Genomic DNA, 219,014 nt, shown 5'->3' with positions numbered 1-219,014 from the left:
CTTCAGCCCCACCATTCCTGACAGGAGCCACGGCAACTTCTGCCTCTGTGAACATGCCAATTCCCCCTACTCAATTCCATTTATGAATTAAAAAAAAAAAACAACTCCAGGTAAGTGGAGAAAGTACTTATAACCCTCCCCTTTCTTCTCTTGGGGTTCTCCCTTCCGCTGGCTTATCAGGCCAAGAGGAGAAAATCCCCGAGAACCCAGCAGGTATGATTTACAGCTGGCTGAAAAGACAGAACGACGGCCTGAGCTTTGAAGGCTAGCGAGCTAGCTACACAGCCCCCTTAGATCGTCTGACCGTGGACACAGCCGTGTAGCAGGACAGGTGTTTGCCAGGTTAGCGGGTTTATTAGGCATTCCTACCTATAAGCTTAAAGTGTGTGTGCACACACACACACCTCTACACACAAATACACAGTGGATGGCGCAGAGCAGCACCTGATAAATGTGCTCTTTCTCACTCCCATTCCCCAAGGAGGAATGGGAAGGGCAGTTCGGACAATGAGATAATGACTCTTTCCTTCCACCAGGCATCACTGGAGATTCTACCTCCTGACTCTAATCATAATCATCCCCTTCAGAACTCTGAGGGTTGTAAGTTCACCACATGGGTGATAAGCGACAAAGCTGAGGCAGAGACTGTTATTCAGCTGATGAAAAGCCACTATCGACAGAAAGATTATAGCCTCTGGATTAGATATTACTACTTTTGGAAACGTTAAAATCTGAAAAGATCCCAGTGACACCTAATGGCAATTTTTTCTTGAATCTATTTAAAATAAAAATGGAAGTCTTATTAATTAGGCTGCAGGCTCTGCCCAACAGTTTCACAGAGGTTATATTTCCGTTTAAGAGCAGTACTGACAAGAAAAATGACCATTTGCTTTCTTCAAGTGAAATTTCCTTTGGGTGTTCAGCAAGTGAGGGAAACTGTATCTCAGGTTCTGTCTCTTTTTAATCAAAACCCTAAAATCCCTATTGGAAACCACAACAGAACAGTAGTCAATAGCTTATAATACTGCTTATTACATATTACTTGTTATTTACAGACAGATGGAGACATACCAAAGTTAATCTATATTCAGGAAAGATCAACTAATAAAATAAGTGTTGCAGGAACTAAAAAGGGAATAACATGAAACCTTAAGGCAGCATTGGTTGAGTCCTCTCCAGTAAAGGAAGTATTACATATTTCAAGGGCCAGTGAATGATTTTTTAAAAACAATTAATACTGAAACAAAATTTTGAAAAAGAAATATGACTAATTTTAGGACTCCTGCAAAATGAACGTATACTGGAATTTTAATTGTGGGTTAGAAAGCACACACAGGAACAAAATGGTGTGAGGTTGTGGCAGTCTTTCCTCAGATACAAAATGAAGATTCCCTAGAAGTTATTTTCATCAATTAGTACTCTTTGGGTTCCTTTTTTCATTTATAATTGACAGCAGTTATTATAACTTTCTGTTAATGTGTGAATAAACATATGGTCAGATTAAATCCCACCTGAGTGAAATGTGTTCACACTGTTAATAGCCTATCACCGGTCTGGTTTTTACTACTATGTCCTTGATGCTGGGTTTGCTTACCTGGTAGGCTGGCACATCATCGTGTCCCAAGCATTGGTGCCAACCTCAAATGATGACATCTCTTGTGGCTGAAAGAGTCATACTTTGACAAATATACTTCAAAACTCTTTAATAAAAACACATTTGGGGATTTTTTTTCTTTGCAGCTTATTTTGTTGGATTTTTTTCCTGGTTAAGCCTGAAAATTACTTTCAGTTGTTTTACAGATCCAGTGCTATATGCTGACAGAACAACTGCAGGGCACAAAGAACAGATGAAAAAAAACACAAAAAACCTCTAAACAGTGTTCAAACGAAAACAGCTTTCACAGCACACTGAGAAAGAAAATGTAGGCACTTCTGCTTCAGGAGGTTTTTCACGTTTTGATCACAGATCACTTTTCCAAGACACTTTCTCTCACTGCAGGAAGTTCCCTCGAACCACCTCGTTCACTGGAAATCATGTTCTCACAAGCACTGTTTGGTGTATTAATCTTTTTTCATAAAACTGTCTCCATTGATGCAGAGCTCAAGTTCCTCCCAGGGCTGAGAGCAGCCCTGCTCTCCTATCAGCATGACTGAGTGGAGCTCCATGACCTTCCACCAAGCAAGGCTGCATGCTCTGCAGGATCAAGTTATCCACCAACAAAACAGAGAGAGGAGTGCCAAGCACAAGTTTTCTCCTGGAAGTAGTTAACCTGTCTGCCTCTCTCTTCCTAGATCCTCACTGTAATTCATTAAAGTGTTTAGAGTCTTCAAAACATTCTAAAGCTACTAGGCTACTGGGATTTTTTTAATGACTACTGAAATAGTTTTTTTTTCTTTTTTTGAGAAAATCTGTGCTAAAAAGGCACTAGATAAAATGAACTTCTTTGCTCTTGTGTATGTAGTCATTTATACATTGTATTAGATTCTATAATTTAACAGAGGTGACACACATCTGGATAAAACATTCTAAATCTTCACTTGTCTACTTTCAGTTAAAAAAACAAATCTGAAGTCAAAGAAACAGGAAGTCCCACACCCTGACCATGAAATCATGGTCATCCCAGCCGCCTCGGAGCTCTAGCCTTGGCTGCAGGGCGGAGCGCCCCCTGACCAGGATGAGTGGGGTAGTGGCCGGGACTCACTGGCAGCAGCTGTGGGAGCTGAGCCTCCTGGACACCTGAGTGAATGAGACGAAGGTGAAGTTCTCACAGTTTTCCAGCTTGACCTTCTTGGCTAAGTTCGGGACAACTCCCCGAAGAGACCGCAGGCCCATCCTCTGCTCCTCGTACCACACCCTGCCCATGTCTGCAGCCTCCTTCCTGGCTGTAAGGTAGAAAGGGGACTTGGCCTCCATTTGGGTGGGTGGCCGGTGGACGTACATGTACTTGTAGAGGAGGCAGTAAGGACACTGTTTGTGGCCCCTGGAATGCTCGTGGTAGATCTTGCCGTGGCAAACGCGGGTGGAAGCGCTCCGGCTCTCCCGCTTGACGCTGTCTGTCCGGGCGAAGTAGGAATGGTTCTGCGGGTCTGTGAGCAGCTCAATGTCGCCGTACATCAGGTCGGCATGCTCCTGCAGCGTCCTCATGTTCAGGTACTGGCTGTTGTACTTGACCACGGTGGACAGGAGCGTGATAGGGCTGTCATCCCCCAGACACCCTGCCTGCCACATCTCCTCCTCGTCTGAGACGGAGAAGTAGACGATGTTGCGAGAGCGAGCCCCTGACATTCCTGCCTTACTCAGCACCCACAGCTTCTCCTTGAGTTTCTTGGTGGACGAGCTGAAGGTGCTGCTGGTGATGGAGAAGCCCACCCCTGCGTTCTTCAGGATGCGGTCCAGGCCTCGGCGGATGGCGTGCAGTGACGTGGCCAAGAAGTCTGAGCCGTCACTCTTCTTTACGGTGACGTAAAAGTTCTCGAGCAACTCGTTCAACTTCACTGCAGGGATCTCAAATGAGACAAACACTGAGGTTACACGTTTTGCGGACACCCAGGTAGCCAGACCCCTCCTTCCTTCTCCTGATCCTCCCTGGGGGCTGTGCTGGGGACAACCCTCTAGAGGGCTGCCTTCTTAGCATGAAATAATGGAAAAAACAGTGAGCCTCACGCTGGAGATCTAGGTTCCACACTAGGCTCTTTAGATATCAGTGTTTCAAGCAACAAGACAGGAAATAATAATTATACCTTTTCAAAGAATTATTGTAATGCTTAGGGAGATCTAGGTTCCACACTAGGCTCTTTAGACATCAGTGTTTCAAGCAACAAGACAGGAAATAATAATTATACCTTCTCAAAGAATTACTGTAATGCTTAAAGTAGTGGACATGAAAGGGTTTGTAAACAGTAATGAACACATATACATCCAACAGAAGTATATATACACATATATTTTATTACTGGCCTTTGTAACTGACTATTTGTCTCTGGAAAGCCCTTTCCTCTCTTCTCTAGCAAATCATTTCCTTCCCTCCTCTTCAATAAAATCCAACCATCCTCTCTGAACCATGCCTGAATTAAACTGATCAAACTGAATCATTCCAACATTAATTTCCTTGATCTCTGCACTGTTTGGCACAGCTGGTATGAAACATTCTATAGAGAAGGATGACTGACATGTCCAATTTGTACAGCAAGATTTTGCCTTGATTTTTTACCTGAATTTATCTGAGTAAGTCTGGAAATATCTCTGACTTAATGCTCCACAGAGTTTCAATATCAATATTTGCTCAAAAGATATGAAAAACTTAATGATTATACTGACAATTAAAGACTGCTCCTTAGGTATGGTGGGAGGAGCAGGAAGGTTGGCTGGAAAGAAAGCTTTACTTTCAAGAGGAAGTCATAAAGATAAAACCAGACCCTGCTCTTTGTCAATTTAGGTTGAATACACATTCTAGGACAAAAGATTGTCTCAATACAAAATGTTTTAAAAGTAGACACTATACAGGTAACTTTCATTCTTCTAAGAGCCCTTGGGTCAAAGAGAAAATAAAAACAGAATTATACATTAATGACCCAGAGGGATGGTATGGGGAGGGAGGTTCAGGATGGGGAACACGTGTACACCCGTGGTGGATGCATGTTGATGTATGGCAAAACCAATACAATATTGTAAAGTAAAAAAAAAAAAATGAACCAAACTGAAAACATTAGATATCAAAATGTATGAGATGTCACCAAATACATTCCAAAAACATCACAGCCTTAAATGACTTTGTTAGATACTTTATTGAAAATACGAGAACATTATTCAACACAAAAGGCTAGAAAAAGTAGATCAAATTCAAAAATAGAGTGAATCAATAAAAATAAAACAAATTAATGAACTGGAAAAGACATAAACTGGGATAGATAAAAAATGAAACTATTACAAACTCCTAGCAAATATGACAGAAAGAAAGAGAAAGAAAAGGAAATATACATACAGACAATTTCAGGAATGAGAAAGACTATAAGTACTGAAAACAAAGAATATGATAAACTTTATTCATATTAATTTGAAAATATAAATAACCTGAACAATTCCCTAGTAAAATATAAGTTACCAAAATTGGTTCAATAAGAGATAAAAGATCTGAGTGAAATGATTGCCAAAGATGTATGTCACTCATAAAGAAATGGCATTATGGAGTCAATTCAGCTTTTCTTTTGTATTTAAACAATTTCAGAGCACAGAAAAAAGAAGCATTCTTCATTTTTTCCCTAATCCAACTCTGACAGATATTATACCAAAAAACAAAGTATATGAGTATAAATGTACTAAGTAAAATACTGGTGATTTCCATTTTGCATGGCACAAATGTTAAACAAAATGCATACGTGTTAGAACCATGCAAACAAGGACATGGCTCTGGGCTGCTTATGTTATCACATCAAATTCAGGACTGCAGGAAAGCAATGGACATTGAGACCCGCAGGGATTATGACAGAGTGTAAGGACGATTCAAACATAATAAATAAGGTAACTAACTTATTCCATATTCTAAGGAAAAGTAATATGAACTTGATAATTACTGAAAAATTATTTGAAAGAATGTGCTATCCCATTTCAAATTTTTAAAAATTCAAACTAGGAACTTCCCCGGCGGCACAGTATATAAAAGAATCTGCCTGCCAATGCCGGGGATCTTGGTTCAAGCCCTGGTTCAGGGAGATGCCACATGTGTGGGAGCAACTAAGCCGGTATGGTATGCCACAACTACTGATCCAGTGCTCCAGAGCTGAGAGTCCCAACTACCGAATCCGAGAGCCACAACTTCGGGAGCCCGCACACCTAGAGCCTGCACTCCGTAACAAGAGAAGCCACCGCAACGAGAAGCCGGAGCACCTCGACGAAGAGCAGCCCTGCTCACCGCAACTAGGGAAAGTCTGTGTGCAGCAACGAAGACCTAGTGCAACCAAAAAAATTAATTAAAAGAAAAAAACCTCAAACTAAACTCAGATCGCAAGAAAAAATACCCTCTCAGTATGATGAAGACTATTTTACAGACATGAACTATAAAAACTATACCCAAGATGAAGACATTAAAATCTTTTTTCATGAAGTGAGGAATAGGATAAGAATGATGAATATCACTGCTATTACATAACACTGCTCTAAAGATTCTGACCAAGAGACGAAAAAGAAATTACACACACACACATATGTATATATGCATACAGGAAAGGAAAAAGACAAAATATAACCTCTCTGATAATCTAAATGTTGGTCTAGGAAACTCCAAGAGATTCAGTCAAAAAGCCATCAGAAAGAGGAGAGTAGCTGCACATAAAATATAAAAAGCAGCAGCTTTCTCACATACCAGTAAGAGTTAATATAACTTCCAATTACAATGACCCCAAACTCAGCTGGTTTCAGATTTTTACGCTGTCATTTGAAACTCCCTACTTGCAGGTGTTAACCTCTCTTTGTATTAGCTGGGATTCCTGTGGTTACAAGAGAGAGAGACCAGACCTGAACAAGCCTAGGCAAAGAGGGCTATCAGAATTGGTGGATTCCAAGGCAGCCGAAGAATTGATGTTTTTGAACTGTGGTATTGGAGAAGACTCTTGAGAGTCCCTTGGACTGCAAGGAGATCCAACCACTCCATTCCGAAGGAGATCAGCCCTGGGATTTCTTTGGAAGGAATGATGTGAAAGCTGAAACTCCAGTACTTTGGCCACCTCATGCGAAGAGTTGACTCATTGGAAAAGACTCTGATGCTGGGAGGGATTGGGGGCAAGAGGAGAAGGGGATGACAGAGGATGAGATGGCTGGATGGCATCACTGACTCGATGGACGTGAGTCTCAGTGAACTCCGGGAGTTGGTGATGGACAGGGAGGCCTGGCGTGCTGCGATTCATGGGGTCGCAAAGAGTCGGACACGACTGAGCGACTGATCTGATCTGAAGGCCTTCAGGATTCCATCTCTCACTTTCTGCTTCTCTGTACAAAGCAGCTTTCTCTATGTAGCCACCTAGCACTCCACAAGGTTTCTATCTCACAGCTTCAAATATTAGCAAAGGCCAACCCTTATTTTCAGTAGAACAAAAAATATGAAGGGAGGATTTCGACTGGCCCACTCTTGATGCAAACAACTGACGAAAGGGTGGGCCACTGTACTAGCATAACGGCTTCCGCGGCAACCACGGGGACTGCAGGACAGCGCGGGTTTCTTACATAAGAGGTTTTGAGCAGAAAATCCCAGTACCTTAGTGTCTAAAAATAAAACAAGTAACTTCTGATAGCTTCCTGTTGCCCTTAGGATAAGTTCCAAATCTTTCCCTTACATGCAAGTCTTTACAATCTGCTTCCATACAACAGTAGACTGCTTGCAAAGACAGACACCACTACCTCTCCCCATCCTGTTCCTATCAGTTCAGTTCAGATCAGTTGATCAGTTGTGTCTGACTCTTTGCAACCCCAGGGACTGCAGCACATCAGGCCTCCCTGTCCATCACCAACTCCTGGAGCTTGCTCAAACTCATGTCCATAGAGTCAGTGATGCCATCCAACCATCTCATCCACTGTTGTCCCCTTCTCTGCCTGCCTTCAATCTTTCCCAGCATCAGGGTCTTTTCCCATGAATCAGCTCTTTGCATCAGGTGGCAAAAGTAGTAGAGCTTCAGCATCAGTTCTTACAATGAATATTCAGGGTTGATTTCCTTTAGGATTGACTGGTTTGATTTCCTTGCAGTCCAAGGGACTCTCAAGAGTCTCCTCCAACACCACAGCTCAAAAGCATCAATTCTTTGGTGCTCAGCTTTCTTTACGGCCCAACCCTACATCCATACATGACTACTGGAAAAAACATAGCTTTGACTAGATGGGCCTTTGTCAGCAAGGTATGTCTCTGCTTTTTAATATGCTGTCTAGGTTGGTCATAACTTTTTTTCCAAAGAGCAAGTGTCTTTTAATTTCATGGCTGCAATCACCATCTGCAGTGATTTTGGAGCCCAAAATAAAGTCTGACACTGTTTCCACTGTTTCTCCATCTATTTCCCATGAAGTGATGGCAGTGGATGCCATGATCTTAGTTTTCTGAATGTTAAGCTATAAGCCAACTTTTTCACTTTCCACTTTCACTTTCCTCAAGAGGCTTTTGAGTTCCTCTTCACTTTCTGCCATAAGGGTGGTGTCATCTGCATATTTGAGGTTACTGATATTTCTCCCAGCAATCTTGATTCCAGCTTGTGCTTCATTCAGCCCGGCATTTCTCATGATGTACTCTGCATATAAGTTAAACAAGTAAGGTGTGAATATACAGACTTGCTGTACTCCTTTCCCAATTTTGAACCAGTCCATTGTTTCATGTCTGGTTCTAACTGTTGCTTCTTGACCTGCATACAGGTTTCTCAGAAGGCAGGTCATGTGGTCTGGTATTCTCATCTCCTTAAGAATTTTCCACAGTTTGCTGTGATCTACACAGTCAAAGGCTTTGGCATAGTCAATAAAGCACAAGTAAATTTTTTCTGGAACTCTCTCACTTTTTCTATGACCCAATGGATGTTGGCAATTTGATCTCTGGCTCCTCTGCCTTTTCTAAAACCAGCTTGAACATCTGGAAGTTCTTGGTTCACATACCACTGAAGCCTGACTTGGAGAATTTTGAGCACTACTTTGCTAGCATGTGAAATGAGTGCAACTGTGAGGTAGTTTGAACATTTTGGGGCATTGCCGTTCTTTGGGATTGGAATGAAAACTGATCTTTTCCAGTCCTGTGGCCACAGCTGAGTTTTCCAAATTTGCTGGCATATTGAGTGCAGCACTTTCACATCATCATCTATTAGGATTTGAAATAACTCAGCTGAAATTCCATCACCTCCACTAGCTTTGTTCATAGTGATGCTTCCTAAGGCCCATTTAACTTTACACTCCTGGATGTCTGGCTCTAGGTAAGTGATCACACCATCATGGTTATCTGGGTCATGAAGATCTTTTTTTTGTACAGTTCTCCTGATGAGGTCACAAAGAGTCGGACACAACTGAGCAACTGAACTGAACTGACTGTATTTGTGCCAACTGACTCTGTGTATTCTTGCCATATCTTCTGCTTCTGTTAGGTCCATACCATTTCTGTCCCTTATTGTGCCCATCTTTGCATGAAATGTTCCCTTGGTATCTCTAATTTTCTTGAAGAGGTTTCTTGTCTTTCCCATTCTATTATTTTCCTCTATTTCCTTGCACTGATCACTGAGGATCTCCTTGCTATTCTTGCTCCTCCTTTCTTTTCTCTCCTTGCTATTCTTTGGAACTCTGCATTCAGATGGATATATTTTTCTTTTTCTTCTCTGACTTTTGCTTCTCTTCTTTTCTCAGCTATTTATAAGGTCTTCTCAGACAACCATTTTGCCATTTCCTTTTCGTGGGGAAGGTTTTGATAACTGTCTCCTGTACAATGTTACAAACCTCTGTCCATAGTTCTTCTGGGACTTTGTCTATCAGATCTAATCCCTTGAATCTATTTGTCACTCCCACTGTATAAGTGTAAGGGGTTTGATTTAGGTCATACCTGAATGGTGTAGTGGTTTTCCCAACTTTGTTCAATTTAAGTCTGAATTTTGCAATAAGGAGTTCTTGATCTGATCCAGTCAGCTCCTGGTCTTTTGCTGTAGAGCTTATTTTGCTTTAGAGCTTCTCCATCTTCAACTGCAAAGAATATAATCAGTCTGACTTTGGTATGGACCATCTGGTGATGTCCATGTGTAGAGTCGTCTCTTGTGTTGTTGGAAGAGGGTGTTTGCTATGACCAGTGGGTTCTCTTGGCCAAACTCTGTTAGCCTTTGACCTACTTCATTTTGTACTCCAAGGCTAAACTTGCCTGTTACTTCAGGTATCTCTCGACTTCCTACTTTTGCATTCCAGTCCCCTATGATGAAAAGGACATCTATTTTTTGTGTGATAATTTTCTTTATACTCTGCTTTCCAGCCTCACTGAACTCTGTGCCAGTCATATAAACCACAAGGCTCTTTCATGCTTCCAAGTTTTTGCATATGCTACTTCCTCTATCTAGAAAGCTTTTTCCCCCCACTAATCTTCTCTATTTGGAAAACCTCTATTCCTTATTTCAGATCTAGCTCAAAATAGAAGACTACTCCAGCTTCCCTAAGCAAGTTACTCTCTCAAGTGGGATCCCACGAATCTTTTTAGAACAAATAACTGTATTTATTTCTTTTTGGTTGTGCAGGGGCTTCATTCCTGCTCTGGCTTCTCTCTAGTTAGGAGAGAGCGGGGGCTACTCTCTAGTTGCAGTGTGTGGGCCTCATTGCAGTGGCTTCTCTTGTCATGGAGTGCTGGCTCTAGGGTGTGCTGGCTTTAGTAACTGCAGACACGTGGGCTCATTAGCTGTGGTTCCCAGGCCCCAGAGCACAATCTCAGTAGTTGTGGCACAAGGGCTTAGTTGCGCTGCAGCATGTGGGGTCTTCCAGGATCAGGGATTCAACCCATGTCTCCTGCATTGGCAGGCAGATTCTTTACCACTGAGCCATGAGGGAAGCCCCCCATTTATAGGTCTCTCAAAGTGGACTGAAAGCTTCCTGAAGGCAAGAATGAAATCTCATACACGACTGGTTCTTTATGTTGAAGATCCCCACTAGCAGGTCTGAACTGTATCATTGATACCCCATGCACTGACAAACATGGGTTAAAGCAAGGAGTTAACCTCAGAGTCAAGAGAACCAAGCTGACTTAGGGTGCAGATCATTTCTCTTCATTTATACCACAAGTTTCAAAGAAAAATTACAGCAAAAGCAATTCCTGGAGAAATGTCAAGTCACAAAATTTATATTCTCGGCACACAAGAAACTCTTCATTCTGGCCCATGTTGGCTGCCTCCTTCGTTTTCTCAGATTGAGTTTTGGATGATGGTCATTCCTCCAGGTCTTTAATTTGTTATGAAGACATTGCCAAAAACTATTTCCCTCCATGAGCCACTCTGAATAGATTTACTACATTAAATTCACTATGGACTGCAAACCTGGCTTCCTTGATGTGAAAATGACCAAAGAGAAGTAGAGCTTGGTCATGGGGCAGACAACTCTAAATAGGAAAGAACAGTATAAGAAGACTGACTTGCTGATAAATCCCAAAGTTTTGGAACTATGTAGTAATCCTTGGTAATTGAAAGAATTATAAGACATGTAAAACCAAGAGTTACTTTTGGGGAATGCCTCAAACTTCCTTTTGTGATAATCTTGAACAAGGGATGAAGAAAGTGGAGAAAATGCTCGTGAACTATACAAACTCTAATAGGAAAACAAAACAAATCTTCAAGTAACCATTGCTGACAACAAAAATGATTTCACTTTTGTAGTTACCAAATTTCCATTTATTGAGAAAGACAGACACAAACTTCAAGAGACTCTATTTTCTCAGTAAGGCTAAGGAATATATAAATCAATGAGACAGCAACTTTGAGAAAGATGTATTAGTGAGGATTAGATTACATTTATGAAGAAAAAACACTCTGTGGAACACATGTAGTAGACCACAGAGTAATGAAAGAGTGCGACTGGCAGGGTTCATTCTGCTTATTGAGATGAATTGAAATCTGATCTGATTCCTTGCTTTCCTCCTTAAAAAAATAAAGAAACTAAATTTGAGGTCTGAAGTGAAGTGTTAGCTGCTCAGTCATGTCTGACTCTTTGTGACCTAACGGACTATAAGCCTGCCAGGCTCCTCTGTCCATGGGATTTCCCAGGCAAGACTACTGGAATGGGTAGAAATTTCCTTCTCCAGGGGATCTTCCCAACCCATGGATCAAAGCCAGGTCTCCCACATTGCAGGTGGATTCTATACTGTTTGTGCCACCAGAGAAGCCAGCTGCCAGACCATGATCAACAGCTGTAACTATTTTGTCTGCTGCTAGCTATATCTATCTTTAGAGACACAACTAGACTAAAAATACCTTGCACTGGGACCAAAAAAGTGAGATTAAAGACTGTAGACCTTGATGCCACAATTCCTTTTAACTAAATACTGCTAATTCTCTAAGAGACTGGCTTTTCTTAAGAATTTATCATTAAAAATATTTAAGTGGCCCATGTGAGACAGAGGATTGAAATACATTTTCTTCTTCATCCACATTCCTCTAGACAACACAGGAGAAACTACCCAGAAGGCACACCCAACTGGACAGGTGAGACATTTTCACCACCGGGGATGTATATATGTTACCTAAGCTGTGGAGGTTGTGGGGAAATGTGGCTCTTTCCATGGATTCCTGCAAGGAAGTGTAAAGTTTCCCAGTAACAGATAACTGTCTTCATAGCGACTTCACAAAGTCTGGAAGACAAGATCCTCTGGCCTAGAAAAGGTTAAGGTTAAGGGCTGAAGAAACGGTGATGAGGGCCTACGGGAATAGATGAGTTTTTTTATTTTTATGAATGAAGGTGAATTGTTACATTTAAATTGATTTGCTAGGTTATTACGGTAAGATGCACATACAATTTACCATCTTACTAATTTACAAGTGTGCCATCCGGTGGCACTCAAAGTACATTCGCAACGTTGTGGTTGTGCAGCCATCATCACTACTTATTTCCAGAATTTTTTAAAAAAGAAACTGTACTCATTAAACAGTAACTCCACATTTCCTCCTCCCGCCACCCCTAGTAATCTCTATTATACTTTTTCTCTCTATCAACTTGACTGTTCTACCTGCTTTGCATAAATGGAATAAGACATATTTGCTCTTTTGTGTCTGAGATTTCACATAGTATAACACATTCAAGTTTCATCCATGCTGTAAGCCATGTGTCAGTACTTCATTTCTTTTTGTTGACAAATAATATTCCATTGTATGGATATGCCACATTTTGTTTATCCATTTATCTGCTGATGGACATTTGGGTTGTCTGGATTATATTTTGGCTATTGTGAATAATGCTACAACAAACACTTGTGTACTGGTTTTTGCATAAATATATGTTTTAAATTTTCTTGAGTTTATGTCCATGAATGGAATTTCTGGGTGATACAGTAACTCTACATTTAACTTTTAGGGAACCGCCAGACTTTCCAAAGCAGCTGCATCATTTTACATTCCCACCGGTACCATGTAAGAGCGTATGAAGGTTCCAATTTCAACACTTGTTATTATCTTTTTCTTTTTCATTCTAATCTTCCTACTGAATGTGAAGTAGAATCTCATGTGGTTTAGACTTGCATTTCCCTGAGGTCTAATGAAGTTGAGCATCTTTTCATGTGCTTTTATCTTCGTCATAATAACTGCTTAATGTCCTTGTCTGCTAATTCTAAAATCTGTATCAGTTCTGGATTGGTTTTGATTGATTCATTTTTTAAGTGATATATTTTCTTGCTTCTTGGCATGTCTGCAAATTCTTGCCTAGTTGCCAGACATTCTGAATTTTATTTCTTGGGGTCTGGATATTTTTATAATCCTATAAATGTTTTTAAGGTTTGCTCTAGGACATAGTTAAATTACTTAGAAACTGTTGGATCCTTTTGGGTCTTGCTTTTTCTTCATTAAAAAATTAAGATGTAATTTCTATATAACATTGTATCAGTTTTGGGTATATAAACAACGTTTTGAAATATATATATATTGCAAAATGATCATCACAATAAATCTAGTCAACAGCCATCACCACATACAGTTTAATTTTTTTCCTTGTAATGAGAACTTTTAAGATTTACTCTCTTAGCAACTTTCAAATACACAATACAGTCTTATTCACTGTAGTCAACAAGCTGTAACATTACATCCCCAGGCATTCTGACCACCTTCACCCATTTCAATACCCCTCATTCCCAATGTCTAGCAACCACCAGTCTGCTCTGTGTGCTCTGAGGTTTCTGCTCTTAGATTCCACATAAAAGTGAGATCACATGGTATTTGTCTTTCTCTGTCTGAGTTATTTCACTGACTGTATAATGCCCTCGAGGTTCAAACATGTTGTTGCAAATGGCAAGATTTTCTTCCCTTTTATGGCTGAGTAATATTCCACTGTGTATATACACCGTATATTCTTCATCCGTCTATGGACACTTAGGCTGCTTCTATGTCTTGGCTATTGTAAACAATGTTGCAATGAACAGAGGGGTGTATATATCCTTTTGAGTTAATGTTTTCACTTCCTTTAGATAAAGGATTGTATGGTAGTTCCTGTTTTGATAATGGCCATCCCAACAGATGTGAGGTGACAGCTCATTGTGGTTTTGAGTTGCATTTCCCTGATGATTAGTGATGTCCTACCTTTTCATGTAGCTGGGTCTTGCTTTTAAGATTTGCTGGGTGGGATCAGAGCAAAGCTTGTTCCATGGCTAATTCTTCTCCACATGTGATGCAAGACCTCTCTGAATACTCTACAGCGTGAATCCTGAGGTCTCTCCAGTCTGACCGGTGGGGAGAGGCACTATCTCCAGCTCAGTGGAGCCCCAGGTTCTAACACCTTTCATTCTTCAGGTGTTTCGTTTTGCCCTCCTCAGGCAGTTTCCTCACATGCAGATGCTGATCAGTATTCAGCTCAATATTTGAGATGGAATATGTTCAGTTCCCTCAGGTTTTCTTTCTGGGTAACTCCACTTTCAAATATTCTGTTATGACAGTTTTAGTCACCTGGGTCTCTCTGGACTCTTAGCTCCATTTCCTCAACGCAGCACAGGTGCTGGGCTCTGCCTGCACGCCCTCTCCCTGCACACAGCCCCGCAGACTCTCAAGGCAGCAAGCTGGGACACACTAAGGCTCACCTTGTCTCCCGTCTCCCAGAGATCATGGCCCTGTGTGCGTTACATAGTAACTTGCATATTAGTTATATCATTTGTCTGCTTTTTGGTTGTTTTTGGCAGGAGAGCAAATCTCCTTCAACAAATTGGTTGGAAGTGAAAGACTTAACTAATTTTTCTCCTGGGTATGGGTTACATGTTCCCATCCCATGAATAGCAACTTCTGATTGGATGCTAGAAACTATGGATTTTACGTTATTAAATTCTGGATTTGTTCCATCTTTTCAATGAATGTCGTAATTTCTTTTTAGTTGTTCTCATGTCCCCATCCTCCCTGAGTTCTGATTTCTGTCTCCCCTCAACTCAGCAAGATTGCCAGGCTCAGTCTGGGTTCCCCTCTCTTCCCTGAAGTTTAGAAATTGTCTCCAGGCAGAGAGCCTGAGAGGTGGTGGCACTCATCTTAGGGATCAAGTCTGCGTTGTCTGTTCTGTTGGAAGACTTATTTCCAACATTCTGCTCAGTTTTCCTGTTGTTACAGAGGGTAATTCTGGGCCCTTCTATTCCCTTATGATCACAAGTGGAAATGATCTGCTGGATCATTTTGATTAGTGGGGTGTTGCTTGTTCATTTTTATAATTCTTTTCATTCTTTCAACAAACATTACATACATACTTAGCCTATAATCTACTATCTGAAGTTCCTGCTGTCTAAATCTGTTTTCTGTTTCTAATCATTCTCATTCATGGTGGTTTATTTCCTTAAGTGACTCATGATTTTTTTTTTTAATGAGCACATATTTAGTTGATCTTTATTAACCTGTGAAAAATTTGTATCTACATGTTGGATGTTTTCCTTTAAAGATTATTAGCATATGACTCTGCAAGGAGCCAGGGTATGTTATTGACTTAGAACTTCTTTAGACCCTTCCAGGGTCTTCTCAATAAAGGGTTCTTCAGTTTCACTCCTAGTTGCTTTCCTTCCTCAAAGGATGCTATTAACATAAGCCCTGAGGGGAGAGCCTGATTTTCATATGTGCTTACTGCTCACACCACTTCAGTTTCAGCCCTTGGATGACTCCATTCCTTTCTGCAAAGGTCCCTCACAGTATCTAGGGCACCATGCTTCCAGAAGTAGAAACTTGGATTTCCTATTTCATCTTTTGTTGGTACCCTAAACACATCACCCAAACCTAGAGGTATCACTTGCCTTTGGGCTTCAACTTTGACTTCTATTTGCAACACCTCTGAGTTTAGACTTCCAGCTTTAATACTTCCCCCATGTTTGAAATTCATGTTCCCAAATGCTTATTTGACATATCCATCTGGTAGATGTATCTATTATTTAGAAGGCAATGGCACCCCACTCCAGTACTCTTGCCTGGAAAATCCCATGGACAGAGGAGCCTGGTGGGCTGCATGCAGTCCATGGGGTCTCGAGGAGTCTGACACGACTGAGCGACGTCACTTTCACTTTTCACTTTCATGCATTGGAGAAGAAAATGGCAACCCATTCCAGTGTTCTTGTCTGGAGAATCCCAGGGACGGCGGAGCCTGGTGGGCTGCCGTCTATGGGGTCACACAGAGTCGGACGCGACTGAAGCAACTTAGCAGCAGCAGCAGCAACATAACCAAATCAAAGTACGTATTTCTCTTCTTTTTTGTCTTAAAAAATGTTAATTTGATATAATTTTAGACTTACAAGAATAGTAGAGAGAGTCCCCAATGAATCTTCACTGAGCTTCTCCTAATGTTAATATCTTACAGAACAGTTATTGAAACCAGGAAATTAACATTCTTGCAATGCTATTAGCTAAACTTCAGACTTTACTCATATTTCCCCACTTTCCAGTAAAATTTTCTTCCTGTACCAATATAATCCCACATTTCATTTAGTTGTCACGTCTCCTTCAGTTCAGTTCAGTCGCTCAGTCATGTCCGACTCTGTGACCGCATGGACTGCAGCACGCTTTCGTTTCCTCCAAACTGTGACCATTGCTCTATCTTAACATCTTCTGTGACCTTGATACATTCCTTGATACATCTGGAGAGTACCAGTTAAGCATTTTGTAGAATTTTCCTCAATTTGGATTTGTATGCTTTTTTTTATCATGAGTACACTGAAGTTATTAATTTTTAAGAAAAAAATCCCATACATGCAATGTGTTGTCCTAAGCACATGGGAAATATTAATCTTGATCACTATTAAAGTGGCATCTGCCAGGGTTCTCTTCTGAATAGTTACTATTTCTCTCTAGTACATATTTAAGAGGGTCTTACGTTGACGCAACACAAAAATCCTGTTTATCCTTAAACTTTCACCACTAATTTTGCCAGTACCAGTGGATCTTGCCTGTAGCAATTATCACTGTGGTGTTCTATGGTGATTTTATACCTCTCTTGTTCTACATTTTAAAACATTAATTTATTTTAATTGGAGGCTAATTACTTTACAATATTGTGGTGGTTTCTGCCATACACTGACATGAATCAACCACAGGTTTACACGTGTCCCCCATACCGAACCCCCCTCCCACCTCCCTCCCCATCCAATCCCTTTGGTTTGTCCCAGTGTACCAGCTTTGACTGTCCTGTTTCATGCATCCAACTTGGACTGGTCATCTATTTCACACATGGTAATATACATGTTTCAATACTATTCTCTCAAATCATTCCACCCTTGCCTTCTCCCACAAAGTCCAAAAGTCTGTTCTTTATATCTGTGTCTCTTTTGCTGTCTCACGTAATGGGTCGTCATTACCATCTTTCTAAATTCCATATATATGCGTTAATATACTGTACTGGTGTTTTTCTTTCTGACTTCTATCTCTGTATGTCCTAGAATTTTTCCTTCTATTAACTGTCAAACATTTCAAGTTAGAAGAGATTTTAAGAGCTTGTTGTACAACTGGGAAAATTAAGAATCTATCAAATACATTTTTGCTCATCACTTCCAGTTAACTGCTCTAAAATGTTACATTCTTACATTCTTTCCTGTTAAAAAAAAATTCAGTGTTTCCCTTTCACCTGACCCTTAGGACACCTGCAGGTCCTATGGTCAGTGTTCTCCCTGTTACGACAGTCCCTTCCCTGCTGCTCCTGCAGTCATCTTTCAAATAAAATCTCTCCTTATAAAGAAACACAGGAAAAACCTTTAGTGGCCAATATTCACAAGATTTTAGCTTGGCATTTAAGGGTTATGAGAATCCAGCTTTTATAGTTCATTGTTCCCATACACGAAGCCTCTGCTGCAGGCAGGTGAATATGTCCCTCTGAATTTTACTCTTTCTTACATGATTCATTTAGAAGACTCATGTCTTTATCCAGTTCTCTTGAAACTCTACCTCTTTCTCAAAATACAAAATTAAGTTTAAGTATCAATTCCTTTGTCAGTCTCAACAAAGTGAAATTAATTTACCCATCTGGATTTTTTGGCATTTAAATTCTTCTTTGTACTGTGCATATTTTTCTATTTTAGGGTCTTTTCAAAGTTTCCCCAGACAGAAACCACCTGTTCCATGTTTCCCACAGTGCTTAGCACCCTGCCTGACACAGGCAAGCTCAGTAAAGCTGGCTGTGAGGAGAAGTAAAGTCAGGAGTTTCTTACCTTGGTGATGTCTGTGTGATCTTTGAGCCCATTGGTCATGCACCAATATCGCCACACATTCAGGGCATACCGCGTGGCTTTGGTCGTGTTTGGGCTTACTGCACTGGTACATAGATCATTCAAGTCATCATTAATATTAAATACAGGAAATTTGTTGAGCTTAGTAGAATAGGCTAGAAAGAAAAACAATAAAAGGCATTAAAATAATTTGCCATTCCCATCTCTGGAGAATTAAATCTTTGGATCATGTTAAATAACAGAAAACTTCTAAGAGACAACCCTTTAAGAAAAGAAAGTTTCTATCAAGTATATCTATATTAGAATATAGTATATATATATAGTATATATATCTATATATAGAATATAGTATATAATATAGAATATAGTATATATATAAATATAATATATTTCTAACTTTAAATCATGCAGTATCCTTGGATTTAATTCCCCAAATTTTGCCAGATATACTAACTGATGCACTAACGCAGGCATTCAGTAACAGTTGCGGAAAAATGAATGAGGAGAAACAAAGAATGATTCTAAAATTTTCACTGAAAAACATAGCATTTCAACTAGAAAGAAGGGAAAGAAAAGGCAAGACAAGTTATACGTTCTTCCTCTTTACCTTAAGCACATGTAGAACTGTTATTTTTCTGTAATAGTCTCAAAAGTGTTATGTGTCATTCTGGGCAGCTTCAAATTAAATGGTATTAGCATATTTCTTTATTTCTTTTCACAAACTGACAAAGAGAGAGATTTCAACCCTGAATCTACAACCCATCTGCTAGCTTAGAATCTGAATGGAAGGTCAACTAGAATATTAGGGAAAGAGAAGGGGTACACCAGACAGGCTCACATCTGAGAGTGAAAAGATTGTAAATTATAACTGCTAAATGATTTTAGATGAAGACTCTTCTTTTTCAATGTGTCCACTGGTTGCCAAAGAGACAGCTAAATCTACAACCATTAGCTGGCCTTTCTTCACACTCTGTGATCTACTAAAGCTGGGCTTAAAATGTTCAAATTATTGTCTTTCGATAGAAAAAAAAAAGTCAAGGTAAAAACCACCACAAAGTTAAAACAATGCCAGCTTGTACTCTAACCAGTGATTTTGACCCACTTTGGAATGTTTCTGTATTCAAAGCAGGCTCAAAAAGGCTGAGAAATAGCAAAACCCAAAGCTAAGACATAACCAAGGTGATCTGCCAAGTGCTTGTATCTGACTCACCTCGCCCGTCTCTGCTCCCAGTGAGGAACCCAAACCACCAGCCTCCTGTGTCTTCCAGCATCCACCTGTGCCCAGGACACCACATCCCCCCTCCCCACATACCCTGAGAAATCTCACTCAGGTCTTTGTGCTGATCAAACAGCGTGTTTTTTCAGTTCCAATTGCAAACTCGTTTCCCTTACAATCCAACGCCCTTATTCTGGCTTTGGGTATGAGCCCCACATTTGCTTTCTTATTCCTTAGAACTAATAATCTAATTGTGCCTGGAAGATCTCTTCAGTTGGTTTATATGCTCCTTAAGACTGTGTCTTCACCCTTTAAGTTGGCTTTGAATTGCTGAACACACAATCTGCTTTAATAAATGCTTAAAGTAAGACAGAAACAATGCTAGAAATGCTTTCCAAAGCAGCTGAGACATGTAGGCATATTCCTCTCACCACCCTCCTAAACTGACACATAGCTTCTATTATTTCTGGGACTTGCTTGATATTAATGAAAGAATTCTAGTATAAAATTTACTATTATGTCCAGCACTAATTAAATGCTCACTATAGGCTAAGGGTCATATAAATTATCTGCGTCTCTAAGCAATCCTACTGTTATACCTATTTTACAGGTAAGGAATCTGAACCTCATACACTTAGTAAGTTCATCCATCATTAATCCAGTATTTACTGAGGTACTCTCTCTGTACCAGGCACTGTGCTGTCCCAAGTCATGGAGTTGGAAAATATTACAGCCAACTCCTGGTTTGCTCCTGGGTCCTGCTGACTCCACTCTGGTCACTACAGCAAAGGAATCAGGTACTACAGGGATACAGCGTTTAGTAAGGAACACAATTTAGGTACTAGCCCTTTGTGCTTCTGAAAAACATCCTCGCCTCCCAAATTTACTCAGACTAACCTTCGTAAGTCTGATTTAAATAACCACTATAGTTTCACTATAGCTTTTCTGAACAACAAGACAAAAATGACTTATTTGCAACACAGTCTAGTCCCTATCACTTTAATATGCATAGGAGTAGAAAAGAGTACATTGCAAGACAGGATGCCTAAGTTTAATTATTACATTAAACAATTATAAGGCTTAAATAATTTAATTTTCTACCACAGAAACAGAGACTGTACACTGAAAATGGAAACCAAGTCCTAGTATATAAAGAAACAAGGAAAGAATGCTTGTATGCTTACATAATGGGAAAAGAAATCTGTGAAAATAAAACAGCATACACGGTTCCTTATTGACTGTATTTAAGGATTAAATTATGTCTCTTTAACTGCTTTTTAAAAATTCTGAGTATAAGTTGTAGCGTTGTGGTGCTGGGGACATTTTTAGGAGAGCATCCTTATGGAGAAACAAACAAAAGTAAGAACTTACAGCTGAATACAGGGAAAAGGAGGGACTACTAAAGAAGCCTTTGAAAGATTTCCCACTAGAAAACAGGCAAACTCTGAGCTCAGAGTTAGGAGGGGCTGTGGGAGTAGAGCCTAAGGATGGCCAGATCTGGATGATTATCCTACTTTCGATACACAGCTTCCACTTACATCATTTGCAGCACAGTATGTAAAGTGAATGGATCTGCAGTGGAAGGCTAGTACCCCCAAGGTCAGAGAGAAAAGGGGGCACTGCCTAAGGTAACTCTGGGCAGCCCCATTGGATAGAGAGGGGAAAACAGGAAAGCAGCTATAAAAAGTAAGAAACCCCCAATGTGCTCCATCTCTCAGGTAGCACCTCTGCTGTGTCTACACTGGAGAGGGTTCCTGGCTCCCAGCCTATCATCTATTTTATACTGTGCAGGGAAGCTTCTTCATGGACACTTCTTTGTCCAGCATTACAGCCGGGTGAAGTCCACCTGCAGAACCCTGTGCTCAACTATTACCCACAAAAGTGAGCTCTGCCCAGGTTCAAACAGGACCCTTAAACATCGTCTAAGGAAATCCCTATAAGCTATCAATGTTAAATCCAGACTTTCATTTTACAATGTGAGCATACAAACAAGCATCACCTGGCAACTGGTTAAAACTTAAAGGCATGGAAGTTACCAAGTTATTCAAGCAGAGCAACTAATTTCATGTTCCCTATCCTCTACTTGAAAACAGACAATTCAGAAAACCAGAAAAAAAAGAAAAAGAATTTAAAAGATCAATACAGAGGTTTGAGAGGATAATGCATACTTAAAACAAGAACAGCTCTTATTGTAAAAGGAAAAGAGAACCAAGGGGAAAGGGGGTGAGTGGGAAGAACTGGGAGGTTGGGATTGACATATATACACAATTGACACTAGTATAAAATAACTAATGAGAACATACTGTATAACACAGGGGACTCTAATGAATGCTCTGTGGTGACCTAAATGGGAAGGAAATCCAAAGAAGAGGGGATATACGTACATGTATGGCTGATTCACTGTGCTGTACGGCAGAAACTAACACAACAATGGAAAGCGACTATATTCTAATAAGAAATAATTTTTTTTAAAAAAGTAAAAGAGAAGAACAAGAAAGATCCTGGCAAGTTTAAATGATGGAAAAACACATTTTAAAAATCCTCCGAAGAGCTGAGTATTAGAATGAACATGGCTAAAGGACAAATTAGTTACTAGGAAGGAATTTTCCCTGAAGGGCAGGCAAAGTAGTAAAAAACTGATGAGAGTGAAGCTAAGAGGCATACAAGACAGACTAATGAAACTAAAAATCCATCTTATAAGAATTTAAAAGAAAAAGTTAGAGAACAGGATAAAATAATCCAAGACATATGAAAACCCCATTGATCAAAGAAAGATTTTAATCCTTAGAGTGTTAAGGTTCATGAACTAACACACACATTGAAAAGACACACATAAACATATCTTGGTGAAATTTCCAAAGCTTGAGAGCAAAAAGAAAATTCTGTAATCTTTCTAAGTTTAATTATTACATTAAACAATTATAAGGGCTTAAATAATTTAATTTTCTATCACAGAAACAGAGACTGTACACTGAAAATGGCATTGCGACAGTAACAAGAATTAGATTTTTCAGCTGTGATACCAAATACTAAAATACATTGACTCAAGTCTACAGAGTTGTGAGGGAAAACAACCAAAATTAAGAATTCTATTACCTAACTAAAGTATCACTTGAAAAAGAAAGGTATTTTCAATCATAAAGAGAGTATCATCCAAACACCCTTTCTTAAAAAAAAAGAAAAAAAAAAGGTCATGGATATTTGCAAACAAAAGAAAAACTGAATCAAAGAGAGGGAAAGATATTGGGTACAAGGTATAGTGAGTGAGAAGCAAATAATTTACTCCTAACGCTAGGTAATGTGGCAACTGAGCTCAACACAACTGTTAAGACTGTGAAAAGAGATGGGGTGTGATGGAACAAAATCTTGAACTAAAATTCCCCATAATTTCAATAATAAGGGAAAAAGAAGAGAGGAAAGATATTAAAAAATATGATTAGGATCTCATCCTCTTTGGGAAGGATAAGGAACAAGGAAGAAAAAAAGGGAGAGATGACCAATGTGAATTAATTTTTATATTAAATATATATATTTAAATTTGTTAAAAACAAAAAAAAAACATGAAAGAAATAACTATTAGAATGTATTTTCAAATCAGAGAGTAAATAAAAGGTATTACCCAGAAAAAGTTAAACAAAAACAAAAGTCTAACATCTGCAACCTATCAAGCAAAACTTGAGACAAATTAAAAACAAAATAAGGAACCAAGAAAGCAAGTATTATGTAAAGAAGACATACAGATGGCCAACAGGCACATGAAAAGATCCTCAACATCACTTATCACTAGAGAAACACAAATCAAAACTACAATGAGGTATCACCTCACACCTGTCAAGACAAAAAACAGTAAGTGTTGGTGAACACGTGGAGAAAAAGGAACAACTGTGCCCTGTTGGTGGGAATGAAAACTGGTGCAGCCACTATGGAAAAGCACACTTGTTCTTTTAGACATAAAGCTTATTGCACACTTAACAGACTACAGTATAGTATAAACATAACTATATGCACTGGGAAACCAAAACTCTAAAATTTATCAAGGAGAGTAAATAATGCTTAAAAAAGCAAGGCAATTATTGCTTTCACATTTTTAGATCTTTATGAATTTCAATAAAGTAAAAAATATTCAGTCTGAAAATGTTTGCCACCAAATTCAATGTTTTTTTAAACATTACCTTTTAGATATAGTACCAACATTAAATATTTTATACATATTAGTTATTTTTAGTAATTTGAAACCTTCTTAGAAAAGATTATCATTAATTTAAAATAGATGAATAAAACTTTTAAAAAGAAAACATTTTCTGACTTGTAGGGTAAATATTCCTCAACTCAAATTCTAATATTCTTCCCCTACTGGGAAAATAAAATTTGTTACATTTTAAATGCTTAACTTGTAAACACATTTAAAGATGAATCCCTTGTGTCTAGAGCTCTAAAAACACAAACTTAGTTATAACTATTTATAAAGTAGTTTCCAATACAATTTAAAGTATTGTAATACAAAAATACAGTAATTATTTCTATTTGGAATATTCAGCTTTCTATGAATAAATACTTTGGGAGACTATCCACAGATATGGAAGAAATTTATTTGCACTTTTGCAAAATAATGAACTGTGAGAGAGAACACTATATTTTCTGGGGGTTTCTTTATTAAATAATCTTAGTGACACAACAAGGATGTGTGAAACTGATAATTATAATCATTTTGAACAACCATTCCTATTCCAAAGAACATTGTCAAATGTGCTAAATGCAACAAATTGCACACACAGAATTGTATCTGAACCGAAAAATTCTCCTAAAAATGAGGAAGTCTAGAACCTGACATCTACTTAGCTTGGCATGACTTCATACAACTGGCTGACACAACTCCACAGATGGACAGAAAGACCAAGTTTGCAGTGGAGACTTCTGCTCCACCAACAGGACTTTTAGGCCTGGGGCTCCAGGAAGCATATGATTAATTAGCTATAAATGCCTTCCGAAAGTGTCTTCCCTACTTAGGAGCTTTGTCTGAGCACTCACATGTAGAAACACTCCTCCTTGCATGACTTCCCCCTCCTCAGTGGTTAGAAAACAACTGATGCGGAATGCTTTGCTCAGTCTGCACTGACTATAACCTGGGGCTAATGCGTGGTGACCAGGACAATCTTTTTTAAATGTGGTTTAATTCGCCTTTTAAACTGTTTGTTGTAGCTATAAAAAATCAGCCAGCTTTGCAGAAAACCATTGAGTAAATGAATGAAGACTAGTCATACCCAACCACAGATAAAACACTAGGATTAAAGCACGCTCTCATTATAGAGACATCACTGATGTTCATTAACTGATTTTATTGGATTTTTTTTATTTCTATACGTTTTAGGCTGTACCAACAAATACTGAAAACAATAGAAAGTCACACTACATTAAAGATAACCATTATCACATAACAGAACAAGCCACTGGGACATAAAACTATAATTTTATTTAGAGCACAGGTACACAGACAAATATGAAGCAAAACTGAACCGATAAAGATGAAAACATCTTGGTGTTAAAGATCAGTGAGCAGCAAAACAAAATGAAACCAACAGTATATTCTTAATAACAAAAAAATTCTCCTGTATTATTACAAATATCAAAAGGCAGAGGATTAATTAACCAAGGGTATCACAGTTACACATTTTAAGTATTAACAGAAATTTCCCTCTTCCTCAATTCACCTTTCTCTTCTTTCTTTCATACATTTATAACTGTAGCAGCTTAAAAAGAGAATTTTAAATATGGTTTGAGTGAACAGGCACACATATGCTTTTTTTCATGTAAATCAATTAAAAGCTAAGTGGCCAGAAAATATACATTCAAATTGACAATCCATCAAAAGGGGGGAAATAAATCCATCTTCAAAGAACAGTACTGTATTTTTCTATATGACTTTTCTAAGTATTAACTGTGGTGATTACATTTCTAAACAGATGCTTAGTGTTAAATTATACTAAATTGGTAAATCTACCTTTTTATTCCCAATTAACTTATAAGTGGTAGAATAAAAAGAATCTTAAAGTCATTCTTACAAGAAAGATGGAAGAACTTAAGTTGTATACAGCATTCATTTTATGAAATCACCAACTTCTTTACATTAACAGATAAATGAGTTTCTATATGAGATTCTACTGAATCCAAAATGTTTCTAGTCATTATCTACCAGGCTTATGGGGTTACAAGCTACATTTTCAGGTTACAACAAAAAATGTCCAAACTATGAGGCTAATCTGGCAAATCTATGTCTAACTTTAGCAATGAAATAAAGTTTAAAGTCATGGTGAGAACAAACTCTATAAATTAGAAACCTAATAAATATATATGTATTATTTGATTAAAAAGTTGCCCTAGGCATAAAGGCCTCAGGACAGACATACAAAATGTACAAAAGACCCAAAGAGGGCAAATAAACCCAAAAGCAGGATTCAATAAATGTATCCATAGCTATCTAATAGAAACTATTAGTCATCGTTTCAGGACATATCATGCCAGAATCTTTGGTGTTCATATAAACAGAATTCTAAGTACAAAGATCTTGCCTGAAAACTCCAGATGCAGGAAACAAGAAATATTTTTGTGTCACTCTGGAGGCCACTGTACAAGGACATAATTTCTTCAGAACATACATAATTGAATTTCCTTTATTTCTTTGTCACCTCCATTGAGTGACAAATGCTTAAAGCATATTCTGGAGAAAAGGCTCAACATAAAATATACCTTTCTTATAAGCAAAGAAGTGGCAGGGGCCTTGATGAATTCATTTTAATATTCTTAGAATTAAATCAGCAATTTCAGAAGCAACGTTTCCAAATACAGTATTGCCTGTCACCGACGGTCACACAGAAAGCCTCAATGTAACTCAGAAGACTGTCCCTTTATTATAAGGATATTGTAAGTAGAAACCCACTGAACAGACAAGAAGGAAATCCTGCCCTTGAAGTGAGGAGTTTTGCAAAGTTGGTGTGAAAAGGTTTTTTAAGAAGAGCCTTTTTTCTTAACATTTTATGATATTTCCCTTCCACTTTAAGGGAAAGTCACTCAGTCGTGTCCAACTCTTTGCGACAGTCCAGGGAATTCTCCAGGTCAGAATACTGGAGTGGGTAGCCTTTCTCTTCTCCAGGGAATCTTCCCAACCCAGGGATCGAACCCAGGTCTCCTGCATTGCAAGTGGACTCTTTACCAGCTGAGCCACAAGGGAAGCCCAATAATGTATTAAGTACGTATGCAATTTACCTCCATTAAATTTTAATAAAGTAGAATTAACCCACTGAAATAATGTTCTAATGTCACAGTAAGTTGGGAATTGTTGAGGCAAGTCACAAATATCAGGAAGCAAACTAAAGACAGGTGGGCATGAAAGGATTCTGATGGTCATAAGGCAACCAGGTATGTTAAGTCTATGCAGATGCTGAATATAAAAGTTAATATTTGGGAACTCCAGGGTTTTCATATTGTTGTTTAGTTGCTAAGTCATGTCTGACTCTTGTGACCCCTTGGACTGTAGTACGCCAGGCTCCTCTGTCCATGGGATTTCTCAGGCAAGCCTAATGGAGTGGGCTGCCATTTCTTCCTCCAGATCTTCCCAACCCAGGGATCAAGCCCGCGTCTTCTGCATTTGCAGGTGGATTCTTTACCACCTAGCCACCTGGGAAGCTGGGCTTTTCATGGTCCCTTATAAACAAAATGAAAATACTAAATACTCTTTATTAAATGAAATTCAGACAATATGGCATGACAACCAAAAAAGATAATGTATGTGCCACCACAGTCCTCTGTTATTATATTCTTCAACCTGAAATACCTAGATCAAGGGAAATTATGCTGCTACATTGACATTAAATTTCTCAAGTATCGGGGGAAAAAAAATTTAAGGTGGGGGGTACTAGGAAAGCTCAGAATTCTTGCTTTCTCTTTTTACAAATGTTTCCCTTTCAAAGAGTTGGGAAAAGTGCAAAAGGAAAGCTGATCTGGAATTATAAATATGAAGCAAGATTTTGACGTTGGCATCACCTGACAACTACAACATTTCCTTCTGTAGAGGCCCCTAAGTGCTGGCTCAAAATATTAAACAGCTAAGTACATATTTTCACAAGTCACACATACAAATGTTGACCGGCACAGCCTCTTCGCAGTTTTTCCGTTTAACTACAATAAGTGATAGCAGCAAAGGTTAACAATTCCACATAAACACCACAAACACACATATGGAAAAGCACCTACAACAACATGCAAAATCTCAACAATGACATCACGGAATATACACAATGCATAGAGACTGTAATGGTTTTTGGCAAGATGGTGTTTTTTTTTTTTTTGTAACAAATACTTTATAAAACAAAAATTCTTTTGTTATAAATGCTATTTAAAAAGTTGTAATATAATGAATTGTAGATATAAAAGTTCAGTTAATCTGACTGGATTAATACTAAAATGAAACTGCTACTTCATCCAGCATAAATAATCAAATATAAATTAATTTCTAGTGGAAGTATGCTAAGGTATTTGATTTATAAAATTTAAGAATCACAGAAAGTAAACAGGCATAAAAATCACTTAAATACAGTATGCATAAATACTGTTAGGATTCTATATTGCTGATTCTTCCTAATTCTACTTACCACAAACAAATAAACTATGCCAAAGCATTTTCAAAGCTCCTTAAAATGAGTGTATGATGGAAAAATGTCTAAGTCCAGTGTAATACAAAGAACATTAGAACCCTAGAAAAATCCAACTTGCATTCAAAAGACAAATAATTCCACTGTACCTTTTAACATCCTAGAATTTCACCTTTCATCATCAACTATGATCTGGTAAATATAACTTACAAAATAAAAATTTGTGAGATTTAAAGTATACTTGTTTGAATTCTTGTTTAGAAGAGTAATGTGGATAATATAGAAATTTACAAATAGTTTGTATTTGTGGATCTTCCTGCTGTAGGCCTCTTTCATTAGTTCCCATTTTCCTTCCCCTATCTCTAAATACACTTCACAAACATCCTAGTTATGTTGATAAAAATTTAATCGTTTTGATTCAAGATGTCCCGATCCTCTAAGATGATTTTACCCACAAACTAAAAACTTTCCAGACTAAAAAAGAGCACAGTACATTAAAAAACCCAATAATACAGATGCTATATATCTGGATATTCAAAAGAATACCACTTTAAATAAAAAGTTACTTTTTTAAGTTCATAATCTATGACTGGAATTCACATATTTGAAAACTGTAGTTTGTTTCTCCTCTAGAAATGAAAACTGAATATAAATGGGGTAGGCTGAAAGATGTTAAAATAAAAGATGACTGATTATATTTAAGGATTATCCCATCAAATCTCAAAAGAATTATGTAAAGTTTAAAAATAAAATAAAATTTAAAAATAAAAAAATAAAAAAAATAAAATCTCAAAAGAAGTTGCTGTAATCCAGGTATAACATTACACAATGAAATGTAAAAGTTCACACGCAAAATAGCCTATTTGGAAACTGGCAGTTTGAATCTATTTCTTAATAGAAACTTGAGAGCTTAAAAAACTATTAAAATTTTCAAAACAAGAAAAGGATACCGCTTCTTACTCAGTGGGAATGTAGGGTTGTTCTTCCTAAGCCCTATCTACAGACTGGAAGTCAGGGTGTCTGGATTACACTTCGGCTCTGATTCTAACAAAGTGTGTACATCTAAGGTATTCATCTCAACTCTCTGGGGCTGTTTCTCTCTCCTATAAAACAAGAGGGATGGATTAGATGAGATGTTTCCAATCTTATTTTCCAACCTGGCACACAAGAAGGATATGTAATAAGAGGTAGTTCATTCAGTCTAGTGAGTCTCCAAGTAAGAAGTTAGGAGCACAGGGAACATGAGAATTCCTGGGGGATCTGTTTTAGAAAGTGTTCCCTATGCAATCTCCATCCATCTGTTTGCCCTCCCTGCCCCCTCCTCCTAAGAAGACATGGTGACTCTTCACAACACTGAAAATCACCAGGCCTGATGATCCTAGGTCCTTTTCAGATCTGCTGCTGCTAACTCGCTTCAGTTGTGTCCGACTCTGTGCGACCCCAGAGATGGCAGCCCACCAGGCTCCCCTGTCTCTGGGATTCTCCAGGCAAGAACATTGGAGTGGGTTGCCATTTCCTTCTCTCCAGTGCATAAAAGTGAAAAGTGAAAGTGAAGTCGCTCAGTCGTGTCTGACTCCTAGCGACCCCATGGATTGCAGCTACCAGGCTACCAGACTGCAGACTACCCTACCTGGTTCCTCCGTCCATGGGATTTGCCAGGCAAGAGTACTGGAGTGAGTTGCCATTGCCTTCTCCATTTCTAGGTCTAGCCTCTATGATTGTAATTCACTCAATAAAGATGAAGGTTACTTTAATACTCTGACCTAATTAATATTCTGATCAAATTAGTACTATGACCTAATTAAAGAGTCTAATTCAATAAAGTCATGGTTTACATAAAAACACAATTTAAAGGTATTACAATGCTTTCTTTCAAAAACTAATGCAATCTTCAATACCAAATTATGTGTTTCCTTCAGCCTTGGCAGGCCCAATCAGTCAATTCACAAATAGGGCAGTGTACGAGAGATTTTGATTCTTTCTCTTCTGTCTAGAAAGTGAAATCAGAATTATAGGGGGTTTAGCAAAATCATCCCCTCTTTTCTGTTTTTGTATCGTTAGAAATAGATCAACTGCCGTGAGACTTCTCTGGTGGTCCAGTGATTAAGACTCTGTGCCCCCAAGGCAGGGGGTCTGGGTTCCATCCATGGTCAGGGAACTAGATACCTCATGCCAAACTAAGACCCAGGGCAACCAAATAAATAGATATATTTTAAAAATTACACCTACCACCAAAGGATGATCACGTAGTACATTTCTTTATCCCAGAACGTTGCATGACAAGATCTTTTAAAATCATATTTTCATCACTTTGCCTTATGAGAAGCTATGCATTCATCACCTCAGCCAAATTCAATGGGGAGAAGGAGCAATTATTTGAATACCATGCTTGAATACCATGCATTAAGGGAAAAATGAAACAAAAAATAATCGAGGATGCCCTTGCCAATGATGTGTTTCTTAGTAAGTAACTATATCATATCATATGGTAGATATGTAGAGATAAATAATACCTCGTATAAAGGAGTTCTATTTGAGAGAGATCTTTCACACTGATTGATAAAGAACTTGTTAATTCCTTAGTATTTATAACTACTTTTTCATGAATAAACCTTTTAAAAATACCTTACTGTAATAAATTATCATACACTCTCCCAGATTTTTCTCCCTAGGTTTAGAAATTTATTTCTGTTATCACATGGTAAAGAGTTTTTATCTATAGATGTTAAATAGTACAGCTTTATTTTGGCCAGAGGAACAAAGATCAAAACTTTTCTTTCCTGTAGATAAAGAAAACTAATCAGAAGATGATTAAAATCAGAAGTGCCTGTCTCTAATATCTAAAACTGTGGAGATAGTCAAAGTAGAAAAAATTTGAGTGGTTCTAGTTGATCTCCAATACTGAGAATCACAGGATAGCATTTTCCCGCAATGTGTTAGTCCCTGAGTCATATCCAACTCTGTGACCCCATGGACTGTAGCTCACCAGGCTCTCCTGTCCATGGAATTCTTCAGGAATTCTAAGAGTACTGGAGTGGGTAGCCATTCCCTTCTCAAGGGGATCTTCCCAACCTAAGGATCGAACCTGGGTCTCCTGTATTGCAGGAAGATTCTTTACCGTCTGAGCCACCAGGCTTTCTGTTAAAAACAATTCTGACTGATTAAAAAACCAAAACAAAATAATAACAAAATCCTCTATTAAACAGTTAATTTGCTAGCACCGATTTGCAGAGAAGACTAAACTTTGTGGCAGACTGGCAAAATTCAGTATCTGGTGGATGACAATATCAGCTCCTGGGCTTAAGAGAGCTATTCCCTCTGCCTAGAACCTCCCCTGTTTCTGTCTAAATTAGAAGAAACTCTTGAAATAGGATTTTTGGTTTACATGGGATAAAAACAAAGGACAACCATTTGTTAAAAATATAATTATTTGTGCATATGCACATTCACCAGAAGACAAAACTAAGAGTTCTTTAAAGAATGATACAAACTTTTGCGCTCTATTCATGGCTAAGCAAAAAAAAAAAAAAAAAGGAAAAACTTTGCTGAATGCCTCATCTCAAAAGAACCAGTTAGAGGGGCTTATACAATTTTATGCCAACAAATAGCCAGGTGAGGGCGCTGCTCTCAATTCAGAGTTGAAAAAATATGGATGATTTTATTACACCAGGAATTCCATTTATAATTTATCACTTCAGAGAGTCCACAGAAGCACAGTAAATCATCTGGTGAACAGGCAGCTACAGCAGAAAAGGCCAGTGCTTAATGGTATCTGGATCTAGTTTCAGCTCCTGATGCCCTTATGTATTAAGTGATGTGGGCAACCTATTTGACTTCTCTGGATTTCCTCATTTGTAAAAGAGAAATGATGATACTCTCACAGGCAACTGTAAGAATTAAGTGAAACAATCTAGAAGCACTCAGTACCATGGTGCACTGTAAGAACTTAGTAACTGGGATAACCGGCGCCCACGGACGATCATCTGCACATCCCTATGCACGTGTGCCTCTATGTAAACACAATGGATGGTGTGGAAATGGCTTTGTCTTATTACTGACTTTAAAACAGGCTCTAAGGAAGATCCACCACAAAATACTCAAAGCAGTATTAAATATTCTACAACAAACCAACACATTAAAAGGCTAAATAATGGTCAGACAGTATGAATTCAAAGTTCGAGAAACTATGCAAAATAGTCCTGGCATAGAGTATTTTGCTGGGCTCTCAAAAATGAAATCAAACTTTTATCACGGTATCTTTTATAAACCTTTTGAAGGCAGGAACTATTTTATACATCTCTGTACCCCTCTTAGTCTCTAGACACTAGGTTTTCAAGTATTTGATGATATGACTATAAATTTTCATCTCAGTAAAGTCGTCTGATTTCACGGCACCTAGAACCTAAGCCATGTGACTTAGACAAATTAATTCAATGAAAGTATCGGCTAACCAGGGAGACCCAATCTTCACTTCGGCCATTCTTCTGCAGATCAGAAGTGATTTAATATAGGGAAAAATAACTATAATAAAAATACTTCAAGTACCTGATATATTATAAATCATATTCAGACCAGCCCTAACCATGGAAACAGACGGACTCTTAAGAATAAGTTCTGTTGGATAAACATCCTGAATATCTCTAACCTTTCAAGCACTATGTTTGATTTTTTTTTAAAAAAACGGCTACCATCTACGATGTTCAATAGCCAGTCACTCACATGAATATAGAAGAAAAACTAAATTATGCAGCTAATGTCATCCAAATGCTGACAAATGGGTTTGGCATTTTTGTTGCAGACAGACCAAAACTTCCAGTCATAGGAGGGGCACTAGAAAATTTCTTACATGACATTACACTGACCTTAAAGTGTAAACTTTGCAAATATGGTCTTACTGTTTTTGTATGAACCATGGGATTGCCTGGAAAGGCAACACGGTCAGTTATAGTGAAGACTGCTGGACTGCTGAATTTTTTCTAAAGCACAAACACGATTTTGGCATCTACTACTGCCACAATATGGATGTACGTTTTTTAAAGTTAAAATAACAAATAATAAATATGGCATCTGGCAGTAGTATATCCTCAGTATCATTTATAGAAAAACACAAAATTTAGAGGTAGCTGCCAATAATTTTTCATAATTTAATTATCTCAAAGAGATAATATAATTCAGTGAAAATTCTACCAAGTCACTCTTCGGAAGACAGTTTTCTAAATCTAAATGTCACAACGTTCCTATTTGGTTTAAGTTACCAAAGCAAAATATAAATAAGTAAAATATAATTCACAATCTGCATTCTTCCAAATGAAAATGCTAGAGGATTAAACAGGAGCTTTTCACTTTCGTACCTCAATATACACAAATAGAAATTCGAAATTTCCTAGTTCTGCTTTCTAAGAGCATACTGATGAACCTTCCCCATGACAAACCTACTTTGCTGTCAAATAACAAATTCAGAATTTTTAAAAGTATGTCAATGCAAAAACAAAATGCACAATGTACATCTTTTTTATGAGAGGTAACCTATGTTAAAAAAGAAAAATTTTTTTAAAAAGAGTTCTTCCGCAGTAGGCTGTCATGCGCATCTCTGAGCCCACTACAGAATAAGAAGAGGAATGTTTTTCAAGAGAACAGGGAGAATGAGGCTCTGTGGTTCAAAATAAGCAGAAGAGGGGGGACTAGAGCACAGCGTGCCATCATGAAAGACCACTCAGTCTTCCTTTTAATCAGACAGACTTGACAGATGGGAAGACATCGTGTCCCCATCTCCGGCTCAAATCACTGGAAACTAATTACAGGCTGGAACTCAGGTAAACAGAAAAAACTCTGGAGTCAGACGACAGTACCATCCCCTAGCATATAACCTGTCATGGATTGATCTCAACGTAAAATGGAGATAATTAACCTTCTTTTCAAAGTTGTGGAAAGGATTAAAGATTACGTATACAGAAATAAATATGTATGTACTGAAATCTAAATATATAGTTACCAAAATATTGGGTTGGCCAAAAAGTTTGTTTGGGTTTTCTATATGATGTTATGGGAAAACTCGAATGAACCTTCTGGCCAACACAATATTAACAGTGGTTATTTTTGGCTAGCAGATTTATGAGTATATATTTTGTTTTCTGTATGCTTATCTGGGTTTTCTAATTTTCATAAATTAGTTCTACTTATATAAGGAGAGCATGTACATCACTCAGCACACACACTGCTGGCACAGAGAGTGGCTCAAAACTAGTGGCTATCATCATTACTAATATAAAAAATTAAAGAAAGGTATCTTCTGGTCTTGTTTTTGGCTGCTTCTCTATGACAGAAAAGTCATGAAATGAAGTTGATTGCTTAACATAAAGGCCACGGCAGACTTCCCACTCCTAAGCCAAGGAAAGGTCACAATTTAGAGAAATGGGTTTATGTGTTTATGACTTAGTGTTGGGAAGAGCTGCCTGGTCATGGGAAAGCTCAGCTAACAGGATGACTCAGCAAAGCAAATCAAAACAAAATGTGTCCTGGTCGTATAATTAAAACATAAAATGCCACCTACCTTCCTAGCTAATGTGAATTACGAGGATGCTTTGAAGAACAAATACTTGCCAACAGGAAGCCCAGATCCAACAAAACAATTAAGACTGGGACTTTTTTTTAATGTGTTAATGATTATACAGGATAGAAACCTTGCTCATCTAAACTCTTTTATTATTATTAAAGTATCTCAAGTAGTAATTCACCACAGGCTTAAAAATAAAGACCTTGGAAAAACCACCACGAAGGGTTGCTTAATCAAAATTATAATTATTATGATTGCAGGATTATCACACATAAATGCATTTATATTTACTGTAGCAGAAACAGCACATGTTCAAGAGTGCTTTGAATTCAACTAAATCTGATAACAAAATGTTACCTAAAGTGAGTGTCAATATTCCTTTGATCGCAACTACAGAGTCAAGCAATCCCCTTGGGAAAACAGACTGAAATTCAGTCCTAATAAACAAGTCAGGGGATTTGGGCTTCGAAAAGTATAAGTTTTTTGTGGTTCTGACTAGTGTTTCTCGATTTTCAGTAAGACTTTTCCATTTTCTACTCTCTCTTTATGTTTGATACACAATCTAATGCTTGGGAACATTTCAAAGCTTTGGTAGTTTTTTAAATTTCTTGTAAATCTGATAATAAAACTTCATTTGCATTGATTTCTTAGAAAACAACTAAAAAATTCTATTCAGGTTCAAGAACAATAAAAATGAGCTAGTAACAGTCTTTTTATGCCATAATATTGGACTTTGCATATTAAAAATTATATAGCTTCTAAAAAGAATGGCACCTTTATTCCCACCTTCTAACCCTCTTTGCCCCCACAACAAGTTAGCTAAACATCTAGATTTTCATAAATTGCAAAAAATGAGGCAGAGAAGTTAAAATCTAACTATTCTTAAAAAAAAAAGCATATAAAAATCTGTCCAGTTTATATCAACATTTTCATATCCTGGACCTGACAGTTCTGTGTAAGCAGGAAAGTTAGTGTTGTCTCCTCCTGATTAATGGAGAATTTTAAAAATTAAAAAGATACTGCCATTTATTAAACAGACTAAAAATGAGGGGGGGGTGGGAAGGAAAAGCAAGAGTTGAGGACACAAGTATCTAGGCTGACTCCCAGTTTCCTTTTTGACAGTTTAAAAAAACTCCAAAAACGCAATTCTTCCTCTAGTTTGTGTTGCCTGAGAATATGGTTTTGTAGAGTCTGTAACAGTAATTACATTTCATCACCACAAGTACATTTGTTTTAAGCCTATAAATACTATGTCAGTAATACTAAACTATCTCCATTGACTTATTTGTAAAAAGAAAAATATATTATATATTTATATTTGTATAAAGTTAATACTGAGGGCAGAGGAAAGGGAACAAGAACCAGTGCTTAATCACAGTTTCTCTGGACACAATAACCAGACTGGGATCTTGCTCAAGCCACCTGGTCAAGCCGTGTCTGAGGACGAGTCATAGGAGGCAGAGACGATGAAATTGCCACTGTTGGAGTGCCCAGCCACTGACTGGGCGGCCTGCTGGCTCAGATTGTTACAGATAAGCACCAGCTGGTTGCTCTGGGCCTCGGACAAGGTGCTGCAGCTCTGATACACACTGAAGTTGGTCTTCCTGCCCGGGATGTTCCCCTTCTCACACATGGTCTTCACCATCTTGGCCAGCTTGTTCTTGCCGAGGGCCTGGCAGTTGTACCAATGCAGAGCCGCCAAGTTCACGACTGGCTTGATGGACAAGTAGAAAGGGGCATCCTCATAGCGCATGGCAGGAGGCCGCCGCTGGGCATACTCCTTATAGTCCTGTACGGGGCAGGTCTGTGGTGCGTGCTGGGTGGCATACACACGGGAGTCTGTGCCCCCTCTCTTGGTTTTGGCATTTAGGTCACCAGTGTCTTGACCCATCCACTCCAAGTACTCCAGTCCCGTTTCTGTTACCCGGAGCCGAATGTCACCCCACTTCAAGGTAGACCCGTGAAAGCCTGTGCAGTGCCCAAAAGCTTTTGTGTTGTTGAGCCAGACGAGGTTGAGCAGGCCCTCAGGGTTATAGCGACTTAGCAGCCCTCTCTTTCGCAGAATGAGCTCATCAGCAAAGGTGAGCTTCATGGACTTGTGTGGCTTATTTCCTTTTCCTTTGCAGCGGAGTTCAATCTGCTTCTGTTTGAGTGCCTCTTGGGAGCGCTTGAATTCCTTATCCCTGGTGATACTGTAGCCATACCTGTGTTCTTTTAGGTACCGTTCAAGTCCACACTGGTAATTGGCCAAGCTGTTGGGTTCATACTCGGATCCATCCTTCTGCCTGGCATCCACAAAGAAAGAGGCCAGGTAGGCATCCAATTCCTTGCAAGGGATGACATAGATCTCTCTTGTTTCAGAAGGATACTTGGAGATGAGGAACTCCCGGAAATTGCGGAGCGCAGTCTGCGTGCTCCGGATGGTTTTCTCGTTCTGCTCCCTGCTGAGCTCAGCTGCTCTTTCATCCTGGTCTGCAACAAATTGGGGAGGGGAGGGATAGAGAGGGTGTTCATGAGTTCAGACAATGCACTTTCTACTCTGAAATAAAGTTTCCTTTTATAATGAAAAGGGGAAGAAGGAAACAATTTTACAGAGATCACTGATAAATGTTATTTACATACCTGTTGCATTATAATAGCCAACTTCAGTTTCACAAATGATGTACTAGACATGAGATGACTCAGTATCATCAAAACGAGCTTCTCATGTCACTGGCACATAGTTTAGTGCACGAAGATTTGTGGAAAGAGTGAAATTAGAGGTAGCCTTTGTTTTAGGGGGAAAAAAAAGAAAATAATAGAAATGTGCTATTTATCCTAATGCAGTGCGCAAGGGCCCCATGAGAGCAACATACTCATTTTGAACCACTTCATTTGTGAAACCAGAGGTTGTACTGGTTCCATTTTATTGAATTAAAACAAAAATATTCAAATTTGTTATTTAGCATTAACTCTAGAGAGATCTATATTTAATAATTACTAAATAGATCATTTATAGCAGTTAATGTGACATTCTACAGCAATTCAGGTAAACATAGTTTATAAATATTCTGTATGTAATTACAGGGCAGATTATAAAAAGTGATAAAAAATATTCTAAGTTTTGCAAAATGAAAACAGACTCACAGATACAGAGAACAAATGGGTAGTTGTCAAATGGTAAAGCGGTGGGAGGGTGGGGCAAAATAGGTGAAGGGGAGTAAGAGGTATATATAATAAATAATTCACAAGGATGAAATACACAGCATGAGGAATATGGCCATGAATAGTATCATAACTGTGTATAGGGACAGATGGTTACTAGATTTATTGTGGTGATCATTTCATAATGTATTCAAATGTCAAATAATTGTGTAATATACCTGAAATTAATATAATACTGTACATCAACTATATTTCAACACAAAAAAAATTTGGTGTTTTGGGAAAGTAATGAGGATAAAACTTCATAGCTAAAAAGACAGGACAATGAAATCTGAGTAAGGCTATTATAAACAAGATGTCAGGAAGGAGGTATGTTTCCTGGATAGTTTTACTTTATTAATTTATTATTTATATTCTGCCACCAAAGATTGGAGGTACCTCTTTCCATTATGAATCACTCATGATTAAGTAATGTTGCTCTGGAATAGTGTTTTTCACACTTCAGTAAGTTTCAGAAGATGCTCAATCAAAATCAGATTCCTAGGTACAGGCCCAGGAATCTGCATTTAAACTAACACCTCCATGCTCAGGGTAAGGTTCAAGAGAACACACTTTGAGAAAAAGTTCCAGTGTTTATGGCTTATGAAGGAAGCCCTACTCTGTTTTACTAGATTTTTTTAAAACAATGATTAAACTCAATGGTATCATTTAAACAATTCCCTCTCAGTAACATGTAATTTAAAATTGGGATGTTAACATTAACAATGAAAACATTTGTCAAAATTACCACAATTATGTCAGACATGGTCTGGGTGAAACTCAAAAGAGAAATTCTAAAAATGAAATCACACAATAGAAAAACCAGGTTATCCTAAGGATGTTGAGAGGCAAACACTAAGGTTAATTTAAAACAACATAAAAATATAATTTCTGATTCTATAAAGTATAATATAATATTATTTTATCCCAATTATCTTATTTAGGAAAACTTTAATTTGTAAGGCTGTTCGGTGGGAAGTCTTTGAAATAACCACAAACAATAAGAAAAATAAAATTTCTAATAAGTTGAATTTTATTCATAAAGCACACTATTTTTGTATTGTACACATTTATGAATGTCCATTATTATTTTAAAATGACAGTTGTAAGCTATAACCGCTAAAGTCCTCATAACTGTATAAAATGAAAAAAAAATCACTAAGCTAGCTAGCTAATTAGATATTTTTATAGGCATATTTTTGAGATATTTCCAAAATTCCAATACACAACAGTGTATTTTATGCTTCATTAGACTTAACTTTTGGCTGTGCTACCTTCTTCCGGTTGAAACTGTTTCTGGATCAACAATAAAAACGTATATCTTTCCATTAAAAAGGTGAAGCCACCTTAACCTTTTACCATGCTGACTTCCCTGTTTACGTGCAAAGCCAAAGTGGTCAGCACATCTGTTCATTGTGGCTACTTGTTCAAACATTTATCACAAGAGTTTTCAAACTTTAAACAAAGACTTTTTAAGAAATAAACATTCACAGACAACTTTAAGGGAAACATTTCAAGTTCTTCAACTTTCACATGGAATCTTCTCTAAAACTTATTTTTCTCAGATGAAGATCGAGTTTTCCATCTCAAACCTATTCTGTTATGTACTCTGGGGATATCAAAGGCTTTGAGAAGCCAAATAAAATTTAACTTTAGTTTAAGACAGGTACTAACATATTTTCTCCTAGACAGCCACGTAGCTGTTAATTAACAGAGGTGATCAAGGTTGCAGAGAAGCCAACGGTCAGCACAATCTTTCTCCCTTAGGGATCTCTTGATTGCATTATAGGAGTGGAAGCTGTGTAGCTCTGAATGGCTATAACTTTACTGTGCATCCATCTTTTTTTCTTCTGGTACACAGTGTGCCCTTCCAAGCCATAAATTCAAGCATTTCTCCACTGTCTTATCACCATGGCAAATGACTTCCTGCAAAGACGGCAAGTGTGTATGTGGTTCTCTATTCAGTCCTGCTTCCTCTACTACACTCTGGTGGCAAACAGGGTCCAGGGAAGCTCTGATCACCAACCCAAGCTCCCCATTCCAGTTCTTCAAAAGTGATTATTAATTTTTTCATTTTTCGGCCACATCCCACTGCATGCGGAACTTCCCTGTGCCAGGAGCAAACCCATGGTCCCTGCTATGGAAGTGCTACCACAAGGGAAGTCCAACAGTGACTGTTAATTCTGCCACTCAGCAGAAGAAAACTGAGGTCTCACACCTCCATTTGATAGTTACAGTCATATTTCTCTTAGCAGCATATCCAAATCCCTGTTTCATCACTGCATTTGGCAGCCTTTCTTTACATACCATGGTTCCAGCTGAAGATTTCTAGTTTTATTTGAGAAAATGTTTGTTTCTGCTTCTTTTTATCTTGAAGTGCTCTCAAACAGAAGTCAGAATTCTGATGCAGCTCTTTGTATCTGAATGAGACTGCTGCAACTTCAGTTAATTTTTTAAATTTTATTTCTGGCCCACACCACACAGCATGTGGGGTCTTAGTTCCCTCATCAGGGTCAAACTGGGCCCCCTGCATTGCAAGTGCAGAGTCTCAACCATTGGACCGCCAGGGAATTTCCAACTGTTGCAACTTCTAGTCCCTGACTTGGTGCCTTGCAACTTAACGGGGATCCCATAAATGTTCACTGAATGCTTTCTGATCCATGAAATATACTCTATGAAGTAGTGTTACATTCCTGAAAGATTCTGGCATTCATCAAAAACTCAGCAAACTTCATTAAATTTTGCTTGAATGTATGTGGTAAGAAATAGAATTTGGATTCTAAATAACAACAAAAATTGTTTTCAACACAAAGATAAAGATCACTTTCTATTTTCTTAAAAGAAGTATGTATATGGTTTAGCAGACAAACTAAATGAGCCACTGTCATTAATGAATAAAATGCACTGAGATGAGCAAAATGCTTTTATTGTATCAAGAAGTTGTGATTAATAATAATTTTTTTAAACTGAATGTGGGTAAAATCCCAAAGGTCTTGAAAACTGGATGAAGAAGACAAGGTGGCAGTCCAAAATATGCAAGTACAAATTTTATTTTTTAAACAGATCCGGCATTTAACAATTAGAAACGAAGTTTTACAAACGATGAATGAGTAAGCATCAGAATCACATTTCCTCTGCCTACCTTGACCCTCACACACCAGCCTAATCAATGTAAGTACCCAGACCTAAAACGTAGCTTAGCCCTGTCTCCACAAACCTGCTCTTCCACCCAGTCAGTGCCTCCACCACCAGCCTATGTTCCCTAGCCTGAAACCCGAGTACCATCCTTGACACCTGCTTTCCTTCCCTGCTACAGCTAATCCATCAAGTCCTGCTGGGCCCACCGCATTTCAAGCACATTTAATAAGTAACTAAAACATGTCAGGAATTAAGTAAACTGAGTCTGAATGGATGAGTGTTTTTGTGGAATGTATCACAGACTGAGGGAAACAGACAATAACACAAATAAATAAATTTTAGACAAACTGACAAGTGCTATGAAGTAAAACAACTGAGTACTCTGAAAAAGAATTAAATGACCTGCTTAAGGATGGATGTTCCAGGGAGGACTCTAAGACCTTTCAGGTGAGACCTGAAAATGAGAAGCCGATCACACAAAGTATAGGAGGAAGTAGGAGAAGGCGATGGCACCCCACTCCAGTACTCTTGCCTGGAAAATCCCATGGATGGAGGAGCCTGGTAGGCTGCAGTCCATGGGGTCGCTAAGAGTCGGACACGACTGAGCGACTTCACTTTCACTTTTCACTTTCATGCATCAGAGAAGGAAATGGCAACCCACTCCAGTGTTTTTGCCTGGAGAATCCCAGGAACTGGGGAGCCTGGTGGGCTGCAGTCTATGGGGTCGCACAGAGTCAGACTCGACTGAAGTGACTTAACTTAACTAACTATAGGAGGGAACAGCACGTGAGAAGCTCCTACAATGGAAACTGAGTTAGAAGACCTGAAAGAACGTCAGTGTGCCCAGAGAAAAGTGATCCAAAGGAGAGTGGCACGAGGAGAGGTCTGAAAACCCACAGGCCAGATGTCGCCGGGTTGTGTCTGTAAGTCATTATTAATACACTGCATTTTACCCTAACAAAACTAGTTGCTCAGAAAACTACATGGTCAGATTCGTAGTACTCTATTATGATATAAATCTATCTCCTCCCATGCTAAGAAAATCTTCAACAAACTTTGCTCTATATTAAAACAGGGGTTAGCTCACATCTGCATGATGTGGTGGAAAACATTCGCAGACAATGAAATGATCCATAACCTGAACCTCTTCAGTGGAAGCAGAAGGTCAGAGCCTGAGGGAACAAGCAGAACGTCCAAGTCAACACCCACCTCCCCTCCAAGAAAGGGTATTAGAAAAGGTATGAAGTTTTAAAGCAGACAGCTTTTCTATACTTATTTATAGTCTCTATGCCCCATTAATCTTCCCTGGTGGCGGTAAAGCATCTGCCTACAATGCAGGAGACCTGGGTTCAAATCCCGGGTTGGGAAAATCTCCTGGAGAAGGGAATGGCAACCCACTCCAGTATTCTTGCCTGGAAAATCCCATGGACGGAGGAACCTGGTTAGGCTACAGTCCATGGGGTCGCAAAGAGTCGGACACGACTGAGCGACTTCACTCATGGCCCATTAATTACATAGCCAGCATGTGTTCCAGCACACTAGAGCTTACCAAATGGTGACTGGGTTTGAAAACTGCCTGAATATGTACTAATAGTTTTAAATCCACAGATCCTGCACATATATTTTAAATGACTCAACATCTTGAATTTTGGTCTAAGTCTGATATAAAAGGAGAACTTCTGGACATGCATGGCTTGCAAAAATGGATTTTAAGCAGGTCTGCCCTGCCCCAGACCTGCAGTTTAGACTGCCTCCCTCCTCACCACAGCGCAAGCCTGCTGGGCTGCTGCTGCCGCCATCATCACTAGTATGGCTTTGGTTGTAAGTTGAGTGGATAACTTAGTACACAGAAGATGTGAGTGACCTTGCTTCTTCAGACCAATGGTTACTTATTTCTTGCCTGTACCATCCATAATATTTACTGCCATAATATTTATTACTAAAACTTACTCAAAGTTTCTAAAAAGGAGAAGCCACCCCATAAAACTAGTGTAGTGACATGGGCCTTTGACAAATGTAGCCAACAGACTGAAAGGTTTTCGATTACTGACTTTCAAGGGATCTATGATTTGGAGAAGAGCCCTAGGAAAGAGTCTCAACACCGGCCCAGGGACTCTTTGGAAGGCCTGCGTAAAGTTTTTATGCAGAGAGCTTTTCTGTACTTATTTACATAGTCTCTATGCCCCATTAATCCAATTATTTCCTCCCTTGTTAGGAGACAGCATGAAAAAACACATAATTAGTTCAGTATCTTGTGTTCTCATTTAATCTGAGGAGATTTATGTTAGATTTAAGTTCAGAGCAGTTTACTCTTATTGCTGTGGCACTCAATTTAACAAAAAATAAACTCACCTCTCTCATCCCTTTCGTGATTTTATTCAAGCCATACATTTGAAGCAATAAGAAACATTTAAACATTTCCTGCTGTTTAACTTCTTTTTAACTCATTCAAGAAGACTATTTTGTCTTTTTACTTGATACAGAAATGATGTTCAAATTCTCTTTATAAACCAGTGAAAGATAAGCCCATAAGCTTATTAAATAAAAGCATATTTTAAATTTGAAAAGTAAAGAAAGTAAAAGAAATCTGGTGAGTAGATTTGTATTTATGAGGCTGCAGTGGAATTAATATTTAATCCACATGTGTGAGTATGCACTGTGCCCCACCTAGCATTTTAAGACGACTTATGGGGTGTAGTCAAAGGCAAGTCTCTGATGCTTACACAGATGGCATCGAAGAGATAAGAAACGCACATAAAACTAATTAAAAAGACCATGCACGACTGTGTAATTAGGCACTGAGTTTGTGGCACGGGTTGCAGATCCTACAGGAATTCCAAAGAAAAGAGAGAGAAGTCAAAATGAGTTTGAGATGGGTTGGAGCTCTATACCATGGGGGAACAGAGATTTGGGTTAGATATTAAAGGATGGGCATCACTTGGTTACGCAGAACGGGAGGGCAGAGCATTCCAGAAAGAACTGCATGCACAAAGGGCAAGGGATGGGAAGGTGTGTGCTCATGAGGACTGTGAAACACTGACCCTGGTTCGCGGGTGGGAGAAGGGGAATAAAGCCAGGCCAGCAGGATGGACACTTAGAGAGTCTTATATAGTAATTATAAAGATATACATTAAGGAAAGGAGACCGATTGTACTAAGTACAAAGATCCTCCACATGCTAAGAAAGCTACTTAAAAAAGTAGAAGCTACTTAAAAAAAAAAAAAAATCAACCCAACATTTCTCCACCTCTGACATTCTCTACTCCTCTTATGCTGTTATTTTCTTCCATATACCTACTACCATCTAACATAATATATATTTACTCGACAATCTGTTTAGCATTTATCTCTGCCCAGGTGAGCTGTAAGCTCTGTAAAAGCCAGGACTTTGCTGCTTTATTCCCAGGGTCTGAAAAAGCTCTTGAGAAGTAGGAGCATTCAATAACCACTCATATTTTGTTGACTGAAGTAACATCAAAGCTGAAAGGACAGTTACTGAAATAACTTTGTATGTATAATTATACAATCTACTTTAGACCAACTGTACTGACTGCATTTGGAAAGAACTAAAAATTAAAACAGGTGACATAAAATTCAATCTGGGGACTCACAGAGTCTCAAAGTCACTTTATCCTTTATTAAGGTTCTTCAGAGTCAGCTGTGGTCAGAAACAGTGATCTGGATGTCTGTAATAATGAAGCTTTTCCTAGGGCTATTTCCTTAAGAAATAAGGATCTATCAGCTCTCACACAAATTGCTACAGGACAGTATCTTTATCTTACTATCAGGATAAGAAAAAACTAGTAGGAATTCTTTAACCATACCAGAATTAATATATCCACAAAAATCAATATATCCCCCCAATCCTAACCTCCACTTTAAAAAGAGATTATACTGGCATTTTGGTGTCATCCATCTACTACGTTCTTACTTCTTCTATACATATGTTCATTTGATATAAATTTTCTTATGACTCTTTCTATGTTCAAGGAAAATGATCTTAGTACTTTAAAAAAATATGCCTGGTTGGTAATCTTATGATCAAGGCCTACTTTAATTTTGTCAGGGGATCCAAAGTCATATTTGTCAATATTCATGTTTCATTTTTAAAATACAGCAATAGCTTCTAACCCCTGTAAATTTATTAAAAAAAAAAAAAACAGGTATATTTACTTTACAGGTAGAAAACAAAGTGAGATACCCTTATACTGCTGCTGCTGCTGCTAAGTCACTTCAGTCGTGTCCGACTCTGTGCGACCCCATAGACGGCAGCCCACCAGGCTCCCCCGTCCCTGGGATTTTCCAGGCAAGAACACTGGAGTGGGTTGCCATTTCCTTCTCCAATGCATGAAAGTGAAAAGTGAAAGTGAAGTCGCTCAGTCGTGTCCGACTCTAGCGACCCCATGGACTGCGGCCTACCAGGCTCCTCAGTCCATGGGATTTTCCAGGCAAGAGTACTGGGGTGGGGTGCCACTGCCTTCTCCAATACCCTTATAACTACCATAAAAAGCATTAAAAAGTCAATGTCTTCTTTCTCCTTTAAACACTCAACTCATTGCACATTTCAATGCTTTTTCCTTAAAACCTTAAAACTCTAGGCTATTTTCTAGGATTGTTAACATAACTAATTGAAGCCAGACTTATATGCTATTATAGCTATCTGACCAGCAAATTATTTTTATGCTCAGTTAATCATTTCCAATAATGGAAGTAAAATATATTTCTTACATATACACTCAGGAGCATGAAAATTTAGCACAATAGTACCAGTCAGTCTGGTATGATTTTTGATAGTATTTTTCACTGAAGCAGAAATCACTTAAATAAACATGAGTCATCTGCTCATTTCTCCTGGTTGTACAGCATGTGACTCTAGAATCTCTGGAGAATTCTCTCCTTGATAAAAATTTAGAAAAAAATAGAGCACAAAAAACACCAGTATTTATTAAATAAACAAAGTGCAGGCCGAAGAAACTGAGGCCTCTTCCTCACCCATATTCACTGCTGTCTGCATATATGAATTCAATCAGGCCAAGGAGCTATGTTTGTTGGAAGGTAAGGTAAGACATCACTTGTGTCAAGACTAGGCACTGACTTGCAGATCCTTGCAACAAGGAATTAATTTATGGCCAACAGGGTGCAGAGTCTCCATTTTTAATGAGTTCTCAGGTGGTTCTAATAGAGCTGTGAGTGAATAGGCCATGTTTTGAAAAACAGAGCTTCATCTCTACTTCCCCCTACAAGGCCTAGAAAATGACTCTTCTTTCAAATAAGCCTCAGCCCAAGTCTCAGAGCAGCTGCCACACTGCTAGGATGGCCAGATTTTCCAATCTGAACGTTTTTATGTCCCAGACAGAAGAGGTGCTTCCTAAGTGTTTAAGTGAGTTCTATTCAGGGAAAAATACTATAAAAAATCATACTGGACTAATATTGTCATCCAACAAAACAATGGATGAGTCAAAGAATTGTTTCCCTCTGAAACCCACTGGATTCAGATTTTTTCTTTCATAATACCTCCAAATTTATTAAGTTCAATACTGCTTCCCTAATTGCCAAACATCATTTTTAAACTCTAACCTTGCCTGCTCCATCCTTCAGGGCAGTTGATGTAGGCAGTGTAGTGAATGGTTAATGGCTCCCGCTGATAAGAACACCTATGTTCAAATCCCAGCTCTGCTGCTTAACTAGTTATGTGAATCTGCATGTGCTTTTAAACTTAAGCCTCGGTTTTTTCCACTGTTAAATGGATATAATAATTGTACCTATGTCTTTAGAGTTGTATGAGAATTAAGGTCGGAAAGCAAACCACTTAGCTCAGTGTTGGACACATAAATAATCTAATTCAACTCTTTATACATATCACTGCTGAGAAATGTCTTCCAACTCAATAAATCAATGTCTTCCTACTTCACTCGAGTCCTTCTCTACTGATGCTTTAATCTGTAGCAAATATTTACTAATTCTTCCAAGACGGATTTATAAAGGCCACCAACATTGGGCATAAGTGAACATACCCCACCATGGGCACATGGAAACAACTGGAGTTAACATCTATCTCTAAAACGGCTCTCAGGAGACCTTTCATTCCACATGACCTAGAATCCTGTGATCTGATAAGCTCAGTCTGTCACTGTAAGAAGATGTGACTGTATGACTCCAGTAAGGCACTAAACAAAGGTATAAGCATGGAATTCTCTCATCTAAGAAGGCTGCTATTTTGAATTAAATGAAGAAAAGGAAGATTTTTCCTCAATTGCTCCTCCTACTCAAAAAGAGATGCAGCAGCCCAACTGTGACGCAGTAAGTCTTGAGGGCAGCCCCGTTAGCTAGGGAAGCTCAAGGCCAGCCACGCTTGCTTAGAAGGGAGTAAATTCAAACAGGCTTCACAAAGAGGAGATTCAACATTCCGTGACAAACCAAGGAGACACAAAAGGCAAAAGGGAGACCAGATGACAGGCGTGAATAAAAACCTAGATGAAGCTTCTCAAATCTCAAACTTAATTTCAAGTCACAGAAAAGAAATTTAGCATTCCAAAGGCAAAAGTGTAGAACGAGAGAATAAATATTGTACTGTATTAATCACAATAAGGAGCACTTTCATCTGGGCCAAAATATATTCTTAAATCAACCTTCGAATGTGGCTGCATTTTCAAGCTTAGCAGCATGAAACCCACATGACTGTAATTAATGTAATAAATCATGCTGTGGAATTTTCTACAGAATCTGACAGCGCTCATTGATATACTGCTTATTAGAGACTAGAGATTTCTCCTGCATTTTTTTATTATACTGCCAGAGACACTGAATCAACAATACCTTCTGATGTGTCTGAAGTATCTGCGGCTGGTGTGATACATAAAATATACAGTGAGCTGCTATCAGACTTGGATATACAACACATAATACCCAATTTCCAAAAAGAATTTGTTTTTTAATTTTTACTTTTCTTGACTTAGGTCAGTCACAGAAGATACATGGATTCATTAGAGATGGGACATTCATATTTTCCACGGTTTCAGTCCTGAAGTCACATGCTTCACAGCGTGACTCTCCTACTCAGTTTATTTCATGATGACTCCGTTAGTTTCTAGTGCAGAACACTGTGAAACAGGCACTATTTCACCAACCTCTGTGTGTCCTTTCCCTGTCTTTCAAAATCTGACTCCTAAGTAAAATCTTCTTGAATGTTAACCCCTTTTCAAAAGTAAAACTTAGTCCTTGTGCAGTTCAGGAATTCAGCCATGAATGCATTTTCCCTCAGTGGGTTTATATACTCTTAAATATGCTTTGCATATGTAAGCATTTTCTAATTTAGAAATACTGAAAAATTTTTAAATACATTAAAAAATTTTTTACTTTTAATTGGAGGATAACTGCTTTACACAACACTGTAAAACAATTATCCTTCAATTTAAAAATTTTTTTAAACCCACACTAAAAACATATGGCTTAATGGCCCTTTATTCACACGGGTACCTATTTACCTGAGGAAAAGATCAAGTATACTTCCCCTAATAAAAATAATTTTATTCATTAATCATGAAAGTAACACATTTAATAATAAAAATAATTTTATTCATTTTATCATAAAAGTGACACACTTAATATAAAAAACTTCCCCAGAAAATAAAGGTTAAAAAAGGGAGAAAAACTGCCCATAAATCCATCCTTCAAAGACAGCCACTGGGTACTTGGTATATATCTCTTCAATTTAAAATTTTAATTAAAAATAGTATTCTTTAATCACCAAGAGTCTAGTCCATTCTCTATTAACTATACACTTTTCTTGCAATTTTTTTTTCTGAAAATATTGCTCTGTCTCACATTTAAGAGGAAAACTTTAACATGGTAATTCCTGGATAAGTTACTATTTCTGACATATTCCTTTTGATCATCTGAAATCACATATTTTAAGACTTTAATAAGAGTTTAGAACTGGATTTATTATCCACTGATTTCACAGAAATTCCTTTCTTAGCTATTGAGAATTCCCTATGTCCACTCTTGCCCCTTTTCAAACTGTTTTCCACACAGCAGCCCTAATGAATTTTCCTAAAACAAACAGGAAATGAACGTTATCTCTTATTTTCTTTCTGGAAATTTTTGTATTTGCATATTTGGTTCACCACTTAATAAAAATACATTTGGTGCTTCAACACGATAGGCACTGTTGTAGGCACATCTGTACACGTCTCCTCAACTGCTAAAGCACTTTAATTTTCATCCCCTGCGGTGGAGACAATTAGACAATAAAAGCAGATGGAAACTGGAACTAAAAAAGAAGAGTAAAAGTTTTGGCAAAGTTTTGGGGAAATGAAAAAACTAAGGGAAAACTGGGCCACATCCTAAGAGGCCTGTTACGCACTAAAATGATGAACGCTGAAATGTGTAGAAGAATCACCACGGTCAGTAGCCTAGTGGTGAAGAGCATGAAACCTGGGAACCAGACTGCGTAGCTGAGAATCCCAGCTCTCCCATCCTCTTATTGTATGACCTTGGGCAAGTTCAACCTTCCTTTGCCTCAGTTTATACATCTGCGAAATGGAGTTAATTATAGTCCTAACTTCACAGAGTTGTGAGAACTGAGTTACCAGAAGTAATTAGTGAGATAATAAGCAGTCTGTAAGTATTAGCTATTGTAACTGCTATTCTGCATGCAGTAATCAGAGAGCTAACCGTATATGACCCTGCCTACTGACGAGGATTTTGAAAGTAAAACAGTCATCACCATTTGTTGTTAACAGTTCATCAGTATGTCAGTACTGAGTATTTGAAAAGTGACTGTTCATGAGTTTGCTAAAATTCTATGGCTTCAATGAGTGAGAACAAACTCAAGCATAATACATGAGGCAACATTTGATGAATTTAGGAGATGAAATGGTATATCACAACGGAAATGGTTACAGAAAACTTCTTTTTATTAGAAACCATTTCTTCCTTTAAATTTCCATGCAATTTACAGAACTGCATATCTTAATTAATAAGGATCAAAATGTGACAGTATCTTTTACTGAAAATGCATAATACAGTAAAAACCACAAAGGAATTATTCATCAACTCGGAAACAAAAGATGTATGGCACATAGAGTAAAAGAAAACAGATAACACGTAAAAATGAAAATGCACAAAACTCTAATAAATTATCCCCTCCTTTTCCGAGTGATGCTATTAATATTCATTAGATTCCATCCAAGAAGTAATAACCCATTGGACAGGAAGATGCCAATTCCTCTTAATTGAGTCAATGGATAATAACAAAACATATTTTTGAAAAGTTCATTATAAAATAAAAATTTTAATATTTATCTACATGGGTTGGCTTTCTATTGCACATTTATAAGTACAGGCAAAACAGGAAAATAAAGCCCTTTTCTTAACAATGAGATGGCTGTTTTCCATTATATAAAATAATAACTTAGCAGCAGTAATTATAACAGTATGAAGGTGTTGAAAAGCTAGTGACTTGTAACATAAATCTGAATATACTCCAGAGACTAAAAATATTATATGAAATATCATTTCAGGTATTAATAAATATGTATTTCTTATTCATTGAACCAAACCCTAAAGTCAAATTTACAGGCACAGCACATTCTAGGATCATAAAGATCCTTTATTTTTCTTGCTGAATGAAGTTAGGTAAAAAATTAAGTAATACTTAAATTATCTAATTTTTAAATTTCTCAGGGCGTGACATCAGCAAGGTGGCCAAGTAAGACATCCCCACCCTGTCTCCCAACAACAATCTGGCATCTATCCATGTACAAAAGTGCCTTTGTGGGAGCTTTGGGACTGGGTCAGAGATTGTGAAACCCTGGTACAGTCCAAGACCAAGGATGGCTGTTTTGAGAAGGCAAGCTCGCGCCCAAGTGGCTGACTCGCCGACTACGGTCCTGGTTACAGAGCCAGAAACAGTGCCATATCATGAGGGACTCAGCTACGCCCCCATCTGGCTGTGATCCTGTCACCAGCACTATATGCCAAGAGACGCAGGAGGAGTCACGCCCACCCATAGGCTGGGTAATAGCGTACAGATCTTGGTTCTGGCTGTGGACCCTACGTGCCTCCAGCTTCTGGTTGCGGTGTGGAGCCCCAGAGGGAAGCCCACACAACTTAGTCTGGAGATTCTGAAAGGGCCTGCAACAGGGCTCTGGCCATCCCAGCCACAGTCACCAACAGTCAGGTTGACACAGGGACCTTGCAGGAGGTAATCTCATCCGTGCCCCTGGAAAATCGGAAGGGACCCTGAACTTGGCTCCAGCCCCATCACAGGAACAGGCCTGCATGCCCAAGGACACGGAGGGAGATGCTCCTGTTCACATGACTGCAGATGCTAAAAGGGCCAGACAAAACTGCTAAGAAAACTGAACAAACACGTCATGGCGGGAGAGCTGAGGCCTCCAATGTGGCGCTGGTGCCTGAGACCTGCCTTTGGAGGCCTGCTGACCAGTCACCAATTTTCCAACTCGTCTCTCTACAGAGCCCTGCCTGGCAATACCTACATTTCACACAGGAAAGGACCGAGGGGAAGCAAACCTATTTACACAACTAGAGAAGAAACCAACACCAGATTCCTGTCCTGTGTTCTTAAATGTGAACAGACAATTAGATGAGGCATCGGAAGAAAAGTGGCTGCACTGAAGAGAAGAAAGAAGAAAAAAGAACAGAGAAAATAAAGGAAAAAAATTCAAAGACAGAAAGTAATTTTTTTAATCGAATTTAAATTCTCAAAGATTTGATAAATTATTATAACTATAATCTTCATAAAAGAAACAAGTACTAATGGAAAACTTTCAAAAGTTATTTCAGAAAGGAATTTTTAGGAATTTAAAGACTCAAAGTTTACTTCCTACCTATCCATTCTTGGGAAATTATTTGATGAACTCCACCAAAAAAAAAAAAGAGAAAGTAAAGGGAAACATGAAATCTAAAGAACAGTGGTTACAACCCAGGGGAAAACTCAGGATAGGTGGGAGGGTTACCTCAGGCTTACATTAAATCAACTTGTCCAAACTGCAGCAGCAAGGCTGAAGGCCCAATGTGGGAACATTGGCAGGACCACAAAGCTATGTAAGAGCACACTGTTCTTTTGTCAAAATATGCTACCAAAATTTTAGGAAAACACATACACACACAAAACCCCCAAACTAAAATAATACCATATTTCATTGACTGTAAGATGCACTTCTTCACATTTTAACAGCTCTGAAAGTATGCTGGGACATACTTGGTGAGAACTTACTCTCTGTACCAGGCAGTTTTAAACCCTTTACATGGATTGAGTCATTAATCCACATAACAGCCCTTAGGAATATTCTCCTTTCAGTGTCTCAAATGCTGTGAAATTCATCAAGATGAAAAGTAATTCAATCTGAGAACACTAATAGTTACGCACAATATGTACACTGTCAAAACAATATAAATGGTTTTGGATGTTTACAGTCAACCTAAGGATAAAGAAGAAAAGACCAGTTATGGCCACAGAAGAAAATGAAAATACTGACAATCCTGTGAAGTTAAGAAGATGACAAGAAGAGGGGGAGAACAGCAGAAGGCAGCATATGAACACTAATACCTTCACCCTTGGATTGAGAAAGCATATTTATTTCTTCTTTCATTATCTTTAGTTTTCTGTTGGTAACTGTGTGTTTTAGTGATGTTATAATCAAATAATGGGAGGGTAATACAAACTGAGTTAAATCCTCACCATTGATAACAAGGAATCTGAAGGTATTTTCTGAAGTTGATAAACCAAGAAAAAAAAAAATCAAGAAACAGAAGTATAAACAGTTTATTTCAAATTTTGGAAGAACTGAAAATAGAAAGACTCAAAAGAAGTTACCTTTGAAGAGTGGAATTATGAGGTGATGAAAGATGAGGTGAGACTGTTATTGTTCAGCATTTATGGACTGCCAAATACATTAATAACTTTGACAAAAATGAAGAACACTGAAAAAGGCAATAAAATTATTGTTTTTGTCTAAGAAAGCAATCCAAGTTTTAGGGCAGTACTGAAGAATCAGGCTGCTACGTGTATCATAACTGAAGTCAATAAAGCACCTAGGATGCATCAATCATTAAGTCAGATTCACTGTTCTCTGATCACTGTGCTCATCACTGTTCTCACCTAAAATAAAGCTTAAAATTACCTTGCAGTCACAGAAGCACAACTCATCATTTTTGCCATGTTACATAAATACTTTTTCTGGGTCTAATACACCCTTGGGAACACAAGCCATTAGTTATATAAATGAGATCCAGACTGAAAGAGAAGTTATTGCTGGGCCTAACTACAGTGGGTCACCTGCACTCTGCCCACGCCTGCTGAGACCCAAGATGGTCAGGCAGCTCAATCTGGAAGGAGCGGGTGGAGCCCGCTGCTTCTCGCAGGAAACAGAAACAGGGATGACGTCTGAAGCTAACTAAGACTGCGGTACTCTGACACTGACTTGTCTGCCCACAGGTTGTACATTATTTCATCTCTCCAGACCACAAGGGATGAATATCATGGCTAGAAAATCAAGGTCAATGCCTCCTCAATTCTGAACTGGCGCCTGGTTTCCTAGCAGTCTTACTCAAATCCAAATTCACTGAAGAGAATTAGATCTTCAGGTTTACAGCAATTTGCTAGGCTCCTGTATTTGGATGCATTTTGCATATCTGGGAGGTCTCAATCATATGCTGATGAGCTTTAAATATATAAAAACAACAGTTTTTGCTACTTTTACTGGTAAAATAGAAAAATGCCTCTATTTTAAAGAAATAAAAAGTCAACTCGGAAGATTTTCCTGTAAAATATTAAGACAAATGATACTTAAAAAGGAAGTGAAGCATTGAAAAAAAAGCTGATAAAACTGATTGATTTCTCAGAAAATTATGCATTTGTACAACTGAGAGCAATTAACTTGATTTTCTACTTCTGCCTTTCAGAAAACTAGTAAACAATTATATTTGTAATTCTTAAAGAAAGATCATTAGTTGTCTGTAAAAATAAGCAATATTACAAGTTTAACTAAGTTCATGTTATTTTTAGGTATGTAATAAGTATCTCAAATAAATTATGATGTGAAATAGGTTGCCTGTAGCCCCTGTACTTTTAATTCCCAGCTAAGACCTTCCTTTCATTTATCATAGTGGCCTAATTGTTCACTTCATCACTTTTAGCCATATATCACCCTCCTCTTCAAAAATACGCTATCTAAAGGCAAAAAATTCAGTCTTATAAAGTCACTGATAGTTTAACAGCATCTTAGCTCAGGATATATAAGACAAGGTTTTGTTTTTTTAAAACTAGGAATGTTTTGAGAGAGGAAGAGTTAAAATGTCTGTCTCCCATTTAGAGGGCAGGCAGAGCAAGAATAATGTTTTTGTCTTGTTCATTACTTGTTCATTGAGTAACTGCAGTACCCAACCTGGACTTGGCACTTGGTAGGCTTCCAATAGGTATTTGTTGAATAAATGGTCATAGCATGTTTCAGAATTCTTAATGGCTGTTTCATCCTATATACAGAGAACCTTGAATATATTATAAATATTTGGGGTCCTGAAGATCTTTCAGTGTTACTTAAATCAGTGTTGCGCCTTGGACAGAGAAGTCATCAAGTCTAATTTCCAAATCATCTACCTGTCTCCTGCTCTCCCATGCCTTTGTGGTTGCCTCATTTGAGCATTTATTGCCATTTCCCATCTGAATTATTGCAATTTTTACCCTGTAAAACAGTCCTCAGTCCCAGTCCCTACTTCCCCATTGCTCTCAGGGTGATCTTCTAAGATCACACAGAGGAACTGTGCTCCTCTGCTCTCCCTTTAAGTTTGTGACTTCACGTGTAGTCTTCTACAGGTGGCTGCAGTCCATCTTTCCAGCAGCAGCTCTCCTGGCCTCTTTGAAATTCACTCGCACCACACTCAAACCTTTGCCTCCCTGTGTGCTCATGCGCCAATGTCTTTGCTCATGTCGCTCCATCACCCTGAAATACCCTTCCTTGGGTCCCAAAGGCTGAGACAACTGCTTTTCATGTGTTCCCCAGCATTTTATATACCTCTTAGATACGGTCTTGTTGGTCTGTCTGCCTCCTTCTCTACACAACGGTATTCTGGGGTCAGGGAATCTGCCATTCATCTTTGTATTTTCACTAGTCCTGTCACAGAGCAGATCTTGCAATAAATGTTTAATAAACTGAAATGCAAGCAACTTGTCCAGGGGTTTAGTAGAAAAAGAGACTGTGATACATGTTTCCTACTTCTGATTAAGTGACTCCTTCTATTAAACCCTAGGTTTTCCTAAAAATGATTCTCAGGAAAAACAATCGCTTTATGATATACTCTAGCAGCCCAAACTCTGGAAAAGTGATAGGCATGACCTAAAAATGAAAGAAAGGGAAGGAGAAACAATTTGGTGTGGGCTATTCCTACACCAAGACAGCCAGAGATAGAGACCAGGGACCAGAGTACCAACCCTTTCTCTCTTAGATAAAAAGTAGGAAACTATACTTTTGGAACTCCAAGCAAATCATCTAGTACCTCACTTCCAGTCAGTAAACTAAAGGAAACAATCCCTTCTTCACAGAACTCAAGTAGTGTTGATCCTGGAAATGAAAGTGCTATATATATAGATAATACAGGACATTTTGCTTTTGTGGTTTTTATTCATTCCAATATAAGAACTTAAAAAAATAATTCACCCATCATATCATAATCATAAGGAGGAAAGCCATAGTGAAATCTGTGAGACTAATTCTCTAATTCTTTGTCTATAAACAAGTATACTGGGAGACAATGTTAGTAAAATTTGCTTTCTTACCAAAAAACCTTCTATATTCAGTAATAACAATAATGGCATAATGCCTTTATCTCATAAATATTCCACAATCAACTTGATGCTTCATGAGCTATATTATAAAAGTACTCACATTTAAAAACATACAAAAAAGCATACCAAATTATGCTTACCAATGAACCAGAGGGCTTTATATGGATTAATTTAACCCTTATATCAACCCTAGAGAATAGATCCACTATTTTCTTCATTTTACAGATGATAAAGCTACGAGACAGAGAGATTAAATGACCTGCCAAAGTCACCCAGAAAATAAGTAACGGAGCTGGGACCTGAACCTAGGCAGTTGTGTGCCCAGATTTTCATAATGAAGCACTGTGCTTCTGTTACCTGTATATAACATGAACTCGTGTTTCTGCCAGATTTAATACATGTTAATAATGTAATATCTGTTCCATAGTTTTAAAAGAAAACATCACAGATACAGTTCAAGTTTCCGTGTACTCAATGTCATCCCTCCTCTCTCCCAAAGGCACACATCGTGTACTGGTATGTCTCCTTCCAGCCTATGTTTCATAACTACACGTGGTATGTGAGAACGTAACATACAACACACAGTGAGGTTTATTCACTTTAAAGTTTGGTACTCTATATATTATTCTGCAACTCCATTTCAAAGATATATCTATACTAATTAATGCAGATCTGGCTGATGTCTATATTCCACTGAAAAATATATCACAATTTATCTTCCGACAGACACTAAGGTTGTTAACCGATTTTTCTTCCTTGTTATCACAAAGAAAGTTGCAATGTACACCCCTGTACTTTTCTCCTTTTCCATGTTAGGAAGTTTCTCTAGGACAGATGCCTAGAAACTGGACTCCAAGGTTGTATGACATGCACACACTTAACTTTATAAGATACTATAAATTGCTCTCCCAAGTGGATGTGCCAAGTTATATTGCCGCCAGCATGTTCTCCATAGTTTAAGCAACATTTGGAGTAAAGTTAATAATTTTTGCCTTTCTGATGGTATCATATTGCTGTTTTAATTTGCATTCCCTTGATTACCAGTGAGGTTGAGCATTTTTCATATGTTTATTAACTATATGGGTTTCCTCTTATTAGAAGCGCCTCTTCACTTCCCTTGCTCATTTCCCTACTGGATTATTTGACCTTTTCCCTACTGATCTGTGGCAGTTCTTCACATATTCTGTAAATGAATATTCTTGGTTATGTGCATTAAAATCATCGCAAGGTTATTGCTTGTCTTTTAACTTTACAATATCCCTTGTCCCAGTTAAAATTTTAATAGCTGTCAGCATTTTCAGTATTTTCCTTTATGGTCTGTGCTTTTTTTGCATGTCTCATTTAAAAAACTGTTCCCAACACCAAGGCCACTTAGCAAGATTTCCTTAAAGCTGTTTCAAGTTTTATATTTTCATATTTAGATCTTTATATGAGACTTACTATCATGCCTGATGTGAGGTAAGGATCTAACTTTATCTTGTTCTACATGAGAGACCAACTGTGCAATGCCATCCACTGTCTGGTGGATCCTCTCCCCGTGATCCATTGGCACCTCTCTTTCACATACGGTTCCCACACACGTGTACGTGTCTTTCTGGGCTCTCTACTCTGTTTCATCGCTCTATTTGTCTATCTTTTTGGTCAGACTATTCCACTTTAATTATGACAGCTTTATAATAAGTTATATATAAGTTATCATAAGTTATAAACTATATTATATAAGGTATAATGGGTTTTCAATTACTGCCTTGGTAAAACTTTCTTTGTAAAAACCTAAATACTCTGAAAAGACATGACAATATAATCAATTCTTTCTTAGAACAGAATGAGTGTATGCACTTAATCACATTATCTCCTCCCTATCCCCTTCCCCAAGTGTAGAAAACAAGCCTAAAAACTAACTTAAAACCACAACTTTTGTCTTGTCTAAGAACTACGAAAAAGGAAGGAAAGAAGGAAGGAGGAAAGTGCCCCTCAGCCAGAGGCTGGAGACCACCATCCCCAGTTTCTTAAACTCATTCTGATCACAGGTGTTCTGCTACACATGATAAAACCTAAGACAACTCCCACCACCACCACCACCACTCTGAGAACTGCCCTTTGATCGGCTGGGGAGAAGGGAATCTGTGACACTTAGGCAGCGGACAGGAGATCCTGTGACACTCAGGCAGGAGAGTTAAGAGGTGGTTATCTTCATGTACAGAAACAACTGAGACCTGTGACACTCAGCTGAAGGGTAGAAGGTAGCCTCCAAAAGGCTATGGGAAGGGGTGCTGATAGAAATATCCTTAACAGGTTCATAGTGTCAGTAACACGTTTAAGGATATGCAGTTTCATCAAGGTTTTGACCTGCTCTTTCTTCCTGTGGACATGAAGTCCATATCATAATGGGAGAGAGGGACCTGATTTCCTCCTTGTGCAATTAGGTGAGTGAAGAGTTGAATGGAACAAGGTCATTGGTTTTAGATAATGTTGCAAATACCAAGCAGTGAGTCCTGGGAACTCCTGGGAGCAGGTATTTAACTTCCCCCTGGATACATTCTCAACATTGACTACCTATCAACACATGACTGCATGGGTACTGTGCACAACGCGCTGGGATTGAAGAGAAGAGTGCTTGGTAGCTCCATTAAGCCGCCCTGAGCATTACAAGAGAAGAAGCACATGAATAAACTCGGTAAGCATCTAGTCCACTTACCTTCTTTTAAGAGGTCTACGACAAGCTGTGGAAAATTTTTAAAGAGATGAGAATACCAGATCATTTTACCTGCCTCCTGAGAAACCTGTAAGAAGGTCAAGAAGCAAGAGTTAGAATGGGACATGGAACTACAGACTGGTTCAAAATTGGGAAAGGAGTACATCAAAGCTGTATATTGTCACCTTGCTTTTTTAAAATACGTGAAATGCCAGGCTGGATGAATCATGAGCTGGAATCTAGACTGCTGGGAAAAATATCAACAACCTCAGATATGCAGATGATACCACTCTAATGGCAGAAAGTCAAGAGGAACTAAAGAGCCTCTTGATGAAGGTGAAAGAGGACAGTGAAAAAGTGACTTAAAACTCAACATTCAAAAAACCAAGATCATCACTTCATAGCAAATAGATGGAAAAAAATGGCAACAGTGGCAGATTTTATTTTTTTTGGACTCCAAAATCACTGGGGATGATGACTGTAGCCATGAAATTAAAAGATGCTTGCTCCTTGGAAAGAAAGCTATGACAAACATAGACAGCATATACTGAAGGACAGGGAAGCCTGGAATGCTTCAGTCCATGGGGTTGCAAAGAGTCAGACATGACTTACCAACTAAACAACAAGAGGCCTAATGAAACAAAGCTCACTCTCCCTTATTAGATCTTACCAAACTTTCTGTATTTTTGCTACTCACTACCGAAGGCAATTCAAGGGTAAAATTATCCAGAGGTTCTATTTCTCCAGCTTCTTTGTTTAAAACAATGAAAGCCCAGTCTAGCTAGTTTAGGCAGAAAAAGAATTTAATAAAGGCCACATAATTTTCGAGAACACCAAGAAACCAGATATGGAAGTGGTCAAGCCACTGATTTGCCCTGGTGGAGACAAACCAGCCACCAAACTCCATCTTAGGCCTCGGATGGTGGAATCCTGTTCCTGTTGCCTCTAGAAATTGGACTGTATTTTCCAAAACAGATTCCTGTAGGGACCTCTTTACTTATTTATTTTTGGCCATGCTGTGCAGCATGTGGGATTTTAGTTCCCCTAACAGGGCTCGAACCCATGCCCCCTGCATTGTAAGCATTGAGTCTTAACCACTGGATGGCCAGGGAAGTTTTAGGTACTTCTAGTTAGAGTCTACAGTGAGTGCATTTGAATGGCAAAGCCTCAGGTCACAAGATTGTGCCCTCACTGAATTATCAACTTGGAAAAGAGAGTTTCTGGCCTCTCCAATGGGGTAGTGCGTATACACAAAGGAGGGAATTCTCTCAAACAGGAAGAGTGTTCAAAGTCACTGTGCAGTCAGAAGGAGTAACAATGTGCCATCTAACGTGGAACCTGCATTTCCTACATCCCTGCTTCTCATGTTTCAGTGTGCATACGAATACCTAGAGATCATGGTTAAAATGCAAATTCTGATTCTGTGGGTTTGGGGTGGAACCTGAGAATCTGCATTTCTAGTAAGAAGCCAGGTGATACTGGTTCATGGACCATTTTAGTAGATGGATGAATGTTAATGCACAAAATCAGAATCTACTTGACTATTCAAGAGTATTGAGCACACTCTAATAATAGCAACAATGATAATGAAAAGAATAATGATGGAGACTACTGTTCATTGAATGTTTATCATATGTCATATACTCTCTTTAGTGCTTCACCTATACTTTGCATTTGGTCCTCAAACAATCTTGTGAGACAGACAATTGTTATTACTTTTCAAAGGAAGAAATTGAGTCTCACAGAAATGAACTGAGTTAAGGTCACAAGGCCAGTAGGAGACAGGGCTGGGAATCTACCTAGGCACGTCTGATCCCAAACTCTGAGTGGCCAAGCTCTACTAGCTCAGTGCCCACACTCCCTGCCATATCAATCCTCAGATAAGCACCCCTTTATAACAAGGAGGAACTGATGGTATAAACTAAGCCTGACTTTTAATTCTGCTTCTTTTAGCTTTCAGAATTTGTGTTGCACGTCTTCCTGCAGGAAGGTGCAGGAAAGACTATGCCTAAGAAAGCAAATTTAGTACTGGTCCATCTGATAAGAAGAGTCATATATTTCTTGTGGAATAAGGAACTTATAAAATTATGTCTGCATTTATATGTATGTATACATATGCATACATATACACATAAGCATATATTTACTTATGCATATTTTTATCCCTTAGATTAGAACATTGTTCTATTACATCCAGCATTTGAATGATATATATATATAAACAACTCCTCTATCTGCCTCACAAAGAAAACTAAATGATCAAAAAACCAAAAAACAACAACAAAAACTAACCCTATATAAATAATAGTAGGTAGAGAAGGGAAAGGCTACCCACTCCAGTATTCTGGGCTGGAGAATTCCATGGACTGTATAGTCCATGGGGTTGCATAGAGTCGGACATGACTAAGCAACTTCCAAAAAAAAAAAAAAAAAGCAGTAGGTATCTCTGGTATGCTGTCTCTTTCAAGATTAGAATCCAGAATGGCCCTGGAAGAACACTGCCATCTGACTCCCACAGTCAGCTGTGTGGTCTGTGTAGAACTGGTCTCGGTATCCTTTCCAGGGCAGGAGTTTGATGCATCCCTGGAAACAAACTAAATGTTCACTGACAGATGAATGGATAAAGAAAATGTGGAACATGTATACAACGCAATACTCAGTTCAGTTCAGTCACTCACTCGTGTCCGACTCTTTGCAACTCCATGGACTGCAGCATGCCAGGCTTCCCTGTCCATCACTAACTCCCAGAGCCTATTCAAACTCATGTCCATTTCGTTGGTGATGCCATCCAACCATCTTATAATCTGTCATCCCCTTCTCCTCCCACCTTTAATCTTTCCCAGCATCAGGGTCTTTTCCCATGAATCAGCTCTTCACAGCAGGCGGCCAAAATACTGGAGTTTCAGCTTCAGCATCAGTCCCTCCAATGACTATTCAGAACTGATTTCCTTTAGGATGGACTGGTTGGATCGCCTTGCAGTTCGAGGGACTCTCAAGAGTGTTCTCCAACACCACAGTTCAAAAGCATCAATTCTTCGGTGCTCAGCTTTCGTTATAGTCCAACTCTCACATCCATACAAGACTACTGGAAAAACCACAGCTTTGACTAGATGGACCTTTGTCAGCAAAACAATGTTTCTGATTTTTAATATGCTATCTAGGTTGCTCATAACTTTTCTTTCAAGGAGCAAGCATCTTTTAATTTCATGGCTGCAGTCACCATCTGCAATGATTTTGGAGCCCCAAAAAATAAAGTCTCTCACTGTTTCCATTGTTTCCCCATCTATTTGCCATGAAGTGATGGGACCAGATGCCATGATCTTTGTTTTCTGACTGCTGAGTTTTAAATCAACTTTTCCACTCTCCTCTTTCACTTTCATCAAGAGGCTCTTTAGTTCCTCTTCACTTTCTGCCATAAGGGTGGTGTCATCTGCATATCTGAGGTTATTGATATTTCTCCCGGCAATCTTGATTCCACCTTGTGCTTCATCCAGCTTAGCATTTTGCATGATGTACTCTGCATATAAGTTAAATAAGCAGGGTGACAATATACAGCCCTGACATACTCCTTTCCCCATTTGGAACCAGTCTAAATGTCTGGTTTCCGTGTCTAGTTCTAACTGTTGCTTCCTGACCTGCATACAGATTTCTCAAGAGGCAGGTCAGGTGGTCTAGTATTCCCATCTCCTTCAAAATTTTCCACAGTTTGTTGTGAGCCACACAGTCAAAGGCTCTTGCGTAGTCAATAAAGCAAAAGCAGATTTTTTCTGGAACTCTCTTGCTTTTTCAATGATCCAACGGATATTGGCAATTTGATCTCTGGTTCCTCTGCCTTTTCTAAATCCAGCTTGAACATCTGGAAGTTCACGGTTCACATACTGTTGAAGCCTGGCTTGGAGAATTTTGAGCATTACTTTGCTAGTGTGTGAGATGAATACAATTGTGTGGTAGTTTGAACATTCTTTGGCATTGCCTTTCTTAGGGATTGGAATGAAAACTGACCTTTTCCAGTCCTGTGGCCACTGCTGAGTTTTCCAGATTTGCTGTACTACTCAGTCATAAAAAAGAATGAGATAATGCTGTTTGCAGCCTGGTGGCTCAGATGGTAAAGAATCTGCCTGCAATGCAGGAGACCAAGTTTCAGTCCCTGGGTTAGGAAGATCCCCTGTAGAAGGGAATGACAACCCACTCCAGTACTCTGGCTTAGGAAATCCCATGAACAGAGGACCCTGGCAGGCTACAGTCCACAGAGTCACAAAGAGTTGAACACAACTATCACACACACATAGATGCAACTAGCGATTATCATACTAACTGAAGTTAGAAAGATATACCATATGATATCACTTACATGTGGAATCTAAAATATGGCACAAATGAACCTCCCTACAAAACAGAAACAGATTCATGGACACAGAGAGCAGACTTGTGGTTGCCAAGGGGGATGGGGCAAGGAAGAGGGACAGACTGGGAAACGGGTTGGTAGGGCTTCCCTGGTGGCTTAGATGGTAAAGAATCAGCCTGCAATGCAGGAGACCTGGGTTCGATCCCTGGGTTGGGAGGATCCCCTGGAGGAGGGTATGGCAACCCACTCCAGTATTCTTGCCTGGAGAATTCCATAGACAGAGGATCCTGGAAGGCTACAGTCCATGGGGTTGCAAAGAGTCAGACTTTACTGAGCGACTCAGCATACAAACAGAGGAAACAATTACATTTAGAATGGATAAATAACTAGGTCCTACTGTGCAGCACAGAGAACTATATTCAATATCCTGTGATAAAAGATGATGGAAAAGAATATAAAAAAAGAATGTATGTGTATAACTGAGTCACTTTGCTGTATAGCAGAGGTTGGCACAATTCTGTAAATCAGCTATACTTCAATAAAAAATGGGAGAGTTCCTGCACAAAATCATAAAGGAAGCTGTGTGTGTGTATATATATTTAATATACACATAAAAACTCAACTTATAATGCAATAAAAAATTTAAATTTGTGACAAATGCTCCAAATTTACATAAAAATCTCAAAAATTAATAGAATCCAAACCACTTGGAGATAGACAATAATTCTTCTAACAATGGATATCCTCTTTACGCATGACTGCTAAGATTTGAGTTGAGCTTTCTAACAGAGCTAATGTGAAAATTGATAATTTTATCCACACCTTGTTAACATTTTATAACTCTGTGAGTTTAGTTCTGAATAGAAAAGAAATAAGAATGGCTTTCCAATAGGGGGAGGGGGCATGCTGTAGCCTATGGGTTCTTAGTTCCATGACCATGGACTGAACCAAGGGCCATGGCGGTGAAAGCACGGAGTCCTAACCACTGGCCCACCAGGCACTCCCAGGAAACAGAATTTAAATGGTATCAGTAAAACTAAACAAAATGCACAGTTTCTTTTTGTTTCTGGCTAACTCAATAGTCATTTGTCAAATTATTTATTTTAAAAATATTATTCAAAGATACACAGTATTTCTACAATGATCTGATAAATACTTGAGCGTATATAACATCCATTTTAAAAGCGCCTGATGTCGCTTTCAGCTAGTTCTTCTAGAGCCTCTCCTTACTTCGTCCTAAGCACGCTTTACACAGTAAGTGCTTATTGTCCATCTGCACATATTCACCCACATACATTTGGATGTGCTGGATTCTGAATTTCTTTTTTAAAAAATCTATGTTTCAAATAAATTTATTCCATTACTATCAGGGCTTCCCTCGTGGCTCAGATGGTAAAAAATTCGCCTGCAATACGGGAAGACCTGGGTTTGATCTCTGGATTGGGAAGATCTCCTGGAGAAGGGAATGGCTACCCACTTCAGTATTCTGGCCTGGAGAATTCCATGGACAGAGGAGCCTGGCAGGCTACGTTCCATGGGGTCGCAAAGAGTTGGACACGACTGAGCGACTTTCACTTCACTTCATTTTATTACAAATAGGCAAAAAACACAAATACTGATAAATAAATAAAACTTTTAAGAGCACAGAACACAGTTTGGGCTCCACAAAACAAAGGTAGATTGTAAGTTAACTTTATATATCTCTCATTAAAGAAAAGTATCAATCAGATTTTTATTTGTCTCATTGATGCTTCCAGTTCAGAAAGTGTTTCTCTAAAGCCAATAATTTCCTAACAATATAACATCTTTCATGGAACAATGGATCAAAATATCAGGATCACTCCTCAGGAGATTCCTATTACAGTTAGTTCAAGCTTTAATTTCTAATTTACTATACACGTACAGTGGACTAATATCCACTAGGCAGATGCAAGGAAATCTTGCAACTTGCTTTTTGCATGGTTAAATTATTAGGATATACAACACAAACGGCAGTTTTACTAAGCTGTTTTGTTATACTGGACCACTTTGTAAGATACATTTCTGAATTCTATCCTCAAACATCAAGTAAAATGTAGAAACTGTTGTCAGGCTGTCTCCTATTTCACACAAAAAAAGGGGAAGGGGACAAGTAAACTAGATTCACAACTATTTAAGTGAAAAAGTACTACTTATATCCTATAGATATCAAGAATCAGATTTCTTAGAAAAAACTTTCACCAGCCTAATAAAGACAATGTTGTGTCTTATGATGTGAAGATTAAGTCAAAGACCATTTTGTGATTAAGTGATTGAAGTAAAACAAGAAAGGAAGGACAAGGGAAAGACAGCCCAAGGAACGGGAGAAAATATTTACAAAATGTATATTTAATAAAAGGCTTAAAGCCAGAATTCACAGAGAACCCTTACAACTCACCAATAAAATGGAAACGTAACTAGAAAATGGGCAAAGGATCTGAACGGATTTTTCTCAAAAGAAGATATACAAATTAAAACCACAGCAAGATACCACTTCACACACCCAGCAGGATAATTTTTTTTTTTTAATGGAAAACAAGTGTTGGTGAGCATATGGAGAAACAGGAATCATTTAAAATTGTTGGTGAGACTGTAAAATGGTGAAGATGCTTTGGAACACAGTTTGGCAGCTCCTCAAAAAGTTAAACAGAGTTACCATATGACCCAGAGACTCCACTTCTAGACAGTTGCCCAACAGAAATGAAAATGTCAGTTCAGTTCAGTCGCTCAGTCGTGTCCGTATGTCCACACAAAAACATGTACATAGATGACATTAGCAGAAATATTTACCACAGCCAAAGACTGGAAACCACTTAAGTGTCCCTCAGTTGATAAAGGAAAAACAAAATGTGGTCTATCCATACAATGAAATATTATTTGATAATGAAATGGAAAATAATGCTGGTAGACACTACCACATAGATCAACCTTAAAAAAAGTACGCTAAGTACAAGAAGGCTGTCACGAAAGGCCGTAAAATAAGAATCCATTTATATGAAATGTGCACAACAGGCAGATCTATAGAGACAGAAGTAGATCAGCAGTTGACAGGGGCTGTGAGAAGGGGAAAAAAATGACTGCTAATGTGTAAGGGGGTTTCTTCCTGGGGTGATGAAAATATTCCAAAATTAGACAGTGGCGACAGTTACACAACTCTGTGAGTATACCAGAAATGCCAAATTGTAAAACGTTAAAAGAGTTATTTTAAGATACATGAATTTTATCTCAATAAAGCTGTTCTTTTGAAAAGAAAGAAAGATGAATAAACTGAAAACCATAATTCTGAATCAGATATGAGTATTTTCATTGTATATTTTATTATTAATATCAAGATTATATTTGGAAATCATAAATTGAAGATTTCCTTTTGGAATCTTAAGGCTGACACTAAAATGGGGAAAGCATGTTTGCAAAGCAATGTCATTTCAGGAAGTTAGAGGGTAAAAGCATAGATATCTCGGCTTCCAGAAGCTTTTCCTAAAATACATGACTTTATGAGAAGAACTAATATGAAACCAAAATGTGCCACGAATGTCTGCTTTCTACATTGTACTCTGCATGTCTGTTCATCCCTTCCATGTTTCCGCTTCTGGCCTATCAGATTTGAATCATGAACCCAAAAGCATGACACTCAAACCCCTTCTATATAACAGCTCAGATTAAATAAATACTGAATGCTAGAATTACAGAATGTTTAGAATGTTAGAATTACAGACAGGGGCCTCATGTAACTATTTTCTTCTCGTCTCAATCCATTCTAGTTAGATCCATGTATTTCAGAAATGCAAGTTATCTGTTTATTATATATTTTGAGAAAAAAGATAAACTACTTCTTCCAGATACATTTGGGTGTTTTGTTTTGTTTTTATTTTTAAAAACCTGTCTTAAACTGCCACACCACTAAAATGAATAAAGTGCTAAATTGGTTCCAATACATAATAGTGGCAAAAAAATTATTAGGTTTACTTTCATTATATGCCTAACCCAACATCATTTGGCTTCAAAACTGTAACCAAATACCTTGACACTGATAGGAGAGCAAAGCTTTCAAAAATCATTTTACTATATAAAAATTCAGCTTCAGATCAGATATAAACCTTAAATCTAGCCATGTGATATCAACAGCACAATCCTACAGCTGTCCTCTCAGCCCTGAGGTACACCGACTGGATGATGAATTTCCTTTTTATATCACCTGAGTGTATTATATTTCATTATTTCTATCTTTCTGAGAATAACAAAGGCCCAAATTCTAGCAAATTGGGCCAAAGGTTTTAGGAGTGCTGACGGCGCACAACTCTCTGATGTACGTGAACGAGGGACTCTGTCGCCTCACGCGCCATACCTGGTATGCACTGTGCCGTGGCCTCGGTGGTTATGGTTGGAGCGGCTGGGGGCTGCTGCTGACTGGAGCTCACTTCTGGCTCTGTGTTAACTGAGGGAGAAAGGGCCACCTCACAGGAGGAGACCTGGCTGGGCAGATGGGACAGGAACTCTTCGGAAGCAACTTGTTCATCCTGTCCTGGCAGCTGCAGGGCAGACAAAGGGATGCTGATCTGTTTGTTAGGATGGGATGTGCTCACGGGCATCTGCATGGCCACGTGCTGGCTGGTGCCATGGGAACCAGGGGGTCCTCTGTTAGGTGAAGCCAGAGATACCCTGGTGGTCTTCTGGACTACTGGTCTAGACATCACAGAGGGGGATGCGGACACACCATGTGGGTCTAGCTCTGTGCTGATGGCGGATGTTACGTGGGAAATCAGCTTAGCAGACCCTAAGGAGGGACCAGCATGAGTCTGAGACTTAGGTTTTGCCATCTGTGTCAATGACAGGGCTGGTCCATCTACCCCTCCAGTCAGCTCTGCATTCGCCACAATATAGTAATCTTCAGGAATCTCTTGTTTGATCTTCTTAATGATGACATCACTGCTGCATTCATCAATCATTTGAGTCTGGGAGCTCGAATGAAGAGAAGATGGGACTATTCCAGGCCTTTTTCGCACAATACTTTGAGGCCTCTGTGGTTGGGGTTCAAAGTCACTGTCTTCATCTGTAACAGAAGACTCACAAACCATGTCAAACAGAGTGTTTTCATCTTCATACTCTTCAACAGCTTCATCCAGTTCAGAGGGCTCACTGCAATAAGAGAAGTCACAAGAGTCTCTGGTCCGATTACAGTCTAGCTTCGTTTTCACTGGTCTCCCAGGGTACCTTTCAACGGGGCTAGTTTGAGTCTCAGAGGGCACACCAATTATACTTGGACTATCAGAGTTAAAACTTCTGTTATCCTGGAAACAGACCCTTTCTTGGGAGCCAGCTCTGCAAGTAGCTGTCAGTGGCCAGTGGTAAGCGTGGCCTGCACTACAGCCCCACATCGCTGTCAGGTTCCCATGGGAACCTTCTGAAAGTAAATGTTTCAGGTTTGGAATGAGGCTGCAAATGGTCCCATGGCTGTGGGCCCAGCTGACCAATTTGGATAGATTCTCAGATGAGGTATGAAGGCAATCCTCCATGTTACAGGATCAGCAATGTCTTTCCTAAAAGGAAATAATCAAAATAAGAAGCCATTATTACCCAATATATTCCCAGATCTCAATCACTTCAATTTCCTTGAACTATGATTAGGTGGCACACAATAAAAGTAATAGTTAATATCACGTATATGGGCAGAGACTGGAAGAGAATGTAGGGAAAAAGTAAGAACAGTTTATGGTTTCTGGCTGTGAGATTTGAGAATTTTCTGTTATTTCCTTTACTATTATTAATATAATGTCTACATAAGAAAAAAAAGTGAAAAAAAAACAAGCAATAAAATAGAGGTGAACTTTTTCAAAGCACATTTTACTTTCATAGCACATTTCTCTTTATAGAGAGACAGGTTCAATTAACCAGGAGGATGAACTTCTACTTTCACCTTCCACCACCATAAACTTCATTACTAGAAGGAAGAGTCAACAAAGGCTCAGATCCATTCTAGGATGGATGGGAGAGAAGGGAAGTCTGGCTGTTTTCTGCTGGATACCAGAAAACAAATGACATTACTGGGAGTCCATGAAGAAAATGTGGGGCTAAATCTGAGATGTGGCGAAGAAAAATCTTTTAACAGAGAAGGGAAAACAGACTGAAAGGAGAGCCACTAGAGGCCCCTGCTGGGATGGGGCGCGGGCAGCCTGCAGACCAGAAGCAGGGATGGGTAGGCCGGGTGCCAGACCCTAACCAAGTCTTAGGAGCAGGCTTCCCATCTCCTTGCTGTCTGAAATTCCTGAAACACTGCCTTTACCTCACAATTCAGGTTAAAAAGATTCATCCGAGCACAGCCAAAAATAAACGTAAAAATACCAAAAAAAAAAAAAAAAAAAGATTCATCCGGTCTATTTTACCATCTTAGGTTCCTATATACACAAGCTGGTATATAACCAACCACCAAATAGAAATAAATCATTCTTTACTGGACAGAGGTCAAAAAGAATACTTGTTTTGGGTCCTTGACTGGGTAAGAGTAAGGACAACATAACAGGCAAAAAAAGTGAAAAAAGGTACAGACGTAATCCGTGTGCGATTGGAAACGTCTAACAAGGCTCTGCCAAAAGGAAGACCCTGGGAAGAACTGGTGAGAAGGAACAAGGATCTTGATGTGTGTTCCCTGGTCATCTGCAGCTGGAGTAACAAGATGCACCTCGCTGGCAGTGGGCTCTGTACTAAGGTGCCATGGTCCAACTGTAATGCCATGTGACCATATGGAAGGGTGCATTTGAGCCTCTATTCTCTGCCCTGCTCCATGGCACACCATCAGCAGAGTCTGGTAAATTCAAACCCTTTAACACGTTTCATAACGTGTGCTACAGCCTCTCTAATACAGCCATGGCCACGGTCAACATTCCAAGCCTCATTTTCTACTATGGCCTTCTCTCGCATTTCTTGTGGCCTCCTCCTCCCTAAACACAGTTTCTCACTGGCCCTGGGCCGCTAAAAACTTCCTTGGCCTTGATATGCAGCCGCCTTCTTTCTTTACCTGGAAAACTCATTCAGGGATGACCTCAGGACCACCTTCTGTTGAAGTCATTCTAGATCCTCTTTGCGCCTCAGAGATTTTAGATTCTCTTCCTGTACTTCCATCATCTCAAAGAACTTGGCCTTTACTGTACCATTATCACTGACTTTCTTATCCATCTCCCAGACTTGCCTAAGGATTACCTGAGGACAGGGACTATGACACAATTTTTCATTCATCAATGAGGACCTACTTAGGGATACAGAAACTAATAAGATACGGTTGTGCTTGAAATCTCACAATCTATTGTACATGTTGAATATATGAATGAAGAGTGAATGCATAAATATATAAATACTGGAAGAACCATCCACACTAACAAACCGAACATATAAGACCCTCAAATAAGAAACATGAAATTCCCTATGACTTTTATTGTAATCATTTAAGGGATAAGAGGACTTTCTCCCCAAGGGTGTAAACAGAAACACAGCTGTCTTGTGTATGTAGAAGAGTAATACATGAACAACCAGATTTTTTGAAGCAGCACAAACTGGGAAGATCCCTTGGAGGAGGAAATGGCAACCATTCTGGTGTTCTTGCCGGGAGAATCCCTTGGACAGAGGAGCCCGGCGGGCTACAGTCCACGGGGTTGCAAAGAGTCGGACACAACTGAGTGTTTGAGCACACAGACACAACAGATCAAAAGACCAGGGACTGGTGTGGGAGTCAAGAACTTCAGATTTTCCTTCTGGAACTTATGTCTTTGGCCTCTAATAATTCACTAATTATCTCTAAGTCTAAAATGACAGGACTATGATCTTCATGTTTCTTTCATGATCTAGCAATTTAGGATCTTATTTCATTCATATTCCTTTCATATAACTTTAAAGTAGAAATGCAGATAAAAGAGAAAGACTGGGAGAGGCGTTGGTATTTGTTTTTTGAGCTTTCTTAACATACCTGCTTATTAGTTAGTGTGGCAGAGACTTCTTTTTGCCTAGCCAGTATCCATTCTCTCTTATTTATTACAGAGTCCCAGTCTGTTGGGGCAGCAATATGCTCACCTAAAACATATTTCCCAGCTTCCTTTGATATGGAAAATATCATATGACACACTTCTAGCCAATGATACGCAAACGGAAGTCACTGGGTGGGGCTTCTGCCAAAGCCCTCAGAAATAGAGACTTGTCCAGTTTTTGCCTTTCTCCCTTTGTCCTTTCCTTTCTTCCTGCTGGGAACAAGGACATGATGGCTGGGCCCCTAGAGGTCATCTCAGGAACAGGAATTAAGGACTTAAGGATGGGAAAGAATAGCCAGAGGAGCTTGGTAATATGATGGAGCCGCTGCATCAGCTCTGAACTGCCTAAGATTCCTTGTTACATAAGGGGAAAGATTAAACCCTGATCTAGCTTAAGTCACTGCCACTGAGTATTTGATTATACAAAGCTAAACGCAACTGCTAACACAAAAAAAGAATATTCATATCTGGTTTTGGAAACCTTACAGCAGAATCCTTCTTTTTCTTTGCACTATACTCCAGGACAATTGTTTCTCAGACTGGATTCAACAAATGAACCTTGGGAGGCTACAATTTTATGTCGTAATGTTAACCCTTTATTATGCATCATCTAAATCTTATATCTAAGTATTGCCTTGTAATTTCAGTTCTGCTCTGCCTTTGTATGTATACTCACATTAGTGTCCATAATCACCGAAAGTGACATCATTCAACTTTCATTTGTTGGGAAACCTGTTCATGATGTATTTTTACCAGATATAAATACAAAACTACTTTTCTGCATTATTAATTGCCAAATGAAAAGTATTATGATTTGACATCAGGAAAATGGCATATTGGAAGGACTGATGCTGAAATACTTTGGTCACCTGATGCAAAGACCTGACTCATTAGAAAAAGACCCTGATGCTGAGAAAGACTGAAGGCAGGAGGAGAAGGACGACAGAGGATGAGATGGCTGGATGGCATCACTGACTCGATGGATGTGAGTCTGAGCAAGGTCCGGGAGTTGGTGATGGACAGGGATGCCTGGTGTGCTGCAGTCCATGGGGTTGAGAAGGGTTGGATATAACTGAGCGACTGAACCGAACTGAAATGGCATATGTGATGGTGAAGTAATACATCTCTTTAAATGTCACAGGCTAATGAGAAAAGAAGTAAATGATAGGCATGCTCATAGGAAAAAATCATATATATTATGGCACAGTATTTAAATGATAACTGTTCAAACTGTAAAAATGTGGCAGAATCAAAATACAAAACTGTATATGCCTGTGGAAGTCAAAAGTACTTACTGTCCAGGTAAAAGTTACCATACAGAAGTAAAATAGTATGTTTGCTAAAGACCCATAGCCAGAAAAAAGTTATAATTAAAAGGCAAAGTGGATAAAATTTTATATTTTATTAAAAGCTTAGCCACTTAATTCTATAATAATCATCAACTTTAAGAACAACAGGTAGTAATAATAAGTCATTTTTATTACATTCTGAAACTCACTTGCAATCTCATGAAGAGGCTCTTAAACTTTTCTTAAGTACCATAAAATGAAAATATTTTTCCAGTATTACTATTAATATAATTTAACCAGGCAACCAACGTTAACTGGTAGTTATGAGAACATAATTAGCTAATATTTAAGGTACTTAAATGAACTGAGTCTAAGCTGACAAGGAATAGCTATCAACATACTACAATATATTCTAAGTTTATACAAAAGAGAATCAAAAATAAGGCAATTAAGGTATTTTCAAACTACTGAGAATAAGTACAGCTAGCTCTTGAACAATGTGGATTTGAACTGTGCAGGTGTACCTATACACTGGTAGTTTTCAATAGTAAGTAGTACCATGGTACTACACAGTCAATAGTTGATTGAATCCATGGTTGTTGAGGAACCAGAGATATTGAGCTCCTACTATAAATTATATACAGATTAACCCAGAAGCAGTTCAAGGATGAACTACAGTTTCTAGAATATACTGATTTCCTCCAGCAGTTTGATGACAAGCTCTATGCTGAAAAATAATGCTTTTTCTGTATTTTCAAGAATTCAAAATAACTTCAGGAAAGATTTTCCCAAATCGTATATGGATGATGATTGGATTAGACACTTCAGTGTTATAGACTATGGGACACCTCATTAAAAATTGAACCTCAAGGAGGCCTGCCTAGCCGAGTCTAAGTTGAGTATGAGATCTGATTATCCTAAATCAGCAAAGCTATAAAGTTATTATCACCACATCGTATGTTAACTTAGGTAAGCAGACATTCTATGTGTTAGTATTCATATTGTTAAAGCCAAAATCAGAAACATATTAAACATAGAATCAGACTTGCTACCATCAAACCTAACATTCATCATTAGGTTTCAGAATGACAATATAAAACAATTGTTACAGTTAATATTTATTGAGCAATTATTGATTGCCAGGCACTACTCTAGGACTTGACATGTTAATAATTCTAATTCTATCAAAAATCCTAATAAGTTAGGTAACTTATCATCTTGGGAAAAATAATGGTAGAGCCAAAATCTGAACTTCGGTCTTAACTCTAGAGCCTGCGCTCTTAATTAATATACTATATTGCTTCTAGCAATATAACAGTAGAAAAATACTATCTCAAGTCTAATCCTCTAGCACATTAATGTTGTTAACTTGAGCCTATGTTGGTTTTATAGTTTTACTTAGTTGAATTTGTATATCTTTTCTGATTTATAGCTTTATCAGAACTATAAGCATGCATTTTATGTATAAACATACTTAAGTAACATTACGATAAAAAATAACTTAAACCAGCACTAGGTATAAAGAAGATTCATGAAAATATTTTTTTCAAAAGTTTGAACAAAGTTTTCTGTAGGAAAAAAAAAAAAAGGTATAAAAAATGATGTCACTTTTCCAAAACCTGACAAAGTGGGCTACCAGTCAAATACTGTGAATATCCAGTTGGCTTTCACCTGACTTTGGTTTTAACAATCGCCCCACAGTTGTTGCAGTCTCTCTCTTTATGAGGTGGTGAACCTTTCAAAGGATTTGTTATTTTAATACCATTAAACGTGGTGGTAGTTTAGTTGCTAAGTCACTAGTCAGTAAGTCCAACTAATGCAACTCCATTAACTGTAGTCTACCAGCGCCTCCATCCATGGGATTTTTCAGGCAAGAATACTGGAGTAGGTTGCCATTTCCTTCTCTGGGGGATCTTCCCAACCCAAGGACTGAACCTGAGTCTCCTGTGTTGCAGGCGGATTCTTTACCAGTGAGCCACCTGGGAAGCCAGTATATTAAATACTTAGGAATAAATCCAAGACTTCTATACTGAAAACTACAAAATGCTAATGAGAGAAATTAAACATGACCCAAATAAATAGAGATTTATACCATGTTTGTAGATTGGGAGGATTCAATATTCCTAGGATCAATTCAAGATGAATCAATTCAGGATTCAATTCAGGATCAGTTCAATCCTGAACTGATTTATACATTCAATGGAATCCCAATGAAAATTCTACCTGACATTTCAAGTAGAAAATGACAAGTTGATTCTAAAATTCATATGGAAATACAAATAACTTAGGATAAGCAAAATTCTAAAATAAGAATAAAGTTGGAAGACTAACTCTACCTGATTTCAAGACTTAAAATGATTTCCAAGATTTTTAATCAAGATCATGGGGGTACCGACAAAAGAAAAGACACGTACATCAATGGAACTGAGTAAGCATATAAAAACAGACCCACACATATTTGGTCAACTGATTTTTGACAAAACTGTAAAGATAATTCAATAGGAAAGGAAAATCTTTCCAACAAATGGTGCTAGATCAACTGGATATCAATTTTTTTAAAAATCAACCTTCAGTTATACTACACATAAAAATCAACTCAAAATGGATCAGAGATCTAAATCTAAAACCTAAAACTAGAAAACTCTAAGAAGAAATCATAGACTATCTTTGTAAACTTGGAGTAGGCAAAAGTTTCTTCGGATGCAAAAAGCACTAGCCATAAAAAAATTCTAATAAATTTTACTACATCAATTGTTAATGGAATGTAACTATTAGGCCTTAGCAGGGATGGGGACCAGATCCATTAAACTTGAACACACTTAACATAGTTACTTCTTTCAAGAGTTCCCCTGAGTAACATTCACTGCAAAGGAAACTTGGGTATGGTCTAAAAAGCTCTGATGATGTCTCACTGAACTAACAGATCAGTGACTTAAAAACCCAGAAATAAAAAAAAATAAAACAAAAAATGGGAAGTACTGGCTCTTTAAAAACAAAAAAACAGAAATAAGGTTACCCTGTGTTCTTATTTACTGAGGATGACATAGCTTTCTATTTTACTTGCCCACTAACTAGGACTCTTAGAACCTAAGAAGTAGATCACATAAGCTTAATTTCTCTATATTCCCATTAAAGAATACAATTTATTATATAGGTTAAATATGGAAAACTACTCAAACAACAGGTTTTACAAAAAAAAAATATGAAGAAAAAAGCTACAACATTAATGTAAAATAGTGTGCAGAAAGGAGGTACAACTTAAAAAAACAGAGTAAAGGATATAGACAGGGTATTTACTGCTATTGAGGCCTACAATGTGCTTTCCAAATTTAAAATACATCTATTGTTTCAAAACTTTTACATGTAAATTATATAAATTAGTACAGACATTAAAAGTGGACTTAAAGAATTCAGAGAATATAATACTTGCTTTTACTTTTAATATAGTATATTTATTAATTTTCAAATGTCACAAGTACCATGTAACTATTATGTAATTTTTTGAAATAGATAAATCTAAAAGATACTTTGTACATAGTAATTTTGAAAATCACACTAAAAATATTTTAATTATATATCATGAATGTGTAACATATATTTATATTTTAATTCAGTACATATCTACTGAATAGTTATAAGCTAAACACTGGAGTAAGTTGTACCCCCTCCAAATATATATTTTAGTCCTAACTCCCACTACCTCAGAATCATCTGTCTTGGAAATAGGGTCATTGCAGACGTAGACAGTTAAGTTTCGATGAGGTCATAGAGAGGTAGGGTAAGCCCCTAATCCAACATGACTGGTGTCCTTATAAGAAGACAGATACCTATGGAGAAAGCCATGTGACAGTCAAGGCAGAGATCGGTGTTCCGCAGCAGCAAGCCAAGGAATACCAAAAACTGCCAGCAAACCACCAGAAAGAAGCTGGAAGAGGAAAGATTCCCTGCAGTTTTCAAAAAGATCATGGTCCTGCCAGCATCTCAATTTGGGACTTCTAGCCTCCAGAACTGTGGGACAATAAATTTGTTTTTTTTTAATGCCACCCAGTTTGTGGTACTTTGCTAGGCAGCCCTAGGAAACTAATGACATTGTGCGAAGCATTCCAGAAAAGATGCACAAAACTAGTGTTCCTAACTTCTAGAAGTTCAGAGTTTAACAGCATACTGTGTAAGTCAATTAATTAATACAATGTAAGTAAATGTTTCAAGTATGGGGATAATGATTAATTCTACTTCTTGGCTGAGGAATGCAAAGGAACTCAGGATCTGCTTCCCGAAAGAGATTCTACACAAAGGCACAGTGACTTGAAGCAGTATGGTGACTTTAGGCAACTATAAGGATTCAGATATTACTGGCCTGTGACATGTAAGATGGGAACAAGGGAAAAAGATTAAACTGCAGAAAAATGCAGGGGCAAAGCATGATGATCAAAGAGCTGGAGAGTTTACCTTGTGAAGGACCTAAACCAGAAACAAACACATAGGCCAAACTTGTATAAAGATCATTTTTGAGGCAGATTAAAAGGTAGCAAGGGGCAGAGGAGGCTATTTTAGAAGTCTAGACCAGAGGCCTAAGGAATTAAAAACAAAGAGAAAGAGAGTACAGATCTGTTAGAAGATAACAGGCAGCAACTGGGAATGAACTGCTTTTGAGGAACAAGGGTGAAAAGAGAGGCTAGAATAATTTCCAGGTTTCTATCCTGAGGGCCAGCCAGAATAGATCTGTTCTCAATCAAGACAAATATCGGAAGAAGAGCAAATGTACAGGTTAGAAGTGATGATTTGTTCCATTTCCTTTAAAAACTAATAGACTCAGGAATCACTGATATTAATAGCACAGCATGAACAATCTATGCAACTTACACATAAAAATCTCCCAATTTATCTCCCAGGTAGACAAGTGTGCCTTTCTATGAGGAGTATATGCCTTGTCTGACTTTGCAACACCAGTTAAGGTAATTTGAAAACTGAAAACCATTTCAGTTGACTTTTAAAGTCATTTTAGTCAGGTTTTTTGGGTGAGAGTATACAATATGTGCCTTCAGCGAGATTCAGTGTTCACTGAACTTACTTCTCTGAGTCAAATGTAAAACGTCACCTGTCAACCATACTTTGAACAAACGTGAATTAAGCATTGTGAAGCACTGGCTGCATCCTGGAAAGAGAAGCGTGATAAAGACTCACAGTCTACATCATCACAGAGCTTAGTCCAGAGGGCAGCCAAACGATAAAACAAGACACTGCAATCAAGTGTAGTAAGTGCAACAAAGAGACAGAACATGGTGTTACAGGAACACAGGCATGGGCATCTAATCTGGACCAAGACGAGTCAAGGAAAGTTACCTAATGATGTGCAAGCTGCGTACAGAGGGATGCATAGAAGCTAGTGGAGCGAGAGGCAGGAAAAGAGTCTCATTTGAAGGTTCAGAAAACACAGAGAACAACAATGTTTGAGAAAATGGAAGTTGTTCAGTACAGCTGGACAGAAGAATCTAAGGAGGGATCCACAAGGAGTGAAGAATGTGTAAGATGCATCTGAAAAAACAGGTAAGGACCAGTTCAAGAAGATTTTCTAGACTATGTAAAAAAAAAACAAAAAAACAAAATAAAAAAACAAAAAAAAAAACTTTGGGCTTTATTATAGAGATAATAAAAAAGTATTATATGATTATAAGAAAGTGACTTTTGAATCATCATTCTGGTAATACTTGGAAGTGGGCCAAGTTGGAGATACTGCTAAGTCACTTCAGACTCTGTGTGACCCCATAGATGGCAGCCCACCAGGCTCCCCTGTTCCTGGGACTCTGCAGGCAATGTTCACACTGGAGTGGGTTGCCATTTCCTTCTCCAATGCATGAAAGTGAGAAGTGAAAGTGAAGTCGCTCAGTTGTGTCCGACTCTTAGCGACTCCATGGACTGCAGCCCACCAGGCTCCTCTGTCCATGGGATTTTCCAGGCAAGAGTACTGGAGTGGGGTGCCATTGCCTTCTCCAAGTTGGAGATAAGGATCCAGATAGGAGAGAAAATGCAGTAATTCAGGTAAGATATAATGGTAACCCACCCTGGATAGTGGTAGGAGGGATTTTATGAGAATGACAGATTTGAAAACCAAGTTAAGATGCAGAAGATGAAAGATTAGATTTGGGAGGCAGAAGGAAGGAAGAACTTGGCTACTGAGAAAAAGTTTGGTTTATGCCATATTACTTTAAGGTGCCTTTAAAATATCCAAAAGGAAGTATCAAATAAACAACTGAATATACATAGAGTTCAGTTCAGTTCAGTTCCTTAGTTGTGTCCGACTCTTTGCGATCCCATGGACTGGAGCACGCCAGGCCTCCCTGTCCATCACCAACTCCCGGAGTTTACTCAAACCCATGTCCATTGAGTCCATGATGCCATCCAACCATCTCATCCTCTGTCGTTCCCTTCTCTTCTAGCCTTCAATCTTTCCCAGCATCAGGGTCAGTTTCCCAGCAAATGAGTCAGTTCTTCACATCAGGTGGCCAAAGTACTGGAGTTTCAGCTTCAACATCAGTCCTTCCAATGAATATTCAGGACTGATTTCCTTTAGGATGGACTGGTTGGATCTCCTTGCAGTCCAAGGGACTCTCAAGAGTCTTCTCCAGCACCACAGTTCAAAAGCATCAATTCTTCTGTGCTTAGCTTTCTCTATAGTCCAACTCTCACATCCATACATGACTACCGAAAAAACCATAGCTTTGACCAGACCAAAGGTCCAATAAAAGGACCTTTGTTGGCAAAGTAATGTCTCTGCTTTTCAATATGCTGTCTAGGTTGGTCATAACTTTCCTTCCAAGGAGCAAGCATCTTTTAATTTTATGGCTGCAGTCATCATTTGCAGTGATTTTGGAGCCCCTCAAAATACAGTCTCTCACTGTTTCCACTGTTTCCCCATCTATTTACCATGAAGTGATGGGACTGGATGCCATGATCTTCATTTTCTGAACGCTGAGCTTTAAGCCAACTTTTTCACTCTCCTCTTTCACCTTCATCAAAAGGCTTTTTAGTTCTTTTTGCTTTCTGCCATAAGGGTGGTGTCATCTGCATATCTGAGGTAATTGATATTTCTCCCGGCAATCTTGATTCCACCTTGTGCTTCATCTAGCCCAGTGTTTCTCATGATATACTCTGTATATAACTTAAATAAGCAGGGTGACAATATACAGCCTTGACATACTCGCTTCCCCATTTGGTACCAGTCTGTTGTTCCATGTCCAGTTCTAACTGTTGCTTCCTGATCTGTATACAGATTTCTCAAGAGGCAGGTCAGGTGGTCTGGGATTCCCATCTCTTTCAGAATTTTCCACAGTTTGTTGTGATCCACATAGTCAAAGGCTCTGGCATAGTCAATAAAGCAGAAGTAGATGTTCTTCTGGAACTCTCTTGCTTTTTCAATGATCCAACGGATGTTGGCGATTTTATCTCTGGTTCCTCTGCCTTTTCTAAAACCAGCTTGAACATCTGGAAGTTCACGGTTCACGTAGTGTTGAAGCCTGGCTTGGAGAATTTTGAGCATTACTTTGCTAGCGTGTGAGATGAGTGCAATTGTGCAGTAGTTTGAGCATTCGCTGGATTGCCTTTCTTAGGGATTGGAATGAAAACTGACCTTTTCCAGTCCTGTGGCCACTGCTGAGTTTTCCAAATGTGCTGGCATATTGAGTGCAGCACTTTCACAGCATCATCTTTTAAGATTTGAAATAGCGCAACTGGAATTCCATCACCTCCACTAGCTTTGTTTGTAGTGATGCTTCCTAGGGCCCACTTGACTTCTCATTCCAGGAGGTCTGGCTCTAGGTGAGTGATCACACCATTATGATTATCTGGGTTGTGAAGCTCTTTTTTGTATATTTCTTCTGTGTATTTTTGCCACCTCTTCTTCATATCTTCTGCTTCTGTTAGGTCCATACCATTTCTATCGTTTATACGTATAGATCAGTATCAAAAGATGGATAAAAGGAATGATGTAAAGTATATATGAACATTTTTCCACAATCAAAATATAGAGGATAAAAACTGGACATACAAAATGACATTAGCATTAGCCTGGTGAACTCTGAACTCAAGGATTTTGAGTTCATTTAGAGAATTAGTTAAATTTGGTCATGGTGCTGGGGGAAAAGACGGGGAACCGTCACCTTGGCAACTGACGGCTAATTTTCCTTTATCTCAGTAGTGCACATTCCCTCCCCCGTTTCTATTTCTGTATACAGGAATTCAGGATGAAAGGGAATTAAATGTATGACCTTAAACTGAGACTGCAGAAACACCATGTGACAAGTGTCAATGTTGAGATTACCTGAGAGATGAGATGCGGAAAATCAAAATAAGGATTATAGGAAGACAGATACAAAAGGAAGTTGAAGTTGCTCAGGTGCAAAGCAAAGAATCAGGAACATTCTCCAGTGACTAATGTAGATAAAGGGACTTCTAAGTCTCCCAAAAAGCGCCTCACTGGTAGAAGTTGTGGATAAGTCTGGTTAAGTGAAGGTTACATCAAACTTTCTAGAAATCCAACTCCAACCCTCCTCCAAAACCAATCTTACATTAAAAAAAAAAAAAAAAAACTAAAGTAGTTGTGTACATAGACTATTCTGGAAGTGTACAAACGGCCATCCCATGTGGGCTGGGATGGCACAGGGGTTAAGAGCAGGCACTCCACTGCCAGATGCCTGAGTTTGCATGGTGACTCTACCACTTGCTAGCTACTGACCTTGGGCAAGTTACTTCACTTCTCTGCACCCCAGTTACCTAATCTGTAAAATGACAGTAAGAACAGTATCAACCTCAGGGACTTCCCTGGTGGTCCAGTGGTTAAGACTCTGTGCTTCCACTGCAGAGGGCGTGGGTTCGATCCCTAGTGGGGGAACTAAGATCCCACATGCCTCACAGCATGGCCAAAGAAAAAAGAACACCACCAACTTCACACTGTTATTGTGAGGATTAAACTTTCATACCACGAAACACTCAGAACAATTACTGGACAACTGTTCAACTGAAATTAGGGGCTTTTCCCCCCATTTTGGTGGTCTGAATATTGCACAGAGAACATGAGATACAGCACCATACACTCACGGAAGAATGAGATTTAAAAAAACAACACTACAGTATGGTATGCTCAGTCAAGAATGAGGTCCTCATTTAACTTTCTCAGACTCTTCAGATTAACACAGACCCATCAAAGTCCACTCCTAAATTCAGAGCAGCAACACAGAACAAGGCTCAGTTACCCTGACATCCCTAGGAGTCATGCATATAGATCCTTAAACTCGATACAGGACTTATTCTGCAGCTACCTTAAAAGTTCAGTCCCAGTGTTTCTAAAGAGCAATCTTCTGGACTTCCCTTCATCTACCATTACTGAATGACCTTAGGCCACCAGGCACAAGGAATACTAGTGAGCAAGACAGTCACACTCTGTCACTATACAAAGCTCAGGGTAGCAGGGTGGGAGGGGACAAACAACTAATCATACGTGAAATATTTTTGTTGCAATTGTGATAAAAATTTTGCCAAGTCATATATATTGAGTGCTAACAGAGCATAAAAGCAGAGAAACTTGTTCTATTCTGGGAAATCAGAGAAAGCTTCCCTGAGAAAGAGCTGAAGGATTAGTAGCAATTCATAGATGAAGGTGGAGGGAGCAAAAGGAAAGAAGAGATTACTGTAAGGCAGAAGCATAAGCATAAGCAAAGGGCCTAAGAAAGGTTCTGAAATTCCCCCTTATAAAACCACCCTTAGCAACTACCCTGCCACATCCTAGCACACCGCGCTGCTGCTGCTGCTGCTGCTAAGTCGCTTCAGTTGTATCCGACTCTGTGCAACCCCACAGATGGCAGCCCACCAGGCTCCCCCGTCCCTGGGATTCTCCAGGCAAGAACACTGGAGTGGGTTGCCATTTCCTTCTCCAATGCATGAAAGTGAAAAGTCAAAGTGAAGTTGCTCAGTCGTGTCCGACTCTTAGCGACCCCATGGACTGCAGCCCAGCAGGCTGCTCCGTCCATGGGATTTTCCAGGCAAGAGTACTGGAGTGGGGTGCCATTGCCTTCTCCAAGCACACCACACAGGGTCAGGATAATAGACACAGCAATGTGAAGTAGTTCTTACGCAACCCATTCCACCACAGTTCACCCACTTCCTCCTAACAAATGCTGTTTACCATCTCTTTGACTCATCTATTTATAAGTCCTAACTTAAAATACACATTTATATCATATAAGCCAGTTACGCCTTTACCAGGAAAATAAGTAATTTAAAAAATTATTTTAAATAAAATTTCTACTCTTATGAAAAACAAATACCTCAGTCTTAGTCAATAATTTGGTACTGATAGTATATCAAAAATGCTTTAAAAATATTAATGTATCTAAAATACTTACCCCATTAAAAACCTCCAAATTCTTGATAACTCCCAGTTATTCATGATTTTAATTTCTGCAGTTTATACTAAGCATAATGTCTACTACTATTAGAAAAGAATTAAAACTAATTACAATTACAATGGCATTCCATTCATTCCAAATGTTCCCTGTGCTGACTAGTAGTATTACTCAGTGACATTTTTAAAGTGGCTTTCCCGTCAATGAACATGACTTGACAAGATGATTCAGGCTTTACAGCCCACTCAGAGAAGCACAGTAAATAGAAAAACTGAAATTCTATCTCAAAGTGACTGATGTTAACAATTCTAAAGCTGGGTTTAAATTCACACAGCCTCATCCTCCTGATGGAATTTTCCAGGACATAAAGGTCTAATAATGAAGAATCTGTCCTAGAAGCTGAAAATACAGCCCCGTCTTGGTAAGCGAGGTAAAGGAAGGCTGATACCAGATTTCAGAGAACAATGTACAAGAACACGCTGCTCCACTGTCCACTGGAACCGCTCTGACCAAGGTCACCAGTAACCTCCAGGTCAACAGCATCACCCGACACACCTCGGCTCTCTCATTTAGCTTCTCAGTGGCTCTCAGAGCTGCTCTCGCCTTACTAGAGACTCTAATTTTCCTTGGATTCCATGATACTGCCTTGTTACTTTCTCAGTTTTCTTTGCTGGGATTCATCATCTTTTTTTTTTTACTTTTAAAATTATAATTTATCAATAATCCTGGCATTCTTCTCATATTACTCACTCACCAGATGATGCTCTCATCCACCCCTACAAATCTGGTTATCAGGTACATACCCTGACAATTAACATCCAAATTAATACTGCAATAAATGGCATTACCATATTCTCACTAGATGAAGTCCAAACCCTACAAGTCACCCTTGACTCCAATACGTTCTTCACATCTCTATGCAGGAAAAAATGGGAACAATGATAGACTCCAAAATCACTGTCGACGGTGACTGAAGCCATGAAATTAAAAGACGCTTGCTCCCTGAAAGCGATGACAAACCTAGATAGCATATTAAAAAGTAGAGATATCATTTTGCTAACAAAGATCTGTCTAATCAAAGCTATGGTTTTTCCATTAATCATATAGGAATATGAGAGCTGGACCATAAAGAAGGCTAAGTGCCAAAGAATTGATGCTTTTGAACTGTGGTTTGGAGAAGACTCCTGAGAGTTCCTGGGACTACAAGGAGATCAAACCAGTCCATCCTAAAGGAAATCAGTCCTGAATATTCATTGGAAGGACTGCTGCTGAAGCTGAAACTCCAATACTTTGGTCACCTGTCTCAAAGAGCTGACTCACTGGAAAAGATAGTGAAACTGGGAAAGATTAAGGGCAGAAAGAGAAGAGAATGACAGAGGATGAGATGGTTGGATGGTATCACCAACTCAGTGAACATGAGTTTCAGCAAACTCCAGGAGATGGTGAAGGACAGGGAAGCCTGGTGTGCTGCACAGTCCATGGGGTTACAAAGAGTCTGACACGACTGAGCACTGAATTGAACTGATTTCTATGCAGAGGAACCTCCACGCCTGGTTCAATTCTAAGACCTCACCTCTGGCCACTTGTTTCCAAAATTTCTAGATTTTACAAAGCTTCTAGTTTACATTACTGCTACACTTCTAAAGCATGTAATAAAAGATGAAACATTCAGACAAAGATGTATTTTCTTTATGCAGAGTGGATAAATCTTAAACATTTAAAATGTGGTAATAAGTTATTTAATAAGTGTAGATATAATTACATAATATACAGCTATAAATATAGCTATGTAATACATAAATTGGTTCTTATATCTTAACTGATTCTCAGGAAGGCAGGACAGGTCTTTCTTATTAATGTGAAATATTTGCTTCTGGGAATGAGATTTTGAAACTACTATATATATCTTATTAACAGTCCCTCCATTCTGACTCCCATTTTTAAGAAAGATGATGGTGAGTACTGAAAGGGTAATAATTGTTTCAGATGAAATGGTGAGTAAGTGACAGGAATTGAGAATGTGAGTAACCTATTTTTGTTCATAAAGCTAAATATTTTAGAAACTCTGAAAAAGGTTTAATAGGTATCAAGATGACTTGAATTTCAGGGCACTGGTAATAGGACTAAATCCTCCAATTTAAGACTACAGCATTCATCTGTGTACATACTCAGAGAAAGAGACCATTTCCCTAAGAAATGCAAAGGAATTTAAAAAGTCATATGGTTTTGGTTGAGAATTATGGTCCCTTTGCAAAAGCACAAAAATTTCCTTGCTTTTAAATATATTCTATAGTTTATGGTCTGATTCACTGATCTATGCATCTATTTGATAATACTGAATCATTTAAAATCCCAGTAGCTGAATATGTTCTTATATTTGGGAAGACAAATCCCTCTTTGTTACCCTTACATTTCAAAAGTATTTTCTGATTCTTAATTTTACGGCCAGGTTAACAAATTATCATGTTAAATGTTTGTTCCTAGTAAGCTTTTAACTATGTTAAAAATGTGTTCTAGGTTTCTTAATTAAAGGATGTTGGATTTTATCAAGTATTTACTCAACTATACATGTGATCTTTTTTCTTTTTTACATCATAAGTTACATGTATAGATTTCTCAGTCTTGACCAACCCTGCATTTCTGCCCCTACGCCTCAATTTCTGTCATTATACCACCTCTCAGTGATGGTCTGGACCCTGCATCCACACCAGGCTCAGTGTGCTCCCCAACCCCTTGGCCCATCAGAAAGGGATGATGTGCTGCAGCGCTCCAAAAAATGGTACTCAAGCTTGATGCCAACTTGAGCTCTTGCATCATTTAGTAAGAGATAGGTCCTCCCTTGCACTTTCCCAGCTGCATCCATTTCTCCATAACCCCCAGGTGCTAGAGAAGGAAGATTTTCCTTGTTTGAAACTTAGTACTCCCCAATTCACCCATGCTGATAATTTTTTGGTAATCATCTCCACATTATAACATATTAGAACATTAAGCCCCACTGTTTCATGAGGATGTGGGGCGGGGTGGGAGGGAAGTCCAGTGATTTCTGATTTACAGACTTCTCAGGCTAAGAGTGACTGCTTCATGTGATGACTCTGGTTGACACAGAGTTGATGCCCGTAGGCTGGCAATCTGTTTCTATACTCACATGTACATTAGGTCTATAAACGCTAAGGATGAAGTACTTTGAACACAGTGTGAGCAGACAAGACATTAGAAACTGGGAAACTTGTGAAGGCTTAAAACCAAGAGCCTCTGTCATTCTGCCAAACTTTTTAAAGTATGACAACTTAAAGAAACACATTCTGTGGGATTTCTGTGAGGAGCATTCACTTACTTTGGGCCCTGAGTGAATTAATGAGCTAAATTCTCTAACAAATTATTGAGCATTCACTCACTATTCTCACGAAGTACAAGAGTCCTCATTATCCAGATACATTAACCATGACCCTATCATGAGACTGTGAAGAGAAGCAAAAGTTGTCATAACACAAATGCTCATCAATGAGCTGACCAGTCCTCACTCCCTCTCTAAATACTAGAACGTCTTTATGTCACTCTCTCACTTTTGAACATGGCAAGTACCTGACCACATAAAAGCCCCAAAGCGCAAGTGCTAGTGGCTCAGTCATGTCTAACTCTCTGCAGCGCCCTGGACTGCAGCGCCCTGGACTGCAGCCTGCCATGGCTCCCCTGTCCATGGAATTCTCCAGGCAAGAATACTGGAGTGGGTAGCCACTCCCTTCTCTAGGGGACCTTCCCGACCCAGGGATCGAACCCAGGTCTCCAGCATTGCAGGCAGATTCTTTACTATCAGGGCCACGAGGGAAGCCCACATAAAAGCAGGATGAATGTAAACTGAAATTACAAACTTTTCCAAAAATGCATGATTTGAATAAGTTGCTGAAAAATGCTGGAGAACTGCTTTAATCACATGCAAAACCATTTTTATAAATTAATGTCTGGCAGACTCAGACCAGTTAGCAAATGTGGAGAATTCTCAAAGATGATACAGTAGATATTTCAAAAAAGAGACAATTAAATCTTCTGGTACTAAGAGAGGCCCTTAGGGAAACTGAAGAAACCAAGGACATTTCTGCAAAAATATCCCTTTTCCGACCTGGCTCCGTGAGACGAGACTGGCGAAGCACACCGTGTTGTGCTCTCATATACTTCTGTCAGAAAAGCATGCCCCTCAAATGATCACTCTAGCTCTTGTTCATTCTAAGGGTTAGGACAGAGCTTCAATCATATAAATTTTGTTACATACAAGATATTTTAAAAACTATTATTAATTTAGGTTTTTCCCCCAAGTTGAAGCCTGTATAATAAAGAAAAGTGTTAAAAAGGCAAGATTCTAATTACATGCTGGAACATGGAAAGAAATTCTAATTACATGCTACAACATGGATGAACCTTAAAGATACTATGCTAAGCGAAGTCAGTCAGTCACAAAAGGACCAATACTATATAATTCCACTTATATGAGTTATCTGAAACAATCAAATTTAGAGAGACAGGAAGTTGAATAGCAATGACCTGGGGCTGAGGGAGACTCGAATGGGGAGGAACCATTTAATAGGTACATATAATTCAATTTAATATAATTTCAATTTCAGATGAGAAAGTTCTGGAGATGAACAGTGGTGTTTTGACTGCATAACAAAGTCCAATGTGAATGTATTCAATACCACTGAACTGTACACTCAAAATGGTAAATTTTATCATAATTTTTAAAAAATCATACTAAATCAGGAATAAAACATAATTTCCTTAAACCTTAAAGAAAACAAAAAAAAAAAAAATACAAAAAAGCCCATGCAGTAAAAGGTTAATTCAGCAGGCTGCTGCTGCTGCTGCTGCTAAGTTGCTTCAGTCGTGTCCGACTCTGTGCGACCCCACAGACAGCAGCCCACCAGGCTCTGCCGTCCCTGGGATTCTCCAGGCAAGAACACTGGAGTGGGTTGCCATCTCCTTCTCCAATGCATGAAGGTGAAAAGTGAAAGTGAAGTCAGTCAGTTGTGTCTGACTCTTTGTGACCCCATGGACTGCAGCCCACCAGGCTCCTCCGCCCATGGGATTTTCCAGGCAAGAGTACTGGAGTAGGGTGTCATTGCCTTCTCCAATTCATCAGGCTAGGGTTGCTCAAACCCTGTACATTCAATGAAAGGAGAAGTAACCCTTTACCAACTTTTGGGAGATAACCCCTAAATTCCTGGAATACCCTGCCTGATAAACAGCGTTTTGCATGCCTGAGACTGGGCCACAATACATAGTCTGACCTATGCATGGTTTCTCCTGGACTTCACCCACCTGCGTTTTCCCTTAGCTAGCTTTAATCTATATTCTTTCACTGTAGTAAATGGTAACAGTGAGTGTAAGAGCTTTCCTGTGATTCCCAGAAAGTCATCAACCCTGGGAGTGGTCTTGAGGACCACTCAAGACAAAGCTCCCATCAAGTCCCCTCACTAGCTACTATAAAATTTTTGTCCCTAATTTAAGCGGCTCAGTGCCAATTATCCTCAGCTAACAAGGACCTCCCTTACACAGCCTCATGAATAATCCTTAGTAGCTAGTAACCAGGAAGAGTTCAGACGTGATAGAATAGCTGTTCTCAGTCACAGTGCTTTACCATCGTATCTACTGATAAACAGATTTGTTACTAGTTATAAAGTGCCACAGTTGTATAAACTGTTTACCTGTCAGTGAATTTACCCTAGTGTGTGTTCAGGGTTTGCCTAGTAAAATCACTCTCCATCAGTCTCCAAAAAGCCAAGAAGACATTCCAATTTTCTCAACATGGCTTTCTGAGGCATGTGGATGGGCCCTGCTAGTGAGGCTTACTGCTCTAACCTAATTCATTCCCATTCAAAGGCTGAGCTCCAGCCATATTAATTCATTCTTGTTTCCAGCTGTGGTATCTTAACTAACTTCAGATATTTACAAAAACTGCTCTTTTTTTGGCCTAACTGAACATCATCCTACTCAATCTTTGCAGCTTGATTTAGTGCGAGGTTTTTCACCCATCAGCACTACTGACATCTGGACAGGATGCTTTGTTGTGGTGACCGTTCTGTGCATAGGATCTATGTATAGCATCCTTGGCCTCTACCCACTAGAAGTGAGTAGCACACTCCCTCCCACTCAAGTTGCAACAAACAAAAATATCTCCAGACATCGTCAAATGCTTTCTTCTATCCCAATTCCATGAGAATCAATGATTTAGAGGTATTTCTTCAACCCCATTCCCCCCACCCAAAGGCTCTGTAGGTGCCACTTCATTTGCTCCTCTGGGACTTGATGTTACCCTACTTAAATGTCCACCTCTGTTAGAGTGTTAACAGAAGTGGCTTTTCAGATCCACTCTGAGCATGATTTTATTCATTACACTCTCAGCTCTGAGCCCAGTGCCAGGCACATAATGAGGTCTCAACAAATACTTAGACTAACTAAATGGATAGGGTTGGGATATGCAGAATGTCAGAATTATAGGGAGGAAACAATGTTGAGTAAAGGCAAGAAGGTGGGAAGTTCAAGATGTACAGAGAAGAGCAAATATTTTCATTTGCTTGAGAATGGAGGAGATAAGGAACATGGCAGAAGGAGTTAAGAAAAATAGACTGAAATAACATGGAGAGTTACAAAGGCCAAGCTAAAGAGCCTGAATCTTACTGGGAAGATGAAAGCAGGGGACTGAAACAGACGCTATTTGCTACAGTCCTTTCCACGTGAGAGTCCCTTGGACTGCAAGAAGATCAAACCAGTCAATCCTAAAGGAAATCAACTCTGAATATTCATTGGAAGGACTGATGCTGAAGCTGAAGCTTCAATACTCTGGCCACCTGATACAAAGAGTTGACTCACTGGAAAAGACCCTGATGCTGGGAAAGATTGAGGGCAGGAGAATAGGGCAGCAGAGGATGAGATGGTTAGATAGCATAATCAACTCAAAGGACATGAATTTGAGCAAACTCAGGGAGATAGGGAAGGACAGAGGAACCTGGCGGTCTAGTCCATGGGGTCACAAAGAGTCAGATACGGGTGAATTGAGCATGCATGCACATCTGATGTTGAGAGGGTTCTAAATTAATTTGCCAAAAAACTATTCACTAGGAGCCAATTCATAAACAGATCAATTCACTGAGTGTACCAAATTTATACTTTCACTCTTTGAAGATTCCAGTGAAATTTCAGTATTTGCTTTAGTATTTAGTATTTGCTGCTTTGCTTCAAAGCAGCATTTTAAGAACTATTTAATTTAAAAAAAAAAAGCAAGAGCTATAGAGTGGTTTAGTTTTCTTATGAATATATTCTTAACAAAATATTCAATAAAAGTGAATATATTCTTTATAAGATTATATTCATGAATATACCCTCCTCATGAATATATTCACAAATATATTCTTCTTTGCCCTACTGGGAAAACGTTTAACGCAGGTTAAAAATTAATGAATACCAATATATTCATGAACATTTTCATAAGTTTATATTCATATTCATGAGCTATGTTCTTGACCATATTGGGGAATTTTTGAACCTGGTTTAAAATTTAATGAATATCAACACTATTCATTAAGATGATATTCGTATTTTCATCAGCATATATTCATATTCATGGCCTGTACTCTTGACCATAATGGGAAATTTTGAGCTCAGTTTAAAATGTAATGAATATCAATAGATTTGTTAAGAATATATTCATGAGACTATAATCATATTCATTGTATATATTCAAGAAGAGTATTATTTCTCAAGGCAACTAACCTATCCAACATTTTAACCTATGACAAAATGAACATTCCTTTAAACAGTGCTAAGAATATATGTTTTTATTGGTGAATTGGCATGCTTCCCTCTAGAAGGGCTTTTATCTCCAAGCATACATTAGCCCTAGGATTTACCCAATGAAACCTATTTGGGCATGCACCAGTACTATCCCAGTACTTCTTGGATCTCTCTGCTTTTCTTCTTTTACTCTAACACTCTATATTGATTTGGCATATATTCAGGACTAAGAGGATTTTTTTTTTGCCTAAATGTAAGAACTTCTAGCAATCCTATCAGCTGATTACTCCTCTCTGCCTTCATTAATCATTTCTGTTCTACTTTTTAGAATTGCTTTTCATCAGTTTTTTTCCCATTTAATTCTCTGATTTGATTGTTCTGTTTTACTTAACTAAAAATTTTACTGTTAGAAGAAAACTTCATTAATCCAATAAACAGTATTTATCCCAAAACACAAAATCTTAAAACTAGAACAAGAGATTGCCATCAAAAATTAGAAATTAATAGTCTAATCATCATCATCATCATTCAAACTGCTCAAAATGTGCTAACCTAGCTCTACAATACAAGGACACACTAAGAAGATGCCTGTGAATGAGAAGGAAAGATCTCATTAGACTTCGAATCAGCTGGTGCCATGACTCTGGACTTCCCAGCCTTCAGGATTAGCACCCCAAAGTTAATGTCTTTTTATGATTAAAAATATTCTGGAGAGCAGCCAAGATGGAGGAGTAGAAAGACCCTAAGTTCACCTCTTCTCATGAGAACACCAAAATCACAATCTGCAGAACAACCATCCTTATTAGAAAAGACTGAAATCTACCAGAAAAGATCCTCTACAACAAAAGACATAAAGACAAAATCACTAGGAAGAGGGGTGGACTCATGATATAATCAAACCCTATACTCCCTCAGTGGGCGACCCAGAAACTAGAGAATAACTATATTACAGAAGTTTTCTTGCAGGAGTGAGAGTAGAGCCCCACAGGTAGGCCCCTGACTGTGTGGAATCCGGCACCAGAAAGAGGAGCCCCCAGAGCATTTGGCTCTGAAGGCCAGCAGGCGATGACTGCAGGAGTGCCGCAGGATTGGGAGCTTGAACACATTATATTAATGGTCCATGGATGGACCTTGAAAACATTATCTCAAGTGAAATAAGTCACTTATGGGACTGAAAGTGAAGTGAAAGTGTTAGTCACTCAGTCGTGTCCGACTCCTTGCGACCCCATGGACTGTAGCTCGCCAGGTTCCTCTGACCACAAAATTCTCTAGGCCACAATACTGGAGTGAGTAGCCAGTCCCTTCTCCAGATCTTCCCGACTCAGGGACTGAACCCCAGTCTCCTGCAACACAGGCAGATTCTTTATCATCTGAGCCACCAGGGAAGCGTACATATCACGCTTACATGAAATGGGCAGAGTAGGCAAACCTATAAAGACAGAATGTAGACTACTGTTTGCTTACAAACAGGAGTGAGTTTGAGGGGAAACTGAAAGTAAACACTAATACATACCAGGTTTCTTTTCAGGGTGATAAAAATGTTCTCATTGACTGAGAGTGATTGGATTGCAAAATTCTACGAATATGTGAAAAAACATTGCATAATTTAGTGATTATCTATAGTATGTGAAATATATCTGAAAGTTATTAAAAAAAAATAAGTTACAGTGATATCAACTAAACTTTTTTTAAAGGTGTTCCCCAAAGTATGCTTATATAAGGAAAGCAAGATGCAGAAAAATGTGCATATGATTTCATCTCTGTAAAACAAGACAAAATTGCATATATGAATATATGTGTATGTGTAATTATAACAGCATGGAATAAATATGGAAGGCTACATACTAGGATGTCAATATGAGTCACCCAGATAGGGGGTGCTAATGTGAGGAGAGGGTAACAGGAGGGTAAGGGAGTAGTAGCTGTGCAACAGATGGTCTGTTCAGACAAACTGTACTTAAAAAGAAAGCCATGATGTGTCATGTCTGCAACTTACTTTCAAATGGTTCACTGAGAAAGTATGCCTGGGCATATGCACACAATTTCATATATACATATATACATATACACATAAAGATGGATAAAGTAAACATGACCACAAGTTAACAATAGTTTTTTATTATATGATATATAGTTATATCTCAATTTTGAAATAATTTTTGGAATAGGTAGGTTTTATTGCAATGATTTTGAAGGGCTACTCCAAGGGCCATTATTAAGAAAAGAAACACTGCAGTTTTGTAGTTTTTTTTATCATTTTCGTGTATTTACCAATCCCATTATGAAGAATTCATGGGCATTCTACTAAAAGGTACATTCCCCTATCTAGACACAGGACAAGCTGATACCACACACTGGCACACCAGCAGAATGGAGGATCTAATACCCCTCACACCATGAAATGAGGGTACTACTAGAATGCAGACCCCAGTTTTGATGTTGCAATCTTAACTCCAGAGCCAGGCTACCAAATGCTGTGGGAATGACTCCACTATTTTATATATGAATCAGAATCTTCTATTAAAACAGCCCAGGAGGCAACCAAGGAAATAATCACTCCAGTCTTTCTTCTCTTGCATGTCAAAATATTTCCTAGTGGCAGACAAGTGTCTTATAGAAGAAATCTTCCTCTGGCTTAAGGCCAAAAATAATGTTCCTTTGAATGTATCTTTAAACATAAACTTGGAAAGAAAAGTATGATCTACTTTTTTTTAAGGATTTACAAAAAGAAAAGATTGTAAACGCATCTGCCTTTGTGTTCAGTTCAGTTCAGTTGCTCAATTGTGTCCAACTCTGCGATCCCATGAACCGCAGCACTCCAGGCCTCCCATTCCATCACCAACTCCCAGACTTTACTGAAACTCACGTCCATTGAGTCAGTGATGCCATCCAACCATCTCATCCTCTGTCATCCCCTTCTCCTCCTGCCCTCAATCTTTCCCAGCATCAGGGTCTTTTCAAATGAGTCAGCTCTTTGCATCAGGTGGCCAAGGTATTGGAGTTTCAGCTTCAACATCAGTGCTTCCAATGAACATCCAGGACTGATCTCCTTTAGGATGGACTGGTTGGATCTCCTTGCAGTCCAAGGGACTCTCAAGAGTCTTCTCCAATACCACAGTTCAAAAGCATCAATTCTTCGGTGCTCAGCTTTCTTTATAGTCCAACTCTCACATCCATTCATGACTACTGAAAAAACCATAGCCTTGAGTAAACAGACCTTTGTTGACAAAGTGATGTCTATGCTTTTTAATATGCTGTCTAGGTTGGTCATAACTTTCCTTCCAAGGAGTAAGCATCTTATAATTTCATGGCTGCAATCACCATCTGCAGTGATTTTGGAGCCCAAAAAAATAAAGTCAGCCACTGTTTCCCCATCTATTTGCCATGAAGTGATGGGACTGGATCCCATGATCTTCATTTTCTGAACGCTGAGCTTTAAGCCAATCTTTTCACTCTCCTCTTTCACATTCATCAAAAGGCCCCTTTAGTTCGTCTTCACTTTCTGCTATAAGGGTGGTGTCATCTGCATATCTGAGGTTATTGATATTTCTCCCAGCAATCGTGATTCCAGCTTGTGCTTCATCCAGCCAAGCATTTCTCATGACGTACTCTGCATATAAGTTATATAAGCAGGGTGACAATATACAGCCTTGACGTACTCCTTTTCCTATTTGGAACCAGTCTGTTGTTCCATGTCCAGTTCTAACTGTTGCTTCCTGACCTGCATATAGGTTTCTCAAGAGGCAGGTCAGGTGGTCTGGGATTCCCATCTCTTTCAGAATTTTCCAGTTTGTTGTGATCCACACAGTCAAAGGCTTTGGCATAGTCAATCAAGCAGAAATAGATGTTTTTCTGGAACTCTTTTGCTTTTTCCATGATCCAACGGATGTTGGCAATTTGATCTCTGGTTCCTCTGCCTTTTCTAAAACCAGCTTGAACATCAGGAAGTTCATAGTTCACGTAGTGCTGAAGCCTGGCTTGGAGAATTTTGAGCATTACTTTACTAGCGTGTGAGATGAGTGCAACTGTGTGGTAGTTTGAGCATTCTTTGGCATTGCCTTTCTTAGGGATTGGAATGAAAACTGACCTTTTCCAGTCCTGTGGCGACTGCTGAATTTTCCAAATTTGCTGACATATTGAGTACAGCACTTTCACAGCATCATCTTTCAGGATTTGAAATAGCTCAACTTTGTGTTACTCTCGCAAGTTTTGTGAAGGCTGTAACATGTTTGTAAACTACAATCACCTACACCCAGAGACATCAGTCTGCAAAAGCTATTCTGCAACTTCCAAGGCTCAGTTCACCTCCCCTTCACCACCATAAGCTAAAAAAAAAATAAGAAGAATCAAAGCAGATAGCACAGGTATTTTTAATCCAGAGAGGCTCCCCAAGGTATCTATTGAGGCCGTCAGTGTCCTATGAGAGAAATGGAAGGCTGTCCCTCAAAATGCGGTCCCTCTTGTTACAGCCGTGGCGGCGGCGGCAGCAGCGAAGGCTCCTGTGTCACGGCCGCTGCCCCAGTCGAGTGATGACGTCACCAGAGTCATGGTTTCACTACACCAACACCAGGTGTTAACCTCTGGTCCATTTGTGTGTATAACTGAAGGAAAATCTATTAAATATTTTAAATGAAACAGGATATAGTCTAAATCTGTAAACTGTATTATTATTATAAAAATAAGAACTGACTCACCAGATCATTAATGGAGAAACCAATCAAATTACGGAATATTTTTTAAAGGCCATTTAACTTTCAATATTCAGAATGGAGCAAACAAATTCTCAACTAATAGAAATCCTTTTCCCAAAATTCAAAAAAATGCCCTCATTTCCTCATTAAACAAGTAACACACGCCAACTTTTTTTTAAATTGGAAAATAACAGGAAAGCTGTGTCACGCCACAGAATAAGAGACAGAATAGGCATTCACTATTAATAATTTCAGTTTTTACCTTCTAGTCTTTTATTTGTACTTGGGGTCACTCAGATTTCCTTTTAAACAAAAGTTGTAATCAAACTAAATATTACTGTTTACATGCCGTTATCTTAAGCATTTCCCATGGTGTTGTATAATCACATGTCATTCGTTATTCCATCAGTTGTAACTCAAGAATAAGCTGAACATATAATACATAATGGAATTACTGACAGTTTCATAACAGTCTCTGAAATATTTAGTTAGAGATAAACATATGAAGAATTCCAGGCTTCTAAAAGCTAAACTTAATTTCTGGCAAGCACGACTGGTAATTATAACCAAAAGCCAAATATTATGGAGTCCTTTTTTAGACTAAGCAATCTTACCACTCAGCATACATAATCACTGAAACACTTCCAGCATAATGATATCTGCTCAGCTACTGGCAACCATAAATTTCTCTGAAAGCCAGAGAAATGTAAAAGTTCTTTAATATGAGTTGCAAAGCAAAAATTGCATCTGAACAAACTGAATGCATAAAACTGATCATAAACATAATATATTCTGAGAAAACATATATATATTTATCTATGAGAAGTAGCTAGACTTCCCTGGTGGCTCAAGTGATAAACAATCTGCCTGCAATGATGGAGACCTGGGTTCGATCTCTGGGTTGGGAAGATGCCCTGGAGAAGGGCACGGCAGCCCACTCCAGTATTCTTGCCTGGAGAATCCTCATGGCCAGAGGAACCTGGCAGGCTACGGTCTGTGGGGTCGCAAAGAATCGGACATGACTGAAGCAACTAAGCACATGAGAAGTAGCTACATAAATCATCACAGAAGTAAAACCAATCAATATTGAAAGATGCTTTATCTACCTAATAATAGTCTTAAATTCATCAGTTGCTCAGTAGTGTCTAATTCTTTGCAACGCCATGGACTGTAGCCCACCAGGTTCCTCTGGCTGTGGCTTATCGTAGCAAGAATACTGGAGAGGGTAGCCATTTCCTTCCCCAGGGGATAGTTCCAACTCAGGGAATTGAACCTGGGTCTCCTGCATTGCAGGCAGATCCTTTACTATCTGAGCCATCAGGGAAGCCCTATAAGCACATCAAATTATTTTCAAACTCTGTATGAAACCACTGAAGGGAAACTAAATTTTCAATAAAAAGGATACTCAAGCACCCTGATATTATCAGAAAATAAGAAAATGCTCAAAGCACAAACCTAGAGGAATATGCCAAAGGAATACAGAGCCAATTCAAAGAGCTCCAAATGGCCCAAAGTAGAACAATTTGAGCAAAATAAAGCAGAACTGGATTATAAACCAAAGTCATAAAATAAATATCCATCAGTCCATACTGATACAAATAAATGATTGCCAATAAATGGGCGAGTAGAGACAAGTCTACTGTACAGAAGAATTCAGAAAAACTTATGTAAATGCAGCTTCCTCAAGAAGGTGGAGCATCATTCCCCAACCCTTAAATGTGCGATCCACAGAGTGACTTCCTTCCAAAAAGTAAAGAATGGCGGCCAGGGAAGAGGGGAGTACTTTAGTCTGTAAAAACCTGATAAACACTACCTCAGCCAAGTGATATCTGAGTCAAGGCCTCAACAGTGATAATGCATGCTGACGGCATGTACCATTAATATGATGTGATGAAAAGGGCACTTTACCACTGTAGTCTTCTCCCCCAAGAACCCATAATTCCCACCTAATCATGAAAAAAATATCAGACAAACCCAAACTGAGGGGCATTCTCAACTCTACAGAATGCACCATCACTCCTGAAAACTGTCAGGGTCATCAAAAACAAAGACTCTGAAAAACTGCCACAGCTCAGAGAAGCCAAAAAGGGTATGACGCCAAATGTAACAAGGTCATGAATAGGATCATGGACAGAAAAAGAAGATTAGGAAAAAACTAAGGATTTGGAATAAAGAACGGACTTTATCTTCACTGCTTTTCCGTAAATCACAAACTATTCAGAATTAAAAGGGCATGTATATATACAGATACATGTGCATACATCCATGTACATATACACACACACACACAAATACACAGATGACACTTGAACAGCATGGGAGTTAATCCAGATATCATTTATCGTCAGTCCCCTCCGTATCTGTCCTTCCTCCACAACCACAAATCCAACCAACTGCAGGCCATGGAGTAGTACAGCGTTTACTAAAAGATATCTGAGTATAAGTAGGCCCGTGCAGTTCAAACACGTGTCGTACAAGGGTCAACTGTGTGTGTTTGTGTGTGTGTGTGTGTGTATGTGTGTGTGTGTGTGTGTAGAGAGACAGAGAGATCAAAATGGATAAACAGGAATAGACAGATTATACACACATCTAAGTTCCAAGACAGCAGGGACTTTGTTTTTTCACTACTCATGCTCCACTGTTCTCCAGGGACTCTAATAAACATTTTTGGAATGAATAAATGAACATTTATGTTATGTGACACTGGTTTTATTTCTATAATTTCATCCACAAAAAGAATACAATATAAGCTATCACCTAACACAAGCCAAGAAATTATAAAACATTAACAGATCCATGCAACTAACATTTTATCTTTACTATAATCTAAAAACTGTGATGGATGTTAGGGATTCAAAATCAAAATATACAAAATTCACAGTCTAATACTGAAAAACAAAGTTAAGTACCTGGTCAATTCATAGATGACAAAGACAGAAAATAATTAAGTATCAGGGTCTTGCTTTGAGTACCATGGGAGCGCATACCAAAGTGCATCTAACTCTGAGTGAGATGGTAGGTGGAGAAGGATTCATAAACAAAGAAGGTCAAGTGGGCCCAAACAAGCTCTGTCTACGGGGTACAAAGCATAGTGATGGCTGGTGCGTGAAAGGCAAAGAGGACCAGACAGTTAAGGGGTCTAGGGAATCACTAGAGGGTTTTAAGGAAGACAGTGGCATGGAAAGATGGGTGGGACAGGGTTCAGGCAGAGTGCTATCAGTTGTGAAGTTGTGGGAGCAGATCAGACAAAGATGGTGAACTGAAACAGAGGGGAGGGGACAGAGTTAAGAACTATTTAGGAGGTAAAATAGGCAAGTTTGACAATTATTGAATATGGATGGTGATGCCTCTTATTTCTCCATTTTACCCCTTGCCATCTTCAATCCATTCCCCCCACAGCAGATATAATTATCTTTTTAAGGCAGGGCTTTCCTGGTGCTCCAGGGGTTGTGAGTATGCCTTGCAATGCAGGGCACTGATTCCATTCCTGGTCCGGGAAGATGCTACATGCCATGGAGCAATCAAGCTCATGTGCCACAGCCACTGAATCCCTGCACCCTACAGCCTGTGCTTTGCAACAAGAGAAGCCACCACAGTGAGAACCTGCCCACTGAGATGAAGAGAGCCCCTGCTCTCCGCAACTAGAGAAAGCCCATGCACAGCAACAAAGACCCAGGGCAGCCAAAAGTAGCTAAATATGTAAATAAAATTATGTTTTAAAAAAACCTCACCTGCAAATCTTGTGAATTTTATTTAAAAAAATAATAAAGCAGATCATCTCACCCTTGCAATTAAAACCTGCCAATGCCTTCATATTAAATATTCCAAAACTAAATTTCTCAGTGTGGTCTCCAAAAGGTAACATAATCAAATTCTTGCTTTCTTTTCCAATTTCATCATGTGCTATCCTCCTCCAGCTACAATGCTTTTCTTTCATTTCCTTAAATACATCAAGCTCCTTCCATCTTAGAGCCATTACTTCTGCCTGAAATATTCTTTGTCTATTTGTTCCATGGATCTCCACTTAAATGTTACCTCAGAAAAGGTCCAAACCAAAAAGGTCTCTTTCTTATCAATCACTCTCCATCACAGCATCCTGTTTCCTTTTTGCACTTAATATAATTTACAAGTACAGCTGATTCTTGTTATCTGCAGTGGTTATGTTCTGTAAAATCACTGCACTGAATTAGTGAATACTGAACTTCCAGAAGAAATATATGGTTAGGTTCCTGTGAGCCTCTGGTCAAAAACTTTTCACCAACTGAACAACCCATGATTTTGTTTTATCTGTGTTTCTGTTTAAACGATACCTATTCAATACACGTACAGTATTGATTCATGAACACTGAATTCATGACCTACAGTGCTATAACTCATGCCTGAACAAAGCTTTTGTTGCTGTTCACACTAAGTCGTGTCCAACTCTTTGTGACCCCATGGATACAGCATGCCAGGCTTCCCTGTCCTTCTCTATCTCCCTCAGTTTGCTCAAATTCATGTCCATTGAGTTGATGATGCCATCCAATCATCTCATCCTCTGTTGTCCCCTTCTCCTCCTACCTTCAATCTTTCCCAGCATCAGGGTCTTTTTCAGTGAGTCAGTTCTTCCCATCAGGTGGCCAAAGTATCAGAGCTTCAGCTTCAGCAGCAGTCCTTCCAATGAATACTCAGGGTTGATTTCCTTTAGGATTAACTGGTTTGATCTCCCTGCTGTCCAAGGGACTCTCAAGAGTCTTCTCCAACACCATAGTTCAAAAGCACCATTCTTCGGTGCTCAGCATTCTTTAGGGTCCAACTCTCACATTCGTACATGACTAATGGAAAGACCATAGCTTTGACTAGATGGACCTTTGTCGGCAAAGTGATGTCTCTGCTTTTTAATATGCTGTCTAGGTTTATCTAACAAGTACTTTCTCTGTAAGAGACATCACAGCTTCTCGTGTTAGGAACACTACACAGCACTCTGGTGCGCTCTGGGGCCACGAACAGTGGAAAGACCAACAAAAGCATAAATACACAAAAAACACATGCACCAAACAGACCATGAAAAAGAGATTTGTGTATAGTATGACAGTTGAAATAAGAAGGTCAAACGTTGCCCTGTTCAGCTTCAGCTGGGAATGTGTGCATCAATTCTAATTTTTCACTGCTCTGTGCATGTCTGTGAATGACTACAGACGTGCAGCAAGTACTGATTTCAGTTACAAACTAATGTGAGCAAGTACGCAGCTTCACACATTATGTCAGAGACCAGGAGTGTTTGTTCTCTTAGCATCTGGTACTCAGTAGACATTCAATAAATATTCAAGAATAAATAAACGCATGAATGTCTTAACAGGTATGTGGATATAGAAACTTGAAGGTCAATCAGAGAAGAAGCTTAAGATAAAATACAGACATGTGAAATAATCACAGATATGGTTAAATGCTGGAAAAGAATTTAAACAAGGTGCTATATGATATGGGCTTCACTGGTAGCTCAGGTGGAAAAGAATGTGCCTGCAATGCAGGAGACCCCAATTCGATTCCTGAGTAGGGAAGACCCACTGGAGAAGGGATAGGCTACCCACTCTAGTATTCTTGGTCTTCCTTGGTGGCTCAGATGGTAAAGAATCCACCTGCAATGTGGGAGACCTGGGTTCAATCCCTGATTGGGAAGATCCCCTGGAGGAGGGGATGGCAACACACTCCAGTATTCTTGCCTGGAGAATCCCCACTAACAGAGGAGCCTGGCAGGCTACAGTCCAAGTGGCTGCAAAGAGTCGGACACGACTGAGCAACTAAGCACAGCTATATGATAGAGAATTATTGAGGAAACTTAATTAGGATGGTTCAGGAAGGTAATTCTGAAAAACGGACTCAAGCTGAGAACTACGAAGGAGCAAGTCGTGAAGCTGAGTGAGGGGGAAAATTCCAGGCAAAGAGAACACTGAGTGTAAAGAAAATGAAACAGGAAAGTGTCTTAATGCCTAGAAAATACTTTCTATTTAAAAGCTGAGATGAAAAGGTGGATACGTGAACGTGTCAGTGCCTGAATGACTTCATCACAAACACCTCCCAAGCTTTTAGAACCAGTAACTTCAATCAGTTTAGCGCTTCTCAAAAAGGTACAAAGGGAGTTACTTTCACTGAACTCTGTAGAACAATTTAAATAATTATGGACATCAAGACTCCTGACAGTCAAAGATTAGGATGGCACTGAGGGGAATTAATTCACAGGGATAAGTCAAATAAAAAACATAAAGGGAGTTTTCCAACTTCTCCCACTCCCAATGCCCTTAATAACAGGGCCTGAGTCCCTTTGTTTTAGTCCTCTTTGTGCTCAGATTCAGTAAGTTAAGGGTATGTTTGTTCCTATTTTGACTATGCAGTAAGTCTGCAAAACAGAAACAATAATCAAGGGCACAATGTGGCTTCTCTCATCCAGAGGAAGTACAATTGTGGGACCCTATGAGGACTCGAAAATTACATACAAGAGAGATACATAATAAATTTCCCTTCGTGTAACAAGTACTGGGCAAAATTACTTTTATATATGAATAACTGCAGCAATAAACACCGATAAAGCAGGAGTAATGGCATCATTAGGATCAGCCAAATAATTCAGGCAACAAACAGACCACCAGTGGTCCCCAGAATCAGCCTACTTCACCTTACTGAGAACAAACCATTATGAATAGATGGAAACCACAGGAAATGCTCATTTTCTCAAGATTTGTACGTTTATAGAGAGGTCAACTGCTGTGGATTCCAGGAGAGAATGTACTTTAGGGTTTATGGTCCTGAGAGGATGGGCAATGGGTGAATAATGGGAAATCAGAATAAAGGAGAAAAGGAAATGTCACAGTCAACTCATAGCCAGCACAGTGAAATGTTCTCTGCTTATTCGGTATATAGAACACCTGTCCAAATACCTTTAGGGATGGAATTATCTCTGACACACCAGTTAAGAGTCAAAATGTGTTAAATCTGCCTTACATACCTTGTGTTGCAACCCTCTGCAGAGGGAACCTGGAGAAATACAACACATGGCAAGTCTCTTCGAGAAGACTGAGGTCCACAGATGGTAAATCAACTGGTACAGACTACAATTAAGGATTTTATCATAAAAACAATGCTATTATAATTAGGTTTTCAGGTCACCCAAAAAAATTCATTTAGCCCACTGCGTTGACCAGAAATACAGAACTAATACTTCTACTTGAAACAGCCAGTTAAAAACTTTTATCATTATTTCTATAAGAAAATGCAGTCCTAATTTACCATAGACAGTAAGCAGTGACTCCTTTGGAGGCATCAAAGCCCTATCCAGCAAGACCCCTAAGGTATCAGTGCAGCACTAGGGTCACTGAAGTCTTACTAATCCTCTTCTGCAGTGGCTATTTAAAGTAAAACTTAATGAAATATAAGTAAAATTTTGGTTCCTTACTAGCCACGTGCAAAACGCTCACAGCCACATGAGGCTAATGGCGACCATATCAGACAGTGCAGAAAGAGAACATTTCTAGAACATTTCCATCATCGCAGCAAGTTCTAGACAACACCACTCAACATCTTTATGAAGGAAAGCGTCTCAGAGCACCATAAAAGAGCTCTCTGGGAACAGATGGTAGTGATGATAGCACAGCAGTGTGAGTGTACTTAACGCCCCTGAACTGCACACTTCAAAAGGGTTAAGACAGTCAATTTTATGTTACCCACCCCCAAAAGGCAGATTTCTCAGTTTCTCCCCTCATATTCCAAGGTGTGGCATAAACTGTGGCTAGTTACTAAACTGAATCCCCGTCAACTGTGGGCCTCACCAAAGCCAAGAATTTGTAAATGGTTCTAAACATATGAAAGAAGGCTAATGCCTGCAGACCGCCACCCATGCTCTGGTTTTGAGATTTCACATATCCTTAGTTGGATCCATCCACACTCTATTTCAACAGCATTGTTACTGACTGTTCTCAAATCCACCCGCCCCAACACACACACACAATTCCCCCCTTCAGAGTTGTTAATCCCTTGGCACTAACATCGGTGCCACCATTCCATCTTGTTGGCTTTGCATACATGGGAATACAGATGGGAAATGACGGATCAATACTGAAAAAAGGGGGGTGGGGTGGGAGGGAGGTTCAAGAGGGAGGTGATACACGTATACTTATAGCTGATTCATTATGGTGTACAGCAGAAACCAACACAACTTATAAAGCAATTATCTTCCAATTAGGAAGAAATTTAAATATTTAATTTAAAATAAAAAATACTGAAAAAAAGAGCTGAAATCAACAAGAGAAATAAGATGGGTGGAGTGAAACACCAAAAAAACCACAAAATTCCATTCTTTAGAAATTCAAATTAGAAATGGTAAACCAGTTTGCAGGACAGAACAAGGGCAGCAAAAGCCTGCGGGGTTGGGGGAGGGGGGGGAGGTTGACCAAGGGCCAATAGCTCAAAATCTCTGTAACGTGATCTACAATTGTGCTTATTATTCAACTACCATCCTCAGTGCTCCCTCAGTTATGAAATCTTACTCAAAAATCCTGCTTTAACCTGTGAGGAGGGGTTGCCCATTTGGAACATATTTGATATATGCAGAGACTTCTAAGAACACAACTCTCCATATAAGCAATGCCTACCCACCCATAGGTCCAAGAATAAAAGTGAAGCCATTTGAATCAGAGCCAACTTTATCACATATTTCCATCTGGGGTTTTGATTTAGCATGTTCTTTATATAGAGACAAATGCTAATAACAACTTTATCAACCATGCTTAGGTCATATACATTGAATTTTCTATGGTTCTGATAAAATACCCACACTTAAACCTTTCCAGTCTGATGGAACAACCTGCCTTTGAAAGAACCCAACTCTCCTGAAATGGCATCATATGTGTGATGTGGGCTCGACTGTAACAATACAGCAACTCACTCAGATGCACTGTTGGATGGATACTGAACACACCAGCCCTCATCCCAAACACAAATCTTAAATGTAAGAGCTACTTGCAAATTTCCATTCATGACAAAGTTCCTGTTAAGTCTGTCTGTTAAGACAGAGTAGGACAAACTTAAAGCCTTTTTTTTTGTTTTTTTTCAGAATTCAAGAAAAGAATTTAAGATACACATTACTCCATAGGTCTTATCTCATCTGCTGCACACAGTGGGTCAGTACACCATGCACAAGCTTTGGCATCAGACAGATATGTTTCAAATCCTGGCTCCAGCAATTACTAGCTGTATAACTTTGAACAATTCACTTAACCTCTAAGACTCAATTTTCACATTTTAAAGATGAAAATAATAGTACCTTGGTTTTACGGCTGTAGTAAGATAATATATGTAAAAGACTGACATCATGTCCAGCAAAAAAAAAAAAAAAAGGCTTTTAGAAACCTCTGCACGACTGCCACTGCCCACTCCAGTCAATCCCCTCTCCAGTTTTGCTATATATTCAGCACTCAAGTCACATAGTCCATCCTCAATAAGTGGTCACTATTATTTTTACAGTACAACACATCTCATCCAAACTAGCCCTATCCCCTGACCTCACCTCTGCTAGTTTGCAGATTCACTGACCCCATCTGCTCACTAATTATGGCACCTCAGAGTACACTCTTCAGCTAGCCAATGCCCCTTCCTCTCTCCACATGGCACCCTGACACCCCCTCAATAGCTGATTCAGCAGTGCCTGCTAATACTGGGCCGGTTTCATAGAGGCCTAGACTGACAACCTATACTAAAATGACATTAGAGCACGTGTTCATATACACACCTTCCAGAATGATTTTGCACAAAGGTTCACTTTTAATCATTTTTAGAAAAACATTTCACTAAGAAATTCTAAACTACCTTCCCTAGGACTTCCGAAAATGTAAAACAGGATGAGGAAATTCCAGGCCCGAGATCAGACTGACAAATGGCTTAAATTTCATGTAATCCAGGACAAAGCTTCTAAAGCCACATGGTTTGTGCTTTAAAATCAACATATCTAATAATGCGTCTATCTGAAAAATCTCACCATCTTTCCAAAACCATCCTCTACCCTTAGCATCTGATTCTGATGTCACTTCTCAAATTAGGAGTCATGAGCACCAAAAAGAAATCAGCCTCTGATGAGTGGTTGTAATGACGGATGGCTATGATGGCAGAAAAGATACTGGCCAGTTGTCGTCACGCAGCCCTGTACCCTGCTAATTTAGATCACCCACACTTGTCACCTTGAGTACTCCCATCATCCACTTGACTCTAAAAGAAGTCTGGGCGATGTTAATTCAAATTTTGATTCTACCTATTGTGACCAAAAGACAGATGCTGAATACTAGGTCCACATAATGAGACTGAGTCCTGTACCAGTGCCACGGGCAGCTATACCAAAGACCCACTAGAGGCTAAGCCAAGTCCTCCTGAATTAGTATATTCATCTTGCCCACATGCAGACTCATGCATAAAGGGGATAAGTTTTATGGCTATACCCAAGGATCAAGCCACAGAAAAGGAGATAGGACAGATGGAAATAAGGAAGCTGATCTCAATTGGGCTCAACAAGGGTCAGGGTCTATGTCAAAGCAAGCAATGAGAATGACTGCATATTTCAAGCCAATCGTGTCCATGGTATGGAACCAAGGAGGAGGGACTCATTCATCGTTCTTTCAAAGGCACGAGGAGGTGAGACAGGTGTAGGAAGCATAGCAACAGGATAGATATCAAACATGGTTCAGGCAAAGGAAAGCTGGCCTAGAGCTACTTAGAGATGGTAGAATACTAAATACCAAGACAGTATTAAGACTTGGGTGGCTATTACTGGAGAGCAGTTATCAGGGATAAAGCACTAAAACAGAATGTGAGTTACCTCACCAGCAACATAAAATACTAGAGGACAACAAAGATCTGTAGTTTCTTAGGGAAAAGCTATTCAAAATCAGAATTCTATGTCCAGCAGTGATCATTCAAGTATATGGACCAAAACAAAGTCATTTCATTCAGGGCATTTAAGGGTATAAAATAATCAGCCCAATTCACTTTTACTGGGGCCAAAAATAGACACTGTATTCTGATAACATGAAAAATAAATAAGAATAAAGATTCAAAACAGATAAGAGAAAATCAGAAAAACAGAATTAGACCAGAATAGATATAAATTTTTTTTCAAATAGAGCATACACTCTTTCAATGCACGTAGAACCTTTCTGAAAAATGATAATGCAATATGCTAAAAAGAAACTCTCAAAGTTCCAAAGCCCCAAAATCATATATAGATCAGGGAATTCCCTGACAGTACAATGGTTAAGACTCCATCCACACTGTTATCCCTGAGGGCCTGGGGTTGATCCATGGTTGGGGAACTAAGATCCCTTAAGTCATGTGGCATGGCCAAAGAATAAAATAAAATACATTAAAAAAAAAAAACCAAAAAACATGAGAGACCCTATTTATAATCAAAATGTAACAAACCTGAAAATTATAATAATAATCAAAATAAAAAGCATTTTTAAAATACTATTTTAAATAGTAGTGTGTAATTTGGAAATACAAGACTCTAAGAATATCACACATTAAAACCCAAGGAGAACAGGCAAACTAATGGACCCAGGAAGAAGACTGCTTTACCTGCTTTAGAAAATTAGAAAAAATGTTTCAAAAGATTGAAAATTTTAAAAATTAAATATTAAACTAACAAGCTTGAACAAGAAAACAGAAGAAGCCAAAGCTATCTTGAGAAAGAAGAATGGAACTGGAGGAATCAACCTACCTGACTTCAGGCTCTACTACAAAGCCACAGTTATCAAGACAGTATGGTACTGGCACAAAGACAGAAATATAGATCAATGGAACAAAATAGAAAGCCCAGAGATAAATCCACGCACATATGGACACCTTATCTTTGACAAAGGAGGCAAGAATATACAATGGATTAAAGACAATCTCTTTAACAAGTGGTGCTGGGAAATCTGGTCAACCACTTGTAAAAGAATGAAACTAGAACACTTTCTAACACCATACACAAAAATAAACTCAAAATGGATTAAAGATCTAAATGTAAGACCAGAAACTATAAAACTCCTAGAGGAGAACATAGGCAAAACACTCTCTGACATACATCACAGCAGGATCCTCTATGACCCACCTCCCAGAATATTGGAAATAAAAGCAAAAATAAACAAATGGGACCTAATTAAACTTAAAAGCTTCTGTACATCAAAGGAAACTATTAGCAAGGTGAAAAGGCAGGCTTCAGAATGGGAGAAAATAATAGCAAATGAAGCAACTGACAAACAACTAATCTCAAAAATATACAAGCAACTCCTACAGCTCAACTCCAGAAAAATAAATGACCCAATCAAAAAATGGGCCAAAGAACTAAATAGACATTTCTCCAAAGAAGACATACAGATGGCTAACAAACACATGAAAAGATGCTCAACATCACTCATTATCAGAGAAATGCAAATCAAAACCACTATGAGGTACCATTTCACACCAGTCAGAATGGCTGCGATCCAAAAGTCTACAAGCAATAAATGCTGGAGAGGGTGTGGAGAAGAGGGAACCCTCTTACACTGTTGGTGGGAATGCAAACTAGTACAGCCACTATGGAGAACAGTGTGGAGATGCCTTAAAAAACTGGAAATAGACCTGCCTTATGATCCAGCAATCCCACTGCTGGGCATACACACTGAGGAAACCAGAAGGGAAAGAGACACGTGTACCCCAATGTTCATCGCAGCACTGTTTATAATAGCCAGGACATGGAAGCAACCTAGATGTCCATCAGCAGATGAATGGATAAGAAAGCTGTGGTACATATACACAATGGAGTATTACTCAGCCATTAAAAAGAATACATTTGAATCAGTTCTAATGAGGTGGATGAAACTGGAGCCTATTATACAGAGTGAAGTAAGCCAGAAAGAAAAACACCAATACAGTATACTAACGCATATATATGGAATTTAGAAAGATGGTAACAATAACCCTGTGTACGAGACAGCAAAAGAGACACTGATGTATAGAACAGTCTTATGGACTCTGTTGGAGAGGGAGAGGGTGGGAAGATTTGGGAGAATGGCATTGAAACATGTATAATATCATATATGAAATGAGTTGTCAGTCCAGGTTCGATGCACGATACTGGATGCTTGGGGCTGGTGCACTGGGACGACCCAGAGGGATGGTATGGGGAGGGAGGAGGGAGGAGGGTTCAGGATGGGGAACACATGTATACCTGTGGCGGATTCATTTCGATATTTGGTAAAACTAATACAATTTTGTAAAGTTTAAAAAGAAAATTAAAAAAAAAAAAAGAGGTTATAAGGTAGAAGGAGAAATTAATAGAATCGAAAACAAAGCAAAGGAGGAGATGGCAACTTAGCAAGTCACATGGTAAGGGAGAATAAAGATCAAATATAAACATCATTTAGTAAGCATCTCCTAGCTCCAGGCACTGTATGCCAGAATTGGGGACAGAATTGAAAAGGACCAACATATGCTGGAGGTCAAACCACAGACGGTCTAGAAAGGTTTACTAGAAGGAAAACTTGACATTAGCATTTCTAACTCCCATTTTTAATCTTTGTAGTTTGATTTTGTTCTTATTGGAAACTGAAAGTTTACATTTATATTTAATAACACAAACTTTTGATGATCTGGGCTTTTTCCTCTTTTAGAATACTTATAGTGAATAGTTACAGTGAAAAAAATCCATGTTATTTCTCACAGTTTCAAGTCCTGTTTACTTTTCTGTTCCTTCAGTTTTCTTTCTGATCAGTGCTTCTGCTTCCCCTGCCACTCTCTTATCTGTAGGTTAAGCTTGTGAGTGGTAATTTACAAAGGATGCCCACAATTCTTGACTGTAAAAATGTTCACCTAGGACGAACATATCTACTTACCTGGAGTACAGAGTGTTATATAAGTGGTGGTAAAAGCATCAGGTATATGCTGTTGTTTTATCAGATATACTAAATAATGCACAACTAATTCAAAATATCCATTTCATTCTGTCTCTAGTTACTCAATATTATACTACACATTATCTTATCTACAACTGAAGGGTAGTACTTATACTCAAAGCCACTGCTAGGCTGAATTAAGTTTCCTTGTAAATAATATACACGTAGTTTATCTACCTCTGTCTTTTCTATTTTCCATCTTAAGAGTCTTTAAAATGTAAAAGCAATTTGAATTATTTGCTTCCTCTCTATTAGCCAATTTAATCGATCAAGCCAAGTGTAAAATAGCAAAAAACTGTTTTCACTTTGCCATTTTCCCAAACACATGAAACTTCAGAACTCTTTGATCTTAATTAAGATGACATTACCGAGGGGACCGAAACACCTCTCCTCTATTATACTGGTCCACTTCCCACAATATTGCATAATTAGGAACAAGAGACAAAGTGATGTATCTATATCAGCACTTACTGAAATACTAATTAAATGCTTTAATAATTCAACAATTACATGAACATAGTCCAATGGGATCAAATCATTCCCATGCAGTTTTATCAGAAACAAGTTAGTATAAAAATGTTTTTGAGCTCTGAAAGGTACATCAGCACTTCTCATTATTATCACTTGTAGCAGCAATATTTAACTGCTGGAAATGCCTGAAAGAACTGTACGATTTGGAATTTATTTTCATGATCACCACACCTATTTTGCTTCTCTTAAACAGTATTTATTCTTCCAATAAGCAATCACTGAATACCTATGTACCAGGCATAAAGAAAGGCACAAATTATTACAGAAATGTTTAGAAGACACACAAGGATAATTCAAAACCGCAACAAGTTCCTAAAGGCCATCTATATTTGCCTTTGATAAGGCTTTTGTTACTGTCAAATAACACTTAAATACCAGAGCATGTGATGTCTCGCTGTGTCCAACACGTAAAAACTAGATAACTTGCCATTTGTGACAACATGGATGGATCCAGAGGGTATTGTGCTTAGTGAAATGTCAAATACTGTAGACAAAGACAAATACTGTATCATCTCACTTATATGTGGAATCCAAAAAACAAAACAAACAAACAAAGCAAAATGAAAACAGACTCACAGATACAGAGAGCAAACTGGCTGGTGGTTGCCAGAGGGGAAGAGGCTGAAGGGTTTGGCAAAATAGGTGAAGAGAATTAAAAGGTACAAACTTTCAGTAATAAAATAAACAAGCCAAGGAGGATACAGTGTACAGCACAAGGACTACAGTCAATAATACTGTAATAACTTTGTATGGGAACAAATGATTACTAACCCTACTATAGTGACCATTTCATAATGTAGGGAGATATCAGCATGTAGTACACTTGCAACTGACATATTATACATCAACTTACATTTCAATTAAAAAAATTAGATGATACTTTCAAAAGGATCCTAAACAGTTTGCAATGCTATGATCATAATCTCAGACATCAAAAAGAAACATCTAATTTGTGTTAAATCTCATGTTAGTATAATAATAGTACAGATTAATAAAAACCACCTGATGCTCTATAGAGCAATCTATACAGAAATAAATAATGAGTTAAAAACAGCAAGGAATGATATTTCTTCTGCTTTATTTGAATGTCACTTATTTTAATTCTGATTATTTTGCTTATATTTGTTTTATAGTTTTAGCTCTTACATATTTTTTTTGATCCATTTTGAGTTAATTTTCACATTATGGCAGTCACTATGGAAAACAGTATGCAAGTTCCCCCCAAAATTGAAAATCAAGTGGCCATATGATTCAGCAATCCCATTCCTGGGCATGTATGCAGACATAATTCATATCGAACTATAATTCAAAAAAATACACGCACCCCCATGTTCACAGCAGCACTATTTACAGCAGCCAGGACATGGAAACAACCTAAATGCCCATCCATAGATGAATGGATAAAGAAGATGTGGTACACACACACACACACACACACACACACACACACAAGAATATTACTCAAGCCATTAAAAAGAACAAAATAATGTCACCTAGAGACCGTCATACTAAGTAAAAAAAGTCAGAGAAGGAGAAATATCATATGACAGCCTTATATATAGAATCTAAAAAGAAATGATACACATGAACTTACTTACAAAACAGAAACGGACTCGCAGACTTAGACAGTGAACTTACGGGCACCAGGCAGGGGAAAGGTGGGTAAAGGGTTAGGGAGCTTGGAATCAATGTGTGAACTTACGGGCGCCAGGCAGGCGGAAAGGTGGGTAAAGGGTTAGGGGGTTTGGAATCAATGTGCACACACTGCTATATTTAAAACAGATAACCACCAAAGTCCTACTGTATAGCACGGGGAACTCTGCTCAACGTTATTTGGCAGCCTGGATGGGAGGGGGTTTGGGGGAGAATGGGCACCTGTGTATGTGTGACTGAGTCCCTTTGCTATCCACCTGCAACTATTGCAAAATTGTTAATCGGCTATACCCCAATAAGAAATAAAAAGTTTAAAAAATTTTTGTGAAATAAGTCAGAGAAAGACAAACACCACATGACTTCACTTATATGTGGAACTTTAAAAACAAAGTAAGACAGAAAACCAAAATGAAAACAGACTCATAGATACAGAGAACAAACTGGTGGATGCCAGAGGGGAGAGGGCTAGGGATGGGAGGGTTAAAAAGGTGAAGGGGATTAAGAGGTATAAACCTCCAGTAATAAAATAAGCAAGCCACAGGGATGCAATATACAGTGTAAGGAACTTGGTCAATAATACTGCCATAATTTGTATGAAGACAGATGATTATTATGCTTATGGTGATCGTTCATAATGCATGAAAATGTACATCACTATGTAATAAACCTGAAACTAATATTGTACATCAACCACGTACTTTTAAAGCAACAGCAAAATGGTAAGAATATATTCAAAACAAAACAAAAAACAATTCTCAGATGTTTAATAATATATATTTTTAAGACATGACTTTCAGCTGCTGTCTCACCTTCCAGCTAGACTGAATCAGATTTTAAACCATCCTATGGCATTGTACATATGCAGGGAGCAAACACAATCTATTGAAGCGAAGCAGTGTGTGTAAAAGGGCTCAATTAAATGGTGGAATGTTTCTTGTAAATTAAAGCCCTACTGAATAATCACCTTCCATGCAAATTATCTTTCATGGGGTGTTCCAACAATGTGCCGTCATCATATGTAGCCATTTTAATACATGCTTATTTGTAATGCTTGACATAATGAATTCTCCCTCTTTATTCCATAGAAATGAGAATGAGAATTTAAGCTCTTTAATTTTTCCTTGCTAGACTGCCTTTGTGAGTGCACCAGTAGTGAGACACTATTTTTTCAAAACCTATAGTGCAGAAAACTGATTTACCCAGATGCACACTACTAGCGCATTTATCAGAAACAGCAGTTTAAATGGATTTCTGATGAAGAAAAAAAAACCATATTATCCTCTTCTCCTTCAACAAAGTAAAATTTCCCTGGATGCCCATAAGCTCACTCTCCTAATCCTTATCTCAAATCTTTAAGGTTTCTATCCTTAAACAAAAAGTCATATGCTAAAACAAAAATACACAAAACAGAATTTGTTAGCATAATGCATCAGGGGTCCACATATTTCCTAAAACTTATACAGAATCAGATGTTGCATGTGGAAGTGTGCGCTTTCTGAGAAGGCGGTTTTTTATTCTTTTCAAAAAGTATTTTATTGAAATACTACTGACTTCTAACGTTGTGCTAATTTCTGCTGTACATCAAAGACAGTTGTATAATGTATACACATACACATTCTTTTTTCATATTAATTTTCTATTATGGTTTATTACAGGATATTGAGTATGTTCCCTGTGCTACATTAAGTAGGAAGGACCTTGCTGCTTGAGAGTGCAAAGTTTTTAATCTGATTCCTAAGGGGTGAAAAAAAGACAAAAAGATTAAGAATTAACAAGTAAAGCTAAAAGATACACTCTCACAGAGTCATAGTTGATGGTACCAAGTACAGAAAGTTTCACTGATGTCCAATGGATACAAACTTAGTTCCCTTGGTGCTAACATGTGATAAACTACACGTTTATCACACAGAACAAAGACTTCTACTCAAAAGGATCAAATTAAAATACTCATAGTCATTTCTTTAAACCTAAAGAGAGATCCCACATATCCTTCCTAAGCACTCCAGATTAATTACATGCATTTGAAGTATCAACTGAAGCCCTGAAAAGAGTAACTGACAAGGGTGTTAAGGGGGAGTCATATCTGAGGACAAGAGCCTGGTGTACCAGCTGAAGGCTGGTCAAGACAGGCTAATTCAGGGGCACAGTTTCATGGTTCACAAAGGTCTCTGTAAACATAAGGTTTCCTTCTCCTCCCCCAAATGGTCCTAAAAGTCCTTAGCTTAACTATTAACTAAATCATAAACACTGAACTACATTTTAAAAAACTTCTCAGAAGTCTTTCCAATCACTGTAATATAATGAACTAGAAAAATTCCCAAGGACCTGTAGGTTCAATTAAATACCACAACTGCTACAACAGCAATATACTACTGAGCACTCCAGTACCGGAGTCCTGTTAGGAACTCACTACTAAAACCGCTACACTTCTAGTTAATAAGCACCATTCCCAGGTTCTATTCAAAATTAACGTGCCCACAGAAACCCTAAGTAACAACGCATGATTTTGCAAGGGAGGCAGAACTTTCTTATAAAGCTAGTGTGGCAGAAACACTGCTAACCGTACCTGCATTGATCCAAATATGTTTAAAAAATTTCTTTAAGAAAAGCAGCTTGAGGAAGGACTACTGAAGACATAGCACTGAACAATATCAACATTGCAAAAAAATTTCAGTTTTTTCCGAGTGAGTATAAAGCAACAGAATCTTATGCAATCCACAAATAGGCAAACATACAAAATACATTAGGGACATTCTATGTGTATAAAATTATCTTTAACTAAAATAAAGAACATGAAGGAAAACACAATTAACTTTTTCCCCGCATTTTTTTTTCATAAAACGTCACAGTACTCTGTAAGTTAAATTTTATTTTTCATATTTCAAACTTTACCAAAAGCTTTCCCATGTGATATTTTGGAAACTGTCATTTTCTAGAAAAAAAACTTAAATTGTTAATTCTTAAATACAACCATTACATGAGCTCAAAGGCCTTTAGCCTGTCTGAATTTAGGGAACACCCAAATACTAGAATCCTGGTTATATAGCTTAAAGGACAGAGTCACAGCCTCATGTATCACTCTCTATTTGATCCCCTTTCCCTACTGTGTGTCCATTTAAATAGAGTTCTTTACTGTCCTGACCTACATACTCACAAAGCAGAGTTCTCGCACGCTGCAGTAAACAAGCAATCCTTCCTAGAGGTGGCTGGACGCTGTCCTTTACCTTTTACCACGCATTCTGCCCCACGTCTCACTACATGACCCACTTAGAGCTAAGACAAGTTTCTCCTACTGAAATAAAAATAAACACTATTTTCCATGAACTCTGATAACCACATGTAAGGGTTTATAGTGTAAGTGCTACAACTGTTCAGTCGTTCAGCCATGTCTGACTCTGCAACCCATGGACTGCAGCACGCCAGGCTTCCCTGTCCTCCACCATCTCCCGGAGCTTGCTCAAACTCATGTCCATCAAGTCGGTGATGCCATCCAACCATCTGGTCCTCTGTCGTCCCCTGCTCCTCCTGCCTTCCATCTTGCCCAGCATCGGGGTCTTTTCTAATGAACAAGAACGTAGTGTGAGTGCTACAGCAGCACATGCTTGAAGCCACGGTGCTGATTAAAATGACTAGGTGCTGCTGCTGGAGAAGACTCTGGAGAGTCCTCTGGACTGCAAGGAGATCATACCAATCAATCTTGAAATTAACCCTGAACATTCACTGGAAGGATTGATGCTGAAGCTGAAGCTCCAGTACTGTGGCCACCGGATGCAAAGAACAGACTCACTGGAAAAGACCCCGATGCTGGGAAAGATTGAGGGCAGGAGGAGAAGGGGACAACAGAAGATGAGATGGTTGGATGGCATCACTGACTCGATGGACATGGGTTTGGGTGGACTCCGGGAGTTGGTGATGGACAGGGAGGCCTGGCATGCTGCGATTCATGGGGTCGCAGAGAGTCGGCCACGACTGAGCAACTGAACACATTCTTAATAAATTCCTATATGCCAGCTTTGCAACCCATGGACTGTAGTCTACCGGGCTCCTCCATCCATGGGATTTTCCAGGCAAGAATACTGGAGTGGGTTGCCATTTCCTTCTCCAGGGGATCTTCCCAACCCAGGGATTGAAGCCAGGTCTCCCGCATTGTAGGCAGACGCTTTTACCGTCTGAACTACCAGGGAAGTCTATATGCCAGCTATGAAGTCCAAGTAGAGAGGCATACACAGACTTTCAATAATACAAGTATCTGTTGAACTTGATTTTCTCTAGGATCTAGTGTTTAAATGCCTTCCCTTGTAGATACCTAAACCTCAATAATAATCTGTCCTATATGCCTCACATTCTGCTCACATAAATTCATTTAATGTTCACAACAACCCTATGAGGTATATACTTAGTATGCTGTGTGCTTCAGTCGTGTCCAACTCTTTGTGACCCCATGGACCATAGCCCGCCAGGCTCCTCTGTCCATGGGATTCTCCAGACAAGAATACTGGAGTGGGCTGCCATTTCCTTCTCCAATACTTAGTATTATATCCTTTTTATAAATGTGAAACTAAAGCACAGAGAGATTAAGTACCAATAAGGATCAGCAACAAAATTTAAACCAAGGCAGTCTGAGTCCCAAATCCATGTTCTTAACTAGGGTGCTGGTCAAAAGAATTCATTACTATCACCATATTTGCTACAACAGTTCTGTGCTGAGAAGGTATCAACAGAACAGATTTAGACATTATTATTTGCAAGGATTTTCAAGTTAAAAATTAGGTAAATTATTAATCATAAAAATCACTAAAGTGTTAAGAAATCCTCAGATTAAATGGTGCTGAAGCATACAAATACCTACAAAAAAGAACTAGAAGCCCAAATTCTTTCTCTCCTCTTGATCGTTTTCTTATCCATAAAATATAGGGGCTAAAATATAAAATAGATCATTCCTACAATGTACAAACACTGAAAAATTAATCATTAAAAAAACAGCTATGGGGAACTCCTTGCAGGCCCAGTGATTAGAACTCCCAGCTTTCATTGCCGAGGGCCTGAGTTTAATCCCTAGTTGAGGAGCTAAGATTCTGCCAGCCATGTATGTGTGAGTGTGTGTGTGTTTGTGTGTCTGTCTTAGTCACTCAATCATGTTCGACTCTTTGTAACCCCATGGACTGTATCCTGCCAGCCTCCTCTGTCCATGGAATTCTCCAGGCAAGAATACCGGAATGGATTGCCATTCCCTTCTCCAGGGGTCTTCCCAACCCAGGGATCAAGCTGGGACCTCCTGCATTGCAGGTGGATTCTTTACCAGCTGAGCCACCAGGGTGGAACAACCGAAAAAAAAAACCCCAAAATGCAGCAACTCCTCAGATGATTTAAGACACTGCTGCCTACCAGCAGATTACAATAAACTTCAGGAGGATCTAAAGTACTCAATTTCTAAAGTATTCAAAGACAAAGATATCTTTTAAGTTTCTTTAAAATCCTTTTAAGTTTTAAAATATGTTTATTATAAAACATGGCCAAATTATAAGCATTGGTGCTATAGTGGTGAGCATAGCTGCCTTCCAAATTATAGAACGTTTAACAAAAAGAAAAATATAATTCACAGCCCAGGACATTAGCATTTTAGTGTGTTTTCTTCCAATCTTTTCCTTATGTATTGCTTTACATAGCTATCATTATTAAACAGAGAAAGAGGGAGGGAAAGTAGAAGAGGGAAAGAGCTTTTTTTTAAACCTGAACAATTTCTAGCAGGGATTTTTCATGCTGCCACAAGGCCCCACGTGATCTGTCATCTCCCAATACCCTGTGCAAGCTCAGCCCTTGCAACTCTTCCCTCCTCCTCTCCGCAGCAGCCCTTTGCCTTATTGCTATTCCTAGAACACCAGGGTCACATTTCCAACTCTGGCCTTTTGTCCTTTCTGTTTCCTCTGCCTCAGAAGTTCCTCCTCCATCTACCTCAGTGTCAGGTCCATACACTTATTTTAGGTCCTTGCTCAAAAGCTATTTTTTCAGTGAAGTCTTCTTTAGCAACTGAAATGTCAAGCCCTCACCCTGAAATGTTTCACATCTCCCTTCCCTGGTTTACTTTTTTCCATCTTAGCACTTATCCCACTTCTGTGTTGTTTTCCATATTTATCTTGTTTATTCTGTCTCCTCGACTGAAAGTTCAATGAGGGAAGGAATTTTTCTACTAATTTCCTGACACTTAGAAAAGTGCCTAATAAATAGCAATGCCCAATAAATATTTGCTGGATGAAAAACCTCTATAATCACCATTTTAAATGGCTATGTTCTAGTCCATCAAATGTTTACACCAGGATTTATCTAATAATTTCCCTTATGATGGATATATTGGTTATTGCCAATCTTGCACTATTTCATATAATGCTTTATTGCAAGGGTCATCAAGTTTTTTCTGGAGAGGGTTAGGTGGCAGACATTTTCTATAACAACTTAAATCTGCCACTAAAACAGCACAAAAACAGCCATAGACAGGGAATGGTTGTGACTGGATTCAGGCTGCATCAGGCCAGATTTAGCCTGTGGTCCCTGGTCTCTGCTTCCCTAAATCCACTTCTGTAGTATCTTTTCCTATCTTTGCAATTACTAGAATCACTAGATAAATGGGTGTGAATACATTTATGGTTCTTGATATATTTTATCAAACTGCTTTTCAAAATGATTAACATGAGGAAGGGAAACAAGAACGGAGACACATTGATGGTGGTGGTGTCGATAGATACGACTACTTTGAAAAACAAACAGTATTTACTAAAGCTGAACATATATAATATATACCCCATTACTCAGCAGTCAGAGTATCTGTTTTTCTTCAGAAAGGCTGTGTTAGATACTGGAAGGAAAATAAGAGGTTCTGCAGGGGTGCTGATGACACTGCTTATTGATCACAGTGCTAGTCACAGGTTCAATCTGTAAAAATCTATCAACTGTACACATGACACATTCATTTTTGAATGTAAATTATACTTAAAAGGGGTTCATAACGTGCCATCCCCTAAAATATGCTGCTTTGGCATACTGATTATTTTGAACTGATGGCATTTGAGAATCATCAGATGCACAAAAGGCTGACCTCCCTCTTTCTACCTAAAAGCAGGTCATAAAGTTTCCCATGAGAAAGATGCCCTCTTTATACAGGAAAAGAAGAATATTCTTATCACTGGTAACTAGGAGTCAATGCCAGAATGGATCTATACAAACAAACCTACTAAAATAACCCTTATCTTCAATTAAGTGTCCCCATTTACTTCCTAGTCTGACAATTTACAGGCCCTAGCTAAAATTCCTTTGCCTATGTCTTCTCTACAAATTTATCATTTGTTAAAAATACAAAAAAGCTCTCAATCCTAACTGCTTCTTTGGGTCTTCAATTTCCTTATGAAGACTCCTGTGTGCACATAACAATATTAGCCAAATTTGTATGCTTTTCTCCTATTCATTTGTATCAGTTTAACTCTTAGGCCAGGAGTTGCATTAGTCTTTCCTTGGATTAGCTGTAAGAAGAGAGAACTTGGAGGGCAGTGAAAAAATCTTGAAAATGTCTCTGCTATCTGCTTGGATTCATCCAGATGCCAGGAGATGATTCTTCTGGCAAATTTCCAAAAGCAACTGAAATGCCACCTTTACTTAAACTACACGTGGGGGTCCATTTTCATTAAAAAGGATTAAAATCTTAAGTTTTGTCCAGGAGTTAAATTTTAGTTATACAGAAATGCTTTAATGTAGACTTTCTTGTTTTCTCAAGATGCCACATAAATAAAGAATATTATTGAATCATGCTGCTGCTGCTAAGTCACTTCAGTCGTGTCCGACTCTGTGCGACCCCATAGATGGCAGTCCACCAGGCTCCCCCGTCCCTGGGATTCTCCAGGCAAGAACACTGGAGTGACTTGCCATTTCCTTCTCCAATGCATGAAAGTGAAAAGTGAAAGGGAAGTCGCTTAGTCGTGTCTGACTCTTCAAGACCCTATGGACTGCAGCCCACCAGACTCCTCCGTCCATGGGATTTTCCAGGCAAAAGTACTGGAGCGGGGTGCCATCGCCTTCTCCATTATTGAATCATAACTGTCATGAAAATGTTAACAACCTAAGTTAGAAAAGAATTAAACTCTCTGAAGCAAATACATAAGGGCTTATCACTATATTATAAAACAGACAAACTACAAAATTGTTAAATTACTGCTTATCTTCTTTTTAAACCTACACAGATACCTGTCCTCTTCAATCAATAGGAAAAAAAATAATAACAAAAAATCATTCAAAGGAATAAGGAGTTCTAAGCAAGCAGGATAATGGCAGAAGCTTAGTTTTGGACTCTCCTCAAATCTACTCATAAAAACAGATGGAGCAGACCAAGATATAGACCCACACATATGCTCAACTAACTTTTTACAAAGGTGCAAAAGCAATTCAATGGAGGAAGGACAGCCTTTTCAACAAATACTATGGGAGTAATTGGACATCCACAGGCAAAAATGAACCTCGACCTAAACCTCACACCTTAAATAAAAATTAGCACAAATTGGATCATACACTTAACTGCAAACAACACAGGAGAAGATCTCTGAGATTTAGGGCTAGGCAGAGAGTTCTTAGACTTGAACCAAATGCAAGATCCATAAAAGGAAAAATTGGTAATACTAAAACTTTTGCTCTGTGAAAGCCCATGTGAAGAGGATCAAAAGACAACTATAGACAGGAAGAAAGGATCTGCAAACCAAATCTCTGACAAAGGATTAGTATCTAAAACATATAAAGAACTCTCAAAAGAGTAAAACAAGCAAACAAAAAAATCCAATTAGAAAATAGACAAAAGACATAAACAGACATTTTACAGAAGAGGATGTACAGATGCAAATAGGCAAATGAAAAGATGTATAACATCAGCCATTAAGAAAATGCAAATTAAAACTACAATATTATTAAACACATATCAGAACAGTAAAATAAAAAATAGCACCACCACCAAATGCTAACACTGATGGGGAGAGACTGGATGTACTGCTGCTGGGAATATAAAATGGTACAGTCACTCTGGAAAAGTCTGGCAGTTACTTAAAAAATTAAACCTGTGGATTCCCCTGGTGACACAGTGATTAAGAATCTGCCTGCCAATGCAGGGGACACAGGTTTCATCCATGGTCGGAGCACTAAGACCCCATCTGCTGCAGGGCAACTAAACCTATGTGCGACAACTAGAGAGTGTGTGCACCTCAACAAAAGATCCCACAGGAGGCAACAAAGATCCCACGTGCCACAGCTAGGACCCAACACAGCCAAGGAAATAAACATTAAAAGAAAAAATACAGCAAATATAAAAAATTAAAAAGAATGTGAAGGAAGAGACATAAAAGATAAGCAAAGAAGAGCCAACATAAATTTAACAGAAGACCTCAAAGAAGAAAATAAAAAGAATGAAAATGAATAAATACTAAAATATAAAACTGATGAAAATATTTATTTAAAAAAATTGAGCCAACATAATAAAACACACTGTATACCTGGAAAACAGAACAGACAACATTTAAGATATATTCTAATAAAATTATCTGCCTTTAAAGATGAGGGGAAAAGGTCTTTTCGGCATCTAGGGAAAAAGATAAGACACTTAAAGAAAATCATACTGGTATTAGACTCTGACAACAACATTTTTTATCAAAATACAACATAGTAAGACTTAGCAAACTACAGCTTATGGGCCAAATATAGCCAACTTTCCAGTTTTGTAAATAAAAGTTTTGACTGGAACACAGACATGCTTGTTCATTTATATATTCTCTAAGGCTGGTTTTGCACGGATGCTCATGTTCATGCTGAACTGTGTCTGACTCTTTGCGACCCCATGGACTATACCCCTCCAGGCTCCTCTGTCCATGGAATTTTCCAAGCAAGAATACTGGAGTGTGTTGCCATTTCCTACCCCAGGGGACCTTTCTGACCCAGGGACTGAACTCGTCCGTGTCTCTTGCCTTTCCCGCACTTGGCAGGAGGATTTTTTGCACTGACACGGCACAGTTAAACAATTGTGACAGTGACCTATGGCCCACAAAGTCTAAAATAATTACTATTTGGTCTTTTTAAGAAAATATTTGCCAAATCCTAAAACAGAATAGCATATTTAAGATTCTTGAGGGAAGAAAATGCAGGCCAAGTAATTATATTCAGACAAACTGACCTTCAAGTACAAAAGCCACGGATAAACAGTTTTAAATGTGAAAGACAGAGATAATACTCACATGAGCTGTTTATGAGGATTCATTGAGTTTCAGACTATCAAATGATTACAGAAGGCTTAACATAAGGACTTACGCTATAAACTGAATATATGCAAGTGTAGAACTAAACCAATGATGGGCAAAGGTGACAGGGTAGTATGTGATTTGTCTGGGGCAAACAGCAGAACTGAGAAATCTTGGGGAGCAGGAACTGACTGCTTTAGGACCTTGATTCTATACAGAAAATAGGACTGAGAATAAGGGAGAAGTCACAGATAACTCAATTTCTGGACTGGGAAAACGGATGGACAGAACCACTCACTAAGCTAGGGAATGGTTCCCTAGTTAACAAAAAAGACATGGATTTTAAGAGAAAGGTAAGTCAAGTTTGGGGCATGCTGAATGTGAAGTGTTTGTGGAATATCAAATGACTGTGTCCAGCTGGTTGGTACATACATCTGAAATTCAGCAGAGATGCCCTGAGTGGTTATCAGATTCAAGAGTCATCAGCCAAGGAAGGTGTGAAGTGATCAGAAAGGTGTGTAATTTACCATGCAAGTTATCAAGACCAATATCTGAAAAACACCACCAAAAGAACCAGGTTCTTAGAATTCATAAGAAAACAGCATTTGCAGTTTCATCATATTTGGCTCCACTGAGATTCTCTTGCATTTGAAACCAATGATTAAGACTTTTCTACTTAAAACTATTCAAAATAAAGCATTTAAAAATAATATGAAAAGCCTTTAACTACCCATTTTGGTTATTTTTAATGCATACAAAGTTGATGATGTTGCTGTCTACTGGGCCCTGCACTCAAGTGAAAAAATGCTGAGTAAAAAAGTATTAAAAAGACGAAAATGACTATAAAATTACACACATGGAGTGAAGCATGTATGAATGTATGTATGTATGAAAGACAAGGTGAGTGAAAGTCGCTCAGTTGTGTCCAATTCTTTGCAACTCCATGGACTGTAACCCGCCAAGCTCCACTGTTCATGGAATTCTCCAGGCAAGAATACTTGGAATGGGCAGCCACTTTCTCCTCCAGGTGGATCTTCCCCACCCAGGGATCAAACCCAGGTCTCCTGCATTGCTGGCAGATTCTTTGCCATCTGAGCCACCAGGGAAACCCATGAAAGACACCGGTGAAAGAACAGGCTGTTATGAGCTGTAACTGTGTTCCCCCCACTCCATACACTGATGTCCTAACCCCCAGTACTTCAGAAGGAGACTATATTTGGAGATTGGGCCTTGAAGAGGGCATTAAAACAAAATGAGGTCATTTAGGTGAGTCCTAAGGATACAGAATGATGTCTCATCGGAAGAAAGGAGATGAGGACACAGAGAGGCACACAGGAAGGACCATGTGAAGATATCTTAAGAAAACAGGTAGCTACAAGCCAACGAGAGAGGGCTTAGAAGAACCAACGCTGCCAACATCTTGATCTGGGACTTAAAGCTTTCAGAACTGTAAAAAATGAATACATTTTTGTTGTTTAAGTGACTCAGTCTGTCTTACTTTGTTTCAGCAGCCCTTGCAAATGAATATAGGCTGGAGAGAGAAAGTAGTGTCCTAGTTGGGTAAGAGTTCACAGATATTGATAATAATCCAGTAAGTATGAAGCCTCAAAACAGCAAAGTAGAGCTTTTTCTATCTGGTGACTATGGCTTATATGCAGCAATGAAAATGTTTAAACAGCAAGTATTTACAAGGGAAAACAGGGAAGATATTGATAAGGGAAAAGTGAAGGGATGCGATACTGGCAATTAGAAGAGGACAGAAAAGGTTAAAGGGTCAGTTTTGAGGAAAACCAAGAAGAGACAGACAAATGCAACCAAGATGCATCCTATTCCTGAAATGTGAATTAAGTAAGAAGATAAATAATCCAAAAACAATTCAGCCAAGCAAGAGAGAGTGAAGTGAAGTGTTAGTTGCTCAGTCGTGCCCGACTCTTTGTGACCCCATGGACTGTAGTGTACCAGGCTCCTCTGTCCATGGGATTTTCCAGGCAAGAATACTAGAGTGGGTTGTCAATTCCTTCTCTAGGGGATCTTTCTGACCCAGGGATAGAAACCGGGTCTCCTGCACTGCAGGCAGATTCTTTACCAGCTGAGCTATGAGGGAAGCCCTATTTATAAAATAAAGTCTGTCAGGGTTTCCATACTGGGGTGGGTAGCCTTTCCCTTCTCCAGGGGATCTTCACAACCAGGCTTTGAACCCAGGTCTCCCACATTGCAGGCAGATTCTTTACTTGCTGAGCCACAAGGGAAGCCCAAGAATACTGGAGTGGGTAGCCTATCCCTTCTCCAGTGGATATTCCCGACCCAGGAATCGAACCAGGATCTCATGCATTGCCGGTAGATTCTTTACCAACTGAGCTATCAGAGAAGCCCAATGGGGGCAACTCTGGATAATTCTCCAAAATTCAAAAGAATTTTTCTTTTTAATTTCAGCTAATGGAATCCTTGATGATTAACAAATAAAAATCAATTTTCAGGTATCAAATGAAAAGATACTTGCAATGGGTACTAAAAGATAGACAGCAAAAGGAGAAGGGGGCAGAGAGGATGAGATGGTTATACAGCATCACCAACTCAATGGACATGAATCTGAGCAAACTCTGGGAGACAGTGAAGGACAGGGGAGCCTGGTGTGCTACAGTCCATGGGGTCTCAAAGAGTCAGACACGACTTAGCCACTGAACAAAAACAACAATTTATGGAATTCTTTGGAAGTTATTTGTGTGGGTTTAAACACACACACACACACACACACACACAGGTAACAACTGCTAGCAACTGCACTACTTCTTGCCTGCATCCAGAGGTACAGAGGCCCGAGAGTAAAGAAAGGTGGAAGGGAAAGCCATTCTCCAACCTGAAGGCCTGCTCCCTGACGTCAGGCCAGTCCACATTCAAGCAGATCAGAGGGGGAAAAAAGCTAGGAGAAAACTGCACCATTTTATGGTAAGATTTTTAATGTTTTTAAAAGTTTCTTAAATGATTTAATGCCTTAGAGTTTTTAAAAGTTCTTTTTCACATAAAGTTGCACAATTTATCTTTTGAGACATCTTTTGATGCTACTTTTCTTTCAGTACAAAAAGACCAATTACTGATGTCCTAGACCACATCCCTTTGCTTTCTATATTAAGTGTGATAAAGTGTTTCTGAAATATATCTTCTTTGTCACTAGAGACACTGGTTTTACCAATATGCAATACTCAAAAATCTCTTTAACTGTTTAAGTGTGAGACTGTGCAAGACAAACCCGAATAATGCTGCATAAATTGTCTTTCTCTAGAAAAGGGTATTAAACTTTGTTGACACTGGCTACAAAATGAAATGCAAAAATTTGCATTTTCAGTACTTTTAGTTTCTTGACCTTTATTTGAATTTGAAACTAAGCTTTACCAAACAACAGAATTTACACTGTAACTAGCCAACCACAGTCCTCATTATGGAATCTATGCAGTGCATTTGTTACCTAGGAAACAGAAGAGAGCACAGGCAGAGTGCAATTTCAGTATAGTTAAAGAATTCTCCAATCATGCTGGTAAATAAAGTCCATAAATCAACTAATCCAGAAGCTAAGTCAAGAAGTACCACAGAAGGGTTAAGCTCTATGGAAACTTTTTTCAAGGCAAAAAAGAAAACCTGTGGGGTTTCTTCAGGCAACTATGTGGATCTCTTCAGTAAATATTATGAGCAGGTTTCTTTACAAACACAAACTGTCAAAAAATAAACTGTTCAAAATAAATGGCTTCTCTCCAGTCTTCAGCTTCTCTATTTTTGACAGTATTTAAGAGAAAAAGCTTCTTTAGAGCCAGCCTCATACATCTGGTAGCAGAATATTAATCCAAGAATGAATTCTGCATTTTTCCATGAGAAGCAGAGTACGTACTGCTCTTAAACAATGCAGGGCGATAAAGGCTGGAATGAGAGGTCCCTGTCCGCACCTCTGACAGTCAGGCCTGCTTTCCCAGTCTACAACAGGCTGCCTGAAAAGAACTTGAAAGTCACAGAAATTATATAAAGAATATAATTGTTAACTTTGCAGCTTTCCCCGTGGTGATTACTAATGATAATACTAGTCATTTGAGGGTTCCAGGTAACATAAAGTGGCCATTTTGAGTGTCCTTTAATGGCAACACACTAATAACCAACAAACAGGAAAAGACTAGAAAAGCCTATGGATTTTAAAGTCTGTCGAATTTAACCATGGACAACTTAGCGTTTAAAAAAAAAGAAAACTGATAAATATCAGATCCTACTATTCAGCTATATTTAAAAATCCAGATTTGCACAAATTCACAGTTTCTGGAAGTAGCATTTGTCATAATCAAAAGCAGCAGAAAAAGTTTAAACCATGAGATGTGAGAAATAATTTACATCTTCCTGAACACCAATATACCAGAAGAAAAATTAGTTGAAATATCAAAGATTATCTGGAATGCTTTGATTAACTAAAACAGTACTGTTAATTGTAAAAAAGCAAAATATTTAATAGTAATAATATCTACATATCACAGTCCAAAAACAAAAACAGACAAAAAAACTAAGTGTTACCTTTTAGCCAGCCCAAATAAATACTCCGTGCCAATCCCAGAAAACTGTTAGACACAGCTGCAACTCTGCCAAGCAATTCTCAATGCAAGGCCACACTTTCTTAATGTTTAGTTTACACAGTGACTCTTTGTTAAACCTTAATGCCACAACTGACAGCCATGTAAACCAATACAATGTGTTAGCTTACCTTTCTTAATACTGGGAAGAGCTGATGAAGAGTGTGTATCTGAGAGCTGAAACCATGGGAGTGTTTTAGAACTCCATTCCATCATTCATGATAAACCCTGCACAAATTTCTATACTTAACCTCTTTGGGCCATCCTTATTAGAAAAGGAAGAGGCATCCTGCTCAAGGGTTTTACCAGTGCCTGGCACGGAACCCTGTGCAGAGTTTAAATTCATTTATCTAATCTAGGACAGAAGTCAAAGCAGGAACTAATCAAAGAGGCTGGCATGATCTTTGTTAGATGTAGCCTCTTCTAAGTTTTAAGAGTACAATAATGTACACTCCAGGCATATACAAAATGAGGCATGCAATAATATTAATCTGTTAATGTAAAACTAGGACATGAATATAGGATACCTTTTTCTCCTAGAAAAAGACCACTATTTTAGGCATACTTAAAGTGTCTCCTCTTTATAATGACAAAAATCAGTTTGCCTAGTTGATGCTACCGTATATTGTTTTCTGACGAATTTCTACATCTTACTTAACAAAAATTTAAATAGCAAATATTTTTCCACCATAATATTCCTTCATATTTGGATGATAATACTTTTTATTTTTTGAGAAAGATTCCATTTCCTATAAATAGCTATAGATATAACTTAGTGTCCACAAAACTTTTTTTCTTAATCTCCTTGGTAATCATCAGATTTAAGTTTGTCAATAAGGATTCTCACACAATAGGCAAAAAAAAGAAAAAAAAACCTCCAGAAATGACCAGGTAGACGGAGGTTAACGCAAAGATATAAATCCATACCTGCGTTAAAAATCTGAACAATTAATTTTCTGGGCGTTTACTCGACTTCATTATTTGAGTATCTAAAAATACATAGCAACCGTCCGTGAAAAACTGAGATAAATAATATAAATCAGAAACATCACCCACGACACTTTTCAAAAATTTTATCCACCATATTCAACCCGATAGGTTATAAACAGAGAATACAGAAATACATATAATAAAACAGGGAGAGCATAATCACAGGGGGAAATGATTCGTTCTAACATTCATGTTCTCCCCATACGTCGTGAAAGGTCTCGTATCTTAAATCAGCGAAAATAAAGGTTTTAGCCTGAACAGAAAGCTAGATAATTGTTTATCACACTCCAGTTTAACTAATCTCCACTAGGGAAGCTGTTTCTACCTGATTTGCTTGTTAACTATTTAACAGGTAGAAGATTCTGTCATGTTAATCCTAAGGAGTCTGGGAAATAACAAAACTTTACCCCCTAAAGTTATATATACACAAAATATACATATATGTAAAATCACAGCCGTATTTATCTTTTATTTCCTCCCTTTAAGTCCCCACTTAATCTTTAAAAAAAGAAAAAGAAAGAAAAAAGGAAAACTACCAGAAAACTACAAAACGTTCTTTGATTTTGATTTGATTCTCGTCAGCCCAACCTCCTCCTACCGAGGGAAATCTATATCTCGATGTATTTGATAACAAACACAAACCACTGTGCGCAGCCTCAGACCGGGTGGGGGGGCGGAAGAGCCCTTCGGAGAAAGCCCTCCTCCGTTAGAAACAATAAATAAGGGACCGAAGCGATGCACGTTCCTTCACACACGCCCCAAAACGCACCTCGGCGAGCCTCGAGTGAGGGAAACAAGTCGGGCAGAGCTCCGAAAACACCTCTCTCCCTCTTTCTCCCGTAACCTCCTCGAGACTTGGAAACTAAGAGAGCAGATCTTTTCTCTCCCCTTCCCGCCCTCCTGCCCACCTCCAACAGACCCTGGAGCTGGAGCCGGCGAGCCAGACTCGCAGCGCGCCCCCGGCCGCTGCGACAGGAGACAGCCGGCGGCGGGCCGGCCCCGGAGAGACAGCCCAGAGCCGCGGCCCCGCCGCCGCCGCTGGCCCGGTCGCCAGGGGTCTCTACCCGTTTCCCGCCCCCCCAGCCCGTCGCAGGCGACGTCCGGCCGCCCGGCTCTCAGCCCTGACTCTCGCCTTTCCACGCCCCCGCCCCCTCTACCCCCGCAGAGGAACAAAAGGAGGGTTCAGCCGGGTCACCGCTAGGCCGCCGAGGGGGCGGCGGCACGGACCCCAGTGCGGCCGCCCCCCACACAAAGGGGCTGCCAACCCCGGGCGCAGCGTCGGCGCGCTCGTCCCCGCCCCTCGCACGGGCTCTCACCCACCTGCAGGTGTCTGTGCGTCTGTCCATAGGAACGCGGGCAGCGAGGGGGGCCTGCGGGAGCCGAGCAGAGCGGGCTGGACGGGGCGGGACGGAGGGGAGGGACGGAGTGAGCGCGGCCGCGGGGCCGGGGAGCGAAGGCAAGTGGAACAGGGAGGGCCACCGGCTCGCCACGGACAGCGGGGAGAGGGGGGCGGGGGGCGCCAGCCTGACTCGGCCGACCGGCGCGCGCCGCTCCCTGCGCCCCGGGCTCCGCGCGCCGGGCTCGGAGCGCGGCGGGCAGGCGGGGGGCGGGGCGCGGGCGGGGCGGGGCCGGCGCGCGGGGCGGGGGCTCGGACCCCGGGCTTCAGCCGGCACCGGAAACGCGCCGTGGTCCGCGAGACCCACAGGAAGTGTGTAACGGCACCTCCCACGACGCGCACCGAGCTAACGGCCGTCGCTGCCCGGAGGCTGTGTGCACCGACCTTCCTGCTACACACGCGCGCGGGCGCGCACGAGCTCGGTCTCCGCAGCCCGACAGGTGTGGGATCCACGATCCCCACTGAGTTCTCAAGTGGGCAGCACCCCTTTCTGTCACACTTCCCGGGCCAGCAGTCTCCGCTGTCCCTCGGAGCTCTGTACAGCTGCACCCTAAAAGCCAGGATCAGACCTTGCAGGACACTCCGTTGGTCAGGCGTGTGACACCTGTTTTAACGCGCTGAGTGGAGTCACCTCTACACCCAGGCATTTTGCAAGAACACCTCCCATCGACAGATGTGCAACCCACAGTCACGTTGCGTGGTGGAAGTTTCTAATCCAACTAAAACCACACGCACCCATCCCGTGGAGGGAGCCAGATCGCTGAATAACACCTAAAACACACTAAAACCTGGGAAGCATACAGTAACACCACCTGCACACCTGGGCACAAGGGAGGTAAGGCTGGACCAGGTACCCTCCACCTTTATTTTATCTAGCAAACGTGGCACGAACTATATGTGCTTGGGGTTCACACTAAGTGCTTAGCGAATACTGATTTACTTAATCCCAAAGATGCCACGAAGTGGGTGGGGTTAGCACTGCCACTTTCTAGAGGCGACACAGAGATCTTAGAAATCAGCCCAAGATCACATAGTAGCTGGAGGAACCCAGATTCATCCCAAGTAGTATGCCTCCGTGCTCTTCTCTTCCTACAGCACTGTCTCCAAAATTATAATAATGATAATAAATAGCGTTTAAAGCATATCTGATTAGCTATATGTAGTGCTACTCTTGCCTGGAAAATCCCATGGACGGAGGAGCCTGGTGGTCTGCAGTCCATGGGGTCGCTAAGAGTCCAACACGACTAAGCGACTTCACTTTCACTTTTCACTTTCATGCATTGGAGAAGGAAATGACAACCCACTCCAGAGTTCTTGCCTGGAGAACCCAGGGACGGGGGAGCCTGGTGGACTACCCTCTCTGGCGTCGCACAGAGTCGGACACGACTGAAGCGACTTAGCAGCAGCAGCAGCAGCGCTCACATATTGACCTCATCCCAACTGTGACAGGGAAGCCGCAGTCCCTCCTACTGTGAGGTAGGTGAGAGGAAAGAATATGACTGAGCAGAAAAAGAGTAACTTCTGAACAAAATAAAAAGGATTCGTAACACCTTTGTCTGTAAACATTCCTCCTGATCAAGGCTGAATTTAAAAATCTGTAAAAATTTTTGATAAAATAATGTGTCCAAAGAAGCCCCAATTAATTGCCACGTTTCAAATACATAATCCTGTGGGAAAATGGAAACCCTGTGCACCGTTAGTAGAAATGCAAAATGTGTGCAGCCACAATGGAAAATACTAGGGAGGTTCCCCAAAAAACTAAAATTGGGGGCTTCCCTGGTGGTCCAGTGGCTCAGACTCCACGCCCCGGGTTCAGGGGCTCTGGGTTCAATCCCTGGTTGGGTGGCTAGAGTTCCACATGCGGCAACTAAGACCTGGCGCAGCCAAATAAATACAAGATACACAAAAAGGAACTTACCAAAAAAAAAAAAAAAAAGCCGAAAAACTAAATATGTAATAATACGTGAACCAGAATTCCCACCCCTGGGTGTATATTCAAAAGAATTTGAAGCAAGACCTTGAAGAGGTATTTGCAACCCATGTTCGCTGCAGCATTATTCACAACAGCCCAGAGACAGAAGCAGCCCAGATATCCATGGATGGATAAATGGATAAACAAAATGTGGCATATACATATGATAGAGTATTATTCCGGAGAAGGCAATGGCACCCCACTCCAGTACTCTTGCCTGGAAAATCCCATAGACGGAGGAGCCTGGTAGGCTGCAGTCCATGGGGTTGCTAAGAGTCAGACGAACTGAGCGACTTCACTTTCACTTTTCACTTTCATGCATTGGAGAAGGAAATGGCAACCCACTCCAGTGTTCTTGCCTGGAGAATCCCAGGAATGGGGGAGCCTGGTGGGCTGCCGTCTATGGGGTCGCACAGAGGCGAACACAACTGAAGTGACTTAGCAGCAGCAGAGTATTATTCAGCCTTAAAAAAGAAATCCTGTCACATGCTACAGCATAGATGAACCTTGAGGACACTACACCAAATGAAATAAACCACTCACAAAAAGGACAAATATTTTATGACTTCACTTGTATAAGGTACCTAGAATTGTCAAAATCATGGAAACAGAGTATTATGGTGGTTGCCAGAGACTGAGGATGGGAATATGAAAAGTTACTGTTCCATGTAGAGTTTTAGTTTTGCAAGATGAAAAAGTTCTAGAAATCTGTTATACAACAGTGTAAATGTAATTAAACCACTGAACTGTACACTTAAAAGTGTTAAAAGAATAAATTTTATATTATTTGTTTTTATCACAATGAAATTTTTAAGTGCAGTCTCACTTGTTTCAAGGATATTTCCATCTTGATGAGTTTTTTTAAATAATGCAGGCTTCCAGCTATGATGAGGTACTTGGTTGAACCAAGGAACTCTCCCAAAAAAATACTATAAAATGTGCATAAAAAAAAAAGGCTGTATAAATCTGTTATATAGCAACCACCCAGGCAGCCAAGGGTTGAGAGTCCCAAGAACCCAGCAAGAAGGGAAACACACTAAAGTGAATACTCCATCCTCAGCTACCTTTCCTTCTCAGAGCTTTGTTGATGTGTGTCTAGAAGTATAGAAACCACTGAGGCACCCTAAGTGCTCTCAACAGTCTGGGCTGGAGATACAAATTTTGGAGATCAGGTCTATCAGGGCAGCTTGGACTTGAGAGGCTAAGATTCCAGAAGAAAGGCAATCACAGTAAAAGGAGTCAATCATTGTCATGGCACCCCACTCCAGTACTTTTGCCTAGAAAATCCCATGGACGGAAGAGCCTGGTAGGCTGCAGTCCATGGGGTCGCTAGAGTCGGACATGACTGAGTGACTTCACTTTCACTTTTCACTTTCATGCACTGGAGAAGGAAATGGCAACCCACTCCAGTGTTCTTGCCTGGAAAATCCCATGGACAGAGGAGCCTGGTAGCTACAGTCCATGGGGTCACAAAGAGTTGGACACAACTGAGCGACTTCACTTTCACTTTCACACATATATCCACTCTTTTTAAGATTCTTTTCCCATATAGGTCATTATAGAGTATGGAGAAGGAAATGGCAACCCACTCCAGTGCTCTTGCCTGGAGAATCCCAGGGACGGGGAAGCCTGGTGGGTTGCTGTCTATGGGATCGCACAGATTCGGACACGACTGAAGCAACTTAGCAGCAGCAGCAGCATTGTACATACCATTTCAACTCAAAGTATTTGCTGATTCCTAACTTGTTCATGGAAGAGTCAAGAAGTTAGGAAATAAAAGCAGAAAGCAGTTTGTTAAGAGAAAAAAAAAATCTAAGAAATCTTTAGCCATCTCATGGTTGTTGTATCACTGGTAAGAGAATTAAAAAACAAGTTATTGAAAGGGCAAAAGTATTTGCAAATACCTGAAAATGACATATATCCTGAATATATATCAGTTCAGTTCAGTTGCTCAGTCGTGTCTGACTCTTTGCAACCCCATGGACTGCAGCACGCCAGGCTTCCCTGTCCATTACCAACTCCCGGAGCTTACTCAAACTCGTCCATCAAGTCGGTGATGCCATCCAACCATCTCATCTTCTGTTGTCCCTTTCTCCTCCCACCTTCAATCTTTCTCAGCATCAGGGTCTTTTCCAATGAGTCAGTTCTTCATATATATATAGAGAGCTCCCAAAATTCAATAATAAAAACAAACAATGGAATATAATGTGGGCAAAGATTTGAGCAGACACTTCATCAAGATATACACATGTCAATAAGCACATGTAAAGTGGCTCAGATGGTAAAGAATCTCTCTGCAATGCGGGAGACCTGGGTTCAATCCCTGGGTTGGGAAAATCCCCTGGAGGAGGGCATGGCGACCCACTCCAGTATTCTTGTCTGGAGAATCCCCATGGCAGAGGAGCCTGGTGGGCTACAGTCCATGGGGTTGCAAAGAGTCCAACACGACAGAGCAACTAAGCACAGCAAAGATGCTCAATTGCATCAGATTTGGAAGTTAAAATACAATGAAATACCAATACATACTTATTAGAATGGCTAAAATTTTAAAGACTGAATATATCAAGTGTTAATGAGCATGTGGAGAAATGAAATCCTATACATTATTAATGAAACGTAAAAATAGTAAAACTGATTTGGAAAAAAGTCTGCAATTTCTTAGAAAGTTAAATATACAGATACCATATGATCCAGCCATTTCATACCCAAGAGAATACAAGGACTCGGTACATGAATATTCATATCAGCTTTATTTTTAATAGCTCAAAGCTGGAAACTACCCAAATGTCTATCACCAGGTAAATGGATAGACAAATTGTGGTATATTCTTATAATAACAAACTACTCAGCAGTAATAAGAAGGAATTAACTATTGATATAGATAATGACAAGAATAAATCTCAAAGTAATTGTGCAGATTGAAAGAAGTCAAACAGAAAAGAATATATAGTGTATGATTCCATTAAAATAAAATTCAATAAAATGCAAACACTTCTTGTGTCCTCACTTGGTGAAAGGGATCAGCTAACTCTCTGGGGTCTCTTTTATAAGGGCACTTATCTTTATCATGAGGACTCCCACCTTTGTAACCTAGGTGGCACTGCTGCTGCTGCTGCTCAGTCGCTTCAGTTGTGTCCGACTCTGTGCAACCCCATAGACGGCAGCCCACCAGGTTCTGCTGTCCTCGGGATTCTCCTTTTTAAAGTCTTTATTGAATTTGTTACAATATTGCTTCTGTTATATGTTTTAGTTTTTTTACCTCCAGGAATGTGGGATCTTAGGACCCCAACCAGGGATCAAACCTGAACTCCCTGCATTGGAAGTTGAAGTCCTAACCACTGGACCACCAGGCACTATTGTTTCTTGACTACTGCACCTGGCCTCACCTCCCCTCCGTTCTCTGATCAGCACTGGAGTGGGTTGTGGTAAAGAAACCCACCTGCCAACGCAGGAGATACAAGAGACATGGGTTCAACCCCTCCATAAAGGATCACTAAAAAATACCCTGATGCTGGGAAAGATTGAGGACAGGAGGAGAAGGGGGCAACCGAGGATGAGATGGTTGGACAGTATCATTGACTCAATGGATATGAGTTTGAGCAAACTCTGGGAGATAGTGAAGGACAGGGAAGCCTGGTGTGCTGCAGTCCACAGCACACAGTTGCAAAGAGTCACGACTCAAGAGTCTGAACAGTGAACAACAACAAAAAGTAGGAGCATTTAAAAAAAAAAAAAAGTTTTGGTTTTTTAAAGAAAGAAATGGAACAAAGCATGACCTTATGTGACTGTCCCAGGTACAAAACTTTCCTGTGTTCAATAGGCTTCATTCAGCCTCCTTGACCTCTACTGAATTACAAAGGGCAGATTCAAACAGTTGCTGATCAGAGAATGGAGGGGAGGTGAGGCCAGGTGCAATAGTCAATAAACAATAGTGCCTGGTGGTCCAGTGGTTAGGACTTCAACTTCCAATGCAGGGAGTTCAGGTTTGATCCCTGGTTGGGGTGCTAAGATCCCACATTCCTGGAGGTAAAAAAACTAAAACATATAACAGAAGCAATATTGTAACAAATTCAATAAAGACTTTAAAAATGGTCCACATCAAAAAAAAAAAAATCTTAAATAAGCAATAGTGCAACCTTGGGGCAGGGTCCTGGTTCCTCCTCAAGGGATACATATATGACAATACTTTTGATTTTACTGCAGGAACTAAGGCTCCCCCTCCCAGGTGGAGAATGGTTAACTTCAGGCTCACGTCAAGATTCCTGAAACACCTCCCTGTTACCTCACTACCAACTAATCAGAATAAGGTCACACACCCTGCAGCCCTCACCCCAAAGTTTGCCTATTAAAAACTTCTCCCTGAAAATAATCGGGGAGTTTGGGTTTTCTGGGCAGGAGCCACCCGTTCATTCTTGTTTGGTTGGCCCTGTGATAAACCTTTTTCTTCTCCAAACTCCCATGTTTCAGTTTGTTTGGCCTCCACTGTGGGTCAGGCACAGGAAGTTGTGTTTGTAACATAAATACAAACGAACTATTGTATTACTTTGCTAGAACTACAATAACAAAATGCCACAAACTGGGTGGCTAAAGCAACAGAAATTTCTTCCACTTCTGGAGACTCGTCTGAGATCAAGGTGTCAGTGGGTTCGGTTTCCTCCGGGGCCTCTCCCCTTGGCTTGCGGGTGACTGCCATCCTGCTCGTCCCCCATGGTCATTCTCTGTGCCTCCTTGGTTTCTGTGTTGTGTCCAAATTTCCTCTTACAAGGATACCAATCAGAATGGATTATGACCCACCCTAAAAGCCTGGTTTTAACTTAATCGCTTGTTTAAAGGCCTCCAAACACAGTCACGTTCTAAGATTCTCAAGGTTAGGACTTAAGTATATGAAGGGGGCATACCATTCAGCCCATAACCATCTATTTTAATATTATCATTTCAAAACACTGTGACCAAGTGCATGCTTCTGGAAAGAAAGTATTTTATTTTAGAATATCCTTACATAATTTAAAATAGGATCTATACTGCAATTAGTTGAATTATATCAATAATATTTTCCTATAGGTAACTTACATTTAGAAAGGTAGTTAACAAAATGAAAAAATGTTTTTGTTTAATTCATATTCACAAATAGTATTTATTAAGTAGTCTATTATATGATTTCTCTGAAAATGCACTATAAAAGATCTTCTTTAAAACAAATTTTTAAACCTAAAATATCATTAGTATACAATCCTAAACTGAAAATTTGAAAACAGTCTAGTCTCATTTTACACAGGAAGAAGATACGAAAAGAGTTAATGTTACTGCCTGACCCTGACTGATCACTAATAATACTTTTCCTAGAAGATGATGGTATATGAGATACAAGACTACTTAATGATGCTTATGTCTAGTTGGATAGCTGTTTTAATTACAATTTCAAATCTTATAGATACAGAAATTCTATTTTTTTCCAGAACAAACATGCATATCCTTGTAATATAATGGGGATGAAAAGAAATATTCAGTTTTAACTGTTGAGCCCTTTTACTTTTTGAGCTTAGCAGTCAACATATTTTCTTTTCTCTTTATAGCTTGGAGTTCATCTGATTCATTAGCTTCTCCAATTTGATTGCCAGGGCCATGTTTCCTTTAATCTTCAATTTTCCTGACATGAACGCCATTGTTGGTTTTAGTTTCCCTAAAATGAGGAAATGAGAGAGGAAAAAGCAGCATTAATGCCCGTAGGGATATACCACTTCAAGAACAATGTATTATAAAAAAGAATTTCTGAGTTCTATAAACCTCTGAAGCACAAAAATTTCTTTTATACCATTTTTTTATCAGTGTCTTGGGAATCCTAACTCCTCGATTTAGATTTTAACAGTATCTTATAAGAGATAATATAAAAACAACAATCAACAAAAGATGTCAAAAAGCTGCAACATTTATATGTTAGATACACAACACTAAAGAATAGATGGTCCTCAAATGAGTTGTAGTAAACAAATACTACCTATTTTAATTAATTTTTCAACCTTTGTAGTTCATTAAAACTCATTATATTTCAAATTTAGATTCAAAAACTCAAATGGCATAAATGAGTATAACATTTTTAAGAAATGACAGTAAAAGTATAGATATAAAGTATGTCTCAACAGTATTTTAACCACAGAAATGCCAGAATATAAAATGGTGAGCATTAAAACAGAATTGTAGGTAATAATAACACATAATAAATAGGAGCTCCTGGAGGGAGAGAACTTTGTTTTTGCTTGCTGCTTTTACTTCCTAACGGTCTTTTCACTGTTAGGCTTCAGCTAAAAAACTGCTCCTTGCTCTCTCACTCTCTAGTAAAACCCACCCTAGTCCACAGCCCCACTCATGCATACACAGCTTCCAATCAGCTTTACAGAGCTTTGCCTGTAAAGATGCTGCTGCTGCTGCTTGGACATCAAATGGAGACAAATATCTCTGATATATATATATATATATATAGATCACTCCAAACCAAAAACAGATGAAAGCAATTTGGGGGAAACAGAGACTGCAGGCACAGGAAAAATGGAAAAGTAGTAAATAAACAAAATTCATGTCCTCATTGATAAGAGAAGCTGTAACAATGTATCAAGAACTGGATGCTGGAAGAAAGGGTCTGGGAGGAGCAGAAGCCCTGGAAAAGGAGAAAAAGAGGAGGGGATGAAATGCAGGAGAGAAAAGAGGAAGGAAAGGAAGGGGGAGAAGCAGGTGAAAGGGAACAGAATGGAGTAGAGTGAAGAGGAAGAAGGGGACAGTAAGAACAAGAAAGAAACTGAGAAAATGTGAGTGAACTCTTGGAAATTAAGATTTTGATAAATCAACAATATTAAAATATAATAGAAAGGAGACACTTGCGATCTTCTTCTGGTCACAGCAGTCAGTCTCTTTACTGCAATACTCCTCCTCTCACTACTAAAAAAGCCTCTCTCCACAAACTAGTCCCCCCCCATATACACAATAACCTTTTCAAAAGAAGACTCTCCTTACTATATACATATATATGTAAAGTGAAAGTCGCTCAGTTGTGTCCGGCTCTTTGCGACCCCACAGACTATGCAGTCCATGGAATTCTCTAGGCCAGAATACTGGAGTGGGTAGCCTTTCCCTTTTCCAGGGGATCTTCCCAACCCAGGGATCGAAACCAGGTCGACCACATTGCAGGCGAATTCTCTACCAGCTGAGCCACAAGGGAAGCCCAAGAAGACTGGAGTGGTTAGCCTATCCCTTCTCTAGTGGATCTTCCCAACCCAGGAATCTAACTGGGGTCTCCTGCATTGCAGGCGGATTCTTTACCAACTGAGCTATCTACAGATATATATGTATATATATGTAAAGGAATACAAAAGAAAGAATAAGAAGGCCCTAAATGTGAGAGGATTATATCGGAGATATAATATTTCCTTCAGAATGTGAGAAGTGATAAAATTGAGAACTAACAAAGAAATAATATAAGATACATTTCGAAAGAGCCCATCAACTATCCAGGAAGATGAATGAAAAATGACCAGACCACCTAGGATCATTGTGAAGTTTCAGAATACTAGAGAGAGAGACCGTTTTGATTCCAAAACTTTCAGAAAGAGGAGGAGTTGATACAAAAGATTAAGAATAAAGAATAATATCAAATCCTCCATGGTAATCTTAGAAGATGGAGCAATGACTTCAAAATTCTAAGGGAAGATGAATTTCAAGCAGGAAATCTCTACCCAGAAAATAATCAATTCCACTCTTAGGAATCAACCCAACAGAAATGAAGATATATATCTATACAAATATGTGTATGAAAATATTCCCAGCAGCATTATTCATAATAGCCAAAAACTGTTTGAAAGTGAAAGTCGCTCAGTCTTGTCTGATTCTTTGCGACCCCATGGACTATACAGTCCATGGAATTCTCCAGGCCAGAATACTGGAGTGGGTAGCCTTTTCCTTCTTCAGGGGAGTCTTCTCAATCCAGGGGTTGAACCCAGGTCTCCTGCATTGCAGGCGGATTCTTTACCAGCTGAGCCACAAGAGAAGCCCAAGAATACTGGGGTGGGTGGCCTATCCCTTCTCCAGCAGATCTTCCCGACCCAGGAATAGAACCGGGGTCTCCTGCATTGCAAGCAGATTCCTTACCAACTGAGCTATGAGGGAAGCTGTTTAAAACAACCCAAATGCCTGCCAGCTGGTGAGTGGATAAGTATGAGCTATATCCATATAATGGAATATTATTCAGCAATGAAAAGGAACTGAACTATTGATACATGCTACAACATGATGGATGAAGTAAAAGAAAATGAAAGACTATATTGTTTAATTTCATTTATATGAAATGTTCAGAAACAGCAAATCTATAAACAGCAAGTCAGTGTGGGCTGGCTGGGCAGTAAAGAGGAACCGACTGCAAAGAGACAGAGAATTTTGGAAGGAGTTATAGAATGTTCTCAAAATGGATTATAAGTGATGTTGTACAATCCTATAAATTTACTAAAAATCATATACACTGACAGTGAGTGGATTTTATGGTATGTAAGTTAACAAAACTGTTAATAAAACTGTACTTTAACAAAACTGTTCTGAAAAATACTGCTAGTAAGCACAATCTTTTGTCACCCTGTTTATTTAACTTATATGCAGAGTACATCATGAGAAACGCTGGACTGGAAGAAACACAAGCTGGAATCAAGATTGCTGGGAGAAATATCAATAACCTCAGATATGCAGATGACACCACCCTTATGGCAGAAAGTGAAGAGGAAATAAAAAGCCTCTTGATGAAAGTGAAAGTGGAGTGTGAAAAAGTTGGCTTAAAGCTCAACATTCAGAAATGAAGATCATGGCATCTGGTCCCACCACTTCATAGGAAATAGATGGGGAAACAGTGAAAACAGTGTCAGATTTTATTTTTATGGGCTCCCAAATCACTGCAGATGGTGACTGCAGCCATGAAATTAAAAGACGCTTACTCCTTAGAAGGAAAGTTATGACCAACCCAGATAGCATATTCAAAAGCAGAGACATTACTTTGCCAACAAAGGTCCGTCTAGTCAAGGCTATGGTTTTTCCTGTGGTCATGTATGGATGTGAGAGTTGGACTGTGAAGAAGGCTGAGCGCCGAAGAATTGATGCTTTTGAACTGTGGTGTTGGAGAAGACTCTTGAGAGTCCCTTGGACTGCAAGGAGATCCAATCAGTCCATTCTGAAGGAGATCAGCCCTGGGATTTCTTTGGAAGGAATGATGCTAAAGCTGAAGCTCCAGTACTTTGGCCACCTCATGCGAAGAGTTGACTCATTGGAAAAGACTCTGATGCTGGGAGGGATTGGGGGCAGGAGGAGAAGGGGACGACAGAGGATGAGATGGCTGGATGGCATCACTGACTCGATGGACGTGAGTCTCAGTGAACTCCGGGAGTTGGTGGGAGTTGGTGATGGACAGGGAGGCCTGGTGTGCTGCGATTCATGGGGTCGCAAAGAGTCGGACACGACTGAGCGACTGATCTGATCTGATCTGCTCTGAAGCACAATTTTATATGTGTGCATGTGTGTATGTGTGTTTCTCCTCCCAAAATACTAATCAGGTAAATCTTGTACAATTTATTTTCTTTCTGTTATAATGCTTTACCATACAGTGGCCTCTACTGGCCAAAAGGAGAGATTTTTGATATTAATAACACATCCACTATATAAATTAGGTCACAGACATGGCTATGGTTTCTTAAAGGAAAATGCTTAGGATATGAGGCCTAAATTGCACCAGTTCAAAGGAGAGTAGATGGGATAAAGAGTAAGAATGAAAAGACATAAGAAACAGAAGCAAAGCTTATCTGTTCCCAATCTGAACTGCTGCTATAAATCTTGTAAGAAAAAAAAAAAAATATATATATATATATATAAATTACTCATTTAGCTGACTGACCTCCCCCAGTCAATCCAGGGGCACATTCACAGAAAGACATAAATGTAAAGTTCACTGTTACAAGTTTATTTTACATAAATAAAATGTAAATTAAAGAGGTCACTGGACTCTTTCTCCTCTGAAGGGCAAAAATACCATAATGATTTAGAAGAGTAAGAGCTTGGGAGTTAGCTTGGATTCTAATCCTAACTCCAACATTGACTCACCCACCAAGTGACTCTGTATTAATTATTTAATTCATCAATATCTCAGTCTTTCTTTTTATAAAATGGAGAAAATCTTTTATCTCAAGCCATTATTGGGAATACTGCTTAACTCAACAGTAATCATATACATGTGAGCTGTAACTACTTGTGAAATGACAATAATATTTTTTTAATTTTTAAATATCTTTAAGTTCAAAATATTACATATTTATAAGGTTCAAAATCTCCAAACATTTACTGAGCATCCAAAGCACTGTGTTTAAGCCCTACAGGGAAACAGATTTTGAAATACTAAACAAACACTAAAGAAACCATTAAAAATGATTACAAAGATAACTCTTCGTTAACATTAAAAGATGTTGTAATAAGTGAAAAAGGTTACCAAACAATGATATAATCATGTTTTTATAAGCACACATACATATTTATATACATTCAAAATATATATATATTTTATATTTATAACATATCCACTATATAGATTAGGTCACAGACATGGCTATGGTTTCTTAAAGGAGAATGCGTTTAAACCAAACATATTTTGCTTAAACTTTAAACCAAAAATCAACTGATGGTCATTCTTCAGTAGTACAATAAAGATATTTTTATTTACTTTCCTTATTCCTAAGCATATTTTCTAATTTTTGAACCACGAATATTTAGCATTACTGCTTAAAAAATGGGGGCAGGGAGCAGATGTTGAAGAAACCTCAGTCATTAGTAACATCATACACATCAAACACAAACTGGCTCTGATAGTATGTAGGCCATGAGCATCCCAGGCTAGAAATGGAAAACAAGATTTACACAGCACAGAGTACATTCTGACTGATCTTCAATTTATGAAGGTTAAAAGAGAACAAAGAATAACATTCATAACTCAAATGAATCTGTAGGATCTTGAGGCTAAAATGTTATAATACTTTTGTTTAAAGTGCTACTATTTCAGTATTTGAGCTGGTGGCTCAGATGGTAAAGAGTCTGCCTGCAATAAAGAAGCCCCAAGTTCAATCCCTGGGTCTTCTTAGGTTCAAACCTGGGAAGATCCCCTGGAGAAATGGCAACCCACTCCAGTATTCTTGCCTGGAAAATCCCATGGATGGAGGAGCCTGGCAGGCTACATACCATGGGGTTGCAAAGAGTAGGACACAACTGAGCAACTTCACTCTATAAGTACATGTGTTAATTAACTACCCATCTGGAGTTGTATTGCAGAGTAGAAAATAGAAAAGATTACCCTAACATTTTTCTAGTACAATTAAAGATACATAGGCAGAATAGAAAATGATGTACAAGCTTTTCTTGGTTATGGATTCCTCAGAAACAGGGTCCCTGGGCCATGGGATATGGCTACAGTTTCCTATTACAGTAGCTGGCAAGACTGAAGCGTGATTTTACTCTCTATAGATGAGCTGCAGCTAAGTTTAGCACCTCCAGTTTCCAAGCTGTTATTGGAAATGATATCTTAGTCCAATTGGCAGAAATGAAGTCTACCTAGGAGTTCTTCTGATTTATCTCTCAGTTCCCAGTACTGTCTTTTAGCTTTTCAGTCATGCAAAAAGAGTATTTTCACATCTGTGCCCCATTGTTGGATGAAGTAGAAAGGTCAGCAGAGGTAACGATAAGAATCACCATTCCAAAACTATGTACTCTTCAAATCAACAAATAGTCACTAAGACTGCACTGCTACAACATGTTTGAGTCTTGATTATTTGAAAAGGGATAAAGTAAAATGTAATGTAAAGCAGAATATTAAAAAGTAGAGATATTACTTTACTGACAAAGGTCCATATAGTCAAAGCTATGGTCTTTCCAATAGTCATGTATGGATGTGAGAGTTGGATTATAAAGAAAGCTGATCACCAAAGAATCAATGCTTTTGAACTGTGGTGTTGGAGAAGACTCTCAAGAGAGAGTCCCTTGGACTACAAAGAGATCAAACCAGTCAATCATAATGGAAAGCAGTGCTGAATATTCTTTGGAAGGACTGATGCTGAAGCTGAAACTCCAATACTTTGGCCACCTGATGTGAAGAACTGACTCATTAGAAAAGACCTTGATGCTGGGAAAGATTGAAGGCAGGAGGAGAAGGGGACAACAGAGGATGAAATGGTTGGATGGCATCATCGACTTAATGGACATGAGTTTGAGCAAGCTCCGGGAGTTGGCAATGGACAGGGAAGCGTGGCATGCTGCAGTCCATGGGGTCACAAAGAGTAGGACGTGACTGAGTGACTGAACTGAAAGCAAAATGTTAGAACAAAATTTTTCTTGAGCAATCAGTCAACTAGTAAAATTTAAAAACTCACCTGAAAACATTTTTACAAAATCATCAGTAGACATACTCATTACCACATCTGCCTGATTAGAAGGCTCTCCATATCCAACATTACCACCCTTGCTTTTAAGATCAAGAAACCATGTTCCACCATCTTCACCTACACAGAAAACAAAGATATAGAAATAAATATCAATGAAGCTCTGTTCTTCTTAATAACTGTACAGTTAGAATAATTATACATAATGCTGTTACCCAGGCTGAAATTCCCAGGCCTCTATAAAATTCAATATTTAAGAACTTATTATGTGCCAGGCACTAGGATAGGCTCTGAAGACTCCGCAATAACATGTTTCATACAAAAGACGAAATAGAGGGCAATGTGGAGTCAGGAAAGTCCAGCCAAAGCAGAGATTTAAAAGTTAGGTAAGAATTTGCTAGAAGAGGAACTGAAAAAGTACAGAAGATAGAAAGAGAGTGGATGGTGGCCTCAGATGAACTCATAAGGCAGTCCCTGTCTTTATTCCACGGGATATACCATGGAAGGAGAATGGCATTAGGTTTGCAGTTTACATAGATCACCCTAACAGCAGTGTAGAGAATACTATGTTAGAGAGGGATAAAGAGGATGCAGAGGGACTTTCCTGATGGTCCAGTGGTAAAGAATCTGCCTGCCAATGCAGGGGACACGGGTTGAATCCCTAGTCTGGGAAGATTCCACGTGTTGTAGGGCAACTAAGCCCATGAGCTGCAACTATTGAAGCCTGCCTGCCCTAGAGCCCATGCTCCACAACCAGAGAAGCCACAGCAGTGAGAAGCCCACGCACCGTAACTAGAGAAGAGCCCCCGCTCGGCACAGCTGGAGAAAGGCCGTGTGGGACAGCGAAGACCCAGTGCAGTCATACATAAATAAATAGAGGATGCAGAGGACAATTTAGGAAGGGACTGGGGCTGTTCAGGAGCTTGAGGCTATATGCCTGGGTCAGGATCACAGCAGTGAAAATGGGTAAAAGTTGGCATATGTGAGTGAGCACTTATCAAAGCAGTGCCACAGAATTAGGTAACTGATTGCATATGAAGAGGGAAAGGTAGGGAGGGTGCAGAAGAATGATTTACTTTGCTAGTTTTTGGCTTGGGAAGCTGGATAAATAATGGTGGTTTTTTTTGTTTTTTTGTTTTTTTCTGAGAGAGGACTATTGAGTAAATTTAACAAGTAGTGCCAAAGGCGGGTATTGGGAATGATGAATTATTACGAACATTTTCATACTGAGGCATCTTTGTGATAGCTGGGTGAAAATGTCACATGAAGTCTGACCATGCTAGAAAGAGCGATACATAAGGAAGCAGCTCTGATGGTCACTGAAGCCATGTGAGTGGTTGGGGTTTTCCTAGACAAAGTCTGGAGAATACAAAGAATTCCAAGACAGTGACCTGAAGAATATCAACATTTAAGAAAAGGATGGAGAAGCATGTAGCACAGGAGACTGACAAAGTGTGATTACAGGCAGAGAAGAGAAGCAAACAGGCATTTCCGGAAGGAAAGCATGGTCAACAGTACCCACTGTTGCAGAGCGGTGACAAGGCAAGAATGACAAATGCCCACTGGTCACATAGAAGTCACTGAGGACTTTGGTGAGAGCAAACTCAGTGGGATGGAGGAAAATGACACCAGAGCAGAGAGAGGTGTACGTGAAAATGAGTTTGGCTCTGAAAGGGAGAATAAAGATGGGGGGTGAGCAGTGTGATTGGAAGCGTTGTTACCGCTGTATTATTTTTAAAGATAGAATAGACTTTGGGAATGTTAAAAAGCCACTGGGAAGGAGGCTTCAGGACAAACAGGTGGAAGAGACAACACATACTCCCTAAGGAGGCCAGAGAAAACTGGATCTAGAATTTTGCTACTCAAAGTGTGATCTGTGAACTGCGATACTGTCATCAGGTCAGAAATGCAGACTTCAGACCCTACCTCAGACCTACTGAGTCAGATTCTGCATTTTAGCATGCTCTGCGGGGATCAGTATGGATCTTAAAGCTTAAGATGCACGCATCTGGAGTTGAGCTCGACCTGCTGGGAGAGGAAGATGAGAGGTCTATCGGTTTGGTATCAGATGGCAGGAAGCTAAATAAATTCCTATCTGGTGGCTTCCCTTATCTCTGTGAAAGAGGAGGTGGGATTATCTGCAGAAATGTGCAGGAAAGTGGTAAAGGGAGAGAGAGGAGATTTGAGGAGCACTGAAAGGTTTAAAATAGTCACTGTGGAAAATGAGGCAAGAAGCTGACTATGGAAACAATGAATTCTGATGTGCTGCTTAGACCCCAGGTGCAGAGGGCCAATGATGAATTGTTATTGGTACAGATTCACTGGTGGTGTGACTCCCCTCCCCACATTTTCCCAGCAAGACTTGGCAGCCTGGACTCAAGTGTGGAGCAGGCAGATAGCCTGATCATCCAGGACTAGGATTTTGACAGTTGGTGACACAAGCAGTAGGTGAGGAAGTTTAGGATACAGGCAAGACAGTGACTGAAGCAATGGACTGCGGCTTCTAGGGAAAGGAAGTAAAAACAAGAAGATGCAGATGGATTAAGATAAAGTAGAAGTGATAAAGGATAAAAGAATTGGTAATGTCAAAGTTTGTGTGCAATGGGACTGTGGTAGCTAATTCTTAAAACTATCATTAACATGTATTAAAACTGTACTGAGAAGAAAAATATTGAGAGATTTTAAAAGCTGACTGCATTCAGACTGATCAGAATAATCTCAAAGATTAAAAAATAGCAAGAGCATTCCCTGGCAGTCTAGTGGTTAGGACTCAGTGCTTATCACTGCTATGGGCTCAGGTTAAGTCCTTTGTCAGGGAAGTAAAATCCCACAAGCCGTGCGTGGTGCAGCCCAAAAAAAAAAAAGGCAAGATGCCCATGGCTAATAAATTACTGTATTATACTACCTGTCTTCTAAATAAGATTTTTCTCTCAATTTCATACACCAAGATGTTAAGACTGGAAGTATCTATAAGGAAATTCTATTTTACATATGTCCATATGCACTGATATTAACTTAAAAATACAAATAAGAACTACAAAAACAAGTAGAAAACAAGTGTATCACTTATATGTGAACTACCAGTTTAAAACAAGTAGATATAATTATAGGTTGACATATAGGAACCCCAACATAACCACAAATCCAAAGCTTTGATATTGATGGTTTAGTCTCTAAGTCATGTCTGATTCTTGCAATCTCATGGACTGTGCCTGCCAGGCTCCTCTGCCCATGGGATTCTCCAGGCAAAAATACTGGAGAGGGTTGCCATTTCTTTCTCCAGGGGATCTTCCTGACCCAAGAATCAAACCCACGTCTCCTGCATTGCTGGCAGATGATTTACCAACTGAGCTTTGATAGACGCACAAAAACCAAAAAGAAAACACAAAAATACAAATCAGTAGTTATGTGCTATTCTTAAATGTCTACATTCTAGGGTAAAGGTTCTGGATATAGCCATCTATCCAGGTGATTACTACTGGAAGCTGATATACTTCTATAGAAAATACCCTACTTTGTTTCAATAAAAGCTACAGATTACCAGAAGTAACCGTTACCTGAGAGTTCAAACTGATAGACGGCTTGAGTGGCTTTAACAACCTCATCACTGAGTGAGTCCCTAACAATTCTGAATGTTTCCTCCACAGCTCCAGAACGCGCTTTTGGTGGTGGCTGCGTCTTCTCTTCTTTCAATTCTGGAACAGCACCTATAAAATATTATTGATGTGAGTGCCTTTAAGGCCCAGGCAATGTAAGGTCCCACACAAAATTAATTAATTAGCAGAACAGACTTGCTACCACTTGACCAAAATGACCTTAAATATGTTCAATGGCATCTTAAAAGCACAAATCAAACATATGGAATAACAACCAAACACATCAGTTATGATTGCAAATCTAAATGGTTTATACTCTTCAAGTAAAAAGCTCTCAAGATTAGGTTAAAAAAATTACAAACTGTACAGTGTTTATAGTAAATAGATCTAAAAAACTACTGGAGTTTTAGTGGTAACAATTAATCACTCCTTTATCATCACCTCTGAGTTCTAAAACCAAATGAGGAAAGAACACCATGGAGTCAGAAAGATGGAGATCAGAATATCACTATATAAATTAGTGGAATTGAACTGGAAACTGCAACTTGAATCAACAGCCAAGTGAACTCAACAATTTTACCTCTAAATGAAACTTATTCACCTAGTCTCTTCATCCCTGGGTTGGGAAGATTCCCTGGAGAAGGGAAAGGCTACCCACTCCAGTACTCTGGCCTGGAGAATTCCATGGACTGTATAGTCCATGGGGTAGCAAAGAGTCGGACATGACTGAGTGACTTTCACTTTCACTGCATCCCTGGATTGAACCTGCCTCCTGCTTTCAGGGAATGGAAATGCCTCTTTAAGTAAAAATCATGTAAAAACTGAGAATAGCCTACTCTGAAAGAAAGAAGGCTCAAAATGTCTTAAATCACACAAACTCATTACTTTTCCCAATTTCAGTCCAATTGGTCCCTCCCACTTGATGAAGAGAGAGATCAAACCACGTATTAGTTTCATGAAGGCCCCACTGCCTAGAAACCAAGGCCACGGGAATACAGGTTGCAACATTTTGTATTCACTTAAACCACTGGCAATGACCATCAGCATATGATGGACCAGGGGAGAAGATCTGCAGTGCACAGGACTGTTCGGATCCCTTAGTATGAAGCTGTCCCTCAATATGAACATGTCTTTATTTATCCTCTTGGAATCATTTGTGGGCAGTTTGGCTACACCCAGAAACAGGTGAGAGCAATTTGTTACTTAATTCAAAGGACAATCTGTACTTTAGGCTGAAGATCAGTTCTCCATCTATTTCCCAACTCAAACTATACCTAGTCATATTGCCCAATCAGAGAAGGCAATGGCAACCCACTCCAGTACTCTTGCCTGGAAAATCCCATGGACGGAGGAGCATGGTGGGCTGCAATCCATGGGGTCACAAAGAGTCGGACATGACTGAGTGACTTCACTTTCACTTTTCACTTTCATGCACTAGAGAAGGAAATGGCAACCCACTTCAGTGTTCTTGTCTGGAGAGTCCCAGGGATGGGGGAGCCTGGTGGGCTGCCATCTATGGGGTCGCACAGAGTCGGACACGACTGAAGCAACTTAGCAGCAGCAGCAGCATATTGCCCAATATAACTCACCAAAGGCTAGTAAATAAAATCTAATCAGCAGCACAAAGATATACCTAGGACAATATAATCAATTAAAAGTATCTTAAATTTGTTGCATACAAATTACCTTCCATTATGCTTCCACAAACAAATTAAAAAAACAGTAAAAGCCTTTTCCTTTTCTAAAGTCCAGCAGATTTTAAAGGTGAAATACTTAAGATCCAAAGACTAAAGTGTTATTATTTAGAAGCCAATTAAAAAATTCAGATATGTATTTCAATATTTAATGCTGACAGCGCAGTGAGGGAGATACTCATACACAACCAGTATTTATAATTCTGGGAGGAAACTTGGTAATATGTGTCAGGAACCCTCCCACTGCCTGATCATCCACTTTCAGTGACCTACTAAAAGAAAATCCTGTAACATTTATACAATGAAACAATTATGAACCACTAAAATAAACAGTACATTCATATGACAGTACATTCACTCAACACTAAGTTGCCATTTCAAAAATTTGTTTTTGAAAACATGGATAATAGTCAGGATATAAAATTAAGTAAAATGAAGCATATACAATTAAATACAATATGATCCAATCAGGTGAAATATATATTTGTGGATATGAATTTTAAGTTACAGTTTCAGAAAATGTAAGTGACTGGAAAGAAATAAACCAAGACACAAACAGTATTTATATTTGGATGGCAGGTTACACATGGTTTTTGAATTTTTCTTTATTCTTTCTATACTAAGCTTTTTATATATAAATTAATTTAAAATGATATCAGAATTGATTAAAGTACATTACAAAATCTATTGGATGTGGACAAAGTTATATTAAGGGGGTAAATGCACAGTCAAAATAATTTTATTATTTTTAAAGAAATAAAAATAAAGTATTAGCCTAGCAAGCATGAAAAGAACAAAAATATGCAATCTCAAAAAGAAAACAGAAAAGAAAGAAATAAAGCAAGAAAATTTTAAATTAATGAATCAAATGGTTGCAGAATTTTGTGAATATACTAAAAATTACTTAACTACATACTTTAAGTATGGGCCTTAGAAAGCATCACTATGAACAAAGCTAGTGGAGGTGATGGAATTCCAGTTGAGCTATTTCAAATTCTGAAAGATATTGCTGTGAAAGTGCTACACTCAATATGCCAGCAAATTTGGAAAACTCAGCAGTGGCCACAGGACTGGAAAAGGTCAGGTTTCATTCCAATCCCTAAGAAAGAAAGGCAATGCCAAAGAAAGCTCAAACTACCGCACAATTGCACTCATCTCACATGCTAGTAAAGTAATGCTCAAAATTCTCCAAGCCAGGCTTCAGCAATACCTGAACCGTGAACCTCCAGATGTTCAAGCTGGTTTTAAAAATGGCAGAGGAACCAGAGACCAAATTGCCAACATTCGCTGGATCATCGAAAAAGCAAGAGAGTTCCAGAAAAACATCTATTTCTGTTTTATTGACTATGCCAAAGCCTTTGACTGTGTGGATCACAATAAACTGTGGAAAATTCTGAAAGAGATGGGAATACCAGACCACCTGACCTGCCTCTTGAGAAACCTATATGCAGCTCAGGAAGCAATAGTTAGAACTGGACATGGAACAACAGACTGGTTCCAAATAGGAAAAGGAGTACATCAAGGCTGTATATTGTCACCCTGCTTATTTAACTTATATGCAGAGTACATCATGAGAAATGCTTGGCTGGAAGAAGCACAAGCTGGAATCAAGATTGCCAGGAGAAATATCAATAACCTCAGATATGCAGATGACACCACCCTTATGGCAAAAAGTGAAGAGGAACTAAAAAGCCTCTTGATGAAAGTAAAGAGGAGAGTGAAAAGTTGGCTTAAAACTCAACATTCAGAAAACAAAGATCATGGCATCTGGTCCCATCACTTCATGGGAAATAGATGGGGAAACAGTGGAAACAGTGTCAGATTTTATTTTTATGGGCTCCCAAATCACTGCAGACGGTGACTGCAGCCATGAAATTAAAAGACGCTTACTCCTTGGAAGGAAAGTTATGACCAACCTAGATAGCATATTCAAAAGCAGAGACATTACTTTGCCAACAAAGGTCCGTCTAGTCAAGGCTATGGTTTTTCCAGTGGTCATGTATGGATGTGAGAGTTGGACTGTGAAGAAGGCTGAGCGCCGAAGAATTGATGCTTTTGAACTGTGGTGTTGGAGAAGACTCTTGAGAGTCCCTTGGACTGCAAGGAGATCCAATCAGTCCATTCTGAAGGAGATCAGCCCTGGGATTTCTTTGGAAGGAATGATGCTAAAGCTGAAGCTCCAGTACTTTGGCCACCTCATGCGAAGAGCTGACTCATTGGAAAAGAGTCTGATGCTGGGAGGGATTGGGGGCAGGAGGAGAAGGGGACGACAGAGGATGAGATGGCTGGATGGCATCACTGACTCGATGGACGTGAGTCTGGTTGAACTCTGGGAGTTGGTGATGGACAGGGAGGCCTGGCGTGCTGCGATTCATGGGGTCGCAAAGAGTTGGACACGACTGAGCGACTGAACTGACTGACTGACTGACTGTCTGACATACTTTAAAATGATGAATTTGGAGTATATGTAGATCATACCTTAAAGTTGTAATAGAAGTAATGAATCAGTAAAGAAAAAAGCAGAAGTATGAAAAATGAAATAAAATTTAAAACCTGGTTCTTAAGAGCAAAAAATAATAAAATACACTAAAATTGAAAACTTTCTAGAAAACTAATCCAAAAAAAAGGAGAGAAAAATAAACTCTAAAGAGGGATAAATAAATAAAATAAAAAGGGATAAAATAGACAAAAAACTTAAATTATAAATGAATACTACATGACAGTACTTAAATAAATTTTAAAACTTTAAATGGCTGGTTCTGGGTTTTTTCATTTTAGAAAAAAATCATTAATTGACTGAGAAAGTAAAAATATTTTCAAAGAAACAACTTCAGAAAAGACTCAAATGACTTAGTGAGACATTTCAAACCTTCAAGTAAAAGAACATGGAAAAAGAAAGTTACCCAATTGATGCTGTATTCAAAACAGAACAATAAATAAAATATAGGAAACAATAACAAAAATTTAGACATTAATCTAAATAACTGATGAAAAATCTTAACCAACATCTAACATCTTACTTATGGATAAAATCTAAAGATTTTCTCAATAAAATTAAGAATAAAAGAAGAATACCTAAAACAAATAATTTCAATAAATATTTCCGAATGCTTCTGGAAGTTTGAGTCAATATATTAAGATACATGCCAGAAATAATCCTGTAAGATACTATTATATGCAGATAATAAGTTTGACCACTTAGGAAATTCAAGAAATTACTCAATGATAATTATACCAACTTATGCATATAGAGAATTTGCTATATAAAATTCACAACATGATACTCTATCATACCTAACCTCATGATACTTGTATAAGGAAAGTAAGAGATGAGAAAACTGTTTCAGAGAGCTGAAGTGACTTGTCCAAGGTCAGAGACAAAAGTAGCAGGGACAGGACTCGTACCCAGATCTGTCTTACTCCAAAGTCTATGCTTTCAGTAACTGTCTCTCTATGAGAAACTATTAGAAGTCTAAAACAAAACAAAACAAAAACTCATGAAGGTGACCAGATATAAAGTCAATACAAAAAGTTAGTTTCTCCTTATTGTTTATAACATACCTTGTTTCAGAAAGCACGTCAGTATGCTTAATAAAATAAACGCAATTCAGGATTAAAGTAAAAAGAAGTGAGTGAGGTTCTAAAAATGGCAACTGAAATACCCACCCAAGGTCACACAGCAGTAAGTGGCACAGCAGGAATCCCAACCCAGGCAGTCTGACTGGGTAATATTCCTCCACATTGTGTTCTATATCTAACTATGTTATTTTTATATAGCCAACACACAGGCTGAGCATAGCACTAAGACAGAAACTCAGCAGACCTGGACCCAGCAGAGGCTGCTAAAACTGCAGAAGGCAAAGACATAGGCTTGCTTTATGTTTCTGGAGGCAGGAAACATATAGGGATGTATTTGGTTTTAGAAGGCACATCACACAGAACTAAGTTTATCATACAATTACTGTTGGAACACCTCTCTTACTAATAGGTGACTACTTTAGGTGACTTGTCCATTAATCAAGATATATCATCTGTATCATCTGAGGTGCCAAAGAGATGGCCATGAAAACTTCAGTGTAGTCTTGAAAGACACTTGCCAAGGGATAAACGGCATCATTTATCACCTAGACCATTTAAGCAGAGCATGATGACTACACAAGAGAATAAAACTATAGGAGACAAACCAACCGGTAGTGTATTTCAAAGGGACAGTCAGTAGACAACAAATATGGAAACTTTTGGGAAGGAAATGAAATCAAGTTCTCCTAAAATGAGTCTAGTAAGTTATGATTAACCTCTACATCCAAAACTTCATTCCTTTGCTTGTTTCCTCTGATCTCAATTCTGTGCTAACTGAATACCAATTAACTCGAGTTGACTAAAATTCCTGTTGTTGGTAACATCACTGATGTATTAAAAATGCTGCTGTAGATATCACTAACACACGAGATGAGCTAACAGGCCTCTGAGCCATGGACCACCTGGCCAGAGAATCCTAAACCAGAGACATCCTGACTCCCAAAACTACAACCTAGAAATGTCACAGAGGACTTCCCTAGTAGTCCAGTGGTTGAGAGTCCACCTGCCAATTCGGGGGACACAGGTTTGGTCCCTGGTCTGGGAAGATCCCACATGCCAGGGGCAACTAAGCCGGTGTGCCGCAGCTCCTAAGCCCACTCTCTAGAGCCCACACGCTGCAACAAGAGAAGTCACTGGAATGAGAAGTCCATGCATTGCAATGAAGAGTAGCCCCATTCACCGCAATTACAGAAAACCCAAGAGCAGCAATGAAGACCCAGTGCAGCCAGAAATATTAACTAATTTAATAAAAAGATTAAGCTGGAAATAAGGTTTGGGACTAAAATGCATTGCAGTAAGATTCTATAGGTTTCCTAAAAGTACAGAAGAAACGTTGTCTTCAACTTTCTAACCGCATCTAAAAAATCTATGGTCACTTAGGAGATTCAGTCTATAATATAAAAATAAGGTGAGGGTCCAGAGGAAGCACTGCTATTCTTGTTAATAAACTACGAGAGAAATTCTAATGGGTTTTCACTGAAGAGCGTTTCTTCTGACACCTTTCAGTAAGTTAGTGGCATAATGCCAGAACACAAAGATTAAAATGTAAACTCTGGACCAATTTAAGGGAGCTGTTGTTTCTAAATTAAAAAAAGGAAACAAAGAAATCCAAACCTCCTTTGAAGTTAATTTCATAGCACAAACTCTGTGAATGGTGTCAGATGTACTACAACGTGACACATTTTCCCTCAAAATAAAATATCAACACAAAACACCTAAAAAGGGTGCCAAGTAAAAGAAATAAAACTTAAAAAGGTGCATTTTAAAGACAACTTTTTTCCTTAAATGAAAAGAATATAATAAAAACTTCTTACCAATAGAAGGAAAAAAAAAAAACACCTCCTTTGCTAGAATTAACTATGACATTACTTGTCTAGTTTAAATTACAAAAATAGGGAATTCCCTGGTGGTCCAGTGGTTAGGACACAGCACTAAGATCCCTCAAGCCGTATGGTGCGCTGCCCCCAACTTCCTGCCAAATACAAAATAGTTTAAAAGCAGAAATGTACAATTCTACATTTTGGAAGATATACGTAAGCTAGCAACTTTATTTTCCCACAGAAAATCCAGTCTACATCTTACCATATGAGTCTGCTTTGTTTGTAACCATAGCTGGCTGTTCATCCAAGAAGAAATCTGGTAACAAAGGATGGCCTGAAAAATTGATCCCCAAACAATCAGGTTAATGGAACAACTTCTGCATTCAGATTTTAACATCTGTTTAAGAAACACTATATGTTTTTATTACACTGATCATTCTGGAGCTGTGGAAAAGACTCCCAGGAGGAATATCAAACTCTGACCTTCATTAAGCTAAAACGCTTTTCCAGTAACCTAGTTATCCTCCTCTCCTATGGAAAATTTCATCTTTAAGATCCAACCAAAGAGTTGATAAGCCCTCAACTGCTCTCCCCAGAGCTTTCTACCCCTTCTCATCTACTCATGCAACCCTTCTGTCCTACCTCCCTCCAAAATACTCAGGGCTCATTTCTTACCTGGCCCCCTTAAGACAAGGGGGTTCCTCATTAAGAACTTGGTTTCCACCTCTGTCAATGTGTGTCTGTTTTTCCCTCTCAGAAAATTAAAAAAAATGGAGGGCAGGGATGCACCAGTCTTTGTTATATCCTAACACTTAATTGTAGTAGATGATCATATTGTTTGCAATACAATATGATAGAATTTTTAATTTAAATTGAATTTAAAATTTTGTGTACAATGACACTATTTTTAAAACCTAAAGTGACAGTTTCACTATACCAGAATCCAGAAGACCTGGGTATGGTTCAGGTTTTGACACTTATTAGCAGCTGACTGCTCTTAGGCAAAGGCTTAATCTCTTTGGAACCTCTTTCCACTACAAATATTAACTACTGAATACTCTGATTGTACCACAAGCCAGGCACTGTGCCAAGCACATGATATACATTTTTGCATTTATTTATTTATTTTTTTTTTTTTTGTTTTTTGTTTTTTGTTTTTTTTATTTTATTTTTTTTAAATTTTATTTTATTTTTAAACTTAACATAACTGTATTAGATTTGCCAAATATCAAATGAATCCGCCACAGGTATACATGTGTTCCCCATCCTGAACCCTCCTCCCTCCTCCCTCCCCATTCCATCCCTCTGGGGCGTCATTTTTGCATTTAGTTCTTACAAAAATCCTGTGTAGAAGCTATCTTTCCCATATTTTAACCGATAAAGAAAATGAGGCTCGGAGGAAACAGGTGACCTGCCTAAGGCTGCCCCGCTATTGAGCAGCTAAACAGAAGTGGGAACTGGGTTGTCTCCTCCCAAACTCCACAATTCCTAATCTCTATACAATACTGCTTCCTTCACAGGACTGCTATGAAAGTTAAATAAACACTATATTAAAAAATGTTTTGTTAAACTATATAGAGCTACTTCATTCAATTTGTTTCAGACTGAAGAGACGGGGACGATACAAATAGAAACATGTGGTTTCTGTCACCAAGGAGCTCAACTTAATTACTAATATTTAAAATATACTTCTGCACAAATACAATTCCCATTTGGGACTATGATTGTCTATTATACATTATATTTTATATGTAAAGTAAAAAAGCATTATCATCACTATCATCCCCTGTAGTTACAACAGGAAGAATTATTTTTGAACAAGGGGTCTTCTGAGAACTTCTCAAATCCCCGCCTTGTATGTGAGGCAGACCCTGTTCAGTTACCTTCACCATTCATCATGAAGCTATACTCAGACTGCACTTAAGAGACAACATTTGGAAAGAGAAAACAAAGTTTTTGTAAGAAACTTATCACTGAATCATCTGTACCATGTGCTTGAACAAAATCTCTACTATGTTATTTTAAGACCAACTTCAGAAACTATTTTTCATTTTTGGCTTTAAGATTTAGAAAGGGTTAGAAGCTGATGGGACCTTTTCTGTATATCTGTTAAAAAGTCTTTGGGCTCACTTCTGTTTTTCCTTTCTCTTTTTTGAAAGTTGTGTTAGTCTGGGTCTTTCCCTTCCCTGACAAGACAGTTTTTAAAAAGAGTGTATCAATGTTATAATCACATAAACACATACACAAAACAGATGTATGTCTGTCGCAGACAATGTGGACAAACACATCACTACTTTTTAAAACTAAATGCATTACCTGGTGTAATGGCATAGACATCAAAATTTTTTATTCCTTCTTCTTTTAAGATATTTTCATCGATAATAAAGTTGCCCGTAAAACTTTTTGGCTTTTTGAAAATGCAATATGCAGCATCTGCAATGATATCAACTTTTCTACATTGGCTTTCGACACCAGATCCTCCCAGCATATCCATAGCAGCAGTGTGTATGGCTGTAGAGAAAACAAACATCTTTAAACTGAGTAACAGAACTATGTGAGGAACAAGCAAGACAATTCATCTCTTTATAACTCAGGTGATGAAAACACAGTCCAGAGAGCTTAAAGGATTTGCCAAATGTTTTACTGACATAACTAGGTAGACAACACATGTTCCTTACTCTACACAACACTTCCTTATATAAGACTTCTTCATGAGACTCACAGCAAAATTAGATTGCTGATTAAGAATGCTCAAAGAATTTGCATACCATTCTTGAGAGACAAGAAAGCCGGTGAGGAATACTAGCAAGACCGCCGAACTGTAAATCAGGTCAGTGATATTTTTATGCCAACTACGCTGAGATTTTTGGCAGGCCACTTTAACATCTTTTGGCTTCAGTTGCCTGTCTCTAAAATATGGAGTCCCTTTCCTAAGCTTCTTTTCTCTTTTCCCTCTACTAGAATAAAGAAACCCTGTCTTTCTTGTTCATCACTGTATCCCTAAGTGCCTAAAACAATGACAAGTATACTATAAACATTTGATAAATACTGGTTGGACTTGAGGGCCTTTTTACATCCAGATACTACTTTCATTTATGAAATACTAGAAAATAAAGGCGGGGAAGGCAATGGCACCCCACTCCAGTACTCTTGCCTGGAAAATCCCATGGATGGAGGAGCCTGGTGGGCTGCAGTCCATGGGGTCGCTGGGAGTCGGACACGACTGAGCGACTTCACTTTCACTATTCACTTTCATGCATTGGAGAAGAAAATGACAACCCACTCCAGTGTTCTTGCCTGGAGAATCTCAGGGACGGCAGAGCCTGGTGGGCTGCCGTCTATGGGGTCGCACAGAGTCAGACACGACTGAAGCGACTTAGCAGCAGCAGCAGCAGCAGAAAATAAAGAGAAGGAAATAGAAAAAAAAGTGCTTTGTTTTTTTTTTGACTGCACCTCACCTCACAGTTTTGTTCCCTGACCAGGGATGATGAATCTATGCCCCATCCAGGGGAAGCTCGGAGTCTTAACCACTGGACCACCAGGGAAGTCCCAAGGAAGAATTTTTAAATTATCTATAATCCTTCTCCCCAGAGAAAATTATTATTAATGTTTGCATATAATTTCCACTGTTTTCGGTGCATATGATTTTTAATTAATTAATTTTGGGTTGCATTGAGTCTGCATTGCTTGGTGCGGGCTTTCTCTAGTTGTGGCGAGTGGAGGCTATTCCTCCTTGCGGTGCAAGGGCGTCTCACTGCGGCGTCTTCTCCGGTTGTGGAGCACAGGTTCTAAGGCTTGCAGGCTCAGTAGCTGTGGCCCTCAGGCTTAGTTGCTCTGAGGCACGTGGGATCTTCCTGGACCAGGGGTTGAACCCATTATCTCCTGCACTGGCAGGTGGATACTTATACACTGTGCATCAGGGAAGTCCCATACATATAATTTTTAAATTATGTTTTTGTGAAGTAACCTGAAACTCTACCATTAATACTACATTATTAATTATGTGCTGTCAAAGTTGTGAATAGTAACGTATCTCAATTTACATGTAAAGCAACGAAAATCAATTTGTTTAAATGTATTTTAGGCTTCAGTTTCTAGTAATTTAGATAAACGCCTCTCCATTCTACTGTTAAACCACCATTTGAAATCACTACTTACTGAAATAACCTATGTAATTCAGTCCACAAGATGAAAAGTTTGTAGTTTTTAAGAGCCATTGACTCTTCCTCCTTCAACAGTTATTGAATGTTATTTAAAAAGGCGGGCACTACTGGGGGTACTGGGCACAGAGGAGTGGACAAGCACACAAAGGCCCTACTTTCATGGCAATTACCTCCTAGCACACTTCCCTCTTCCAAAGCGTACACATGAACTTGGGGAATTTCTCAAGTGCACTGAATTAGAAGATACTTCACATTATAACTAAAATTCCTTTTCTAGGAATATATTTTTTAACTTTACCAATAGCTCAAGAGCTCTGGTCTCACTCTTGAAGTGGTACCTTATGAATGAAAAATAGCAGCTAACATTTATCAAGTGTACCCTGTGCTGGGCATGCTGCTACATACTTTACATATACTATCTGAATGAATTCCACAAGGCATGCACCATTATTATCCTCATTTTACAGATGACAGTACTCAGGCACAGAGGGGTCAAGGAGCTAAGGTCCAAGGTTACAGGAGCTAGGATTCAAACAGCTGGCAGCTGGACTTCAGAGCCAGGCCCTTAGCTGCTATGTGATTAATGGGTCGTACTTTGTTAATCAACATTTGTAGAGTTCAGTTATCATCTTACTCCTATAAACTCAAGAATTTTTCTATAAATATTTCAATACAGACAATGAGACCGTATGCATACATACACACTCCACTCTCACTGTATACTATATGAATGGTATGCAAAGTCTTAAAAATTATTAAGAATATGTCATGTAAGTATATACATGTCATGTACGTGTGTGTGTGTGTATTTACACACATGCAATATAAGAATAAGGGATGGTTTCCCAAACAACCTATCATTACTTTAATTACTTTTCTATGGAAGATACAAACAAGGCATGAATAAACCCCCTAAATCAGGAAGTGAGCCATGCAGTTGCTCTCAACAAAAGTTTTGCAATGTCAACAGGCCAACCCAAGAGCTAATACAACTGACAATAAAAGCAGATTAATAACAGGATGAATCAAATCAAATTCCCTGATGATTTCTGGCAAAAAAAAAAAAAAATCAAGATTTATAATGAAAGCTGATATGCCTTGGATCACAAGAATCCTAAAAGCAACCCTGAAACTTAAGTCTTATTAAGCAATAACTGGAAAGTATGGCTCTCCTGATTATAGCTTGGTATATGAAAAAAAATTTATGTCTTCTAAGCACAAGAAGTAATTTTAGTTTTGTTTCTTTTTTTAAAAAATACTTTACTGAAGAGATGAATACATATTTTAACCATTTTCAATCATATGTACATATATTTTAACCACTTGTTTGCTGGAGTGCATGCAAAGTCGCTTCAGTTGTGTTCGACTCTTTGCAACTCTATGGACTGTAGCCTGCCAGGCTCCTTTGTCTATGGGATTCTCTAGGCAAGACGATTGGAGTGGGTTGCCATGCCCTTCTCCAGGGGATCTTCCTGACCCAGGGATTGAACCCACATCTCTTACGTCTCCCGCGCTGGCAGGCAGGTTCTATACCACTAGCACCACCAGAGAAGCCCTTTTGATGGTGTAGGTGCACGTTATTGGTTTTCTTTCAGATTAACCTTTTTTAAAAAAAATTAATTTATTTATTTTAATTGGAGGCTAATTACTTTACAATATTGCAGTGGTTTTTGCCATACATCGACATGAATCAGCCATAGGCACACATGTGTTCCCCATCCAAAACCCCCCTCCTGCCTCCCTCCCTATCCCATCGCCTAGGGTCATCCCTTGGCACCAGCCCTGAGCATCCTGTATCATGCATCAAACCTGGACGGGCAATCTGCTTCACATATGATAATATACATGTTTCAATGCTACCCTCTTAAATCATCCCACCCTTGTCTTCTCCCACAGAGTCCAAAGACTGTTTTTTACCTCTGTGTCTCTTTTGCTGTCTTGCATACAGGGTTATCATTACCATCTTTCTAAATTCCATATATATGCGTTAGTATACTGTATTGGTGTTTTTCTTTCTGACTTACTTCACTCTGTGTAATAGGCTCCAGTTTCACCAACCTCATAATAGAACTGATTCAAATGCATTCTTTTTAATGGCTGAGTAATACTCCATTGTGTATATGTACCACAGCTTTCTCATCCATTCATCTGCCAATGGACATCTAGGTTGCTTCCATGTCCTGGCTATTGTAAACAGTGCTGTGATGAACATCGGGGTACATGTGTCTCTTTCAATTCTGATTTCCTCAGTGTGTATGCCCAGCAGCGGGCTTGCTGTGTCTTATGGCAGTTCTATTTCCAGTTTTTTAAGGAATCTCCACACTGTTCTCCATAGAGGCTGTACTAGTTTGAATTCCACCAACAGTGTAAGAAGGTTCCCTTTTCTCCACACCCTCTAGCATTTATTGTTTGTAGACTCTTTGATAGCAGCCATTCTGACTGGCATGTGATGGTACCTCATTGTGGTTTTGATTTGCATTTTTCTGATAATAAGTGATGTTGAGCATCTTTTCATGTGTTTGTTAGCCATCTGTATGTCTTCTCTGGAGAAATGTCTGTTTAGTCCTTTGGCCCATTTTTTGATTGGGTCATTTATTTTTCTGGAATTGAGCTGCAGGAGCTGCTTGTATATTTTTGAGATTGATTCTTTGTCAGTTGCTTCATTTGGTAATATTTTCTCCCATTCTGAAGGCTCTTTTCACCTTGCTTATAGTTTCCTTCGTTGTGCAAAAGCTTTTAAGTTTACTTAGGTCCCATTTGTATATTCTTAGTTTTATTTCAGATTAATCACTTTTAAATGCACAGTTCTTTGGCATTAAGTACATTCACAATGCAGTACATCACTGCCATCCATTCCCAAAACTTTTCAAAATATCTTTAAAAAAAATTATCTCAATAAATTGGTTTATAATAGTATAGATGTTTCAGGTGTTTATATTTCGACTTCTATATACACTACAGCATGCTAACCACCGAAAGTTTAGCTTCCATCCATTACCATACAGTTAATCCCCTTTACCGATTTCACCCTCCCCACACTTCCCCTCTGGTAGCCACTACTCTGTTCTCTGTATCTACACATACACATATATTCTTGTATGTGCTCACTGAACCAAAGATACCATTGATTATCAAGTGCAACCACCAAGGAGAAAAAACCTGCCAGTTAAACTATAATACATCAACTATATATGAGCAACCTGGTATCAAAGATGCAAACATGAAAACATGGGCATCTCAGAATCAATGAAATATGGTATAAACTGCTTAACCTAGTTGATAAGTAGGTCCCTTGAAAATGGAAACCAGTTTTGGTTTCTAGTACCATAGAGGCCAGCTGCCACCTTGACCTCTCTGGTTAGCTGAGTTTTCATGTCTGGAACATGCTATATGGTCCAGAAAGAAAAGATGTGTCTTTTAAATAGAGGCCTCAGAAACAGCGAGGAGCCTGAACACCCTTTCAAATCCATTTTCATTGCCTCCATCATAAATAATGCAATATTCTAGCTAGGTTTCCTGCCTCCTCTTTCCACAATCTTACAAGTTAGCCTATTCAGATGCTAAATTAAACTTCCTAAACCTCATCAACAAACCACTGCTCCTCTTTGCCTTCTGCTTATTATTGCTCTCCTGCCTCTAAAATTCTAAAGTGACTCTCTACTGAATACAGGTTAAAATTCAAGCTCCTAAACTTGGCAATCAAAACCCTTGGACTCAGTCTGTCCATCTCACCCACAACCTCACACCCATCCAACATCCAGGCCAATCCGAACTATTCGCCAGTTGCTCCAGTTCAGAGGGAAATAAAAAGTCCACACCCCATCATAGATACACCATAACAACTTCTTGCAGTTCCACCAAACATCCGGTATTTTCCCATACTTCAGACTCTGTTGTTCCCTCTGCCAAGAATGCCTTGTTCAGTTCTCCTTGTTAATTCCAACATCCTCAGTCTTATTTCAATTGTTTCATTAAAGGACCTCCCTTTCTGACTTTTAATTTGAGCTACATGGTCCTCTTGCTATGTTTCAAAAGTATCCTTTACGTCATTCATCATGCCATGTAACGTAAGGAGCATGACCGTAAATTCAACTCACTCTGTTATACAAGTCTAGGACCCAAACGACACCAATGGTTCCAAGATGTCAAGTAAACCTTCTATTAATAAAATGAACATCTCAACTAAAGCAAAGATCTAGGCAGTGAGCTGATTTCTCCTGCCAATCCTGATAATGTCCTTCACATTCCAAGTCATACAGTATTCTTCCCCTTTCTTATATAAACCTTTTATTTGGAATGTCTGTTATGGACCTACATGGAAACTAATCATACTGTATTCATTCATTCATCAAATATCAATATTTATTGAATGTCTGCAATGATGATAACAAAATGGACAAAACAGATACTATATCTTTAGGAAGCTTTTCTAGCAAAAAAGACTATTGTTATTGTTATCAGTAATTTAAATTCAAATGCTGTAAGTGATATGAAGGAGATGCACAGGTACTAACTTTCTGACTATCAACTTTCACAACAAACAGCAGTGATTAAGGCAGGGAGAGGAGGCTGAGGAAGGATGAGAGAAGGAAAAGAAGCTGAAAAAAAGAGGCAAAGAAAAGTCCGAGTTTTAAACTGTTTTACTGTGATTCACAATAAGTAACAGTTCTTATGAGCAAGACTAAAAACATATAATACCTACACATAAACACTCATAAACATATGCATGTTTCATTTATATAGGATATTCATATATAAGTTTTAAAGTTTACCAAAAAACACTATTACAATGTGCAATGCTCTCTAATATTCTCTATTTCAATTAAAAATAAAATGAAAGAACAACAAAATTCTGGCTGCTATCTACTAAATCAATTTCACAATCCACCAAATTGATTTCATGCCTCACTAAATTGATTTCATGACTCACCAGTGAGTCTTGACATGTAGTTTGAAAATATCATAGAAGCAGTTTTTTCACTATCATCTTTTGCCTCATTGCAACAAATACTATTCTCTAGAAAATCTTAAAAGAATTTTGTCTGCTAGAGTAACATAAGGGAAATGAAGAAGCAATAAATCATGGTTCTGATACCCTGGTAGATTAGGAAATAAAGGAATCTTGGTCAAACTGGCAGATGGAATATTAAAAAAAACTGATTCCTCATAAAAAAAGTTAAAAATAGAACTGCCACATGATCCAGCAATTTCACTTCTGGGTATTTACCCAAAGAAAACGAAAACACCAATTCAAAAATATATATGCATACCCACGTTCACTGCAGCATTACTTACAATAACCCAGATATGGAAGCAACCTAAAAGGCCATCAATAGATAAATAAGATGTGGTGATATATAATACATACATACACAATGGAACACTACTCAGCCATTAAAAAAATGAAATCTTGCTACCTGTGACAACATGGATGGATTTAGAGCATATTATGCTAAATGAAATGTCAGACAGAGGAAGACAAATATCATATGGTTTCACTTATGTGTGGAATCTGAAAAACAAAATAAATGAACAAAACAAAATGAAAACAGACAGATACAAACAGGTGGCTGCCAGAGGAGAGTGGGGTACAGGGTGGGTCAAAATAGCTGAAAGCGATGAAGAGAGACAGACCTCCAGTTATAAAATAAATAAACCACAGGAATATAACAGGTAGCATAAGGAATATGGTCAATATTAGTGTAATAACTTTGCATGGGGACAGATGGTTACTAGACTTATCACAGTGATCAGTCCACTATGTATGCAAGTATCAAGTGACAATGTTGTACACCTGCAACTAACATAATACTGTAAATCAACCATGTTGCTGCTTTGTAGTCACTAGGTTGTATCTGACTTTTTTGCGACCCCATGGACTGTAGCCCACCAGGCTCCTCTATCCATGGGATTTCCCAGACAAGAATACTGGAGTGGGTTGCTATCTCCTTCTCCAGGGTATTTTCCCAACCCAGGGATCAAATCTGCAACTCCTGCATTGGCAGGCGAATTCTTTACCACTGAATCTGAATCTTTACCACATCTGATTTACAGTATTATGTTAGGTGGTTCTTTACCACTGAACCACCAGGGAAGCCCTACATCAACTACACTTCACATAAAAACCTTTTTTTTTTTTTTAATTCCTGGAGTTCTTATTAGAAAACAAAGATGGTGATGAGAGAGCTGGGTGCAATGGCTCAATTTTCCTAACAGTTACATTAGCAACATATCCCGGGGCTCCATAAATTCTGCCTCACAGCCTCCTGTTCTCTCAGCTTCAATACCATAGACCATTAGGCCTCTCACCAGTGCCTGGGGCTGAGGAAATGTCCTTACCTGGCACACAGCAGATGGGAAGTGAAAGAAACCCCTCCTTTGTTCCTAAGCTACAGCTCTGGGTACAGTCCACACTGCTGTACGTGGCAGTTCCATTCAAGAGCACCTCTAGAGCTATTATAATGTGCCAAAATACTGAATTAAATGTTCTTTTGCAGACAGCTCTACCAACCGACTCATTTACAAGGTGAAAAGGCCACTGAACCCTGCACAATGTCTGCCCCATGGCAACTGTCCACTAGGTATTCGTTGAGTGATGAATGAACAAAGAAAACAATGCCAGAAGGAAGAAGAATGGGAATAAACAATATCAAGGTCCTTAGAAGATATAGGAATACATTAAATGACCCAATGGGGAGAATCAGGAAAATCCCGTATTGACCCTAAGGAGATTCCCTAGAAAGGGGTCACACTAACTTACATGTTGGAGTCCTGATGTTAGTGCAACAAAGGTTCTGTTAATTTTTTTTTTAAGTGAAATGAAAAAGTGATTCCCACTATGTTTTCTCTTTTTCATACTTTTGTGGGGTAGGATTGTCATTTAGAGTGAAGAAAATAAAAGAGGTTAAGGTTTTCACAGGCACTATTAAATATATGAAAAAAAGTTAGAATAAGAATAGTTTTTTTTCTTTTTCCTCCTTTAAGTTGTTCTGATATATAAGTGGAGGATAAGTAGGACAAGCCTTCCCTTTCTGTCATTTCCCTCCCCTTATGTTTATACAACATATTCCCTAACCTGCAAGCCATCAGCTTCCACTGTACATTTAACTCAAAAGCTGCATACAAAGCCCAGCCATAGGCAGGTTACCCTGTCACCTAAAGGGGATCCAGACACTCTGTGAACTCAGAACTTATGTGAAAGTACAGAAAAGTCAGCTTCTCATAAAGGAAAAAGACAAATTAGTAAGAGTACAAGAAAGTAAAGAAGCATTTTCTGGGATGTGTGAGGAGAAAATAAAAGTAACTGCAAGAGAATCTACAGAATTTAAGGTACCAAAGACAAGGGTGGGAAAAAGGTCAGGGAAGCGCAGCTGGCTTCCTATTGGCTTTTATGAGACTCTTCCAGCGTTAGTGTTTCTAGTATAGCAACCATGTAGTCAAATAGAAGATGACTGAAAAGGGTCTTTCATAGACAATAAAAAGCTGAACTTGTTTCCAAACAGACATACTGAGGTTTCCTTTTGATGATCTACTCATTTGCACCCACCCTACCCACCCAGTACTCTTGCCTGGAAAATCCCATGGACGGAGGAGCCTGGTAGGCTGCAGTCCATGGGGTCGCTAAGTCGGACATGACTGAGCAACTTCACTTTCACTTTTCACTCTCATGCATTGGAGAAGGAAATGGCAACCCACTCCAGTGTTCTTGCCTGGAGAATCCCAGGAACTGGGGAGCCTGGTGGGCTGCCGTCTATGGGGTCGCACAGAATTGGACACGACTGAAGTGACTTAACAGTAGCAGCACCCACCCAAGAGTGTCTAAGACAATAAATGAGAACCCAACAAATGGATTTCTTTCATAAGTACATACCTGTTTTAGGCCACAATGCATTGACTGCAATTTCACCTTTAAATTCTTCTGCCATTCCAAGTACACACATAGACATACCATATTTAGCAATAGTGTAAGCTGAAAGAAACCATCAAGAATTTAATTAAGAAACAAATTAATTTGTGAGTATAAATACCAATTTCCTTCTATTACTGTTTTTCCTTGATACATTTTTCAGAATTATTTAATATTTATATTAGTACAAAAACTTTGTACTTGCCTGGTAGCTCAGACGGTAAAGCATCTGCCTACAATGCAGGAGACCCAGGTTCGATCCCTGGGTAGGGAAGATCCCCTGGAGAAGGAAATAGCAACCCACTCCAGTATTCATGCCTGGAAAATCCCATGGACCAAGGAGCCTGGTGGGCTACAGTCTATGGGGTCGCAAAGAGACGGACATGACTGAGCAACTTCACTTCTTCACTTCACAAAAACTTTTAATGTACTATTTTTAAAAGAACAGTTTTCTATGTAAACAATTTTATATATATCAAGGATGAACTACTTTAACATATTTCCATCCTAGTAATTGTTTAAAAGAAAAGAGGCAGTAATAAACTTTTATTCCTCTGAATATTATGGGGATAAATTACATTATTGTTTCTTTTTTTATCCTTTTTTCAATGAAACTGGCCATTTAAAGGAAAACTGCTGCTGCTGCTGCTGCTAAGTCACTTCAGTCGTGTCCGACTCTGTGCGACCCCATAGATGGCAGCCCACCAGGCTCCCCCATCCCTGGGATTCTCCAGGCAAGAACACTGGAGTGGGTTGCCATTTCCTTCTCCAACGCATGAAAGGGAAAAGGGAAAGTGACACGACTCTTAGCGACCCCATGGACTGCAGCCTACCAGACTCCTCCGTCCATGGGATTTTCCAGGCAAGACTACTTCTAATAAAACATAAACAAAAGGTTGCAAATTCATTTAACTGAGTCAATTAAAACAGAACTTGTTTTAGTTTTGTTCTGTGGGTTTTTATTCCAAATGTCCTCCTTTCCAAATTTTATGGAATTATGTTGAAATAAGGAGTAAGTATCTGATACAATAACCTCAAAGGAGGCACCTATACATAAATCTTGGTATTTAGCACAGTTACTTCAGTCGTGTCCGACTCTTTGCAACCCTATGGATTATAACCTGCCAGGCTCCTCTGTCCATGGGATTCTCCAGGCAAGAATACTGGAGTGGGTTGCCATGCCCTCTTCCAGGGGACCTTCCTGACCCAGGGATCGAAGCTATGTCTCCTATGTCTCCTGTATTGCAGGTGGATTCTTTACCACTGAGATACTGGGGAAGGCCTGTTATTTAGCATACTCATCTTACATCATTAGTTAGGTGTGAAAAGTAAAGTATTTCATGGACAGTTTTTTTTATTTTATTTTATTTTATATGACTTTATCAACAATGCTGTGCTAGTTTTAGGTATACAGCAAAGTGATTCAGTTATGTATATACACATATCCACTCCCTTCCAAATCCTTACCCATTTAGGCTGTCACATAATATTGAGCAGAGTTCCCTGATCCAGACAGCAGGTCGCTGTTGGCTATCCATTTTAAACATAGCAATGCATACATGTCAATCATGGTAGTCTTAATCAACTTTATTGAAGAATAAGTTATATACAGTAAAACACACCCACTGGTACTTGAGGGAGCTTTCCAGGATGGTGGATATCCGTATCTTTATTTGAGTATTGGTTATTCAGGTGTATCTATTTGTCAAAACTCATCAGACTCAACCATTAACAACTATGCATTTTATTTAATGTAAATTATACCTCCATTTAAAAACTGACAGATAAAAGATTAAGAATCTACTTACCAAAATGCTACCAACTTCTGCAGAGAAAACTTAATGTTACCAGTATGTACAAACTGTGATTACATCATCAATACACTGATTTAATGTAAAACCGATTGACTAAACAAGTCATCCCCTCACCCTACCACCTACCACAGTGCTGTTTGAACCACAGTGGATTCAGGTTCAGAGGTGGGCTGAGATTGAGGATATGAGCAATTTTACTCTTTTTCAAATAAGGAATGCATGCTTTAGATCTGAAAGCAAAAGAAAACACCAGTCAAACTGCTAGCTTTCTAACAGCTTCATTACTTTTTAAAATCATATGTTAAACTACTTCTACAGAGCAATTGAACTTGTTCAGTAACTTATACGATACTTTTGTTGGCTTTTTTCCCATTTATCGAGAATGAAGATAGCAAAAGCAACTAATATTCATCCTTTGAAACTTTATATAATGGCCTGACAATATGATCTGCCTGATGAAAACAATCAAGTAAGTAGCACATTAGCCTTAAATCCAACTTAGATTATCTTCAACTACATCATTCCAAGTCAGACAGACCTGGGTTCAAAGTCTCCTTTTGCCCTTCATTGCGTGATCTGGGGCAAATATATAGAGTATTCCGATTCTCAGTTTTCTCATTTGCAAATGCTGGTAATACTTGCTACTATCTAGGACTGACCAAGGGATTAAAATGAGACAATATATATGAGGTACTTAGAACAGTACATGTATTAAACATGAAATAAACAACTGAAATTATTAGTTTACACATTCTGATTTTTTTCATCTTAGTAGGTATGGTATTTCTACCACAAAGAAACTGTAAGTTAATAACATTAACTCCCAACACATTACCAAACTTAATCTGTGCCAACACACAATGCAATATTCCTTTGGGGGCAATTTTAGTTGTTTTTTTTTTTTAATCCCATTCAAAAAGGTAGGTATTTTACAAAAGACACAGGTCCAATAATTTTAAATATTTAACTATTAAGCTATAATACACAGCTTAATAACATATTATAGCTTACTAACTTCATAGTGTTTAGTTTTATTTCACATTCAATAACTTCTAGGACTTGAAACTAGTCCATTCTTCTTAAGTTAATTTCTTTCTTATCAATGTACAAAATTCTTGTTACCATCTGCAATGTCATTTTAAGTTTATAAACCAAATACAATTAATATCACTAAAGTAAAGGGTTTTTGTACATATTGTTTTTCCATTCCAGAGGTACTTCACAATTATGGGAGTGAGAAAGAAGGACAAACAATATTACAGCTGATAGTCATTAGAACAGTGAAGCCGCACCTCAAAACATCAATAGGAAACAAACAACCTATTTCAAGCAATAAGACCATATTTTACACTCAAAGGAAAGAGTTCATTTCATTTACATTATAAACATGAGCTTCTCCTTTGATCTATTAGACAAAACCTTTCCACCAGCACTTTGCTTGCCTAACCCTCAGCATCACTAACCCTAACCAGGTACATTTTCCATGGCAACATGCCCTATCTTACTCATTATACTGAAAACTCAGTGCCACACTTAGATACTAGTATCTTGAGCTTAATAAAGCAGCTAAGTTCACTGTGTGCTAGGCACTGCACTTCTTAGCTTTCACATGAATCATGTTACTTTGAGTGCTGTAAGCTCAAAGGCCTACAGGGCATTTGAATAAATGAATAAAGTGAGCTGGGTATAAGAAAGATCAACTGTTCAAAAATACAGTTGAGCCTTATTACAGAATTTCTATAAGCATGCATTTAACATGAAACAAACACATATAATACTGGAGATGACAATTTAAGTGTTAGTTGCTCAGTTGTGTCTGACTCTTTGCGACCCCATGGACTGTAGCCCTCCAGGCTTCTCAGCCCATGGAATTTTCCAGGCAAGAATACTGGGGTGGGTAGCCATTCCCTTCTCCAGGGCATTTTCCCAACCTAGGGATCAAACCCAGGTCTTCTGCACTGCAGGTGGATTCTTTACCATCTGAACCATGAGGGAAGCCCATTGGAGATGATCTGTTTAATTAAAACTTAGAAATACAAATAAGGATTGACTAGATTTCAAACTGATTGCTAACCTATTCAAATATGTCCACAACTAGTTCTCTGGCAAAGCACTGCAACGCTCATAGCTATTTTTTTCTTTTTTTCTTTTTTTTAAAGTATTTATTTATTTGGCTTCTCCAGATATTAGCTGTATCACGTGGCATCTAGTTCCTACTGACCAGGGATTGAACCTGGGCCTCCTGCATTAGGAGCAAGGAATCTTCACTATTGGACCACCAGGAAAGTCTCTCCCACAGCTCTTCAACTTACGTAAGATAGGTGCCTCTGGTGTTGACGTTCATCATCAAATCCACTTTCTTCGTAGGTGTTTCCAATGTGTTGGTCAAGCTAATTGCACTGGCATTATTCACCAAAATATCAATTCCTGTTTTCAAATAATCAACTTCTTAGTAATGTCATTTAGACTTTACAACAGAAAGAAATAAACAATATTTATACAGTTGAATCCTGAGTTCACAAACACTTCTTTTAGATAATATGACTGACCAATTTCCCAGCGTAGGACTCAGCTATGTCAAAACAGTACGCAAATGATTTTCACTGGCACTGTGAAGTCAGCCCATCATCAGGGCTCCACAGGAAACCACAAGGACGCTTAGTCCTCAGTAGTTTGTAGCTTCAGTCCTTATCTGTTCTCTTAATTCCTGATCTCTTAATTCCCTCTTTGTCTCCAAAACCTTAGGTCAACTTCCTTAAAGTTTTCCCTCCTCTCCAGCATCTTTCCAAGGTCTGCCTTCCTTCCAAGGACACCGGTCTCCCTTTCCCCTTGAAGGCCCTTACCTAAATGAAAGAGCTCCTTTCTGGTCTTGGAACCAGGAAAATAGAAATGACTCAGAGTTTCAATTCTAGGCAAATCATCAAAGTAGATAAACTTATACACAAAATAAATTAAATCTAGAATCATAATTATTTCTGCATATTCTATCTAGTCCTTATCCATATGTAACATTTATGGCTACAAGCTTGCTACTGCTAAGTCACTTCAGTCACGTCCGACTCTGTGCAACCCCATTGACGGCAGCCCACCAGGCTCCCCGTCCCTGGGATTCTCCAGGCAAAAACACTGGAGTGGGTTGCCATTTCCTTCTCCAATGCATGAAAGTGAAAAGTGAAAGTGAAGTCGCTCAGTCGTGTCTGACTCTTAGCGACCCCATGGACTGCACAGCCCAGGCTCCTCCATCCATGGGATTTTCCAGGCAAGAATACTGGAGTGGGTTGCCATTGCCTTCTCCAAGCTTAAATAATGTTAAATGAAAATGGTAAAATACAAAAGCATCTCAACACATTTTTGCACTTCTACATGGCCTTCATAATTCATTTTTTTCAAACTAAAGTAACATTGATTTGCAATGTCAATTTCTGATATACAGTAAAGTGACTCAGTTTTACATATATATACATTCTTTTTTATATTCTTTTCCATTATGCTTTATCTCAGGATATTGAATATAGCTCCCTGAACTACATGGTTGGATCTCGTTGCTCATCCATTCTATATGTAATGGTTTGTACCTGCTGATACCAAAATCCCAGTCCTTCCCTCCCCACTCCTCTCCCACCTGGCAACCACAGGTCTGTTCTCTGTGTCTGTGCGTCTGTTTCTGTTTCATAGATAAGTTCATTTGTATCATATTTTAGATCCCACATATAAGTAATACTACAGGGTATATCTCTTTCTGACTTACTTCATTTAGTATGATCATCTCTAGTTGCATCCACGTTGCTGCCAAAATTCTTTTTAAAGAACATTTAATATTTTGTCAAATAGATACATGACAACTTCTATTGCTGGGGTTAGACTGTTGCCATAAACGTCTTTTACTATTCTCTTGACTTTGCTTTGCCCCTCTCTCACATTGTGTGAATAATGGTTTAAATGAGGTTATTATGAGTGAGTGAGTGAGTGAGTGAGTGATAGTCACTCAGTCATGTTCGACTCTTTGTGACCCCATGAACAGTAGCCCACCAAGCTCCTCTGTCTATGGAATTCTCCAGGCAAGAATATTGGAGTGGGTTGCCATTTTCTTCTCCAGGGGATCTTCCTGACCCAGGAATAGAACATGGGTCTCTGAATGGCAGGCAGATTCTTTATCATCTGGGTCACCAGGGAAGCCTACTATTAAGAGGCATTTCTAAGTTTAAAGACAGGTCTTTAACTTTTAACTTTTAAAACAGGTCTTTTACTTTTACTTGAAAAGTATTAGCAGATACATGCTTGACTTTATCTTATAATCCATAGACAGTACATCAGAATATGTAATGAATCCATACACCTTTTCCAAAGGAATACCTGAGACTGAAGTAGCAATAAAGTTACAAATGACAATCAACAATCAGATGAAATAATTTAGATGAAGCTTTATCTCTCAAAGAAATAGGGACTGGGCAAGTGGTCAGAAAGGAGATACAATGTGCTTTTAACTTTGTAGGAAAAATAATGCTCAGTTCCATGTTGCTGAATATAGTTCTGTTTTTGCCAAATAAATCCTCTAGTGAGCCCCAAAGCAAATGAAAGTAGATGAGGACTGAAGCTACAGATTGTGCAAACTGGATCTGACTTGTCAATGATAAAGAAAAAAAACCTGGGTCCAATTAAGGGGTAACAAAATTTTTAGACTCAGATGAGCCAAATAAAAATATTAGGTTGGTGCAAAAGTAATTTAGGTTTTGCATTGTTGAACTCTGCCATTTGATATTGAAATATATTCTTAAATAAATGTGATTATGTTATATATCATTTTAATGCACATTTCTTGCTAATGAATTATTACTTGCTGCTTATTTTATATGTATTTTAGACTATGGAAATAATGTTAGACAAAAAGCAAAACTCAAGAGATTTTCTTATGTAAGTTCAAAATGGGTCATTAAGCAGCAGAGACAACTCACAACATCAGCAATGCATTTGGCCCAGGAACTACTGATGAACGTTCAGTGCAGTGGTGGCTCAAGAAGTTTTGCAAAGGAGATGAGAGCCTTGAAGATGAGGAGAGTAGTGGCCAGCCATCAGAAGCTGACAATGACCAACTGAGAGGATAATTGAAGCTGGTCCTCTTACAACTGCACGAGAAGTTGCCCAAGAACTCAACAGACCATTCTGTGGTCATTTGGCAGTTGAAGCAAATTGGAAACGTGAAAATGAAAAAGCTTGATAAGTGGGTGCCTCATGAGCTGACAGCAAATCAAAAAAAAATCATTTAAGTGCTGTCTTCTCTTATTGTATGCAACAACAACAAACCATTTCTCGATTGGATTGTGACGTGACAAAAAGTGGAATTTATACAACAACTGGCCATGACCAGCTCAGTGGCTGAACCAAAAAGAAGCTCCAAAGCACTTCCCAAAGCCAAACCTGCACCAGAGAAAGGGTCATGGCCACTATGTGGTGGTCTGCTAAAAGCCTGGTTCACTACAGCTTTCTGAATTCCAGTGAAACCACTATATCTGAGAAATATGCTCAGCAAATCGATGAGATGCACAGAAAACTTCAGTGACTGCAGCCAGCACAGGTCAACAGAAAAGGCCCGATTCTTCTTTACAACTACACCTGACTGCACTTAGCACAACCAACATTTGAAAAGTTGAATGAACTGGGCTACAAAGTTTTACCTCATCTGCCATAGTCACTTGTCCTCTAGCCGCCTATCACTTCTTCAAGCATCTCAACAACATTTTGCTGGGGAAATGCTTCTACAACCAACAAGATGAAGAAAATGCTTTCCCAGAGTTCGCTGAATCCCGAAGCATGGGTTTTTATACTACAGGAATAAGCAAACTTATTTCTTGTTGGCAAAATTGTGTTGACTGTAATGGTTCCTATTTTGATTAATAAGGATTCAGGGTCTGAAACCATAATTACTTCTGCACCAACCTAACAGATCAGGCGTGGGACTTCCCTAGTGGTCCAGTGGTTAAGGTTCCAGGCTTCCAATGCAAAGGGCACAGGTTCAGTCCCTAGCTGGGGAACTAAGATTTCACGTGCCACGTGGTACGGCCAAAAAGAAAAATTTTTTTAATGAATCAGGGCACAATGGTGGGAAATGATACAGAATAAAAGGCATGTATGCCTGCTGCAGAAAAAAAGATGGCAGGAAATATTATATCTGTGGTTTATGAAAAAGCGTAATCTATTCAAGGCATAAAAACTCTGAAGATGAAGGAAGGCAAGATGATAGGCAGTAGTACTATGTGGCAGAGGTCCCCAAGGGGCACAGGGAAAGCATCATCCACTGCTCAGGACTTTGTTAAGAATAATTCCCTGGCAGAGAGAAAAGTCAGGAGAAAGGTAAAGTCTTCTCTAAAAGGCAGACTTCAAAGGCCTACAAAACTCCAAACCACACCATAACAGCAGCAACCACAGTATGGAACTGAAACCAAACAAACCAAAAATAAAGGCTTGGAAGATCTAGAGGAAAAAAATACAGAGAGAAGAAAAGAGCAGGCCTTGAATCATCTCATAAATGTGACATCCATCCTGATTAGGAGGTAGCAGCAGTTGAGTTGCTGAGCAGAGCTCACCAAAGAATTAAGATTCTGCATCATTACGCCAGAAAAGCAGAAGTTCATGGACAAATGGAAAGCAAAATATTTTAAATACATCAATGTGGATCCTAAGGAGGAGGGAAGGAAATGTTAGGGAAGATTCCAAGAGAGGTAACTCCACCACCAATTTGCACTTCAGCAAGAAAACAGAAGTGTTTCAGATGCCCATCTCAACAACAGGAAGCAAAATACATTGGCAGATTTTCTTCCCCCAAAGATATGAAAAGTATATCTTCTCTTTTTTTAAAGTCTTCATTGAACTTCTTACCATACCTCTTGATTATGTTTTGGTTTTTTGGCTGTGAGGCATATGGAACCGTAGCTCCCTGACCAGGGATTGAACCTGCACTCCCTGCATTAGAAGGCAAAGTCCTAACCACTGGACCACCAGGGAAGTCCGAAGCATATCTTCTTGACTGAAGATTTCTACCAACTCAGCTAAGTTCTAGGATATGAATGCCAAATCAATTAATATGGATCAACTGGCTTCTGAAGAAACAAAAAACAAGATTTGCTTTTGTCCCTTTCATTTTCTCTGTCTGTTCCTGGGAAAGTAGATCACTTGATAGACAAAGCTGGATCAATCCCACACTGAAGATGCTGAAGGAATGATGCCAGGTTCAATGGAAGACAATCTAAGCCATGGTGGCTAAACCAATCGAGACCATCCATGCATCTGAGTGAAACTTCCTTGGCTGGGACAAAACAGAGTTAGGAAATTGGAGAGGAGAGATTTCTGGGCTTTAATTCTTCCAAGAAAGAGATTTCAGTTTGGCTCTTTAAATTCTCTGTGGCAACAACAGGAGAAGAAACAAACTTGTGAGATGCCAGCTCCTCTGCAAGAGCCCCAGCCTGCAAAGTGGAGGTCTTCACATGTTGACACTCAGGTGCATATTTTTGGACTATGCTGTCACTAATACACAATGTGTAACTCCTTCTGGATCCAGCTAGAATTCAAGATGGGAAGTTAAAAAGGAGGTGAATTCTGGGCTTATTATAGTATGGCCTTCAGTATCTATAATTAATGTCCATCCTGACCCATTTCAGAGGTTTCTTGGGACAACACCAGACAACAACTGAACTGTTCACGTTCTCTAACAGAATTAGAGGACAGAAACCAAGACTGAGAAAGGGCGCAGACAAAGGTGGTAACAGTCCTCCCCTACATTCTGATGATCTCCATCTCCAGAAAGGATAAATTCACTCTCAGTTGACAGAACCAATGGATCAATGGAAAGAACTAAAACTGGATGAATACAGAGGAAGGAAAAGCTCTATTCTTCTACCCTCACCACCTTATCCCTTAATTCCTCCCTAAAAAGGAGTGGCTAAACTAATTAGGGTAAATCCTAATTGGCACTAATTGGTCACTTTTCCTAGTAGGTAGAAGTCTCACTTTCAAACTAATTAGGTAAAGTCCTAACTGGCACTAATTGGTCACTTTTCCTAGTAGGTAGAAGTTATTTTAGATAAAGGTCCCCCATTTGAATGTGGCTTTTTCTCCTTCTTCCTTCATATTTTGGACCCTATCAGTAAGAAGAAGAAGGAAAAAAAATAAATAAATAAACACCCAGTAATTTTGCATTCTCTCTCGTCTTCTCTCAGGGGCATTCACATTACTTTGGGAAAGGTTGCCAGCCAGGGGTAAGATTTTGAATTTAAAGGAAGAGATCCCATTTGAGTCAAAGCTTTGTGCTCCAGTCCAGAAGAACATAGCACTCTCCATTAGGGGTTATAAGCATGAGACTTGCTAATAAAGCATTACCTTGTTCCCCAATATCCTCTGCATATACATACAGTCTCTGGAATATTATAAGGAGAGAATGGTAATGGTTTGGACAGGATTTGGACACAGCTAAATACCATGCTATAATACCATCAAAGTCTTAGTTCAACTCCCAATACTTGCCTTCTAGGAGATTACGAATTAATTTGGGGAAAAGAAAAAATACTAAGATCTGAAGTTTTACAAGAAGAGGACCAAAGGAATGTTTTACGAATTCAGAGAAAGAAAAATGTACATTTGTGATTACTTTGCATAGTTGGGAAATTGGCTTCATGAAGTAGATGAGATTTAAGCACAAATATTTCGAAAGAAAAAGAAGGGATCATTTCAGGAAGGGTGGGAGGTGGAGGAGTGGTCATTGAAGGAGCTTCAGGAATGGGATGAGAAAAGATGAAGAGACAAAATTAAGGTAAGGAAATGGAAGCAAACTCTTTTGGCTGGATTAGGGAGTTTACATAGGCATATAGAAAGAATATGGAGCCAAAACACGTCTGTTAACATCAGAATGCGAAATATCTTGAAAGCCAATAGGTAATCTGCACTTTACTCAATAAATATTAAAAAGTCATCAAATGATGGACGTGAAAACAAGTGGATGGGATCTGGGGTATAGATGTATATGTTATGGTCAAGGTCTTAACTTTACCTTGGATGGGAGATTGGTTATATTAAAAATAATTTTTAACAATTATTCAGTTACTCATCAGATGGTTTTAAACTGTGCTTCTGTAGGAACAAATACTTATTTCTGGCTATACTCTGAAGACTTAAAGAGTAAAAATATCAAAAGAAAGTGAAAAATTAAAGTGGTAGTTATACCGATACTTTACCAATATTCAATAATTATCTCAGAATGAAGGCACTACCTCCAAATTTTTCCACTGCCTTCTCCACAGCACTGCTGATTTGCTCTTCATCTCTTACATCAACAATACATGGCAAGGCCTTTCCTCCAGCTGCTTTGACTACAAAGGATAAATAAAGATGCATTCAAATGTTAAAACTTTCATCAATACCAAACCTCTGACATGAGTCAAAAGGAAAAAGTACCCCATTTTCAGAAAATCAGTATAAATAACGATGTCTTCCAACTACTAGCAACTCTGTCCTGCTGTAGGACAGACTGAATTCATAGCCATCTACAGACTAGCAAGGTCAATTCCATTTAAAAGACAAACAAAAAAGAAGGCAATTTTAACAAATGCTATTAAAAAGAAATAAGGGGGGAAGGTAATTTAAAAGGTGTTTACTATGGAAAATTTCTTAAAATGTACAAAAATATAAAGAATAGTATAATGAACTATCATGAATCCATTAACTATCTTCAATGATTGACCATGTTTTTCAGTAAATTTATCTACCACCAATTCTGTTTCGTTTTTTGCTGGTATATTTCAAAACAAATTCCAGGCATCACTTCATTCATAATTGCTTCATATGTATTCCCTTTACATAACCACAGCACTATTAACATAACTAACAAAACTAGCATATCAGCTGAAGCTGAAGCCCTCACTCCTGGCACAGTGCCTTGAATATAAGCACTCAATAACTATTTGTGTTCCCTGGGCTCGGTAACAACCTAGAGGGGTAGGATGGGGTGGGAGATGGAAGGGAGGCTCAGGAGGGAGGGCACATACGTATATCTATGGCTGATTCACGATGATGTCCGGGAGAAACCAACACAGTATTGTAAAGTGATTATCCTTCAATTAAAAGTAAATAAATTTTTTAAAAGAAAAAAAATAACTGTTTGTGACCTGAAAGTATTAAAACAATGACTTGCAAATTATGCAGAGAACAGGTAACATGGAGCGTTTTTTCATTCACACCATACACCTCTTAAATTCTTTCCTCTGCTTCCACTCCTCTGCTCTTTGCTCTCATCCAAGAACCACTGGCCTCATGAGATATGATTTTTAACGGAAATCACTCCCATTACTTAAAAAAGCTAGGGAGAAAAATGATCCCCAAACACCGCTCTAAGGTGACAAAATATTTCTTTAACCAGATAAAATTATTTTTAGGATAGACTTCAGACAGATATAACTAAACTTTCCAGCAAATTCTCGGTTTATTGAAACGTACTTTCTTCAGCAGCGGTATAGATGGTGCCTGGAAGTTTGGGGTGCGCCTGGGCGGTCTTCGCAGCGATGACTATGTTTGCTCCATCCTTGGCTGCTTTCAAAGCAATCGCTTTGCCAATGCCACGGCTTGCACCTGTGATGAAGACAGTACATCCTGCTAACTTCCTACAACAGAACAAATGTGGCCTTATTAGAAATCTCAAAGTTTCTATTTATTGATATCGGTACCAAAAACTCATGCACATATTCACAAAACATGTTTCCTCTTCTATCAACCTTTCTCTAAACCCTCCTCCTTCCCCACCTGATACCTGATTACTCCCACTGTATAATGATCTATAAATTATTATAACTGCAGTGGCCTGATTTGCTATGATTTTTGCAAACAAAATCTGCTCAAATGAGTAAATCTTAAAAAGAAATGAGGAATTAATGAACTACATGAACATATATTTTTTTTTCCCCACAGAAAAAGTGTTAAAGTTTATTTTTGAAAAATTTGTAAAAGGACCTTACTTTTGAATGGTGGGATTATGAATAAATTTTATCATAGTCTTTATATTCTTCAGGGTTTTTCAGTTTTCTGCAATGAATACATACTACTTAAAAGGAATTACGTAAAAGCTAATAATTATTTAACAGATGCTCATCATTGCTTATAATAGCTAGGGTGGAAACAACTTAAATGTCCATCAGCTGATGAATGGATAAAGTAAAATGTGTTATATATAACTGATCAAAGGGACTGTAGCCTTGTCTAACTCAATAACACTATGAGCCATGCCGTGCAGGGCCACCCAAGATGGATGGGTCACAGTGGAGAAGATGTTCTGACAAAACGTGGTCCACTGGAGAAGGGAATGGCAAACCACTTCAGCATTCTTGCCTTGAGAACCCCATGAACAGTATGAAAAGGCAAAAAGATATGACACTGAAAGATAAACTCCCCAGGTCAGTAGGTGCCCAATATGTTACTGGAGAAGAGTAGAAAAATAACTCCAGAGAGAATGAAGAGATGGAGCCAAAGTAAAAATGATGCCCAGTTGTGGATGTGACTGGTGATGGAAGCAAGGTCCGATACTGTAAAGAGCAATGTCGCATAGGAATCTGGAATGTTAGGTCCATGAATCAAGGCAAATTGGAAGTGGTCAAACGGGACGGCAAGAGTGAACATGGACATTTTAGGAATTAGTGAACTAAAATGGACTGGAATGGGCAAATTTAACTCAGATGACCATTATATCTACTACTGTGGGAAAGAATCCCTTAGAAGAAATGGAGTAGCCATCATAGTCAACAAAAAAGTCTGAAATGCAGTACTTGGATGCAATCTCAAAAATGACAGAAGGATCTCTGTTCATTCGCAAGACAAACCATTCAATACCACAGTAATCCAAGTCTATGCCCCGACCAGTAATGCTAAAGAAGCTGAAGTTGACTGGTTCTATGAAGACCTACAAGATCTTCTAGAACTAACACCCAAAAGGGATGTCCTTTTCATTATAGGGGACTGGAATGCAAAAATAGGAAGTCAAGAGATACCTGGAGTAACAGGCAAATTTGGCCTTGGAGTATGAAATGAAGCAGGGCAAAGGCTAACAGAGTTTTGCCAAGAGAATGCACTTCTCATAGCAAACACCCTCTTTAACAACACAAGAGAAGACTCTACACGTGGACACCACTATACGGTCAACACAAAAATCAGATTGATTATATTCTTTGCAGCCAAAGATGGAGAAGCCTTACACAGTCAGCAAAAACAAGACCAGGAGCTGACTGTGGCTCAGATCATGGACTCGTTACTGCCAAATTCAGACTTAAATTGAAGAAAGTAGGGAAAACCACTAGACCAATCATGTATGACCTAAACCAAATTCCTTATGATTATACAGTGTAAGTAACAAATAGATTCAAGGGATTAGATCTGATGAATACAGTACCTAAAGAACTATAGACGGAGGTTTGTGACATTGTACAGGAGGCAGTGATCAAGACCATCCCCAAGAAAAAGAAATGCAAAAAGGCAAAATGGTTGTCTGAGGAGGCCTTACAAATAGCTGAGAAAAGAAGAGAAGCTAAAGGTAAAGCAGAAAAGGAAAGATATACCCATCTGAATGCAGAGTTCCAAAGAACAGTAAGGAGAGATAAGAAAGCCAATGGTACCCCACTCCAGTACTCTTGCCTGGAAAATCCCATGGATGGAGGAGCATGGTAGGCTGCAGTCCATTAGGTCACTAAGAGTTGGATACGATTGAGCAACTTTTTCACTTTCACTTTTCACTTTCATGCTTTGGAGAAGGAAATGACAACCCACTCCAGTGTTCTTCCCTGGAGAATCCCAGGAATGGGGGACCCTGGTGGGAGCTGTCTATGGGGTCGCACAGAGTCAGACACGACTGAAGGGACTTAGCAGCAGTGATCAATACAAAGAAATAGAGGAAAACAATAGAATGGGAAAGACTAGAGATCTCTTCAAGAAAATTAGAGATACCAAGGGAACATTTCATGCAAAGATGGGCACAATAAAGGACAGAAATGGTATGGACCTAACTGAAGCATAAGTTATTAAAGAAGAGGTGCCAACAATACACAGAAGAACTATACAAAAAAAGAGCTTCATGACCCAGATAACCATGATGGTGTGATCACCCACCTAGAGCCAGACACCCTGGAATGGGAAGTCAAGTGGGCCTTAGGAAGCATCACTACAAACAAAGCTACTGGAGGTGACGAATTCCAGTTGAGCTATTTCAAATCCTAAAAGATCATGCTGTGAAAGTGCTGCACTCAATATGCCAGCAAATTTCAAAAACTCAGCAGTGGCCACAGGACTGGAAAAGGTCAATTTTCAATCCAATCCCAAAGAAAGGCAATGCCAAAGAATCTTCAAACTACTGCACAATTGCACTCATCTCACACGCTAGCAAAGTAATGCTCAAAATTCTCCAAGCCATGTTTCAATAGTATGTGAACCATGAAATTCCAGATGTTCAACCTGGATTTAGAAAAGGCAGAGGAGCCAGAGATCAAATTGCCAACATCCGATGGATCATCGAAAAAGCAAGAGAGTTCCAGAAAAACATCTACTTCTGCTTTATTGACTACATCAAAACCATTGTCTGTGTGGATCACAACAGACTGTGGAAAATTCTTAAAGTGATGGGCATATCAGACCATCTTTTACCTGCCTCCTGATAAATCTGTATGCAGGTCAAGAAGCAATAGTTAGAACTAGACATGGAACAACAGACTGGTTCCAAATTGAGAAAGGAGTACCTCAAGGCTGTACACTGTCACCCTGCTTATTAAATTATATGCAGAGTACATCATGAGAAATGCCGGGCTGGATGAAGGACAAGCTGGAATCAAGAATGCTGGGAGAAATATCAATAACCTCAGATATGCAGATGACACCACTCTTATGGCAGAAAGTGAAGAACTAAAGAGCCTCTTGATGAAAGTGAAAGAGGAGAGTGAAAAAGTTGGCTTAAAACTCAACATTCAGAAAACTAAGATCATAGCTTTCAGTCCCATCACTTCATGGAAGATAGATGGGGAAACAATGGAAACAGTGACAGACTTCATTTCGGGGGGTTCCAAATTCACTGATGGTGACTGCAGCCATGAAATTAAAAGATGCTTGCTCCTTGGAAGAAAAACTATGACCAACTTAGACAGCATATTAAGAAGCTGAGATATTACTCTGTCAACAAAGGTCTGTCTAATCAGAGCTATGGTTTTTCCAGTAGTCATGTATGGATGTGAGAGTTGGATTATAAAGAAAGCTGAGTGCCGAAGAACTGATGCTTTTGAACTGTGGTGTTGGAGAAGACTCTTGAGAATCCCTTGGACTGCAAGGAGATCAAACCAGTTAATACTAAAGGAAATCAGTCTGAATATTCATTGGAAGGACTGATGCTGAAGCTTAAACTCTAATACTTTGGCCACCTGATGCAAAGAACTGACTCATTGGAAAAGACCGTGATGCTGGGAAAGATTGAAGGGAAGAGGAGAAGGGGGTGACAGAGAATGAGATGGTTGGATGGCATCACTGACCCAATGGACATGAGTTTGAGCAAGCTCCGTGAGTTGGTGATGGACAGGGAAGCCTGGAGCGCTGCAGTCCATGGGGTCACAAAGAGTCGAACACGACTGAGCGACTGAACTGAACTGAACTGAAAATGTGTTATATATCAATACATACAAAGGGATACATTCAGCAATAAAAGGGAATGAAGTACTGATCTGTCCACACGGATTAACTTTGAAAACATGCTCAGTGAAAGAAGCCAGTCATAAAGGCCTTCTTAATGTATGATTCCATTTATATGAAATGTCCACAAGAGGCTAACCTACAGACACATAAGGACTAGTGGCTGCCTAGGACTGGGGGTGGGAGGAGGAGGGGTATGGGGTTTCTTTCTTGGATGGCAAAAATATTTTAAGTTGACTGTGGTGTGTACACAACTCTGTGACTATACCATTTAATTGTGTACTTTAAATGGGTAAATTGTGTGGTGTGTGAATTACATCTCAATAATGATGTTAAACAAACAAACATAGAAAGCTGACAGAGAACTGTGGGTGTTGTTCAAAAGATTCTCTGATCCAAAAGTGAGGTGCCCATTCACTTTTTTTATAATATATCCAACCACCCACTTTTAACTTTCTACTTATTCAGGTGTTAGATGAGAAGAAAACCTGAATTAAGTCAAAGCAGGAAACCCATTTCTTATTTACTTTCTAAAGGCATAAAAAGTTCAAGGAGAAGGCTGAAGAGAGGGCAGCAAAGTGACAATGGCTAAGAGAAACTGGGGCAGTAACCAGAGACAAGGGCCACAGGCGAGCAGGCTTGCTAGCAAAGAATGTAGGGCTTCTGCCAAGATCAGAAAGACCACACTTTAGAAGCAAGTTCAGAGGTAAAAGTGGGAGAAGTGTTTCAAAATAAGAAATAAACGGTTTAATAAGAAAGAAGGGGAATAAAGAGGTGTTCTTTTTACTACTTTTAGTAAAAAAAAAAAAAAAAAAAACACAAAAAATATATAAATAATGTGTAAAGCTTAAAGATCAAAATAAAAAGCATACCAAGAAATAGAATATTATCAATACCCTAGAAGCCACCTGTTTACTCCTCTCTATCCTTCTTCCTCCCGACCTACAAAGTAACAACTACTTTAAATATTATTACTAATTTCCCTGCCTTTTTTTTTTTAATTATTCCTAATACCTACTTTTCTATGTCTAAGCCAGGGGCCAAATCTGACCCTCCATCTGTTTATGTACAGTGTGGGAGCTAAGAACAGTTTTGAACACTTATGTGTATGAACACGTATGATCAATTTTGAACCCCAATTCAGCAAACACTATTTCGCTATTATAAACTGAACTGTATTCACCAAAATACAATTGTACCTCCCTATCATAGACTGAATTTTATCTACCAAAGTGTTAGGGTATTTTGAAGTCCTAACCTTCAGCATCCCCTAATGAGACCTTATTTCGAAATAGGGTTGCGGCAGATGTAATTAGTTACAATGAGGTCATACAGGAGTAGGAAGAAAAGAAAGTGAAGTCGCTCAGTCGTGTCCAACTCTTGGCGGCCCCATGGACTGTAGCCCACCAGGCTCCTCCATCCATGGAATTTTCTAGGCAAGAACACTGGAGTGGGTTGCCATTTCCTTCTCCAGGGGATCTTCCTAACCCAGGAATCGAACGCAGGTCTCCCACATTGCGGGCAGACGCTTTACCGTCTGACAGTAGGGTGGATCCTTAATTCAGTATGACTGTGCCTTTGTAAGAGGAGGAAAGACTACATAAAGACAGACACACAGGGAGAACACCACCATGTGACGACAGAGGTGGAGAGTGGAGTAAAGCAGCCACCAACTAAGAACGCCAAGGACTGCTGATAACCAGAGCTAGGGAGAGGCAAGGAAGGGTTCTACTCATAATTTCAGAGGGAACACTAACATTGCTAGGGCACTGCTAACACCTGGACTTCAGACTTCAAGTCTTCAGAACTTAAAAAAATAAATCTCCATTTGAAGCCACTCAATCGGTGGTCTTTTGTTATGGCAGCCCTAGGAAATAAACACATTCTTTCTTCCCCTCAAAAAAGAATTTCATTCTTGTTGTTGCTGTTTGTTGTTTTAGTTGCTAAGTCATATCTGACTCTTTTGCGCCCCCATAGACTTCAGCGCACCAGACTCCACAGTTCATAGGGTTTTCCAGGCAAGATACTGGAGTGGGCTGCCATTTTCTACTCCAGGAGATCTTCCTGACACAGGGATAGAACCTACATCTCCTGTGGCAGGTGGATTCTTTACCAGGGAGGAATAAAGGGAGCCATCAGGGAAACCCGAGAATACTGGAGTGGGTATCTTCCTGGGTATCTTCCTGACCCAGAAATTGAACCGGGGTCTCCTGCATTGCAAGTGGATTCTTTACCAGCTGAGCTACCAGGGAAGCCCTTCATACAGTATATGTCATTCTATAGTTTGCTTATTTCACAAAATATGGAGACTTATCCATACTGGTGTAAACAGTTACACTTACTTTATTTAATATACAATATTTTGCATATGAGCATATCCATGGGGTCGCAAAGAGTCAGACACGACTGAGTGACTGAACTGAACTGAACCGATACTATAAGGTATTTATTCATTCTACTGTTTATGGACCTTGAGGAGGGTTTCCAGGTTTTTTGTTGTTTTTTTTTCTATTATGAACAATGGCGCTAAAAGAATCTTGTAAACTTCTCCCAGTCACATGTACAAGAGTTTCTCCAGGGCATATGCCGACCGATGACCTACATTTTCCCCGATATGGACAACCAACAGTTCCAGTCTGAAAAGCCTATCTTTCCCACAGATCTTGAATGCCAGCTTTGTCATAGACCGAGTCTCCAGAAACAAACAGATCTATTTCTAGGCTCTGTCTTCTGTTTAATTTGGTTAAATGGATTGCACGATCTTAACAGCTTTCTTGGCTATACTTGGATCTTTGCTTTTCCACATATTAGAAATTAGCTTATTTAATTGCACATGCAAAATCAGTTGGGATTTTGATAGAATTCAATGGACAGAGGAGCCTGGAGGGCTACAGTCCATGGGGTCACAAATAGACACAACTGAGCAACTAAGCACACAGCACAGCAATGTGAGAAGAACCACCAGCTTTAAGACATTGAGTGCTCCAGTCCATGAACATGGTATTACTCTCTATTTCACACCCGGAACCACAGGATGTCCCTCTGTAATCAAAGGTAATATTCTGACCATCCAATCATGGTGTTATCAGATTTTCCCATTATTCAATTACTCTAGTTTCCCTCGCAATCAGTGCAAAGTTACTTAAAGACCATTTTTTAATTATTATAGAATTTTCAAATATTTTCAAAAATACAGAAAATACGGTAATAAGTATCCATGTTTATTTAACAATTCAACAACAATCACAATTTTGAAAATAATTATCAGAAAGCAAACCTCAGAAGTCATTTAATTTCACTTACAAACGCTTCAGTATGTACCTCCAACTTTTATATAACAATGTCATTATCACAACTAAGAAAAGTAACAGTAATTCCTCAAAATCAACTAGTACCTATCCTTGTGCAAAGTTTCACAACTATCTCAAAAATATCTTTTTACAGTGGGTTTGATCAAATCAGGATCCTGTAAGGACTTTACATTGCATTAATTTGTTACAGACACACCTTGAGAGATTGCAGGTTCAATTCCAGACCACCACAATAAAGTGAATATTGAAATAAAGTGAGTCACACAAACTTTGGTTTCCCAGTATATAAAACAGTTACATTTACACTGTGGTCTTTTAAATATGCTATAGTACTATGTCTTAAAAAATGTACATATTTTAATTTAAAACTATTTTATTGCTAAAAAATGCTAACCACCATCTGACAAAGCAGGGTTCCCACAAGCTTTCAGTTTGTAAAACACAAAATATCTGCAAAGGGCAATAAAGGCACAGCACAAATAAAATGAGGTATGCCTGTACATCTTATAAGTCTCTTATAATCTATAACAGATTTTAGATTTTCTTTATGCCATTTATTTGCTGAAGAATATAGATCTGTAGAACAACCCATATTCTGGATTTTGAACTTCTCATTTTTATAGCCATTGTACTGTACTTGCTGGCTGTTACTTGTGCGTGTGAGTGCATGCTAAGTTGCTTCAGTTGTGTCCTACTCTTTGCAACCCCATGGACTGTAGCCCACCAGGCTCCTCTGTCCATGTGATTCTCCAGGCAAGAACACCTGCAGTGGGTTGCCTACCCTCCTCCAGGGGATCTTCTTGACTCAGGGATGGAACCAGAGTCTCTTACTTCTTTACCACTAGCGCCACCTGGGAAGCCCTTTTGCTTGTGTGCAGAAATCTAATTTTTCTCATTGACTTTTGTATCCTGACAGTGTATCAGACTCTTATTAAATCTAGTAATTTAGTTATACATTATTTTGGTTTTCCAGTTAGATAATCATATCATCTTCAAATAATGACAGCATTATTTCTTTCATTTCAAGCCAAATATTTTTTCTTTCTTTCTCCTGCCTTATTTACTAAAGAAAGAAAAAAAAATGTTTCCAGATGGAAGGTCAGAGCTACAGGAAGAAATAAAAGCCAAAGATAAATTAAGTACAGAAATCTAAAAAAAGTTTTTATACTGCTAATTAGTAATAATATAAATGATATAATAAATAATAACATTTAGAGGTTAAAATAGAATTAAAATATATTATTACAATAACAAAAGTTAAACTGGAATGACTGAAGTTCAACTTTTCTAGATCCTTGTATTGTTTGGGGGAATGATAGAATTTTATTTACTTCAGACACTGGTAAGTTATATACACCTTTAAACTGTTTATGTTAAACATGATAAATACAAATTCCAGGTCTTAACAGTTTTTGTGAGAAGAATGGGATTCTAACAAAGACATGGCTTTCTAACAGAAAAAGGACAAGAACTCCGTAAGACGGGTTGTAAAGTGAAAGTTGCTCAGTTGTGTCCAACTCTTTGCTACCCCGAGGACTATACAGTCCATGGAATTCTCCAGGCCAGAGTACTGGAGTGGGCAGCCTTTCCCTTCCCTTCTCCAACAGATCTTCCCAATCCAGGGATTGAATCCAGGTCTCCTGCATTGCAGGCAGATTCTTTACCAGCTGAGCCACAATGGAAGCCCAAGAATACTGGATTGGGTAGCCTATGCTTTCTCCAGCAGATCTTCCTGACCCAGGAATTGAACCTGCATTGTAGGTGGATTCTTTACCAACTGAGCAATCAAGGAAAGACAGGTTAGAGAAGAGAAAAAGACTCCAGGAACACACTCGTGGCAGAGGGAAGGGTAAGGATCACTGGTTCTTCTGCTAAAGAATCAGACCAAGAAGAGGTGGTATATTAATATTTATTAATTTTATTAATATTTATTAATACTGTAAGATGCATCAGTATTCAAATTACTACACTAATACAACTATCAATAATAAATCTACCAAGTACAGTTCAAGATTTCTTTGTACTCTCTTGTCCTTAGAGCAGATGTCTCTAAAGGTATACAAATTACTATGTTAAAATTATTTGAATTATTTTTCTATGTATATTTATGTGAAAAGCTTGACATACAGTTAAGGTCCTCTGTTTATGATGACAGTCCACTTTAGTTTATCACTTTCCCCTCATCTTTGATGAGGGATACTATAAAACCTATACTTGATTTAAAAGTCAAATCTGGAAATTCCCTGGTGGTCCAGTGCTTAGGACTCCTGAGCTTTCACTGCCAAGGGCCTGGGTTCCATCCCTGGTTGGGGGAACTAAGATCCCACAAGCTGCACTGTGTGGCCAATAAAAAAGTCAAAACCTTATAAATGTGTGTATTTAAAGAAGTTCAATCCTTTGCCTATAGATTCCTTAATTTCCACTTACCCCTATTATATTTCCTTTTTAAAAAATATGCAGACATACATATATATAAAACATATCCTGTGTGTGTGTATAATTTTCCCTTCCTTTTATACAAATGGTAGTATACATAGTGTTAAAGTAATTTTTAAATGTAAGTATTTAGATGAAAATGTCCCAATTATTGCTTTAAAAAGCCCTATCCATAGCAGATACAAACTATTACCTGTAGGAAGGATAAACAACAAGGGCCTACTGTGTAGCACAGGGAATTGTATTCAATATCCTGTGATAAACCATAATGGAAAAGAATATGAAAAAGTGAAAGTGAAGTCGCTCAGTCGTGTCCGACTCTTGGCGACCCTATGGACGGTAGCCCTCCAGGCTCCTCTGTCCATGGGATTCTCCAGGCAAGAATACTGGAGTGGGTTGCCATTTCCTTCTCCAGGGGATCTTCCCAACCCAGGGATCAAACCCGGGTCTCCTGCATTGCAGGCAGATGCTTTATCCTCTGAGCCACCAGGGAAGGGAAGCCCCATCCTATGATGGGGGTAGGTTAAATAAATAGAACATTAAAAGTGAGCAGGATCTAAATGTACTGAAAATATGTCCCAAGACATATTAAATGACAGGTAAAAATAGCAAGACACAAAACGGGGCTTTGCTACTATTTTGTAAAGTGGGGAGTGTGTTTGTACGTGTTTAGGATTGTGTACCCAAATATGTTTATAAATACACAGAGTACCTTTGGAAACCCACCAGAGAGTAAGTAGGGGATTGAAAGTTAAGAATAAGGAAACTCACCCTTCTGAGGTGTTTAAGTCTTTTGGCCACGTGCCTGTATGTTTCAAGCTAACTTCAGAACGAACATGTCACTCAGCTCAAAACATCCATACAGTACATAAACGGAAAACAGAATGGGATGGGAGGAGGGTACAGAGTTTGCTTCTCAAGTCGAAAAAGTTCTGGAAACTGGCTGCACAACAGTGCAAACATATTTAACACTACTTAACTGTACACTTAAAAACGGTGACGATGGCAAACCTTATGTGTATTTTAGCACAACTTAGTATCATCTCAAAGTAAAAAAAAAAAAAGCCTCGCCAAAGACACTCATCCTTTAAGGTTAGCTTAGTTTGTTACTAACTTGCAATCCCTTTTTAAACACCCCTTATTTTCTCCTTCCAGAACCTCAGATATGCAGATGACACCACTCTTATGGCAGAAAGTGAAGAGGAACTAAAAAGTCTCTTGATGAAAGTGAAAGTGGAGAGTGAAAAAGTTGGCTTAAAGCTCAACATTCAGAAAATGAAGATCATGGCATCCGGTCCCATCACTTCATGGGAAATAGATGGGGAGACAGTGGAAACAGTGTCAGACTTTATTTTTGGGGGGCTCCAAAATCACTGCAGATGGTGACTGCAGCCATGAAATTAAAAGACACTTACTCCTTGGAAGGAAAGTTATGACCAACCTAGATAGCATATTGAAAAGCAGAGACATTACTTTGCCAACAAAGGTCCGTCTAGTCAAGGCTATGGTTTTTCCAGTGGTCATGTATGGATGCGAGAGTTGGACAGTGAGGAATGCTGAGCGCCGAAGAATTGGTGCTTTTGAACTGTGGTGTTGGAGAAGACTCTTGAGAGTCCCTTGGACTGCAAGGAGATCCAATCAGTCCATTCTGAAGATCAGCCCTGGGATTTCTTTGGAAGGAATGATGCTAAAGCTGAAACTCCAGTACTTTAGCCACCTCATGCGAAGAGTTGACTCATTGGAAAAAGAGTCTGATGCTGGGAGGGATTGGGGGCAGGAGGAGAAGGGGACAACAGAGGATGAGATGGCTGGATGGCATCACTGACTCGATGGACTTGAGTCTGGTTGAACTCCGGGAGTTGGTGATGGACAGGGAGGCCTGGCGTGCTGCGATTCATGGGGTCGCAAAGAGTGGGACAAGACTGAGCGACTGAACTGAACTGAACTGAACAAGTGGGGGACTCATTAAGTGCACAAGAGTTCCGGTGACCTTTCACCCAGAAGTCGCGACCTCCAGCAGGACACGCAGCTGTATGTCTAAACCCAAAGTTGGGACCCGCCCCAGAGGCGGCGGGATACCTCACTCCAGATCTTTTATCTGTGAGATATTAACACGACTGACACCCTGAAGTACATACCTCTGCGCTACTTTTCACAAGTTACAGCAGGTTAGAGGAACACTGCATCCAGGGCGAAACAGCGTTCCAGATCACTCCGAGCAGTATCATTAATCCTCCCACATGAAAAAGAATGTTCATATCCTTTTCCATTATGGTTTTGAGAGAGTCGGTTCCTAGGCAGGTTGATAAGAAGTCCGGGGATCCCCAAGGAGAGAGGGGTCTAGGGTTCTCGAGGAGGAGGAAAGGTCAAACTTTTTTTTTTCTCTACATTTCTTAGTCTTAATCACATAAAATGTTTTTGTTTTTTTTTTTTCCTTTAAGCCCAGAACTGATGATAACACAACAAACAACTCAGTTTCAACTTTGTACTAGGGATTATATAACAACAAGGTATCCTGCTTGAGGACAGTTTCTCCTTCCTGAAAACCTTCCTATTAACCCTGATATTTTAGAATGTATATTATGGGAGTGGGTCTGGTAGGATCTTTCTATTGTTAAATTCTAATCTGTTATCCTAAAATGTAAATTGTGGGAGTGGGTCTGGTAAAAATTTTACAACCTTGAGACATTCTTTTGATTTACTGTAATAACTAATTCAAAAAGTATATAACTCCTTTGCTAACACTAGCAAAGGGAGGCATTCTCCGACCCCTTCTGATGTCTATGTCAGAAGATTTCTCTGTCTCTTTTCTTACTTTAATAAAACTCCGCTACACAAAAGCTCTTCAGTTATCAAGCCTGATCCCTGGTCCCAAAGCTAACTCTTCTTCGGAGATCATGAATCTGACATTGTTCACCATAAGCTATCAGTTTATATATATACATATATATGTTTGTGGGTTTCCCTGGTGGCTCAGACGGTAAAGAATCTGTCTACAATGCAGGATACTTGGGTTCGATCCCTGGGTCGGGAAGATCCCCTGGCGAAGGGAATGGTTGCCTGGAGAATTCCATGGACAGAGGAGCCTGGTGGGCTACAGTCTATAGGTTTGCAAAGAATTGGACACAACTGAGCAACTAACACGCACATATATGTTAGTGTGTGTGTACATATATATGTATAAATGACTCGCTTTGCCATACAGCAGGAATTAACACAACATTGTAAATTAGCTATACTTTAATAAAATAAATTTAAGAAAAAAAAAAAGCTCTACTCCTTTGCCTTCGGTCCACTTGGATTGATTCCCTGTAGGATGAAGGGCATTTTCACGCTGAAGGTCTCAGGCATTGGCACAAACAAGGGCAAAGTCCGCTTTCCTCTTAACCTGAAAACCACTGGGTCTATACCTCCATTTCTAAAGCATCAGAACCAGAGTATAGAAGGTGAGAAAGCAAAAAGATTCCAAATTCCTCGTTACTACTGGTAGATGACTAAAACTTGCTACTGCAGAGTTAGCACTACAATTTACCAAAACTCCCTAGTACCTCAAAATCATGGTAAATGTGATGACTCTTCAACTATTTAAAGAAAAAAAGCAATCACGTCAAAAAAAACACTATACAAGTTAAAGTTCATTTAGAAAAATAAACATCTGAAAGTAACAAAGAAAATTCTGAAAAAAAAAAAAAAAAAAAAAATCCAGATGAGGCGGTAACTAGCCTTCCAAGATACTAAAACATTTTATAAAATTAGAGTAATTAACATAATTTAGCGCTGGTACATGAACAGATAGACCAAAATAATAGAATAAAAAAGATCCCTATACATACAAGAATTCAGAGGTGGAATTTTTAACAGAAAGAAAAAATAGTCAGTAAATGGTGCTGGAACAACTGTACAGGCAGCCATCTGAACCAAAATGAAGTGGGTTTCCTAACCCACTTGCTACGCTGAAATCTGAGTCGGCGGGTGGGGGGGCGGGGGGAAGCCCACAAAAATTCCAGAAGAATACTTACAAATTTAAAAAATCTTTGTTTAAGATGGCCTTTTATAGCTTTGTCACAAAAACACAAAAGTCTTAAAAGATAACTTGATTATCATTGATAACTCTGATTCAATAAAACCACATGGTTCTGCATGATAAACAAATAGGATCATCAAACTCAAGATGCAATGAAAAAACACTGAGAAAAATTTTCTAACATGTATGATGTAGAACCAATTACTTTTCAGTAGAGAGATCTCAGAGATCAATCAAAAGCCTAACTGTGTAAGCCAGGCAAAGGAAAAGATACACAGATGGTTTTAAACCAGGATTTCTCAATCTCTACACTATTGACATTTTGGACAAGATAATTCTTTACTGTAGAAGGCTTTCCTGTGCCTTATAAGATGTTTGCCAGCATCCCTGGACCCCCCCATTAGATGCCAGTAGCACCCCACTAAATTGTGACAATAAAATGTGTTCCCAGATATTGCCTAATGTCCTATGGGAATCAAAATTACTCCTCAACAAGAACTGCCGCTTTAAACATATAAAAAGATCTGCTTCCTCACTCTTTGGTGCAGATTTTAACTATAATGAGGTGCCATTTTTTTCTCTAGTTAGATTTTTATTATCAAAACAAGTATTTTTTTTAATCAGACATTTTGCTGTTTACCAGTGTATTGGGTTAGGAAATCGCATTAATTCTTTTCAGTGTGCAACCTCTTTGGAGAGCTTTTGGTATTAACTATGACCTGCCTCCTGAGAAATCTGTACAAAGGTCAGGAAGCAACAGTTAGAACTGGACATGGAACAACAGACTGGTTCCAAATAGGAAAAGGAGTACATCAAGGCTGTATATTGTCACCCTGCTTATTTAACTTCAATGTAGAGTACATCATGAGAAACGCTGGACTGGAAGAAGCACAAGCTGGAATCAAGATTGCTGGGAGAAATATCAATAACCTCAGATATGCAGATGACACCACCCTTATGGCAAAAAGTGAAGAGGAACTCAAAAGCCTCTTGATGAAAGTGAAAGTGGAGAGTGAAAAAGTTGGCTTAAAGCTCAACATTCAGAAAATGAAGATCATGGCATCCGGTCCCATCACTTCATGGGAAATAGATGGGGAGACAGTGGAAACAGTGTCAGACTTTATTTTTGGGGGGCTCCAAAATCACTGCAGATGGTGACTGCAGCCATGAAATTAAAAGACGCTTACTTCTTGGAAGGAAAGTTATGACCAACCTAGATAGTATATTCAAAAGCAGAGACGTTACTTTGCCAACAAAGGTCCGTCTTAGTCAAGGCTATGGTTTTTCCAGTGGTCATGTATGGATGCGAGAGTTGGACTGTGAGGAATGCTGAGTGCCGAAGAATTGATGCTTTTGAACTGTGGTGTTGGAGAAGACTCTTGAGAGTCCCTTGGACTGCAAAGAGATCCAATCAGTCCTTTCTGAAGGAGATCAGCCCTGGGATTTCTTTGGAAGAAATGATGCTAAAGCTGAAACTCCAGTACTTTGGCCACCTCATGTGAAAAGTTGACTCACTGGAAAAGAGTCTGATGCTGGGAGGGATTGGGGGCAGGAGGAGAAGGGGACAACAGAGGATGAGATGGCTGGATGGCATCACTGACTCGATGGACGTGAGTCTCAGTGAACTCTGGGAGTTGGTGATGGACAGGGAGGCCTGGCGTGCTGTGATTCATGGGGTCGCAAAGAGTGGGACAAGACTGAGCGACTGAACTGAACTGATCAAACTTGAAATGCTTACATTCTTTGCTCCAGCAGCTTCATTGCCAAGAATTTATTATGTGGATACACTCAAATATGTGAAAAACAAGATATGTGAATATGTGAATACAAGGATAATCATGGCAGCAAAAATGGAGTAACAGAAGACTAGAAATGATCTCGGAGAAGGCAATGGCACCCCACTTCACTACTCTTGCCTGGAAAATCCCATGGATGGAGGAGCCTGGTAGGTTGCAATCCATGGGGTCGCTGGGAGTCCGACACGACTGAGCAACTTCACTTTCACTTTTCACTCTCATGCATTGGAGAAGGAAATGGCAACCCACTCCAGTGTTCTTGCCTGGAGAATCCCAGGGACGGGGGAGCCTGGTGAGCTGCCGTCTATGGGGTCGCACAGAGTAGGACATGACGGAAGCGACTTAGCAGCAGCAGCAGCAGCAGAAATGATCCGGTATCCAATGATGAAAATGAAAGTGAAAGTGAAGTCGCTCAGTCGTGTCCGACTCTTGGCGACCCTGTGGACGGTAGCCCTCCAGGCTCCTCTGTCCATGGGATTCTCCAGGCAAGAATACTGGAGTGGGTTGCCATTTCCTTCTCCAGGGGATCTTCCCAACCCAGGGATCAAACCCGGGTCTCCTGCATTGCAGGCAGATGCTTTATCCTCTGAGCCACCAGGGAAGGGAAGCCCCATCCTATGATGGGGGTAGGTTAAATAAATAGAACATTAAAAGTGAGCAGGATCTAAATGTACTGAAAATATGTCCCAAGACATATTAAATGACAGATAAAAATAGCAAGACGCAAAACGGGGCTTTGCTACTATTTTGTAAAGTGGGGAGTGTGTTTGTACGTGTTTAGGATTGTGTACCCAAATATGTTTATAAATACACAGAGTACCTTTGGAAACCCACCAGAGAGTAAGTAGGGGATTGAAAGTTAAGAATAAGGAAACTCACCCTTCTGAGGTGTTTAAGTCTTTTGGCCACGTGCCTGTATGTTTCAAGCTAACTTCAGAACGAACATGTCACTCAGCTCAAAACATCCATACAGTACATAAACGGAAAACAGAATGGGATGGGAGGAGGGTACAGAGTTTGCTTCTCAAGTCGAAAAAGTTCTGGAAACTGGCTGCACAACAGTGCAAACATATTTAACACTACTTAACTGTACACTTAAAAACGGTGACGATGGCAAACCTTATGTGTATTTTAGCACAACTTAGTATCATCTCAAAGTAAAAAAAAAAAAAAGCCTCGCCAAAGACACTCATCCTTTAAGGTTAGCTTAGTTTGTTACTAACTTGCAATCCCTTTTTAAACACCCCTTATTTTCTCCTTCCAGAATTGAGAGTTCTGAACAAGTGCGGGACTCATTAAGCGCACAAGAGTTCCGGTGACCTTTCACCCAGAACTCGCGACTTCCAGCAGGACACGCAGCTGTACGTCTAAACCCAAAATTGGGACCCGCCCCAGAGGCGGCGGGATACCTCACTCCGGGTCTTTTATCTGTGAGATATTAACACGACTGACACCCTGAAGTACATACCTCTGCGCTACTTTTCACAAGTTACCGCAGGTTAGAGGAACACTTCATCCAGGGCGAAACAGCGTTCCAGATCGCTCCGAGCAGTATCATTAATCCTCCCACCGCCTGGTCAGGGCCACCCAAGCTATCCACTCCGCCAGGTCCGGTTTCCTCCCCCACGGAGCCAAATTATGCTTACCCAGTGTTGGGCAACATGATTGCGGCAGATCGAAGTCAGAGGCGACAACGGACTCAACGAGCGACCACAGGAAGGCTGATTTTCCCCAGCATTTAGCCCCGCCCCAGACCCTCCCCTGGGGCCCCGCCCCCGAGCTCTGCGGGAGGTGCCGGGCGCTCCAAGAGGCGGGAGGTGGCTGAGTGCGCCTGCGCACGCAGTGGGCCTCGGTGGCGCGCGGCGCTGGTTTCCTTCTCTCCGCAGCCTGCCATCTGGAAACCGGCGCTACGCGCAAGCTCTGTGAGAAACAACTCCGCCCCGCCCCTCCTGCGGGGTCTCTACGGTGACAATTGGTCTCCAGCCTGCGCGTCTAGAGGTACTGGGCGCGTCAGCCGCCGAGTACGCCTTTTCCCGGCCTATGAACGTTTCCCCGCTGCCACGCGGAATTCCTTTGCCGGGGGGGTGTGGGGAGGGTGGCCATTTGAGATGTGCATTAGGGACCTTGAAGGCTGAGATGCGGCTTCTCAGCGGACTTTGGCTCTTGGTCCCCTCGCCGTCCACGCTGGCACCAGGACGCCTGGCTGCCCGCGCGCCCTCGGAGGCCCATCTTAGGAACGCTTTTCCTGGGCAGATAAACACACTCTTCTCCTAGAAGCCGGCCAGCGGCGCATTTCGACTCTCCCACTGAATCTGGACTAAAGCCAGCCGGACTGCAGCTAGACAGCCCTGTGGTGAGGAGTAGCTTCTGAATCATAGCTCTGCAGTAGTCAGTCTTGCCGAAGAACTCAGAGTTAACTCTGATTTTTCTACTCTTTGTCAATATCTCGGCGAGGAAACATCCAGGCTCAGTGCTAGAATAAGGTGAATTCTGGGACTTAGTATTGCTTTTGGTCGTATACCTTGGACATAACTCAGCTACCCTAATGAACTAGAGACTGGCACAGTACTTTTAGGGAGACGTGAAGAAATTCTGTTTTGAAGAGGTTCAGTTCAGTTCAGTCGCTCAGTCGTGTCCGCCTCTTTGTGGCCCATGGACTGCAGCACTCCAGGCTTCCCTGTCCATCACCAGCTCAGAGCTTACTCAAACTCATGTACATCGAGTCGGTGATGCCATCCAACCATCTCATCCTCTGTCACCCCCCTCTCCTCCTGCCTTCAGTCTTTCCCAGCATCAGGGTCTTTTCCAAGGAGTCAGTTCTTCCCATCAGGTGGCCAAAGTCTTGGAGCTTCAGCTTCAGCATCAGTCCTTCCAGTGAACATTCAGGACTGATTTCCTTTAGGATTAACTGGTTTGATCTCCTTGCAGTCCGAGAGTAGAACAGGGTAGAACAAGGGTGAAGAGGTAGAACAGGATAATGTTGTTATGTGAGGACTAGCTGAAGAAACTAACCTGGAAATAGGATATGTACTCACCAACTCGATGCATATGAGTTTGGGTGAACTCCGGGAGTTGGTGATGGACAGGGAGGCCCGGCGTGCTGCGATTCATGGGGTCGCAAAGAGTTGGACACGACTGAGTGACTGAACTGAACTCTCCCTTTTATCAGAAGCCATTAAATATCTCTCTTTACTCATTTATATCACTTTCCAGTGTCATAGGCATTTGAATTTTCCATCTATGATATGGTCCTTAGAGACTCCAGAGAATTTACTTATTCGAGAAGTATTAGCAACTATGGGTGCTAGTCAATGGAGATACAGCTGGACCAAGCAAAGCCAAGGTCTCTCCCTATGTAAGAGGAATGAGGAGTAACCAATGTGTTCTTTAGGCTGTCTAACTCTTTGCAACCCCATGGACTACAGCCCATCAGCCTCCTCTGTCCATAGGTTTTCCATGTGAGAATACTGGAGTGTGTTGCCATTTCCTTCTCCAGGCAGTCTTCCCGACCCATGGATCAAACCCCTGTCACCTGCACTGGCAGGCAGATTCTTTAACACTGAGCCACCAGGGAAGCCTGTATTGAAATATTGCTGCTACTGCTGCTAAGTCGCTTCAGTCGTGTCCAACTCTGTGCGACCCCATAGACGGCAGCCCACCAGGCTCCCCCGTCCCTGGGATTCTCCAGGCAAGAACACTGGAGTGGGTTGCCATTTCCTTCTCCAATGCATGAAAGTGAAAAGTGAAAGTGAAGTCGCTTAGTCGTGCCTGACTCTTAGCAACCCCATGGACTGCATCCTACCAGGCTCCTCCGTCCATGGGATTTTCCAGGCAAGAGTACTGGAGTGGGTTGCCATTGCCTTCTCCGGGAGTTGACATATTAGGTGTTCTGAAAAGAGTGATGGTAGAAACTGTTAGGTGAAAAAAATCCTCTCCATTCATTCAAGAAAGTGAAGACAACCTACAGGACGAGAGAAAGTATTTGCAAATCATACATCTGATAACGTATCCAGAATCTATAAAGAGCTCTTACAACTCCACCAAGGAAAAGATGAGCAACCTCCAATTTAAACATGAGCAAAGGACCGCAATAGATATTTCTCCAAAGAAAACATGTGAACAACCAGCAAGCACATGAAAGGAGGCCCAACAGCATTAGTTATTAGGGAAACACAAATCAAAACCAAAGTGAGATTTCACTATACACCCACTGCTGCTGCTAAGTCACTTCAGTCGTGTCCGACTCTGTGTGACCCCATAGACGGCAGCCCACCAGGCTCCCCCGTCCCTGGGATTCTCCAGGCAAGAACACTGGAGTGGGTTGCCATTTCCTTCTCCAATGCATGAAAGTGAAAAGTAAAAGTGAAGTCGCTCAGTCGTGTCCGACTCTAGCGACCCCATGGACTGCAGCCCACCAGGCTCCTCCATCCATGGGATTTTCCAGGCAAGAGTACTGGGGTGCGGTGCCATTGCCTTCTGGATATCTGTAATAGAAAAGATGGAGCAACTTTCCTGGCAGTTCTGTGGTTAAGATTCCTCACTTTCACTGCAGGAGGCATGAGTTTCAACCCTGTGGAGGGAACTAAGATCCTGCATGCCACCTGGTACAGCCAAAAAAAAAAAAAGATGGAAATTACTGTGTTGGCCAAGATGTAAAGTAGTTGACACCCTCAAACATTGCTGGTGGGAATGTAAAATAGCACAGCCACTTTGGAAAACAGTTTTGCAGTTCCTCCAAAAGTTAAAGCATAGTTACCAGCTACTGGATGTCTACATACAGAAGAGCAATTCCACTTTTGGGTATATACCCAAGAGAAAGGAAACGTGTTGAGAATAACCACTAGATGGCACTGGTATTTTAAAATTCTCAATTATATGATACTGCAAAACGTTAATTTGTTAACATTGTGATATATGCTATAATCTGATTTGGATTAAGGCAAAAATAACAAATTTCTTTATAGGATCGTTATAAAGGGGAAATAAGAGGATGCATAAATTTTAAGTTCCTTAAAATAATGCTTTGTATCAGTAAAACAGGATGTGATGGTCTAATCTGTATTACTATTTTTTCAGTTATCACAGAATAAGCAAATGTGTCCTCAGTTGTTTGACTTCTAAAGTCTGTCAAGTTTAATTCTTCAGTGTTAGTGGTTTTCAAATACATAGATTGAAAATGAACTTAAATTGAAATATCAAAGGATATGTTAAAAGGGGCATTCCAGGTGGCACAGTGATAAACAATCCGCCTGCCAATGCAGGAGATTCAAGAGACTCAGCGTGGATCCCTGGTTGGGGAAGATCCCCTGGAGTAGGAAATGGCAATCCGCTCCGGTATTCTTGCCTGGAAAATGCCATGGACAAAGAAGCCTGGTGGGCTACAGTCCTTTGGGTCCCAAAGAATCAGACATGACTGAGCACACACACATGATGTTAAAAACAAGTTTAATCTTAAATTATCAAATAAGGATTCTTCTAATCCTGACCTTGTATAATAATATATTTTTTAAGTGTATAATGCACTCAAGTTTGTTGACCACAACCCACATAAATAAATTTTTTATCCAGACCTAATAAACTTTTCTATTCTATTTCAATCCATTGTATACTACCCTGTTTTTTTTTTAAGTTGATTGTAACCTACAACATTATTTCAATGACTCATTTATGGATCATAACCTACCATTTGGAAAACACTGCTTTAGTGTGTTGTAATTTGCCATTGTAATTTTTCAACTTGCCTTTTAAGATATTCTAGGTTCCTTCAGTCAAATGTAAAATTATTATTTGATGGTTAGAAGCCAACAATGGAGAAGGCAATGGCACCCCACTCCAGTACTCTTGCCTGGAAAATCCCATGGACGGAGGAGCCTGGTAGGCTGCAGTCCATGGGGTTGCTAAGAGTCAGGCACGACTAAGCGACTTCACTTTCATTTTTCACTTTCATGCATTGAAGAAGGAAATGGCAACCCACTCCAGTGTTCTTGCCTGGAGAATCCCAGGGATGGGGGAGCCTGGTGGGCTGCTGTCTATGGGGTCACACAGAGTCGGACACGACTGAAGTGACTTAGCAGCAGAAGCCAACAATACCATGTGACTAAGAGCAGGTGCTTTCAAGGGCATTTGAAGAGTCAGGGATCACTTGAAACTTTCATTTCTTTCACCCACAAGACAGCACACCCTACTTTAGAAGGTGAAGTGGAGAAATCCTTGGGGGTTTTGCGTATATAACAGTTGTTTCTGACAATGTGCCAGATCTTCCCAGGAGGACTCCTCGCTGTACCTTTTGTTGCTCAATGACTTATTGCCACTCATTTAATTAGTAACAATAAGATATTAACCTCTTTGCTGTATTAAAATGTCTATTTTTCTCATAGTACATTATTCCAACAATCTAACAAAAGTGTAACTTTCTCTGTACTATCACCCTTGAGAGATAATCATTGTTAATAGTTTGGCATGTATGCTCTGAAATTTTAATATAGATTTTGATTGCATTTAAAGCAAAAGGGTGGATCACAACAAACTGTGGAAAATTCTTAAAGAGATGGGAATACCAAAACACCTTTCCTGCCTCCTGAGAAACCTGTATGCAAGTCAAGTAGCAACAGTTAACACCAGACATAGAACAGACTGGTTCAAAATTGGGAAAGGAGTATGTCAAGGCTGTTTATTGTCACCCTGCTTATTTAAGTGATATGCAGAGTACATCATGGTACATGCTGGGCTGGATGAAGCACAAGCTAGAAGTAAGACTGCCAGGAGAAGTATCAATAACTTTAGATATGCAGATGACACCACCCTTATGGCAGATACAGAAGAGGAACTAAAGAACCTCTTGATGTGTAGGTGAAAAGAGGAGAGTGAAAAGACTGGCTTAAAAGTCAACATTTAAAAAACTAAGATCATGGCATCTGGTCCTATCACTTCATGACAAATAGATGGGGAAACAATGGAAGCAGTGACAGACTATTCTTTCTTGGGCTCCAAAATCACTGCAGACGGTGACTGCAGCCATGAAACTAAAAGATCCCTGCTCTTTGAAAGGAAGCTATGACAAACCTAGACAGCATATTCAAAAGCAGAGACATCACTTGGCCAACAAAGGTCCATATAGTCAAAGCTATGGTTTTTGCAGTAGTCATGTATGGATGTGAGAGTTGCACCATAAAGAAGGCTGAGCACTGAAGAATTGATGTTTTCAAACTGTGGTGCTGGAGAAGACACTTGAGAGTCCGTTGGACTTGCAAGGAGATCAAGCCAGTCAATTCTAAAGGAAATCAACCCTGAATACTCATTGGAAGGACTGATGCTGAAGCTGAAGCTCCAATATTTTGGCCACCTGATGCAAAGAGCTGCCTCATTGGAAAAGACCCTGATGCTGGGAAATGGAGGGCAGGAGGAAAAGAGAGTGACAGAGGATGAGATGGTTTGGTGGCATCACCAACTCAATGGATATGAGTTTGAGTAAGCTCCAGGAGTTGGTAATGGACAGGGAAGCCTGGTGTGCTACAGTCCATGGGGTCACAAAAAGTTGGACACAAGTGAGTGACTGAACAATAAAAAGCAAAGGGGAGATTGTTAGTGTTACTCACTTAGTCATGTCCAACTCTTTTTGGCTCCGTGGACTGTAGGCCGCTAGGCTCCTCTGTCCATGAAATTCTCCAGGCAAGAATACTAGAGAGGGTAGCCATTCCCTTCTCCAGGGGATTTTCTCAACCCAGGGATCAAACTCAAGTCTCCAGCATTGCAGGTGAATTGTTTACCATCTGAGCCACCAAAGAAACCCCAAGGGAGATTATATATATATACTCTATTGTTTTGGAACCTGTTTTTGTTTTACTTAGTGTGTCACAAACATCTTTTCAAATTTACACCTAAAAGTTCACCTTAAATTTAAAAAATTAGATGTGTTATCCACCCGGATCCTTAGACTCTTTAATCAGCAGAAATTTATAAGAGGCTGGAGGAAAAATTCAGGCAAGGCTTTCCTGGGACTTGTACTGCAGCACTAGGGAGAGAAAACAAGTTACAGGTGCCCTTGCTAGCTCTCCTTAAATGGAGTGAGGGTAGGGGCAGCTCCATGGGTCTGACAGAAGGGGTGGCTTAGGTGGTCTGCCACCCTTGTGGTGGTGCTGTGTGTAGAGATCACACTCAGTACCCTGCTTTTGCTTCAGGCACCTCAGAAGTGGCCTTGGTTTGTAGCCTTTTTGTATCATTGTTCATAATCACCCTGACTGCCATGCATTCAGCTGTTTTTAGTCCCTTATAGTTTCTTTGTATTCTGTTGCTCCATGAGCTCCTTTTGTCCAGGTGCAGGCACTCCAGTAAAGGGTCCCTGATCCCAGGTCCCAGACTATCTTAGGTTCATGGTTTTCTTTTATATGAATGTACTCCAAATTAATGTTACCACTTGTGATGGTATTTCAATAGTTTTTATTTTTTATAAACAGTATTGCAATAAAAGCCATTGTGTGTACATCATTGTTCACTAGTCAATGTCTTGCTTAGCAGTGGATATGTTTTCTAGTTCTGGCAAATGTGAGGTCTGCTGGAGAAGGTTTTCTGATTTTAAGAAAGAGACCACCGAATATATCAGCTTTCTTCTTCTAATGTTATTTCTGGACATGATGCTTGGAACATCTGCTTTGGTTCTTGAAACCACGAGAGGAACTAGCCTTCCCCTTTCCATAGCTCCTTCAAAGGTGAACTTTCTCCTATAATATACAGGAAAGGGAGTTAGGGGGCAGTTGTCTAAGAACCCACCTAGGTCTTCACCTAGCTTTCTGATACTCCCCCTGCTCAAAGGCACAGTGTGGGTTTTCCTCACTTTGCAGCTAGCCAGCTCTTACAATTCTTGGAGACAGTTCCCTCAGTAGACAACTGCTTCCTTGCCTGAGTACAGTAGCAGAGTGGGTGTGTGGATCAGGCCGTAGTCCATTTTTCGCTCTGTTGGTTTGTTTACTACTCAATTCCCACACAGCTCTTTACCAAAGAGCTGAAGCTTACATGAGGGAACTACCATCTCTCTGTGTGCTGTGTGTGCTAAGTCACTTCAGTTGGGTCCAACTCTGCAACTCCATGGACTGTAGCCCGCCAGGCTCCTCTGTCCATGGAATTCTCCAGGCAAGAATACTGGAGTGGGTAGACATTCTCTCCTCCAGGGGATCTTCCCAACCCAGGGATCGAATCTTGGTCTCCTGCGTTGCAGGCAGATTCTTTACCATCTGAGCCACCAGGGAAACCCATCTCTCTCTCTCTCTCTCTTTGTATGACAAGTGCTGTGTCAGACGTATTTGCCTACCCATTACACATTCTCCACTTCTTACCAATGGTATATCTCTATTATTAGACGTGGCAGTATGCCCAGTAAAAACATTGCATCTCTCAAGCCTCCCTTGACTAGGGGTGGCCATGTGACCAAATTAAGGCTAATGAGGTAAGCGGAAGATATTGGGAAGAACTTCTGGGAAAGCTTCTTTAAAGGGCTTCCAGACATCTTGTGATGTTAAGAATGAAAACTGTATGTTTGCATAACAGAACATAAAGGAGACTGGATCTTTGATAAACATGGAATGCCATTACAGCCCTGAAACCATTACTTCTTTTGCACAATAAATAAATTTTTATCTAGGGCACTATTATTTTTTGTTTTCTGTTATATGTATCTGGACCTAACTCTTAAATGATACTTTGTCTCAAGGCAAAGTATCAAAAGACTATAAACCATTGAAGGGAGTTCCCTCTGGAACCAACCAGATCCTTGGTTTCATATCTGCATTTTTCCCTGAGAGCATTAGTTTTGTTCATATTTCTTTCTTTAAAATTATCTTTAATATTTCCACCACTTTTCAGGAACTCCCAAGCCCTGCTCACAGGAGTTGGTCTCACGCTAAGATCCATCCTCCCTTCCCTAGCCATTTTCCCAAGAGTGAATTATTCATTTTATTTATTTATTTTTGTTAATATTTCTTTATTTGGCTGTGCTAGGTCTTAGTTGCGGCACTGTGGATCTTTGATCTTTGTTGTGGCATGCAGATCTAGTTCTCTGACCCGGGATCCAACCTGGTCCCCTGCACTAGGGGCGTGGTGTCTTAGCCACTGGACCACCAGGAAAGACCCCTATTCATTGTATTTAGAATATGACTTTATCAAGAGATCCATGATGGTTGTAGGTATTCCAAGTCTACTTGCCTTGGAGATAGTCTCACCTAATTCTTCCTGGTATCCAGTAAGTGACTACTATGTTAAACACACCCACCTCTCCCAAACTCAGGCATTACTTCTGAGATACAGTAGTCTACTGTGAGTACATGTACTCTTTCCAAGCTGAGAAAAAGAAACATTTGATTCTTCTGTAATCAACATAGCTTCAACCCTGCTCACTATAAAGATAGCATTTTATCATTTTATACTGAGGAACAATGTCAGTTATTTTTTTATCTTCTAACTTTCAAACTGTGCCTACCATTGGGAAAATACGGACATTTTAAGTTAGCTTAAGGATCAGGCCCATAATTGAGCCATCTATCTCTTGCTGGCCATTAGTTTGCTACACAAAGACCAGACTTTGGAATTCCCCCATGTCTTTCTGCTATGCCAAATTAAATTCTCAGAGGTGTCATCCTCCCACTACACTCTACTAAATTAAATTTTTGATTAAGGTCTCCTACTCCCACTGCTCCAGGAGAAGAGAGGCTATATGAAGACATTATCCTCTAATACAACCAATCCTCCACCTCCAAGAGCGGGGTGTGGAGGTGGGAAGACTTGCTTTTCCAGTTACATAAATAACATTCTCATAGCGAAATCCTCCAGATTGTTCTTTCGTTTTTCTGCTACTGACCTTTTGCTTGTTTGCCTGCTCAAGGCTGAATGTTTGCCTGGTGCCCTGGAGGATCACATGAAGTAAACATCTTCTAGAACTACACTGGGGAGGGACAGCAATCATTTTTTCCAGTTGTCTGGCATCGCAAGAACCATTCCACCAACCTTGTAAACTATGACCAGATTTTTGCACTAGACTATTTCAACCAAGGGCAAATAAGGACAAAGAAAAAAATATATATATTCTCTAACCAATCAATAGCCAGATATGGCTCCTTGTTAAACAGTTGTATCAAAAATTTTAGGGGAAGGTTTGACTTGACCAGAGTGAAGGCTTATTCTAGTGAAAAATATAAGTATTTCCTATTAAAGATATGGTCTCAGATTGCTAAGAAGGGACCATTTTGTCTCATATAAGAACACTTACAATATTATAGACATCTTTTTTTTTTAATTTTCACTGTGCTGGATCTTCACTGCAGCATGTGGGCTCTTCATTGAGGCTCGTGGGCTTGCGCTAGTCGCAGCACGCAGGTGCTTCTTGTTGTAAAACACAGCCTCTCCAGCTGTGGTGCATGGGCTGAGTTGCCTGTGACATGTGGGATCTTAGTTCCTGATCAGCTGGTAAGGGATCGAACCTGCATCTCCTGCATTGGAAGGTGGATTCTTAAACATTGGACCACCAGGGAAGTCCAATAGGCATCTATAATATGTATTGACCTCATATATCTGTAGACAAATGGAATACCAAGGCAGTAAAGGCAAATCAACTCATTATAGTAAGCCACCTTCAGTTCAGATGGGAAAAGTTACAGGCAACAGGTTAATGGGAAAAGTCGGGTGAAAAAAAGGAGTTGTCCCGTCCCTTCTGCTACTCTACTCACAGCTATTCCACGTTCCGTCTTTGAAATGACTAGGGTGAATCTCACATTAGGTAACTGGTTAGGCATAGATAAGTTAAGGGAGAATCATGATAAGGACTGGTGAAAGACAGTAGAGAAAGCTGCCAGAGAACAGTGGGAATATTGTAATGAAAGTCATTAGTTATCACATAATTTGCAGGGAAAATGGAAGTCCAGGAAAATGAAAAAAAAAATGAACCTGAACCAGAGAAAATTTCTAGTATAATAAACTAGGAAACTGACATAACCCTACAACAATATGAATTAAGGAAGAAAGTGACATTTAACAAGCGTTTCTTCTAAGAAACGACTCAGAGCCATTTTTAAGAAAATAAATGGGATAGACCTAAAGGTCCAGCAGCTATCTGAAATTTGACAAAATAAGGACTAGTGCTTCTACAGTATGTGTACTGAGAACTTCCAGATGTACAAGCTGGATTTAGAAAAGGCAGAGGAACCAGAGATCAAATTGCCAACATCCGTTGGATCACAGAAAAAGCAAGAAAATTCCAGAAAAACATCTACTTCTGCTTCATTGACTATGCCAAAGCCTTTGACTGTGTGGATCACAACAAACTGGAAAATTCTTAAAGACGTGGGAATACCAGAACACTTTACCTACCTCCTGAGAAATCCATATGCAGGTCAAGAAGTCACAGTTAGAAATGGACATGGGACAACGGAGTGGTTCCAAATAGGGAAAGGAGTACATCAAGACTGTATATTGTCACCCTGCTTATTTAACTGATATGAAGAGTACATCATGTGAAATGCGAGGCCGGATGAAGCACAAGCTGGAATCAAGATTGCCAGAAGAAATAACAATAAGCTCAGATATGCAAATGACATCACCCTTACAGCACAAAGAGAAGAGGAACTAAAGAGCCTCTTGATGTGGGTGAAAGAGGACAGTGAAAAAGTTGGCTTAAAACTCAACATTCAGAAAACTAAGATCATGGCAAATAGATGGGGAAACAATGGAAACAGTGACAGACTTTTTTTTCTTGGGCTCTAAAATCACTGCAGATGGTGACTGAAGCTATGAAATTAAAAGATGCTTGCTCCTTGAAAAAAAAGCTATGACAAATTTAGACAGTGTATTGAAAAGCAGAGACATTACTTTGCTGAAAAAGATCCATACACTCAAAGCTATCGTTTTTCCAGTAGTTATGTACGGATGTGAGAGTTGGACCATAAAGAAGGCTGAGCACCGAAGAACTGATGCTTTCGAATTGTGGTATTTCGAACTGAGAAGACTCTTGAGAGTTCACTAGACAGCAAGCATATCAAACCAGTCAATCCTAAAGGAAATCAACCCTGAATACTCATTAGAAGGACTGATGCTGAAGCTGAAGCTCCAATACTTTGGCCACCTGATGCAGAGAGCCGGCTCATTGGAAAAGACCCTGATGCTGGGAAAGATTGAAGTCAGAAGAAGGGGATGACAAGGAGATACAGAGTAACTCTTCACTCCTTAAGTATGGGCTGTACATAGTGACTTCTTTCTGAAGAGTACAGTATGAAAAGGGGAAAAAAATAACAGTGAAGAAAGCTGACAAATATTGTCTCAGTCAGGTGATCAAAGTCAACAAAGCCATATTCATAATATGTATCCTTGACACGATGTGATTCCTCTATAAACTTCCCCAGAATCTATGACCTTATCTAACTGTGAGGAAAAACATCAGACAAATCCCAACTGAAGGACATTCTGCAAAATACTTAACCAGTACTCCTCAAAACTGTCATGGTCATCACAAAAAATGAAAGTCTGAGAAACTGTCCCAGCTAAGAGGATCCTAAAGGGGATATGATAACTCAATGTAATATGGTATCCTGGATGGGATCCTGAAACAGAAAAACAACATTAGGTAAAAACTGATGAAATCTTAATAAAATATGGGTGATAGTTGATAACACTGTATCAATATTGATTCATTAATTGTAACAAGTATGTCCAACTAATGTAAGATAATAATAGAAACCGGTGTAGGGCATACAAGAACTCTGTGCTATCTTCACAATTCTTTTGTACATCTTAAAACTGTTCTAAACAATAAAGCTTATTTAAAAAATTTTAAATCTTATAATGCTACATAAATTAAAAAAAAACACACACACACTATTTTAAATGACTGAATGAATTTAGAAGAAACTAAGGGAAATGTCTAAGGCAATGATTCTTAATGGAATTTACACCCCAGAGAATATTTGTGAATGAATGTCTAGAAACATTCTGTTGTCCCCTGTATGTGAGGGATGGTACCGGAATCTAGTGAATGGAGTCCAGGGATGCCACTAAGTGGTCTACAGTACACAGGTCAGTACATCCTATCTCCCATATCCCATCCAAAATGTGCTGAGGCTGAGAAACGCTACCCTAATGGATGAGGTTTGGGGACCTGTATCCGTGCTGACAGAAATAGGCTAGATTTTGTGCATGTGTAATATTTGATACATCCAAAATATGTATGATATATATGTAAATTATGAGATAATAATAAACATCTGTGAAACTATCACCCAGCTAAAGAACTAGAAATCATGAGTCACGTGCTTCTCTGATTTCCACCTCCCTGCTTCCTCTCTAAAAGTCACCTCTGAGTTTTGTCTTTACTTCTCCTTTGTCTTTTATAAAATTGTGCATGTGTTTGTGTGTGTGTGTATACATAATACATTGGTCAGCTTTGCATGGTGGTGGTTCCTTTTCAACTTTATAGAAATAATATCTTAGTATATAGTTTTTTCTGATTTTATTTTTCATTTAGTATTTTGGTTTGATTTATCCATATCATTACTTACTGTGTTTTATTCATTTTCACAGTTGTATAGTATTCCATCATGTGCCTATGCCACAATTTATTTGCCCATCTCTCTTGATGGACATTTGGGTTATCTGCATCTATATTATATAGAATAATAATAGCATAGAATAGCAGTGGTGCTATGAAGAGTCTTTCATATGTCTCCTAGTACATATTTTAAATTTCTCTAGGTTATGTACATATAGGAGTAGAAGTACTCAAGTATGGATGTCTTTAAGTTGAAATTATGTTAAGAATTCATCTTCTATCCTGAAATCATAAAGACAGTCTCCTAAATGTTATTCTAAAAGCTTAAAAACTTTGCCTTTCCTTTCTGAGTCACCTGGAGCAACTTTAAGGTGGTTGTTATCTATATTTGGAATGAGGTAGAGATCAACTTCCACTTTTTCCCCCCAATTGATCTAAATGTCTCCTGTGTCCTACATCAAGTTTTCATTTATATCCAGATCTGTTCCATTAAATAATTTATCTATCTCTGTGGCAATGCTACATGTTCTTGATTATTTGACTTTTTAAATTTTAATACTTGGGGAGGCAAGTCCTCTTACGTTGTTATTCATCAAGATCGTCTTAAGTTATTCTAGAAATTACTTCATCAAACTCCTGGGAAAATCACTTGGGACTGCCTTGAATCCATAGATCATTTTGAATAACTACATCTTTACAATTTAGTGTCTTCTAGTCCATACATGGGAGAAGGCAATGGCATCCCACTCCAGTACACTTGCCTGGAAAATCCCATGGACGGAGGAGCCTGGTAGGCTGCAGTCCATGGGGTCGCGAAGAGTCGGACACGACTGAGCGATCCCTTTCGCTTTTCATTTTCATGCACTGGAGAAGGAAATGGCAACCCACTCCAGTGTTCTTGCCTGGAGAATCCCAGGGACGGGGCAGCCTGGTGGGCTGCCATCTATGGGGTTGCACAGAGTTGGATACGACTGAAGCGACTTAGCAGCAGCAGCAGCAGCAGTCCATACATGGTGTATCACTTCTTTAGGCTGTCTTTTCTAAGTTTCTTTCCATAAGATATAACAGATACTTGGTCACATGTATTTCTAAGTATCTTTAATTTTGCTTTCATACAAAATTTGATGGCATTCTGTGTGTCTGTGTATGTGATAAAATGTACAAAATAAAACTTTTATACTTTTAACAGATTTTAGGTGTACAGGTCTGTGGCAATGGTATTACCATTTTTCAGTGAATTTTTATCACTGTTGTTGCTGGTATATAAAATGCAGTTGATTTTCATATACTCAGATTACACCTAGATTTCCTACTAAACTCATTAATTTTAATAATTTTTACATACTTCTGGATTTTTCTATATAATCCTCCTAACTGCAAATAATAGCAACTTGCTTTCTCCTTTCCAATATTCATAGCTTTCATTTCTGTTTCTTGTCTTACTGTACAGGAACTATGGTATAATACTGAATAGAAACTTAAGCAAAAGGACCAAAACATAAATAAGAGAAGATTAAGACCTTTTATTTTGTTAAAATTAAGAGTTTTTGTTCATCAGATGATAACACAAAGAAAATGAAAAGAGAAGGCACATTCTGGGAAGAAGGTATCTACTATGGCTATTACCAGGGACACCTGAAAATCAATAAGTAAACAACAGTCAAATAGGAATTTAAAAAAGGTAAAATACATCAACAGACATACTGAAGAAGACTCGTGACTGGCCAGTAAAATATGAGATAATATTCAATTGTATTAATAATCAAAAAGTGAAAATTTAGGGCACATATGACATTTTTAGACTCAATGGCAAAATTTTAAACTTGTATTAGTTACAATACCAATTGACCAATTGAGGGTATGAGCAATGGGAGCTTTCAAATACTTGATAATGGTGGTAGTGAAAATTGATAAAATCACTTTGGAAACACAGTAAAGATGAAGATTACCAAATTTCATCACTTTTGAATGTATAACCTAGATTGTCAAACCTAGAGAAATCTCTAAGTGCCTCAGGAGACAGGTACCAAAATATTCACAGAAAAATTATTTATAACACAACAAGAAGCAGAAACTAGAAACCACTCAAATATCAATCAAGAGAAGAATGGATACATTGCAGCATATTCTCATTGAGAAATACTGCACTGAAAATTAAGGAAACACATGGAATTAACCACAAAATCAGAATATTAAGTGAAAAAATCAAGTGGCAAAAAGATATTAAAAATATTACAGTTTATATAAAGTTCCTATGGTTTAGGAATTTGCACACCTTTTAAAACTATAAAGAAAGCAAGAATGAGTAATCATAAAACTCAGGATTACCATTCTTTGCACTGGGATGGGAGAGATTAGAAATGGGGTTAGAAAAGTACATAAAAGAATCTTTGAGACTTCCATGGTGGTCCAGCGGCTAAGACTCCACACTGCCAATGTAGGGATTACAAGTTGGATCTATGATCAGGAAACTAAGATTTCACATGCCATGTGGCAAGCCAAAAAAAAAAAAAAAGACCTTCAAATTTTGCCTTTGATATCAATTTCTCAAATTCTCCTTGGTGGTCATTTTATGATTATGCTTAATAATTTATGGAAATGAAAATGGCAACCCACTCCAGTATTCTTGCCTGGAAAATTCCATGGACAGAGGAGTCTGGTGGGCTACAGTCCATGGGATGGCAAAGAGTCAGCCACGACTGAGCAACTAGCACATGTAAGTTTATTAAATTTTTATTTTGAAATAAATGTAGACATTCAGAAAAACTGTAAAATTTCTACAGAGCATTCCTGAACACGCTGTCCAGCTTCCCCTAATATTATTCTCTTGCATAACCACTATACAATAATCAGAACTAATAAATTAATAATCATACATTATTAGCTGAACTACAGATGGTGTGGGGTAGGCAGAATTTTAGCAGTTTTTCCCACCTTCCATCCAACAATATTCCCATTCCCTGGTTATTTAAACACTAATTGTAAGTACTGCTGTTAAGGGATTTTCAGGTCTAATTAAAGTTCCACATTAGCTGACTTTAAGAAACAGGGATTACCGGACTCAAATAAGAGCCCTTAAAAGCAGAAGCTTTCTCTGGCTGATGGAAGAAGGCAGAAGGAGAAGTCCTACAGATCGAGGGTATTAGAAGGACTAGCCTCAGCAATGCTGCTGCCTTAAAAAGGAACGAAGGTAATCTGAAGGAACTGAGGGTGATCCCTGGCTGACAGCAAGGAAACAGGAATCTAGGATCTACGGCCAGGAGGAACTGGATTCTTGCAATAACAGGAAAGAGTTTGGAAGCCGACGCTCCCCGAATGCTCCAGATAAAAGCCTAAACTGGACAATTCCTTAATTTCTGCATTGTGAGATTAAGGAGAGACTCAGTCAAGTCCATGCGGGTTTCTGACCTATAGAATTGCCAGATAAAAATTTGTATTGTTTTAAGCTTCTAAACTTGTACATGGTAATTTGTTACAGTGGAGAAGGAAATGGCAACCCACTCCAGTATTCTTGCCTGGAAAATCCCATATACAGAGGAGCCTGGCAGGCTACAGTTCATGGGATTAGGAAGAGTCAGACAGGACTGAGAGACTGAGCAACAATTTGTTACACAGCAACAGAAAACAAATAGCCTTTGTATTGTATCTATTTATCTACTAATGTCCTTTTTCCGTTGTAAAATCTCACACTGCATTTAGTTGTCATGTCTCATTAGTTGCCCCCAATCTGTAATATTTTGTCCATCTTTGCTTGTCCTTCATGGTGTTGACAGTCTTGAAGAGTCTGTCAATTCTTCAAGAAAAAATATATTTTTTTAATTGCAATTTGAGTTTCTCTGATGTCTTCTTGGGGTTAGATTGAGTTATGCATTTTGGACTGGGATATGATAGCAGCAATGTAACCTTGCCAGTGCAGTCTATCAGTTTATCAGTTCACGTCAACATGTCACATTACTGCTAATTTTGACTGCTTAGCTGAGATGGTGTCTGGTGGATTTCATTGTAAAGTTATTATTTTTCTCCATAATTAATAAATATCTTAGGGGAGATACTTTGAAATTATGCCACTATCCTATTTCTTAAGGTTTGCTCACTAATTTTAGCATTAATTGGTGGATCTTGTCTGCAGCAATTATTCTAATAGTGGTTTTCTATTCCCTGTATTCCTTCTATGCTTATTAATTAGAATTCTTCTGTAAGAGCTATCCTTTCCCCCTTATTTGCTTATTCAATTATTTGTTTATATAAGTATTGACTCATTATTTTACTTTAAAGGCTATATAATACTATTGTTATTTATTTTGTTGCTCAAACTATTCCCCCTTTAGTCCCTGGGAGATCTTTCAGCTAGACTCCTGTGCCCTTTTGGCAAGTCCCTATCATTTTAAAAGTACTTTGCTGCTGCTGCTGCTGCTGCTAAGTCGTGTCCGACTCTGTGCGACCCCATAGACGGCAGCCCACCAGGCTCCCCTGACCCTGGGATTCTCAAGGCAAGAACACTGGAGTGGGTTGCCATTTCCTTCTCCAATGCATGAAAGTGAAAAGTGAAAGTGAAGTCACTCAGTCGTGTCCGACTCTTCGAGACCCCATAGACTGCAGCCCACCAGGCTCCTCCGTCCATGGGATTTTCCAGGCAAGAGTACTGGAGTGGGGTGCCATTGCCTTCTCCGCAAGTTGCTCTAGGCTCATGTATTATTTTTGTTTCTGCAGCCCTAGAATCAATGACTTCTTTGTGGAGTCCTGGTTCCTTTTATTGGGGACTGATATTTAGTAACTAAAAAGTTGGTAAAGTTAATGGGGTGTCATTGTTTGGCTCTCTCAGCAGACAAAACTTAGAAATACAAGTATACATAGCAACCATACATACCAACCCATGCCTATACACATATCTATATCTAATTCTGCTATATTGTACCTCTCTCTCTATATATATGTATACATTGAAAATCAATTATACTTCAATAAAATACATATGTACATGTATATGTAAGAAAATACCATGAGATGAAAAAAAGAAAAAATCTGACAAGTAATGAAAGAATGAGGAGAAAAATAAAATTATATAATTTTAAAACATAAAAATAGAAAGGAATCAAACCACTACTATAGAAATCTGAATTATGGTTGAAGAAAATAGGCTTGAGAAGTTGTACAGAAAGTAAAGGAAAAACAAAAACATGACACTAAAGAATAAATACGGAAATGATCAGAGATCCAATAATTAACTAGTTGGCAACCCACTCCAGTACTCTTGCCTGGAAAATCCCATGGACGGAGGTGCCTGAGGCTATAATCCATGGGATCGATAAGACTGAGCGACTTCACTTTCACTTTTCACTTTCACGCATTGGAGAAGGAAATGGCAGCCCACTCCAGTGTTCTTGCCTGGAGAATCCCAGGGACGGCGGAGCCTGGTGGGCTGCCGTCTATGGGGTCGCACAGAGTTGGACATGACTGAAGCAACTTAGCAGCAGCAGCAGCAGCAATGCTAAGGAAGAAAACAAAGTGAAAGTGAAAAGTTGCTCAGTCTTATCTGACTCTTTGCGACTATATAGTCCATGGAATTCTCTAGGTCAGAATACTGGAGTGGGTAGCCTTCCCCTTCTCCAGTGGATCTTCCCAAACCAGGAATCGAACCAGGGTCTCCTGCATTGCAGGCAGATTCTTTACCAACTCGGCTATGAGGGAAACCTAATAAATACTGAAATGATCAGAGATCCAATAAATAACTAGTTAGCAATGCTAAGGAAGAAAACAAAGCTTAACATAAATTTAAAACAAAATTTCAAAATCAAAAGAAAGACTGTCTCTGCAAGGAACAACGTGTTTCATTTATTTATTTAATAAGATAGTCACTGGTTACTACGTGGGAGGCATTGTTCCGGTTGTTAAGAATACATCAGCAAACACACACAAGTATCACTGCCTTAATGATTTTACATTTTAGTGGAGGGAGACAAACAATGAATAAAACAAGTAGGTTACATATGTTAGAATAAGGAGAAAAATAAAGCAGGGAGGAGAATAAATAACAGGGGTGAGCATGATATCCAGTTTCAAATAAAGAGTGGCCAAGAAAGGTCTTACTGGGAAAATTACATGCGAGGAAGGCTATGAAGGATTCTAGAAATGAAGGAGCAAACCATGCGAGGGAGAACGTTCCAGGAAGAGGGAACAACAAGTATAAAGGACTCTGAGATGGGAACCTGCCTGGTCCCAACTAGGAACAACCAACCTGACGTTCAAGAAAGAGTTCTAGGCTAGAGAAATAAATTTGGTACTCTTCAGGCTATAGATGATATTTAAAACCCTAAGACATATCAAGAGAGTGAGTATAGGAAAAGAAGGTCAAAGGCTGGGTCTTGAAATATTTGAAAGCTGTTAAGTCAGAACCAGGAAAGAAGATGGGAGTGACCAGAGACGAAAAACGTAACAAAAATGCAGTTTCCTGAGAACCAACTGAAGAAAGTGTATCAGGGAAGAAAGTGAAAGTCACAGTCACTCAGTTGTGTCCCCCTCTTTGCAATCCCATGCACTGTATAGTCCATGGAATTCTCCAGGCTGAAGTGGATCCCCTTCTCCAGGGGATCTTTCCAACCCAGGGATGGAACTCAGGTTTTCCACATTGCAGGCGGATTCTTTACCAACTGAGCTGCCAGGGAAGCCCATCAAGGAAGAGGGAACAGCCAACTACTGCTGATGGTTTGATTTAGATGGGGTCTGAGAACTGCCCATTAGATTGATTCTAAAAAAATCAAAGACTCAAAATAAAGACATAGCCTAAATAATTATCTAAATTTCAAAGATGAAGAAAAGCTCTTCTAAGGATCAGTCTTTTCCATCACAGTTATACGATGCTGAAGCAAAGTAGGGCTATAGTTACAGCGTTCCTGACTCAACAGTTCTTCATCTACTGAAGTTTTACTTTAGATAAGTGATGGAGTATATAGAGACTCAGGAAACCACCCAAGGTTCCTTCTAAAAAAAATCTTGAAAATTTATTCTACTAACTGAAAGATGAATAAAAAACACAACACTGTCAATTATTTCTAAATAAGTGTGATGATTATTTTTTTTAAAAATTTATTTTGCTGCACTGCATCTTCACTGCAGCATGTCAACCCTTAGCTGTCTGTCCTCATGTGGGATCTAGTCTCCTTACCAGGGACTGAATGCAGCCCCCTGGTTGGGAACCCAGAGTCTCAAGGTAGAGAGTAGATTGTACCAGTTGTACCAGTTTTAAGGACAAAAGCTCAGTGCTTAAGGGCAATGATTCTTTAAAGAGGGTAGTGATTATCACTCAAATTGTTCTCTGGCCTTGTCTCAGATTCATGCCTAAATCTCAAAGGACTTTCTCAGAATAAAAATGGAAAGGTCTGTTTTATTAAAAACTCTGAGTGACGCTGGGACCTCGGTGATATAGTATGACAAAAGGAAAATTATTCTTGAAAATCCACAGCAACTTCGACATGGGCTGGCACGTGCCACTACCGGTCAGGGACCGAAGACAGCACCTTCAGCGCAAATGCTCAAGTCCTCTGGACTGGTCTTACTAGGAGCTTCACACGGAAATGACTACATCAGGGCCAGGGATGGGCTCAGGAAAATGGATATGCCATACTCACAATGGCAGAGAGGTCAGTGAGTAGGTGGGAAACACTTTCAAGTCTCTTCCTCGAACAGTTGAGAAGGACTTTGAAGGAAGGCGCATCATTCAATAGATTGGGCAGAGTCTGTCAGACTCAGTGTGTGTCAGCTATTATAACCTAGTCTGACTACCAAGTTGACACGCCTCTGAAGTTTGTTATTGGCATTAACTATTGAACAAATAACATGTATTTAAGGGAACACTTGGCAATTTTTTTTTGAAATAATTATAGATTCACAGAGGTCCCAGAAACTCTTCACCCAGTTTCTACCAATGGTAATGTCTTAATAATTGTAACAAAATCAGGAAACTGACATTGGTACAATCCATAAATCTCAACCAGATTTTACTGGTTTTACATGCACTGTGTGTGTCTAAAGCTCGATGCAATTTTATCATGTGTAGATTTGCACAACCTCACAATCAAGACTTGCACCATCACCACAAACATCCCCCCTGCTATCCTCCCTTATAGTCACACCCATCTCCTTCTCTTTCTGTATCTTCCCTCACCACCACCCTGCCATCCCCCTTCCTAACCCTTGACAACCACTAATCTGTTGTCTATCTCTGTAATTTTGTCATTTTGAGACTGTTATATAAATGGAATCAAACAGTTTGTAGCCTTTTAAGTTTAGCTTTATTTCACTCAGTATAATTTCACGTTTATATTTTATATGTTAGCAATTATGATTCTGTATTTGTCAGGGGATAAAATGGTATTAAAATGTCTCCCTCCTAGATTCATCAAATGGCTGGTCTTATCTCTGACTTAAATTGGGATCTTTTTATTTTTCTATCTTAAGTATTATATTTCTATCTTAAGTAATCTTACCTATAAACATGAATAGGGTAATGTGTGTGTGCTAAGTTGCTTCAGTCATGTCAGACTCTGTGACCCCATGGACCACAGCCTGCCAGGCTCCTTTGTCCATGGGATACTCCGGGCAAGACTACTGGAGAGGACTGCCATGCCCTTTTCCAAGGGATCTTCCCCACCCAGGCATCGAATCCACGCTTCTTATATATGTCTCCTGCACTGAGAGGCCCTTTCGTTACCACCAGCGCCACCTGGGAGGCCTAAGCAGGGTAATAACGTTGGTTAAATGTTAACTAGCACTGCATACTGCAATGTTTTAAGGCAAATGTTCAAAGGTTACATTTTGTCCAAACATCATAATGGAGGGGGTAGGGAGTGTCTCATTTGATGAAGGTGTTTCAGGGCAATTTCTTACAATAAAAATTAGAATAAAAACAAAAGAAGGTAAAGTGTTAGAAAATTTAAACTATTTTAACTGTCTTACTTTTCAAAAGTATAGAGCAATTAGCAAATAAAGACTGTGTTATCCTCTTCATCATCAGGAAGCCAGTATACAGAACATATAGCTCTTTATGTCAAGGCAGGTCACGTGGGTGATTATCTGATCGTTCCAGAAACTCAGAAACTTGTTAGGCCACAGCTTTCTAATGCCATATGGATTATAGGAATAGCTAGTATTCTAAAAGTGGTCATAGAAGAACTAAATTCTATTCTATATATTGTTTTTGAATCAGAGAAACTCACAAACCTATGGCGCTCAATCAATGAAAAATCTTTTAAACTTATGACCAAGAGGCAGGGGAGGGGGCAGGGTTTCACCTTGTGTTCTGTCCCGAGTTCTTTTCTTACTATCTAGGCTTCTGTTGTAAAACTGGATGTGAGTGGTTTAGGAAATGCCATACAGCTCTGTTCATTTCAGTCAAGTACACTTTACACTGGAGACCTTTCAGAGTTATTGTTGGTACTATGGACAGTGAGTATGAGACAGACTTCACATTTATTTTTTAATCCTGAAATCTGTTAGCTATCATAAGGCATTGGCTAAGAGAAATACAACTTTCAAAAGTATAAACTGGTTCAGATTTTGGGAATCATTTTGTCAATATTTATGAAATCTGAGAATGCTTCCGCCTTTTGTCCTGCAATTCTGCTTCTAGGAATCTATTCCTTGATATAATCATATACAAGCAAAGATGCTCATACATATATGATGTTCTTTGCAGTACTGTTAATTATTTTGAATAATTAGAAACAATGTAAATTTCCACTATTTTGGAAAAGGTTAAATAAAATGATGGCACATGAAACTATGACATAATAGGCAGTATTAAAAAGAATTAAGTAGATGAGAAAAATCTCTAGGATTTTTAAGTGGAAAAAGGAAAAAATGGTGAGGGTCTTGGAAGTATGCATGGCACAACTGTTAAGTGGCTATCATGGGCAGGGGGTAGCTTGTGAAGAAAAATAATAACTTTTTATATTTAATATTGTTTTGAATCTTCCAAAATGAGCATGTATGTATATTATTACCTGCATAGCTTAAAAAAAATCGAGGCAATTTTATCAACAGAATATATCCCTCAAACAACAGGAAGACCTCATCAGCTACTTATCTTGCTGGTATTTTTAATACCCATCTGGCAATGTAGGGTTGCAATGTTTACAACTGCAACTTCATATTTAGATTTAACGTAAGAATCAAAGTATATTTGACCTTTTGAAAAGTGGGATTTAGGTTAGATACAGTATTTTTAAAATGATCTTTCTTAATAAGATACCTGAGCTATTCAAAAATTGTGTTTTGTCAACAAACAAATAATAAACTAAGGGAGGAATGCATGCAACCGTCAAGACTGGAACCTGATTTTCTTGGTCAGCCCTGCAATGCTAGGCAAATAGTAAGCAACAAATATTGACTGAACGATGGGTGAATCAACAGTTTAAATCTTTTCAGTAGCACCCACTTTTTAAAAAGCAGGATAGTAGCAAGGATAGATGATGGAGCTTCTAGTTACTGGCTTTTCAAATGAGGCTGAGAAGGAGCTGTCCCCTCTACCCAGGAAGTTAAGAATTTGGTGGAGGACAGTGTTCAGTGGCTCACGTCTTGGCGATCTGTGAATCGAAAAATCGTTCAATTTCAGAACCAAACAGAATATGAGGGGAAACAACTGAGTTGCCACTAGTTATATTCTTATAATTTTGCTCAGAGTAAAAGGAAAGGGTTTCAGTGGGTGTCAAACTATCGGCAAATCACTTATGTCTACATTTTCATCTGAAAAACGAGAATAAGCACTCTTTCATAGGTT

General features: G+C 39.2%; 2 protein-coding genes, 1 long non-coding RNA gene and 1 other non-coding gene across 10 annotated transcripts; 2 read left to right on the top strand and 2 right to left on the bottom strand.

Annotated features, from left to right (window-relative positions):
* Positions 1–1,686: 1,686 nt before the first annotated feature.
* On the bottom strand, positions 1,687–128,535 carry KIAA1958 (KIAA1958 ortholog). 6 transcript variants are annotated; one of them, XM_044940457.2, is made up of 5 exons: positions 127,851–127,988; positions 67,291–68,482; positions 37,147–37,230; positions 18,327–18,499; positions 1,687–3,505 (listed from the first exon to the last, which is right to left on the bottom strand). In XM_044940457.2, the coding sequence occupies exons 2-5, from the start codon at positions 68,456–68,458 to the stop codon at positions 2,699–2,701; spliced, it is 2,232 nt and encodes a 743-aa protein (XP_044796392.1). In that variant the 5' UTR covers positions 68,459–68,482; positions 127,851–127,988; the 3' UTR covers positions 1,687–2,698. The 6 variants fall into 6 exon arrangements, with proteins under 6 accessions (XP_044796392.1, XP_044796389.1, XP_044796390.2 ...); XM_044940454.2 differs by lacking the exon at positions 37,147–37,230 and having other exon boundaries at positions 127,851–127,986; XM_044940455.2 differs by lacking the exons at positions 1,687–3,505; positions 37,147–37,230 and adding an exon at positions 4,767–5,945 and having other exon boundaries at positions 127,851–127,989.
* Positions 12,060–50,898, top strand: LOC123332955. The gene is made up of 5 exons (XR_006550164.2): positions 12,060–12,174; positions 41,005–41,112; positions 41,853–42,002; positions 42,155–42,317; positions 50,766–50,898. It is a non-coding gene; the product is annotated as an uncharacterized LOC123332955 (long non-coding RNA).
* A 6,875-nt stretch (positions 128,536–135,410) lies between the features above and the next one.
* HSDL2 (hydroxysteroid dehydrogenase like 2) lies at positions 135,411–195,518 on the bottom strand. 2 transcript variants are annotated; one of them, XM_006079965.4, is made up of 11 exons: positions 195,366–195,518; positions 177,941–178,104; positions 176,719–176,817; positions 169,774–169,888; positions 167,588–167,691; positions 165,612–165,710; positions 155,895–156,089; positions 153,841–153,912; positions 146,447–146,596; positions 142,881–143,009; positions 135,411–136,129 (listed from the first exon to the last, which is right to left on the bottom strand). In XM_006079965.4, exons 1-11 carry the CDS (start codon positions 195,380–195,382, stop codon positions 136,017–136,019), a joined length of 1,257 nt encoding a protein of 418 aa, XP_006080027.2. In that variant the 5' UTR covers positions 195,383–195,518; the 3' UTR covers positions 135,411–136,016. The 2 variants fall into 2 exon arrangements, with proteins under 2 accessions (XP_006080027.2, XP_025138016.2); XM_025282231.3 differs by lacking the exon at positions 142,881–143,009.
* Positions 165,850–165,921, top strand: TRNAC-ACA. The gene has a single exon. It is a non-coding gene; the product is annotated as a tRNA-Cys (tRNA).
* Positions 195,519–219,014: the final 23,496 nt, after the last annotated feature.

This window comes from Bubalus bubalis, chromosome 3 (genome assembly GCF_019923935.1).
Source record: "Bubalus bubalis isolate 160015118507 breed Murrah chromosome 3, NDDB_SH_1, whole genome shotgun sequence".
NCBI classification, from domain to species: domain Eukaryota; kingdom Metazoa; phylum Chordata; class Mammalia; order Artiodactyla; family Bovidae; genus Bubalus; species Bubalus bubalis.
The sequence above is the reverse complement of the archived record's forward strand: the minus strand, read 5'-3'. Positions and strand labels throughout refer to the sequence as shown.

Bases quoted from the DNA above. Each gene is read 5' to 3' on its own strand.
- HSDL2 (XM_006079965.4), bottom strand. The intron at 176,818-177,940 runs GTACGTTTCAAT...TATCCTTTGTAG, and splicing joins CTATACCGCTGCTGAAGAAA to TCAAAGCAGCTGGAGGAAAG. The intron at 136,130-142,880 runs GTGAGTTTTTAA...TCCTCATTTTAG, and splicing joins TTTTGTAAAAATGTTTTCAG to GGAAACTAAAACCAACAATG.
- KIAA1958 (XM_044940457.2), bottom strand. From the start codon at position 68,458: ATGGAGGATTGCCTTCATACCTCATCTGAGAATCTATCCAAATTGGTC. The intron at 37,231-67,290 runs GTATGGCGCGTG...AATTTGTTGCAG, and splicing joins CACGGCACAGTGCATACCAG to ACCAGGATGAAAGAGCAGCT. The intron at 3,506-18,326 runs GTAAGAAACTCC...GTCTCATTTGAG, and splicing joins ATCACACAGACATCACCAAG to ATCCCTGCAGTGAAGTTGAA.